At 35.3% G+C, this 253277-nt stretch overlaps 1 protein-coding gene across 3 annotated transcripts; it reads left to right on the top strand.

Moving 5' to 3' along the window:
* The first annotated feature begins 57432 nt into the window (after window positions 1-57432).
* Window positions 57433-244949, top strand: dsb (scavenger receptor class B member debris buster). 3 transcript variants are annotated; one of them, XM_073980877.1, is made up of 10 exons: window positions 57531-57669; window positions 57890-58427; window positions 154149-154434; window positions 214818-214909; window positions 215013-215170; window positions 229465-229603; window positions 236479-236682; window positions 236746-237001; window positions 242944-243197; window positions 243269-244949. In XM_073980877.1, exons 3-10 carry the CDS (start codon window positions 154158-154160, stop codon window positions 243818-243820), a joined length of 1932 nt encoding a protein of 643 aa, XP_073836978.1. In that variant the 5' UTR covers window positions 57531-57669; window positions 57890-58427; window positions 154149-154157; the 3' UTR covers window positions 243821-244949. The 3 variants fall into 3 exon arrangements, with proteins under 3 accessions (XP_073836977.1, XP_073836978.1, XP_073836979.1); XM_073980876.1 differs by having other exon boundaries at window positions 57433-58427; XM_073980878.1 differs by lacking the exons at window positions 57531-57669; window positions 57890-58427 and adding an exon at window positions 153917-154063.
* The last annotated feature ends 8328 nt before the right edge of the window (window positions 244950-253277 follow it).

Here is a 253277-nt window from a genome sequence, read left to right as displayed (position 1 = left end):
CCCTATACCACCACGATTTCAATATAATTTGGTGAAATATTTTCAAGACAAAATTCCGTCACATTTTCCAAATTTCCTCAACATATCTGGCCAATTCTTTAGTTTGATGCGTCAAATACATGAAATGGAGCGAATTTATATATAAGAGCTATATCGGAATCTGAACCGTTTTCAAAATTATATGACGAACTTTTTTCTAGTCCAAGTTCCGTCACACGTTCAAAATTTAATTGAAATTGGACATACATACATAACGTGTTTGGTGCATCAAACTTACGAAATCGGCCGAAAGTATATATAGGAGTTATATCCAAATTTGAACCGATTCTCACCAAAAGCAATAGCGTTCGTCCATTAGACAAAAAAAATAGCTATGGGTCCATCTCGTCTCCTTTATATTATATTCAACGAATCTTTTTTGTACAGAAATCTTTAAGTCTCAACATATAGCTGACATATTATACGCAATATTTAATATTTTATATTTTTTGTGATGAAATTTACGCGAGCTGGAGACAGAGCCTTATGAAAAATGGTGCCATCCCGATGCCCCGAGTATTTCAAATATTGCTATTTTTAACAAGTAATAAAGGCGTTAAGTTCGGCCAGGCTGAACTTGTTATACCTTCCACAACGAGTAGTATTGAAGTAAAACGGAGCAATTAATTTCCACTCGTTTATGAAGAAGACCCAGTACCAAACTTCAGAAAGTTCGTAAAACAGTGTGGCTAACCTTCAAAATACCGAAATTCGGGAGTTTCCGTTCCATGGGCGCTATATCAAAACGTCAATCTATACCTACAAATTTCTGATGGAAAGTGTTTAGGCTCAAAGAAGACTAATAATTCTGGAATATCTCATAACCCCAGGGAAATTTCAAATCTTTCAGCCTATGGGTGGGATATTGACGTCACAACCTTCAGAATTATGAAAATCAGAAGGTACCGTTCTATGGGGGCTATATCGAAACGTGGACCTATAGTGACGAATTTCAGTCAGAAAGGCTTTTACCTCCAACAAAGACTAAATGACAAATTTCAGCCATTTCGGTGGGTTGCTGTGGCCACAACCTTCAAAATACCGAAAATCGGGTGGTACCGTTCTATGACGCCTACATGAAGGCGTGGACCTATACTAACAAATTTCTGGGAGAAAATACCCCAAGGGAGACTAAGTACCAAATTTCAGTTATTTCGGTGTGATAATGAGGCTAAATCCTTCAAAATACCTAAAATCGGGAGGTACCGTTCTATGGGGGCTATATGAAGGCTTGGACATATACCGACAAATTGCTAGGGAAAAGTTTTATACCACCAATGTAGACTGAGTACCAAATTTCAGCCATTTCGGTGTGATAATGAGGCTAAATCCTTCAAAATACCGAAAATCGGGAGGTACCGTTCTATGGGGGCTACATGAAGGCAAATTTCTAGGGAAAAGTTTTATACCACCAATTTGGTAAATTGGGCAATCTCGTTCAATTGAACGATCCGGATCACTGTCCTCGTTCAAAGACGAATGAGTAACATCATAAAAACCAGCGTGTGAAATTAAGTATACGCAGTTTTGTCAAAGAAATTACCGATGCCCATTGAACGAGATAGTGATCCGGATCGTTCAATTGAACGAGATTGCCCAACTCTACAATTTACTAAGTACCAAATTTTAGCCATTTTAGTAATAAGGCTAAACCCTTCAAAATCCAGAAAATCAAGTGGTACCGTTCTATAGGGGCTATATGAAGGCGTGGACCTATACCGACAAATTTCTAGGGAAACGTTTTATACAACCAATTTAGAATAAGTACCAAATTTCAGCCATTTCGGTGTTATAATGAGGCTAGCCCCTTCAAAATACCGAAAATCAGGTGGTACCGTTCTATAGGGGCTATGTCAAAACGTGGACTGATATAGGCCATTTGCAATATCAAACATTTTAGGAGTTATAGAAACTTCTATACCAAATAATAAAGCTCTATCTTAAAAATTGCGAGTTGTGTTTATTTCGATGTGTTTACAAATGGAATTAGAAATTTAATTATACCCTCCATATTATGGAGGAGGTATAAAGGCCGTTACGTCGACTAATTCTTATAGCTATTGTGTGTATTAAATACTAGCGAAATCGATCGATTGTGTACCAAGTAAAATGTAGGTTAATAACATTATTAAAGCCATACAACTCAATTATTTTCTATTTGTGACATATAGAAAACAAGATCAAACGTCATAATTGAATAACATAGACAATTTATATACAGACCTATTTAATCACTTAATTAACGATTGCTTAGAAACACCACCTTGTTTCGAACGTCATATTTTGTCTGCTCTTCACGACAACGTGTTTGAAATTATATATGTACATACATACATTTACATATGTATATATGAAAGTACGTTGTATTAAATGATCAAATTCTAAAATTATACACTTTGTTGTTAAAACCTTAAAAGTTCTTAAATTAGGTGCTACTGGCGACGATTTGTATTGATTGGAGTAAATGACAGGCATAAAAAACGAAAGGAATAAAGAATTTAGATCTTATCTTTACCATGCCTTATGTAAATTGCATCTTTAGGATATATCAAAAACACGAAAATATACAGTGAGTGTCAAAAATATTCGGTTTTCAATTTCACCAATAATAACACCTCAGAATTTTAGAAGCCCATGCCCAATATTCAAAAAACCAAATACTTAAAAAAATGTTGGTCCTGTGGCAATTAAAAAATGTATGTAACATGGATCCATGGCAACCCTATAAGCGAGAATAACAAAGAAGAAGTTGTTTACCCTGTTTTCTATGCGTCAAAAATATTCGGTTTTTGTAACTTTTGTTAAATATTTTGGCAAAAAACCGGTCAATATTGAACTTTTTCTGCAATATTAGTATAATTTTCAATAATTGCGAACAGAATCTTTGTTCCTGTGTGCAAAAATATCATATTTCATAGCAAATTATCCAAATTTAGGGCTAAGAAAAAACGCTATCCTAGAAAAGAGAAAACTGTTTATATTTTATTATAAAAACGGCAGAAATAAAGGGAATTTTTGCTTATTTTTGAATAATTAGTGGAATATACATGGCACAATTACCCAGGTAGTGGCATCGTAAAATTTTGAACATGTTATGTCAAAACTTTCTTTATGTTGTTGGGGTAATTACAACAAAAATATTTTTTTATAAAGGGATTTGACTTTTCATATTCGATCAGCTGGTGTGATACCACTACCTGGTAGTTCTGCCATGGGAATATAGTTGAAATAATGTGCAAAAGATACGAAAATACAGAAATAATCGATTTCGTGAAACACATAAGCCAGCCAAACCAAGGACTGGGAGGGAAGGTAGAGGAATCTCCTGAAAAATTACGGCTAAACCGCCCTTAATTTTCTTGAAATTAGTCACCGAGTCCTAAATGACTTTCAGAAGATAAAAAATATGCACTTGCATTCCAAAAGAATCGTAAGGAAAAGGCCTTTCATGGCCTTGTAACACATCACACACCATCGGCTTATTTACATAACCAAAAATCTAGGTGAAATTTCGCCTTGATGTACCTTCAAAACTTGATGTACATCAGAAACTTGGTGAAATAGAGTTAGTTTGAATGCCTAAGCAGGAAAATTAGTATACCACCAAGTTTCCGGCCTTTCTGTGTACTCCAACACAAAAGGTACGAAGAAGCTTTTCGGAACATGTATTTATCAATGACTTATGATGTGTTACAAGGCCATATCCTTACGATTTTTTTGGAAAGTAAGTGCATATTTTCTATCTTCTGAAAGTCATTTAGAGCTCGGTGATCAATTTCAAGAGAATTAAGAGCGGTTCAGCCGTAATTTTCCAGAAGATTCCTCTACCTTCTCTCCCAGTCCTTGGTTTGGCTGGCTTATGTGTTTCACGAAATCGATTATTTCTGTATTTTCGTAACTTTTGCACATTATTTCAACTATATTCCACTAATTATTCAAAAATAAGCAAAAATTCCCTTTATTTCTGCCGTTTTTATACCCTCAGCCTTTAGGCTAAGGAGGGTATATACACTTTGATACGATGAAAATGTGCCTCATCGAAATAATGGTTTTAGACCCCAAGTATGTTTGGACGAAATGTGTTTCAGACAATTTGGAGTTGATCTAGCCATGTCCGTCCGTCTGTCTGTCTGTCTGTCTGTCCTGCTGGCTGGAGCGCACGATAACTCTCGAACGGATGAACCGATTCAGTTCAAATTTTGGCTTTCGTAATATTTTGCCTAAACTTAGTTTAAGTTCGAAGATGGGCTATATCGGTCCACTCCTTCCGGTACCTCCCCCACAAAAGTTCGAAAATGTTCGGAAAATTTGTGCGCACGATAACTCTTTAAGGGGGTAACCGATTTGGTTCATACTTAGCCCATCGTGAAATATGTACCAGACTTAGATGAGGTTCCAATATGGACTCAATAGGTCTAATCCTTCGGGTACCTCCCACACAAAATTTCGGATAAGTTCAGTTTAGGACCTGCTCTCGAATCGCTTTGATTTTTGTTTTAGCAACTTGTATTCACTGCCCCCCATACGACGGTACAAGTTTCATCAGGGGCAAGTCCAAACTTCCTGAGAAAATAGCCTGAAAGTTTCACAAAAGCCCTATGACACCGTGTGAGGTGGTTGGAGCTCAAGATAACTCTCCAACGGATCTGCTGATTGGGTCCAAAATTTGGTCTTAGTAATATTTTGTCCAAACATAGTTTAAGTTCGAAGATAAGCCATATCGGTCCACTCTTTCAGGTACATCCCCCACAAAATTTCAAAAATTTTCGGAAAAATTTTCTTACGGTAACTTTTGAAGGGAGTGGGCGAATTGGTCCATATTTTACACATCTTAATATATCTACCAGATATAGATCAGGTTCAAATATGGACTATATCCACTTCATCCAGTACCTCCCAAACAAAATTTAGGATAACTTCACTTTAAGACCTGCTATCGAATCACTTTTATTTTTGTTGAAGCAACTTGCATTCGCTGCCTCAATTACGGCAGTAAAAGTTTTTTCAGGGGCAAAACCACACTTCTTAAGCAGACAGCCCAAAGGGAGTAAAACCCCCCTATGGCACCATATATAGTGGCTGAAGATGGACTTCCATAATGGTCAATGCCGATCCATTCCTTAAGTAATTCCCCCACAAAACATCTGCTCTTTAATCTAATCAACATTTTTGTCGGTTCATACGTTCAAATTTTAAATCCCTCTAAATACATAAGTTTTTTGGGAAAGCATTGTTTCAATATACACAGGCTGAGGGTATATCTCTGTCGGCCAAGCCGACTGATACTTTTTTTACTTGTTATAATAAAATATAAACAGTTTTCTCTTTTCTAGGATAGCGTTTTTTCTTAGCCCTAAATTTGGATAATTTGCTATGAAATATGATATTTTTGCACACAGGAACAAAGATTCTGTTCGCAATTATTGAAAATTATACTAATATTGCAGAAAAAGTTCGATATTGACCTTTTTTTGCCAAAATATTTAACAAAAGTTACAAAAACCGAATATTTTTGACGCATAGAAAACAGGGTTAACAACTTCTTCTTTGTTATTCTCGCTTATAGGGTTGCCATGGATCCATGTTACATACATTTTTTAATTGCCACAGGTCCAACATTTTTTTAAGTATTTGGTTTTTTGAATATTGGGTATGGGCTTCTAAAATACTTAGGTGTTATTATTGGTGAAATTTAAAACCGAATATTTTTGACACTCACTGTATGTGAAATTAATATTATCAGCCTCAAACATTATTTTTGTTTTACTTTTTCTTCAAAAAATTGTTTATGTAACATGATTTTTCTTCATTTCACATCGTTAAAATTGTTGTCAAAATATAACATTGTCGAAACATTAGCAGACATGAAGCATTTGATTGCTGTTCTCCTTGAAGTATGCTTCACAATTCTTATGTTTAATTCATAACACCTATTGGAGAAGACATACAAATGTTGCAGCTACATTATATGGAGTTTTTATTTGTAACATGTTGGAAACATGTATGTTTGTTCATATTTATATACACAGTATGTTGGGAAACACAATGTTGCAATATTTGAATGTATACTAAATGAATACATATAGTAGATAAGAAAAGAAGACGGAGATTAAAAAGAAACAAGCTGACCATTTTAAGTAAGTGTATTTGTTAATTCCGCTTAATTTCAGTGTTTGTATACCCTACATACATATACATACAATTTGATACGTCCAAAAATGTGCCTCAACGAAATAAGGGTTTTAGACCCCATGTATGTGTTTGGACGAAATACGTTCCATACAATTTGGAGTCGATTTAGTCATGTCCGTCCGTCTGTCTGGCTGGTGCTCACTATAAGTCTCGAACGGAACATCCGATTTGCTTAAAATTTTAGGTATCGTAATATTTTGTCGAAACTTAGTTTAAGTTCGAAGATGGTTAAATTTTTTTCTGTTAAATTTTTTTCTGTAAAATCTCTCGATATCTCTCGTTGGGAACAATCGGTTTGATCCAAATTTTTCACCTTGTATTATTTATTGCTTCCCGATATATATCGGGTTCGAATATGACCTATATCGCTCCACTCCATCGGGTACATGTCCCCAGTCGTTTTGTGCTCAAAAAACACTGATATTCATTAATATTTCAAATGAAGTACGCCGAGTTATTCTAGAATAATGAACAAAGTTTATTTTAATTTCATAAATATAATTTAATTTTTTTTATATTATGACAAGCCTACCCGGTCCGCGTTGCTGGCCCTTGTTTTATGTTACCTTTTATTAAATCATCAATTATATTTTTATTCCATCGCTAATTAGAGACTATAAATAAAAAATCTTCAGAAATGTTGGTGTCGATATGCAATTTTAACATACCGCCAAAAACTGATGACTTGATGCATGGAGTTGTGCAAATTGAACTATATTGAACTACCTAGTTCACTATCTAGTTCAATGGACACCGGTCGTTTCTTAGAACAAAATGCGTATACTTATTACTTCACGTTAGTTTGTGTGATGTTCCTCATACGTTTTTGAACTAGGACAGTGAACTAGGTCGTTCAATTGCCCAACTCTATTGATGCATACATTTATTTCATCTGCTGCAATAGTATAACTGGAAGTGCTTGTCTGAAATCTAAACGTGATTTGCTTCTTTAATCCTTCAAGAATCAATCTAAAGCTTCTAGGGAATTTTTTGTGCCATCGTACATTCGTTTCAGATGATAACTTCTATTTAATATAGCATGTGTGCCCTTCATTCAAATGAATGTCCAGTGATATGTTGGGTTGTAATTTAAACATTTGCTTTCCAAAAAGACCAAAGCTTCGTCATGAATAACATCTGGTATTTCCAATGATTTGTAACGTATTTAAGAAAGTGGGAGTGGTGGGGTCTTATGGTTCGTAAGTTTTACATATATAGCGCATTTTACAAAATATGGCGCAGAGCATAACCCGCACCTCCGAAATTGAACAAAATATATATCCTTTTTCCACCAAGGCCCATCCCAGTACATCATCTGCAAATGATATGGAAATCGGTTTAGTAGTTTTGGAGCTATAACATATTTAAAAAAGTGGGTCTTAAGGCCACAAATAAGAGCCTCGGGTCGGAGACACAACCACTATTGTCTATCGAATTAATTAATTCCACAAAATATATAGCTTATTTTCAGGGGATATATATGCAGACTATTTTCACCAGGAATATCCAGGTACATTCTCTGAAATTTTAACCCTTTCGGCCCAACGTTGCTTATAAGCAACTTCGATTTTGACGTCGTTTTATTTAAAACTAACGGAATTTTTTCCTCAAAGAACACATTGCTTTGGCTAATTGTAGTCCTAAGAATGCAAAAATTATAAAAAAGTGCCAGTTGTATCCCGATCAACAGAACTACGATGCATTATTCAATGTGAAGTCTGGAAAATCACGGCATGTCAAAAATCGATGTGTACAGTCCAAATTATTTAAATCGTTTCTAAATCAAAATGTATGAGCTTTATGTTAAACTTTAGTTTTGATTCTTCAAAAGTAAGGTCAGAGGTATACTTCTATACGATTATAACATTTATATTTACATAATTGCACAAAATAATGAGCAAATAAATTTTAGATAAAATGTACTGTATCTTCCGAAATAGGTGGGGTAACGCCCACCAATTTATGTTATGTCTTATTTTTGACTTATACTTTAATTCTATGTTTTTAAAATAACTACTAATGCGAGGAAAAAAGTTCGGGGCCGAAAGGGTTAATGAAAGTCTGCTCAGTAGTTTCAAAGACATAACATATTAAAGAAGTGGTCGTGGTACGCCCCAAAATGAGTACCTAGGGTCGGAGACATAACCACTATTGCCTCGCAAATTAATTTTCTCATCGATACGTTCGTCAGTTTTACTAAAATATAGTTTTTAGAAAATAGCGCATTGGCAAGGTACCCCGCCCTCTCGGAAATCCAACACACACCACAGGTCTTTCCTGTACATTCTCTGAAATTTATTTAAAAAAGGGGCGTGATAGAATAGGGTTTTAAAAAATAGGGCATAGGGGAAAATACCCTGCCCCCTCCAAAATTCAACAAAATATATAGCCTATTTTCACCACGGGTGATCCCTGTACATTCCCTGAAATTTTCAGAATATCCGTTCATACCGACACACATTGTCTTTTATATATAAGAAGATATATGTAATTTATTAAACTCTCAAGTAGTTTTTAGTCTAAGAGTACAATCGAGAAACATCGATTTGTAAGGTGGAAGTTCGAAGCAGGTGAAGCGGAGGGTGGAAGTTCGTAGTAGGGTGGTTCAGAAAGGGGTGGTTTGGAATTAATTCAATCTTTCATTTCAGCTTTGCTTAAATAGCGTTTTTAAAAAATCGGGCATATGGGAGTTACCCCGCCCCACCGAAATTCAACAAAATATATAGCCAAGGGTCCTCCCTGTACATTCATAACATAACATATTTAAAAAGTGGGCGCGCTAAAATTGTCTTTTTAAAAAAAGTAGTGCATGGGGGAGGTACCCCGCCCTTTCCGAAATTCAAAAAATATATAGCCTTTTTTCTCCACGGGTGTTCCCTGTACATTTCCTGAAATTTTCAAGAAAATCGGTTCAGCCGTTTTTGAGTCTATACGGAACATACAAACATAACATACACACATTGTCTTTTATATATAAGAAGATTTAAAAAAGTGGACGTCGTCAGGACTTTGGGCCCCAAACCAGTACCTAGGTTCGGAGACACAACAATCATTATCTCGCAAATTAATTTTCTCACCGATACGTTCGTCAGTTTTGTTAAAATAGAGTTCTTAAAAAAGTAGGGCATTGGGGAGGTACCCCACCCCCTCCGAAATTCAGCAAAATATAAACCCTATTTTCACCACGGGTCCTCCAAGTAGATTATCTGAAATTTTCAGGAAAATCGGTAAGGCAGTTTTTGATATATAAGCTATTTAAAAAAGTGGGCGTGGTCGGGTCTTTGGGACCCAAACCAGTACCTAGGGTCGGAGACACAACAACCATTGTCTCGCAAATTAATTTTCTCACCGATACGTTCGTCAGTTTTGTTAAAATAGAATTCTTAAAAAAGTAGGGCATGGGGGAGGTACCCCGCCCCCTCCGAAATTCACCAAAAAAATATATACCCTATTTTCACCACGGGTCCTCCCAGTAGATTATTTGAAATTTTCAGGAAAATCGGTTAAGCAGTTTTTAATATATAAGCTATTTAAAAAAGTGGGCGTGGTCGGGTCTTCAGGCCCCAAATCAGTACCTAGGATCGGAGACACAACAACCATTGTCTCGCAAATTAATGTTCTCTCCGATACGTTCGTCAATTTTGTTAAAACAGCGTTTTCAAAAAATAGGGCGTAGGGGACGTTCCCCACCCCCTCCGAAATGCCCAAAATATATGGCCTATTTTCACCACCGGTGTTCCCTGTACATTCTCTGCAATTTTCAAGAAAATCGGTAAAGCAGTTTTTGAGTCTATACAGAACATACAAACATACACATTGCCTTTTATATATAAGACTAGCAAATGCCCGCTACTTCGTATGCGGAAAGGAAACGAAATATATATAAACAATATTTAATACGGGAATGGTGAATACTGGAGATTCTGTTGTACTAAGACCTATTTTTATTACCAATATTTTTTCGATTGTAGTCAGAATTTAAAAAAAAATCTGCCGTATCGCATCCCTACACAGCTACCATATTTTTTAATTCGAGTTTCCAAAACTGCGTATCTTATTGCAAATTTCAGATTTGACTCCTGGTTTTACCCCTTCACTAACACAGCATTCCCTTCCAGTACGAATTTCCAAACACTAAACTTTATCTCACCTCTTAACGACAACAATCACGCACATTCACAATTCAAGGTTCTAGCTTTAGCGGTTTCGCCCAGAACCCGAATAGGTCCGTTCAATTTTCGGCATTCAAAGTGACCATAAAAATCCTCCATATCTCAATTCCATATTCCAACACTAATCTTAATTCGAATTTCAGGATTCCAGCTCTTCAAATCCAAATCATACCAAACTCACTACCATTTACGACTTTTCGACCTTTGGTACATCTTTCTTACTCTTCATCAGTGACCCCCATTCCAAATTTCAGGATTCCGGCCCTATTCGTTAACCCATATCCAAATTGTACTATATTTAGTACCATTTAGTATTTTTCGTATACTTTTAATTCGAATTTCCAAAAACCTTTCTTTTTTACTCCAAATTGTACTAAATTTAGTACCATTTAGTACTTTTCGTGCACTTATGGTTCGAATTTCTAAAAACCTTTCTTTGCTAGTCTCCATCAGTGACCCTCATTACAAATTTCAGGATTCCAGCTCAATCCGTTCACCCAAATCCAAATTGTACTAAATTTAGTACCATTTAGAACTTTTCGTGCACTTCTAGTTCGAATTTCCAAAAACCTTTCTTTGTTACTCTCCACCAGTGACCCTAATTTCAAATTGCAGGATTCTATCTCCATCCGTTCAACCAAATCCAAATTTAACTAAATTTAGTGTCATTTAGTACTTTTCGTACCCTTATAGTTCGAGTTTACAAAAACCTTTCATTGTTACTCATCATCAGTGACCCTCATTCCAAATGCCTGTATTCCAGCTCTATTCGTTCACCCAAACCCAAATTGTACTAAATTTAGTACCATTTATTACTTTTCGTATACTTATAGTTCGAATTCCAAAAACCTTTCATTTTTACTCTTCATCAGTGATCCTCATTCTAAATTTCAGGATTCCAGCTCTATCCGTTCACCCAAATCCGAATTGTACTAAATTTAGTACCATTTAATACTTTGCGTGCACTTATGGTTCGAATTTCCAAAAACCTTTCTTTTTTACTCTCCATCAGTGACCTTCATTCCAAATTTCAGGATTCCAGCTCAATCCGTTCACCCAAATCAAAATTGTACTAAATTTAGTACGATTTAGTACTTTTCGTACCCTTACAGTTCGAATTTCCAAAAACCTTTCATTCTTACTCTTCATCAGTGACCCTCATTCCAAATGCCTGTATTCCAGCTCTATCCGTTCACCCAAATCCAAATTGTACTAAATTTAGTACCATTTAGTACTATTCGTGCACTTATAGTTCGAATTTCCAAAAACCTTTCTTTGTTACTCTCCACAAGTTACCCTAATTTCAAATTTAAGGATTCTAGCTCTATCCTTTCACACAAATCCAAATTGTACTAAATTTTGTACCATTTATTTAGTACTTTTCGTACCCTTGTAGTTCGAATTTCCAGAAACCATTTGGTACATCTTTCTAGCTCTCCATCAGTTACCCTCATTCCAAATTTCAGAATTCTAGCTCTTACCGTTTGCCTAATACAAAGGGTACCATATTTAGTACCTTTTAGTACTTTTCGTACACTTCTAGGTCGAATTTCCAAAAACCCAGCCTTATCTCACCCCTACACACCAACAGCAACCTACACCCAAAATTTCAACTTTCTAGCTTCAACGGTTTCGTCTGGGCGCTGATGAATCAGTCAGTCAATCAGTCAGTCAGTCAGTCACTCACCTCACTACTCTTTTATATATATAGATATGGGTGTGTGCACCAAATGCACCAAACACGCTATGTATCTCCAATTTCTATGAAATTTGGAATGTGTGACGGAAATACATGGGCCAAATTATATAGAAATCTGTTCTGAATTGGATATAGCTCCCATATACATTTTACGCCGATTTTATGTATTTCATGCACCAGGCATGCTTTGCCAAATTGTATCGAAATCGGTTCAGATTAAGATATAGCTGCCATATACATATATACATATATTCGACCGATTTTTTGATGTACCAAACACGCTACATATGTCCGATTTCAATGCAATTTTCAATATGTGATGGAATTTCGCCTAGAAACAGATGTGCAAAATTATATCGAAATCGGTTCAGATTTAGACATAGCTCCCATATATATTTTCGACCGATTTTTATGTATTTGATGCACCAAACACAATATGTATTTACCTGTATTTTACTTATGACATATCTAAATCATTATTGGAGTTAAAATTATCAACACAAGTCGGGATTATCCTAAGAGTAATTTAAGGTGTCACAATTGGTTGGAAGAAATTAGTGCCATGAATTAAATAAATTACAACTGTCATGAAACATATGGTACTCAAACTTAGTGTTGTTCCTTTAAAGGGGAGAGTAGACTAACACTAAAGCCACACGCTGAAACTTTCTTACGAAACTTTCCCATTATTTTGGCGTTCTTAGGTCGAGTTCCCCAATACAGTAATTTCATAAAATTACTGTAATATGGAACTTGATCTATGAACGCCAAAATAATGGGAAAGTTTCTTATGAAAGTTTCAGCGTGCGGCTTTAGAGTAAGGAGTGTAAGAATATATACATTTTTTAAATGAGACTTACGTAGGAGTTCTTATAGTCGAAAAGGATAAAGGAGCAGCTTTACCTCCTGCAATTTACCTTATAAACTCCTTCACAGCACAAAAGGGACTGAGAGCGCATTCGTATATCCTGTATTTTTGTATTTAAATAAATAATTAATGTTAACCTTTAGGTTAATATAATTATAGTCATTCCTTTATATTTAATTTTAGTCGGGGTAGCGATGCGCACCGGGTTCAGCTAGTAATATAAAATATAATATATAATATATATAATAAATAATATATGTATATATTTCACGAACAATTTCTAAAATTGTCGTTTCCATTTCAAAAAAAAAAAAAAAAAATATATAAAAAAATGTTGATACTACATCAATGATTTTTGCTACATAAAAAAATCTTCATTCCAAATCTGTTTTTGTAACTAACTTTGATCGTTGCGCGCAAAAGATACAGGCGTTTCAATTTCAATAATTAGAACAAATTCTAAAAAATTGTGGCTTAATATAATTATCTGTTGTATCCTATTACTGTTTACAAAATTGATACCCTTTGCGATGATGGAAAAATACTGAAAAGTCTCAACGGATTCGCGAAAAATCGAAATAATTACAACAGCATCCATACACTATGAGAAATAAAATGATGCGTAAGTCGTGCTGCTTGGAGCTATAATATTTATATTATTTGAAAAAATACGAAGAAAATGTGAAGAAAAAATAAATATCATATTATTCTAATTTTATTTTTTATGGTTTTATAGGAAAAAATATTTGAGTTCTTCGTCTTTTTCGTCAATATGTCACCCAATAGTGAAGATATTCCATTGCAACCAAATAGTGGCTTATAGTTTTCCTATTAGCGAACATTTTTAGATCACTATATTAAATTAGAAGGATTTCCAATAGGGATATAAAATTAAAATAAATATTACAACACTTGAAACGCAAGAAACCGCATTTCTACACAGCCAATCAATCCCTTTTATTTGATATAGATTTTGTGAAATTCCATCAGTTGCAACGAGAAAATTGATACAAATTATTTTTCTTTTACACGAGTTCGTTGTTTTATCAATTGGAGTTAAAAAGATTGAATCTTTCACAACTTCATTTTAAATATAGCAAAATATCCAGTGAAAATATGGTATCACATGGAACTACTTCCATAAAATTTTGTTGGGTATGCATTCACGTGGAAATTTTAAAATTCAAAGAGAATAAATGAATCTAATATTGATCTATTTAAAATTGTAATTGGTGTTTTTACGTAAAACCTTCCTTTACAAAAATAAAAACTCTTTCAGGTTCTTCTGATTTTAATTGTGTTATTTGGATGTCACTATAAAAACATTTAATCCGATTGAACATGACAAAGTTAATGGGTGCTTATTAAGTATATATGTATACCAGAAATAATAGTCAATTTGAAAACAATTATAAGCAATCAGCTTGTTTTACGACTTTGTTTACATGAAGCCGCAAATTACAATGCATAATTAATTTATTAGTTCGATACGTATCGATAAGCTAACAATTTTCCAAAAACATCCATTTAGTTAGTGATAACTGATTTTAATTTTAGTCTAATAATATGTGAATTATTCGTATACAGTCGAACTTCTGTATAACGGAGCAGTTGTAGACCGACAAATTACTACGTTATAGAGAAAATTCGTTATAGAGAGACCGGGGCAAAGTGGTTTAATTTGACTTATATACATGACAGAAAAACAAACATTGCACATTTAACGTATTTTGAAGCAAATTTTAATCTAAGAGCGTTGATAAATGAGATTTGCTTCCCTTTTTACTTTGAACTTCAATAACAAAAAACATAAATGAATGTGTTTTGTTTCCCATTTGTGTAAAGTCCAATGAAAAAAAGTTTGATAAAACTTCATCATAGAGTGATCATTTTGTGTGAGAATTACCATTTGTGCATTAAAAACATTTTGTTATAGAGAAGTATTCGTTTTAGGGAAGTTCGTTATAGAGAGGTAAAAATAGGTGAAAATGGATGGAAAAAAGTTGTGTTTTCAATTTTTATTCGTTATACAGAACAATTCGCTATAGGGAAGTTCGTTATAGAGAAGTTCGACTGTATGTATGACTTGCAGTTTGCCCGTTGTCACAACTTTATTAATATTGTAGGGTAAATTGTATTGTGAATTAATAATCCAAAGCGACTTGGGATATTTTATCACTAATCTACATACATACATATATCTATCTATCTATCTATCTATCTATCTATCTATCTATCTATCTATCTATCTATCTATCTATCTATCTATCTATCTATCTATCTATCTATCTATCTATCTATCTATCTATCTATCTATCTATCTATCTATCTATCTATCTATCTATCTATCTATCTATCTATCTATCTATCTATCTATCTATCTATCTATCTATCTATCTATCTATCTATCTATCTATCTATCTATCTATCTATCTATCTATCTATCTATCTATCTATCTATCTATCTATCTATCTATCTATCTATCTATCTATCTATCTATCTATCTATCTATATATCTATCTATCTATCTATCTATCTATCTATCTATCTATCTATCTATCTATCTATCTATCTATCTATCTATCTATCTATCTATCTATCTATCTATCTATCTATCTATCTATCTATCTATCTATCTATCTATCTATCTATCTATCTATCTATCTAAAAATCCAAAATCATGGATGTTAGGACTCGTATGTCGGATATATTCACTGGACAATAGCCGTAGACTATACCCGCATTTGCACGTACAATATCAGGAACCTATGACTTATCCTGATAACGTTATTTTACATTATAGTACTAAAATACGTAATTTTACAAAGTCCGATCTGGGTTATCAATATTTTCCCTATATATATTCACCATAGATATTCCAAAAATAGTTTGGATCGAGCACACATAACCTTCTGAACGAATTTATTATGAAAAACATCAATAAAATATATATTGTGACCGCATATAACGAAAATGTGAATAAAAACGGTAGAATATGGTCCTAAATTATATATAAAAAACGAAAGCTTCTGGAGATGTTCAATATTATAGCTACAAATTTCTTTTGTTCAGAGACTAATAATGAAATTTGATTTGGAACATTTCGTCTTTTGACATAATCCCCAAAAAGTGAAGTATTTTAGGAGATTTTGACTCAGTATGGAATAAATTTTAATTAAGAGTCTAAAAGTTTAACATATAATTTCTATTTATAATATCTAATTTTGTAACGTCATTTTCTTAACGAATTATTTTACTTAGATATCTAGTTTGTTCTGGGACTTACAGTGAAATTTTGTGTAGAATATTTCTTCTTTAAGCACATTTCGTCTAAAACTAAATTTCATGTTACTTTCATGCATCAACTCGAAAAAAGAACAAAACTAATTTATTCAAAAAATATTTGGGTGTTTTCTTGGCAAACTTGATGTATATATTTTCTTAATATATATTGCAAATGGAGCACATGTTTGTCTTTGAAGTCTTCTATCTAGAATGAAGTTTTGTGGGACAAAACTTAATAAACTCAGATAAAGTACAACATTAACCCTTAAACGTGATTTTACTTTTGGCAGATTCCTAGCGTTTAGGTCCGATTTAGAGTTTTGGTGTATTCGGTGACCTATAGTAAAATTTTATGACAAATAATGTAGGATATTTTGATCTGATAGGATCACATTTTAAAGGAGTTTTTAAACGTTTTTGAAAAAAGGGATCAAAAAGACCCCTTTAGTGACTCACATGAGGGTTAATTTTTTTCATAAAAAGATACCCCGCATTGTTGTCAGTAATATTACCAAAGACACTTTTTACCTAAAAGGCAAGGATTCCAAGGAATCTGATGTCGAATATTTCAAAACCTGTAGAAATGGGCGGAACTTGCCACGCCTATTTAGGTTACTTCCGGACGTAAACTTTCAAAACGCCGATACACGTGTCTTCTTTCATAATCTGGCCGAATTATCTTGTAATTATTTTTTGTGTTCTACAGTGTTATTATTAAAAATGTAAATGTAATATTAGATGTGTTCAATAGCACTGTGCAACAAGGTTTCTGTGCGGTGGAAAATTCCTTTTGGAGATGAAAGCTCTTAGTGAGTATATTAAGAACCCAAAAGGAATTTTCCCCATAGGTCAAGTTTCTGAGATATCGCGCTATGGATTTTTTGAATTTTCGCCTATGATGCTTGAGAAAATAGCTTTATACCTCTGTTTGCCGTTATTGTAGCTTCGTTTTGAGATTACATGTTTTCAGTCAAATTGAATGGCAAATCTTTTTGTAGAACATTTCATTCTTCTAACTCAATTCCTTTCATGTCCTTTTCGTCCTTTCTTTCTTGAACCGTACTAAAAGTACCACAAGATGAGATTTTACAGCATCCAAATATTCCACAAAAATGTTGCTCAGAGAATTTTAGGTACGGTTCTCATTGACAACTAATCGATATTGTCACGTTTTCAATGTCTTTTTTGACATTTACCCGGTTTTTGTTCAGAAAAAAACCTATGTTTTGTTTTTCTGTATATTCGTTATTTGTTATGTATTGGTAGGTAGACATACCCATTGGTTATCGCTTATATTGACATCTGGGTTGTATTTACCATATATAGCACCATAATTGCTGTCTTTAGAGATTTTTTTTTTTGAAAAAGCACCTTGGTCCCTTACAAATTACTATGGAAACAAAGAATGCTAGGTTAGCACGGGTTAACGTTAACTGAAAATAGGAAAAAATAGGCTGTAGGATTTCCATTTTTTGTTTGTCTTTTTTTTTTGGGTCACTCTAATGTGTATCATTAAGTCTAAAATTTTATTTACTTTATGAATTCCATTTTTTTTTGGTTTCTTTGTAATGCCTGTATACACTTATTTCCATTCCGATGAAATTAATTAAAATGTTGTAGAAATTTCTACATTATACCTAAAAAACATTATCTAAAAAGTTTAAAAAATATGAAATAAAAATTTCCTAATATTTAAATTGCTGTTAATTTTAACATTACCATTGTACATCTACTTGTATTCTGTAATTATTTTTATGTCCACTGTGTCCTTGCAAGACTTTGTTTAGCATTCGACTTGTGTGTGCTAAACTCATGAACCTTCTTATCAACATATGTATATTTATACCCTCCACCATATGGAGGGTATAATTAAATTTGTCATTCCGTTTGTAACACATCGAAATATTCGTCGGAGACCCTATAAAGTATATATATTATTGATCAGTGTAAAATTCTATGTCGATTTGACCATGTCCGTCTGTCCGTCCGTCCGTCCGTCCGTCAGTCCGTCCGTCTGTCTGTCTGTTGAAATCAAGATACAGCTCGCAATTTTAAAGATAGAGAGTCAAAATTTGGTATAGAAGTTGTTATTACTTGCAGGATGGTTGGTATTGAAAATGGGATATATCGGTTCACGTTTTGATATAGCCCCCATAGAACGGTACCTCCCGATTTTCGGTATTTTTAAGGTTTTAGCTTCATTATCACACCGAAATGGCTGAAATTTGGTACGTAGTCTTCTTTAGGGGTATAAAACTTTCCCCAAGAATTTTGTCGGTATCGGTCCACACCTTCATATAGCCCCCATAGAACGGTACCTTCCGATTTTCGGTATTTTGAAGGTTTTCGCTTCATTATCACACCGAAATGGCTGAAGTTTAGTACGTAGTCTTCTTTCGGGGTATAAAACTTTCCCCTAGAATTTTGTCGGTATCGGTCCACACCTTCATATAGCCCCCATAGAACGGTACCTCCCGATTTTCGGTATTTTGAAGGTTTTAGCTTCATTATCCTACCAAAATGGCTGAAATTTGGTACGTAGTCTTCTTTAGGGGTACAAAACTTTCTCCCAGAATTTTGTCGGTGTCGGTCCATGTCTTCATTTAGCCCCCATAGGACGGTACCTCCCGATTTTCGGTATTTTGAACGTTGTGGCCTCAATATTCCACCGAAATGGCTGAAATTTGGTATTTAGACTTCGTTGGGGGTACTCAAACTTCCCCTTTAAATTTGTCGGTATAGGTAAAACTTTCCCCTAGAATTTTGTCGGTATCGGTCCACACCTTCATATAGCCCCCATAGATCGGTACCTCCCGATTTTCGGTATTTTGAAGGTTTTAGCTTCATTATCCTACCAAAATGGCTGAAATTTGGTACGTAGTCTTCTTTAGGGGTACAAAACTTTCTCCCAGAATTTTGTCGGTGTCGGTCCATGTCTTCATTTAGCCCCCATAGGACGGTACCTCCCGATTTTCGGTATTTTGAACGTTGTGGCCTCAATATTCCACCGAAATGGCTGAAATTTGGTATTTAGACTTCGTTGGGGGTACTCAAACTTCCCCTTTAAACTTGTCGGTATAGGTTCACGCCTTTATATAGCTCCCATGGAAAGGTACCTCCCGATGTTTCGTGTTTTGAAGGTTGTGTCTTCAATATTCCACCAAAATGGCTGAAATTTGGTATTTAGTCTTCAATGTTATATAAAACTGTTCGCCAGAAATATGTCTGTACATGCCCACGCTTTCATATTGCCCCATTTCTGACTAAAATTCGTCGGTATAGGTCCACGTTTCGATATAGCCCCCATAGAACGGTACCTCCCGATTTTCGTAATACTGAAGATTGCGACGTCAATATCCAACCGAAATGGCTGAAATTCGTTATTTCGTCTTCCATGAGTAATAAAATATTCCAGAGGAGTATTATCAGTATAGGTCCACGTCTTCCTATACCCCATAGAAGCGTACTTCTTGATTTTCGGTATTTTTTAAGTTTTAGCCACATTATCTTACCGAAATATATGAAATTTGGTATTTAGTCTTCTTTGAGCCTAAAAACTTTCCGTAAGAAATTTGTCGGTACAGATCGACGTTTTGAAATAGCCCTCATAGAATGGTGCCTCACATTGTTTTACCGAAATTGCTGAAATTTAGTATTAAGTCTTCTTCATACACGAAAGGAATCAAATTATTCCATTTAACTTCAATACAACTTGTGGTGGAGGGTATAACAAGTTCGGCCCGGCCGAACATAACTCCGTTCTTACTTGTTAAATAATAAAAGCAAAAATAATTTAATAATTCACATAATGACTTATGAATTATGCTATGTTTATGTCATGTGTGAATGACGGGTAGGTTTTTTATGACTCTTTATTTAGATCAAATTGTTGTAATTGGACATTAAAGCAAACATTTAATTCAACAATGCCACTTTTTTTTCTTAAGACAAAACAGCTTCAACTCGCAAAGACTACTATGGGTTTGTGTGTTTGTATATTGCACCAATTGGAAGGTAATTAAATCAAAATGCAAATGGTTTTTGTACGTGGTTTTCTTATTCGGGATTAACGGCACTGCTGAGTTTCCCGACATAAATTAACAAAAATATATATATTTAAAATATTTTTTTATTTTTATGAGAATAAAAATATAATGAGGCTTAAAACTTATTCTGTATTCAAAACAATTACGAGTTCAGCATTGTGCGTATTAGAAGTGCATGAAATGACATGTCCACTGGACAAAATTTACGATATATCAAAGGTTTTCCGTGGAGTATATCTCAAAAACCAATTACGAAATTGTTTTACTGACGTAGTCAAATGTTTATATTACTATTTAATGTTTATATTACTAAATAAATAATGGAGAAAAATGTATTGTTATGCGCCATAAACTGCTATCATCTGCTATAAGTTTTTTTCTTATCATTGTTGTAGCTGAAAGCAACCGTAAACGAAATTAATGCTCAACATTGGTTATATAATATTCAAATCTTCTGTAATTTTTATTGGATATTGTACGCTCAGCCTTTAAGCAAACGATATAAATGTACCTCAAAGAAATAATGGTCATAGACGTCTCATCTGTTTTAACGAAATCCGCTTCAAACAATTTGGAGTCGATTTAGCCCAGTTCGTCCATCTGTCTGGCTCTAGCGCATGGTACTTCTCGAACGGATCAACCGATTTGGTCCAAATTTTGGATCTCGCAATTTTTTGTCGAAACTATAATTCATATCGGTTCACACCATCGGATACCTTCCGCACGACACTTCAAAATGTTTTGCTAAAATGGTGCGCACAAAAACTCTCGAAGGTCCAAATTCTGTGAACATCTTTAAATTACATCCAGACGTACATATAATAAGTACCAAGAGGGTCTATATGGGACAACATCTTTGGTTACTTCACTCATAAAAGTTCAATATAAGTGCAGTGTAAGCGATGTTAGAGGATCTATTGGATATTTTTACAAATGGTACACCTTTCGGTCTTCTTTACATTTTGAAGAAAAAAAAAACGAAAAGTCATAGCCCTAATATACATATACATTCATCGCAAATGATTCTTTCAATGTATTACAAACGGAAAAAACAAATTTAATATACCCTCCATACCAGGGTTTTGGAGTCGAGCTATTTTTCCTTCGACTCCGGGCGAAATTTCCTATACCACTGAAAATTAATAAAACTTGAACCATTTTTAACTTTTTTCTATACTTGGACCATATATGTATATACCCAGCAAAATGTTCGATGCCAAATATGCCATTCAATCATGGGTGAAAGTGATCTGGCATGTCATCTTTTTAGCATCTTCATCGATGAATTTTATATGAGCGTGGACCACAAAAGATGCTATTCATTTTGGGATCCAAAGCATGTCATTTACACCAATGCTTTCACGAAGATCGGATCTTTCACGACTTCCTATGCATTGGTTCAAATGCTAATGAAAAGATCGGATCTTTCACGATATGTTCCCAGCAAAATTTGAAGGAAGGGGTTCCATGCGATGACGTGATTTCATGGCATCTTTTGCATTGGTTCAAACGCAGTCGTGAAAGATCCGATCTTTTCATTAGCATTTAAACCAATAGCAAAGGAAGTCGTGAACAAGTCGATCTTTACATCAGCATTTGAACACATGCAAAGGAAGTCGTGAAAGATTCGATCTTTTCACCAACATTTGAACCCATTCCATCGATCCAAAAGAGATGAATTTTGTGTTTTTATTTAAGCACATTTTTCAAAATTTATAACATTCAATATTTGCAAAAGGCTTGATGTTTTCGGAGACTCGAAATCACAACCAACGTTGTTAAAACTCTCGTCGTAATGATGTCATTGCAAAGGGTTGGTGAAAATGACATGCCAAAGCATTGGTGAAAATGACATGTCAAAGCATTGGTGTAAATGACATGCTTTGGATCCAAAACTGAATAACATCTTTTGGGGTCCTCATTGAAAAAACAAAAAAGGTCCTCACTCATATAAACTTCATCGATGAAGATGCCAAAAAGATGACATGCCAGATCACTTGCACCCATGAATGAACGGCATCTTTGGCGTCGAACATTTTGCTGGGTTGTTTTCCCTAGGATATTTTGTAATGCATGTTCCATATTGATTCTGCTGCATACATATTTCATCAAAATTTGTTCTGAAGTAGGCAGGCTTTGTTCGGGAATATGAGATATGATAACAAAATCTTCTTTGGATTGTTTAATGCAAATGATAAAACATGTAAATTTATGTAAGTTTAATCCGGATCATAAGTACTACATGGGGTAAGCAATTCAAGATCGGGTCTTAAACTGGATCCAATCCAGAAGTTTGTAGTACATAACATAAACCATTTTGTACTTTTGTGGAATTCCACCCGAAAGAATGGAATGGAAAATGTTATCAAAATGTTCTAGATTTATCGTCAACACCAGCCAACATAGGCAGACCAGTAGATCTTTTCATAGAAATTGTTCTAATCTTTACATTGAAGTCTAGTATGTTTCCTCATAGAAGATCTAAGGACTTATGTAGATAACATGTTTGTCTTCATGGTGATGATCAGTAGGATTTTTCATAGGATACCACAAGGCCTTCCATAGTAGTCCAATGGTCCTTCTAAAAGAAGATAAGATGAGAAGACCTGTAGGACTTCTAGCAGAAGACTGGTAGGACTTCTATAAAACTACAAATAAGTCAAAACAACTGAGGGCAATAGTAGGAAGGGACCGATCATGACACTATCTTTCGACGAAATGTTTTAAATAAATTATTAAAAAAAAATTAAAAAATAAATTATTAAAATATATTAATTATTATGTTTATGCCATTAAGATTTTAGTTTTAGTATTTAAAGAGTTAAGTATTTTAAGGAAGTGAATTTTCTTAATTGAATTGTAAAATCGTGTCATATATTGGTACTCTGTAATCATTTTTGGTCTATATTGGCTTGGGATTATCAATAAAGTTTGCAAATAAAAAAAAAAAAATAAAAAATTATATTAAAATGTATGTATTTAAATGATTTTTATTTCTAAGTTAGATCGGAAAGAACTACTTTATTGCCCACATAAGGTCATTGTTATATAGGAAGATATATAAAGTCTAATAAAGGAAACAGTTAAAATGAGCAACTTAATACTTACTTACTTACTTAGCTGGCCCATTACAGAACATTTGTTCCATAGACCGAACTAAGAAAAGATGTCCAATCCTCTCTGTTTTTCGCTTCGCTTTTTGGAATATCGCGCCTTTTCATTTCTTCATCCACTTGTATGCTCCATCGAAGCTAAGGCCTGCCGATTCTGCGTGCACCGCCATGTGGCATGTATTCATACGCCTCTTTAGCGGGTTCATCATCGCTCATTCTTATGATATGGCCTAGCCAACGCAATCGTTGCATCTCGATACGTTTAACCATATTCATGTCTTTGTATAGCTGATATAGCTCGTGGTTCATACGAAGTTGATATTCACCTTCAACGCAAATCGGCCCGTAGATCTTTCTACGAATTTTCCTCTCAAACACACCAAGCACTGCCTTATCTGCTTGCGCAAGTACCCATGCTTCGGAGCCATACATTAGCACGGGTAGTATCAGCGTTTTGTATAGTGTTATTTTTGTTTGACGAGATGTGGCTTTGTTTTAAAATTGCTTACTTATATAATTTTTGTTCTTATTTCACAACTGATGTTGTTTGTTGTGTTTATGGCAGTGCCGATGTAGATAAAGTCTTTAACTACCTCAAAATTATAGGTACCAACATCCACTGTTGGTCCGAGCTCTATGGACGCTTTGCGCGTCGACACCATCAATTTGGTCTTTTCGCCGTTTACCGCCAGACCCACTTTCGCAGATTCTGCTTCGACCTTCCTAAAGGTATCAGTTACTTCCTTTACTGATCGTCCCATGATGTCTATGTCATCAGCATAGGCAAGTAACATGTGGCTATTGGTGTAAATTGTGCCATTTCTTTTGACATTTGCATCTCGTATTACCTTTTCCAGCAAAATGTTGAATAGGTCACACGAAAGGCTGTCTCCTTGTCTGAAACTTCTTTTGGTACTGAACTCTTCGGAGAGGTTCTTTCCAATTTTAACTGAGGACCTAGTATCAGTTAAAGTCATCTTACAAAGCCGGATGAGCTTTGCGGGGATACAAAATTCAGACATTGCATGGAATACCTTTGATCGGAGGGGACTGTCGAATGCTGCTTTATAATCGACAAAAAGGTGATATGTGTCGATCTGCATCTCTTGGGTCTTCTCCAGGATTTGCCGCAGGGTAAATATCTGGTCAATGGTGGACTTGCCAGGTCTAAAGCCACATTGGTATGGTCAAATTATTTCGTTGACCATTGGCTTTAGACGTTCGCACAATATCCCTGACACTATCTTATAGGCAATAGGGAGAAGACTTATGCCCCTATAGTTGGAGCATACAGTCTTATCTCCTTTCTTGTGGACCGGACACAGGACGCTTAGGTTCCAATCGTCGGGTACGCGTTCTTCCTGCCAGATGGTGCTAACTGGCGGATGCATACACCTTATCAGCGCGTCGCCTCCGGTTTTAAGCAGCTCGGTTGGTAAGCCATCGGCTCCTGCTGCTTTATTATTCTTCAGCCGGTTGATTGCTGTTTTTACCTCATCTTGGCCGGGTGGTATACATTCTATACCATCTTCTGGGATTGGATCTGCGGTATCACCGTCTTCGCTACTATTGGATACCAGGAGGATGTGCCAGTGCCAAAGCCCTCAGTTTGATGTTTCACTCTTTGGTAGAATTTTCGGGCTTAATTCTGTCTTCTATACATCTCGATTTGTTCACACTCCCGCTTTTCCATCTCTCTCTTTTTCCTGTGGAAAAAACTTTTCTTCTCTCCCCTTTTCCCCCGATACCTCTCTCGTGCGCTACGCGTTGCTACTGATTGTAAAGTAGCCCTATATGCCGCATTTTTCTCTTCGGTAGCAGCACGACGATCCTGGTCATACCATGGATTCCTTAGTGGAGGTCTCTGGTCTCCATGTACTGATTTTGCGGCTGTTTGCATGGAGTGGGCAATGTTTTGCCATTGTCCTGATATGTTATCGGGACGAGGAGTGCTTTGATTAAGCAGTTGGGCCAGTTGGGTGGAACATGCTGTGGCTATCTGTTGTAATTGCAGCTTAGCATGTCCAGCTTCCGTGCTGTGGCTGTTCGAACTTTGTTTGCTACGTTTAATCTGGTACTTACCTTTGCTGTAACAAGGTAGTGGTCCGAGTCTATGTTTGCACCTCGGAACGGTCTTCCATCTATAACAACGTGATCAATTTGATTTCTTGTTCTTTGATCTGGCGACAGCCAGGTGCCCTTATGAATATCGAGGTGGCTAAATCTCGTACTGCTAAGTACCATGTTTCTTGCAGCTGCAAAGTCTATCAGCCTCATACCATTGTCAAATGTTTCACTGTGGAGACTGAATTTCCCGACTGTTGGGCCAAAGATATTCTCCTTTCCAATTATGGCATTAAAATCGCCTAGTATAATTTTAATGTCATGGGCAGGGCAACGGTCATAAGTTTCTTCTAAGCGCTCGTAAAATATATCTTTGTTCTGTTCGTCCTTTTCTTCAGTCGGAGCATGAGCGCAAATAAAGCTGATGTTGAAGAATTTAGCAACAAGTCTTTCATTCACTGGGGTGAAGTTGGATACCAGATGTTTTAGCCTCCGACTAACTACGAATCCGCAACCAAACTCATGCTTTACGTCATGGCAGCTATAATACAGTGCGTCACCTTTAGGTGTTGTTGTGACGCCTTTCCCAATCCATCGTATTTCCTGTATGGCAGTAATATCGGCCTTGTACTTTTCAAGTACGTCTGCCAATGCGAAGACTGCACCTTCTCTATGAAGAGTGCGAACATTCCAGGTGCAGATTCGCAGATCATGGTCCTTAAAACGTTTGCGGGGTTCGTCAACTTTAGAGGGGTTCGTTTTTCTTTTCTTTCGTTTTTTCATAGTAGGCTGTTTTTTTTCTAGGGGAGGGTTACTAACCCAACGCCCAAACCCAAGTTTTTAACGTTCTTATGGGTGAACGCGCGGCACATGTTAGCTCACTACCTTTAACGGGTGTTAAAGGCAGTTCCCCAGATGACACCACGGGGAGGTCAGTGTCCACTTGAGATGAAAGAGGGACTAAGATAAATCCTGGGCTTTGCCATGTTAAAACCGGTCAGGACCGTTCCTTGGTATCTTCCATCCCCTACGTCACCCGAGCCACTTTAATAATACATACCTCAAATTTGGTATTATTAATCATTCGACAGGAATACTTTTGGTTAGAAAGTTTGGTATTATATATAATTAAACAATTTCATGACGATCGGTCTTAATGTTGCCCGGAGTTCGATTAAAATATTAATGGACGTACGGTCTGGCGCACATAGCTTGAACGTATCATTTTGTCGATATGTGAAGATTGGTATACCAAGAGGGGATCTAGGACGATTATTTCGCAGTGTTACATGAATTTTGGTCAAAACAAATTTGTAATACACTTTCCACATTATAGTGTAGGGAGTAAATAAGTGGGATCTAAAACCAGTGTTCCAAAGTGTAAATAAGTTTTGCCATAAATGCGATGGTATGTTAAAAAATCGATTCAGCTTGAACACTCACGCAAAAGGTGCAATTATAATTACAGTGGCTGTCACTGAAAATGATGCAACCTGAAATAAAAAATGTAAACGTTGATAACTTGAAACAAGTTGAGATTTTTTAACAATTCAAAAAAATTTTTGTAGGCTGGAAAGTTGTCTTTAAGATGGCATACGCAAATATTCCGTTTAAATTTAGCATTGAAAATGATGCACTACAATAATCGATTAATAATTTCCAAATTTTTCGCTATTTATGCCATTTTAGTAATCAGAATGGTGGAATAATTTGTTACCTATCGTTTTCAGTAGTTTTGTCATTGATGTCGGCAGAAAGAATGATTTTCCTTACGTAATTTTGGCATGATCGTTGTTAGTGTCCCTTTGTAGGCAATTTGGCTAGAAATTGTTAGTTTTTGAAGTTATTTTCCAAAAATGACTACGAAAAATTATTAAGGATTATGTCCTGAGTACGCACAAACAATCTAATGATATATAGAAAGTCTTGTATTAGCCAGGCTTACCCTATATTATACTAATTTCCAAATTTTTCGCTATTTATGCCATTTTAGTAATCAGAATGGTGGAATAATTTGTTACCTATCGTTTTCAGTAGTTTTGTCATTGATGTCGGCAGAAAGAATGATTTTCCTTACGTAATTTTGGCATGATCGTTGTTAGTGTCCCTTTGTAGGCAATTTGGCTAGAAATTGTTAGTTTTTGAAGTTATTTTCCAAAAATGACTATGAAAAATTATTAAGGATTATGTCCTGAGTACGCACAAACAATCTAATGATATATAGAAAGTCTTGTATTAGCCAGGCTTACCCTATATTATACTAGTCTTTAACGGCGTTGCCCTGATAGAGGTAAAAATCGGGGCATAGAACAACATTTTCTGCACTTTTCTTTAAAAATAGTTTTCAGAAATGTTGTTAGCAATGTTTTGACCATGTTTTTAAAAACTATTTTCAAAGAAAAGTGCAAATACTTTTGTTCTATGCCCTTCTTTTTTTGATCAAGGCAATGCCCTTAAAGACTAGTCTAATATGGGGCAAGCCTGGCTGATACAGGACTTTCATTATATCATTAAAATGTTTGTACGTACTCTAGGCATAACCCTTAATTATTCCACCATTTTGGTTACTAAAATGGCATAAAAATCGAACAATTTGGAAATTATTAATCAATTATTGTGATGCATCATTTTCAATGCTCAATTTAAAATGACCATTTTTTATTTCCCGGTAAAATTTTAATATAACGGTACTGTAAACGGAATATTTTTGTATGCCACCTAAAAGACAACTTTTCAGCCTACAAAATTGTTTTTGAACTGTTAAAAAAATCTCAACTCGTTTCCAAGTTATCAACGTTTACATTTTTTATATCAGATGGCATCATTTTCAGTGACAGTCACTGTACAATGGTTTAAATCATCCGATCTGTATTTCTCTAACCAGTTAATGCATACACCGTATTAAGATATAATCTTAAATCTTTAATAGTTCGGCAGGTAAGCCATCGTCTCATGACTCATCTGATTAAATTCAAACAATACCAGATCTGGAATTTGGTGGCACGCGAATAGCAAATATTCTAATAGGATTGTTTATTGCGGTAAAAATGTGTGATAATGAATTTTATTAGAAATGCATTAAAACATTATTGCTAATAAATAATAATATTTAGAATGATATAAAAAACTTTGGACTAAATAGATAAAAAAAAACCCCTATAGAACATCGACTTATCGACTAGCGAGTTGAGAGATTTCTTTTTGACAGTTTTTGCTTTGAAAACTTTCCCGCAAAAGTTTGCAAGTCTGATCAGCTGACTTTTAATCAGATGTTCAATGTAAACAACTTGAAATTTTAACATTTGTGACCAAGAAAATTTCACAATTGTACGTTTTTTTTTAGATTTTAAAGCGTTGTGGATAGGATTATTGCTTTAAATAAGTAAAATATATAGTTTTAAAATGTGTGTTTTTGTTCCATTTGGTTTAAAATATCAAAAGAAACAAAAACAATTTTCATACATTTCGGAAACAGTCAAACATTTTCGGTTGGTTGCAAGTTCTTACAAAACTTGCTGAGTAATTATTGCTGGGAAAGTTATCGTACACACCTAATATAACTTGAAATTTTCCTCCTTGATTGCGATTTTAAGTTACCAGCAACCTGCATTGTTTCTGTTAATTGATTTCTCAAAATTGAATATTTAGTGACTTGTTATATTTGTCATATTTGTTTTTAATTAAAATGAATTTAAAGTATTTTAATTAAAAACCTTGGAACATTTGCAATAAGTGTCATTGCACTGAAGCCTAATCTTTTGTATTATAATTAATATCCAGGTGACGTAGCTTGAATATTGCACGAGTTTAGTTATTTTTAAGATATGTCTGGTATTTGGGTCTTTGTACCAAAAATGACCGAAATGTGGCTTATAGTACGAATGTGTGTATAATTGATAAAAGCTAGAAGTTAGAGATACTTTTGGTTTGTCAAAAGGTTTTTTGAAAATTTTTACCATAACAAGGTGTAAAATTTTGTAGGTGAGGAAATATAACAATATGCCGGCCCAACTACGTCATAATAGATGAAAAGGCCTATGTCTTTCAGATTTGTAGCTCCAGCACAGATAAAACAAACAAATAAAGCACTTCTTCTTCAATGTAAACATTTGAAAAATAATGGTTATGAAATCGATTTTCCTTGCCAAAACCCCTATGTTTGTCACGGATTCACAGTGGATCCACTTGTATGGAGAAAGTGGCCCAAAATATTTCCAGTGTAAATATGATTATTAATGCGCTGGTTACAGCATTGTGCTGCTGCGAAGATTGTTTCAGGAAACCATGAGCGTAGAATTCTCTCCTCTTTCCGCTCTGAAGGGGGTATACGGTATGAAATGCTTTATGCTGTTAATATAAAAGGCCATGAACAAAAGTACAGATTATCTTATGATTAGACAGCAGAATTTTATGCAATCCCTATTTTTGGTCCGATTCATGTAAAATTTTGGGACTTGGCCTGTTTTTGGCTTCTGATTAAATTGCAATCGAAACATATGACATATGCAAAATGCATACATTTTTGCATATGCAAAATTTATGCATTTTACATATTTTGTTATGCAACAAATATTTCAATAAAAGGTATAAAAATGTTTGTATGTTTAAAATTCTTTTCAGACAAGTCAGTAAAATAGAGAAATCTATAACCTTCAAAACACCGAAAATCGGGAGGTACCGTTCTGTGGGGACTATATGAAGTAGAGTTGTATAGTTCATGAACGAACTAATTCAATTGAACGATTCATTGAAAAGGGCATATGAACTAGATCAGTCGATATAGTTCATTATAGTTCGATAGCTCACTGAGCGCCGACCGAAAGATCCACGAAGAACGATCAACGAACGAACGATTCACAATCTAGTTCAGCATGTCATTCACATATGTATGAATAAAGTGGCGCCGTCTTCTGTGCTAAATTATGCCTTCGTAATGTAATGAGTTTTGTTTATGTTTTGAATCAAGGTACATGGAATAGCTGCCCGAAAATGAAGATTTCTACAAAAACAGAGACATAACATATTACAATATGTCGAATCGATTACCTAATGAATCTGCCTTTTTGGATAGAAAAAAGGGAAGACATAAAAAGAAACACACACTCACAAAGCTTTTACGCAATGACAATTTCTACACCCACACACACACAACATACGATTTTTGAATGAAGGTTGTTTTTTCTAAAATTAATTAATCTTTCTTAAAGAATTCAATAAAATTATGTAAATGTAATATTTTTGTTATGGAGTAGTTAAATTATATTAGTCTTTTGTTTGTTTGTATTTGGTGTATGTATGCGTTTTCATCAAACGACCGATTTCTTAATCGGTGAACGATTTTTATCTGAATGATTGAACTGGACAGTGAACTATGAACTAGATTACTGACCTAGTTCAGTTTAAAGAGCTGAGCTATTGAACTAGATCTTTCAAATGAACTAGATTGTACAACTCTAATATGAAGGCCTGAACCTAAACCGACAAATTTCAGTTGGAAAGTTTTGTACCCCCAAGGAAGACTTAATACCAAATTTCACCTATTTCGGAGGGATATTAAGGCCACAACCTTCTAAGTACCAGAAATCCGGAGGTACCGTTCTATGGGGGCTATGTGAAGACGTGGACCTATACCGAGAAATTTCAGGTGGAAAGTTTTATACCCCCAAGGAAGACTTAATACCAAATTTCACCTATTTCGGAGGGATATTGAGGCCACAACCTTCTAAATACCAGAAATCCGGAGGTACCGTTCTATGGGGGCTATATGAAGACGTGGACCTATACTGACAAATTTCAGGTGGAAAGTTTTATACTCCCAACGAAGGCTTTATACAAAATGTCAAAACCTACAAAATATCGGAAATCGGGACGTACGGTTCTATGACGGCTCTATGAAGACGTGGACCCATTCGGACAAGTTTCAGGTGTAAATTTTCATACCCCTAACGAAGACAAATCCTTGTATATATTTTTGCATATGCTCATTTTATGCAAATATGTAAATATATGTCAAAATATGCACGATATGCAAAATATGCAAAATTGCTGGGCCTAATTCGTTTTATTTTGTGATAAAACGAGTTTTTGTCTAATCAGATTTACTCTACGACCATCCTATCCATATATGCATTTGCTATCTACATATGATGCAAAAATTGGCATGGGGAAACAAAACAACATAAAAACCAACCAATTTAGCGGGTTAAATAGACCAACATTTTTGAAAATTGGTAAAATTTTTAATATAGATATTTTAGCGCTCTTCCTGTAAAACAAGTGTATCCCACGTAAGTAATATTTAGAAGAAGAACACTTGACTTTTCCAATTATGTTAAAGTACGTGGTCAGATAACAGAGTTTTACATTACAATACCCATAGAAACCAATTTTTAGGGCAACTTTAGTGTGTGACCCACCATATAAAGTCTAACACTAGATGTCAGCTCATATTAATGCTGGACAATTATAAACCCATGACCTACATTGCACTGTAGTTCCGCCCGTGGACAAATATCGACAAATTTATGTCGACAAATTTGATTGCGATTGAAATAGACAGACTTAAGACATTACATTTTTATTATCCAGTCTAATTTTTGCCGATTTACAGCGGTAATATGCCAAGTTAAGTCGAAAAAGTTGAGATTTGTATGTGGTACCTTAAAAACGAAAAAAAGATCCTCAAAGCATTCGTAGCTTATGAGTGAAATTATAAAAAAATAAGAGGTAAATGTACAATTTCCAAAATGAAACTTAAAGTTGAAGGCATTGACAATATTCTTACGAAAAAACAAATTCAAAATTCGTTTTCTAAGTTCCTTAAAAATAAATTCTTTGTAAATGACTTTTTGTGCTATTTTTAATATCATTCCCAGCAAAATTTGACGGAAGATGTTCTTTGCGATGACGTGATTTCATGTCATCTTTTGCATTGGTTCAAAGGAAGTCGTGAAAGATCCGATCTTTTCATTAGGATTTGAACCACTGCAAAGGAAGTCGTGAAAGATCCGATCTTTTCATCAGCATTTGTACCCATTCCATCGATCCAATAGAGATGATGTTTGTGTTTTTATTTACACACCTGTTTATTTTCATTTTGGTATGTTCCAGTACTGCAAAAATCTACTAATTTTTACTATTTTTTCCGATAACATAAAGGAAAAATTGTTATCGTAGTAAAAATAAGTAGATTCTTGCAGTTTCTGGAACAGACCAAAGTTGTTAGAACTGTCGTCGTGATGTTGTCTTACATTTCCTGCATATCAAACAACTAAAACTTCTAAACAATTGGTATTATATGAAGTCCCAACCATCGAGCTAAAAATAGAATCGGACTGCACACATTGCTATTTTAAAAGTTCCCTTGTCTGTTCTAAATCTGACATAGAATGAAATCAATCAAATCTCGCTTCTTGGAATTTGAAAAAAAAATCCGAAACGAAAAGGAACAAGAATCTGAAAATAAAGAAGAAACTACTTTTGGAAAGAAACAATTAAAAATAAAATAATTAAGCATAAATGGTATTTTCCATAAAAAGTCTCTCCTCCCCGTTCGTTACATTTTGTTCTTAGAGATCCCTAAAGCAAGCCGGGTTGCAGATCCCTACATATTTCCGTCACTAAACAAAAGAGTATAAATTACCAAAATGTTGGTATAAAATAACAAAATTATAAAATAAAAGTAATTTACGAAATAAAAATACTTAAAGGAGTGCATTTGGAGTCCATGTTGAAATCTGAACTGGTGATGGGAAGATAATTGAAAAAACCTTTTGTAAGATGAAAGAATATCAGTTGCGGAGAACGGAGGAAGTAATCTTTTGCGATGCAGCGGTGGTGATTACATTGCAATTTTGGATGTAAACTTTTGAAAAACTAAACTGATAAATTAATTGTAGCTATTTCATGAATTCGTTTGAATTAATAAAGAGTTTTGGTTTTCATGAAAACCATATTTCAATACAGCATTTCCATTTTCCAAACAAGACATGAAAATTTCATGCCAAGGGGTTGGTGAAAATGACATGCCAAAGCATTGGTTAAAATGACATGTCAAAGCATTGGTGAAAATGACGTGTCAAAGCATTGGTGAAAATGACATGTCAAATCATTGGTGGAAATGACATGCCAAAGCATTGGTGGAAATGACATGTCAACGCATTGGTTAAAATGACATGCTTAGGATCCAGAAAAGAACGTCATCTTTTGGGGTCCACGCTCATATAAAATTCATCGATGAAGATGCTAAAAAGATGACATGCTAGATCACTTGCACCCATGATTGAATGTCATCTTTGGCATCGAACATTTTGCTGGGATTGCTATAAATTTATGTTGAGTTTTACTAATGTTGGCCCCGTAAGGGCAAGTCCATATTTATGTTAAAATACAGGGGAAAGTCTCTAGTTTACGATAAAAAGAAATCCAGCTGCCACCCTGTAAGTTATTCCCCTTATACTACGCCTGTAAAATCACCAAAATTCCGAAAATCGGCAGGTACGTTTATGTGGGAGCTATACCTAAACATACACGCAGAGAAAAAAATATGATCGATCCAACAATATTCGAAGAGCAAAATATGTATTGTAAAGATATTGTTAAATTCCAAATGTAGTATTGTGATTCCAACAATTGGGTTTTGTTAAATCCAAAAATAGTTTTTGTCAACTGGACAATAATTCTCTCATTTCTACAAAATTTTTTTCTCTTCTCTCGCTATTCGATGCCGTGTTGAAAAAACAATTATGGTGAGTTTTGTTTGTATGACATGATGCCTTTATCTTTGTTTTTGTGTGTATGTATACCAACAATCAGACCCTTGTTTTTATTTGTTTCATTCTTCTATCTCCATTGTGCTTTGAGGTTTGGTGTTATACCGGAGTTTGTTATGGTGTTTAATTATTCCTTATGTTGTGGTGGGTTCTTGTGGCTTTTTGTTTGTCTTTGTTGTCAGCCAATGCAGCAAACCATGTATTGTGTTCACCAATGATTTCAATATTATACGCGACATTTATATCCAAGTTATGAGAAAAGTGTATATGAGAAGTATATACACTCAAATCAAAAATTTCTGGGCTGGTTTTCTGGGTTGACAATACTTTTTGTAAACAAAATTAGATTATGATAGTTCCTACAATCGGTATTGTTAACGATTTTTAGAATACTGCGAAAATTCGAAAGTTGTTTTTGTTGTCTATGTTTGGAACAAAAGATGGTATTTTTGGATTTGGATTACAATGTTTGAACAAAACAAATACATTTTTGGAACCAAAACAGATATTTTTGTTCCAACAAAAGCGAAAAATATTTTTTCTCTGCGTGTAGACCTATATTGAACATTTGTTGCAAGGTCAGAACAAAAAATGCTAAATTACAGCCAAATCGACTGGAAAATTTGGCTAAAATCGTCAAAATATAAAAAATCGGGGGGTACCTTTATATGGGTGCTACACCCAAATCTGGACCTATATCCATTAAATTTGTTTTTCTCCCTTTTGGGCTCGTTATAAAACTATGTTTAAAATTTCGAGGCGTTCACTCGATTAGAACCATTTTTGGCACTCCTTTCTATACAAGTGGGACCACTGTGCATTGGAAGTGGCACTAGTAGGCATCATGACTAAAACTTTAGGTCAAATTTAAGTATATGATTGAATTGGCATTACAAAATACACTAAGGAAGCACATAGCTAACTGGTATTACACAACTCGTTAAAACAATATTTAATCGTCAGGTCTGTACGGCCGATGACCCATCAATTCCACGTTTTTATACCCTCAGCCTTTAGGCTAGAAAGGATATATACACTTTGATACGACCAAAAATGTGCCTCATCGAAATAACGGTTTGGACGAAACTCGTTTCAGACAATTTGGAGTCGATTTAGCCATGTCCGTCCGTCTGTCTGGCTGACTGGTGCGCACCATATCTCTCGCACGGATCGACTGATTCGAACTAAATTTTGGGTATAGTAAAAGTTCAAAACTTTGTCTGTAAATTGGTGTGAACGATAACTCTCGAAGGGAGCAAACTTCTGTTAAAGTGACGATTAAGAGCACCTCCCGGATCGTTTTGAAATTTGTTTCAGTAAGTTGTCCTTGCGGCTCCCTATTGCGACGGTACAATTTTTTTCTTGCGCAAGTCTATACTTCCTGAGATATTGGCTTAAAAGTTCCCAGAAACCCTGACGGCACCAATCAAAATGTGGAAATCCGCAAGTAATTCTCGCAGGGAGTTTCTGATTAGTGAAGACTTTGCACATCATATTATTTTATGTAGTCATGTATCAGGTTGGAATATGGGCTATATCGGTCCACCCTTCGGGTACATTCCACACAAAATTCGCAAAAAGTGAAGTTTAGGAGCTCCTCTCGCATCGTTTTGATTTTTTTTCAGGTTGTTCTAGCGGAATCATTTTCAACGGTCCAATCTTTTTCCGGAGTAAGTCAATAATTCCCGAGATAATGGTCTAAGCACCAAAACCCTTCCGGCACATACAATACTAAACTGGCTACTGTGCAAGATAACTCTAAAACTTTTTCAAAAATTTCTTTGAAACTTAGTTTCAGGGTTTCGGAGTCGAGATATTTTTGGCTCGACTCCGATTTCGACACCAGGCCGGTTTTTTTCACGACTCCGGCTCCGACTCCGAGTCGACTCCGAGTGTAAATTATACCACTAAATTTAATAAAATTTGTACAAATATTTAACTTTTTCATATTTGGCCCCTATAGGCTAATTTGTTGGCTTTTCCTTACATATTCTTCAGAAAGTACTCAACTACGGAACATAAGTATGAAGTAACATTCATATCTATATTATTTCTTCTGAATCTTACATTCAAAAGTGATAACAAAATACAATTTAGAAAGTTTTAGTCGGTATTGGTGTTTTATTTTCTTCGCACGAGTAAATTTTAGAAGGAACTCTTTCCCGTGAGAAAATCTTTAAGCTTTCAAGATATGTGCAACTGATGGGGCAATACAAATCATAAAAACTGAATGCGGTAAAAATTATAAGCAATTCATGAAAAGGTTTTAAAGTGGATATAAGCCAACATTTTAGAATGCTCAGAGAGACTTAAAAAGCCATTTTCATGAATTTTATCCAATAAATCTAAGAAACTTTGTTTACGTTTTATTCAACTGAGAGAACATAAAAAAATATGCTTTCTGAAAATTTAATTAAAAAAAAAATACCACGAAGTTTTGTGGCAAATGGCCGTATACGCGAAAACCCTCTTTTTATAAAGCGTTTTGCGGTGCCAACTCGAAAACTAAACCGATTGCCATATACTTTTTGTGGGCTTATCAAGAACATTAAAATCTAGTCCTTCATCGATCGATTTTGTAAAAAATATTAGATTTTACGGAAATGGTGGACAGAAAAAGTCCAAATATTAATGTTTGGCTTAAAAAACTGAAGTTTTTGTCATAGAACGGGCCAACAAAATATGGCAAATAAAATCGATCGATGAATTTCTAGATTCTGATGTCATTTCTAGATTTTTACAGAATCATTTAATAATTAAGATTTCATCTAATTTTATGTAAAAGCTCTTCAAAATAGACGTTTGTGACAGAAGACTTGTAGAATTTGTACAGATGACGTTAAATGCCCAATTATAATTCGAATACCATACAACTTTACTTTTGCTTGCAAAATATCAAAGCATCAATTGGACCATACAATATGCATTTTGTTATCAAATTAGAGATGAAAAGATTTGACTTCAAAAGATATCCTGTGAATCGCCCTCTAACTTAGTATAATATAGCGTTTGTTTAATTGTTTTCTTATATTTTTCTTTGAAAATAAATAATTTTTTTTTGAAAAAATTTGGTGACCCGAATTTAATGTTATAATTCTATAATGTAGAAAAACTCCCCGGAGACGGAGTCGTGTTATTTTTTTTCGACTCAGACTTCGACTTCGACTCCAGCAAAATTGCCCGACTCCAACGCGTAGACTCCAACTCCGAAACACTGCCTAGCTTCTTCTTCTTTATTTGCCATTCTGTATTCGGGTTTTAGCGATCATACAATTACATAATGATAATTTGGTATATTTAACAAATCAGTTTATTAATTTATATATAGGTTTCTGTTTTTGGCGGCCGTCAGAAGAGTTCTTTCATTATGGTGTCCATTCCAATCTTGAATGTTTTTTAGCCATGATGTTTCTCGTCGCCCTCTCGGTCTTCTCCCATCGATGTTTGTTTGGATAATTGTTTGCAGAAGCTTATATTTTTCATGCCTCATAATGTGACCAAGATATGCGGTTTTTTGTGTTTTTATATTTTTTATTAATTGGCGTTCGACATTCATGCGTTCTAACACAACGTCGTTTGTAATGCGCTCGGTCCATGGGATCTTTAAAATTCGACGATATATCCATATTTCAAACGAGTTCAGTCTTTTTTCATCTACAGCTTTAAAAGTCCATGTTTCCGCAGCGTACAACAAAACGGACCATATGTAAAATTTTATAAATCGTATTTTTGTAGTAAGACTTATGTCGTGGCTAAGTAAAACTTTGCTATGTTTGAAAAAGTTGTTTCTTGCCATTTCTATTCGGCATTTAATTTCTCTTGATATGTCCCATTTATCATTGATTTGAATTCCGAGGTATTTGTAGGTTGTCACTCGCTCTATTTCATTGTTATTTATCTTTAGTGGCGTATTATTGTCGGCATGATTCCTGCTTACTACCATATATTTTGTCTTGATTTTTAATCCGTATATTTCGCTATTTTGTGTTACTGCGTCTATTAATTTTTGTAGTCCAGCTATACTGCTTGCTACTAATACGGTGTCGTCGGCATAGCGTATATTATTAATTAAGATGTTGTTTAGTTGGATACCAATATTCTTTCCACGTGCAGATTCTTCGAATATTTTCTCGGAATATATGTTAAATAAAAGAGAGGACAATATACAGCCTTGTCTTACACCTCTTGAAATTGGAACATCGTCAGTTAATTCATTATCTACTTGAATGTTTATATCACTGTCTTCCAATCCGATTGAAAGTAGTATCTCTATCAATTTATCATGATTTACCGTATCGAACGCTTTTTCGTAGTCTACGAAACATAAAAATACATCTTTTTGTACCTCTCGATCATTTTGTATTAATACTTGTACAGCTAGTAATGCTTCTCGTGTCCCCATGCCTTCCTTGAATCCAAATTGTGTTTGTCCCATGTGTGTTTCTCAGATCGGATAGATTCTTCTATGTATTATTTTTAAAAATATTTTAAGAGCGTGGCTCATTAGACTTATTAGTCTATAGTCGCTGCAGGTTTTCGCATTGTTTTTCTTGGGTATTGTGATAAATGTTGATTTGAGCCAATCTTGGGGATATTGTCCTGTTTTATATATATTGTTGAATAGTTTTAAAAGAAGCTTGGTGTTACTTCCGTCTATTAACTTTAGTACCTTGGCAGGTATTTCGTCTGGACCCATTGATTTTTTTCTTGGTTTTAATTTTAATTTCTTGGTTTATCTTCCAATATCTTTCATAGTTTACATATTTGTGTTTACTTCTTTCTTTCCGAAGTGCTCGAATTTCTTTCGTTATCCATGGATCTTCTTGTTTGCACATGTTGGTTCCGATTATATTTTTGTGACATCTTTTATGGATTTTTTTCACTTGGTTCCATAGGTTTTCGACATTACATATTGTTGCATTTATTTCAGTGAGATCGGCATTAAATTGTTCCTTTATCGTTTGTTTCGTTAATGCGTCATTCAGTTCTTCAATATTGATTCTGGGTTCCGGCGTTTTCTTGCGAGTGGTAGAAAGTTTAATTCTTAAATTGCACATTAAAAGGTTATGGTCTGAGGGGACATCAGCACCAGGATAGGTAGAACATTTTGACACACATGTACAGTACCTCTTATTTATCAAAATGTAGTCTATTTGGTGGGATGTTTATATTAATTGGTTTTCCAGATATTTTTACCATCATGACCGTATCTGATATTGGAACCCAGTGACGCTGGCAGCTATTTTGTTCATGATCAGAATTGCGACACCTCTTCTATGAATTCCTTCAGGATTTCCAGAGTGATAAACTTTTATATCTTGAGATACAAATTCTCCATATTCGATCCACCAAGTTTCACTAATGCCCAGCACATCTATCTGTAATCTTTTCATCTCGATTATGGTATTGTCCAGTTTCCCAAGTTCATAAAGACTTCTGACATTCCACGTTCCTACGTTTAGTTTTACCTCCGGGGATTCTTAGCACCCTCGAATTGCCGGAGACTGAGGGTCGTTTGTTATTTCCTGTATTCATTGTAATCGTATGGTTTTCAAGGGATTGTACTTCAGTGGTTTCCCGTTGTCTTCTGAAGGGTTTATAGTTTTCCGTCTTTTTTGTACAGCCGTTCCTCTGGAATACAGACGCTGTTTGTAGCCGTCCAATATGGGTCAGACGCTACCGATGAAAATGGAATGTGCTTGGCTTGCTCCAAACCGATATTCACATTTCGCTGTGTGTGTGCCGCTTTCGCAGTTTCTGCTACGCCACCCACTGTCCAAAAGCGACCATATTAGTCGACTCGAAATCTGCCCGCCAGTGATACTAAGGGACCAGCTGCCGTTCCTTAGGCTAGATTTTGGTCACCCCGGATATTTTATTTCCCCGGTGTTCTGTATGTTGTTGAAACACACCGAACGTCCCCAATTCGCCAATGGGAGGGTCCCGATGGAGGATCTAGCAGGCCCATGTGGGGCTTAGCTTAACGTAATTTAATATTTCGAGTCGTTTATGAAAAAGTTTGGTTACTAAAAATGTTTGGTATATGTCAATGATTTGGTATAGCCCCACAATACGGTACATACAGATTTTAAAGCAAACTCGTGATACAAAACCAATATATTTTATATATGGCATAATTATTGTGTTTTGTTTTTATGTCAGTGGCTGAGGTTATATCTCCGCCGGCACAGCTGACTGACTTGCTTGACTACTTATTTTTTTTTTTTTTTTTGTCAAAAAGACGTGTTTGAATCGATGTGTGAGAGCTCGCATTGTCATGGAGCACAATGATTCGTCTTCTCTTGTTCGTTTTTTCGAATTTCTCAGAAGACTTCAGTCAAACAATTTGTAGAATTAACCGTCCTACGTTCCTCAAGCCGTATAGGAGCCACATGGTAAGCTTAGCCAAGGAAACAGGCGACTATTTGCTTCGAAGTACTTATTCCATGAACATCCATGAACGGTCGATTGCTGTTTTGTTTTTGGCTCATACGCATATATTCAAGATTCGCCGTCTGTGATGATCTTATAAACGTCGTTTGAAACACCGTAATCGCATTTATTCACAAGTTCATTGCACCAATCGACAGGAGCCTTTTTTGGGCGATTTTCAAATTGTGCTGGATCTAACAAGAAAATCCCATTTCAGAGTACGTTTAGGCTAAAAACTTTCCCAAAAATATATTTGAAATTTGATGGCGATCGGTTAACGTTAACCCGTTCCAACTGAGCGATTATATTAAAAAATTGGTGCACCAAACACGCAAATTCTGTCCAATTTCGATGATATTTGGAAAATGTCACCGAATTGGGACTAAAAGAAAGTTTGCCAAATTATATTGAAATCGGTTCAGATTTTGATATAGCTCCCATACCCAGCAAAAAAAGTCCTTCCAAAATCATGGGTTTTGTAAGGGATTTTTGGCAGCCGTAGCTACTCGCAAACCCCCTTTCTTCTCCACTATTTTTACAAGAGCATGTCGTACTCAGTTTGTAGTTATTTTGTGACCACTAGAATAACTAGTTATTCTGTGGCACTAGAAGTTGAGAAGTAAGGTAAAAAAAATTCTATTTTTAGAACAGTTGATGTAGAGATTTTTTTTATTTCATCACACAACTAACTTTTATTTTACTTTATTTTATTTCGCTCGATGTGCGAGTTGAACACACGAACCCTCTGATTTCTAGCCATACACACTACATACTGTGCCACGCACACGAACATTAAGGGTTGCTTAAGAACTTAAATGTGCAGTGCACATGTGCACCACGAACTGTTATTTTTTAATTAAAAAAACTCGCGTGCCGACAGTGAGCGTTGAACACACAACCCTAGGATTTATAGTCGGACACACACTCACTGTGCCACCGTCCTCATTACTTAGTGAGGAGCAAAGTAGGTTTGCCTTGTAATTTTTTAAGAAGTATCCCATTACTTTTCAGATTACTTGTAATGCGAAAAGAAGCTTGTTTACATTACTTTGTAATGGGTTACGTAATGACTAATGGATCCGAATTTTTGCTGGGTATATACATATTTTCGACCGATTTTAGGTATTTGGTGCTCCAATAACGAGTACCGGAATTTGCTCTTAAAACATTTTTGCCAAACTATATTGTAATCGGTTGAGATTTGAATATTACTCCCACACATATTTTCGCCCCATTTCATATGTTTGACCAAACACAAAATTGGACAGAAATTTCGATAAAATTTGGAAAATGTGACGCAATCTTGTCTAGAAAAAAATTCTCCAACACGCAGAAAAATATATGTTAGAAATATGTTTGTGTCCAAGCAAATATATGTTTACAACATTTTGTAACATATCTCAATGTTATATGTTTGGGCACCAACATATTTTTTATGTTAGAACATATTTCTTATGGGTGGAGAAGATTATTGTCAAAGAGAGTAACAACAGGGCTCTCGCAGCTGCGGAATGCTGGTTTATAATAAAGAGCTGTGTGCATGGTGTAATAGGAGAAGCAGACGTTTTGTGATGTGTATGCGTAAAAAACGTGTGTTTCGTGCTTTGTTGTTGTTAACCAACGTAGCAAGCGAAGAGGAAAAGAAAAAAAATGGTATTAATTATGTTAGTCTTTTTTCATCAGTGTTCTAGTAAAGACGGTAAAGTTAGTGAATAAATCAGTGTTTTGTCTTTTCTTAAAGAAATTGTGCTTTTTAGTAAATTAAATGTCCAATACATTTTATAATTGAATCAAAAAGGTGAATGGAAATATTTTATTGGACAAGGAAGAAATCGCATTTAATATTGGTAATTACATATATCATTACATTTTTCATATACGTACATTGGTCTGTTCCAGTAAGAATCTACTATTTTTAAATATTTTTTCCGATAACATAAAGGACAAAATGTTATCGTATTAAAAATAGTAGCTTCTTGCAGGTTCTGGAACAGCAATACATATGTATATTTGAAATATGAATGAACCTATTTATTACATTATATATTCATTTGATTCCAGATACCGATTCCCGCTGATGATTTCAAATTTGAAGAAAATGTGTTTTATTTCACAACTAAGGAGAAGCGATCAACGATGTTTCTAAATTATTTTTTTCTTTTTAAAAGTGCGACTTTTTATAAGTTATTTCATTCAGGTGTGTACCTACACCCAGAGAAAAAATTACAACATCCGTGTATGAAATGACCACATCCGTGTATGATAGTGTATCAACCACGTTTGGTGTTAAAATAAGCACGCCGTTGTCATTTTGATACCGAGATTTTGGCAACGGTTTCAACAACATACGTGCATGAAATGAGCACATACGTGGTCATTTCGAGCACGCCCCGTTACGAATGTTGGCGACCATTACAATTACAAAGAACAATGGATTTTAAATAAAAAAATCAAATAAATTCATAGATTTTTCGCAATATCGGCAAATATGTCTCTGCTTCTGGCAGCACTAAGTAGGTGTCCCACGTCTCGTATTCCAGTCCATTCTTGAATATTCGGAATCCAACTCAATTCCTTTCGGCCTTTAGGAGTTTTTCCTTCTATTCTTAATTAAATTGATATCCTGCAAGAGCTTGTATTTTGAATTCCTCATGATATGTCCAAGGTAGGCAGTTTTTCGTCTTTTGATGTTTATCATTATCTCTCTATTTCGATTCATTTTTCGAAGCACTTCATTGGTTGAAATTAAGGCAGTCCATGGTATTTTTAAAATTCGGCGTTAGATCCACATTTCGAAGGATTCTAATTTCTTCACGTCTAATGATTTTATGGTCCATGCCTCCATAGCGTATAGTAAGGTTGACCATATATATGCATTTATAAATCTACATTTAGTTTCAAGATGTATATCATGGCTGGCCAGAACTCTCTTGTATTTGAAAAACGAGTCTCTAGCAATTTCAATACGCCTTCTTATTTCCTTGGAGCAATCCCATTCGTCATTTAAAGTTATTCCGAGATGTTTAATGTTTCGGACTCTTTCGATTGAGAAATGAGTTCAACACTGTAATACAAATAATACGTACCTATCGTTTTTTCCGAGCAAAAAGCTTTTCTCTGATTTCAATACGCAGTCCTAATGGTGGCACTGCTTCCTTTAAATTTTCTTTTTTCAAGTACTGCAAACTTCGAAATGTTACATGTGATGCAAAAAGAACAAAAAAGAAAATTCTTTGTTAATTACACTGATTAACAGAAAACTTCATTTTTATTTACTTACCTTTTAAGTGTTCAGAAAGCGACTCCATATTTATTCCTTTTAAGAACTCCATTAACATATAATCGTCCTCATTGTATTCCGCATCTTGACTGCTGCAATGGCTTGTATCGCGAACCACAACAATATTGCCATCGATTTCTAGCAACTCACCAATGATATTTTGAGGCTCTTGCGAATTAATTTCTTGAATATTATTCATTTTCAATAAATTTTTTGCATAATGCGTCCTTTCTCTTTCAATAACACGAAAAAAATGGTAAATACGCAGCCGATGGCACACGAGTAAAAAAATTACAAGGGTGGTGCATGATTGATACACGGTCGTTGCTAAAATGACAACGACCGTTTATGATTCATGCACGTCGGTGTACAAAGTAACAACGGTGGTGCATGATTTATGCAGGTGGTGGTACATAATTCAGACACGTCCGGTGTCAAATTGACATCGAACGTGTATGCATCATGCACCACCGTTGTCATTTTTTACTCGTGTGTAATCGGCTGCAATTACCAATATTAAAAACGCAACGTTGTCATTTTGAGCACATCGGTGGACAAATTAAGCACGGCCGTTGTTGGTACCGAAAGTTGACCACGTCTCGGTGTCAATTTGAGCACGTTCGTGTACAATTCACCAACAGCCGTTGTTGAAAAAAATAACAACGGGGCTTTTCCCTCAGTGTATGTGTCTTTGTTGTTTTGCCTTTTTTCTATGCCCTTCAATAAAAAACACCACCATTTATAAATGTGTATATATGTTACAAATAGCCAGTGAGCAAAAAGCGCCCACTGGTTCATGTGTTTGTTTTTTGTTGCTTTTGAGTTTGTATTTGTTTGCACCCAAAAATATAATTTGTTTGCAGGACCCAAACATATGTTATATGTTTGCTGCAAAATATGTTTGGGACATATGTTAGAGAGGCCATTTTTTCTGTGTGAAATTATACTCAAATCGTGGTGGTGTAGGGCATCATATAGTCGGCTCTGTCCGACTTTGATCTTTTCCTTACTGGTTTTAAGTTGTTTTTTAGGAGTGTATATGAACTCCGAGATAGCATAATTAAAATTAGCTCCAACATTTATTTATTTTTTTTTTAATTTTTTCGCGCAAATAAAAACAAATTTTATACATTTTTTTTCATCTACCGATGGATGTCAAATGCTGTCACTGATATATCCATAAATTTTACACGCGTCGGCCAATTTTGTGAACGAACAGGTTTGAAACCAGAATTTTGTTTCTTAACCTCTACAGTACAAATCGTAAATGTGCTCGCAATTTTTTTTTAATCTTTTAAAATGGAATTGAGAAAAAAATTGGGTTTTTACCGTATTTACTTTTATTTACCTTAATATGTATAAAGCTATATATTAAGCTGTATTGGTGAAAATTACATGCTGGATCCGAAAATTAATGTCAGGGCAGATCACTTTCACTCATGATTGAATAGGAACTTTGAATTCGAATATTTTGGTGATTTTGGTGTGAAATTAATGAGATTTTTATCTCCAGATAATCAACGTAAATAAATAATTATTTGCATTATAATAACAAATCTAATTGCATTTTTATAAATATACATTTAATATTTTATAAGAACCAATTTGAAAATATTTATTGTTTCGTCCAAAATGTTACGTTATTCTATACTAATTTATATATTTAATATGTCTATAAATTGCAGAAGCATTTCGTGTTATAATAAAACATTAAATTCAAAGCTATAGCTGGTGTTCTAAAACTCAGTTTACTGAAAAGTTGACACACATTTATACCAGCCCAGCAAAAATTCGGATCCGTTAGTCATTATGTAACCCATTACAAAGTAATATATACCAAAATAACTACTTATATTACTCTTTATTAAGTAATGAGTACGGTGGCGTAGAGCTTGTTTATCCGACTACAAATCCAAGGGTTGTGTGTTCAACGTTCATCGTCGGCCGGGTACATTTTTTAAAAAAAAAAATTAAAGAACAGTTGCTGGTGCGCATGTAAGCATATGCACACGTTGAAACAACCCTTAACGTTCGTGTGGGTGGCCGAGTGTGTAGCGTGTTAGGCTACAAAGCAGAAGTTCGTGTGTTCAAATCCAGCAAATGGCGAAATAAAAATAAAATCAAAAATATGAAGTGTGTTGAAATTGAAAACAAATTCCACCTCAACTGTTCTAAAAATAGAAAACTACTGTTCTAAAATAGAAAAAAACCATTATTTTGGGAGGATTTTTTTGCTGGGAGAGTTTAATGTTACACACTGTTGCATTTCTCACGATGGAAACAGGTTACATATTTTGTTGAATTCCGGAGGGGGCGGGCTACCTTCTTATATCTTTATAAATAAAAATCAAATGTCGTTCGTTGGTAATTGCATCAGTTGAGAACGGCTGGACCGAATTGGATATATATTTTTTTTCAGTTGTTCGTCATAGCCCGAGATGGAAAGAAAATTTGACCACACCGATTTTTTAAAATATGTTATATCTTCAAAATTACTGAACGGATTTTTAAATTTTTAGGGTTGACCTCAGTGAAAAAAGGCTCCATATTTTCTTGAATATTAAAAAATCGCGACATTTGCAATAATAACGATTGTATTGGTTTTAAAATTTACGAATTAATCTAGAATCTAGACAATTGTAATCTATATTTTATGAATTTCGGCAGAGTTGAGTACCTTCTACACGCCTTTTTTTTTAAACGCTATACATATGTATATGCCAAACTTGTGGTTATATCGGTTTCAGCATAAATTTTGGGAGACAATGGGGTTGCGTCTCCGACCCTAGGTACATATTTGGAGCCAAAATACCAGACCAAGCCCACTTTTTTAAATATGTTATATCTTTAAAACTGATGACCACGCCCATTCTTTTCAATACATTATTTTTCCAAAACTACTGAACCTTGAAATTGTTAGAACCTTGAATTGTTATTTGTTGATAAATTTCGGCGGCCTATTGTTTTATAATCGCTTTATTGGCTAAACTTATGAATACATCGGCTTGCAAATTAATTTTCCAGACAATGGTGTTTGCGCCCCGATCAAATTTTATCCGAAGTGTCCAACGCGGCCACTTTTTTATGTATGATATATCTCGAAAAGTAACGAACCGATTTCAAGAAATTTTGTGGAATGTGCCGTGGCACATGTAGGCATGAATTTCGAAGGTGGCACGGTATCTCCCCTATTAAGAAAGACTGTATATTTACGAATGTCTTTAAATGGTGAGGATCAACGTTCCATCAGCCTTTAAAAATTGAAAACATATAAGTGTCAATAAGCGGCAGAATTCGACTTTATCATTTTTTAACATTTATAATTAGATCGCTTTAGGATAAAGATAGGGACATGGATGGTAACAAATCCTAAACAGCTTCAAAGGGTGAAAAAATCCGACAAAGTCTGTAAGAGAAGGAAAGGTTAAAGACAAAATCTGTTGATAAATTTAAAATCCTCAATGAATATCTTGGTTTGGCAATTAGTCCGAACAAATGAAGTAAAAAACACATTTATTTGTCAAGCTAAAGTGCATAAAAATTTGTCATTAAAACTCAATAAGACTGACCAGCAACTCGAACTCGGGTCTGCTAGTATGTAATAATTAGTTTTCTTTCTGTTACGAAAGTGCAATGTCCACAATTTTAGATGGAAAGGTTATTTAACCACTGAGAACCCCAACTATCTAATGTTAGCTAATACGGTCACTTTGGTGACCGTAGATTGCGCCACTTCTTTTGACGTTTGCATCTCGTATAACCTTTTCTAGCAGGATGTTGAACAGATCACACGAAAGCCTGTCTCCTTGCCTGAAACCTCTTTTGGTACAAAACTCTTCGGATAGGTTCTTTCCTATTTTAACTGAAGATCTTGTGTCAGTTAGAGTCATTTTACAAAGCAGAATGAGCTTTGCGGGGATACCAAATTCAGACATGGCATGGAATACCATTGAACGTAGCGGGCTGTCGAAGGCTGCTTTATAATCGACAAAAAGGTGGTAGGTGTCGATCTGCATCTCTTGGGTATTCTCCAGGATTTGCCGCAAGGTAAATATCTGGTCAATGGTGGACTTGCCAGGTCTAAAGCCGCTTTGGTATGGTCCAATTATTTCGTTGACCATGGGCTTTAGTCGTTCGCACAATATCCCTGACACTATTTGGTAGGCGATAGGGAGAAGACTTATGCCCCTATAGTTGGAGCATAAAGTCTTATCTCCTTTCTTATGGACGGGACACAGGATGCTCAGGTTCCAATCGTCGGGTACGCGTTCTTCCTGCCAGATGGAGCTAACTAGCTGATGCATACACCTTATCAGCGTGTCGCTCCGGTTTTAAACAGCTCGGCTGGTAGGCCATCAGCTCCTGCTGCCTTATTATTCTTCAGCCTGTTTATTGCTGTTTTTACCTCATCTTGGCCGGGTGGTATACATTCAATACTATCTTCTGGGATTGGATCTGTGGTATCTTCTTCGACTTCGCTACTATTGGATACCAACAGTTTGGAGAAATGCTCTTTCCATATCCTTAGCACAGTATCTGTATCAGTTACCACATTACCTTGCTGGTCTCTAAAGGAGGATGTGCCAGTTCCAAAGCCATCTGTTTGATGTTTCATGTGTTTTCGGACTTCATTCTGGCTCCTGTACATCTCGAGTTTTTCACACTCCCGCTTTTACATTTCTCTCTTTTTCTTGCGGAAAAGACGTTTCTCTTCTCTCCTTTTCTCCCGACATTTCTCTCGTGCGCTACGCGTTGTTACTGATTGTAAAGTAGCTCTATATGCCGCATTTTTCTCTTCGGTAGCAGCACGACACTCCTGGTCATACCATGAATTCCTTTGTGGAGGTCTCTGGAATCCAAGTATGGATTTTGCGGTTGTTTGCTTGGAGTGGGCAATATTTTGCCATTGTGTTGTTATGTTATCGGGACAAGGAGTGTTCGCGTTAAGCAATTGGGCTAGTTGAGTGGAATATGCTGTGGCTATCTGTTGTGTTTGCAGCCTATCGATGTCCAACTTCCGCGTTGTGTCTGTTCGTGCTTTATTTACAACGTTTAGACGGGTACGTAGCTTTGCTGGTCCGAATCAATGTTTGCGCCTCGGAACGATCGTACATCCAACATGCTGGATGAATGTATTCCATCTATCACAACATGATCAATTTGATTACTTGTTCTTTGATCTGGAGACAGCCAGGTGCCCTTATGAATATCGAGATGATTAAATCTGGTACTGCTAACTACCATGTTTTTTGCAGCTGCAAAGTCTGTCAGCCTCATACCATTGTCAGATGCTTCACTGTGGAGACTGAATTTCCCGACTGTTTTGGCATTAAAATCGCCTAGTATAATTTTAACATGGGCAGTGCAACGGTCATATATTTCTTCTAAGCGCTCATAAAATATATCTTTGGTCTGTTCGTCCTTTTCTTCAGTGGGAGCATGAGCGCAAATAAAGCTGATGTTGAAGAATTTAGCTTTTATTCGAATTGCAGCAAGCCTTTCATTCACTGGGGTGAAGCCGGATACCAGATGTTTTAGTCTCCGACTAACTACAAATCCGCAATCAAACTCATGCTTTACGTCATGGCAGCTATAATACAGTGCGTCACCTTTAGGTGTTGTTGTGACTCCTTTTCCAATCCATAGTATTTCCTGTATGGCAGTAATATCGGCCTTGTACTTTTCAAGTACGTCTGCCGATGCGAAGACTGCACCTTCTCTATAAAGAGTGCGAACATTCCAGGTGCAGATTCGCAGATCATGGTCCTTAAAACGTTTGCGGGGTTCGTCAACTTTAGAAGGGGTTCGTTTTTCTTTTCTTTCATTTTTTCATAGTAGGCAGTTTTTTCTAGGGGAGGGTTACTAACCCGACGCCCAATCCCAAGTTTTTAACGTTCTTATTGGTGTACGCGCGGGTTGTTATACCATTATTTCGATGAGGCACATTTTGACCGTATGAGGGTATAAATGTGGACTTTCTTCGGCCAGAAAGTATAGCTAAAACAACTAAAACCTGAAATATCAGATATATGGGGCTATTCCAAAGCGTGGACGTATGTCCATAAGTTTTGTGGAGAATGTTTTTTAATAACTGGGAACCCTTGACGTCAGTTTATAGCTAATTCGGTTTGAAATGTAGTTAAAAATTTCAAAATACCTGAAATTCAAACAAAACACAAATTTTGTTAAAACGACAGCGTCCTCTATCAGTTTGTGTGTGTGATTACCACAGACGGACAGACATGTATATATCAATTTGATTTCGGTTAAGATTTCCAAACGTTCCTCGAACAAGCCTTAACCCACATTTAAGCGAAAATTTTGAAGATTTTAGGGCGAAGATCATTTTAAATTCAATTTATTTAACTTGTAATTAAAAGCCAACCGGACCATCAGCGTAACTTACAAAATGCATAAGAATTGCTTAACCAAATAAAGGAAAAACTACTCTAAAATATAATTTAAGACTAAGAAACTAAAACTGATAAAAAATTAATACCATTAATATACAATTTTACTTTGAATTAATTAATTTTTATGAGGGAAATACCCGAAGATATTTTCCAATATTATACACTAGCAGACCCCGGTCCGCGTTGCTGGCCCATCATAATAAGTGTTATTGACATTTTTTATGAAATTTGACAATTCAAGAATAGATATTTTCTATTTCACTTTTTCGGTCCATTGTCAAACCGAAGAGGATTTTAAATTTATCAACAGATTTTGTCACTAAACTTTCTTCTGTTTTATGGACTTTGTCGAATTTAGAGTCGATTGATGTTGCTTGGGATTGATTATCGTCCCATGGCTTTACAATAAAGCAGTCTAATTATAAAAGTTTAAAAAGATTTAAGTCTAATTCTCCAGCTTACTGAGACTTATATGTTTTAGTTTTTCATGCCTGATGGACCGTTGAACCTCACCATTTAAGGAAATTTGTAAATATATCATTTTTCTTGATCAGGGGCGCAACCATCGCAATTTGCAAGCCGATGCACTCATAAGTTTAGCAAATATAGCGATTAGAAAGCAATAGCCCCCCGAAATTCGTCTACAAATATATAGCATTTTTGGATCAAGGGACATTCCTGGACATTTTCTTTTTTTAATTTCATGAAATTTGGTTCAGTAGTTTTGGAAAACTATGTATTAAAAAGATTGGGAGTGGTAATCAGTTTTCTAGATATAACATATTTATTTTGGCTCCAAATCATAAGTTTGGCTTATAGATATAGCGTTTTAAAGAAACGCGTGGGAAAGGTACGCAACCTCAACATTCGTAATTTTTGCAAATATGATATTTTGCAAATGTCGTGATTTTTATTTATATAGATATAGTATTTTTAAAGAAATAGGGTGTAGGGGAAGTAACCCTCCCCTTCCGGAATTCAACTAAGTTTGTAGCCTATTTTAACCAAGGAACAACCCTTCCAATTTCAGGAAAATAGGTTCAGCAGTTTTTGTAGAAATTATAAAAATTTAATATTGAAAAAAGTGGGCGTAAAAGAGGGCGTGGTCAAATTTTCTTTGCATAAAAACTCAAGCCGGGGTATGGCGAACATTTCACAGAAAGAAATCCACATCGGTCCAGCCGTTCTCAACTGATCCCGTTACCAACGAACGACTTTTGATTTTTATTTACATAGATATAGCATTTTTAAAGAAATAGGGTATAGGAGGAGTACCCCGACCCATCCGAAATTTAACAAAATTTGTAGCCTATTTTAACCGGGGGCCATACCTGTACACTCCCTGGCAATTTCAGGAAAATCGGTTCAATAGTTTTTGTAGAAATGATAAAAATTTAAAATTAAAAAAGTGGGCGTGGTAAAATTTTCTTTGCATAAAAACCCAAGTCGGGTTATGGCGCACATTCTGCAGAAATAATTATCGAAATCGGTCCAACCATTTTCAACTGATGCCATTACCAACGAACGACATTTGATTTTTATATATGGTAAACTAGCTTAACCCGGTGCGCTTCGCTACCCCGAATAAGGTACATAATAAAGCAATGCCAATAATTAAATTCCCTTTAATTCGTAATTTTTTTTTTAATATTTCAATGCATAAATATAGGATGACTGCGTTTTCTACCCGTTCAGTGCTATGTATGGAGCTTAACATGATATTTTTGTATGGTGCAGGAGGTAACGCTCCTCTTAAATCCTTTCGGACTATGGGTACTCTTACGTAGGTCACATTTACAAATTGTGTTCTTATGTGGTATGTGGTACTTAGTATGTGGTATTTAGTAAATGTAGTCTTGGTTAAATTCTTTCTGACTATAAGTACACGCGAACTATAATGATGACTTTTACTGACATCAAAATCGCTACTTAAATAACGAATCAGAAACTCAATATTTTATATTTGATATTTTTTTAATAAAAGAACAAACTGAAATCTGAAAACTGATTCCACAATAATTTTGCACATATTTTACAAATCTTGACAATAATTTAAATATAATTTGTCAAACTTAATTGGACATACATAGCGTGTTTGATAGATCAAATACATGAAATCGGCCGAAAATATGTTCGGGAGCTACAACTAAATCTGACTCAATTTCAATATATATTGGGAAATTTTTTGAACATGCTTAGAGTGTTTGGTGCATCCATCACACATTCAGAATTTCATTGAAATTGGACATACATAGCGTGTTTGAAGCATCAAATACATCAAATTGACCGAAAATATATATGAAATTGAAATCTGAAACCATTTCAATATAATTTGAAATGTCATTGAAATTGGATAAACACATATTAACTGTGGCCAAAAATAGAAGGAGTTAACGTAGGTGCATCAATTTTGGTACACATACCTATTATTGACTTACAATCTACAGGATAAAAAATTGGGATAGTCGGTCCACGTTTTGATATAGTCCCTATAGAACCGTACCTCTCGATTTTCGGGATTTTAAAAGTTTTAGGCATAATGACCAACCGAAATTACTTAAATTTGGTGGTTAGTCTTCGGCAGAGGTATAAAACATTTCAAAAGAGAAGTGTGGGTGTAGGTCCACGTTTTGATATCGTGCATAGGTCCACGCCTTCATATAGCCCCCATAGGAAAGTAACTCCCGATTTTCGGCATTTTCGACGCTTTTGCCTGATTAGCACACCGAAATGGCTGAAAGTTTGTATTAAGTCTTCGTTGGGGGCTTATAACTTTCCACCAGAAATCTGTTGGTATAGGTCCTCGTCTTCCTATAGCCCCCATAGAACCGTACCTCCCCATTTTCGGTATTTTGAATGTTGTGGCCTCAATATCCACGCGAAATGACTGAAACTTAGTGTTTGGTCTTCATATGTTTTGAAAACATATTGAATACATCAAACTCTTGTCTTTATATATGAGACATTTCCTTTAAAAAATGTTTTGACCGATTAATGGTAAAAAACGGTCCATTTTTTGTAAAAAATCGAATTTTGACTTTCGCTGTTCACCATTTTTTAAAAGTCTCTCGAATTAAAGCAATGTTGTTAAGTACTTAATTAGCCCACAAAAATATATGATGATCGATTCATTCATTTTCGCGATATAGCCAACATCGAAGAGCGATTTCTTAAAAATGAGATATTTATATTCTAATCAATAAATTTGTATTCCGAAGTACTTGATTTTTACCACTGTTGGCCACGGTCGGGACACTGTGCGATCTAACCCACATGCCCAAAAATAGAATTGTCTATAAAGATGAAACGGGAACCTTTTGAAATACATTCTAAAAAATTCCATATTGCATTATTTTAGGGGGAAGTAAAACCTAGTGTTATGGAATTTTTTAGTAGACATTTCAATAGGTTCTGTTTAGATCTTTTTAGCCTGTTTGATTTTTTTTTGGTCATGAGGGATAGGTCGTTTTGGCGCTGAGCGCCACATATATGGCAGCTATATCCAAATATGAACTGATTTCAATATAATTGACATACATATTTTTAAACCACATTCCAAATTTCAATGAAATTGGAAATACATAGCGTGTTTGTTTTATCAAATATATAAAATCGGTCAAACATATATATGGGAGCTATACCGAAATTTGAGCCGATTTCAATATAATTTGGTATACTTATATCTAAATTACTTTCCACCACAGACCCAATTTTTGGAGACTAAATCTATTACCGTTCAATAGATATCCGCATAGAACTTTTAAATTTTTTGGGGATACCTCCGATCCCGATGCTGTATCTCCAGTTCAACGTAGAATTTCAAAAATTTATATATCCAATGTTACTTTCAGGCGATACAGCAATATTCTCTGAAAATCTTTCTTCAAAATATATTTTTGCAAATTTCCGCGATATCTGAAAATTTATATACGCCAGATCCTTCAATGGATAAATACGAACAGGTTGAGACCATATTCTCTGGCAATCTTTCTTCGAAATATATTTTTGCAAATTTTCACGGATTTTTCGCGATAACTCAAAAATAAAATACATCAGATCCTTCCTTGGATAAGTAAGAACATTTTGAGACAATATTCTCTGACAATCTCTCTTGAAAATATATTTGTGCAAATTTTCACGGATTTTTCGCGATTTCTCAAAAATAAAATACGTCAGATCCTTCTTTGGATAAATAAGGTCATTTTGAGGCAATATTCTCTGACAATCTTTCTTCAAAATATATTTTTGCAGATTTTCACGGATTTTTCGCGATATCTCAAAAATAAAATACGTCAGATCCTTCCTTGGATAAATACGAACATTTTAAAACAAACGCGAAACAAATCGGTTGTAAATTGGTTGAGTTTTTGATTCACGTACGAACGTCATTTGAGTTTTATATAATAGAGAAGAAGAAGATAACAAAAATGTTTTGCAATCAATGAATCCGAGTTTCACCCTTTCAGAATTCGCGAACTGTTAACATATTCCATAAAGTATGACTACAATTCTTTAAAATGAAGTGTTTTAGGAGGGATCCCATAATGTCGATCATTAAAATTAATTTTCGTGGAAGCTGTGTTGGCATCAATGTAGAAAAATGGGTTGAAGCCAACAAGTTTTTTTATGTTCCCATGCGATTTCTGGCTTAACCTTACATTTTATAGACCTATTCCCAAAGAATGAATCACAGAATACTCCATGGGCAATAAGATAGCTGTGTATGATTTTTCGATATATCCACTGCATCCACCTAAAATTGATGCTGACATTTTGAAGCCGGAATTTCGGGGTTTTTTGAATTTTTTTAATAATCCGGACGCGCAAGAAGATAATGTTCCAAAATCATAACACGATTATAGAACTCGTGATTTTACGTCGTTTGATGCATATCTCATGAGTGTGCTCCCTACAGCATCCTAGTAATTGGAGTCGAAAGGCCAAAATTTGATGCGTGAATTTTCTTACAAAACCTATTTTTTGAGTGTAAAATTTACAACTGTCATTCCATTTCCTTTGAAACCCGCGTGAATTTAGTTTTTTTACGCGACGGTTCTAATGAAGCCTTCCGCGATCGAATCCATCTACTAAAACCGCGGATATAGATACCTTGAAAATCGGAAAATCAGCAAAAATATATTTTGACAAATCCGCGTACTAAACCGCGATTTTCTTTAAAAATGTTTACATAAATGGAATCCTTTACTGGCGATTATAATATTTGCGAAAACGCGTGTCATAAAAGAAAAGAGATACGCGAGTAATATGTGTCTTTCACAAAAAATTGAATGTGGAGGCACATCCGCGGTTCTTGAAGTATCTAATTAAAATTGGTATATTTTGACGTATTTTTGATAGGCGCTGATGAAACCGGATGCGCATCAAAATCGTATGAACATTGCGCGACTTTTACCAACTTTAAGGTTTTTTGCAGTGCATGATGCAACTGGCGACACACAATAGCCGCTGAGTGAAACATCGAAATATGCATAAATATTGAAAGAGATTGATTCGCTTTATCCAAAATCGGATGCGCATCAACCGACTTTAACTAATTCGCGAATTACAGGCTTTTTAATTTTCATATCTTTTAAATGATAGTAATTTCAATATTACTCTTAATTTCCTATCCTTATAAGCTATCACAGTAAGCAGTTAAGCTTTCACTATGGGAAACCATATATTTTGATAAAATTTTAGCAGAATACTTTAATTTATGTATTAGATTTTAGCGAAATAGTTGGAAAACTCTCAAAAATTTTTTCCTAATTTTTCGAAACAAACCAAAAAATATATTTGTAACAATATTTTCCAACAATGAGTTGTTTCTCTTTTGTTGTTGTTATAATATGCAATTTATAAAGCCAATGTTTATAATTTTGGTTTCACATTTTTTTACGCGTTGTCTAGTTTCTGTACGTATTTTTAATTTAGTTTTTAGAGGTTTATACGGACTCTGAGTTAGTATAATTTGAATTTATTGCCAGATTTTTTTAATTTTTTTGATTTTCCGCGAAAATAAAAACACATTTTGGAAATTTTGGTGCATCTACGGATGGATATCAAATGCTGTTACTGCTGTTATGCTTACATTTTCCCAATACAAAAAATAAGAAATTTTAAAATATTTTTTCTTTATAAGAGGATGAAAACCGCTATAACTTTTGCGCGCATCGGCCAATTTCGTGAACGCGAGCAGATTTGAAACCAGATTTTTTCCCTTTAACTCTATACCAAAAATCGTAGATGTGCTCGCGAATTTTTTTTTAATTTTTTTCAAATGGAATTGCAAAGGAATTTTGTTATTTGCCATATATAGATATATCAGTGTTTAAAAATTAAAAAAAAATCGAAATCAACTTCAATTTGTGCGTAATGAATATTCTTATTTATTGAAATCAGTTTAAATCATGCATATAACTTCTTCTCAAAAATATCATTTATTTATTGTTTTTACCACAAAAAAATCTTAATGGAATTTTTATTTTGTTATAAACATGCAATTTCTTGGTAAAGAACCTGAAGTAATGACGATCGTCGTCTAATGTTTACAATTGGAAAAATACTGCAATATAGCAATAAAACAAGTTGCAAACAGGAAGATTGTCGAGAACGTCATGTATTCTATGGCAGCAAATAACAACAATAGCTTTACAGTTTACGTTATGTTTTGTTTGTATGTACATGGTGTTCAGATAACACCGGAAAACGAGAAAGAAACTCACCACAGTTGAAACGAAACAACGAACTTACATTACAGGAAAGAGTAACATAAAATTTCCATTGAGTTTGTGTCTTAAATCTTTTGTTTTCAATCAACACAATATGTGCTTGAATATCTAATAAACAAATGTGATTTATTGAGAATGATTTAATATGATAAATGAATAGTTATTTTCCTAAAGAAAATAATGACAACAACAAGTATTCAAAACGTTTAAAATCAGTTACTGTTATATTCACTTGATGGTGAATAAGTAGTTAACATGGATCTGTTAAGTAACATAGACGGCTGATGGGGTAAAATTGCTAACAGAATGGCCACTTGTTGTTCAATGACTGACTGTTCGTTCGTTGTGTGTTTCTTTTAACGACGACTCTAGTTCGGCTCTTACACTTTAACACTTTAACTTAACTTAGCTCAAAAACTAAAGCGCACACTGGGATTTGTAACAAAAACGTCTAGCATCTGTGACGATGGGTTTAAGCGAGCTTTTCATTTCGTTGTGATTAGTCCGGGAAATAAGACATGCTCGCGAACGCGTTCATTGCAATTTTGTTTTGTTACTGGAAAGTTATAGTGGCAGCATAGTGATGCATTAATATTAAGAAATAATTAAATAAAAAAAATATTTAGTTTTTGTATTTTAAACAAAATTTTGAAGATTAAATAGAAATAAAAAATATTCTAAAAAATACAAATTATACTAAAATAAAAATCAAAAAATGCGTAAAAAAATTAAATAAAAATTCTATGTAATAAAATCATTAATATTTTTTATGTCAAAAGAAAGCAAAATCACAAACAGCAGGCAAAAGGAAAACATACCCCAATATTGCTTTGTGATATATAGAACAGGTTGCTTGTTGTGTGCCTGTTTTGCAATACCAGCAAAATCAAATGGATATATTAAGGTCCAACGCAAATTATTTTTCAAAGTATTCAAAAAATTCATTCAATGCAGTGTGTGAAGTCGGCTCGTTCTGATATGACCGTTTCGTAATGCGTGTCTTGTCACAAAAATTCGGCTACTCAATTTAAAAGTGCGTTTCATATTAACTCAAAGAATGTTAATCAAATACAAATATTTAAAACAAAAAGTTTACTAAAAAAACTAAATTTGTTAACCACTAAATAATAATAACAACAACACCAACTAAAATCCATTGCAAGTTGCAACTTGTTAATCATACACATGTACATAAAGTGCAATATTTGTTACTAAACACCAACCAACAATCTACCAATTTGGAAAGGAAGCTTATTACACACCTGACTACGATTTTGGATTACTATTTTGTGTGTGTGTGTGTGGAAAATATCGCATAAAGGTAAGTTGCAAGTGTCAACAAAATTTGCAGAAATAATTAATTAAAATGTAAAGAAAAAAACAAAAAATACAAAATACAAAAAATACATTGTTCAATGGGTCAATAAAAAATTAAATAAATAATGGCGAAAAATGTTTTAATATTAAAAAATAAATAAATAAAAAAAATAAAATAAATAAAGTAATAAAGTGTCGGGGGCAAACACTGATTCAACCAACACCCATACTTGTTCTTTTATGAAAACACTTCTCCGAAGCAAGTAACTATTAACCTATCATCGGATTAAAATCATACTTAACAAGTTTAAGATCTCTTTGTTAAATGTTAAATAATTTTAATTTAATTTTATTAATTTTTTTGTGAAAGTTAAAAAAAATTATAATATGTCCTAAAAAATCCGTTTTTCAATTTCAATCAATTAAATACTTTATTACGTAAATAAATGTCTTCATATGGAATGAAGTTAAAATTTTCGCTGAATGTTTTACATCAAGACATCATCACAGTTTTCAGTGTCCATTGACTAAATTTTCTGTTTACGACTACATTTTCTGCTGTCTCTCGGACTGGTCGATAAGAAGAAAGTCCATATCATTGACCTAAAAGTAGAATTTGGATACTACTTGGTGGGATTTTTATATCCTACACCACACTATGGTAAAGGGTATAATGTCTTTGTGCATTTGTATGCAACATGCATAAGGAAACAAGATAGAGCCACAGTCCGTTTTAAGGATGTACATAGAATCACTTTCTGAATCGATTTATGGATGTTCGTCCGTCCGTTTGTCCAAGTCTTTTTGTAATCAAAATACAGGTCGCACTTATTGTCCGATTCAAATAAAAATTGGGGAGGATAATTTTTTTGGCCAAAGGACAAACGCTATCAAAAAAAAAAAAAAAATAGAAATAAAAAAGTATATTTGGTGCACCATACACTCAAAATCCGTCTGATTTTGATGAAATTTGAAATGTGTGATGGAATTCGGCTACATAAACTTTTGGCAAATTATATTCAAATCGTTTCTGATTTGTATATAGCTTCCATATATATTTTCGCCCGATTTGAGGTATTTGCTGCACCAATCACACTACGTATGTCCAATTTTGATGAAATTTGAAACGTGTGTTTATTATCCTATGGTCTTTTTTGTCCGACGCACAGTGGTCCAGAATCGATTTTTCCTGGTCAAAATTCTGTAACTTTTGAACGGATAGAGATATTTTCATAATTCTTTTTTGTTAGACAGGTAACACAATCAGCTTTCAGACGAATTATAACCGGTCAAATTCGGTTCTGTAAATTCAAGGTCAAGGTTAAACTTTTGAGTTTTTTTTAAACTATTTTTAATCAAAATTTTAGTGTTTTTGTGGTTTTTATATCGTCCTATGTATTAAGGATGGCCAAACACCAACAAATAAACAATAGAATTACCAAAAAAACAAAAGAAAAATCCAAATATTTTTTCAAAAAATTGTAAAAAATCTACAAAAAAATTTGACAAAAATTTTTAATTTTTTCAAAAATTAAAAAATACTCCTTGGGTTTTCATAAAACTTATATAACTCGTATAAAAGCTCATATACTCAAAACATGTTGGTTTGTAGCTGTGTTCTCTTACTTACCTGAGGTTACCATTTTACCATTTGTTACCATTTTTAACCTGCAAAGCGTTCCTTAACCCCGAAAAGTGGCAAAACTGGAAGCAAGTTTTAAGAGAGTGAGAGAGGAGAGAGTGCGAAAATGGCTTTCTCCTCTACCACAGGCTACCAGCAAAATTTTTGCAAGTAAAAAATGCCAGAACTGATTTTTCGACTTTTGTTTGACGATTATTTCACAATGAAGAAGAAAATGGACGAAAAACAGAAGAAAAAGTCGAACGCTGACAAAACTAAATTAAAAACTGTGAAATAAAAGACGAGATTTGATTTTTATGTTTCTTTTTGAAATTGCTGCCAGGTCTACCATTTTTCTGTTCCTTTAGGTTAGGTTAGGTTTTAGGATGCGTAGCTGCTGTGATAGCAGCCACTCCACTCGGAGACCTTGGGGTCCATTGTGATCATCCTGAAGGTTGAAACGGATTGTGGTTGTGTTTGCGATATATAGGAGATATGGATGTGTGATAGTAGCTGTGGGTAGGCGGAGCTTGTGAGTGATGTGGTTGTAAAAGCGTAGAATCCAATAGTTCAGGTGTGGTGGTGATGGTATTGATGGTGATGACGGGTGAGATGTAGTGGTGTATAGGCGATGTCTGCAGATTGGGTGTGAATTTCGGATGCAACTATAGGAGTAGAAAGAGATTGTAGATGAGAGTGTAGATGTGGAGGTTAGATATAGAAGTAGTGAAATTGTGGTTTTGGAAATAGAAGTAAGTTGTAGCTCGGGCGTGGTTGACAATGCTACTAAGTAGGGATAGTGCTTGTCCTGTTCTCAGCACGTTGGAGCCATTTTAGGCCTTTTGCCATGTGTAAAAGATCCGACGGCTCTGCTTGGCAGAATGCTGTAAGAGCATGTATGGTGTGCACACCCATGGTGCGTTGTCTTCTAGAAAGGAGCATAGGACAGCGACATAAAAGGTGCTCGATCGTTTCTATTTCTTCCTCATCCTTGCATAGCCTGCAGTAGTCAGCCGTGTGATCTGCTTCCCATTTGCTCATCATGGATCCTATTCTGCAGTGACCCGTGATGATCCCCACTGCTAGTTTGAGGTCTGATTTCCTCATTGAGAGCAGTGAGGCGGTTCTTGACTTGGACGGGATTGGCCAGATTGCCCTTGATATGTTGCAGTTTGGCGTGTTTTGCCATTGTTGGCAGAATTTCTCCCGACATTTTTGCTCTATTGTTTTCCTGAAATGGCACAGTGCTGGCTTGATGGAGTAGTCGATTTCAATGGTTTGTGACTCCGATCCACAGCATGCCAGTTCGTCGGCTGCCTCGTTTCCTTCGATGTTGCAATGCCCTGGGACCCAACACAAGGTGACGATTGATTTTAGTGGCTCCAAAGCGTGTTTGCAGTCTAGAACAGCCGCGGACTTGATGTACTGGGATTTGAGTGATTTTAGGGCCGCTTGACTATCAACGTAGATAGTCACCGGTCCAACTATTTCCCCTCTCAAGTTGTTTATCAGTTCCGCGGCCTTTCTTATCGCAAAAACTTCGGCTTGGAAGACACTACAATATTCGTTCAGCTTGTATGATTGTCGTAGACCAAGGGATTTGCTGTAGACACCTGCTCCTGTGCCTGTTTCCATCTTAGAGCCATCAGTATAGATCTCTATACCGTCTAGAGGTTGGCTACTGTGTGTCCATTCATCCCTGTGGGGTATGTGCACCTTCGTTGCCTCAAAGCACATTTGTGGTGATATATAATCACTGATGTTCCCCGAGGCCGTTGATAGTCCGAATCGACGTAGAATTGCAGTTCTTCCGTGTTCGGAACTGCGCCATGAACCTAGCTCCTTAAGACGAAGTGCACTCATTGCTGCCAGTTCCTGTACTACTAGGTCTGGCGGATGTAGATCCAGTAGCACATTCAGGGCAGCTTGTGGAGTGCTTCCGTTCCTTTACTTTTCTGGTAAAAATGTTCATGAGAGAGAAATTTTGAGCAATTTTGACACTTTTCTCTTTTACCGCTCTTACCATTAAAAAAGTAAAGGAATAAAGCTTGTGTCAAAAAGCTGTTATTCATATGGAAACAGTATAGAACGGTGGTGCTCAAAATATTTTGTGCATTAGCCTCTCTGAGCGAGTCTTTCCTTTGCCAAACCACGACAGATGAGAATAAAGAGAACATATGTTGTTGTTGCAGTCACGTTAGCGTATATGGATGATCTTGGATGGTATAGAAGAACACACATTTTTACCCATGTAATTTCAATACATTGAAAAAAGTGTTAAACGGATGGAACGCGATGGGTACAAAAGTATACATAGGCTCTCTTTCTGTGAAAACTGAACTTTGTTCCATGTTGTTCCACCAAAGTTCTAGTTCACTTAATTTCGAATTTCATAAAATTTAGTACCTGAGGAAAAATAAAATAGCTCATGTTGTGTAAACGCTACCGTAATCTACTAACACGATATTTAAAGGCCACAATCCTATCTACCTTACCAAAAAACAATGAACACAATATCTGTTATAGTTTCCGAGAAATAGCTACGTCTTTCTCTAGAAATGTGCAACAATTACGTATTTCCCAAAAGTGGGGAACATATTCGTTATTAGGGGCACACCACGCCCACACCTCCCAATATTCTGACCTAATTAGTTAATTTCCTTAGTTTAAATATGTTTACTATAGAATCCCATATAGAAATTAAATATCTTTGACAAAACAACATTTTTAATTTTTGGCCAGGAAAATCGATTCCTGAACCATTGTGCGACGTACGAACGCTATTGTTATTAGTGAAAATCGGCTCAGATTTGCATATGGTTCCTTTATATACATTATTGATATAATTATTTGGATTTCATGTAGTCATATTTATGAAATTTTGAATGTGTCCCAGTATTTAGTGCCAAATTATATCGAAATTGTAGATACAGCCTCCATTTTTATATGTTTGGGGGATTTAAGGTACACCAAACACGCTATATCTGTCCAATTTCGATTAAGTTTGGAATGTGTAACGAAATTCGCTATAAAAATAAGTTTACTAAATTATATAGAAAGCAGTCTTGAGTTAAATATCGAACGTAAGATATTCACAGTGGTTTTCGGTATCATATAGTCGGTTTTGTTTTATAAATTGATTCTTTATAGAGAATCATTGAATATATAGAAGAAATGCGATAGGATTTTTTGAATATTCTATTCTAATATGTGGTACGATAAGTAGCATGTTAAAATTTGCTTGAATATCGCTGTTGGTCAGTAGGGGGACATACAGGTATCTGTATACTCCTCACCATAATATGGAGGGTATAATTAAATTTGTCATTCCGTTTGTAACACATCGAAATATTCGTCGGAGACCTTAAATATATTCTTGATCAGCATAAAATTCTAAGTTGCTATAATCATGCCCGTCCGTCTGTCGAAATCAAGAGACATCTCGGAATATTTGAGTTAGAGCTTTGTAGTTTGGTATAGAAGTTTCAATTACACCTAGCATGTTTGGTCCACACTTTGATATAGCCTACATAGAATGGTACCTCCCTATTTGCGGTATTTTGAAGGTTTAAGCCTCATTATCACTCCGAAATGGTTGAAATTTGGTATTAAGTCGTGGTTGGGGGTATACAACTTTCTACCTGAAATTGATTGGTATAGGTCGACGCCTCCCGATACCTCCCGATCTCCGGCATTTGGAAGGTTGTGGCCCCAATACTCCACAGCAATGGCTGAAATTTGCTATCTTCTTCGTTTGGTGTACAAAACTTTCCACATGATGTATACGTCCAGTACCTCATATCCGCCCCATAGAACTTTATCTCCCGATTTTCAGTATTTTTAAGGTCTTAGCAGCATTATCACAACGAAATGGCTGAAATTTGGTACTTAGTCTTCGTTAGGCGTACAAAACTTTCCACAAGGATTTTGTCAGTTTAGTACCTCCCGATTTTCGGTATTTTGAAGGTTGTGCCCTCAAAATTCTACTGCAATGGCTGAAATTTTTTTCATTTAGTCTTTGTTGTCTGTATAAAACATTCCACCTGAAATTTGTCAGTATAGGTCTATATACGTCTTTATATAGTCCCCATAGAACATAACCTCCCGATTTTCTGTATATTGAAAGTTGTGGCCTAAATATCTCGCCGAAAAGGCTGAAATTTGTTATACAATTATCATATATATATATCATATATAATATAGTCCCCAAAGAAGCGTGCCTCTCGTTTTTCTGTATTTTTAAGGTTTTAGCCACATTATCTTACCGAAATATCTGAAATTTGGTAGTTAGTCTTATTTGAGGCTAAATATTTTACGCCAGAAATTAGTCAGTATAGATCGATGTTTTGATATAGTCCCCATAGATGTTTTTATTCCCTAAATACCCTCTTTGGCCTAAAGGCTGAGGTATATACTTTGATACGACCAAAACTGTGCCTTATCGAAATAATGCATTTAGACCATAAGTACGTTTGGACCAAAACTGTTTTAGTCCAATTTGTAGTCGGTTTAGTCATGTCCATACGTCTATCTGGCTGGTAAGCACGATAACTCTTGAACAAAGCAACCAATCGGGTTCAAAATGTTTCATCCGTAATATTTGGTCCAAACTTTGTTTATGCTCGAAGATGGGCAATATCAGGCTACTTCTTCCGGAACCTCCCTCACAAAAGTTCAAACATTTTCGCTAAAATTGGGCGCACGATAACTCTCAAAAGGAGTTACCGAAATGGTCATAAATGTTATTATGGTAACAAACTTCGGAAAAAGTGAAGTTTTGAAATTTGTTTCAACAGATTGTCGCTGCGGCCCCATTTAGTGCGGTACAATTAGTTTCTGGGGCATGTTCATGTGTTCAAGAAACCTTAACGGCACCAACTAAAATGGCAAATAATTGGCGACATAAATTTTGATGCACCTTCACGTCGTACTCGAAACTACATACCACTTAAATTAACGTTAGCGAAATCTAATTATGAAATAAGTAATCCACTCCGATCTTTATGTGATGTATATAACAAGTTATATAATAGGATGTCTTCATCCGAACCTCTGCAAGTCATAAAAAACTTAATCTTACGTTCTTAGTATATTTGTAATAGTTGCCAGGCAATATGTTAGATTAGACCTATTTATTTTTTGATGTGTTTGTCTTTAAGCTGTAGCTGGTTTTCCCTAGTCTACTAATCCCCCATATTCCGGAATATTCGGTCGGCAGGGCGTTGGGAACGATCGAAAATCCGTAAGATCATTCTCGCAAGGAGTTTCTGATTGGTCCAAACTTTGCACATTGTATTATCTCATCTAGTCATGTACATATCAGGTTGGAATATGGACTAAATCGGTGCCGTCCTTCTGGTAACTCTCACACAAAATTTGGGAAAAAAATCACTTTAACACCTCGTCTCGGATTATTTTGAAACTTGTTTCCAAAAAGTTCTTATTACGGCTGATTACAACCATTATCGGGAGATAATGGCCCAAAAACTAAAAAAACAGCAATCCTACCGGCACCAACTTAAGTGGGTAGTACGTTGTACAACGTATTATTTCACGAATTATATCCGAATATTGACTACATCGGACAACTCATTCGGACTCGTCTGTGAGAGTTTTTAAATTTTTGGCAACATGTTGTGTATGCGGTCCTAGTAAAGAGGGTACACAGTAAAGAGGTTATAATGCTTTTTACACGGTGCGCCTGAACCAACTATAAATGTTAGGTGTTTTTACCTGGTAAATTTTTGCTGATTCTGAAACTACAATATTCTTAGAAAAATAAAAACGAAAGAATGGACGAAGGTCTTTTTAAATAAATTGCGGTCAAAATTCAAATTTTTAGGGTTTTTTTGGTTTTTACGATTTGGCTGGAAACCGCATGTCCTATCGAAATGGAGCTAAAGAAAATGTTGTAGGTGTAAAAATTCTCTAGAAAATTGGCCTTCATGATTTGTTCCTATGTTTTACCATTTTTGAGATATACATAGAAGTTCAAATTGGGACAATACACTGTCTGTACCGGCTCCTCATAAAATAATGTCATGACTGCAATTTCCCAACGTTAACTTATATATCACAAAAATTGTGCGACCTAGGAGAAAATTCCAAAAGCAAATCTTGCAGAGAATTTTCACAGCTATAAGATTTTATAGTCCCATTTCGCTAAGACTTGCCGTTTTAAAGGAAAATCGTGAAAATCTAACAAAAAAAAAAAAAAAAACTAAAAATGTGACCCGAACTTCTATATCTCAAAAATGGTAAAACCTAGGAACAAATCATAAAGGTCAATCCTCTAGAGAATTTTTACACCTACAACATTTTCTTTAGCTCCATTTCGATATGACTTGCGGTTTCCAAGCAAAATCACGAAACCCTAAAAAACACCTAAAAATGTGAATTTTGACCGCGATTTATTTAAAAATCCCTACAGCGATTTTTTCTTGATTTTGGATTTTTCTCATCTATGAACATTGCTGTTTCAAAATTCACAAAAACTAACCCTGTGTAAGCGGTTTTCATTGAAAGTTAGTTAAGGTGCACCCTTCAATACATAGGGGGCGATACAGTCAGTGCATTGTTCCAATTTGAACTTCAATATCTCAAAAATGGTAAAACCTACGAAAATACCATAAAGGCCAATCTTGTAGAGAATTGTGATAGCTAAAACATTTTCCTCAGTTTCATTTTGATAGGTCTTGCGGCTTTTAAGCAAATTAAAAAGCGCTCCGGCGATTTTTTTTGTTTTTTGATTTTTCTCATCTATGAACATTGTAGTTTCAGCACCTTCCATTTAAATTTGATTCAAGAGCGCCGTGTATGTCAAACATTCTGCATCGGGCGACATAGAGAAGTAAATACCGTTTAAACGATAATTAGTTTGTGATATTATTTGACTATGCTATTTACAATTCTGCGAGTCAAAAGTTTTTATCTTTGGCACAAAACCCGTAATGTAACATGAACTCGAAATTAAATACAGGGTGACCAAGTAATCGCATGAGAACATTTACGTGTTAGTGTGACCAGACTTCAAGCATCCGAAACACACAAGGAACGACAACTCATAGCTCTGCTAACAAGGAGAAATGTACCAAGTACTGGATTGTGCATTCTCAGTGAAAATACAATTACCGCAGTTGTCGGTGTTACCATCCATTGGCATCTAACTCCGAACTTACAAAGCAAGTAGAATTCCGGAGATCACTTCAAACATAGAAGTTAGAAAGAAAAGCAGACGAAGGTGGTTACTTGATAACGATCGGATCCCTCTGATCAAAGTAGGTTTATTGATTAAAACTCAAATTTAAATGAACCCCACCACAAAAAATTGAAAATTTTCAAGGTCACTACTTTTTGCTGCTTACATGATATTGTTTGTTTAACAAAGTGACGACACACACATACATACATAAAAAAACATATCGTGTAAAGTAGCCATTAGCGAAGCACTACAATTTTCTATCATTTTTATCCCAATAATAAATTATCAAATTATAATAAGTCATCGAATGACTTAAATTAGAGAAGGCATTGCAAATTATTATTGATGTAATTATGATTGAATTATAATCTTCTTTCGATTATAGCAAATTTTTGATTCAAGCAGGCATGTCACAGAAACCAATTCCGATCGAAAGTGGAATTGATTCCGTATTTAGCTTCTTCAGAAACCGAAAAACGACCACTTTTGTTTTCTCAAGTGGAATTGTAATTATTTGGAAACATGTCACTTTAAAACACTCCAAAAATACTTAAAAATAATAACAATATTGTTTTATTAACAAAACCACATTTTAATTCATATTTGTTATCATTTTATTTAAAAAATTCGCAAATTTTCATTATTAACCAAACCAATTGTTAAATTTGCCACACAATTTTTTAATGAAAACCACTAAACACTCTGGCATTACGAATGTAAAAAGATAAAAGAAAACAAAAGAAAGAATTTTCCGAAAGTTTGATTTCTATTCTATTGATTTGATTTGATTTAATTTCAGTATTAAAATCACCCCTTGAAAAATGTTAATGTCATGATTCCCACAGCTGTGCGACCATAATATGGATATGTGAAGATGGCGGACCGGTCATATCAGGCGAAGATTCGCAGATTGTCGGTTTCGTCAAAATTAAAATTAATATTTTTAAAGACATGCTTTACTATTCTGACGTATTTTTATTCACACCTTCAATTAATCAAACTAAACATTTTAATATGTGTAAATGTATATGTATGGGTGTGGTCGTCTGTCCTTACTAGTTATGAATTACTTAACACTTGGCAGTGGTCTCCATCTTATTAATCTTCAATCTTCTAAAATTAATAATTAATTTTCTAAAAAAAATAACAAACAATACAATTCTGTGTTTATCACCAAAGTGATGCAAACCGATATGACAAGCTACGTATTTGGAATTTGCATAAAAAAGCCAATAACCTTAACCACCCATTCGCAGTGATTTAGGGTCATTGTCGTGAAGAACGGTAAAACCGACATAACAAAAATTCCATAGTCATAATAAACAATTTATATGTCCTTACTGATAAGAAAAAAAGTAATAGTATAAACAAATTCTCAACGAAGCTGCATTTTATCAGCAAGCATAAATTTTCTCTACAGTAACATATTTTCTAAAAATTTAAAAATTGCAAATTTTGTTATACATTTAATTCATAGAAATATACACATGCATGTATGTGTTTCGGTGTTATCATTATTTTCTGTCCGAAAAGCATCACAACACTGATTCATTTTTGCACAAAATTAAATATGCAACGGTTTGTTTGCTTTGTCTGCCGATCACTCTAATTTTTATAAATAAACATTAATGTGAAGTTGTTGTTTTTTTTTTTTGCCAAAAAATCAATTGTGTTTGATTTTTGGTTTGACCCAAATTTGCATAATATTGGCAAAGACACATAATGTCCAGATGATAGCAACCGCATCCAAATATATACAAAGATCATACATACATACATCATCGTCATGATCAGTTTAAACTGCAAATTAAAACTATGGAGAGTCTTTGAAGTGTTGCAAGTCGATATCGCATGTGGTGGCTTTGCCTCTTTCCAAATAATTTGACCATAACGGAATGTAAGCGTTCATATCATTTCAATAACGTAACGTAACATTTGAACTTTAACGACAGGCTATGACGCCAAAATAACAAAACAACAACAGAAACAAATGATTGGTTGTTTGTTTCTTTTATTTTCATTTCACCTGCGGGAGCTTGAGGGAAACACGAAAAAAAATATTTTAAATACAAATATTTCTCATCATTTTTATACCCTCCACCATAGTATGGAGGGTATATTAAGTTTGTTTTTCCGTTTGTAACGCATTGAAATACTCATTTGCGACCCTATAAAGTATATATATTCTTGATCAGGGTAAAATTCTAAGTCGATCTGAGCACGTCCGTCCGTCCGTCCGTCCGTCCGTCTGTGGTAATCACTCTAGCATCCACAAAAATGGAGATAGGACGCTGAAATTTTGGGAAAATGCGTCTTTTGTTTGCAGGCAGGTCAAGTTCGATGATGGGCTATATCGGTCCACGTTTTGGTATAGCCCCCATATAACGGTACCCCCCGATTTACGGTATTTTGACGTTTTTAGCTACATTTTCAGACCGATTTGGCTATAATTTGACATTTAGGGTTCTTAAGTGTAAATAAACATATATAACAAAACTGGTGGACATAGGTCCACGTTTTGGTATAGCCCCCATATAACGGTACCCCCCGATTTGCGGTATTTTGACGTTTTTAGCTACATTTTTAGACTGATTTAGCTATAATTTGACATTTAAGGTTCCTAAGTATCAATAAACTTATATAACAAAAGTTGTGGACATAGGTCCACGTTTTGGTATAGCCCCCATATAACGGTACCCTCCGATATACGGTATTTTGACGTTTTTAGCTACATTATCAAACCGATGTAGCTATAATTTGACATTTAGGGTTTTAAGTGTTAATAAACTTATATATTAGAAGTTGTGGACATAGGTCCACGTTTTGGTATAGCCCCCATATAACGGTACCCCCGATTTACGGTGTTTTGACGGTTTTAGCTACATTTTCAGACCGATTTGGCTATTATTTGACATTTAGGGTTCTTAAGTGTCAATGAACATATATAACAAAACTAGTGGACATAGGTCCACGTTTTGGTATAGCCCCCATATAACGGTACCCCCCGATTTGCGGTATTTTGACGTTTTTTGCTACATTTTTAGACCGATTTAGCTATAATTTAACATTTAGGGTTCTTAGGTATCTATAAACATATATAACAAAAGTTGTGGACATAGGTCCAAGTTTTGATATAGCCCCATATAACGGTACCCCCCGATTTGCGGTATTTTGACGTTTTTAGCTACATTTTCAGACCGATATAGCTATAATTTGACATTTAGGGTTCTTAAGTGTAACTTAACTTATATAACAAAAGTTGTGGACCTAGGTCCACGTTTTGGTATAGCCCCCATATAACGGTACCCCCCCGATTTGCGGTATTTTGACGTTTGTAGCTACATTTCCAGACCGATTTAGCTATAATTTGACATTTAGGGTTCTTAAGTGTCAATAAACTTATATTACAAAATTTGTGGACATAGGTCCACGTTTTGGTATAGTCCCCATATAACGGTAACCCCCGATTTACGCTACTTTGACGTTTTTAGCTACATTTTCAGACCGATGTAGCTATAATTTGACATTTAGGGTTCTTAAATGTCAGTAAACTTATATAACAAAAGTTGTGGACACAGGTCCACGTTTTGGTATAGCCTCCATATAACGGTACCCCCGATTTACGGTATTTTGACGGTTTTAGCTACATTTTCAGACCGATTTAGCTATAATTTGACATTAAGGGTTCTTAAGTATAAATAAACTCATATAACAAAAGTTGTGGACATAGGTCCACGTTTTGGTATAGCCCCCATATAACGGTACCCCCCGATTTGCGGTATTTTGACGTTTGTAGCTACATTTTCAGACCGATTTAGCTATAATTTGACATTTAAGGTTCTTAAATGTCAATAAACTTATATAACTAGTGGACATAGGTCCATGTTTTGGAATAGCCCCCATATAACGTTACCGCCCGATTTCAGGTATTTTGAGAATTTTATCAACAAGTTTTAACCGAATTATCTGTAATTTGAACATTTGACATTTGAAATTCTTAGTGGTCACCACACCTCTCCACCAAAAATTGTCAAGAAAGCCCCCATATAACGGTACCTCCCGATTTTCAGTAATTTGATGATTTAAGCTACAATATTAAACCGAACTAGCAGTAATTTGACATTTGAAGTTCTTAGTGGTCGCAACACCTCTCCATCAAAAATTGTCAACATAGGTCCATGTTCGGATATAGCTCTCATATAACGGTACCTCCCAATTTTCAGTAATTTGGCCATTTTAGCTAAAATTTTTAACAGAACTAACTGTAATTTGACATTTGAAGGTTGTAGTGGTCACCACACATCTGCATCAACAATTTTCAACATAGCCCCAATACAACGATACTTCCCGATTTTCGGTACTTTGAGGATTTTACATAAAATGTTTAACCGAACGTAGGTCCATGTTTTTGTGTAGCCCCAAAACAAACCTCCCGATTTTCCGTACCTTAGCTTTATTTTTTGGACGAACTTTCTGTAATTTGAAATTTAAAAGTCAACAAAAAGTCTGCAACAAAAATTTTTCATTTATGTTCACATTTTCGTATAGCCCAGATACCTCCGAACTAGCTGTTAATGACATTTGAAGTTCCCACGTTATGTACCGATTTTCGATATTTTGAGGATTCTAGCTAAATTTTTTAACCGAATTAGGAGTTATTTGACATTTAAGGCTCCCATGTTTTATTATAATCCCTATATAACAGTACCTCCCAATTTCTAGCCCACCAAAAATTGTCAACAGTTAGATATAGGCACCATAAAAAAGGGCCTCCCGAATAAAGCATTTTATGTACATTATCTGACATTTTAACGTACTCACTTAAAGTTGGGGACAGGAATGAATATTTTATGGTGGAGGGTATGAAAAGTTCGGCCCGGCCGAACTTAACGCTTTTTTACTTGTTTTCTTTGTTTTATTCTTCCTTTCGTTGCCTGGCATATGTTTACTGTGGTCCATCACCGTATGGATTATGTATTACAAATTTGTTTTATAAAAGAAAATTGTTGGTAACTCATTTAATATGGTTAGGTGGCCCGAGGCAGATAGTTTGTTCTAAATTAGAATATGTTTTATTTCGAACCGATCTTTAACTGGACTTTATCTTAGTAAATTGGAACAAAACCAAACAGTGTGTATAATTTTCCAAAATTTTGTAATAAATAAAAAAAATAAGAAACTAAACTTGCGAACATTTCTGCGAATAAAATATAAAAACCCCTCTAGCAGATCAGTTCCGCTTGGAATAATTGGTGAGCGAAGGAAACAACTCCATTTGTGATTGAGTTTAATGGATACTCTTTGCAATTTGTATTAATATAATACAAATTGTTTTATATTCTTAATAATAAAGTATTTTTTATTCTGGGATACTCGTATTTTGCAATGGCTTGCATGTTTAAATTCAGTTCAATGCACTCAAGCTAAATACAAGCTGTGGAAGCAAAATCTTATTCTATCCTAAATGCCAAAGGTTTATTAAAAATTCCCTGCTAGACGATTGTCAGAAATGATATTCTAAGGATCTGGAATGGACTGCATCTTTTGAGCAGCCCAACCCTGTAAAAAGAATGAATGAGCGTGCAAAACTGATGTCATACCAGATCACTTGTACATGACATTAAACTTCATCATTTAAAGCAAATTTTTTGCTGGATTTTTGTGAAAAATAAGAAATCCTTTAAGGAATTCTATGTACAATTGACTTTTTTACAGCCTCATATCTGTGTATCAAAGCATGATGAGTTTCTACATAAGATTACATAAAATCTAATTATAAGGTGAAACGGTAAAAAAATCTCACGCACAAAATGATTTTAAAATTTGAATTTATCAAAATTATGTGCAATTTTTTGAAGACACTGTAAGCACTGTTGTAAAAAACTTTAGAGTCATATGAGATAACCAAACTGACATAACATTAGCTTCTCACTAATTGTCTTTAATTTCGAGATATAATATCAAAGATATAATTTTAAAAAAAAAAAAATCAAATTTATTTCAAAGTGATTTGTGCATGAACTTTTCAATATCTGAATGGAATAAACGTTATTTTAGTTATTAGTTGGCTTAGGTTTAGTCATTCGTGCAAAAGGAAATAATTTTTGAGAAACATTTTTATTTTCATTTAGGCTAATGAGGGTATATGGTAATATTCAAAAAAGTTTTTCAATCGTTGAAGTTGAGGTTCACCATTTAATAAATCGCGAACTGTTAATATATTTTATAAAATATGAATATATTTATATTAATTGAAGTGTTTTAGGCACGATCTCATAATATGGACCATAACAAATAATTTTCGTGGAAGCTGCGTTGTTGGTAATATAAAAAAATGGGAAAAAATGTGTTGAAATAAACATGTTCTTTTGTGTTCTTTTTTGATTTCTGGCCAAACCACCCAAAATTCGAACCTGTACTTAAAGAAAGAACGAAACAATACCCCTTGGGCAACATGGTTCTAACGTATGACTTTTGGATATATACACTGCATCCCCCTAAAATCGATGCTGACATTTTGAAGTTTTGATTTCAGTGTTTTTCGTATTTTTCTTATAATTAGAGGGTGCAACTATATAATAATCCAAACTAGTTTATAGGATTGTAGAACTCGCGATTCCACGTCGTTCGATGTATATCTCATGAGTGTGCTCCGTACAGCTTCCTAGTAATAGGAGTCCAAAGGCGAAAATTTGGTGCGTAAATTTTCTGAAAAAACCTATTTTTTGGCTTTAAAATTTACAACTGTCGTACAGGCACCCTGAACCCCACGTGATTTTAGTTTTTTTACGTGCCGGATCTAATGAGCTCTTCCGCGGTCGAATCCATCCAATAAAACGCCGGATATAGATACTTTGAAAGTAGGAAAATCTGCAAAAATATATTTTGATGATTCCGCGCATTGGACCGCGATTTTCTTTGGTTATTTTTACATAAATGGAACCTTTTATTCCCGATGATATTATTTTCCAAAACCGTGTGGCATAAATTATCGAGATTCTGGAGTAATATTCGTATTTCATATGAAATAGAATTTGGTAGCACATCCGCGGTTCTTGAAGAATTTGTTTAAAATTGTTATAATGACGTATTTTTTATAGGCGGTCACTGAAATCGGATGCGCCTTATAATCTTATGTAGATCGCGCAATTTTTACCCACATTAAGGTTTTTTGAACAGTAAGATGCAGCTGACAGCACACTTTGGCCGCTGAATGAAAAGTGTAAAATTCGCTACATATTGACAGAGATGCACTAGCTGTATCTGAAAAGCGCATGCGCCTTAACTGATTTTAACGAATTCGCGAATTATACTTTTTTTAACTTTTATGTTTTTTTCTTTGGATGTAATTTCAATATTACTTTCTATTTCATAATCCTATTGTTTATCAAAGTAAGCAAATACACTTTCGGGTTTATCATCGCATTTTCCCTGAAGAAGTTTCAGCAAGGTCCGTCAGTACTTGCATCGAAATTTAGCGAAGTAGTAGAATAACACCCAAAAATGTTTTTTCTATTTTTCGTATTGAACAAAAAAATATATTTTTGAAATAATATTCCAACAATCAGTTTTCGTCTTTTGTTGTTGCTGTAATATGGCAGTTATATTTTTCTACGCGTTGTCCAGAATATGTACTTATTTTTAATTTATGTTTTCGAGTTTTATTTGGACTCTAAAATAGAAATACATTTAGTAAATATTTAGGCATCTACGGATAGATATTAAATGCTGTTAACGCTTTATATATAAATTTTCTTATTACAACACAAAGGGAATTTTTAAAAAAAAATTTCTTTATAAGGGAATAAAATCCCCCCTAACTTTTGGGCGCAGCATCCGATTTTGTGAACGCGAACAGATTTGAAACCACGATTTTTTTCTTAACCCATGTACCAAAAATCGTGAATGTGCTTGTACAAATTTTTTTTAATTTTTTTCGATGGAATTGTAAAGGAAATTTGAAATTTACCATATACACTTTCATACGGGCAAAATGTGCCTCATCGAAATAATGGTTTTAGACCCCATGTATGTTTGGACGAAATGTGTTTCAGACAATTTGGAGTCGATTGAGCAATGTCCGTCCGTCTGTCTGTCTGGCTGGCTGGAGCTCACGATAACTCTCGAACGGATGTGCCGATTCGGTCCAAAATTTGGCTTTCGTAATATTTTGTCCAGACTTAGTTCAAGTTCAAAGATGGATTATATCGGTCCACTCCTTCCGGTACCTCCCCCACAAATGTTCGAAAATGTTTGGAAAATTTGTGTGTACGATAACTCTTGAAGGGAGTAACCGATTTGGTCCATACTTAGCACATTATGAAATTCCTATCAGACTTAGATGAGGTTCCAATATGGTAAACTCCTTCGAGTACCTCCCACACAAAATTTCGGAAAAGTTCAGTTTAGGACCTGCTCTCGAATCGCCTTGGTTTTTGTTGTAACAACTTGTATTCACTGTCCCCTATACGAAGGTACAAGTTTTCTCAGGGGCAAGTCCATACTTCCTGAAAAAATAGTCTGAAAGTTGAAAAACAAACCCTATGACACCATGTTTATGGGTGGAAGCGCAAGATAATTCTCGAACGGAAATGCCGATTCCGGCCAAAATTTGGCCTTCGTAATATTGTTTCCAAACTTACTTTAAGTCCGTAGATAAGCCATATCGGTCCACTCCTTCAGGTACCTACCCCACAAAAGTTCGAAAATATTCGGAAAAATTGGGCGCACGATAACTCTTGATGGGAGTGGCCGATTTGGTCCACATTCTCATAATATCTACTAGATATAGATCAGGTTCGAATATGGACTATATTTGTCCACTCCATCCCGTACCTCCCACACAAAATTTTGGATAAGTTCACTTTAAGACCTTCTATTGAATCACTTTGATTTTTGTTGAAGCAACTTACATTCGCTGCCTCAATTACGATGGTAAAAGTTGTTTCAGGGGCAAGTCCATACTTCTTGAGAAAACAGCCCGATGGGTGTAAAAACCCCCTATGGCACCCCCATGGTCTATGTCGGTCAATTCCTTTAAGTACCTTTTCCACAAAATTTTTGAACTTTAATCCTAATCAACATTTTTGTCGGTTCACACGACCAAAATTTTGAAACCCCCTAAATACATAATTTTTTTGTGAAAAAAGTGTTTTAATTTGCACAGGCTAAGGGTATATCTCTGTCGGCAAAGCCGACTGATACTTTTTTACAACTGCAACTCTATATAGCATTATAACGAAAAACGAAGCCCTGTTAGGACATTCTATGGACAATTTTAACGCACTTAAGGCCTTCTGTAGACAATTGAAGCAATAAAATCGTCTGGAAAAAAGGTCACGACAGAAGACATATTCTCATCCTAGACGCTTGCAAAATATATATTTGTTCTTCTCGTCTTTGCCGTCGCTTGAGATATGGGTGCAAATTCGAATAATGGTTCGTCAATGGGCAGGTATACATATATGCCTCTTTTAGGCGTTTTTTATATAAGGCCTTCAATTGCCTTAAGGTCTTGTATGACAACCACCAAGAATTTCTTTTTCAAAGGCCTTCTATTGACAAAAGATGCTCCTTTAAGACATTTTACAATACCCAGCTGTCTGAACTGGGCTGTAACGTTAGTGTTAAATTCCATACGACATTTTCCCGTAAAGACTTCTTCATATCAATAATATGTAACCTCTTCCAAACAACGTGCCGCACACTGTAACACCGCTTATAGAAGCGGTATAATATTTGTTAATATGTGTGGTATTTTGTTAAATTTGAAAAAATTAAAGCCCTAATAAACATGTGCTTTTTGATTTCAAAAACAAAAGTTTGAAACAGCTTCTAATTTTTCAATGAATTTTTAGCGCCCCAAACATTTTTGCAAGAATTCTACTTTCTGCGACAAATTATCCATTTAGTGAATGATGTGGATACTTTCAAATTTAAAATGTAACGAATTTACATTCATGGTTTTTAATCAATCGTGAAAAATATTAGTTTTATAAATTCCAGTAATTTATAGCCATTTCCTTGTTTTGTTTACATGCACAGTTGACACTAACATTACAAACAAAAACAAATTCCTATGTGGTTGTTGTTGAGTTGCATTTGTTGTAGTAGACTCAACCCCCTGAACACTTTAAGCCTTTTAAGGCCTTTTATTGAATCAACATAACTGAAACCCACTTTTAGAACTTCTTTGGGCAATTGGAGGCCCTCTATTAAAATAGGAAGTGCATTTAAGGTGTGCTTTTTATAAATAAGAGGAGCATTCCGTAGGCATCAGGAGTATACGTTTTTATAATACCTATGGACAGCTAAAGTCCCCTAAGGGATTCTATGGTCAGTTGAAGCCCCTTAACCCTTGACGACACAAGTCCGTTAAGGCCTCACAAGTATCATAGAAGTCTCTATAAGGCCTTCTGTGGTCAATTCAAGATCCTTTATGAAATTTTATGGGCAACAAAAAGCCTTGTTGAAGCCTTCTATTGGCATTTGAAACGTATTTCAAACCTTTTATGGACACCAGAAGTACTTCTTTGGTCAACTGAAACTTTCCCACACAAAGGCCTTGAATGGACCTTCTATGTATAACTGAATTATTTCTTCGGACAATTGGAATACCTTCTATTGACAAAACTAAGGTCCTTTAAGCCTTGCGTTGACGATAGAGGTAAATTTTTGTACCCTAAGTCTTTAGGCTAATGATGGTATACACCTTGATGCAAATATGCCTCATCAAAATAATGGTTTTAGATCCCAAGTATGCTTGGACGAAATCCGTTTCAGACAATTTGGAGTCGATTTAGCTATTTCCGTCTGGAACGCACTATAACTCTCGATTTGGTCTAAAAATTTGGCTTTGGTAATATTTTGTCCAAATTTGGTTTGTTCCATACTTTGCTTCGAACATGGAGCAATTCTCGGATCGTCATACATTTTTTGCAGCAGTTTGTGCTCGCGGCCTCTTTTACGACGGTACAACCTTTTTCGAGGGCCCATACTTCCTGAGATAATGTCCCAAAAGCTCCAAATAACCCAAACTGGCATACTTCCTGAGATAATGTCCCAAAAGCTCCAAATAACCCTGCCGGCACCAACACAAATAAGTTATGAGCACGAAAACGTATGAATTGTGCTTCCGATTTGACTGAAAGATTGGACATCGTAAAATTTCTTCCAAATGTACATCAAGTTCCAAGAAGGTCTATATTGATAAACATCATCGGGTACCTAACTTAAAACAAGTTCATAATTTCCGCTTAAGCGCTTAAGGAATTGTTCGAGAATTTATAAATTTTTACCAAAAGCACTTTTTTCGGTCGTGTTTATAAAGATATAATGTTTTTCGTTGGGAAGTCCATGTTTTCTGACATAGTGGTCGAAAAGCTCTAAAAAATTTACAGTAAGTAACTAACTAAAGTGTCTTGTGGGCACGTGATCCAACCATTTTGTATCTTTATATTTCATTTACACTTAAATCATTTTCGAATACGGGCTACAACGGTTCGAGGACCTCCCCCACACAAAACTTGAAAATTGATCACCAATTTGCAGCTTAGAGACATGCCTATGATCATTTTGAAATTTTTACAGCAGGTAGTCCTCGCGGCTAATATTCTAATTTTATCGGGCGTTAGTCCATACTGACGGCACTTTAAAGACCCTAGGGATACCAACTGAAATGGTTCTTAAATTAGAGTTGGCAAAAAATCAATGGCATCAAATTTAATATCGATAGATAGTTTTGTCTATCGATATTATCGGATAACCCTCTAACCTTAAATCTATTGAAATGAATAGAAAATTACGCTAGTTTTCGGTTTTGTGGATGTGGCAGAGGAAGTCCGTAGTCACACGTACAAATTTTTGCGGAAAAGTAAATTGTATTTTTGTGTCTTTTTATACCCTACACCAAACTGTGGTAAGGGGTATGTATTTGTGCATTTGTATGTATCAAGCATAACATACCTGATTCTATGTATGTTATGCTTGATACATACAAATCCACAAAGACATACCCCTTATCACAGTGTGGTGTAGGGTATAAAAAAACACGATAGTCGACACCGCGGTGGAAGACACCTTATCGTAGTTACTTTTTATTAAAATGTTTGGCTGCAAATCGCGATTTACTCAGGTTCATGTTATTCACATTTTTTAAACCACTCCACTAATATTACCACAATATAAACTATGTTTATCCAAAATCTACAACTGAGATGAACACGCAGACCTTATTTAAGTTAAAGGCCTGTGCATGGCTGATCATAGCTTAAAGATCAACGTTATCAATTTAAGAGGACTTGGCCAGGCCTAGCCACCTTCTATTGTTTGTTTCAATGGAGTAAAACAATATATTTATACGTCAAAAATTACATGGCGTTTTTGGCTAATCAGCCCTGGAGCTAAAATTTGTTTTCTTTTCATTCCACCATGTGTTTGGTTGAAAGAAATGTTAACAAATATTTTGGCGAATATTTTTCATTGTCAATTTCTCGTATTGTGCTTTTATCTAGAGGCCTATCAAAAATAGAAAAAAATATTTTATTTAAAATTGGGTCATAATTATTTGTCTTTGCCTTTGTTGCGCTGATGAATAGGAAACTATTTGGGAGATGTATATTTTAACAAGGGTTTGTTGCAGAATATCTCATTGATACTTGAGGTTAATTAAATACATGTAAATATATTGTTTAACAGCGTAGATTTGAAATGAAACAAGGCTTTTCGTTTTCCTAAATTGTGTTTTAATAAGATTTCCGCACTTTATTATTTTAATATTGTAAACTTCTATGTTTTTTTTTTCAAATATGCATTATCATGCATACCCATTATGATTCCACAAGTACTATTATATCCTACTGCCAGTGTGAGATTATCTATTCATACAAACAATGACTGATATAAATGATAACGTTACAATGATTACCGATAATTTGTTTTCATTACAATTGCCTTTAATCTATTTCAAAAGTAATAGTTTCCGTTATAATAATTATCATGACGCTCGACGTATTTCCATGCAAAAACACAACAATTAAAGGGTGTCTAATTAAGCACCCGGCCCACATTAGTTAAGCTGTAACAAATTATCATTTGAGGTAATATGAGATGTTTGTTAAAAATGCTAAATAATTGATAATTTTTAATGTCGATATACTGGTGATCATTTAACTACGATTTTTTTTAAATTATTCCTCGAAATACCTGAAGAAAAATAAATAATTAGCTAAAAAATATTTCTCCTGGCATCGTAGAGCTTTCTATAGAATAGAACGCTCTCACAAGGGACTCCTATAGAATTTAAGTCAATCGTAAGTGGCTTCTAGAGAACAGCAAGACTCCGCATCGTGTTTCTATAGTAGTATAAACGCCATTGTAAGGGCTTGAGGCCACCTTGGACCTTCTATGAAATAAAAGGCCACAGAAGGGGGCATCGGCGTAGCTGATAGTTTGTCTCATATTGGCTGTCACAAAGAAACCCCTAAATCACAGTGTAATTTTGGATATACTCTAAACATGTTTAACACTTCCGACTTTAGGTTTGCATCGATCTGCACAAAAAACTAGCAAAACTCAATTTAAAATTATTTTTTCTCACTTTCTTTTGCTTAACAATTTATCACGTGCAGTTCTATTTAATTTCATAAAAATATATAGTTTTTATTTTCTTTTTTGTTGTTAGTCTTCTTTCGTATCATTTTTTCGGCAAAGTGCATTTTTCTGCTGATTTGTTATATACCAGTTGTAGTAGTTGTTGTTGTTGGTGATGTATATTATTTTTTTTATCTCATTTTAGCTTGACATTGACTTACATTTTATATTTTATTTCCAGATTCACTTTCTTGAGCTGTCTGCTTGATTAGCAAGTTTTTTCGTCGTTTTTGTTTAGTCTGAGTTATACACATTTTGGTACATTCATATATTCGCGAAGAGAAACAAGAAACTAAAGTAACCACCAACAAAATTTTTACCCATTTAAAACGAAGATGAAAAACGAAAACAAAAAGAAAGACAAAAGACTTTCTTGTTAGCAAATGAAACGAAAAACATATAAACAAACAAAAATTTTTGCGAATTTTGTTATCGGCAAAAATTATGCAAATCAAAAAGTCATCAACATACCGGAGCTGTTAATATGAGGTAATATGTAAAATAACCCCATCATTCGTCCAATCATGATGAATGATTAGTGGATGAGATGAGATAAATTAGCAGATACCTAGGCGTTTTATTATTAATTTGAAATTGTTTATAACAAGAGAAGTGGAGAGTTATTAGATATTAGTAAAACTTATTGTATACTACCTTATTGCACTTTATTAATAGAAGAAAAGACCACCGTAAAGAGCTTCTCTAGAACAGAAGGTAACCGATGGGGAGAACTTGTATAGAAGATGAGGTCCCGTAGAGGGGTTTCCATATTAGAAGGTCATCGTAGGAGGCTCTTATAAGAGAAGACCACCGAATAGTAGTACACCCTAGGAGGCTTCTGTGGAATAGAAATAGAAGGCCACCCTAGGGAACTTCTAATGGAATTGAAGGACATCGTAGGGGACTTCTATAGAATAGAAGGCCACCGATGGGGTGGCTTCTATAAAAGAGAAGACCACCGTAGGTAGCTTCTATAAAAGCGAAGACCACCGGAGGGGTGGCTTCTATAGAATAGAAAGCCACCGTAGGGGGCTTCTATAGAATAGAAGGCCAACGTAGGGGGCTTCTATAGAATAGAAGGCCACCGTAGGGGGCTTCTATAGAATAGAAGGCCACCGTAGGGGGCTTCTATAGAATAGAAGGCCACCGTAGGGGGCTTCTATAGAATAGAAGGCCACAGTAGGGGCTTCTATAGAACAGAATAGATGGCCACCGTAGGGGGCTTCTATAGAATAGAAGGCCACCGTAGGGGGCTTCTATAGAATAGAAGGCCACCGTAGGGGACTTATATGGAATAGAGGGCCACCGTAGGAGGCTTCTATAGAATAGAAGGCCATGGTAGGGGGCTTCTATAGAACAGAAGGCCACCGTAGGGGGCTTCTATAGAATAGAAGGCCACCGTAGGGGGCCTCTATAGAATGGAAGGCCACCGTAGGGGGCTTCTATAGAATAGAAAGCCACCGTAGGGGGCTTCTATAGAATAGAAGGCCAACGTAGGGGGCTTCTATAGAATAGAAGGCCACCGTAGGGGGCTTCTATGGAATAGAAGAATAGAAGGCCTCTATAGAATAGAAGGCCACCGTAGGGGGCTTCTATAGAATAGAAGGCCACCGTAGGGGGGCCTCTATAGAATAGAAGGCCACCGTAGGGGGCTTCTATAGAATAGAAGGCCACCGTAGGGGGCTTCTATAGAATAGAAGGCCACCGTAGGGGGCTTCTATGGAATAGAAAGCCACCGTAGGGGGCTTCTATAGAGTAGAAAGCTACCGTAGGGGGCTTCTATGGAATAGAAAGCTACCGTAGGGGGCTTCTATAGAATAGAAGGCCACCGTAGGGGGCTTCTATAGAATAGAAGGCCACCGTAGGGGGCTTCTATAGAATAGAAGAATAGAAGGCCTCTATAGAATAGAAGGCCACCGTAGGGGGCTTCTATAGAATAAAAGGCCACCGTAGGGGGGCCTCTATAGAATAGAAGGCCACCGTAGGGGGCTTCTATAGAATAGAAGGCCACCGTAGGGGGCTTCTATGGAATAGAAGGCCACCGTAGGGGGATTCTATGGAATAGAAGGCCACCGTAGGGGGATTCTATGGAATAGAAGGCCACCGTAGGGGGATTCTATGGAATAGAAGGCCACCGTAGGGGGCTTCTATAGAGTAGAAAGCTACCGTAGGGGGCTTCTATGGAATAGAAGGCCACCGTAGGGGGCTTCTATAGAGTAGAAGGCCACAGTATGGGGCTTATATAGAATAGAAGGCCACAGTATGGGGCTTCTATACAATAGAAGGCCACCGAAAGTGGCTTCTATACAATAGAAGGCCACCGTAGGGGGCTTCTATAGAATAGAAGGCCACCGTAGGGGGCTTCTATAGAATAGAAGGCCACCGTAGGGGGCTTCTATAGAATAGAAGGCCACCGTAGGGGGCTTCTATAGAATAGAAGGCCACCGTAGGGGGCTTCTATAGAATAGAAGGCCACCGTAGGGGGCTTCTATAGAATAGAAGGCCACCGTAGGGGGCTTCTATAGAATAGAAGGCCACCGTAGGGGGCTTCTATAGAATAGAAGGCCACCGTAGGGGGCTTCTATAGAATAGAAGGCCACCGTAGAATAGAAGGCCACAGTATGGGGCTTCTATACAGTAGAAGGCCACCGTAGGTGGCTTCTATACAATATAAGGTCACCGAAAGTGGCTTCTATACAATAGAAGGCCACCGTAGGGGGCTTCTATAGAATAGAAGACCACCGTAAGTGGCTTCTATAGAATAGAAGACCACCGTAGGTGGTTTCTATAGAATAGAAGACCACCGTAGGTGGCTTCTATAGAATAGAAGACCACCTTAGGTGGTTTCTATAGAATAGAAGACCACCGTAGGTGGTTGCCACCGTAGGTGGTTTCTATAGAATAGAAGGCCACCGTAGGTGGTTTCTATAGAATAGAAGGCCACCGTAGGTGGTTTCTATAGAATAGAAGGCCACCGTTGGTGGTTTCTATAGAATAGAAGACTACCGTAGGTGGTTTCTATAGAACAGAATGCCACCGTAGAGGGCTTCTATAGAATAGAAGGCCAACGTAGGGGGCTTCTATAGAATAGAAGGCCACCGTAGGGGGTCTTCAATGTAAAAGAAGGTAACCTTAGGGGAGCTCTTATAGAATAGAATGCCACCGTAGGGGGCTCCTATAGAATATAAGTCAACTGTACGAGAAGTGGCCGTAAATTGGATTAAAGCATACAAGTGTTGAACTTGTGTTGAGGGGATACATGTGATGAGAGAAGTGGTACCTTTCGACAGTTACTGAACCCACTAACTAAGGAATTCCTTAGAGTTTTCTCTCCCTCTCTCTGAGGTAAGGAGTTGTTTGAGAAACAGGACCTCAAGGTCTACCTTCTTTAAATATTTCACAGAGATCCTCGGACAGCCCTTAAGCTTGAACATTTGATGGCGAGATACTCGAAGTAGTTTTTCGATATTTTACATCTTCAAAATTAATTTAATTTTGAGAGAAATTTAACCATGAGCCACCCACTCCTTTCAATGTTTATTGTATTCACCAGCTATATTAGTTGGTCAACATAGGATTTTTATAGATATCGTGTTATTACCGCAAGAAACATGGACTTGTCCACGAACAAATATCGTTCCAATCAGAACAACAAGGACTAACTTCAGTAATAATTCTGCACTTCTGCGAAAATTCTGGAGGATGTATTACGATTTTCAAGGACAGAGGGTTTTGGAGTACTTCGTAGGAAGTACTGACTTTCCGACGAAAATGCATATAATGGGGACCAAAAAATTTGCCAAATGATTTTCCTACAGTCCTTAGTCAAACGATTTTGAACTTTTGTGTGAAAGTTAAACGAAGGATTGTAGCAAATTTGACCAAAGTTTGGAAGAGATATTACGATGTGCAAATGTTGAACCAAATTTACCAAATCAGTCAGACATACTGACGGACTTAGATAGATTGACTCAATTTTGTCCAAAAAGCATTTGTACTTATCATATATGGGCTAAACATCATTATTTAATTTGGACACATTTCCAATCATGACAAAGTACATACATACATATGTATACCCCCTGTCATTATAAGGATTATAAGGCTGACCACCCCGTAAATATGAAATATGCATGTAATTAAAAAAAGAGGTGGCTGATATAGTCCGAAAACAAATATCATTAAAATATATATTTAAAAAAAATGTATGTTTCTTTCCACCAACATGTTTATGACATCTGGCAAAAAAAACTACGATCAGAGGGCACATAAAATAAAAGACTTAAGAAGCAAACGTTTTTCAATGAACTGCAAAACCACTAAAAAATACTATGTTAACACTAACTGCACACACACACACACTCTTCGTTTCATCATTTTCTTCATTCAATTCAATGATTTGGTTTTACTTTTCATGTGTCTGCTGGCCATTATTACTCATTTTAAATGTTTATGTCGTTTCAGTTTTTACGATTATTTAAAAGTTTAACAAGAAGTTAATAATATCTACCTACCACAATAACATTGTTTTTGTTTTGTTCTGTTTCGTTACTACTGCCACACTTTGTTGTGTATTTTGTTTGGCTATGGCCTAACTAAAAAAAAAATAAAATAAAAAAACTCCATCGTAGAAGTCATCAGTTTTCAGTGATGCGTTAATATTTTAAGCCATTTGATTTCATATGTATGCATGTTTTTGCTTGGTTTTACTTTTTGTTATTTTTTGTTGTTGTTCGTCTTTATATTATTAACATTTATTAAGCTTAATGTTTTATTAAGCCATATTTTGTTGTTGCTGATTTCATTTTGCTTAGCTATGTTTTTTTTATTGAAATAAAATGCTGTAACGATTACATTACATTACATTTTTATGTGGCCCAATTATGAACTGTTTGCGGGAGAGGTTAAATAGTTTAAGGTCTGTCTGTCAGTCGGTTATCTGTTGATTGTAATATAGCTTAAAATATTTAATTGTTATACTTTATAATATTTCCATGAAAATGTAGAGATGAAGGAAATAAACGTTGATTGACAGCTGGGGGAAGTAATGTAACATTTCAATGTTTTTTTTATGTGTGTATATAACTCTTGAGCGGCTGTGATATACATATGTATACATCTTTTCATAATAATAATAAAATTATTCCTTTATGATTTAAAATATTATTTAATCAACTTTATTTCATTAATTTAAATGAAAACAAATCATTCAGGCTTTTATAAAGATAAGTATTTATATTTTGTCTACTTTTATTTTCCCTGTGCTTAACTATTCTACGCTTATTTCATAAACACATTACTTAAATCCGCATTGTTGTGGGTAAATAAAAAAATAAATTGAAAGAGGATTTAAGTCAATTTTCCTTAAGAAAATAAAAGAGATGTGCAGTCTGTTTCTGAATGTCAAAAAAATGAATGTGTACAAAATACTACCAAACTCGTGTGTGTTTTCAAATTTGTTTTAGTTTTGAAGCATAAGCAACGGTAATAATATTTCGAAAACTAGAAAAAACAGCCTACTATGAAAAAACGAAGGAAAAGAAAAACGAACCCTCTAAAGTTGATGAACCCCGCCCCCGTTTTAAGGACCATGATCTGCGAATCTGCACCTGGAATGTTTGCACTCTTTATAGAGAAGGTGCAGTCTTCGCATTGGCAGACGTACATGAAAAGTACAAGACCGATATTACTGCCATACAGGAAATACGATGGATTGGAAAAGGTGTCACAACAACACCTGAAGGTGACGCACTGTATTATAGCTGCCATGACACAAAGCAGCTTGCGGTTTTGTTTGGTTGCGGTTTTGTAGTTAGTTGGAGATTAAAACATCTGGTATCCAGCTTCACCCCAGTGAATGAAAGACTTGCTGCAATTCGAATAAAAGCTAAATTCTTCAACATCAGCTTTATTTGCGCTCATGCTCCCACTGAAGAAAAGGACGAACAGACCAAAGATATATTTTACGGGCGCTTAGAAGAAACATATGATCGTTGCCCTGTCCATGACATTAAAATTACCACTACCTTGTTGCAGCAAAGGTACGTACCCGTCTAAACGTTGCAAGTAAAGCACGAACAGACACAACGCGGAAGTTGCACATCGATAGGCTGCAAACACAACAGATAACCACAGCATATTCCACTCAACTAGCCCAATTTCTTAATGAGAGCACTCCTTGTCCCGATAACATAGCAACATAATGGCGAAATATTGACCACTCCATGCAAACAGCCGCAAAATCCATACTTTGATACCAGAGACCTCCACAAAGGAATTCATGGTATGACCAGGAGTGTCGTGCTTCTACCGAAGAGAAAAATGCGGCATATAGAGCTACTTTACAATCAGCAGCAACGCGTAGCGCACGAGAGAGATATCGGGAGAAAAGGAGAGAAGAGAAACGTCGTTCCGCAAGAAATAGAGAGAAATGGAAAAGCGGGGGTGTGAAAAAAAATGTACAGGAGCCAGAATGAAGTCCGAAAATTCTACCAATGAGTGAAACATCAAATAGATGGCTTTGGTACAGACACATCCTCCTGTAGAGACCAGCAAGGTAATCTGGTAACAGATACAGATAGCGTGCTCAGGATATGGAAGGAACATTTCTCCAATCTTCTGGTATCCAATAGTAGCGAAGACGAAGATGGTATAGAATGTATACCGCTCGGCCAAGATGAGGTAAAAACAGCAATCAACCGGCTGAAGAATAATGAAGCAGCAGGAGCCGATGACTTACCAGCCGAGCTGTTTAAAACCGGAGGCGACGCGCTGTTAAAGTGTATACATCAGCTAGTTATCACCATCTGGCAGGAAGAACGCGTACCCGACGATTGGAACCTGAGCATCCTGTGTCCTATCCACAAGAAAGGAGATAAGACTGTATGATCTAACTATAGGGGCATAAGTCTTCTCCCTATTGCCTACAAGATAGTGTCAGGGATATTGTGCGAACGACTAAAGCCAATGGTCAACGAAATAATTGGACCATACCAATGTGGCTTTAGACCTGGCAAGTCCACCTTTGACCAGATATTTACCCTGCGGCAAATCCTGGAGAAGACCAAAGAGATGCAGATCGACACATTTAATCCTCTCCGATTAAAGGTATTCCATTAAATGTCTGAATTTGGTATCCCCGCAAAGCTCATTCGGCTTTGTAAAATTACTCTAACTGACACAAGATCTTCAGTTAAAATAGGAAAGAACCTCTCCGACGAGTTTTGTACCAAAAGAGGTTTCAGGCAAGGAGGCAGCCTTTCGTGTGATCTCTTTAACATCCTGCTGGAAATGGTTATACGGGAGGCAAACGTCAAAAGAAGTGGCACAATCTACACCAATAGCCACATGTTACTTTCTTATGCTGATGATATAGACATCATGTTACAATCAGTAAAAGAAGTAACCGATACCTTTATGAAGGTCGAAGGAGAATCTGCTAAAGTGTGTCTGGCGGTAAACGGCGAGGAGACCAAGTTGATGGTGTCGACGCGCAATGCGTCCATTGAGATCGGACCAACTGTTGAAGTTGGTTCCTATAATATTGAGGTAGTAAAAGACTTCGTATACCTCGGCACCACCGTAAACACGACAAACGACATCAGTTGTGAAATAAAAAGAAGAATTGTATTGGCCAACAGATGCTACTTTGGCTTAAGTAAACACTTCAAAAACAAAGCCACAACTCGTCAAACAAAAATAACGCTTTATAAAACACTGATACTACCCGTGCTGATGTATGGTTCCGAAGCCTGGGTACTTGCGCAAGCAGATAAGGCAGTGCTTGGCGTGTTTGAGAGAAAAATTCTTCGAAAGATCTACGGGCCAATCTGCGTTGACGGTGAATATCGACGTCGTATGAACCAAGAGCTGTATCTGCTATACAACGACATCAATATAGTTCAAGGTATCGAGATGCAACGATTGCGTTGGCTAGGCCATATCATAAGAATGAGCGATGATGAACCCGCTAAAAAGGCGCATGAAGACATGCCACATGGCGGTGCACGCAGAATCGGCAGGCCTAAGCGTCGATGGAGCATACAAGTGGATGAAGAAATGAAAAGGCGCGGTATTCCAGAAAGTGAAGTGAAAAACAGAGATAATTGGAGATCTTTTCTTAGTTCGGTCTATGGAACAAATGTTCTGTAATGGGCCAGCTAAGTAAGTAAGTAAAGTTTGGGTGTCTTTCATTCACACACATTTTAGTTTCGACATACATAAACAGGCTGTAAAAATGTTTTTCTCTAGAGTTATATGAAATGTGTTACATTAAAAACCAATAAGGAAAGGATCAATGTCGGGCAGGGTGACTTTATGAAAGTCTACACCACCACGATTACAATATAATTTCGCAAAACTTTTTCTAGAACAAATTCACGGTGCGCATGAACTAACTTTAAATTGAAGTCGATCTAGCCATGGCCGACCGTGCGTCTTTTTGGCTGGCTCCAATTATAATATATGCCGACGATAGTGATTGTGGCCCTGATTAGGATGATATAATTTTTTTGCGGGCCATCGATAATGAGGTAATGGGTCAAAAGTTCTAACCAACCCTGCCGGCACCAACTAGAGTTATTCCTGAACACAGTAACTTACCATTAAGTATCGGATTTGGCCGCAACTTTGAAAGTCATAATAAATGTATCTTCTAAAAGTATGTATATTTAGCCTCAAGAAGATCTATTTCGGACAACTCTTTCGGGTACATCCCTCAAAAAGGTTTCAAATTTTGCCGTAAATGCAGTTAAAGGTTCGAGGATAGTTTTGGCTTTTTTATCATAGACTGCCTTGAGAGCTGAATGCCTTGGTTAGATTCCCAAAAACTTCTCTACAAGCGATGTCATAAGACACGCCTATTGGACTCGGCAATAAAAAGTAGGTGCCATATCATTGAGCCAAAATGAATCGGCGTGTACTCATTGATATGAGGGAGGTCTCTCTTGGACCTTCTTACATAATGGCCGAAAGCTCAGAAAAATCTTGTGGAATCATGTTAAAAATGTAATAGTGTTTATTTCCGGGATTGTCTTGGAGATTCAATATCGGATACTCCTTGATATTATTTATATAATATTTTATTTTTTTTAGGGTATGTAATTGGTTCCCAATGCATTTGCTTTGGGCTACCACTTCATACACCTCCCGCACAAAAGGTAGTCTTAAGAAAGTCTTAAAGATAGTCTTAAGAGAAGTCTCCCTTATTTCTAGGACCATTGACATCTTTCCGTTTATTTGAATGTCATTCATTGAATGTTGACTTTTTACGCCATAGATTATGTATCTCGCTCACAGTGCTCCGTTCGTTCAGACAGCACAGAAACGTATTTTTTAAATTTAAATTTTTTTAATTTTTTTTAATGACTTGTTAACATAAAATTTTATTTTGAAAGGAAGATCATCATGACTCAAGATGCAATATTTTGTTATTGCTGATTTATAATCTGAGGTATTGAAATTTTTCTGCTGCTTTATTACAATATAGTGTGCTATTATGACACTACTATGCAAACTTTCAGGTTTTTTTGTTTTATGTCTAAGTTTGCCTTTAGATAGTTGATTCTGTGTCATACTACACCAAGACCTCGCTTTGCGTCGTAGATACGTTCCAAAAAAACACGACTCAAAGTGAAACGACGCAAAGTGAATTAAGATTTTCTATTGGAAACCATGTTAAGTTCGGAGATAGGTTCCAGGGTAGAACAACACTACTTTTTCTTATGATTACATCAAACGGACGGACATGGCTAAATCAACTTAGAATTTTACGCTGACCAAGAATATATGTATATACCTACTTTATAGGGTCACAAATGGTTATTTCAATGCGATACAATCGAAAAAACAAATGTTATATATCCTCCAAATTTTGGTGGAGGGTATAAAAAATAAGTAAAAAAGTATCAGTCGGCTTGGCCGACAGAGATATACCCTCAGCCTGTGTATATTGAAACAATTTTTTCCCAAAAAGACGCATGTATTTAGGGAATTTTGGGCGTTTGAACTGACAAAAATGTTGATTGGGATTAGAGATCAAAAGTTTTGCGGAGGAGATACTAAAAAGAATGGATCTCCAGCCACTACATATGGTACCATAGGGGTTTTTTACAACTTCAGGGATGTTTGCTCAAGAAGTATGGACTTGCCCCTGAAACAACTTTTACCATCGCAATTGAGGCAGCGAATGCAAGTTGCTTCAACAAAAATCAAAGTGATTCGAAAGCAGGTCTTAAAGTGAACATGTATCCGAAATTTTGTGTGGGAGTTACCGGATGGAGTGGACAAATATAGTCCATATTTGAACCTGATCTATATCTGGTAGATATATTAAGATGTGTAAAGTATGGTCCAATTCGGCCACTCTCTTCAAGAGTTATCGTACGCACAATTTTACCGAACATTTTTGAACTTTTGTGGGGGAGGTACCTGAAGGAGTGGACCGATATGGCTTATCTTCGAACTTAAACTATGTTTGGACAAAATATTACTAAGACCAAACTTTGGACCGAATCGGCAGACCTGTTCGAGAGTTATTTTGCCCTCCAACTTTCAGGCTATTTTCTCAGGAAGTATGGACTTGCCCCTGATAAAACTTATACCGTCGTATGGAGGGCAGTGAATACAAGTTGCTAAAGCAAAAATCAAAGCGATTCGAGAGATGGTCCTAAACTGAACTTTTCCAAATTTTTGTGTGGGAGGTACCCGACGGAGTGGACCAATTGAGTCCATATTAAAGCCTGATCTAAGTCTGGTACACGCTCCACGATGGGCAAAGTATGGACCATATCGGTTACTCCCTTCAAGAGTTATCGTGCGCACAAATTTTCCGAACATTTTCGAACTTTTGTGGGGGAGGTACCGGAAGGAGTGGACCGATATAGCTCATCTTCGAACTTAAACTAAGTTTGGGCAAAATATTACGAAAGCCAAAATTTGAACCGAATCGGTTCATCCGTTCGAGAGTTATCGTGCGCTCCAGCCAGCCAGACAGACAGACAGACGGACGGACATTGCTCAATCGACTCCAAATTGTCTGAAACACATTTCGTTCAAACATACTTGGGGTCTAAAACCATTATTTCGATGAGGCACATTTTGCCCGTATGAAAGTGTATATACCCTTCATAGCCTAAAGGCTGAGGGTATAATTAAACACTCAAATTTAAAACAACGCAACATCGAAAATCTAACGACGCAGAGTGAAAATTGGTATTGACTAAGCAACGACGCAACTTCGAAAACAACGCAAACTGAAACGACGCAATGCGAGGTCTTAGTGTATTGTTTGTACTCTGTTATTCCTTAAATGTGTCTGTCAATTATCAAAACTCCAATAATTTGCTATGACCTTCAGTTCTGATAAATTAGGCTAAAAAATAACCTAAAATTCAAATAAATCCAATTCTGCACAGAAAATAGTTTTGTATCTGAAAACAATAGCAAATTCAAATGAATTAGGCAAAAAACCACATGTTAAACATTTTTTTGCGAAAAAAAATTTCAAATGTTGTAATACTTATATGACGCAAAATTGATTAGGTGTCAAACAATGTACATATGTATTTACACATGTATTTTGTTTCTTTAAATTATTTCTGTGAAATGACACGACAATTGTATATGTAATTTTGTTCGTGCTAATTTACTTAACCACTTAACCACAAAAGACCATAAACAAAGTTGATTAAAACTCTTTTGAAAGTGATAAGGTTAATTATTGAGAAAAGACGCAAACACCACACACAGATCGTAGAAGACAGACACATCACTCTTAATTTTTATTTCTTTTTTACACTTTCGTTCGATTATTAAAATGTGTGAACAAATAAAAAACACAGAAACCAATTTGCCATCGGCGACAATCTGTCTACATTGTATATAAATCGATTATTATAGAGGTACCCTACAGTTAGTGAAAATTACAGTTGGGTATTAAAAAATTATTGCCCAAAGAAACGGCATCATATATTGCTGTGTTGTCTACGCATGGCGTGCTATTTATTTAGTGGAATATAAATTCTAAAACGAAACAAATAAAAAATTATCACTCAACTGTGCAGACAGAGATATACCCTCAGCCTCGGACCTAACGAAAAGAAGCAAACACAATACTTCTGACATGGATAGAAGTTATTTTGGGTTTTTGGGACAATTTCTTAGGGCCGTATACAAAGCATGTTGCCAAAAAACTTAAAACTTTGTGTGGAGTGGTCGATGCACAACGTTTCGACCAAATCCGTTCCTATCTTCGAGAGTTATCTTAGTACTACCCATTTTTTGAGATTGAGAAAGGAATGGACCGACGTAGTCCATTATAGAAAAGGATCGAAAGCTAAATTTTGGACCAAACCGGTTGATTAGTTCGAGAGTTATCGTGCTCTACAGCCGCTACATATGGTGCATAGGGGTTTTTACACCTTTCGGGCTGAAGTATGGAGTTGCCCCTGAAAAAACTTTTACCGTCGTAATTGAGGCAACGAATGCAAGTTGCTTCAACAGAAATTAAAGTGATTCGAGAGCAGCCCCTGGGTTCTTGTTCTATGAAAATTGAAATTAACATTCATTTCACATTTTCATAGAAACGGAATTGAGCCCCAGGTCTTAAATTCAACTTATCCGAAATTTTGTGTGGGAGGTACCCGAAGGAGTGGACAAATATAGTCCATATTCGAATCTGATCTATAACTAATAAATATATAAGGATGTGTAAAGTATGAACCAAATCGGTCGGTCCCTTCGGCCAAATTTTGGGCCGAATCAGCAGATCCGTTCGAGAGTTATCTTGCGCTCCACCCACTACACACGGTGTTATAGGGTTTTTTGTGCACATGTCAGGCTATCTTCTCAGGAAGTACGGATTTGCCCCTGATGAAACTTGTGCCGTCGTATGGGAGTAGTGCAAACAAGATGTTACAATAAAAATCAAAGCGATTCGACGGAAGGTCCTAAACCGAACTTTTCCCAAATTTGGTGTGGGAGGTTACCGAGATAGTGGCCAGATAAAGCCCATATTGGGACTTCATCTAAGACTGGTAGGAATTTCACGATATGCATAGTATGGACAAAATCCTTCAAGAGGTATCGTGCACACAAACTTTCCTAACTTTTGTGGAAGAGGTACCGAAAGGAGTTGGCATAAAACGATCCAAGAGGAGCTCTTGAACATCACTTTTTCTAAATTTTGTGTGAGAGGTACCCGAAGTAGTGGACCGATATAATCCATATTCGAATCCGATCTATGCCAGAAAGTAATGTTACCATAATCAAAGGAATAATCATTTCGGTTGCTCCCTTCGAGATTTTTCGTGCGCCCCATTTTAGCGAACATTTTTGAACTTTTGTGAGGGAGGTATCGGTATGGCCCATCTTCGAACTTAAACTAAGTTTAGACAAAATATTACAAATGCCAAATTTTGGACGTACTTTGGTCAATCGACTCCAAATTATCTGGAACAGATTTCGTCCTAACATACTTGGGGTCTAAACCCATTATAATTGATCGCGTATCAAAGTGTATATTAGGGTAATCGCTTTTTGAAAACCGCGTATCCCTGTATCCTATTTTGATGAATTTTTACCTAAGATTAAATAAAATCTTAATTATAAGGTTAATCAAATAAAAAAGCTCACGCACAAAACCATTTGAAAATTTTTCTATGTGAGCTTTTTTGACAAGCTTTTGAAGTCACTATAAGCAGATATTAAACTGAAAATAAGCTTTGGAGCTAAGCGACATAACAAAAATTTCATAGCCTTTTGTTTTGTATCATTTTATATCATATATATTTTTATTTCATATATCATATCGATTAAAAGTTGTTTGTGTTGGACCGTTTTCAATATGGAATAAAAGTTATTATAATCAACTAGCGGACCCGGCGAACTTCGTCTCGCTATTAAGGAATAAAATTTCATACAAAAACTCAATTTTCGATTTTTTCCAATTTTCCGACTTTTCCAGAGGGATTTTCCAAAATTTTCTTCCGCAAAGACCTTCTCCTCGAAAATGCGAATAACTGACAAAAAATTTTACAGAAATCGGCCTAGCCGTTCTCATTTTATGAATTACTATACATTTTTTAGACCATTTTTATATATGGCGAAAAACAAAAATTTTTTACAATCGATGAATCCGAGTTTCACCCTTTCAGAATTCGCGAACTGTTAACATATTCTATATAGTATGATATACATTCTTTAAACGGAAGTGTTTTAGGAGGAATCCCATAAGGTCGACCATTAAAATTAATTTACGTGGAAGCTGTGTTGGCATCAATGTAGAAAAATAGGTAAAAATGGGTTGAAGCCAACAAGTTTTTTTATGCTCCCTTCCGATTTAAGGCTTAACCTTACATTTTATAGACATATGCCCAAAGAAAGACTCAAAGAATACTTCATGGGCAATATGATACTAGTGTATCATTTTTCGATATATCCACTGCATCCACCTAAAATTGATGCTGACATTTTGAAGCCGGAATTTCGGGGTTTTTGAATTGTTTTAATAATTCGGACGCGCAACAAGATAATATTCAAAACTCACATTAGGATTATAAAACTCGTGATTCTATGTCGTTTAATGCATATCTCATGAGTGTGCTCCTTACAGCATCCTAGTAATTGGAGTCTAAAGGCCAATATTTGATGTGTGATTTGTGTGAAAAATATTTGCAACAATATTTTCCAACAATAAGTTTTTCTCTTTTGTTGTTGCTATAATATGCAATTTATGTACCCAATCTCTATAAATTTGGTATCATATTTGTCTACGCATTGTCTAGATTCCGCATATATTCTTTAATTTATTTTTTGAGGGTCTGTACGGATTCTGGGACAGGATAATTTGGATTTACTTCAAATTTTTTTTTATTTGTTGAGTTTCCGCGAAAATAATAATAAATTTAATAACTATTTAAACATCTACGAATAGATATGGACTGCTGTTAACGATTTATGCATACATTTTCTCATAACAACAAAAAAGATATTTTTAAATATTTTTTCTTTATATGAGAATAAAAACCGCTATAACTTTTGTGCGCATTGGCCAATTTCGTGAACGCGAGCAGATTTGAAACCGGATTTTTTTTCTTTACCTCTGTACCAAAAATCGTAGATGTGCTCGTAAAAAAAAATTTTAATTTTTTTCAAATGGAATTGTAAAGGAATTTTGTTATTCGCCATATATAGATAATAGGCAAAAGGTCATTCATTCGTGCAGCAGGATTTTTTTGTTTTTCATCTCATTGTATTTTTTTCTTTATTTTAGTCCTTTATTTTAGTCATTCATCCCGCTACAGGAAATCATTCTTCAGAAAAAAGGGTCAAAAAATCGTAACCCTAGTGTATGCACTTTCTTTAGACTAAATGCAGAAACCAGTAAGGAAAGTTGTTGTTGTAGTAGCCAGGGTTTCGGAGTCGGAGTCTACGAGTCGGAGTCGAGCAATTTTGCTGGAGTCGGAGTCGGAGTCTGAGTCGAAAAAAATAACTCGACTCCGACTCAGGGCAATTTTTTCTACAATATAAAAATATAATATTAAATTCGGGACACCAATTTTTTCAAAAATCATTATTTATTTTAAATGAGAGCTAAGAAAACATATGAGCAAATTCAGAGAACGATTCACAGGATTACTGTCATTTGATGTCTAGTTTTTATACCCTCAGCCTTTAGGCTAAGGAGGGTATATACACTTTGATACGATGAAAATGTGCCTCATCGAAATAATGGTTTTAGACCCCAAGTATGTTTGGACGAAATGTGTTTCAGACAATTTGGAGTCGATCTAGCCATGTCCGTCCGTCTGTCTGTCTGTCTGTCCTGCTGGCTGGAGCGCACGATAACTCTCGAACGGATGAACCGATTCGGTTCAAATTTTGGCTTTCGTAATATTTTGTCCAAACATAGTTTAAGTTCAAAGATGGGTTATATCGGCCCACTCCTTCCGGTACCTCCTCCACATAAGTTCGAAAATGTTCGGAAAAATTGTGCTAACGATAACTCTTAAAGTAAGTAACCGATCTGCTCCATACTTTACACATCGTGAACTTTCTACCAGGCATAGATGAGGTTTTAATATGGTCGCAATAGGTCCACTCCTTCGGGTACCTCCCACACAAAATTTCGGAAAAGTTCAGTTTAGGGCCATCTCTCGAATCGCTTTGATTTTTGTTTCAGCAACTTGTATTCACCGCCCTCCATACGACGGTAGAAGTTTCATCAGGGGCAAGTCCATACTTCCTGAGAAAATAGCATGAAAGTTGCAAAAAACCCCTATGACACCGTGTGAGGTGGTTGGAGCGCAAGATAACTCTCGAACGGATCTGCCGATTCGGTCTAAAATATGGTCTTAGTAATATTTTGTCAAAAAATAGTTTAAGTTTGAAGATAAGCCATATCGGTCCACTCCTTCAGGTACCTCCCCCACGAAAGTTCAAAAATTTTCGGAAAAATTGTTCGTACGGTAACTCTTGAAGGGAGTGGCCGAATTGGTCTATACTTTACACATCCTAATATATCTACCAGAAATAATTCAGGTTCAAATATGGACTATATTTGTCCACCCCTTCCGGTACCTCCCACACAAAATTGCGGATAAGTTCACTTTAAGACCTGATATCGAATCACTTTGATTTTTGTTGAAGCAACTTGCATTCGCTGCCTCAATTACGATGGTAAAAGTTTTTTTAGGGGCAAGTCCATACTTCTTGTGCAAACAGCCCGAAGAGTGTAAAAACTCCCTATGGCACCATATGTTGTGGCTGGAGATTCACTTCCATAACGGTCAATGTCGATCTCCTCCGCAAAACTTTTGATCTTTATTCCTAATCAACATTTTTGTCGGTTCAAATGCCCAAAATTTTTAAAACCCCCTAAATAAATACGTATTTTGGGAAAAAATTGTTTCAATATACACAGGCTGAGGGTATATCTCTGTCGGCAAAGCCGACTGATACTTTTTTACTTGTTTCATATACATTTTGATTACAAATTGCATGTCCAGAGTATTTTTGGTCCAGTTGATCGTTTATTTTTGTTGCAGGCAAAAGTTATGTTCTATGACAATCGAATTATAATTGGACATTTAACGTATTTTTATAAGTCTTCTGTCAGAAGATCTTTTGGTCTTCTCACAAAAGTCTACTGATCTTCTGATCTTGTCTTTTGTCATTTTGTCTCATGTCATCCTTGTCTTTTATTAAAGGATCTATTGGACTCCTATGAAGGACATTGCGGCCGATATGGGAAATCTTACTGATTACACTGTGACATAAAATGGAAGTCAATGTCTGGGGGTAGAAAATTCATGTTGGGAATGAAAGCCCCTATTGAATATATTAAGAATTCCATCCATAGAAGAAGTTTCTGAGTTATGACGTAAAGATTGTTTTATTGACCCCCAAAAATGCTTGAGTAAGTAGCTTTATATCTTTGTTTGGCGATATGGTTTCATAAGTTTGAGATGAAATGTTTTCAAATAAGTGGAATGAAGAATCCTTTAGTAGATTATTTTGTTCTTTTAGCTCAGCTCCTTCCAAGTCCTTTTCGTTTTTGAAAAATAAACACAAGATCAGATTTTCTACATGAAAAAAATCTACAGAAATGTTTCTCCGAAAATTTTGGTAAGGACATCAAAATCGATCGATTTTAAGGGGTTATGTCCACTTACAAATTTTACAAGATCAAATATTTTTTTATTTGTTTATTTTAAAGAACAGGCTATGTTGCAAACAATCGAGTCGATCGGACAATCGATATGGGCGCAAATATTCGAAAAAATTAAACATTTGTGCATATTTTATTAATGTTTAGCGGTATAGGAATTTTCACTCGGAGTCGACCCGGAGTCGGAGTCGGAGCCGGAGTCGTGAAAAAATTTGGTCTGGAGTCGGAGTCGACGCAAAAATACCTCGACTCCGAAACCCTGGTAGTAGCAGCATACAAACCTACGTAGAAGCAAAGGTTTGATGCTGGGTTGGCAGCCGCTGGCCGAAACAAGGGTTTCGGCTCAATCCGGTACGATAGAACCCGCTGCCGTGGGATTGAGTAAAGGAAAGTATCAAATTCTGGGTTGGCCGACTATACGATATCAATACAATTTGGCGATTTTTTTTTTGGGCGAAATTGCGTCACATTTACGAAATTTCATCCAAATGTCTGTCCAATTTTGTATTAGGTGTATCACATACATGAAATCGGTCGAAAATATACATGGAAGCTGTATCCAAATCTGAACCATTTTCAAAATAATTCGGCTAACTTGTATTCTCAGATGTTCCAAGTAGATTCTACTTACACAGAAAAAAAGCCACCCTGAAAATTTTGATTAAAAGCTTTATCACCATATTTTTGTCGAATGGCGATAAAATATTACGAATATATAGGGAAAATGTTTATCAAACATGAAAATGTTACTAGAAAGCGATCGATTTCAACGATTTCAAACAAAAAATTTATTGAAATTTGTTTATGGTTATTAATGAATTTCTGTTGTTAAAATGGTTTTCACCGTTTGTCGCATGTTCTCGCTCTCAAGAGCGAGAGAAAAAAACTTTACGGCATAGAGAGAGAGAGAGAGAGAGAGCGCTACTACAATGTGCTGTGTGTTTTCTTGAGATGTGAGTGTCGTTGCTATGTTTATGGGCATTTTTGGCATAGAGCGATGATGCGTTTGTTTGGCATTTGGGTTGTTTATCTACTTGTGCTCGGGTGAAGGCTTGTATGTATACAATAAGTTTCTTACTGTTTTTTATGAACCTAACAAACGAAGAGGGAAGGAAAAAATGGTATGAGTTCTCATGTTTTGTTCTGTTTGGTGGTTAAGTTAGGCAGATAATATTTTTTAACCGTCAGTTTGGTTAATTTTGGCAGTCTCTTTAAAGAAATCGTTGTGTGTGGATCGGTAGTGCAGAAATAAATCAGTGTTTCTGTGTTTTCTTAAAGTAAAGGTGTCTTTCAAGTAAATTAAATGTCCAATACATTTTATAATTGAATTCACGTATCTGAAAAAGGGGAATAAGAATATTTTATTGGACAAAGAAGCAACCGCATGTGATATCGGTAATAACGTCAATACATTTTATATATTTCGAATATGTATGTAATATATTTGTAATTACAGATATCCATGATTGATGATTTTCAATGTGGCAGAATAATGTGTTTTATTTCACAACTAACGAGAAGCGTTCAACGATGTTCCCTGTATTTTATATTTAAAAGTGATTTTTTTGTTTTTTTTTTTTTTATTAAAATTGAACTGTGGCACTAAATAATTATTTACTTCTGTTATTTATTATTCCATTCCGTTTTTCTTTCTGTTATTTCTTGTATCTGTTTTTTATGTATGTACCTATGTGTGTGCTGTTGCTTTTTGTTTGGCATTTTTGTACGTTTTAATTAAATAAATAACCACCACCACCATTTATAAATGTGTGTATGTATCTTTTTTTGTTGTTGTTGGGTTTGTATTTAACAAAAAACAATGAAAAATTCTAAATATGAAAATTTTTTATCGATTGAAAAAATGCATTCAAAAATTTTTTTAATCAAGAAAATATTTTGTTTTTGTAAAGCAAAATGTGGAATATTTTGATAAATATTTTTGTCAAAATGTGAAATATTTTATCAGATCTAGATAAAAAAATTCGATAAATATTTTAGTCAATATTACAATTTTGTTATCAAATAATTTTATCGAATTTTGTCAATATGACAATTTTTTATTGCCGGAAAATCGATAAATTTTTGGTTGAATCTTTGAATTTCTTAATCAAATGGCTACAATTTTTTTCTGTGTATATTAGTTGTTGTAGTAGCAACGGAAACATGTTAGTTCATGTATTATTTCAGTTATCAGGTTATGGTTCCTCCATATCCTCCGTATTCTGCAACCTAAACTGATTGCGTCCATAAAAATATCAGGATACAGGTGAGTGGGGTTAGCTGGGCAGGTAATCGAATGCATTGTATCGTGTCGTCCCAATCCACATGCCGGGCACGAATTGATGGCGATGTATCGTCCGGATTTTAACTGAGCTAAAACCGAGTTCGGCATTCACACTGTATCTCCGTTCTGCCTGTGCGACTGCTATTGAAGCCTGCCAGATAGGCTCGTTGGTCTAGACGAGGTCGCCTTTTTGTCTACTGCGACCACTGAGTTGTTTTGCATTTGCTTTTCTCTCTCATCCACAGTGTATGTGAGCAAAAACGAACCATAAACATAATACATAAACAACTGCTTTAGTTTGATGGAATTGTCTAGGGCGACGCTGGTCTAGAGGTTCTCCTTTGTACATTTCGACCTCTCTCTTTCTAGATCACTTCACGGCGGCCGGCTCTAGGCACTGAGTTGATTCGGAGGAGTCTTCGACCAGGGGTCGTCACATCAACAATTATGTATTTGTGCGTGACTACCTTATATTAGTATGTAGGGTATCATCACTACTCACAAATGTTTTCTGCTGCACCCTAGAAACCCATGAATGAATTCACCTTTAATCAAGCAATAACACTAAAGTGCCTCTAAGCATATGCATGTATGCCTCAACGTCTCAATTCCCAGCCAGCAATTGGGAGTGAGTTTCTCACTTCCTCTATCAGAAGTAATCGCATTCTGAACTTCTATTCTAGAAAATAGCGATCCTTTATCATTTTACAATAACAATTGCATTGCTGTCCCTTTTTGAACTTCTTGAATAACTACCTAGTGTCAGAAAAGGAGATCGAAATTCTATTATTGCTTTTTTACACTAACAACGCTACACTTACGACTATCGCATGGGCAGACACTTTCTCTGGTCAATGCAGACACTTCGATTGTTTACGTTCATTTGAGGCGTGTACAACCTTAAACTAATATAAGACTTTAGTCTATCTGGTGTTTATCAGGTACGGTGGTGCAGTGGTAAGCATGTTCGCTTTGCATTCTTAAGGTCATGGGTTTGATTCCCAGGCCAGGCAACATAACATTTTTAAAAGTACAAAAATTAATGGCAATTTCATCTAAGGATAGTTCTTTAAAAACGTATGTAATTTGGAACATTAATTAGAATAGTAAAAAATAAAAATTAAAAGAATAACAACAGATAAAATAATAAACGAAAAAAAATTGTTTTTTTTTTCGTCACAACCAATTTTATTGCTAAAAGTACTTCTAGGAAGTCTCGAAAGCGGCATTCACAAGTAGTGTCGTGGACGTGGTTCATTTCTTCCCGAACGGTGTGCCTACTTCAATTAGAATGCGAGATCGCGGATGTGTATTTCTATCGCCTGGGAGTGACTGCTTCGGGTAATGGGCGATAAAAAATGCTTGCTGGGTTAATTCAAGTGTGTCTATTCACATATGTATGTATGAATGCACATATACATATGTTTTAAGTTGCAACGTCATTGTCAGTTCCACCAATGTTATTGTTGTTGCCATGGTTGCTCGTGGTTGTCAATCATTTTGATTATTACATTAGTCATTAAACGAAATTTATGCGGTATTGTTGAGGGTTTTTTTGTTGTCCTATTGCTAAGGCAGATTTGTTTAAGCGGCATTTGTATTAGCTGTGTTGTTAGTAGTGTTTATTGGCGTTGTTATCGTACTGCTTGTATCAATTTGTTAAGCCAAATTTGTTGAGGCGCACTTCAAATGATTGATTTTTTATTTGAGCATTGTTAGCCTCTTAAATAAAAGAGTATTCCAATTGGCCATTTCAAATAAATTGGTAATTTAATTATTATGTTTTTATTATACATACATATGAATGGTGTTTATTATTTTCAAGTTTTATGCTGAATGATATAGGATTAAAATTGTGCAAATGTATAAACTTTAAAATAAAAAAAAATGTTTTTTTTTTTTTTCAATAGATATTGTTTAGAAAGGAGCATGATAATCTCTAAAATATTATACCACCATACCTGTAATAATATTATGAGACCGTAAAGTTTGAAGGGATTGTTGTTGAATTCAGAGCCTGCTCTAGGAAAGTATGACAATCGCATATTATAAGGTGGTAAATTTGCGTTACCTACTTCTATTAGGAGTAAATGGTAATGGAAGTAGACCGATTCTCCTATATATATAAAGGATAAAACTTAATAACTTCTAATTAATCTGCTGTCAATGGGCAACACATGCTATAGAATATTGACTATTTCCATGCACTTCTTGCTTAATCATAATAAGACAACATGTTGATTGGCATACAGATGTTGATTTGGACTAAGTAAAAATCCCAGCAACAAAGCTACTACTCGCCCAACACTTATTAAATATAATATAGACTCCATAAACGAGGTCTGATAAAAAATTCGTCATCAAATTTCGTGAATTACGTTTGTTCGATTTTCGATTTTTTTCTGTTATGTTGGTACAAATGTCTCTTATAAATGTTGGAAATATCAGATATTTTGGTTTGTCAGGTTGTTTTTGACAGATAACAAGTTAAGAGGTATCAGTCGGCTTTGCCGCAGAGATAGACCCTCAGCCTGTGTGAATGGATACGTTCATCTATTGACAATAAAAAATCGAATACGGGCTACGCAACCAAAATCCAAGCAAAATCCTTTTCCCCAGCAATTATGTATTTAGGAGGTTTTCCGATTTTGTGGTCCTTTATAGACGTATGGACTTGTCAACAAAAGAAAAATATATTTGGATTGAAGCTCAAAAGTGTTGCGGAGGAAGTGCCTGAAGGTATGGATCGAAATAGTCCAGTTTAAAATTGGATTTTGGTAGTCATAGATATATAGATATTGCGCCCACCAGTCATTTCAGTTGGTCACCGTATAATTTAGAGCTTTTGGGTCTTTATATCAGGAAGCCTGGACTTGCCCACGAAAAACATAATGCAAGGGTAATTTCGATAAACATTCCCAAAGCATTCTCGAAACAGTTTAAATTTTTTTGAGGGAGGTACCCCAAGGAGTGGACCCTTTATGAGATATCAAGCGTAACATGTTTACGATTATTTTTTAACTTAAGTGGAGGAGGTACCGGAAGGACTGGACCGATTAGTACCTTCTTCAAACTTTGTCTAAGATTTGCAGAAATATTACGATATGCAAAGTTTGGTAGAACCCAGTATCCAGTTTAAAAGTTGTACTGTGCACCAGCCACTAAAAAGCTTTAGGGCATTTTCTCTGGAGTTTGCACTTTCCCATAAAAAACTCTTAACTTCGTAATGGAGGTAGCAAACACAAGTTGCTGCAAAACAATCAAATCGATTCGAGAACTGGCCTTAAACTACATTTCTTTAAAATGTTGTGTGGGAGGTACCCGAAGGAACGGACGGAATCGGTTGATCCGTTCGAGAGTTATCGTGCGCTCCAGCCAGGCAGTCAAACAGACGGATGGATATGGCTAAATCGAATCCAAATAGTATGAAACGAATTTCGTCCAAACATACTTATGGTCTAAAACCGTTATTTCGATGAGGCACATTTTTGGTCGTATCAAAGTGTTATTAGGATTATGACATTTTTACAACCTCTTACCCCTGTATCATATTTGATGAGTTTTTACCTAAGATTAGATAAAACCGTAATTATAAGGTGATCGATAACAAAAGCTCCAACAAAAAGTCATTTAAAATTTTTCTATATGAGCTTTTTTGACAAACTTTTAAAGTCACTATAAGCAGATATACATATGTATAACTGAAAAGATTTGGATTTTGCTTCTCAAAAAAATTATCATCATATATAATTTTATTTATTTTTTGGTTTGTGTGGGACCTTTTTATACCCTCCACATTTGTCATTCCGTTTGTAACACATCGAAACATTCATCGGAAACCTATAAAATATATATATATTTTATTTTCAAGTTTTTGCCTTTTTAGGGGCGAAGGCCATTATTTGTGAGATTTAATTAATTTAATTAATCGAGCTTTTTATGACCTAAGGAGATTACAATGAAAAATTGATATCTAGCGAAGTCCTACACACACATCAGCCACTATGCGACGATCGTTTCGTTAGCTGGTTAGGCTAACATCATCAGGCATATTAGATGTTGTTGTTGTTGCTAGACAATTTTCGCCATTTGGAGCTCCTATTTATACATCCAAGATTGCAATTTTGCATTTGTGAAGTTCAAATTGAAGCTTTTTATTTCCAAAGACGACTCATTTGTCCCCCTTCTATTCCAGAAATCAATTTTATCAATGTTGCATTCATATTACAGTCGATGGCTTTTTTCCATCGTAGACTTTATATATGTCTTTCACATCGAAAGATGTTTTAAGTGGATTGTGGTTTAGAACGCTAAGACGTCAGCAACATTGTCTGTTAGCAACATTGTTATATATATTTTTGATCGGGGTAAAATTCTAAGTCGATATAACCATGTCCGTCTTTCCGTCCGTCTGTTGGAATCAATATACAGCTAGCAAATTTTTAAGATAGAGCTTTGTAATTTGGTATAGAAGTTTCTATTCCTCCTAGAATGTTTGGTATTGCAAATGGGCTATATCGGTCCATGTTTTGATATAGCCCCCATAGAACGGTACCACCCGATTTTCGTATTTTGAAGGTTTTAGCCTCATTATCACATCGAAATTTCTAAAATTTGGTACTTTATCTTCGTCGGGGGTATAAAACTTTCCCCCAGAAATTTGTCGCTATAGGTTCACACCTTCATATAGCCACCATAGAACGGTACCTCCCGATTTTCGGTATTTTAAAAGTTGTGGCCTAAGTATTTCTCCTCCATAAAATGGTACCTCCGGATTTTTGGTATTTTTAAGGTTGTGCTCTCAAAATCCCTCCGAAATGGTTGAAATTTAGTATTTCGTCTTCGTTGTTGTTATTAAATTTTCCCCCAGAAACTTGTCGGTAGGCCCACGCCTTTGTTCAGCCCCCATAGAACGGTTCCCTTTGATTTTCGGTATTTTGAAGGTTGAGGCCACAATAATTCGCCGAAATTGCTGAAATTTGTTATCTGGTCCTCATTTGGGGTGCTAAGCCTTCCATATGAAATATGTAAAGGTATAGGTCCACGCCTTCATATAGCCCCCCCACAGAACGTACCTCCCGATTCTCGGTGTTTTCAAGGTTGCGGCTTCACTATTCCTCAGAAATGACTGAAATTTGGTATTAAGTCTTCGTTGGGGGTATAAAACCTTCCCCCAGAAACTTGTCGGTAGGCCCACGCCTTTGTTCAGCCCCCATAGAACGGTACCTCCCTATTTATGGTATTTTGGAAGTTTTGGCCTCAATATTCCACCGAAATTGATGAAATATGGTATTTAGTCTTCATTTAGGGAATTAAAGGTCCCATATGTAATTTGTCGATATAGGTTCACGCCTTAGTATAGCCCCCATAGAACGGTACCTCCCGATTTTCGGTGTTTTCAAGGTTGTGGCTCCAATATTCCTCATAAATGGCTGAAATTTTGTATTAAGTCTTCGTTGGGGGTATAAAAAGTTCACCCAGAAACTTGTCGGTATAGGACCACTCCCTAGTATGGCCCACATAGAACGGCACCTTCCTATTTTCGGTATTTTGAAAGAAGTGACCTCTATATTACACCGAAATGGCTGAAATTTGGTACTTAGTCGTTGTTGGAGGTAAAAACCTTTCTGACGGAAATTCGTCGGTATAGGTCCATGCTTCGGTATAGCCCCCATAGAACGGTACCTCCCGGGTTTCGTAATTCTGAAGGTTGTGACGTCAATATCCCACCGAAAGACTGAAATTTGTTATTTCAGTATAGGTCCGCGGGTTCCTATATCCTCCATAGAAACGTACCTCTAGATTTTCGGCATTTTGAAGGTTTTACCGGAATATCGGAAATTTGGTATTTAGTCTTCGTTGAGTCTAAAAACTTTCCCGTCAGAAATTTGAAGGTTAGATCGACGTTTTGATACGTTCGGTATTTTGAAGGTTAGCCACATTGTTTTACCGAACTTGTTTAAATTTGGTATTTTGTCTTCTTCATAAGCGAAAGGAAATGAATTGTTAATTAATTGTTGGAGGGTATAACAAGTTCGGCCTGGCCGAATTTAACGCCATTCTTAAAACATTCTGAAGGTGACAAAATGAAAAATTGTGCGTCTTTTGTTAGATCCTTCGACAAAAAAAGGAATGAATTTTGACTGGTAAATACTTAGGGTAAAATAGCGTGTCCTGCCTAATGTTATTTCCCGAAAATACCTTCGAATTTTCTGTCCCTTGCCCAATAAAAACAATATTCCATAAAAATGTAGGAATTACGTTAAAGTTTAGTAATTGGATTGTCCCTATTTATGCCCCTTCAGTGTATATGAATTTACATTGAATTCCAGTGTCTAGTTATGAACTGCAAGAATTTTTAAAATATTCTCATAATTACTTCGAAATTTTAACGAATGTGTATTTTACAACATTATTTTGTTGTCCACACCTTGTGCATTGTAAATCAATTACTTTATTTCTTTAATATGTTTACTTATTTCTTAAAAATGAATTTCAGAATAATTAGGTTTTTTGTGAATCATGTATCATGTAGTATGGACGATCACAAGACAAGTGAATCAACGCAAAAAAATATCTTCAATGCTAAGATAAATGTAGACAACAATCAAAATGGTCATAAGCATTTTTAACAGGAAAGTGGAAGTCAACATTAACCACGCGGAGTAAGCTGTGAGAAGTGCATCCATAAAAACTTTACAACCACAACAATAAAAGGAGGCATTCGGTTTTTTTTTTTTGTCTTCTGTCTTTCTTCAGAGGTGTGTTAATTTATAACAAGAAAGAAAAAATATAAACAACGAACGTCAACAGCAACTGCATTAAAAGCAAAAGTTGCATCACAATCTCAGTAAACGAGATGTAATGACCTTCGCACTACTTTTGTTTTCTTAGCTCGTTTTTTTATTTCTTTTTTGCAAAAAGTAAAACAACAACATTGTGAGCAATACTGGTATTTGAGCCAAAACGGAGATGATTACCCACCACAAACGACAGGCCAGTGTGCTTCAGGTATTGACGTTACGCTTTGCTGATAACATTGCCGCTGCCGGAGTGGCAAATAGCCATATTATGATCCATCCCATCCATTGTAAAGAAAAATGCATCGTTGTAATGTGAATGTGTGGTGATGGCTTTTTGTTCGAGGTAATCAATGAATCTCAGTTGCTAGTTTTTTGGTATAGCGAATTGGAATTTCTTGTATATCCGATGTGTTTTTTATGTTGAGATTGTATTAAGAGCATATGTATGTATTTCTTTTCCTAGGAACAAACATTAATAGTCCCTATTTATATTAGGCAAGTTTCCTTGCGGCAATTGTCAGTTTGATGGTAAACCTTTGCCTCTCAACACCCTCTCTCACCTACAAACTGACAATTGCCCCAAGGAAAATTGCCTAATGTAAATATGGACATAATACTGCCTCCAAATAAATGATACCTACCCAAAATCAATCCATTATATATTTTTTTAAATTTTTTCGCTACTTTTAATTTCTTTACTGAACTTCTAATTGAAATATTGACAAATATGAATTACCATTAAATGGTGCCACTTCGATTTGCATCGCTGTATATTTACTCGTATTATAGCAGAAGACATTTAAATGCAAATATACAATCGTTTGTTTGTTTTGTTGTAACAATATTTGATGCATTGTTTTCTTGGTTGTAGCTGCCCCTGGTTGTCCCGTTGTTGCAATGCAATCTCTTACTTGTGCCTAAGTCGTCAACAAAGACCATAGATTAAAGTGTCTGGGTTATTGCTTGTGACAGCCACCATTCATTATTTATTTGAATAACATCTTAACAACACCAACAACAATAACTTAGGCTATTGAGTTAACAACAATGGTAAAGATGAAATTAAAATATAGATAGCTTTAAAAATTCACATTTTGTGAGTTACAAACATGTTAAACAAACAAAATGTTTGGGAAAAAGCATTTCACATAGAGATCCGCTATTATCCACCACAATGCTTGAAATATCACAGTTAATCACTTTTATTTGTCTCGAACTGTATGACATGTATTTGGAAGTTGGAAACAGTGGCATAAAATTCACAAATGTTCACACCACTTACACCTATTAATTTAAAATTCCCATTTATTGATAAAATGTTAAAACAAAATTGAAAAAAAATCGGTTGGCTCTACCGACAGCTAAATATTTTCTGTCTTTGACTGTACAACACAACAGTTACAGGAGTGGTGGATCTAAACGTACTATGAATAAATACCTAATTTTTTAATAATAAGCACTTTCGCAGGTTACAAAATGAGTTGTTAAAGTTTCCAGCGCACAATGGCTCATAAATATATTTTCCAGACCAAAATCCCAATTTTTAGTCGTCACCGATTGTTTATTTCACCATTTTTATATCCTTCACCATAATATGGAGGGTATAATTAAATTTGTCATTCCGTCTGTAAAACATCGAAATATTCGTTGGAGACCCTATAAAGTACATATTCTGTCCGTCTGTCTTTATATAGCCCCCATGGAACTTACTTACTTACTTAGCGGGCCCATTACAGAACATTTGTTCAATAGGCCGAACCAAGAAAAGATCTCCAATTCTCTCTGTTTAGTGCTTCGCTTTCTGGAATACCGTGCCTTGTCATCTCTTCATTCACTTATTTGCGCCATCTATTCTTTGGCCTGCCAATTCACCGCCATGTGGCCCGAATTTAGCCCCCATGGATTACGTACTTAGCTGGCACATTACAGAACATTTGTTCCATAGACAAAACTAAGAAAAGATCTCCAATTCTCTCTGTTTAGTGCCGCGCCTTGTCATCTCTTCATCCACTTGTTTGTGCCATCTACTCTTTGGCCTGCCAATTCTGCGTGCAACGCCCGTATTTATACGCCTTTTTAGCGGGTTCATCTTCCCTCATTCTTATTATATTGCCTAGCCAACGCAATCGCTGCATTTCGATACGTTTAACAATATTGATGTCGTTATATAGCAGATAGAGCTCGTGGTTCATACGACGTCGATATTCACCGTCAACGCAGATTGGTCCGTAGATCTTTCGAAGAATTTTTCTCTCAAACACGCCAAGCACTGTCTTATCTGCTTGCGCAAGTACCCAGGCTTCGGAAGCATATATCAGCACGTGTAGTATCAGTGTTTTGTAAAGCGTTATTTTTGTTTGACGAGTTGTGGCTTTGTTTTTGAAGTGCTTACTTAAGCTAAAGTAGCATCTGTTGGCCAATACAATTCTTCTTTTTTTCACAACTAATGTCGTTTGTTGTGTTTACAGTGGTGCCGAGGTATACGAAGTCTTTTACTACCTCAACATTATAGGAACCAACTTCAACAGTTGGTACGATCTCAATTGACGCATTGCGCGTCGACAACATCAACTTGGACTTCTCACCGTTTAGCGCCAGATCCACTTCCGGTTACTTCTTTTACTAATCGTCCCATAATATCTATATCATCAGCATAAGCAAGTAACATGTGGTTATTGGTGTAGATTGTGCCACTTCTTTTGACGTTTGCCTCTTGTATAACCTTTTCTAGCAGGATGTTAAAAATATCACACGAAAGGCTGTCTCCTTGCCTGAAACCTCTTTTGGTACAAAACTCTTCGGAGAGGTTCTTTCCTATTTTAACTGAAGATCTCGTGTCAGTTAGAGTCATTTTACAAAGCCGAATGAGCTTTGCGGGGATACCAAATTCAGACATGGCTTGGAATACCTTTGAACTTAGCGGGCTGTTGAAGGCTGCTTTATAAGCAACAAAAAAGTGGTAGGTGTCGATCTCCATCTCTTGGGTCTTCTCCAGGATTTGCCGCAGGGTAAATATCTGGTCAAAGGTGGACTTGCCAGATCTAAAGCCGCATTGGTATGGTCCAATAATTTCGTTGACCATGGGCTTTAGTCGTTGGCACAATACCACTTATAGGGAGAAGACTTATGCCCCTGTAGTTGGAGCATAAAGTCTTATCTCCTTTCTAATGGACGGGACACATGATGCTCAGGTTTGCAATCGTCGGGTACGCGTTTTTCCTGCCAGATGGAGCTAACTAGTGGATGCATACACCTTATCAGCGTGTCGCCTCCGATTTTAAACAGCTCGACTGGTAGGCCATCAGATCCTGCTGCCTTATTATTCTTCAGCCGGTTTGTTGCTGTCTTTACCTCATCTTGGCCGGGTGGTATACATTCAATACCATCTTCTCGGATTGGATCTGTGGTATCTTCGTCGACTTCGCTACTATTGGATACCAACAGTTTGGAGAAATGCTCTTTCCATATCCTTAGCACACTATCTATATCAGTTACCAGATTACCTTGCTAGTCTCTAAAGGAGGATGTGCCAGTTCCAAAGCCATCAGTTTGATGTTTCATTCTTTGGTAGAATTTTCGAACTTCATTCTGTCTCCTGTACATCTCGATTTGTTTACACTACCATTTTTCTATCTCTCTCTTTTTCCTGCGGAAAAGACGTTTCTCCTCTCTTCTTTTTTCCCGATACCTCTGTCGTGCGCTACGCGTTGCTACTGGTTGTAAAGTGGCCTTATATGCCGCATTTTTCTCTTCGGTAGCAGCACGACACTCCTGATCATACCATGGATTCCTTGGTGGAGGTCTCTGGTATCCAAGTACTGATTTTGCTGCTGGAATAGTACCTCCCAATTTTCGGTATTTTGAAGGATTTAGCATCAATATCCCACCGAAATGGCTGAAATTTGGTATTTTGTTTTCGTTAAGGGTATAAAATTTTCTACCTGAAATTTGTCGGTCTTCATACGTCTTCACGTCTTCATAAGTCTCCATAGAACGGTGCCTTCCGATTTTCGGTATTTTGAAGGTTGTGACATTAATATCACCCAGAATTGACTGAAATTTGGTATTTAGTCTTCGTTGAGGTATAAAATTTTTCACCTAAAATTTTTCGGTATATATCCACGTCTTCATGTAGCCCCATAGAACGGTATCTTCTGATTTTCGATATTTTTAAGGCTGTAGCTTCAATGTACCATTAAAATGTCTGGAATTTGGTATTCAGTCTTCGCTGGGATGTACAACTTTCTACCTGAAATTTGTCGCTAAAGGTCAAAGTCTTCATATAGCCCCCATGGAACGGTACTTTCCAATTTTCTGTCTTTTGAATGTTGTGGCAACAATATCCCACCCAAAAAGGATGAAATTTGGTATTTAGTCTACGTTGGGGGTATAAAACATTCCACCCGAAATTTGTCGGTATAGGTCAACGTCTTCATATAGTCCCCAAAGAACGGTACCTCCCAATTTTCGGTATTTTGAAGGTTGTGGCCTTAATATACCCCAGAAATGGCGATTAATGTTTTTGAGAGAGGTATCCCAAGGAGTTGGTCTATATATTCCATATTCGAATATGATCTATGTCTAGAAGAAATATTACAATGTAAAAAGTTTGGACAAAATGGGAGTTATAGGAAATTCCAGGCAGCCAAACATGCGGACAGACAATCAATTCAAACACACTTCGACAGGGATACACCATCCCAGCAATTCAATTGCAATAGTCTACGCAACAAAGTCAGAAAAATCGTAGACTTTATGAGTCGGATGAACATCATGGTCCGCCACTAAATCCACTACCACGCTGTTCACCACCTGGACTGCTGACATGAGACATTTTCATGATCTTAATAGAGAGGTCCAAAGATACAGGCGAAAATATCTAGATAAAGGGGTCTAACTGGCAGACTTGAATAAGATTCACACAGATGTGGATATAGTGTGGGACCACCTCAATCTATGGAAGCAAAAGAACGCCAGCTGACAAGATAAGCTTCCAGATCACTCACGATGCAGCCGCCTCAATTCATATTGGATGGCACAATACCCAACACATGATTTACAAGTGGATTGGACCGCGCGACACGCTGCATTTGTTTAGCTGCCCAGCTAACCCTACTCACCTGTCTTTTGATTACACTGTGCAACAACAACAACAAAATGACAAGGAAAACTGAGTAGATTATGAAAGTAGATCTAAAAATATGAGACACGTATATCAGCGTTTTTAAAGTTTACATCGGAAAGTAACCAAAGTAGGCGGGGCAACTAACTGGATTTGTTATGGTCATTCATGATACAGCTATTTATGTAAATTTCTAGGGTTACTTCCGTAAATGTCACCAAAGCAGGAGTTACTCCCATCATTGTATTATTTTGGACCACGACAAATCGTGTATGTGAGAGCCCACATGACACCTATATTTTCACTGGACCATAGCCGTAGGCCTCCCATGTATTTTACCATACAATGTAAGCAACCAATGGCTTATCCTAACTACCTTATTTAAAGTTAAAAGTACTAAAAATACGCAATTTTACAACTTCCGATCTGGATTTTTCAATATTTTTCAAACATATATTCACCACCAATATTTCAAAAGATGTTTAAATGGAGCGTACAACACCTTCCGTATGAATTCATAACGAAAAAGCACCAATAAGATATTTATAGTGTCCAATCACAACGACAAAACAAGGGCTGCTGAGAATGTTATATGTTGTGGGTACAGATTTCTTTTATTCAGATACTCATAGTGAAATTTGATTTGGAACATTTCTTCTTTTTACCATATTCCCAAAAAGTGAAGGATTTTGTTAGATTTTGATCCAGTATGGAATTATGTAAAATTAACAGTCCAAAGTTAAAACAAAGAACTTCTTCCTAAAATATATAAATTTGTAATCTAATTTTCTTAAGAAATGAGTAAACCTAGATATATTCAGAATAAACTCATAGTGAAATTTTGTGTAGAATTTTCCCTCTTTTGACACTTTTCTCTTAAAATCAAGTTTCATATTACTTTCAAGTATGAACTCGAAAAAAGAAGGAAAAAAATTTAATCAAAAAAAAAAAAAAGGGGAAATATTTTCATGTTTTTTCCAGCAAAATTTGTACCGATATTTTTATGATATATAATGCAAATAGATATTTCATTTCTTTGGTGACGCACAGTGAAATTTGACGAAGAATATTTTTGTCTTTGACGTGATATCTCTAAAATTATGGTTTGTGGGACAATTTTGAATAAACTCAGATGAAGTCCGACTTTAACCCTAAAAAGTGTTTATCATTTTCAGTGATTCCTGGCGATTAGATAAGATTTACAGATTTGGTGTATTCTGAGACCTATAGTAAAATTTTGTGGCGAATAATTTTGTAGGATATTTGGATTTTACATATATGATTACATTTTAATGGAGTGTTTGAAATATTTTCGAAAAAAGAACCAAAAAGGCCCCTTTGATGAACCGCATGAGCGTTAAAATTATTAACAAAAATCTTCCCCATATCCTTCTCTGTAAAGTTGCCAAAGACACTAAATACCTATAATTCAAGGATTTCAAGATATCTTAACTCGAATATTTCGAAAAAAACTAGAAATGGGCAGAACTTGCCCCGACTACTTTGGTTACTATCCGATGTAAACTTTAAAAATGACGACAAACTTGTCTCATATTTTTAGCTCTACTTTCAAAATCTACTCAGTTTTACCCATCATTTTGAAAAAAAAAATTGAATTTTGTTGCACAGTGTTATTTATGGACGTAACCAGTCCAGGTTGTAGAATGGTTACAGAGAAACAAGAACCAGATAACTGAATAAAATATACGAACGAACATATTTGAGTTGCTACAACAACGTACGGACAGAGCTAATTCAAATTATCTAATGAGACACATTTTTTTATCGTATGAAAATATTCCCTCGTTTGCCAGAAGACTGAGGGTATAACAACTTAGCAATAATCATGAAAAACATCGGACAGTAATGGCACTTCGATGAGGATTATATTCCACTAGTCTTGTATATGTACACATATGTAACAGGGTGCCACCTCAAGTCTTCAGTGGACCATCTACATGAGGAGGCAAAGATTCTTCCAGTAAAGCAACATAATGAGATGCTTTCGTTGCAGTACTTGTTTAGGTGTTACCGTGAGAGCCATCCCAATCACCATCTGCTGGCTAGGCCTGACACATTCAGGCATATCAGTAAGGATATTCATGCTCTAGAGAGGGAGGTCTAACAATATAGGAGAGAACCCCTAGATCAAGCAGGTTTAAATAGTATTCACACGGACGCAGTTGCTAAGGCCATAATCAAATAAAGTGTGAATAAAATTCTCGGAGTACATTCCCCATCTATCGCAGCTGAGAAGCGTCAGCTGCCACGACAAACCAGAGTAGTTTTGGCTCAACTCCGCTCAGGATATTGCAGTCACCTATATTCTTATTGGGCGAAAATCGATCGCGCCGTGCAAGACATCTGCCCAGTATGCGGCATGGGCCCGCACGACACAAGGCACCTTTTCAACTGCTCCGCCAAACCTACTCATCTAACTCCAGTGGATCTGTGCGTACATCCCATCGAAGCAGCCAATTTCCTGGAACTGGAGATAGACGCAGAGCCAGATTGAACAGAAGAACGAACATACAAACACATAATAAACACTGTTACAACAACCAGTCTTGTATAGTTAGTTTTAAACAATTGTTCTGAGGGATGTACCGGAGTTGTGTCCGTGGTGGGCCACTACTAATAGTACTCTATATTTACATAAAAAAACAACTCCTGAAATACTGTGCTCATGGGCATCCACTGTACCTTATTTCTGACATCTTGGCCGACCACATCTTGGTATGGAACTAAGACTGGTAATAGTGTCGACTACAAAGTCTGGCCTAAGACTTATTTAAAAAAACATCAACCACCTTACCCATAGGGAAATGATTCTCCGAATTGTTGCATGCGCAAGATATTGCAGACCTTTTAATAGGTCTGGCATCGTATATACCTAAGCCCTAATAAATCATAACGGAAGGAGTATTCCACGATTTAACCCAACCGAGTCTGGTCCATATTTTTCGGTTTCTAGACTGTGTCTAAACTCAATAGGCGATACCAGAATGACCTTAATTATGATACACTGCATCGTATGTTCGAGGGGCGATATCTTACTATTTTGGTTTATAGGCTTCAACACTTCTTTCATTAAAACTTAGGAGCGAATGAAAACTGTGAAATAATGGGAAAGCCGTCCCAGGAAAAAGAAGCAATACATGTTCTGATCCTAATCATATTACATTATATCTTAGATAACCTATGCCACAAAGGTCCTTTTAATAGGTCAAACAGAGAAACTACTGTGAGTAAATTCGTTTCCATATGACTAACTAAAATTGCAAGCATTTCGTTCTGCTTGGTCTTCATCGATAGACCTTGATTATGATAATTCATCGTTTTCATATTGATCAATATTTTAAGAATTTTACATTAAACTGAATCACAAATTACCAACCAACAGGCTGTAACAGCCACTGTAAACAGGTGCAGTACAGTAGCTGATTGTGAACAGCTCAACTCAATGCTTAGCTCAGCTGTCGAACGATTGATTACCGTGCTACATCAAAACAAATATAAAATCAAATCAAACAAAAACAAAAGACCAGTTTGTTTATTTTCGTATGTTTAACATTTGTTTTTGTTGCTGATATTTTCATTGGCGTGTCTGTCCTTCCAACAAAACCGAGCGACCGACCAACCAACCAACTAGCAGCTAGCCAATTTTAGCCCTCGCCTTTCATGTTGCAAGTTGTTTTCTTTGCTCAGCCAGCCGTCTGGCGTTGCTCTTGCCAACACATGGAAGTAGTGTTGGTAAGTGAATACAAGTGGTTTACCTACCAACCCACTTTTAAATTTTGTTGGTTTACATGACCATCTATCTGTCGTCCATCGGCTCCTCAGCCACTTAAACAACCATGCATCCATCCATGCATGCAACAGCCTCAGCAACAGGCACACTTACTGTTTGGCTTCTTTCAACGTCGTTGTCGATTAGGGGGAGAGGGGTAATTTTTTAGGCATCTTAGCTAGGCAGCACTCGGTTAGTTGGTCACAACGTGCCGAGCCGGTTGATTGGCGATTTGCTGGATCTTTTACTGGCTTGTTTTTGTTGTTCCTTTTTGGTTTTTGTATCACTGACACAATTAACTTTTTAAGTCAGGTTTTCCATTTGTTTTTCGTAATTTTTCCAAAAATGAGATAATGTGAAATTGAAAGTGTTACCAATTTGCCGGATCAGCTGTTTGTTTTGTAGATGATTTTTGTGTGTGTATATTTACATTAGATTGGAGCGATGAGAGAGAGATGCAGAAGTTGTCCAAAAAGAATATATACTACCAGCTGGGCCGGTTCCGCGTTGCTGATCTGTCGTTTTGGATTTCCGTGTAATCTATCTACAATTTATTTATCTAATATTGATACCTATAGATTTTCGAACCGATTTAACGATAAATCGCTGTTTTGGTAACCCTCATGCAATGGTATCTCCAGATGTAAAATAGAAAATTACTTTAATTATAGCCTCTCCATCATAAGATGAAGTGTATAGTTAACTTTATCATTCACATCGGAATATTCGTCGGAGAACCTATAAGGTTCATCCGTCTATCTGTTTAAATCAAGATACACCTCGCATTTAACATTGAGCTTTTCAATTTGGTACAGATATTTCTATTTATTACACGTAGCATTTTTTGTATTGAAAATTGGTTATATCAGTCCACATTTTGATATAGCCCCAATAGAACTGACTGCCCTATTTTCGGTATTTGTAAGGTGTATCCTATAGAAATGATAATTCGGCATTTAGTCTCCCTTGATGGCATAAAACATTTCTGCAAAGAATTATCCGCATAGGTCCACGTTTTGATAGAGCTACCCTAGAATGACTACAATTTGGTATTTAGTCTTCAGTGTGGCTATAAAACATAGAATATTCGGTACAGGTCCAGGTTTTCTAAATTCTCTTCTTATAACGGTACCTCTCGATCTTCGGTATTTTCAAGTTTATAGCCACATTATTCATACGAAATGGCTATAATTGCTACTTTGTCCCGCTTGGGTGTATAACACATTGCTGCAGAGAATTATCGGCATAGGTCTCCGTTCTAAAACAGCTACCTTAGGACGGTATCTCCCGAGTTTCGATATTTTGGACGCTTTAAATAATGAGTTTATACCCACCAAAACTGGGTATAAAACACTCCCGTATAGAATATTCGGTAGAAGCTTTTTATGTAGCCTCCATTGAACGATACCTTCTGATTTTCGGTATTTTCTAGGTTTTTGGCGGCATTGTTCAACAGAAATGGCCATATTTGGCTTTTTTCTCCCTTGGAGGTATCAAATATTTTATCATAGCCCCCATAAAACGAAAGCTACAGATTTTTTGGGGGGTTTTGAATTTTTTAGCTACATATATATAATTGTTCCACAAACATCCCAGGCCGGACAGGGGAGACATCTCTCATATCAATGAGTGCACCCCGATTCATATTAGCTCAATGATATGGGACCTACTGTTTATCGCCGAGTCCGAACGGCGTGCCTAAGACACCACTTGTAGAGAAGTTGTACAAGGCTGAACTACTCAGAACTACTACATTACTGAGGGTTATTTTGCGACCGTTGAAAAATGTTTGATGTTGACTGGCCCGGGAATCGAACCCACGACCTTTAGCGTGCAAGGCGGGTGTGCATACCATTGCACCACGGTGGCACCCTACATTATTCAACCGAAATGGCTGAAACCTGATTTCAAAATAATTTATGGTGGTGGATATAGAAGTTCGGGCCGGTCGAACTTAACACCGTGTCAGTCGGCTTTGCCGACAGATATATGTATACTCTCAGCCAATGTGAAGTGAAACTTTCACCTACGAACAGATCGAATGTATTTAAGGTCTCTTCAGAATTTTGTGGCCCTTTTTGGGCATTTGAACTTGCCGACAAAAATGTGGATTACGTTTTAACTGCACTAAGACACAAATGTTGAACTTTTGTGGGGGAGGTACCCTTAGGGAGGACCGATATGGGCCATTTTAGAAGTTGAACAAAATTTTGAGAAAATATTAGGAGATCCAAAGTTGGGACCAAATTGATTGCCCCTTCAAGTGGTATCGTCCTAGCATTTTAGTGACATTTTTTAAATATTGGGGAGAAGTATCGGCAGTTGTGGACCGGTATTGCACCATTAAACTAAGTTAGGATATAATATGACGAAAACCAAATGTTGTACCAAATCGGTTGAATAGTTCGAGAGTTATCGTTATCGCCACACCTTTCGAGTTGTTTACCCAAGAAATATGGACTTACCTAAAAAGACTTTTACCGTCATAATGGAGGTAGCGAACGGGAATCGCTTCAACAAAAATCAAAGTGATTCGAGAGCAGGTCTTTAAGGGAACTTATCCGAAGGTTTGTGTGATGGACAAATATAGTCAATATACGAACCTGATCTACATCTGATCTGAATTGCATCCGTCACTACCTCCAAGAGTTATCATGCGCACAATTATTCCGAACATTTTTAAACTTTTGTGGGGGAGGTATTTAAACTATGTTTGGACAAAATATTACGAAGGCCAAATTTTGGACCGAATCGGCAGATCCGTTTGAAAGTTATCTTGCGCTTCAACCACTAAAAACTGTGTCATAGGGGCTTTTTGCATCTTTCAAGCTATTTTCTCGGGAAGTATGAACTTGCCCCTGATCACGCTTGTACCGTCGTATGAGGGGCAGTAAATACAAGTTGTTGCAACAAAAACCAAAGCGATTCGAGAGCAGGTCCTAATCTGAACTTATTCGAAATTTTGTGTGGGAGGTACCCGAAGGAGTGGACCGATTGAGTCCATATTGGAACCTCATCTAAGTCTGGTAGAAATTTTACGATGTGTAAAGTATGGATCATATCGGTTACTTCCGTCAAGAGTTATCGTGCGCACAAATTTTCCGAACATTTTCGAACTTTTGTGGGGGAGGTACTGGAAAGAAGGAACCGATATAGCCCATCTTCCAACTTAAACTAAGTTTGGGCAAAACATTACGAAAGCCAAATCGAATCGGTTGATCCATTCGTGAGTTATAGTGCGCACTAGCCAGACAGACGGACGGACATTGCTAAATCGACTCCAAATTGTCTGAAACACATTTCGTCCAAACATAATTGGGGTACATTTTGCCCGTATGAAAGTGTATATACCCTCGTTAGAATAAATGCTGAGGGTATAAAAAATAGCTCAAAAACCTTTTCTCGCACCTTAAAAACTCTACATACAAAATTTCATCAAATTCGGTCCAGCCGTTTCGGAGGAGTTTAATGTCAAACACCGTGACAGGAGAATGTTATCTATATATATACCCAGCACAAAAAGGCCTCAAAAAATAATGGGTTTTTATAGTACTATTTGGTAGTCGTAGCTACTTACAAAACCCCCTACTAACCCATTATTTTAACAAGGGCATGTCGCACAGAATAACTAGTTATTCTATGACCAATATAACCACTATAGTACAACTAGTTATTTTATGGCCACAGGAAGTTGAAAAATAAGCTATAAGTTAAAAAATTATATTTTCTATTTTTAGAAGAGTTTAGGTGGAGTTTGTTTTCAATTTCAACACACTTCATGTTTTTAATTTTTTTTTTTTTATTTCGCCATCTGCTGGATTTTAGCACCCGAACTTCTGCTTTGTAGCCTAACACACTACACACTCGGCCACGCACACAAACATCAAGGGTTGTTTCAACGTGTAGATATGCTTACATGCGCACCAGCAACTGTTCTTTGATTTTTTAAAAAAAAAGTACCCGGCCGACGGTGAGCTTTGATCACACAACCCTTGGATTTGTAGTCGGACCCACAAGCTCTGCCACCGTACTCATTACTTAATAAGGAGTAATATAAGTAGTTATTTTTGTATACTTTAATTTGTAATGGGTTACATAATGACTAACGAATCCGAATTTTTGCTGGGTACAGATATAGATTTCCCAAAGACATCCCAGAAGTACCAACTGGAATCTCCTCCCATATGAAAGAGGGATCTCGAAGCCATCTCGATATTACTTCGGGGGTGTAATGTACAAAATTTGAACTTTTGCGATTACTTCGGGGGAAAGCCGATATCCCCTGGTCGATGTACGATATTTTTTTAGATGGAACATGGAACGTCACCACGAGTAAAGTCTACTCAGGACATGTACGGCAACATTAAGCTAAGTGATTAACACAAATCAACGTAATTTACACTGTCTCAAAAATCATAAATACCAGCATAATAAAATATGTTTCTAAACACCCTAATATTCACACTCCATGTACTTTGATCAGTGAAAATGTTTAATGGCATAACCACAAAGATATTTTTATTTCTAATTTTCATTAAACCTATCGTCGCCAAAAGTGGTTTTATACTTTAATGTTGCTTATTAGAGACAAATGTTGTTAATTTTTATTTTGTTTTTCCCTATTTTTCTTCTTCTTTATCCCCCGGCAGTGTGCGTAAGTGTCCAAATAGTTGCAGTTGGTCTCAGGTATCCAGACTCCAGCCGATTGCTTCATCAAATGTTACTCGTAATGTCCAGCATAGGCCGCTTTGGTGGTTGTCAAATCCCATATAGTGTGTCTATTTTTGCCAGGCTATAAAGAAATTGCAACACAAGAAATGACGCTGGTAAAAAAAGCCAACGAAATAGAAGACGTGAAATATATTGATTCTCTGGACTTTGTATTTGCAACAATTGCACACATCACCGCTGCTGCTTGTATGGGCTATTTATTTTGTGGCATAAAAGTGATAGCTCTACCCCCTCCCTCCCTTCTCTATTAATTTTTGGGGGATTTCAATTTGTATGGCTTTTTTCTTCTACTCGTATTTGTTTCATCAAGAAAGCTGTATATGGAGTGGTTAAACTACTCTGTGAAGTATTTTGCAATATCTGTTTTTTTTAGTTCGATGGTACCTGTTGTTTTTGTTGTTACTTTTGTTTTGGTTTTTCCAATTCATTTTGTTTATTTTAGATACTAGATATACATATGTAGTTAGTATGAATTGATGGGTGTGCGAATGTATGTCGGTGTCTTTGTGAAAAACGTGAAAAATGCAATGTTCATTACAAAGTATTTCGAAAAAAATTAACAGACAATTGCAGTGTTTACAATTGCCACAGGCCATTGCGGGGATGAGGAGATAATCTGATTGTGAATGAAAAGTGAAAAATGTATATAATTTGTATTTTCCCACCATAGGACTCGAGTAAATCATGCTTGTAGACAACACTTTCCAAAATTGAATAAGGATATTAGTTTGGTAATAGATGTTGTCAATATTCAAATATAATCCCAGTCTGTAAGAAATAATACGAGGAGGGTATTAAAACAAGACTCAATGTTTTAATACCCTCATTGTATTATTTCTTATAGACTGGGATTATATTTGAATATTGACTACATCGGACCACTCTTTCGGGTTTGGGAGTGTAGTTTAAGGACTAGTCTGTGATCGTTTTTAAATTTTTAGCAACATGTTGTGTATGCGGCTCTAGATAGAATGGGACAATTCTTCTACTTCTTCTATTCCGGTACTGATGATATTGACCTCCGTTCTGTCACCGAGCCTGAACGGCTTTGCAATATAATGTAAACAAGCCATCAATAGGCTAAAAAATAATAAAAGCTATATCTTTAAAATTTTACAAGGTAAAACTACTTATTTTTTATACCTCCAACGAGGAGTATATACCAACGACGACTATATACCAAATCTCAGCAATTTCGGTGAGATATTGAGGCTAAAACCATAAAAATTCCTTAATCGGGAGGTACCATTCGATGAAGCCTATATAAAGATCTGGACATATACCAAAAATTTTCAGGTTGACGGTTTTATACAGCCCACGAAGACAAAGAACCAAATTCCTGCCATTTCGGAAAGACAAACTCAAAATATCGAAAATCGGGAGGTAACGTTCTATGGGGACTATATGAAGACGTGTACTTATACCGACAAATTTCAGTTGGAAAGTTGTATACCCCCAAAGAAGACTAAATACCAACTTTCTGTCATTTCGGTGGGATATGGAGGCCACAACCTCAAAATATCGAAAATCGGGGGTACCGTTCTATGGGGGCTATATGAAGACGTAGACTTATACCGACAAATTTCAGGTGGAAAGATTTATTCCCCCAACGAAGACTAAATACTAAATTTCAGCCATTTCGGTTGGATTTTGGGGATAAGACCTTGAAAATACCGAAAATCGGGAGGTACCGTTCTATGGATGCTAAAGACGTGAACATATACCGACAAATTTCAATTTCAGCAATTTCGGTGGCATATTGAGGCCACAAAGCCGTACGGGTATACCATGATATAGAGACATCCATTGTCATTTCTTCAAGACGTCCTTGGTCATGGAACCCAATGACTTCATTTGATTCAATCACATCAAGAAAAAAAGGCGGGGTCATCGATTTTCGTCTCCAGAAGATTCTGTTGAAGTGTTCAAAACCATGTTTTGGAGGTGTCTGATTCGGAGTGGAAAAAGTGGTTCGACAATTGGTTTAAGCGCATGAAAAGTGTATACATCATGCTGAAAACTTCTTAAGAAAACAATAAAACTATTTTTGATGCTAAATATTCACGTTTTCTTTGAAAGGCCAGAAACTTTTCCAGTTCCCCTCGTATATACTTTATAGGGTCTCCGACCAATATTTCGAAGTGTTATGACGAATATAATTATATACTCCATAACAAAGGCTTGTGTAGAGGAGGACGTAAACCCCTCATACGACTGTTGCAAAACTTCAATTGCTCCCGAAGACCAACAACCCCTACTCAAGATCCAGAATGCCAGACTATTTTGAAAAAACTATTTTTTTTTATTTTTGACAAATAAGTTGCATCTACACAATAAATAAGTGTATGTTCGTAAGAAAAAGAAACAAAAAGGTGTTCGATGTTTGGTGATTTAGTAGACCTATGGAGCTTATCTCTCATGACAACGCGAGGAACGGGTTGTGGTATCTTTTCTCTTCGAGCAAGTGCTGCCGTCGAACTACAACGCCTGTCATTTAACTGGTCTTGAATCGGCAACAATCATCACAATAGATCCTCACGGGTTGAACACCACCACGACTTTCTGGAGTCCTTCTGCAAATTTTTGAGCTTTGGATTTGAGCGCAGCCAACTTAATTTCTATAGATTCATTTTTGAGGGCAATGTTGTGATATTCAAAGTTCCTGATCCACTTCTCCGGAAAAGGCGTATTTAAAAAGTACTCTTTTACCCAAGCTGCTTCTTTGTAGATTGTCTTATGGATTCCTGACCGACATGGGATTTGGATTTCATTGCCTTCAGCGTAAACCTGGTGACACACCGTTGCTGCTTTATGGGACGACAGTATTGAGCTTAAACAAAGCGTCTTGCAATGTCTGTGTGGTTATGCTTCCGTTTGATTGTTGATGCTGAAATGTCTTCCACATAAGGAATATCTGTACAGCTGACGCATGAGCCCGGAACAATCGGGTAACGCGGAGCTAGTAAGCGTAGACAAAGTCGCTTTCATACCCAGCAAAAAATCGTTACCAAATAATGGTATTTAAGAGTACTTTTTGGTACTCATAACTACTTACAACACCACCTACTAACCCATTACTTTAACAAGGGCATGTCGCATTTAATAACTAATTATTCCATAAACACTAGAATAACTATTTATTCTATGGCAATTAGAATTTGAAAAATAAGCTAAAGAACAAATGTTCTATTTCTAGAACAGTTCAGGTATAATTCGCTTTCAATTTTAACATACATTAATATTTTTACTTTATTTTGCTCTCTGCTGCATTTGATCATGCGAACTTCTGATTTGTAGCGGAACACACACTACACACTGTACTAAGCGTACTAACATTAAGCGTTGTGTGTGCACCACCACCTGTTTATTTTTATTTTTATCAAAAAACTCGCGTGCCGACGGCGAGCGTTCTACAGATAACCCTAGGATTTGTAACACTGTGTGTAATTTTTTGTGTCATGGAAAATTAACCACATTCTGACACCGCAGCGTAATGGAAGACGAAAAATAAGAAGACACGTGTCTCGGCGTTTTTCCCTGTTACTTCGAATTTCGCGGTTATGGGCCCCTAAAGACCTGAGGCCTTGATGTCAAAAAGGTCCATTTTGTCAGGCTCATATCTTCTAAACCGCTAAGAATTTTGGTTTACTCGTGGAGGCAAAGTTGTAGCTCTCATCTTAAAGAATAATAATTGTGAAGACATAAAATCCATTCAAGCTTTTCTTCAAGGTCAAAATCGTTAAGGTTAAGTTTCCGTTATAATTTTTTCTCAGATTTTGGCCTACAGATATCAAACCGATCAAAATTGAATCAAACAACCAACTACAAAAATGTACCTTAGATCTCAATAAACAACTTTCTAGAACAACAAACGCTGTAGAAATGGTTCTTAAAGGTCAAAATAGCAAAACAAATGCAATTTTTATTTTCTTTTTTCGGTTTCTGCTCCATAGAAATTAAACCATTCAAAATTCAAGAAAACATTCAATCACAAAAATGTAGCGAATATATCAGTATACAACTTTGTGGAACATCAGAGCCCACTACGAACTGTTCTTAAAGGTCAAAATAGCACAAAACTTTAGAAAATATTCGATTTTTATAATTTTTTCTCCGATTCTGGTCCATATATACCGAACCGTTCAAAATTCAAGAATAAAAAGAACTACAAAAATTTACCTAAGATCTCAGTTAACAACTTCCTAGAACATATGAACATTCTAGGAACGGTCCTTCATGTTCAAAATTCACTAACAATTATATTATGGTTAATGCTCAGGTGTGGAAATAACAAACTGTTCAACACTCTAGAAAATTTGAAAGGTTTGTTATTTACGAACCTGACCAGGAAAGAATGAGTAAAACTAATGGAATTTTGAACTTAAAGGGCCGCTCCTAGAATGTTCATATGTTCTAGAATGTTGTTAACTGAGATCTTAGGTACATTTTTGTAGTTGCCTGTATTCTTGAATTTTGCACGGTTCGGTATCTATGGACCAGAATCGGAAAAAAAGGAATAAAATCGAATATTTTCTAAAATTTTTTGCTATTTTGACCTTTAAGAACAGTTCGTAGTGGGCTCTGATGTTCCACTAAGTTGTATACTGATATATTCGCTACATTTTTGTGGTTGAATGTTTTCTTGAATTTTGAATGGTTAATTTCTATGGAGCAGAAACCGAAAAAAAAAATAAAAAATTGCATTTGTTTTGCTATTTTGACCTTTAAGAACAATTTCTACAGAGTTTGTATGTTCTAGAAAGTTGTTTATTGAGATCTAAGGTATATTTTTTGTAGTTGGTTGTTTGATTCAATTTTGATCGGTTTGATATCTGTAGGCCAAAATCTGAGAAAAAATTATAACGGAAACTTAACCTTAACGATTTTGACCTTGAAGATAAGGTTGAATGGATTTTATGTCTTCACAATTAATATTCTTTAAGATGAGAGCTACAACTTGGCCTCCAAAATTCTTAGCGGTTTAGAAGATATGAGCCTGACAAATGGTCCTTTTTGACATCAAGGCCTCAGGTCTTTGGGGGCCCATAACCGCGAAATTCGAAATAACAGGGAAAAACGCCGAGACACGTGTCTACGTGTCAGAATGTGGTTAATTTTTTTCGTGTCGCACAGTGTAATCGGACACACATGCCCTGTGTCACCGTACTCATTACTAAGTACGTAGTGCAATAAGTAGCTTTTGACCTAAAAGCTCAAAACCCAACGATGACCATCTAAAATGGCAGCTTACTACGGCAAACATCTACATTTTGCTATGGGTAGACAATACTTCTTGATATATGTGACCTACAATGACCCAATTTTTTGGAGCGAGTCGTTCATACATCTGTCACAAAAATGGTTTAGTTGTTTTTCTTACAATGTTATCTCCACCATAGTATGGAGGGTATATTAAATTTGTTTTTCCGTTTGTAACTCATTGAAATAATCTTTCGTGGATAAAATTCAGAATAAAATTCTGAGTTGGTTTAGTCATGTCCCTTTGTTGTAGTCACTCAGCATCCACAAAAATTGAGTTATAAAGCTATATTTTTACACCCGAGTATATTTTTTCCATAGGCTTAATCGGCACATGTTTTGGTATATCCCCCATATAATGGAACCTCCCGTTTTTCGATATTTTTAGGATTTATGATAGAATTTTTAGCCGAACAGGCTGTAATTAGACATTTGAGTGATTTGCACGAAAAGTGATTTTCGCGAAAACAAATATGTGGCTATACTCCGTTAATATTTGGTTGCGTTACAATATTTTTATTATTTTTAAGTGTTTTCCACTTGCAAAAGCAAGTGGTTTCATTCCGAAAAAATTTCGTTTTATTTTGTGATTATAAACAAATTCATTTTAGAACAATGAACTCTTATCGTGCATTATTAGTTCATGATCAGATTTATATTAGAGGTCGACGAAAAAGTGGATGATACAATGGAAAAATTTTATAAACATCATTAAGAAAAAATACTAACAAATTTAATAGAAAATGGTGAACAGAACAGAAACCGTTAAGCAATATTATATTTTTAATATTGCTTAACGGTTTCAATATTGGAAAATTTGCATCGCATATTGATTGGTACCTTATTGTAGTATGACATTTCCGTGGGGGCGAAACCGCAGAATTAATTCCTTGCCAAGCATGACCACACAAATATTTGCATTAATCAATGACCCCTTTATAATAGATAGGTCATTGCACCACAAAGATTAGTCCATCATTAAATAATAAATAAAATACAAAAACTTATATTAAACATGCAGCAACAAGAAGCTATATGAGATTCAAATATAAACTGTGAAAAAACCAGTTTATGAATAAATGCTGTGATTATGTGTTGCTTTATATTTAACCTATTTGACACTCTGGCCAGTTTGTTTATAGCCTCCATTTCGGAAGTGCAATATAAGAAACATATGAGTAATATATGTATGTATGTACATATGAGTAATTTTGGTGTAACATAAACCTTCGGGGAATTTCAACTGAAACTTTGTCATTTAATTAATACTAATAATAACATTAACTATTAACAAAATTCCAACTAAACATTATTAAATGTGACCTTCCCAAAACAATTAAGTGTTCTTTAAATGGAGTTGTTAATAAAAAGCCCCTGTAAATGACTTAAATAAAATGTGTATTACACACACGCGTTCAAAAATAATTTCATTAATATAATTGTGGATTTTCCTAATATTTTCTATGCCACAAAAACCCCCCAATAAATCAGAGTACACAATTCGAGGTTATTATTATTATTTTTTTTTGTGAAATAATGTATTAATTATTTTTACTAAAGAAATTATAACGAAAAGGTATGTCATTATGTTGGCTTTGTGATTTATTGCATTGTTAAACAACGTTTTTGAAGTGTCCTGTCCCGATATGTAGTGCAATGTAATATGACAAATTTAAATAGGAATACAGAATTTTGTCGGTAAGTTAGCCAACTATATAATGTTGATGCTGATACTTCTATATTTCAGTGATTTTAAAAGCGACATAATGTGTCTAAAAATCTTACGGTGACCAACTAAATTGGCTGGTGGTCACGACAATGCAAAGGAGTGATTAACATAGATCCAATCTTTGAACCTCATACTATTTCTCTCATATTTATATGAGGAAATTAAGGCAGTTCCACGATTGTTTTACAATTATCATCGAAGGTAGTCCTAAGATTCTGATTATACGAAATCATTCTTTTTCGGGGGCAAGTCCAGCATTCTGAAAAATTGACCCCAAAGCTCAAAAACCAACTATGACCACCTAAAATGGCTGCATAGTACGACAAACATCGAAATTTTGCTAGGAGTAGACAATACTTCTTGATATATGTGCCCTACAATGACCCAGTTATTTAGGGCGAATCGTTCATACATGTCTCGCAAAAATGGTTTAGTTGTTTTTATTACAATGTTATCTCTCCCATAGTATGGAGGGTATATAAATTTTGTTTTTCCGTTTGTAACGCATTGAAATAATCTTTCGTGGCCCTACAAAGTATATACATATATTCTTGATCAGGATAAAATTCTGAGGCGGTTTAGTCATGTCCCTCCGTTGTAGTCACTCAGCATCCTCAAAAAGAGAGCTATATTTTTTAGAGTTGGGCAATCTTGTTCAATTGAACGATCCGGATCACTATCTCGTTCAATGGACACCGGTAATTTCTTTGACAAAACTGCGTATACTTAAATCTCACTTTGGTTTTTATGATGTTACTCTTTCGCCTTTGAACGAGGACAGTGATCCGGATCGTTCAATTGAACGAGATTGCCCAACTCTAATATTTTTACATCCGATTATTTTTTTCCATAGGTTATATCGGCACATGTTAAATTTTCAGCACAGGTCCATGTTTTGGTATAGCACGAATATATCGATATCTCGCGATTTTATTAGTTTTGGACAATTTATCAACATTCGTTGACTGAACTGTCTGTAATATGACATTTGAGGTTCCCAATGTCAAAACTTCTCCATGCAAAAATTGTCAACATAGGCATTTGGTGGTCGTTAAACTTATCCACCTAAAAGAAAGAAAATTAATGGAATAATTAGTTCAAAATATTTTTGATGGAGGGTATAACAAGTAAAAAAGTATCAGCCGGCTTTGCTGACAGAAATATACCCTCAGCCTGTATAAATTGAAACAAGTTTTTCCCAAAAACCGTATGCATTTAGGGGTTTTTAAAAATTTTGGGCGTTTGAACCAACAGAAATGTTGATTAGGATTAAAGATCAAAAGTTTTGAGGAGGAGATATTAAAAGGAATGGATTTACATTGACCATTATGGAAGTGGATCACCAGCCACTACATATGGCGCCATAGGGGGTTTTTACACCCTTCGGGCTGTTTGCTCGAGAAGTATGGAGTTGCCCCTGAAAAAACTTTTACCATCACAATTGAGGCAGCGAATGCAAGTTGCTTCAACAAAAATCAAAGTGATTCGATAACAAGCCTTAAAATGAACTTATCCGAATTTTTGTGTGGGAGGTACCGGATGGAGTGGAAAAATATAGCCCATATTTGAACCTGATTTATATCTAGTAGATATATTAGGATGTCTAAAGTATGGACCAATTCGGCCACTCCCTTCAAGAGTTACCGTACGAACAAATTTTTCGAACATTTTTGAACTTTTGTGGTGGAGGTACCTGAAGGAGTGGACCGATATGACATATCTTCGAACTTAAACTTTGTTTGGAAAAAATATTATTATGGCCAAATTTTGGCCAAATTTTGGACCGAATCGGCAGATCCGTTCGAGAGTTATCTTGCGCTCCAACAACCTCACACGGTGTCAAAGGGGGTTTTTGCAACTTTCAGGCTATTTTCTCGGGAAGTATGGACTTGCCCCTTAGGAAACTTGTACCGTCGTATGGGGGCAGTGAATACAAGTTGCTAAAACAAAAATCAAAGCTCTTCGAGAGATGGCCCAAAATTGAACTTTTCCGAAATTTTGTGTTTGAGGTACCCGAAGGAAAGGACCGATTGAGTCCATATTGAAACCTTATCTTAGTCTGGTACACACTTCAAGAGTCATCGTGCGCACAAATTTTCCGAACATTTTCGAACTTTTGTGGGGGAGGTACCGGAAGGAGTGGACCGATATAGACCATCTTCGGGCTTAAACTAAGTTTGGGCCAAATATTACGAAAGCAAAAATTTGAACCGAATCGCTGCATCCGTTCGAGAGTTATCGTGCGCTCCAGCCAGCCAGACAGACAGACGGACGGACATTGCACAATCACTCCAAATTGTCTGACACACATTTCGTCCAAACATACATGGAGTCTAAAACCATTATTTCGATTAGGCACATTTTGCCCGTATCAAAGTGTATATACCCTCGTTAGCATACATGCTGAGGGTATAAAAAGCCCAGCCGAACTTAATTTTTTTCCTTGTTTTACGTGTTTTTTATACCCTACACCACTATGTGGAAAGGGTATTATAAGTTAGTTTTGGAAAAAATTCAGGTAACACCGCGAAATATTCGTCGGAAACCCCCAATGTGGTACACCAATCTTCATATCTCGTCGAGATAAAGCGATTTTGAGATGTTATGTGTCCGTCCGTCCCTCTGTCCATTATAAATTGTAATCAAACTCCAGGCCGCAATTATGGACCGATCGTCATGAAATTTTGCATGGAGATCGGGTTCAGACCAGAATAGACACCTATTCTTATTGGTGATGATCGTGAAATATTTAGCAGGTGAAATGGACCAAAAACATAATTTTTATTTTTATCTGATTTTGTAGCGGCTCTGTAGGTCGCAATAATAGTCCGATCAACGCGAAATTTTAAACAAGGTAAGGGTACATGACGAAGAAGAAGCTTGCATTTTGAGATGATGATCAAATAATATTTAGAGGGTTAAATGTACCACAACTTTTGTGTGAAAATTGTGAAAATTTTCAATATACCGATTATAACTTTATTCCTGCAAGACACATTCCGCCCACGTAAATAATATTTGGAAGTCCAACTCTTGTCCTTTCCATTGATGTCAATTATGTTGATTTACACGGTCAGATAGCAGAGTTACAGCCTAATATATCCAGTTTTTTGCTTGTAGTGTAATCGTAAGCACACTAGAGGTCGCAATTATAGCTCAATAGTCACGAAATTTTGCATGAGGTAAGGGTTTAGGTCGAAGAAGGTGCCTAACATTTTGAATGATGATCTGATGTTATTTAGCGGGTGAAATGGACCATTCCTTTTGTATGAAAAATAAAAACATTTCATATTTGAATTCCTGGAGGGCATAAACCGGCAAAGTCGCTTATGTGTGGAAAAATAACTACTGACTTTCCTCTGATGAAAATTGCAATAATATGCGTGCTTGATAACGGGCCAACTGCCTAATATATATTGAGTTTTGTGAAGAGAACCACATCTTCTTCGCATGCTACAAATTGTCTCTATCATGACAGAGAAATTCCCTGTTTTTGCTAATTGCGTGGAACCCTAGCGTATTACTTGTATGTACTTGTCCAAAATTTAAAGATGTAGCAGAATGGGCTAAGCAACGCCAATTTTCCAATTTAAGAATATTTATTAGAAATGTATAATATATACATAACTGTTCCACAAACATCCCAGTAGGGACAAGGGAGTCTTCTCTCATATCAATGAATGCAGCAAGATCAATTTTAGCTCATTGATATGTAGACACGGAATTTTATGCAACCTTAAAAATGCCGAAAATCGAGCGGTACCATTCTATGGGAGATATATCTAGGCGCGGACTTATACCGACAAATTTCAGGTGGAAAGTTTTATACCCTCAATAAAGACTTAAAACAAAATATCAGCCATTTCAGTGGAATATTGAGGTCACAACCTTCAAAATACCGGATATCGGGAGGTACTGTTATATGGGAGCTATTTGAAGACGATAAATTTCAGGTCGAAAGTTGTATACCCCAACGAAGACTTAATACATAATTTCAGTCAATTCGGTGGGATATTTAGGCCACAAATATTTGCATATGATTTTGCATGTGTTCATTTTATGCAAATATGTCTAAATATGCAAAAAATTAGGTCCAGACTAATTCGTTTTATTTTGTTATAAAAATAGTTTTTTGTCTAATCACATTACCTCTACGACATACCTAACCATATATGCATTTGCATAGGATTCCGCTGTCTAATTATATGGGACTTACTGTTTATCGCCGAGTCCGAACGGAGTGTCCTAAGACACTTTTTGTAGAGAAGTTTTTTATGACTGAGATACTCAGGAAATGTCGCCATCATTACTGAAAGGTATTTGGCCACCGTTGAAAATTTGATACCATTGCCTCACGCTGGCACCCTATTAGAAATGTCATAACAAGGAAATTTTACATTTTCTGATTTTTATACATTTAATATAATAAATACCAAAAAAATCATAAAGTATCTTCGTTTCTAATATTATGCCATAGAGTGGAGCTATATTCCAAATTCCTCAAATTTCCATGGTAAAATTATTTATTGGTGCCACCGTGGTACAATTGTATGCACACCCGCCTTGCACACTGAAGGTCGGGGGTTCGATTCCCGGCCAGCCAACATCAAATTTCCAACGATGGCAAAATACCCCTCAGTAAAGTTGGCGACATTTTCTGAGTATTTCAGCCATGTAAAACTTCTCTACAGGTAGTGTCTTAAGACACGCCTTTCGGGCTCGGCGATAAACTGTAGGCCCCATATCATTGATGTAATATGAATCGCGGTCAACTCCCTGTCCCTTCTGGGATGTTTGTGGAACAACTATTATATTGTTATTTAAACTTGATATGATAAGGTGGCAGACTCCACAAAATTATTTCTTATAATAACTTTATTTGTCCAAAAGGAATTTTGATTTGCTGAAAGCTTATTCGCAGGGAAGTGGTGTAGGGTATCGCATGGTCGGCCCTGTCCGACTATAGCCTTTGCTTACTTGTTTTTTTTTTTTTTTAATTTATGGAATATATTCCATTGGACCAGAGTCAGAGAAAAAAGTATAACAACTGTATACTTTCAAAAGATTTTTGCTATTTTTACCATTAAGAACCGTTGATAGACATTTCGCATGTTCCAGAAAGTTGTTTACTGATGTATTTGCTACATTATTGTAGTTGGTTGTTTTCTTGAATATTGAACGATTTAGTGTCTGTGGACCAGAACCAGAGAAAACAGGATACAAATCACATTTGTTTTGCTATTTTGACTTTGAAGAACCGTCTATAATCAGTTCGTATATTCTAGAAAGATGTTTATTGAGATCTGAGGTACCTTTTGGTAGTTGGTTGTTTGCTTCAAATTTGATCGGTTTGATAGCTGTATAACAAAACTTGAGAAAAACTTTTAAAATAAAACGTTTGCCTTCCAACGCTCAATAAAATATTCTTTGATTATCTGAAATTTACAAGTGGGGGTCACCCCTTAAGTAATTGTCTAACAATAAGAAGAAATCATTATGAACACTATACATAGCAACATTTATATTAATGTATTGTTTTTGCTTTGTACAAGCATACATATTTATGTGTAATGCCAGCAAGTGTTAAGTAAATTAGTAAATTGCCCCAAACGGAGCGTGTAAAATGTTAGCAAGAAAACAAAACCTGCAACTAAATGCGTAACCGCCAAAAACATTGTCAACCATTAACCAAAGATCAAAGATAAACATGTCTTTCAAAGGGGTAAATGAGTCTTACCTGAAAAACTAATATGCAGAGAAGAGAGAATATTTTTTTCAACTAAGAATAAAAGAACACGTACAATGTCAGCAATATGGCAATGAAATAAATTCATAAATATATATTTCAATGTTGTGAAAAAGAAGATCCCTTAATTTGTTTCTTTAAGAAATATCGCATAAGGTCATCAATTTTGTATAAATTGAAATTTTACGTGACGCATCTCATGGATGAAGATATTGTTTACATTAAAATAAATATTTGTTTCACCACAAATGACATCAAGACAGGTGCTGGAACAGAGCTAGTAATAAATGTTTGAGATGGCAATTTTTTCAAAATGTTACTGGATGTTGTCTGTTTGCACAATTTTTACCCGTTGTATAATTCAAAACTTTTTAGAGTTTACTGATGAAAGTAAGCAACATTTAGCAAGTGCCCTGATACACCTAATATATATTTCTATACATCGCTTAGTTCCAAAATATATTACCCAATTGTTCTTGGTGCAATTCTCAGTGTATTGGAGTATGAGTTAAGGGTAATGAGAAATCTTCACTTCTTAATAACCTATCTCACCTTCAAATAGAAAATTGGTTCGAGCAAAAGTGTCTATTGCAAATTGAGTAAATTCTACTACATATGTATTATCTAAAAAACGTAACAGTAAAAACGTTTGTTTCTTAAGTCTTTTGTTTTATCAAAAGTAAGATTCCCATCACAGCTGTCAGCTGATGTAAGTAACGCCTGTAAAATTATCATTTCTAGTTAACAAGACGTTTGATAAAGATAATGTTTACTTAGATGATTGTGCCAAGAAAATGTTCAAAGGTTTTAAAACATGGTGTAACTGTTAACAATTAAACTAAATATTTACATTGTTTTATTTCTATTTCTTATGGGAAAGTCCGAAAGTGTGATTTCTAGCAAACTTTAGTGAAAATTTAAATATTTGAAAAACGTTGATTGCTTGATTTGCATTTATTAAATATTACACCTGTTTGACGTGTTAATTAAATTCAGCTTTGTCTTATTTAAAGTTTTATTCATTGAATTAAATGCAAATATTTTCAATTAAGATTAAGTAATTTTTTGCAATTTCTTAAATGGAATGTTGAGTGGTCGCTAATTAACATACGCCATGATATTGAAACATAAAATTCTTTTATAAGAATTAGAAGAATTGTTTTAGTGGACATTAGTATATTGACAACTGATCTGAAATGGTAGAAAGGTTTAGATGACAACGGAAATGCATGTCTAAAGACTAAGAAATGGTTGTCATTCAAATAAGTTCGCATATTTTCTACATAAGGTGTAAATTCTTTTGCGTTTATGCATAGATTTGAGTGCAATTAGTAAGCGTCTGAATTAGTATATATCGACGCCTCCAAACAATAGTATGCTAAGTCGACTTAGCATGTTTTCAAGTTCTTTACATTTTTATATTTAACGTCCTTTAACTTACATTCTGTCAAATTTTGGTAATAATCGGACAATCCGAACAGAAGTTATAAACAAATATGTACTTAGCATAGTACTGAAGGTCAAAGAAATTTCCAAACTTTTAGAGCTTGTCCTGCAAAACTCACTGTTCAGAATTAGCAAACTATTATTTGGAGGTGTCGAACGTCCTTTAACTTAAATTCTGTCAAATTTTGGTAATGATCGGTCAATCCGAACAGAAGTTATAAACAAATATTGACTTAGCATAGTACTGAAGTTCAAAAAAATTTCCACACTTAGAGAGCTTCTCCTGCAAAACTCACTTTTTAGACTTAGCATACTATTATTTGGAGGTGTCGATATGTCGATATTCCCCGGCATAGACAGATTGTTCCATAAACCAAGATATATTAAATTTATCCTCAAGCACTCATACTTCTGCATAATCGAATGTATCAGTAGAAGTATTCATACACGTTTTGGTGTAGCTTCTATATTATAGAATTGATGTACACATGTGCAAAGAGGAAAAGAACAAACTGCAAATTGAGATCAAAGGGCAGCGACAAACCTTCTGGTGCTAATACCATCGACAGTGACAAGGCCTTCCCTTGATGTCCACGCTTACCTTTTCAGCGGTACCTGGTTGTGACGACAGCAGTAAAGATAATGCTTGGAAGGATGACATTGAAATACCAACCACATGTCAGCCAGGAATGCAGAAGAATATCAACAAGGAAGCTGCTTGTGTGAAGGAGTAATTAGTAAGCAATCTTTTTCTGGAGAACTGGAGAATGCATTTTGACGACAAACACCTTTAGAGCTTTGAAAATCAGATCGTGGCCCTTAGAACGAATCTACAGAAATAAATTTGGCTGCGCTCAAACTGAAAGCTTGGAAATCTCAAACAATCGCAGAAGAACTTCAGAATGTATGTTAGTTGTCTTCAAACTGTGGGGATCAACTGTGATGATAGTTGCCGATATAACAATCGTGAGTGAATACCTTTTGTAAAGTTTAATGGGTACTTTACACGATATGTTATTTTGCATATGTGCTGTCACTTTTCATATACATTTTGTATATAAAAAGTTACAACCCATATGTATATGCTTATGCCAAATTCGAGATCTTCTTGTGTTTGCTCTTATTGCTAATTTGCTAGTATGGTAAGCACTATAACTCTCGAAAGGAATAACCGATTTGCTACAAGCTTTGGACATCGTAATATTTCTTGCAGACAACTCGCTTCAAAAACTTTAAACGTCCTTACGCCACCAACTAAAATGATATTAGCACCATAACTTGCGAATAGAGTATATGAAACTTTGTGCTTCCCAAAAGGCTTATATTGGTATAAGCCTTCTTGTACATCCTTTTCAAATGTTCATAATGTTCGCTCACGTGTAGTTTAAGGACAGTTCGAGGATAGTTTTCAAATTTTTACCGAAGGTACTTACTGCGGTACGGTTGGCACCGTGGTGCAATGGTATGCACGTCCGCCTTGCACGCTGAAGGTCGTGGGTTTGATTTCCCAAAATACCCCTCAGTAAAATTGGCGACATTTCCTGAGTATTTCAGCCAATGAAAACTTCTCTACAAGTCGTCGGTGTCATGCTTAAGTGTTCCATACGCCTTGACTTTTTGAGATACAGGTGGTTTCTAGGGTTTTTTGGTATGCTCTTTCTGAATTTCTAGTCGGCTTTCTCCTATCTGCTCTATTTTCCGAGATAACCACGCCTCGACGGGAATGCATAAACTTTTTTTCAGTTACGAAATCAATATTTTAAAAACTTACAATTTTAAAAACGCATTTCAAAAATCAGAATTTTATTTTTCGATTTAGAAGTATTTAATTTATTGAGGCAAAGATGGAAAATTTTTTTGTAACTTTGTTCCATGTGATTTACAATATTTCACATTTGTGTCATAAGTGCGGATATGGAACAAATCGACAAAAATTCTTTTTTTAAAAAAATCTCTATAACTTTTATATTCCAATAAATATTCGTCTAAATTTTTGCAAATATGTTCTATATACTATTATTAATATTTCAAGTCAAAGATATAAATATTAGCTTTATCCAGCTCCACACAGTTGTGACGCAAAACATTAAAATGCGATTATCTCAAAACAGGCAAATGGCGTATGGAACACTTAAGCATGACACCGACGAAGTGGTGTCTTAAGACACGCCGTTCGGTCTCGGTGATAAACAGTAGGTCCCATATCATTGAGCTAATATGAATCGGGGTGCACTCATTGATATGAGAGAAGTCTCCCTTGCCCCGCTTGGGATGTTTGTGGAACAATTATTACTCACTGTGGTCCTGTTTACAGCGATATAATGTTCTTCATGGATCCATGCTTCCTGATAAAATAAAATTTTTAGTCGTCACCGATTGTTAATTTCTATACGAGATTCGATATCAATCATACTGACACTAACGAAACCAAAAAATAGGTCAAAATATTGGAAGGTGTGGGAGTGGCATGTTCCTAAATTTTCCCAATTTTTTAAGATTTTCGAAAATACGTGTTTTCCATACCGTTTCCCATATAAATTACAGCTTTTTTAAACAAATCGAAACTTTCTTAAATATATGAGTTTTTACACGAGTTTTATGAAAACAAAAGGTGTATTTTATTTATAAATTTTGAAAGCATTTTAAATTTTTTGAACACTGAAAATTGACCTATGGCAGAACTGTCCTTGCGGGTTCATCATATTATCTTCATCGACATTCATCGCCACAAATAAACGGGTTTTATACCCCCCACCATAATATGGAGGATATAATTAAATTTGTAACTCCGTTTGTAACACATCGAAATATTCATCGGAGACGCTACAAAGTATATACATTCTTGATCAGGGTAAAATTCTAAGTCGATATAACCATGTCAGTCTGTCTGTCCGTCCGTCCATCTGTTGAAATCAAGATAGAGCTCGCAATTTTTAAGATAGAGCTTTATAATTTGGTATAGAAGTTTCTATTACTCCTAGGATGATTGGTATTGCAAATGGGCTATATCGGTCCACGTTTTGATATAGCCATCACATAACGGCACCACCCGATTTTCGGTATTTTTAAGGTTTTAGCTTCATTTTCACACCAAAATCACTGAAATTTGGTACTTAATCTTCATTGGGGGTATACAACCTCCGCCCAGAGTTTTGTCGGTATAGGCCAACGCCTTCATATAGCCCCCATATAACGGCACCTCCCGATGTTCGGTATTTTGAAGGTAGTGGCCTCAATTTTCCTCCGAAATGGTTAAAATTTGGTATTTAGTCTTCGCTGGGGGTATAAGCCAGGTCCACGTCTTCAGATATCCCCCATAGAACGGTGCCTCCCGATTTTCAGTATTTTGAAGGTTGTGGCCTCAATATTCCTCCGAAATGGCTAAAGTTCGGTACTTAGTCTTCTCTGGTGGTATGAAACGTTCCCCCGGAACCATAGAACGCTACCTCCCGAATTTCTGTGTTTTGAATGTTATGGCCACAATAATCCATCGAAGTGGAATTTGGTATTTAGTGTTCGTTGGAGTTATTCATCTTTCCCTTCTGATTTTGTCGGTATGGGTCCACGCCTTCATATAGCCCCTTTTGAACGGTACCTCCTGATTTTCGGTATTTTGAAAGTTGTTGCCTCAATATTCCACCAAATTGGTTGAAATTTGGTGTTTAGTCTTCATTTGGGGTATAAAACTTTCCATATGAAATTTGTGGGTATAGATTTACGCCTTTATATAGCCCCCACAGAACGGTATCTCCCGATTTTCGTAATTCTAAAGGTTGTGACGTCAATATCCCACCGAAATGACTGGATTTTGTTATTTAGTCTTCCAGGGGTTTATAAAGTATTCCTGAAAAGAATTTTTAGCATATGTCCACGTCTTCCTTTATCCCCCATAGAAGCATACCTCTTAATTTTGGTATTTTTTAGGTTTTAGCCACATTAACTTACCGAAATATCGGAAATGTGTAATTAGTCTTCTTTGAGCCTAAAAACTTTCCGCATGAATTTGTCGGTATTTGCTGAATTTTCGGCTTTTCCAAAGAAACACCAAAATCAAAATATTCTGCAACATGTCAGCACGTATCAACTAAGAATTCGTCGAATTCTGTGAGTTGAAAAGAACATCACCACAGTTGCCTGTGAGGTTGTTGTTGGATTTTTATACCCTCCACCATAGTATGGAGGGTATATTAAGTTTGTTTTTCCGTTTGTAACGCATTGAAATACTCATTTGCGACCCTATAAAGTATATATATTCTTGATCAGGGTAAAATTCTAAGTCGATCTGAGCACGTCCGTCCGTCCGTCCGTCCGTCCGTCCGTCTGTGGTAATCACTCTAGCATCCACAAAAATGGAGATAGGACGCTGAAATTTTGGGAAAATGCGTCTTTTGTTTGCAGGCAGGTCAAGTTCGATGATGGGCTATATCGGTCCACGTTTTGGTATAGCCCCCATATAACGGTACCCCCCGATTTGCGGTATTTTGACGTTTTTAGCTACATTTTTAGACCGATTTAGCTATAATTTAACATTTAGGGTTCTTAACTATCAATAAACTTATATAACAAAAGTTGTGGACATAGGTCCACGTTTTGGTGTAGCCCCCATATAACGGTACCCCCGATATACGGTATTTTGACGTTTTTAGCTACATTATCAGACCGATGTAGCTATAATTTGACATTTAGGGTTCATAAGTGTTAATAAACTTATATATTAGAAGTTGTGGACATAGGTCCACGTTTTGGTATAGCCCCCATATAACGGTACCCCCCGATTTGCGGTTTTTTGACGTTTTTAGCTACATTTTCAGACCGATGTAGCTATAATTTGACATTTAGGGTTCTTAAATGTCAATAAACTTATATAACAAAAGCTGTAGACATAGGTCCACGTTTTGGTATAGCCCCCATATAACGGTACCCCCGATTTACGGTATTTTGAAGGTTTTAGCTACATTTTCAGACCGATTTGGCTATAATTTGACATTTAGGGTTCTGAAGTGTCAATAAACATATATAACAAAACTTGTTGACATAGATCCACGTTTTGGTATAGCCCCCATATAACGGTACCCCCCGATTTGCGGTATTTTGACGTTTTTAGCTACATGTTTAGACCAATTTAGCTATAATTTGACATTTAGGGTTCCTAAGTATCAATAAATATACATATTAGAAGTTGTGGACATAGGTCCACGTTTTGGTATAGCCCCCATATAACGGTACCCCCGATTTGCGGTATTTTGACGTTTTTAGCTACATTTTCAGACCGATGTAGCTATAATTTGACATTTAGGGTTCTTAAATGTCAATAAACTTATATAACAAAAGTTGTGGACATAGGTCCACGTTTTGGTATAGCCCCCATATAACGGTACCCCCCGATTTACGGTATTTTGACGGTTTTAGCTACATTTTCAGACCGACATAGCTATATTTTGACATTTAGGGTTCTTAAGTGTCATTAAACTTATTTAACAAAGCTTGTGGACATAGGTCCACGTTTTGGTATAGCCCCCATATAACGGTACCCCCCGATTTACGGTATTTTGACGTTTTTAGCTAAATTTTCAGACCGATGTAGCTATAATTTGACATTTAGGGTTCTTAAGTGCAACTAAACTTATATAACAAAAGTTGTGGACCTAGGTCCACGTTTTGGTATAGCCCCCATATAACGGTACCCCCGATTTACGGCATTTTGACGTTTTTAGCTACATTTTCAGACCGATTTAGCTATCAATTGACATTTAGGGTTCTTAAATGTCAATCAACTTATATAACTAGTGGACATAGGTCCATGTTTTGGAATAGCCCCTATATAACGTTACCGCCCGATTTCAGGTATTTTGAGAATTTTACCAACAAGTTTTAACCGAATTATCTGTAATTATAACATTTGACATTTGAAATTCTTAGTGGTCACCACACCTCTCCACCAAAAATTGTCAAGAAAGCCCCCATATAACGGTACCTCCCGATTTTCAGTAATTTGATGATTTGAGCTACAATATTAAAAAGAACTAGCAGTAATTTGACATTTGAAGTTCTTAGTGGTCACAACACATCTCCATCAAAAATTGTCAACATAGGTCCATGTTCGGATATAGCTCCCATGTAACGGTACCTCCCAATTTTCAGTAATTTGGCAATTTTAGCTACAATTTTTAACAGAACTAACTGTAATTTGACATTTGAATGATGTAGTGGTCACCACACATCTTCATCAACAATTTTCAACATAGCCCCAATATAACGATACTTCCCGATTTTTCGGTACTTTGAGGATTTTACTTAAAATGTTTAACCGCACGTAGGTCCATGTTTTTGTATAGCCCCAAAACAAACCGCCCGATTTTCCGTACCTTAGCTTTATTTTTTGGACGAACTTTCTGTAATTTGAAATTTAAAAGTCAACAAAAATTGTTCATTTAAGTTTATATTTTCGTATAGCCCAGATACCTCCGAACTAGCTGTTAATGACATTTGAAGTTCCGACGTTATGTACCGATTTTTGATATTTTGAGGATTCTAGCTAAATTTTTTAACCGAATTAGGAGTTATTTGACATTAAAGGCTCCCATCAAAAACTGTCAACATAGGCCCATGTTTTATTATAACCCCTATATAACAGTACCTCCCAATTTCTAGCCCACCAAAAATTGTCAACAGTTAGATATAGGCACCATAAAAAAGGTCCTCCCGAATGGAGCATTTTATGTACATTTTCTGACATTTTAACGTACTCACTTAAAGTTGGGGACAGGAATGAATATTTTATGGTGGAGGGTATGAAAAGTTCGACCCGGCCGAACTTAACGCTTTTTTACTTGTTGTTTTTAACGAAGTTCCCTTGCGCGTGCCTCCGCTGTTGACATGTTGCAGAATATTTTGATTTTGGTGTTTCTTTGGAAAAGCCGAAAAGTGAGTGTGATTCTCATTCATATGGGAATACTAGACACTTAAAGAGTTCGGTTTTTCGCTAAAAAGGCATCATTTCAAAAACTGAGAAGCCAATTGATAATTCCCTTCGCCGGGATGAAATCATGATATTGGTAGCGATCAGTAAAATTTTGCAACACTGTCAGTTCGTTTTGAAAAACATTACTCTCTGTAATAGAGGGTAATAAATAAAGTTGAGCCAATGTGGTAATACTCCAACTCAAGCAATCACATTATATATATATATATATATATATATATATATATATATATATATATATATATATATATTTGCTATTGGAAGTCAACACTTCCTGACATCTGTGCCCAGAAATATCCTAATTTTTTGGGTTAATTCTTCATACATCTAAGGATTTTAGATGTTTTTGTGGTATTTATTATAATAATTTTATTCTCAATACTTTTCTCCATAATGGCCTAAATGTTCCAAAAACCCGCTAAAATGATATTCTTGCAAATAAAACCAGTAAGGAATGGATGAAAGTCGGGCGGGCCGACTATATGTTACCCTACACTATTGTGAATATGTAAAATTTATATGGCAGATATTGTAAATGTGAACTGATTTCGATGAAATTGGGCGAAAATATATGTATATGGGAGCTATATCCAAATCTGAACCCACTTTGATATAATTTGGCATATTTATTTGAGACCAAATTCAGTCACACATTCCAAATTTCTTTGAAAGCAGACATACATAGCATGTTTGGTGCAGCAAATGCGTAAAATCGGCCCAAAATATATATGGGAGCTATATCCAAATCTGAACCGATTTTCACCAAAAGCAATAGAGTTTTTCCTATGGCTAAAAGAATGATATTCCCCAATTTTCAGCTGAATCGGACAATAAATGCGACCTGCACGTTGCGAACCGGCGGACGAACATGCACAAATCGACTCAGGAAGTGATTCTACGTATATGCCTAGGTGGAACTATGGGCCTATTTTGTTTCCTTTTGTATGTTACATAAAAATGCACAAAGAAATGATACCCCTTACCACACAAGGTGCTCTTGAAACAAATTTAAATGGAAGGTGCTTACACCTGGGAAGTTTTTGCGGATTCTGAAACTACAATGTTCATAGGTGAGAAAAATCAAAAAAAAATCGCCGGAGCGCTTTTTAAATAAATAAATTTTTAGGGGTTTTTTAGGTTTTTCACGATTCTGCTTGGAAACCGCAAGTACTATCCGAATAGAACTAAAGACAATGTTGTAGCTATGAAAATTCTATTGACCTTTATGGTATTTTTGACGGTTTTAATGTTTTTGAGATATAGAAGTTCAAATTGGGACAATGCACTGACTGTATCGTCTCCTTATAAAACAGTGTCATGACTACAATTTCCCAACTTAAACTTATATATCTCAAAAAATGGTACAACCTGGGAAAAAGATACGAAAGCCAATGTTTTTAGTCCCATGCCCATAGGACTAGCGGTTTTCAAACAAAATACTGAAGACCTGATAAAAAAATCTGAATGATTGATCTGAACTTCTATATCTCAAAAACGGTAAAACCTACGAAAATATTATGCAGGTCGGTCATGTACAAAATTTTCACTGCTACAACATTTTCTTTAGTCCCATTTCGATAGGACATGCGGTTTCCAAGCAAAATCGCGAAACCTTAAAACAAACCTAAAAATGTGAACTTTGACTGCTATTTATTTAAAAATCCCTCCAGCTATTTTTTCTTGTTTTTAGATTTTTCTCAACTATGAACATTGCTGTTTAAAATCGGCAAAAACTTCCCAGGTGTAAGCGGTTTTCATTTAAAGTTAGTTAAGGCGCACCATGTATGACACTGTTTTATAAGGTAGCGATACAGTCAATGCCTTGTCCCAATTTAAACTTCTATATCTTAATAACGGTAAAACCTACGAAATTATCATAAATGTCGGTCTTGTAGAGAATTTTCATAGCTACAACATTTTTTTAGTCCCATTTCGATAGGACTTGCGGATTCCAAGCAAAATCGTGAAAACCTAAAAACCCCTAAAAATGTCAACTTGAATCGCTATTTATTTTTCTCATCTATGAACATTGTAGTTTCAGAATATGCAAAAACTTCCCAGGTGTAAGCTCCTTCCATTTAAAGTTGCTTCAAGAGCACCGTGCACAAAAACATAATTCTTTTGTTAAGGGAATAATAATGCACACTGTTAATGATACAGCTACCCACAAGTTTACCCTGTAAACGACATATTTTACCTTATTTTTCAACTTCTAGTGGTCATAGAATAACTAGTTATTCCATTGGTTATATAATAACTAGTCAGTCAATGCCCTTGTTAAAATAATGGGTTAGTTGGGAGTTTTGTAAGTAGTTGCGACTACCAAAAAGTACCAATAAAACCCATTATTTGGTAATGATTTTTTTGCTGGGTATTGTAAAATAAATACATGACAGGCGACATTTTGTAGATAAACTACTTGTACATTGTAGTATTTGTCAACATTGATTATTTTCTCTGTAAACAATGATTTTGATAAGTTATGGAAATTTTCAAATGTAATGGAATTCCCCTAGAGTATCATCGGTCCACTTGTAACTAGGTGAAACTACACCCGGATTTATATTGACAAAAGAAAAACAAATTGAAAAACCGCGACCGCAGATATTTGCATGAAATATTAGTAAGAAACCATTTGTTTGCGGTTAGGTAATAAATTTTGAAATGTAAATTTTCTATTCTCACAATTTTTCTTTCTTAAAAAAACTCGCTTTTTGAAGAAATATACGCCAGCCATCGATACAAACCCAGTCATTTGTGTAATGCCTTGTTAACGCCAAATGATGCCACCGCCACCAACATTACAACGCTTCACATTCGCCTGTGAAATTCTCTAAATTAGCCATGAATCAATAATTATGAATAGTTAAATGTGTGAATTAAATGAAACGCGGAGACACTATCTTTAATCATAGCCTACGGCTCCGATTGATTTCATCTAAAGCTGTGAATTTAATAAAACGATTTATTGACTGCTCCTGCTTTGTATAATTAGGTGTTAATAAATATAATTAAAAATAAATTGATTAGTATAATCTGAATATCGATGTTATAATTAATAATTTAAAATTATTAACAGTTTTGAATTTTAAATAAGAAGTTAAACATCTGTAAGGGAAATATTTATTTTGGGCAATAATTTAAAATTAAATATTTTAATAAAAAAACGAGTTAAGGCATCAATGAAGTTTTTTTCATTGATATAATAAAAGTCCAGCATGAGATGTTCGTGGGAAATTGTACTTGACCCAGCGTGTCAAAACTATAACAAGCAACATACATACATACAAACTTAATATTGCGGATATAATTTTCAATTTGATAATAATAACGTTCATATGTATGCTTTTTTATTTGACATGTTAACAGACACATAAACCTGTTGAAAAAAAACAGCTTTGCTACATCGCATTTAGGTGTTAACCCGAGTATGTTTTAAATATCGCACACACGGATAATTAATTGACGTCTGTTATTTTTCATTCGTTTATGTCGTGATATAAAATGGCAATACTATTAGATAAAGTTAACAATTTGTTTAGAACCAACATTCATCCCACCATCCATACGTTTATTTATAGCCCTTTAAGTTTCATGATAAATGTACTAATTAAACAATTGAATTATTGTACTTTGAATTGGATACAAACAAATGTCAATATAAATATTAACAGAGCAATTAAAAACGCCTTTAGATGAACCTGTTATAGGAAAAAAATATTAAATCTGGGAAGTACCTCTGACGAGTGTACTCAAGTTCGGTCATTCCCCAAATTGTGGCCTCTACATAATTTTCAACTCTAATTGAGAATATATCCATTAGTGTTATGAATTTTTACGACCTCGTATCCCTGTATGATATTTTGATGAGTTTTTATTTAAGATTACATAAAATCTTAATTATAAAGTGATTCGAAAAAAGGCAAAAATCTTTTCAAGTTTTTATTTTTCTGAATTTTGACAATTTTTTGAGTTCACTGTAAGCATATATTTAACTGAAAACAAGACATAGGGACACAAGACATAACCAAAATGACATAATCGTTTGTTTCTCGCTAAATTTCTCATCGTATTATATATTATATATAATTTTATATTACATATAACATTTTTTCATATATCATAAAAATTAAAAGTAGTTTGTGCGGGACCTTTTTTAATATTTAAATGGAATAAAAGTTGTTTTAGTCGTTAATAGGCAAACTGGAAATAATTTTTTGAGAAAAATATTTTTTTTTCATATCATAGATTTTTTCAATTTTTTTTTTTCAATGTGGTTTGTGCCGTTCTTATAATAAAATGGAGTGAATGTTATTTTAGGCATTAATAGGCAAAAGTTCATTCATTCTCACTACAGGAAATAATTTTTGAGAAAAAATGACAACAAGTCATAATCCTTACAGAAGTTCAGAAGATGACTAGCAGATTTAAGGCAAATTTCATGTTCAATCGCTTCCTTAAACAAAAAGAAACCACAAATGGTATAAATACTAGATGGTACAATACAGGAATGAACCTATTAAAATTTAAACATGATCCGAGAAGTGGTCTTAAACTGCACTAAAGCGTAAAAGTGTTGAAGTCCTGTGGTGGAGGTACCTAAAACCAAGAAAGAACAGCGTTAAGTTCGGCCGGGCCGAACTTGTTATACCCTCCACCACGAGTTGTAATATAAAATTTCAGCAATTTCGGTAAAACAATGTGAAGCACCGTTCTATCGGGGGTATTTCAAAACGTCGATCTATACCGACAAATATCTGACGGAAAGTTTATAGACTCAAAGAAAATTCAATACCATATTTCAGCCATTTTGGTGGAATATTGAAGCCACAATCTTCAAAATACCGAAAATCAGAAGGTACCTTTCCATGGGGGCTATACGAAGGCGTGGACCAATACGACATATTTAAAGAGGAAAGTTTAATACCCCCAAACGATGTCTAGATACCAAATTTCAGCCATTTGGAGGAATGTTGAGCCCACAAATTTCAAAATACCGAAAATTGAGAGGAACCGTTCTATGGGGGCTACATGAATGCGTGGACATATACCGGCAAATTTATTGGGGGAAGTTGTATACCCCCAATAAAGGCTATATACCAAACTTCAGCCATTTCGGTGGAATATTGAGGCCACCACGTTCAAAATACCGAAAATCGGGAGGTACCGTTCTATGGGGGCTATATGAAGGTATGGATCAATACCGAAAAAATTTTGGAGGAACGTTTTATACCCCCAACGTAGACTAAGTACCAAACTTCAGCCATTTCGGTGGAATATTGAGGCCACCACGTTCAAAATACCGAAAATCGGAAGTTACCGTTCTATGGGGGCTATATGAAGGTATGGACCGATACCGACAAAATTCTGTATCCTTAAAGACGACTAATAAGTTCAAAATTTCAGCCATTTCGGTGTGATAATGAAACTAATACCTTCAAAATACCAAAATCGGGTGGTACCGTTCTATGGGGGATATATCAAAACGTGGACCAATACCAACCATCCTGCAAGTAATAAAAACTGCTGTACCAAATATTGGCTCTCTATCTTTAAAATTGCGTGCTCTATCTTGATTTCAACAGACAGACGGATGGACGGACAGACGGACATGGTTAAATCGACATAGAATTTTATGCTGATAATAATATATATACTTTATGGAGTCTCCGACGAATATTTCGATGTGTTACAAACGGAATGACAAATTTAATTATACTCTCCATATAGTGGAGGGTATAAAAAGAAAACGACTTAGTCCATCAGTAAATTGATCAAGTCATGAAGTTATTTCTTTCGATAGGGATCGTTCCAATCTACCATTTAGTTCGACGCAGTAGGATTTTTGCAGCAGGGTCATTATGTCAGGGAGCATGGACTCGTCCACGAAAAAAATTTATCGTTGTAATAGGAATCACAAGAACAACCTTCCCTGAAAATCTCAAAAAATTTCTCGAAAAACATTTAGGCCACTTAAGCGAACAGTTTTCAATGTTGTAAGGGAGGTACTGAAATAAGTTATACGATATAGTCAGTCTCGATCTTTATTCGCGTCTCATGATTTTTACAAGGGAGTGACCCCGGAAAGAGGCACTCTATTGCACCGCATTTTAACTGACCCTTTGGCATTGCATTTTAACTGAACCTTTGGCACTGCATTTTAACTGACCCTTTGGCATTGCATTTTAACTGCCCCTTTGGGGTAGAATAGGAGGCAGTCCAGAGCACGTATTTTGAATAACAAAATAAAATGCATTTATTATTTGTGTAAAACAAAAATATTAATAACTTTATTAAATTAACACAAATTATGAAAATTCTCTATTGAATTCAATCGCAAACACGTGTGTTTCCTCCTCTCTTCATTTAATCCAAGCTTAAGTGTTTTTGCTTCATCTGCTAAATGGGTTGTCTTCCCATCACCAGTTAAGATTTCGACATGTACTCCAACAGCACTCCATTGGGAAATTTTCTTTTCGTGAGTTACCGGAAAAATGTTCACAAATTAAATATTATTTAGTTTGTATTAACAAATGTTTGGAAATGTTAACACGATTATCTCTTTTTGGAAATGTATTCCGCTGCCTGTAAAGATGTACAAACTGATTTATGTACATGTAGGGATCTCTAACAACTGCTAATAAAATGTAGTGAACGGAGTGCCTTTTTCACGACTCCGTTTGCACTGCATCCGGATGCTGTTAAATTGTGAGGAATTGGAGTGCCTTTTTCACGACTCCGTTGAACTGCCTCCGGATGTTGTTAAAATGTGACAAATGGATGTGATTCTTTGGATTGCATCCAAATGCGGTTAAAATGTGAGGAATGGATTGCCTTTTTCACGACTCCGTTTGAACTGCATAAAAACATGCCGTGAAAGAACTAGTCTACATTGCACTACTTCCAATTTATTTTGCTGGGAACCTTCGTTTCCCCATGCAGTTTTCAGGGCGGCTCAATCTCCTGCTCAATGTCTTCGAACAATATGGTATGCTTGACAGTATCAACGGCTATTGATAAGTCAAGCGCCACCAACACTGTCTCATTGCAGCAACCAGAACAATCCGGTTGAGTCCACGGCAGCAGGTTCTTTCGTACCGGATTGACCCGAAACCATAGTGTTTCGGCCAGCGATGACCAACCCAACATCAAACCTATGCTTCTACGTAGGTTTCTATGCAGCGTAGTTGTGGTGCTGTGCTCCCAACGAAACCCTGTTAATGATCGGCAACTGGATAGCAATTTCTTACGCGAGGGAGGAGTAAAATCTCACGATTCACCTGACATCCTAAACTAGCTTCAGTAGCGTTTTCCAGAATTCATTCACTGAATGGGTGGCCCAGCGCATCCAGTTGTTTCAGCATTATCATGGAGATTAAGTCAGGATCCAACGTTTGGGATGATTTAGAGTTCTTAATGACATTTGAAACATCATCACTTCTGAATTGTGGTGGTTCCTCCTCCTCGGCAGCAAGAGATCTAATACGACGTAGTACTCTTCTCATCGCCCTTTCACTCTCGTGGTGCTCGACAAACTATCAATTAAAATAACGTGCGTAACTCTTCGGATCAGTCAGCGTAACGTTGGCAAACATTATTTAGGTTCTATCTTTCTTCTTCCCAGGTTTCGAGAGTGACATAACCGTTGCCCACAATGCACTTATTCCGGCTCCGATATTGAAACTCTTTAGGTGATCTAACCACTTGTTCCACTTGTGCTTACCAAACAACCTGTTAGCTTCCAATGTCACTTTTCTGACTTTGGGGTTATTGGGGTTAGCTCGACGAAGATCACTACGAGAATTCGACCTGCAAATAACAAAAATATATAGCGAGTGGCTGCAGAAGAGCTGATGTTCCGGAACATGGTTTCTGCTACCCAAACATTAGTAGGTTAGGCAGGTAGCGCTTCAATATTGATGGGTTTTCTGGATAATCAGGAGCAGGCATTTCGAGATTTGCTGCTCACAACACCGAAAAGCGATAGAAATGCAATCCGGCAGCCATTAAACGGAAGCGACTGTTGGTTGCTTCCGGGTAAATCCGGACTCGAAGAACCCACTGACGTGAGATTGATCTCATCAGTAATGTTAGTTGGTGCTAACAGGGTTAGAGGTTTTGTGACATTATCTCAGGATGTATGGACTTGGTACCGGAAAAAATGTATCGTCGTAGCAGTGGTCACGAGAACAACGGTTTGCAAAGAATCTCGAAACAAACCGAGATCTGGGCCCTATTCCACGAAACAACTTATCGCTTTTTACTTTGCAGTTATCAAAAAGTAGCTATTTTGTTCTTAGCAAATTTGACTATAACTGTTCTCTTACTCAAAGTGGTTGTGCTCTCTTGCTTATTTTTTCCGCCATCTTGTTAAGTCTCTCCGTCCTCTTGTAAAGTGTGGATGCTATTTGTTCCACAGAACATTTTATCATATTTGCATTATTTTCTACTTGGCAATGATAAAGAAGACATGTAAAAAAGAGACGCGAGAACAAAAATGAAAAGATAACACCAGTTTCTTAAAAGTGAGTAATGAAAAAAATAAAAAAAATAAAATAAAAAATGAAATGAAAGAAAAATAAAATAAACATAAAATAAAATAATAAATATAAATAAAAGAAAAATAAAATAAGAAAATATAAATTAAAGAAAAATAAAATAAACATAAACATAAAATAAAAATAAAATAAAATTAAATAAAAATAAAATATAAATAAAATAAAATAAAAATAAATAAAAAATAAAATAAAAATAAAAATAAAATAAAAATAAAATAAAATAAAATAAAATAAAATAAAATAAAATAAAATAAAATAAAATAAAATCAAATAAAATAAAATAAAATAAAATAAAATAAAATAAAATCAAATCAAATAAAATAAAATAAAATAAAATAAAATAAAATAAAATAAAATAAAAATAAAATAAAAATAAAATAAAAATAAAATAAAAATAAAATAAAAATAAAATAAAAATAAAATAAAATAAAAATAAAATAAAATATAATAAAAATAAATAAAAAATAAAATAAAATGAAATGAAAAAAAAATAAAATTAACATAAACATAAAAATAAAATCAAATAAAATTAAAATTAAATAAAAATAAAATAAAATAAAATAAAATAAAATAAAATAAAATAAAATAAAATAAAATAAAATCAAATAAAATAAAATAAAATAAAATAAAATAAAATAAAATAAAATAAAATAAAATAAAATAAAATAAAATAAAATAAAATAAAATAAAATAAAATAAAATAAAATAAAATAAAATAAAATAAAATAAAATAAAATAAAATAAAATAAAATAAAATAAAATAAAATAAAATAAAATAAAATAAAATAAAATAAAATAAAATAAAATAAAATAAAATAAAATAAAATAAAATAAAATAAAATAAAATAAAATAAAATAAAATAAAATAAAATAAAATAAAATAAAATAAAATAAAATAAAATAAAATAAAATAAAATAAAATAAAATAAAATAAAATAAAATAAAATAAAATAAAATAAAATAAAATAAAATAAAATAAAATAAAATAAAATAAAATAAAATAAAATAAAATAAAATAAAAATAAAAATAAAAGAAAAATAAAAATAAAAATAAAATGAAAATAAAATAAAAATAAATATAAAAAAAATAAAATAAAATAAAATAAAATAAAATAAAACTAAAACTAAAATAAAAATAAAATAAAATAAAATAAAATAAAATAAAATAAAATAAAATAAAATAAAATAAAATAAAATAAAATAAAATAAAATAAAATAAAATAAAATAAAATAAAATAAAATAAAATAAAATAAAATAAAATAAAATAAAATAAAATAAAATAAAATAAAATAAAATAAAATAAAATAAAATAAAATGAAATGAAATGAAATGAAATAAAATAAAAATAAAATAAAATAAAAAAAAAATAAAAATAAAAATAAAATAAAATAAAAATAAAATACAAATTAAATGAGGGTGGAAGTTATAATTTCTTGTCATTACCGTGTTTTCAATATTTCCGAACAAAATCTCCCTTCGTCACGTTTTAACAATTTACTTATTTTAACAATGAACATTGGCAAAGAGAACGTTTAAGTTTCCTGTAGAACGAAACAGCACAATTTTTTGCAAAATTTTAGCAAAGTACACTTTGCAGTTACAACTTTTCACTTAGCAGAAGAGGACGTTTGTGGAACAGAAATAAAAAAGAGAGCAAAATTTTTTGAAAACTTAGTAAACTCAACTTATCATTAGCAACTTATCACTTGTCAAAAATAACGTTTCTGTGGAACGGAAAAATTTGCGAATTGACAAAAATATTGCTAAGTGCAAAATTAAAAGTTGATAAGTTGTTTCGTGCAATAGGGCCCTGGCCTCAAACCGCACTTTTGCAGAAAGTGGACCAATATAATAAGAAGTTGACCAATGTAATCCGTCATCGAACTTAAACAAAATATTACAAAGAGCAATGTTTAGGCCAAATCGGCCCAGCGCGCACCAGCAAGAAAGACGGGCGGAATGAGCTAAATCGATTCTAATTATTTGAAACATACTTATTATTTCGTTAGTCTAAAAAATATACAAAATGTCGTAAGGAATTTGACACTTATATAACACATCATCACAGAACAATCAGCTGGATATTGTAGTTACTTACATACTTTGGTGACTCTGTTTGCGCAAAGAAAATTTATAACATAAACCGAAAAGGTAATAAATTTTGCGATATCTTCCTAGTTTGGGGCGATACCAAGGTCTTCCATATCATACTTCACCCATTCTTTCACACAAAAAACTATCTCCTTGTCTGAAACGTCGTTCGACAATGAACTGCTCAGAGGTGTCCTTCCTTATTTTAACTGATGACCGCGTGTCAGTTAATATCTTTTTGCAAAGTTGTATGAACTTTATGGGGATACTAAACACAGACGTGGCTTGAAATACCCTTGAACGTAAAGGTCTGTCGAAAGCAGCCATATAGTCAACAAAATATAGTAGATGCATCTGTGGAGAATTTGCTGTAAGGCGATAGTGGATTTGGCAAGTCTAATGCCGCTTTGATGTGGCTTTGTTATATCGTTCACCTTATGCTTTAGTCTTACATAATATGTTGGTTACGATTTTATAAGCGATAGTGAGCAGACTTATGTATCTATAATTGAAACATACAGAATTATCTCCTTTTTTATATACAGGGAATATGTTATTCAGGTTGCAATAGTCGAGCACGAGTTAATGCATACACCTTATCAGCTCGTTGCCTGCTGTCTTAAACAGCTCGACTGGTAGCCCATCAGCTTCTCCTGCCTTATTATTTTATGGACGACTGGCCGATATATTAAAATTAACTTGTATAGCTATACCACGTCACAAAACGCATAAAAAGTATACTGTGTCGTTCATCAATTTCAAACTAAATTTACCATGCAATTATTGTCATAAAATGTTTTTATTTTTTGCCATAATACAAAATAAGTTCTCAAACTTGTCTACCTATCAATCAAATAGCAAATATATTACACATTTAACAAGGATTCAGCAGCAATTAAACAACTTATTTCTCAATTAATAATAACAATAATTAAATATCAATGACCGCCAAACGAATGTTGGTAACATCATTAGTAACATATACACATGCATATATTACATGTATTTGATTTACATTTTGTTTATTTTAACTCTTTTTACAGATTTAAATAATGGGCTTAAAAAAATACTATCTTCGTTATGGACGCTCAGCAAGAGATCGGATATTTGGTTGTCTGGGCATACCGCCGCCCTTGGCAAATGGTCAAAATCGTGGTGTCATCACAGAATCCTTGTATCCAGCCGAAATAACATCCAGTATTAATACAAATCAACGCCGAACTGGTGAAAGAGAACACAGTCGGAGGCACAGTTCGACGCAGCCATTTGAAAGAAATCGCCCAACGCCGTGGTCGATGCTTATTTCAAGGGGAATTAAACTTAGTAATAGTAAGTAAATACCTACATACGTACATACATACATATATATACATATATTTAAATAGTGCAAGCTCACATTCATATGTCGAATACTCAACACATTTAGAAAATCTAACGTATACATTAAGGATGTAACCAAAAAAATACCACGCCAGTACCATGTGCGGCATATTATCCTGATAACGAAAACTCGTGTTTTTGTTCGATTCGGTGAAAAAAGTTTCTCTGAATTTTGGAACCTTGTTGACACTTCATCCAAGACATTGGCTCCGAGATTAATATTGAAGACCCTATTAATTTTTAGAAGCGGCCAGGAAGGATCTTCGCGATTTGTTAAATAATTGTTTGCCTCTGTTCTTGATTTTCATTGTTCCAACCTGTAATTTCTTTCACTATTTGCGATGCATCTTAGCATTTTATTTACTTTTTACGCATTTGTTACGATATAAAGGTAGCGGCGAATCATTTTTCACTGATTTTCTTAAAGATTAATGTCGGCAATGACCACAATTAATGTAACATATTGTCAAAGGAATTAATGTAGGAAAATTGGAGAAAATAACAGCTAAAACATTTCGCAAGACGGCGGAACAGGTGCAGAAGGTTGTAGAATGTGATAATCTCCAACGGTTACTATCAACATATTTAGCGTGTAACAAAAATGTAATTTTCTCAAAAAACGTGTAAAAGGCAAAATACTTTTTTGAGGTAAAATAGTTTGTGTTGTTATAGATTTTTGTCAATAACCAGAAGACCATTACACCTTTTGCAGCGGTTCTTGCAGATATTGGATCTTAAACTATCCACAAACATACTACATACAAATATTCCACTTATTGACCACTAATTTGATGGTTTTAAACAAATTTATTGAAATTTTTTCAATTTTCTAAAGAGGCAAAATACTTAATTGACTCACTGTATGTATACTATATATTTCCCAGCTGGCATTTGGATGATTATTTTTTTCAAAAATCACATTGCGGAGTCTTTTTAGAGTCCTTTTGGTGATCAAAAACTGATTAAGTCGCTTGTATGATCAGAAAGGGACTCGAAAGTGACTCCCTGTAATGATTAACAAGTAAAAACGGCGCTAAGTTCGGCCGGGCCGAACTTGTTATACCCTCCACCACAAGTTGTATTGAAGTAAAATGGAATAATTAGTTTCCTTTCGGGTATGAAGAAGACTTAATACTAAATTTCAGCAATTTCAGTAAAACAATGTGAGGCACCATTCTATGGGGGCTATTTCAAAACGTCGATCTATACCTACAAATTTCTGACGGAAAGTTTTTAGGCTCAAAGAAGACTAAATACTAAATTTCCTATATTTCGGTAAGAGAATGTGGCTAAAACTTAAAAAATACCGAAAATCACGAAGTACGCTTCTATGGGCATATAGAAAGACATATAACTATACTGATAATACTCTTCTGGAATATTTTATAACTCTTGGAAGACGAAATAACGAATTTCAGCCATTTCGGTTGGATATTGACGTCACAATATTCAGTATTACGAAAATCGGGAGGTACCATTCTATGGGGGCTATATCGAAACGTGGACCTATACCGATGAATTTTAGTCAGAAATGGGGCAATATGAAAGCGTTGACCTGTACAGACATATTTCTGGCAAACAGTTTTATATCACATTGAAGACTAAATACCAAATCTCAGCCATTTTGGTGGAATATTGAAGACACAACCTTCAAAATACGAAAAATCGGGAGGTACCTTTCCATGGGGGCTATATGAAGGCGTGGACCTATACCAACAAATTTAAAGGGGAAGTTTGAGTACCACCAACGAAGTCTAAATACCAAATTTCAGCCATTTCGGTGAAATATTGAAGACACAACCTTCAAAATACCGAAATTCGGGAGATACCGTTCTATGGGGGATATATGATGGCATGGACCGATACCGACAAAGTTCTGGGGGAAAGTTTTATACCACCAACGTAGACTAATTACCAAATTTCAGCCATTTTGGTAGGATAATGAAGCTAAAACCTTCAAAATACCGAAAATCGGGGGTACCGTTCTATGGGGGCTATATGAAGGTGTGGACCGATGCCGACAAAATTCTGGGGGAAAGTTTTATACACCTAAAGAAGACTACGTACCAAATTTCAGTCATTTTGGTATGATAATGAAGCTAAAACCTTAAAAATACCGAAAATCGGGAGGTACCGTTCTATGGGGGCTATATAAAGGTGTGGACCGATACCGACAAAATTCTGGGGGAAAGTTTTATACCCCTAAAGAAGACTATGTACCAAATTTCAGCCATTTTGGTAGGATAATGAAGCTAAAACCTTAAAAATACCGAAAATCGGGAGGTACCGTTCTATGGGGGCTATATCAAAACGTGGACCGATATATCCCATTTTCAATACCAACCATCCTGCAAGTAATAAAAACTTCTGTACCGAATTTTGACGCTCTATCTTTAAAATTGCGAGCTGTATCTTGATTTCAACAGAGAGACAGACCGACAGACAGACGGACGGACAGACGGACATGGTCAAATCGACATAGAATTTTATGCTGATCAATAATATATATACTTTATAGGGTCTCCGACGAATATTTCGATGTGTTACAAACGGAATACCCATATGTAGGGTACAATTAACGGTTTTGGAGATATGCACAGTGCAAAATATGAACACTTTAGCGGAACTTTACTAATAACTTTTAAAGGAAAAGGTGTAGATTCCTAAATTTTTTTACAAATGTTTCTTATTTTAGTGGACAGTGTGGGGCTCAAATTGGGCCACAAAGACCCTCGTTTTACGTTTTACATTCATTTTTTAATCGATTTTGATGCAAATTGGTATATTGAGTTTTTAGCGGATAGAAAACTTATATACAAAATATTTTCAATATAGGTTCGCGTTTTGGAATAGCCCCCACATGCCGGGTTCCCTCATATTTTAAGATGTTAGCGAATAAAAAACCTCCTCCCACAAAAGCTGTCAACATAGGTCCACTTCTGGGTGAAGCCCCACAACCCTACACATCTATTAAGGAGTAAAATGTCAATATTTGTTGTTTTCATTTGTGTCTATAATGTTTATTGGTCTATTCAGCGGGTCTATACCATTAATTTTGTTAATAATGTCTTTCAGGTCAAGTTCAGGTCTGCACTGCATTACAATTTTTAACGTATTTTGGTATTTGCACCACAGCATCTAAAAATGTTGCACTATATGTAAATCACCAACATTTAGAGGTCAAAACTATGAAAAATTGCGAGAGGTTTCTTAATTTTACAGAAATTATCATTGTTAGAATTAGTGAATCCATTTCTTCAAAACACAGTCAACAATGGCGTTCATTGTCGCGTTTACCTTCCACTTTTGGAAAATGCAACTGAATGAAATTGAAATGAAATTCCCGAAGTCGTTTTAGAAAATCTTAAATATCTCCAAAGACCGCGCGATACCGCAGCAGTTTTATAGCTTTGAGAACAGAGGAGAATCCAATCTTTCAGATTATATATATCTTAACACGTGAATGTACGGAATTCACTTTTGAAATGTCCACGGAAAATAAAAAATTATAATTTTGAAAACTTAAAAAATCACTCCTCTCCGACTAAAATTGCAGCAAAACAATTAGGGTTTTTTGCATTTTTTTTTAAAGTGTAAAATATCATAACTGTTTTGTAAAATATTAAGAAAAATAAATCATGGCATACTGACTTACCACTTGTCCGCGCCACTCCATTTTTTTAATGAAATAAAAAATATATTTATTACAAAAAAAAGTATTAAACAAAAATGCAACTTTAAGTGCATTTTTAAGTCGTTTGGTGGAGTAAATCGGCAAACTGAGTATGGACCATTTGCAGTGGAGTACTTAGCTAACGAACTCAATAAAAGTTTAATTAATTTCATGAACTTTGAAAATCCCTTAAAGTTCCACCAAACTTCCCAAATTTCGCACTGTGATATGGTGCGAAATGTATACAAATTATGAAATTTGTCTATATTTTATAAAATAGATGAAATAAATGTAGTTTTTCAAGTTCATTATTTCTCTAAATATTTCATTCCTTCCCTTATCTACAATTTTGCTTCAGAGGTCAGATGAAGATTCACATAGGTTTCAGAGATACAGCCCAGAATTGCTTTAAAAAGTTTATGTGTAACCATGTTTAGATGGGGCCATAAAATCCAAGCTGGATCTGACACAAGAAAACCCAACTAGGGTTTTTCTCGTTTGGGTCTGTACTTTAAAAAATCCTCAGATCAAATTGTTTGCACAAGATTACCTTAAAAATGTTGCACAGTGTACTTATCCATGTCTCGGCTACTTAAATTCGAAAGACGTTTGTAACGGCCGAAAACAAATGACAACAGCTACTCAATGAGCAAAACACTTCTTTTAGTAGTTGTATTAAAGAAAAACTTAATCACATGCATTTTATATGATTTTAGTTATCGTGTTGCTATTTTTTGTTTTCGGGTTTAGCCAAAAACCAAATACTAGTTTAACTGCATTTTCATGAAAATTCAGTATATTCGTAAACAAAAATAACAAAAATCTCAAAAATATAATACAGCCATTTGTTTTGCCTAAAACACGTTTTTCTTACAGACTTCTTGATGATTAGCTATAAAATATCTTGAAATGGAAACGTGTTTGGTTTTCTTTATAGATGTTTATTTAAAATTTTTTGGCTAACATTCTTTTCAACAAAAACAAACTGCCTGCCATTTACACTGCCAGACATGGATAAAAGTCAAAATCAAATCAATTACAAGAAACCACATGCATGAATGTGGAAAACCGCGACTATATTTGTTGACGGATATAGTCCGTGGCTCGGAACTAAGTTAGAGTCAAATGGCTTGAGGGTGAGGGCACGAAAAGGTGGCGGTAATAATAGCAATTGAATTTTGTGTCCCTCCCCCTTAGATGTATGCTTCAGAGATATTTTGGTTGGTTGAACTTAAACTTGTTGTTGTGTGGTGTGGTGTTTTTGTTGGGCAATGGATATTTCTTGTTTAGTTTTTTTTTCAGCCATTGGCTAATATATTCAATTGGTGGTTAAAGAACAAAGTTTTGAATTGCACTGGTTTTTCATTTAGATGTTACGAAATTGTTGGTTTTTCTTACGGTCTTTTGGCTTTTGCAAAACAATTGAGTAAGTTGATATTGACTTTAGAATGGTGTTGTAGGTATCATGTGCGGTAGTAGCTTCTGTGGCAATAACCATTTTTTGACGGTATGTGGCAACGTCTATAACAGGAAAACGCCAATGCTGAAAAAGTGTGGTAAATGCCATTTATTTAAGTAGTTTTGTGGTGAGTATTATTGGTTGCATATGTGCCGAGATATTTTGATAATTATACCCTCAGCCTTTAGGCTAAAAGGGTATATACACATTGATACGGCCAAAAATGTGCCTCATCGAAATAACGGTTTTAGACCCTAAGTATGTTTGGGCGAAATTCGTTTCAGACAATTTGGAGCCGATTTAGCCATGTCCATCCGTCTGTCTGGTTGGTGCGCACGATAACTCTCGAACGGATCAACCGATTCGAACCAAATTTTGGGTGTCGTAATATTTTGTCCAAACTTAGTTTAAGTTTGAAGATGGGCCTTATCGGTCCCCTCCTTCGGGTACCTCCCCCACAAAAGTTCAAAATTTGTCTGTAAAATGGTGTGAACAATAACTCTCGAAGGGAACAATCGATTTGATCCAAACTTTGCACATCGTATTATTTCTTTCGAATATAGATTGGGTTCAAATATGGACTAAATTGGTCCACTCCTTTTGGTACCTCCCACACAAAATTCGGATAAAGTGAAGTTTAGCAGCTCCTCTCGGATCGTCTTAAAATTTTTTTCAGCAGCTTGTCCATGCTGCTCAATTTACGAAGTTACAATTTTTTTTTCTTGAGCAAGTCCATACTCCCTGAGATATTTGGAAAAATGTTCCCTGACGGCACCACCCAAAATGGCAAATTCGCAAGATAATTCTCGCAGGGAGTTTCTGATTGGTGCAGACTTTGCACATCATGTTATTTTACCCAGGCATGCATCAGGTTGGAATATGGGCTAGGGTCCACTCCTTCGGGTACCTCCCACACAAAATTCGAAAAAAGTGAAGTTTAAGAGCTCCTCTCGCATCGTTTAGATTCTTTTTTCAGTAGGTTGTTCTAGCGGCCTCATTTAAAACTGTACAATCTTTTTCCGGAATGATACAAAATCAATATATTTTTTTGTTTTTGTTTTTTTTGTCTGTCAGCACATCTGACTGATACTTTCTTACTTGTTTTTTTTTAACTTGTTTTTTTGTGTTTTTTTATTCCTTATCCCATTTAATGATAGATGACATATGATATTTGTTATTGGCTTGGTCCAAACAGTTTTGATGTTCACAAAAATATAGAAGAATCGATCTGCTTCTCAAGAGTGTTCCCCAAAAGCGGACGTAAGTTTAAAAGCCGCATAGGGATAATGACTTTTTTTACAACTTTATATACCTGTATTATATTTTAATAAGTTTCTATTTAAGTTTAGAAAAAATCTTACATCTTATCGAATCACCTCATAATTCGATAAAAAAAACCTCACACATAATAATTTTAAAATTTTTATTTATATTTTTGAAGTCTCTGTACGCATATTTATAATTGAAGACAATCGGTCTATGCTAATTGCAGATTCAGTTCGTTCCAGCGCGCACTGGAAATGTTTTGGATCTATCTAAATTTTGCAAAGAGGATTTCACTCCTCTCAGAAAAGAGACGGAGGGGAAACTTTATGTTGACTCTACAGCGTCTCCTTTACTTAATCTCAGTTTCCCAGCAAAATGTTCGATGCCAAAGATGCCATTCAATCATGGGTGCAAGTGATCTGGCATGTCATCTTTTTAGCATCTTTATCGATGAATTTTATATGAGCGTGGACCCGAAAAAATGCTATTCATTTTTGGATCCAAAGCATATCATTTACACCAATGCTTTGACATGTCATTTTCACCAATGCTTTAGCATGTCATTTCCACCAATGCATTGTCATGTCATTTTCACCAACCCTTTGCAATGGCATTATCATTACGATGAGAGTTTTAACAACATTGGTTGTGATTTCGACTCTCCGACAACATCAAGCCTATTATAAATAATCTTATATATTTAGAAAAATGTGTATAAATAAAAACACAAAATTCATCTCTATTGGATCGATGGAATGAGTTCAAATGCTGATGAAAAGATCGGATCTTTCACGACTTCCTTTGCATTGGTTCAAATGCTAATGAAAAGATCGGATCTTTCACGACTTCGTTTGAACCAATGCAAAAGATGCCATGAAATCACGTCATCGCATGGAACCCCTTCCTTCAAATTTTGCTGGGTTGTTTTACCATTACTGAAGGTTGCTTTCAATTTAATCAAACAAACATTTTCTACAACAACAGGAGTTTGGTAGTAGTTCGAACGAACGAACAAATGAATTACTGAAACAAGCCATTAAAAAATGTGTCTCGCTTAAAGACATGGTTTTATGTAGTTAATAAGCTCACCAAAATATATGAAGATCGGTCCATTCGTTTTCGAGCTATCGTTGGAACCGACTTCGGAGATGCTATTTCGAGACAAACGAGTTTTAAGTTACGTCAAAACACAACATGTTCTTTAATTTGAAAGGTTATATCAATTATACCAATTTTGCTCCGATCGACTTGAAATTTTTTACTACTACAAAGTATTTTTTTTCGATTTTTTGAAAGTGAAAAGTAGAGGTAATCCCTTTATCATAATTGCTCATCTAATCCTGAACAAAGAAGTACTCGATTTTTGGTGCTTTAGTCGATGATGAACTTTGGTGTGTTGTGATCTTTTACTTCGAAAAATTGGTAATGTCAAACAGGTCGTTCAATGAATTGACGTTTTGTCTTTTTCTGATCCGTTCGTACTTGTCCAGAAGTTTTGCCTGTTCTTTACAAATTGGTTGATAAGATATATGCGACAAGTTCAATGTTTGGCTCTATAGTTACACTGTGCAACACGAAAATTATTAACCATATTCTGACACCGCAGTGTGATAGAACACCAAAAATGAGAAGACACGTGTCTCGCCGTTTTTCCCTATCTCATCAACTTTCGCGGTTATAGGTCTCCAAAGGTTTGAGGCTTTGATGTAGAAAGGGTCATTTAGTCAGGACTATTTCTTCCAAACCGTTAGGAAATTTGAATTTATCTCGGAGGCAAAGTTGTAGCTCTTGTCTTAAGGAACAAAAATGGTGAACACATATAATCCATCAAGCTTCATCTGCAAGTCAAAATCGCCAAGGTCAAATTTCTTTTAAAAATTTTCTCAAGTTTTGTTATACAGCTTTCAAACCGATCAAAGCAAACAACAAACTACAAAAATGTACCTCAGATCTCAATAAACATCTTTCTAGAATATACGAACTCTGTAGAAACGGATCTTAATGGTCAAAATATCAAAACAAGTGCGATTTTTATCCTCTTTTCTAGGATTCTGCTCCATAGATATTAAACCGTTCAAAATTCAAGAAAACAATCAACCACAATAGCGTAGCAAAGGCATCAATAAACAACATTCTGGAATATGCGAAATGTCTGTAAACGGTTCTTAATGATAAAAATAGCAAAAATCTTTTGAAAATATCCAATTTTTATACTTTTTTCTCCGACTCTGGTCCAAAGATACGCAAACGCCCAAAAATTAAAGATACCGTCAACCACAAAAATGTACCTAAGATTTCAATAAACAACTTTTTAGAACATATAAAGATTCTAGGAATGATTCTTAGGGCTGAAATTCACGAACAATTAAATGTTTTTAACATTCCCCCTGCTCAGGTTTGGAAAAAAACAAACTGTTAAAACCTCCAGGAAATTTGAAAGGTTTGTTATTTACGGACCTGAACAGGAAAGAATGTTCTAAAATAATCGAATTTTAAGCTTGAAGAATCGTTCGTAGAATGTTCATTTGTTCTAGAAACTTTTTTGTTGAAATCTAAGGTACATTTTTGTAGTTGACTGTATCCTTAATTCTTGGGCGGTTGCGTATCTTTGGACCAGAGTCGGAGAAAAAAGTATAAAAATTGGATATTTTCAAAAGATTTTTGCTATTTTTACCATTAAGAACCCTTCATAGAAATTTCGCATATTCCAGACAGTTGTTTATTGATGCCTTTGCTACGCTATTGTGGTTGATTGTTTTCTTGAATTTTGAACGGTATAATATCTATGGAGCAGAATCCCAGAAAAAAAGGTTAAAAATCGCAATTGTTTTGCTATTTTGACCATTAAAATCCGTTTCTACAGACTTCGTATATTCTAGAAAGACGTTTATTGAGATCTGAGGTACATTTTTGTAGTTGGTTGTTTGCTTCAAATTTGATCGGTTCGAAAGCTGTATAACAAAACTTGAGCAAAAATTTTAAAAGAAATTTGACCATGGCGATTTTGACCTTGCAGATGAAGTTTGATGGATTATACGTGTTCTTTAAGACAAGAACTACAACTTTGCCTCTGAGATAAACTCAAATTTCCTAACGGTTTGGAAGATATAGTCCAGACTAAATTACCCTTTTTACATCAAAGCCTCAAACCTTCGGAGGCCTATAACCGCGAAAGTTGATGAGATAGGGAAAAACAGCGAGACACGTGTCTTCTCATTTTTGGTGTTCTATGACACTGTGGAGTCATAATATGGTTAATAAAACATGACTCAAAAAATTACACACAGTGTTATTTAATGATCGCTCATGTGGTTGTTGTTGTAACAGCATATGAAATGTTCATAATTTCGTTTTATGCTAAAACTGGCTCTGGGTCTATCTCGAGTTCTAGGAATATGACTGCTTCGATGGGTTGTAACCACAAAGCTACTGGAGTTAGTTGAATAGGTTTGGCAGGGTAGTTGAAAAGGTGAAGTGCGTCGTGCGGACCTGTGCCACATGCTGGGCAGATGTTTTGCACGGTGTCATCAAGCCTTGCCCTATGGGAACGATATCGAGAGTAGTTGAGCAAAAACTATTCTGGAAGGGGGGGATGTACAGCACGAACCGCATTCCCACAATAGTTGTTTATGGCATTTGTGACTGAATCTGTTTGAATGTTATGCAAACCCGCTTTATAGGCTTCCTGATCATAGGGTTCCTTTTTCTAACGTTCAGAGATGGTCAGAAAGTTGTAAACGTCGAAAACGTCATATACCTGTAGAAAACTTGTAAATAGTAGTAAACGTCATAAACCTCCAAAAAGCTATGTTACTATCATGTTTATACTTAATACTAACTCTACAGGAATGTCTTGGTTATTGAAGATCATCCGAACATTTTTAAAATAAATAAAATAATTGACAATAAATTGGATTACGCACTCAGCAGTGCTGAGTCAGCACACCATCTACAATATATTCAGAACACTGCAACTACTTTATACCCCGCTGGGTTTCAAATGTCAATACCATAGCTCAAATGTCAAATAAAACGTCATACAAACGCCGTTTTCAAAGAATTTGCGGGTGATTTTTAGGTTAGAAAATTCGATTGTATCTGTCAAAAACCTTGTTTGTTTTGGCTAGGTTTACGACGTTTCTGACGTATGTAGTATACGTCTGAAATGTATGTCAGACCATCTATGAAGATCCCTGGAGGACTTGAGGACCTTCTTCCTATATCTCAGCATGTTGAAAATAGCTATGAAATGATGAATGTAATCTCTAGAATCTTGAGGTAGTTATAATTAGCTCAGTGCTTACCTACACAGTACATGAACAGATTCAGCGTTTTGTGGCGTCTTATCCACCATACGCTGATTAGGATTTGTCTCACGTTAATACCCGAGAAAGCTCTGTAACGAGAGCAGGGCATTATGTTGCTGTACTTTAAGAATCGTTGTATCCTAATGTAGACAAATTTATGTTGCAGATCTCAGGGTGGCATTCTGATAGGTTTTAATATTTTTTCATCGCGTTGCTCTTATATTCGCGGACCACACTGACACCGCATAGCTTACCACAGATCGACCCATCGGGTTATATGTGCACAACAAGATTTCTTGTCTGCATCCCAAGTGCTGCCGGTTAGGGGCTAAGGACCTCCTATATCTTAGCATGTCGCAGATAGCTGTGGCATGGATGGACGACGTGAACATGCTGCCGAATGTAAACCTAAAAATCTTGGGGTAGTTACAACAAGCTCAGTACTCACCTCCGAGGTCAATGTCGTGAAAAGAGTGGCAATAGATTTAGTCGCGGAATGTAACCCTTACAATATTGGGGTAGTTAGAACAAGCTCAGTACTCACCTCCGAAATCAATGTGGTGAACAAAGTGGCCGTAAATTTAGTGGTGGATATTCCTTTCGTGGAAAAAGGCAATAAGATCAGTCAAATAGGAATTTAGCCTTTCACAGATGACATCAGGGTACCTGATTCCATGATCTGGTATACATTTTTATACACAGGTTGTACAAATGATATCAGGGAAGGTACCTGACACCAAGATCGTGCAATCATCCGCATACGGATACGAAATATCTTCGATAAAATTTTCAAAACAATCTTTAAACTTTACTTGACCTAAAATGTTTTACTTTTGTGGGTGAGGTGTCGGAAGGAGTTGCCCAAATAGTCCACCTTCGAACTTGATTTAAATTTGAGAGAAATATTCCATTGTGCAAAGGTTGAATCAATGTCGGTCATTTCTTTCGATGGTTATCGTGCCCAGCAAAAATGTTGGTTTGTCACCTTGGGATTTTTTATGTCAGAAAGCCATAAAAGCCAACGATAAACATTATTTCGCTGTAAACAGGACCACAAGTACATAGTGCCATCGGTGGCAGTTTCAAAACAATCCTCAAGCAGCTCCTAAACAGTACCTTATTGGAAATTCTGAATTTTGTGAAGGAGGTACCCGTAAGTACTGACCGATATACACCTTCTATTCTGAATGAAAACTCTCTGTGTGGTTTATTTCTCTGCCATTTCATCTTAAAAAAGAGAGTGAGAAAACTTACGCGGAATTTCAAATATGTTGTGTGTATTGTACCTGAAGAACTAGGCCGATACAATCGCAGTCCCTAAAAATTATTGGGAGGTACGAGGGGCACTCGAAAACTTTCTGGCGTAGGCAACACGTAGTATCCCCAGGTGTCATTTGACCTTTTTTGGAAAGTTTGACAGTTTTTAGCCTAAGCGTGCTCAGGACACTTGGACGTACAACCATATCGACACCTCCAAATAATAGTATGCTAAGTCTGAAAAGTGAGTTTTGCAGGAGAAGCTCTCAAAGTTTACAGTTTTCTTTGCTCTTCACTACTATTCTGAGTAAACATTTGTTTATAACTTCTGTTCGGATTGACCAATCATTACAAAAATTTGACAGAATTTAAGTTAAAGGACGTAAAATGTAAAAATGTAAAGAACTTGAAAACATGCTAAGTCGACTTAGCATACTATTGTTTGGAGGCGTCGATATGTTGGGTTGTTTACAGTTCAGTGTCCAATTTTACGAAAAACCAGACAAAAACACTAAAAATTAGTGGATTTTAACCAAACCTTAGGTTCTTATGTTTTCGGGTCACTGGTTTCATTTTTTCATATTCTTAACCCTCAGGCGGTCATTAAATGGGTCTTTTCGGTCCTTTCTCCTATCAAATGTGATCTTATCAGTTCAAATTTCTACAAATTTGTTCGCCATCAATTTTTACTATAGGTCCTAGTATACACTATATAACTCCAGAAATAAGCTAAATTAAAAACACATTTTAGGTTTAAGATCGTACTTCATGTGAGTTTTGGCAAAGCTGTCACACAAAACATCATTTAAGAAAATGGGCGTCAAAGACAAAAATGTTCTCCGCTAAATTTCACTATAAGCCACCACAGAAATGAAATCTCTATTTGCATTACATACCAAGGAAATATCGGTATCAATTTTGTAAAAAAAAACCAAGGAACTAAAATAGGGTTGCAAATTTCTATCATTTCTACAGTTTTGGACATATTTAAGCTAAGATTACTGGGAATCCTTGCACTTTAAGTATGTGGTGTCTTTGGTAACTTTACTAACAAGAATGCAAAGAATATTTTTCTTAAACAAATTAACCCTCATAAAAGGGGTCTTTTTGGTCCCTTTTCCACAAATCTTTAAAATCTCCTAAAAAAGTTGATCGTATCTGATCAAAATTATCTAGAAATTTGTTCGCCATAAAATTTTACTATGGGTCTTAGAATACATCAAAACTCTAAATTTTACGTTAACGACCAGAAGTTGCCCTATACCATATTCTCACATTCTGAATCAACGAATTAGCAAGACAAAATATCGCATAAAAACGAAAAGTGCAAATATGTGCAATTTCCATGTTTCGATGAAAATTGGTAAAAAAAATACCTCTTCCATTATGAAATCATAAGGTACACAGCCCAACTCGATATTACTCACAACTATTTTCAACACATATTGTGAAAATTGACCTTGAAAAAAATTAACAGATACGGACAAAAGTTATTAAAGAACGCACACTTCGTTGACGACATTGAACATCTAAATACTCATAGCTTTCGTTACAATTGCAAAAAAAAAATATTTAAAAACTGTTTTTTATTTTGGATATCATCATAGTTTCATAAACGACTTAAATATTGGGACAAATAATTAATTCCAAATAGGGTCACTTTGGCCTGCTTTTATACCCACTTATTAAACAAGAAACGTATATATTTTTATACCCTCAGCATTTATGCTAACGAGGGTATATCAGGAATATTGTCAATTATTTCATATTCCATTTCAGAAAAAAAGGATAAATTTTTTTCGCGCTACATCAACGATTTTTGATATGTAGGTTAAGAAAAAAATTCCCAGTAAGAATCTGGTCGAGAGCCAATTTTTGGTTGTTGCGGACAAAAGTTATTGCGCTTTTATTTCGCTTTTTAAGAACGAAAATATTATAAAAACGCTAATTATTTTAATGAGCACAATTGTTACAAAAAAGTTCCCTCGAAGTGACTTCAGCGAGTAGATTGCATAATACCTGCAAAATGTTACACAGAATTCGCGGAATGTACATAAAATTGATAAATTATTGAATATAAGTCAACTTTTTTCACAATTAAGGCCCATTTAGTGGTCATAAAATTACATAAACATTTTTTCAAAACTTCACGGCGAATCAAATGAGACTACAATCATACAGATTGGTGTTATAATTTCGATGTTACAGCCAAAATAAGCACATATTTTGGTCAAAAAAATTATTTTTTGTTTAAAAAAATATTTGTTCACATGCATTATGTAGTAGAAAATATTGTAAAAATCTGTAGAAATACTTCCTTCATTTTGCTTAAATCTCCCAATAAAATAGACGGATTTTGCTTTATTTACATTCATATTAAAGCTTTCCCATTAGGGAAGGTAATTGGGTTGTATATCTCAAAGCTTCTGAAATGGAAATAGAGGTCACATAACCAATTTTAATTTATATGTATTTTAAAATACGTGTAAATCGCGTAATTATCAAAATCATTTTGTCCGCATGTGATTTTCATGTACAGCAAGGCCATATCTATTAAGTTGTATATATTTTTCGAAATATAATTTGGGCTCTAAAATGTAGCATCGGCTGCATCTTAGCATTAAAAAACCTATAAAATATCGCTAATTTGCGCAAAGTGCATACAATTTTTGTCCGCATCCGATTTCAGTGTTCACCATGAAAATCTACATTGATATATATCTATTTCAATGCGATCAATCAAGAACCGTGGATGTAGCATCACACATTATTTTTTGGGATAAAATTAATGTAGCTTCCTTATCAGTGAAGTTTTCAAATCTCTGTTTCCGCTAAAACGAAGATGCTGCACTAGTTTTTTCATTGCAGTGGAAACGATCCGCAGAAAACGCGATAAAATACGCGATATTTTCAAAAACAATTTTAGGTGATTTTTCTAGTTTGGAATTTCTCGTAACTCGCGTTTTAGTAGATGGATTTTCACGAGTATTGATTTATTTATTTCAAAAAACACTGTAAATCTGGCTTCAAAATGTCAGCATCATTTGATGGTAGAAGCAGTTCAAATTTTGAAAAAGTAATACATAAGTGAGATGATCCTTATTTAGTTTGCTTCTACTTTTACTTTGACAGGAAAATCGACAGAAGTATGGTTTACTCACAAATCGAGAGAAAACAAAAGAAGACATGGTGGCTTCAACCCATTTTTACCCATTTTTTAACATAAATATAGCCACAGCTTCCACGCATATTATATTTTAAGGCCAATATTTTTTGCCACGTCCAAAAACATTTCATTTTATCCAAAAATATTTAATTTGTATAATATACAATCAGAAGTCGCGTGTTCTAAAAGGGTAAACCTTGGCTTCAGCTATGTTTAATTTTCAAAAATATTGGTGATATACACTTTCATACGGGCAAAATGTGCCTCATCGAAATAATGGTTTAAGACCCCAAGTATGTTGGACGAAATGTGTTTCAGACAAATTGGAGTTAATTAAGCCATGTCCGTCCGTCTGTATGGCTGGCTGGAGCGCACGATAACTCTCGAAAGGATCAACCGATTCCGTCCAAAATTTGGCTTTCGTAATATTTTGTCCGAACTTAGTTAGTTAGGTTATATCGGTCCACTCCTTCCGGTACCTCCCCCACAAAAGTTCGAAAATGTTCAGAAAATGTGTGCGCACGATAACTCTTGAAGGAAGTAACGGATTTGGTCCATACTTTGCACATCGTGAATTTTCTACCAGACTTAGATGAGGTTCCAATATGGACTCAATCGATCCACTCCTTCGGGTACCACCCACAGAAAATTTCGGAAAAGTTCACTTTAGGACCTGCTCTCGAATCGCTTTGATTTTTGTTGTGGCAACTTGTATTCACTGCCTCTCATACGACGGTACAAGTTTCATCAGAGGCAAGTCCATACTTCCTGAGAAAATAGCCTGAAAGGTACAAAAAAAAACCCTATGACACTGTGTGTAGTGGTTGGAGCGCAAGATAAATCTCGAACGGATCTGCCGATCCGGTCCAAAATGTGACCCCCGTAATATTTTGTGCAAACTTTATTTAAGTTCGATGATAAGCCATAAGCGTCCCCCACAAAAGTTCAAAAATGTTCGGACAAATTTTGCGCACGATAACTCTTGATGGGAGTGGCCGATTTGGTCCATACTTTGCACATCCTGATATATCTACCAGATATAGATCAGGTTCGAATATGGACTATATTTGTCCACTCCTTTGGGTACCTCCCACACAAAATTTTGGATAAATTCACTTTAAGACCTGCTTTCGAATCACTTTGATTTTTGTTGAAGCTACTTGCATTCGCTGCCTCAATTACGACAGTAAAACTTTTTTCAGGGCCAAGTCCATACTTCTTGAGAAAATAGCCCGAAAGTTGTGGCTGGAGGGCTCGAACCGAATACTGCGTTCGTCCACACTTTGGATATTGTAATATTTCTTCGAATATTAGATGAAATTCGAAGGTGGTGCTTATAGGTCAACTCCTTCCGGTACCTCCCCCACAAAAGTTCGAAAATATTCGCTAAAATGGTACGCGCGATTTCTCATAGACGTAGCAACCGATTTGGTCCAAACTTTGGATCTTGAAACCCCCCTAAATACATAAGTTTTTATACCCTCCACCATAGGACGGGGGTATATTAAGTTTGTAACTACTCGAAATAATCATTGTAGACCCCACAAACTATATATATTCTTGATCAGCGTGCAATTCTACATCGATATAGCCATGTCCGTCCGTCTGTCCGTCTGCGGATATCACTCTAGAGTCCGAACGGATTGACGTAGGTGGATGAGTTTTTGGGAAAATCTATTATTTGTACGTAGGACTTTTGGTATTGAAAGTGGGCTATGTAGGTCCACGCTTTCGTATTGCCCCCATACAAAATGACGCGTGACGCGTCGTCGGTTTAAGGAATTTTTAAGATATTTGTCCCATTTTATCACCGAATTGGTTGTAATTTGGTATATTGTGTCTCCAGAGGCCAAAAAACATTCCTACTAAAGTTGGTTTATATAGGTTCACGTTTTGGTATAGCCTTCATATAACGCCCCATATAAAGTACGCGTCATTTTGATATATTTTGAATGTATTAGTCCCATTTGACAACAGAATCGGTTGCAACTTTGTATTTTGTGTATTTAGTATTTAGTCTTCGTTGGGGGTATAAAACTCCCCCCCCCCCAGAAATTTTTAGGTATAGGTCCGCGCCATCATATAGCCCCCATAGAACGGTAACTTCCGATTTTCGGTGTTTTGAAGGTTGTGGCCACATTAATACACCGAAATGGTGGAAATTTGTGGTGGAGGGTATAAAAAGTTCGGCCCGACTGAACTTAACGCTTTTCCCACTTGTTTTTTTTTGGATAAAATGGGCTGAGGGTATATCTCTGTAGGCAAAGCCGACTGATACTTTTTTACATGTTTCATAAGTACACGCAGTGGCATCTTTAAACTATATTTGATTTTATTTAGTGTAAATTAATACAATCTTTTTCGATTTTGTCCAGGTTTTTCGGAAAATTGGACACTGTGCAGTGCCTTGATTGAGACACCCCCAAAACATGGTTTTCATATTCTGGGGACGCAAATTGTTGACCACGCCTTTTTTTCTTGATGTGCTGGATTAAAATGAAGTCATTGGATCCCCATTCACGGCTGTATAGCACATGACCCATCAATTGCGCTGGTTTGAATCGATATGTGCCAAATCGGAGTATACCCTTATATCAGAAAGTGCTCCGACATGACCCATTTTTTTGTACCAATGAATCTATATGTAATCCATGATAGAGGGCTATCAATTTTCAAAGCATTATTTTTAATCTTGCGACGTAAATCGCATAATATTGGGGACCCTTAGCCTTTGGTTAAGGTTATATATAAAAGTTTGGCCTGAGAACCCAAAACAATTTTGGGATTTTGATCTACACCTTTTTCAGATGCAATTCGAATTATTTTAATTGTAATTCGAGAATTCTATTTGTAATTCGTAACATTTCATTTGTAATTCGAGAATTCCATTTGTAATTCGAATTATTCCATTTGTAATACGAATTATTCCATTTGTAATTCGAATTATTCTATTTGTAATTCGAATAATTCCATTTGTAATTCGAATTATTCCATTTGAAATTCGAATTATTCCATTTGAAATTCGAATTATTCCATTTGTAATTCGAATTATTCCACTTGTAATTCGAATAATTTCATGTGTAATTTCAAATAAAATAATTCGAATTACAAATGGAATAGTTCGAATTACAAATGAAATAATTCGAATTACAAATGGAATAATTCGAATTTCAAATAAAATAATTCGAATTACAAATGGAATAATTCGAATTTCAAATGGAATAATTCGAATTACAAATGGAATTATTCGAATTACAAATAGAATAATTCGAATTACAAATGGAATAATTCGAATTACAAATGGAATTATTCGAATTACAAATGAAATGTTACGAATTACAAGTATAATTCTCGAATTACAAATGAAATGTTACGAATTACAACTAAAATGTTTCGAATTACATCTGAAAAAGGTGTATTAACCGAATACTATCACCATATCCTATCACCTTCAGTTGGAATTTTCCACACCCCAGACTCTGACACGAAAATTGTCGCACATTGTAATTAGCAGATGAACACTTGTTTATGGACGACAAGATGATGAGAATGGTTTTGAGAAAAACAGTCTGTCGGCAAAGCCTTTCCTTTTTCAATTGCGTTATTTAAATCTGAAAATTTTTGAATTTCAATTCAAATTCAAAATAAATTCATAACAGTTACAAATAATATAAACAAAAATTACTCACACAGTTGTTGCATTTCTCACGTGTTTTATTGTACATTTGTTTCTATTTAAATTTTCACAGGTATGCTGCAATTATTCCCTTTCGTCAGTTTGTCTGTCAGTCAGTTCACACCTTTTTTATCTGATGTGATGGTGATGACAAACCAAAACGTTACTTGAAAAGCAGCCACATTTAGTCGAGTTAAGTGGGAATTGTTAAATTGGCGTAGTAAATAGTGGTCGGTCACTATACACTACAGATCTCCATTTTAGCCGTTGTCACTGCCAGTATAATTGTTATTGCTACATTTGTATGAATGTATGTATGTATTGCAACTACTCGCTATGAAAAATGTGACAGACAGTCAAACGAAGAAGAACGTGCACAATGGAAAACAATGCAAATTAAAAATGCATAAACCACGTGCAACACGGCATTGTTTGGGGGTAATTTTGATTTTCCATTCCATTTGCAATCGCATCATTGGAATGGCAAATTTTGCAAAAAAAGTACATGAACTATACTGTGGAAGATGACTTGTTTAGTGGTGTGTAACATTTAGTTTTTTTTCATGGAGAAGTGTTGGATGAAATCTTTTTTTCAAACTTGTTGGATACTACAAAAGTTGAGAGAGCGTTTTTTTATATAAAAATTATTGTTTAATCAAATTTTATATTAAAAAATTTTATATAAAAATTTTATATAAAAAATTGTATATAAATTTTATCTAAAGAAACCTGAATTTCACTTCCGAATATACTCGCACAAATATATACATACATATTTTCCACTATAAATTATTTCCATACACCATTAAAAGATGCAATGTTTACTTCTCCAGATTCTAGAAAAAGTCACAAATAACTACTTATTATCAATTTATCTCAAACCATTAATTTATTATTTGTGTCGAACTGAACGACGCTTACAAGTTGCAACCCAACTCGTTATTTATTTTTTCTTATCAACTCCATACATCGTTGTGAACTGCACAATAACCTTTTGGAATTTCCCCAAAAACAAGTGCTCTTGATTAGTAAACTCACTTAAATTTTCTGAATTGCTTTATGCCCAAGCGCCAAAAAATGCAGAATCTTAACAAAGAATCCGTTTTAATGTCCATTAAGAAAAACACGTCAATAAAACACCAAAACAACAACCTAAAGGAATTGTCATGCTTAACAACTGTGAACAAGTGAAAGGCTGTGGCATGACCTTAAGGTATCTGTTACTACTACTACTGGCTACTAGCTTGTTCTCTTTGTTGTGTCAATATTTTTTTGGTAAAAACCGGAGATCCTGTTAAAATTAAAAAAAGTATGGAAAAAATTTAATATCACAATAAGAAGTTTAACTACCCAACAACAAGGATTATTTTTTGTTTAATTAACTAATTGAGAGGCATTATGCCCAAAATAAGTTACACATCATTGTGCGGAGTTTATTTATTTTTATTGTTATTTATTTTATTCTTAATTGCTTGAGGAATTTTGGGTAAAAAAATAAAACCGGTAAACACATCACACTTCTTTCTTGTCCGTTCTCAGATCAATAATTATAAATTCATGCGAAGAATTACTGTACTTTTTGTATTTTTTTCACATTTTTTAAAATCCTTACAAAATTAACAAAGTTGGGCACGACCAATAGATAGCTACATTTAAATTATCGATTTAAACGTAGCGAAATGACACAACCCATTAAGCTCGATTCCAAAGAGAAATTAATTAAAAAAAATTAATACTAAAAATGATCTTCGCCTAAAAAAGACAAAATTTTCAAATAAATAAAATTAGCTGAGCCAAGAAAAAAAGTGTTGTCACGGCGTGTTAGTGTTCAGAGCCAAGCTCATAACTTTCAAAGACTACGTTAAGCGTTGGTCACGAAAGCCATACAATGATTGAACAAATATTCAGCGTTGTAAAAAACAAATTGCATTTGAAAGAAGAAAAGTTAGATGATAGCGAAGCCGTTCCACATCCGATATGTCTGAGGAGCCTTTACCAAAGGCGAAACATGTCATGTCACAAAGTGGTGGGTGTGTGGGTTCGAATCGTCGGCTTCCCTTTTTCACTTGCATTATTTATTGAGCATTAAGCTAGATTCCACCGAGAAATTAATTAAAAAAATTAATACTAAAAATAATTTTCACCTAAAAAAGGCAAGAATTTCAATTAAATCATTTTTGTTTTCTATAAAGCAGACATTTTCTACAACAATAGGAATTTGGAAGTAATTCGAACGAATTTGAATTAGAATCGTCTTAGAGAAACAGGTCATAAAAATCAAAATTTTCAGGAGAGCGAAAACAATATATATCTGTTTTGTAATATTTGCTATATGTCAATGATTTTTTCTTGCTATTTTCTTACATACGAGGACTGCACGATAACTTTCTGGCCTAGTAATGAAAACGCGAATATTTACCATCAAAAATAGTTTTATGGTTTTCTTAAGTAGTTTCCAGCATAGGAATGAAAAATACCAAATTTGGTCAATATCGGCTCAGATTTAGATATAGACCCCATATATATCTTTCCCCGATTTTGCTATTACTCTGTCAATTTTAAGAGAATAGCCTTCAAATTAAATATCTGATATTTTCGTAGGCCCCTAATCAGCTTTATCGATTTTGCAATAAATCGGTTAATTTTTGAAAAATAGCCTTCAAATTTAACATAGGATGTTTTCTTAGGTCGTTAATCAGTTTTATAGATTTTGACAAACATCGGTTCAGATCTTGATATAGCCCCCATATATATCATTCTCCGATTTTTATATAGCTCAGTCAATTTTAATTTAATAGCCTTCAAATTTAATGTGCGATATTTTCTAAGGTCCCTGTTCAATTTTACCGATTTAAACAAAAATTTGTTCAGATGTGGTTGTAGTCCCTGTGTAACAACCTGCCTGGAGTTGCCAGATAGTTGGTTTGTATTTGAAATAAATTTAATTGAAACTATAGTCATGTTTGTACAAACGGTTTTCTATCTCGTTTTTTTGACGTGAAATGTCCGAAAACACATGGCAACTAAATGAAGATAGAACCACAATGTAAACTTTTTAAGGCCAATGGCCACTCTTTAATTCCCAATTCAAAAGTTGTAATATACTCTATGTCTAAAATTAAAAAGTTTGTAGATTGAGTTTATCATACATATAACAACAATATCGCACTCTTATCAAAACAGGCATTAACTATCGGCAAAATTATTTCAGATTCAAGTCTTTTTAAATCTTTTCGACAACGTATTAACAAAAATAACAGGAGGCAGTCAAATAAAGTGAATTGGTAAACTGAAACTTGCATTTTTCGTATACACTGTTTATGAAAATGTGGTTGTGTCTCAAAGAATCGGATTTTGTTGGATGTAATTTTTGCATAATTTTATTCGAAAGGGCTGTCTGTTTTATGTACCAAATGACTGCAATTTGCTGCAATTTTTAGATACTCTCCATGGAAAAGCAAAATTCGTGAGTAATGTATAACATGCTTTTGCTTCAACCAACATAACGGTACTTTATGTATAAAAATTTTATATAAACTTTTTTGTTCATAAAAAAGAAGTCTATTGACCACTCTTTAATTCCTAATTCAAAAGTTTTAATATCTTTAATAAATTGTTTAAAAACAGTTCCTTGAGCATGTGGTCCTTTTTATGTAAATTTCAATATAATATTCGTAGGTATAATTTTCTATTTTTGAGGAGCTATAACTTTATAGTAACGATATATATCGACAAAATTCTTTCACGATTGTCCTATATATAGTGTTCTCAATAAAATAAAACCATAAAATTACAAAAAATCGACAACACATGTTTCAATTTTTGTCCACTGAGGCAACATTGTGCGGCGCTGATTTGAATCGATGTGTGAGAGCTCGCAGTGTCATGGTGCTCAATGATTCGGTTGCTTTGTTCATTTTTCGATTTTTTCAGTAGACTTCAAGCCAACAAATTATAGTATACCACTCAAAATTAACCGTCAAGCCGTATAGTAGCCACATGGTCAGTTTAACCGAAGAAACAGGCGACCATTTGGTTCGAAGTGCTTCTTCCATGAACAACTTTCGTTGGATTTGACTTGCCTTCGAAGACCCACACGGTCGAATGCTTTTTTGTTTCGGGATAATACGCATAAATTGATTCGTCACCTGTGACGATCTTATTAACGTCTTTTGAAGCATCGTGGTCGCACTGATTCACAATTTCTTTGCACCAATCGATCAGAGCCTTTTTTGAGCATTGTCAAATTGTGCAGGATCTAACGAGAAACAAACACTTTTCGGCCTGGTGTTCATGCAATATCAAATGTTTGTTGGTGGATGAAATGCCCAAGGATACATCTTTTTGCATTTTCTGACACAACGGCCGTTTTTGGACCACCCACCCATCGTTTTTTAGCGAGTGTCGGCCCCTGAAAATCACAACACGTGATCGTTTGTGAAGCAGTACTGAGAACTTTTATACCCTAGGTAGACGGCAGCGTTAATTTGCATTTACTGCCTTAATTCAAATTAATTCATGCATTATCCACAAAATCAAAGGGAATTTAAACTGAATTTAGGTATTTCAATATGACAATGCTGTAAAAGAGAGTCCATATTCATGTAGAAGAGAGAGCATATTCATGCTCTGAGACACAATTTGCATTGCAAACAACAAAACAGTTGTTTACCAGCAAACAGCTGTTTCGTAAATGCAGAAACTGTGCAAATTAACGTTGCCGTCTGTCTGGGTATTATGCTATAAAATTTCAAACTTTTCAATGGAAATGTAAAATGACATCTAGCAACACTGCGTGTTGCCTAGAACCGTTTCTAGTTCCCCTCGCTCAGTGTGGCCAAATCCAATATTTTGTGACAAAAATGCTCAAATATTTTTTCAAACATTCCTAAAAATTTTATATGAAGTGGTAGAAAACTTGCTAGTTAAGATAGAAGTATTAAAATTTCGTTGGTTGCAGCGTTATATTTGAAGTAGAGGTACCGATAACATGACATTTTAAAAAAAAATACTCAAAAACGGCAAGGAAATTCTTCGATATTGTGTGGACCATGTTATCATGAGTTATTGGAATTTTTAATGGTTTCTTTTTTTGCTATCCGATAGCACGAAATCTGAACTGTTAAAATGCGCTTAGAAGCATGGGGTTCCACTTCCTAAAAGTTTAATTGTGACCAACGGAGACGCCTGGGAATAGACACCCTGCCGCCCGATTTTACGTATTTTCAGGATTTTACCTACACTAATCAACCGATTTAGAAAAAATTAAATATAACCTTCTCTACGAATAAAGTATCTCTCAAAGGTATTGCTGAAGTTAAGCCAATGGGAAATACTCCAGACTTAAGCAATCATATGATTGAATCTTCAACTAAAACAAAACAAACAAAAAACAGCGAAGGCACGCGCAAAAGGGAATTTTTAAATTCCAACAACATACTCACAGGTAACTGCGCTGACGTTATTTCAACTTAACAGAAATCGATGATTTCTTAGTTGAATCGTGCTGTCAGCTTGCAAATATTTTATTCTGGTGTTTTTTTGGGAAAGCCGTAAAGTGAGCATCATTCTCATTAACAATGAAAAAATCATCATTTCAAAAACTGAAAAGCCAATTGATAATTCCCTTCGCCGGGATGAAATCATGATATTGGTAGCGATCAGTAAATTTTGCAGGCTGTCAATGCGTTTTGTAAACATTACTCTCAAAGGTAATGATGAAGTTAAGCCAATGCACAGTGGATCCACCCATTGGCCAAAAATAAAAAAATGAATGTCAAAATTTTGGTACAACATCTGGCAACTCTGACAGCTATGACATGGACCTTTTTAAAAATATATTAGTTTTTGTTTCATTCGAACGCGATCTTCTTAAGAATAGCTTCAAAAGTCGGAACATTTGATTAATATTTTTTGTTGTGAGTACAACCCATATTTTATGTGCAAGTAAATATATTCAAAATATCGCGAAACTAATACGTATAGCAAAATATTATAGTGGATTTTGAAGGAGGAGGTAATAGTATAATTTTCATTAGAAAATAGTGTTTTAGCGTGTTGTGAAATTCTAGTTAGCTGCATATTTTCTTAGTGTATTTTGTAATGCCGATTCGATGATATGCTTAAATTTGACCTAAGGTTTTAGTCATGATGCCCACGAGTGCCCATCTGGGGAATAATTTTACAAAATAGGTCATTGGTTTAAGATTATTCAGTATTACAATCAGCTGCCATCTAGTGCCAGACTATAAATGGTGGGTCGCTGACTAAAGCAGCCCTAGAATAGGGTTTCTATGGATATATTCGCGTATAACTCTGTTATGTGACAACGTACATTAACATAATTGGCATCAGTGGCAAGAAGAAGCAATCTTCTTCCTAACTTGTATTACGTTGTCGGCACGTGCCTACCAGGAAGAACGCTATAAGATCTATATTAAAAATTTTACCAATTTTCAGACAAAAATATTGATTTTTTTAATCCGCAAAATTGGTTGGATTTTATGGTGTTTTGGAGATTTTTTTGTTTCCCCAAGCCTATTTTTGCATCATAAGATAATCGCGACCTTAGTTCATGTCCTTTTGTATTAACAGCATAAAACAATTATCACCGTATACCCCCTCCAGAGGGGAAAGGGGGGAGAATGTTACGCTCGTGGTTTCTTAAAACACTCTTTGCAGCAGCACAAAACTGTAACCGGCGCATTGGCTTGATTTTTACACTCTAAATATTTTTGGCCACTTTCTCCATACAAGTGGATCCACTGTGCAATGGGGGAATACTCCAGACTTAAATTTGGCTTTTGTAATATTTTGTTCAAGTTCGCAGATGGGTTATATCGGTCCACTCCTTGCGGTACCACCCCCACAAACGTTCGGAAATGTTCGAAAAATTTGTGCGTACGATAACTCTTGAAGGAAGTAACCGATTAGGTCCATACTTTGCACATTGTGAAATTTCTACCAGACTTATATGAGTTTCTAGTATGGACTCAATCGGTCCACTCCTTCGGGTACCTCCCACACAAAATTTGGGAAAAGTTCAGTTTAGGACATGTTCTCCAATCTTGTTGATTTTTATTGTAGCAACTTGTATTCTCTGCCCCATTAAGGGCAAGTCCATACTTCCTGAGAAGATAGCCTGAAATATGCAAAAACCCCTATGACACCGTGTGTAGTGGTTGGAGCGCAAGACAACTCTCGAACGGATCAACCGATTTGGTCAAAAATTTGGCATTCGTAATATTTTGTCCAAACATAGCTTAAGTTCCATCATAAGCCATATCGGTCCACTTCTTCAGGTACATCCCCCACAAAAGTTAAAAATGTTCGGAAAAATTGTTCGCACGAAGGGGGTGACCGATTTAGTCCATGAATGGGGTGACCGATTTAGTCCATACTTTACACATCCTAATATGTCTACCAGATATAGATCAGGTTCGAATATGGATTATGTTTGTCCGCTCCTTCGGGTACCTATCACACAGAATTACGGATAAGTTCACTTTGAGACCTGCTCTCGAATCACTTTGATTTTATTTTTGAAGCAAATTGCATTCGCTGTCTCAATTACTACGGTAAAAGTTTTTTCAGGGGCAAGTCCATACTTCTTGAGAAAACAGCCCGAAAGGTGTTTAAAAACCCTATGGCACCATATGTAGTGGCTGGAGAGCACGATAAATCTCGAACTAACCGATTTGGTCCAAAATTTGGCCTTCGTGATATTTTGTCATACTTTCAGTTCGAAGGTAGGCAATACCGGTCCACAACTTCCGGTAATTCCCCCAAATATTTAAAAAATGTCACTTAAATGGTATGCACGATATCTCTTGAACAAATTTGGCCCAAATTTGGATCTCCTAATATATTGTCCAAATTTAGTTCCTTAGGGAACCTCCTCCACAAAAGTTCAACATTTGTGTTAAAGTGCAGTTTAAGGTCTGTTAGAAGATCTTTTGGAAATGTATGCCGATGCTGTTTTGTTGTTGCCCTGCTTACAACGTGGACAGGTCAATGCTTCATGGCAACTGGTCCATAAGTTATACGATAGTCCACTGAAATGACTTGTGGGCGATATATCCCAAAATAAGATCCACTTCCATAATGGGCTATGTCGGTCCATTCCTTTAAGTACCTCCTCTGCAACACTTTTGAACTTTAATCCTAATCCAAATGTCCAAGAAAGGATACAAAATAATGAAAATACCATAAATACATTCGATCTGACCGTAGATTCACATAGGCTGAGGGTATATCTCTGTCGGCAAAGCCGACTGATACTTTTTTACTTGTTTTTATGTAAAATTGACTTAAATCTTATTTAAATTTATTTATTTTTTTTATTTTTACTTGTTTTTGCTACAATTAATCTCAGTTGCAAAGAGATAGTGATCCGAGTCGATGTTTGCTCCTCGGATTAATTATACATCCAGCACACTCCATGAATATCTTCCATCTATCACAACATGGAGAATTTTGGTTCCTCATTATCACACCGCAATGGCCAAAATTTGGTGTTTAGTCTTTCTTGGGACCACACAACTTTCCCGGAAATTTGTCAGTACAGGTCCTCGTTTTGATATAACCAAGGTCATAGAAGGGTACCGCCCGATATTCGATATTTTGAAAATTTTAGCCACATTATCTAACCGAAATGGCTGAAATATTATTTCATACCAATAACCTTCCGTTCTTCCTCCCTCCCAATAATAACAATACATAAAAACCTCCAAAATATGTTTCAATAATTATTGCTCTGTTCCAGAACCTGCTATTTTTTACTACGATAACATTTTTTCCTTTATGTTATCGGAAAAAATAATGAAAACTAGCAGACCCCGGTCCGCGTTGCTGGCCCGTCGTAATGAGTTTTAATGACAACTTTTTATCGACTTTATGCTTGACAATTCAAAAATAGGTATTTTCTACCTCACTTCTTCGCCTTATTGTCAAACCGAGAAGGATTTTTTGTCTGTAGTCTTTCTTTTCTCTTACGGACTTTGTCGGATTTTTTCGCCAATTTATGCTTTTTAGGATTTATTATCGTCCATGTCCCTGTCTTTATCCTAAAGCGATCTAATTATAAAAGTTAAAAAATGGTTAAATCGAATTCTCCCGCTTATTGAGACTTATATGTTTTAGCTTTTCATGGCTGATGGACCGTTGATCCTCACCATTCAAGTAAATTGGTAAATATATAGTTTTTCTTGATCGGGGGCGCAACCACCGTTGTCTCGAAAACTAATTTGCAACCCGATGCACTCATTAGTTTAGCAAATATAGTGATTTTAAAATAATAGGCCCCGAAATTCGTCTACAAATATATAGCATTTTGGACCACAGGTTCAGTAGTTTTGGAAAAATAATGTTTTGAAAAGAGTGGGCGTGATCATCAGTTTTCAAGATATGACATATTAAAAAAAGTAGGCCTGGTCCGGTATTTTGGCTCCAAATATGTACCTAGGGTGCACACAACTTCATTGCCTACCAAAATGTATGCTGAAACCGATATAATCATACGTTTGGCTTATATGTATGTATAGCGTTTAACAGAAAGGCATGAGGAAGGTACCCCACCTCTTCCGAAATTCATAAAATATACATAACAACGGCAAACATTGAGCTTTTGTCGCAAATTTTGTGGAAATCCCTTCAGTTATGACATATTAAAAAAAACAGGCGTGGTCGGGCCTATAGGCCCTAAAGAAGTACCTAGATTGTAGATTAATCCATAAATTTTTAATCCGATACATGCATAATTTTTGCAAATATAACGTTTTTTAAAAATATCGCATAGGGGAGGAACCCCGCTCCCTCTGGAATTCAATAAAATATGTAACCTGTTTTCGGTAGGCGTGGTAAACTTTTCTTTCCAAAAAACCTAAGTTGGGTTATGACAGCATTTGATTTTTATTCATAAAGGTAAGGCGTTTTTTTTTAAATAATCCCCTTCAAAATTCAAGAAAATATGCCCGTACATTCCCTGACATTTTCAGGAAAATCGGTTCAGTAGTTTTGTAGATGTAACATATTTTAAAAAGTGGGTGTGGTCAAGTCATTAGATTCTAAAAAAGTGGGTAAGGTCTTCCGAAATAGATACATTCGTAATTATTGTAAATATAACATTTTCAAAACAGTAGGGTATAGGGGAAGTACCCCGCCCCTTCCGAAATTCAACTGAATTTGTAGCCTATTTTAAGCGGGGGCCATCCTTGTACATTTCCTGTCAATTTCAGGAAAATCGGTTCAGTAGTTCTTGTAGAAATGATAAAAATTGAAAATTGAAAAAAGTGGTCGTAAATTTTCTTTGCATAAAAACCCAAATCGGGGTATGGCGCAAATTTTACAGAAAAAATTATCCGTATTTGTTGAAAATATTGCATTTTTACAAAAATATGGCATAGGGGAGGTACCCGCCCGATCCGAAAGTCCAAAAATGTGTAGCCTATTTTTATCGGGGACCAACCCTGTACATTCGCTGAAAGTTTCAGGAAAATCGATTCAGTAGTTTCGTAGATATAACATATTTAAAAAAGTGGGCGTTGTCCAGTCTTAATGTCTCAAATAAGCACGTAAGGTCGGAGACACAATCGCCATTGACTCGGAAATTAATTTTCAAAGCGATACATTTGTAATTGTTGCAAATATTGCATTTTTAAAAAAATAGGGCATAGGGGAGGTACCCCGCCCGATCCGAAATTCAACCAAATATGTAGCCTATTTCAACCGGGGGCCATCACTCTACGTTCCCTGAAAATTTCAGGAAAATCTGTTGAGTAGTTTCGTAGATATAACATATTTATAAAAGTGGGCGGAAAAGTGGGCGTGGCCAATTTTTCTTTGCATAAAAACCTAAACTGGACTATGACTAACATTTCCACAAAAAATTATCCAAATCGCTCTAGCCGTTTTCAACTGATTCAATTACCAACAAACGACAATTGAGTTTTATATATAAAGATTAGTAGATTCTTGCAGTACTGGAACAGACCATATAAAAATATAAATTTAGTATTTATTTTTTCAATTCCAATAATCTACACGAAAAACATATTTCCTAAATATTAAAACTGCAAATTTGTTGACCTTGACTTTGCAGGCTCCCCGCCTACAGCCGCATACCGAACACCAAGGTAGAAACAAGTACAACAATTGAAATGATTGTTTCTTTCGATTTTTTAAAACTCAATTTGGAGAAAGTTGTTTCTTTAAAAACAGAAGACAAAACCCAAAAAACCTTCCATTAATGCCAATATACAGCAACAATAAACATGCCCCACTAACCAAGGTCAAGGGAATTCGGTCGTACGTACGCATGTAAAGCTTAACATAAAATAGCTTAACACATTTGAGTCACGCCACAACTAGGGCAACATACTACATATTTACTTTTCCAAAAAATATGTTGCCACAATACTTTGTCTATGCTTTGGAAAACACAAAGAGTTGCACTGTCTTTAATACAATGCTTAACGAAACAAAACGCTTGAATGACTCGATCGACGTCATGATACTAAATGGCATTATAAGACGATAGTGGCGCTGCCAATGTAATATTCACTAAGTCACTAAAGCTCCAATGCATTACAGCAAACAATTGTTGAAAGTCACACAAACGCATGTCAAACGAGGACGGTGTATGGTTGGGGGCATAATGGTTTTGGATATATTAATTGCTGCTGTTGCAAGCTACAGCTTAACATGTTGCAATATTATATACAAATATCATACATACATATGTGTGAGTAATAGATATATATTTCTACATATTTATTTACCCAGTGAAAATTTGGGAACCACAATTGACGAAAAACCCCATTACAAAGACTTTTATATTTAGGGGTTATGGACACTTTAAAAAATCGATTTTTTATCGGCTCAGTTTAAATTACATGTGAAGTAGAATATGTTGCAAAATATTTCAAGTCCATTGGACAACAATTGGCTGAGATATGAGCGTTACTTAATTACTTAGCTGGCCCATTACAGAACATTTGTTCCATAGACCGAACTAAGAAAAGATCTCCAATTCTCTCTGTTTAGTGCTTCGCTTTTTGGAATACCGCGCCTTGTCATCTCTTCATCCACTTGTTTGTGCCATCTATTCTTTGGCCTGCCAATTCTGCGTGCACCGCCATGCGGCTCGAATTTATACGCCTTTTTAGCGGGTTCATCATCGCTCATTCTTATTATATGGCCTAGCCAACGCAATCGCTGCATCTCGATACGTTTAACTATATTGATGTCGTTGTATAGCAGATACAGCTCGTGGTTTATACGACGTCGATATTCAGCGTCAACGCAGGTCGGTCCGTAGATCTTTCGAAGAATTTTCTCTCAAACACGCCAAGCACTTCCTTATCTGCTTGCGCAAGTACCCAGGCTTCGGAACCAAACCTCAATACGGGTAGTATCAGTGTTTTCTAAAGCGTTATTTTTGTTTGACGGGTTGTGGCTTTGTTTTTAAAGTGCTTACTTAAGCCAAAGTAGCATCTGTTGGCCAATACAATTCTTCTTTTTATTTCACAACTGATGTCGTATGTTGTGTTTACGGTGGTGCCGAGGTATACGAAGTCTTTTACTACCTCGAAATTATAGGAACCAACTTCAACAGTTGGTCCGATCTCAATGGACGCATTGCGCGTCGACACCATCAGCTTGGTCTTCTCGCCATTTACCGCCAGACCCACTTTAGCAGATTCTCCTTCGACCTTCATAAAAGTAACGGTTACTTCTTCTACTGATCGTCCCATGATGTCTATATCATCAGCATAAGCAAGTAAAATGTGGCTATTGGTGTAGATTGTGCCACTTCTTTTGACATTTGCCTCTCGTATAACCTATTCTAGCAGGATGTTGAAGATCACGCGAAAAGCTGTCTCCTTGCCTGAAACCTCTTTTGGCACAAAGCTCTTCAGAGAGGTTCTTTCCTATTTTAACTGAAGATCTTGTGTCAGTTAGAGTCATTTTACAAAGCCGAATGAGCTTTGCGGGGATACCAAATTCAGACATTGCTTGGAGTACCTTTGAACGTAGCGGGCTGTGGAAGGCTGCTCTTGGGCCTTCTCCAGGATTTGCCACAGGGCAAATATCTGGTCAATGGTGGACTTGCTAGGTCTAAAGCCGCTTGGTATGGTCCAATTATTTCGTTGACCATGGGCTTTAGTCGTTCGCACAATATCCCTGACACTATCTTGTAGGCGATAGGGAGAAGACTTATGCCCCTATAGTTGGAGCATAAAGTCTTATCTCCTTTCTTATGGAGGGGACTCAGGATGCTCAGGTTCCAATCGTCGGGTACGCGTTATTCCTGCCAGATGGAGTTAACTGGCTGATGCATACAGCTCGGCTGGTAGGCCATCAGCTCCTGCTGCCTTATTATTCTTCAGCCGGTTTATTGCTGTCTTTACCTCATCTTGGCTGGGCGGCATACATTCAATACTATCTTCTGGGAGTAGATCTGTGGTATCTTCGTCGACTTCGTTACTATTGGATACCAACAGTTTGGAAAAATGCTCTTTCCACTACCCTTAGCACACTATCTGTATCAGATTACCTTGCTGGTATATACAGGAGGATTGCCTGTACCAAAGCCATCCGTTTGATGTTTCACTCTTTGGTAGAATTTTTGGACTTCATTCTGTCTACTGTGCATCTGGATTTGTTCACACTCCCGCTTTTCCATCTTTCTCTTTTTCCTGCGGAAAAAACGTTTCTCCTCTCTCCTTTTCTCCCGATACCTCTCTCGTGCGCTACGCGTTGCTACTGATCGTAAAGAAGCGCTATATGCCCCATTTTTATTTTCGGTAGCAGCGCGACACTCCTGGCCATACCATGGATTCCTTAGTGGAGGTCTCTGGTATCCAAGTGCTGACTTTGCGGCTGTTTGCATGGAGTGGGCAATGTTTTGCCATTGTGCTGATATGTTATCGGGACGAAGAGTGCTTTCATTAAGCAATTGGGCTAATTGAGTGGAATATGCTGTGGATATATGTTGTGTTTGCAGCTTACCGATGTCCAACTTCCGCGTTGTATCTGTTCGTGCTTTGTTTGCTACGTTTAATCTGGTACGTACCTTAGCTGCAACAAGGTAGTGGTCCGAGTCTATGTTTGCACCTCGGAACGATCGTACATACAACACGCTTGATGCATGTCTTCCATCTATCACAACGTGATCAATTTGATTTTTTGTTCTTTGATCTGGCGACCGCCAGGTGGCCTTATGAATATCGAGATGCTTAAATCTGGTACTGCTAACTACCATATTTCTTGCAGCTGCAAGGTCTATCAGCCTCATACCATTGTCAGATGTTTCACTGTGGAGTCAGATGTTTCCCGACTGTTGGGTCAAAGATATTCTCCTTTAAAATTTTGGCATTAAAATCGCCTAGTATAATTTTAATGTCATGTTCAAGGCAACGGTCATAAGTTTCTTCTAAGCGCTCGTAAAATATATCTTTGGTCTGTTCGTCCTTTTCTTCAGTCGGAGCATGAGTGCAAATAATGCTGATGTTGAAGAATTTAGATTTTAATCGAATTGCAGCGAGTCTTTCATTCACTGGGATGAACTACAAATCCGCAACCAAACTCATGCTTTGTGTCATGGCAGCTATAATATAGTGCGTCACCTTTAGGTGTTGTTGTGACGCCTTTCCCGTTCCATCGTATTTCCTGTATGGCAGTAATGTCGGCCTTGTACTTTTCAAGTACATCTGCCAATGCGTAAACTGCACCTTTCTATAAAGATTGCGAAGATTTCAGGTGCAGATTCGCGGATCATGGTCCTTAAAACGTTTGCGGGGTTCGTCAACTTTAGAGGGGTTCGTTTTTTTTCTTTTTTTTTGTTTTTTCATAGTAAGCTGTTTTGACGGGGTGAGTTACTAGCCCAACGCACAACCCAAATTTTTATCGTTCTTATGGGTGAACGCGCGGCACATGTTAGCTCACTATCTTTAACGGGCGTTAAAGGCAGCTCCCCAGGTGACACCACGGGGAGGTCAGTGTCCACTAAAGATGAATGAGGGACCAAGATAAATCCTGGGCTTTGCCATGTTAAAGTCAGTCGGGACCGTTCCTTGGTATCTTCCATCCCCTAAGTCACCCGAGATATGAGCGTTAGAAATGTAAAATGCATTGCGATTTAATGACATTTTCGAAAGCGGTGCCCACTGTAGCTCGAAAACGGATGATTCGATCCTTATATGATGATGGGCTATATGGGTCCACGTTTTGGTATAGCCTCCATATAACATTTTCAAACAAAAGAAGCATCTTTTAAAAGCAAAATTTTCCGTGAAAAGACCCATAAACAAAAGAATCTTAGCATTTCGTGTTAGCATAAAAGTTTAAAACGAAGTATTAACAAAACCATTTATTTAAATTACTGCCAATAGAACATTGACTGGTTGTTGCTGTTGTTTTGATTGTTCTCTCTCTGATATTAGTAACAAACCCACAACATATGTTTATCAAATTCTAAACGGTGGCAGTGACGATTTTATTTGTTATAGCCAATAAACATCAGACATTCAATGACAGCACCCGCCTCTTTTGTTGTTATTGCTTTATGCAAATCACCTAAAAATATTTACAATGGAAAGATTAACTAAAAAATTATTTATCGCAACCGTATGTAAATTTGCAAAGCTTCTGTCGTTGATCTACAATCGAAATGGATGATAGCACAGCACATTGTTGTATGCAAAAATCGGTCAATTTAAATAGCAATGAAGTAATAAAGATTAGTCGACATTTTATACCCTACACCACGCCCATTTTGTATACAGTTGTTGGTTTTGTTTGGTTGCAGAATATATGTATGTACATGGATCATGTTTATTTTAGCTAAAGTCCATATTTTGTTGCTTCAAATATTCGAAGAATAACATAATGTTGAACAGTGGATAATAAATTGATTAAATTAGCCGATAGCCTTAGATGCTAGTGCTATTTTTTATTTAATTTTATTGTAATTTTTATTATAATAAATATTTGAAATAAATAAATAAATAAATAAAATTGATTACTACGGGTGGAGGCAGAGAAGGCTATATTATCGAATGAACCCACTGATTAGTTCCCTTGTATAACACGAAACGACCACCGACTCTGTGTATATCATAACTTGCAGACAGTTGCGTATATATACGAGTATTATTGTCGAAACTTCAAATTTTTTTTCGAAAATTGAAGTTACTTTCAAAATCGTATAAACTGATTACTGACAAGTAAATTTTACCGGCAGTGAGGCCGATAGTTGGTGTAGCAGTGAATAGGTGTGAGTATATTGGTATTTTTCGAACTGTCACTGCAATTTTTCAAACTATATTAAGACTATACATTGGTATAGCTACCATATAAAGGATCACAGCGACAAATGATCAGAACATCGAATACAAAGTTAAGTAAACAAGATACCTTTTATACTACCGCACAGAGGAAAACAAGATCTCTCTAATATAATAATTGTTCCACAAACATCCTATACGGGACAAGGGAGACTTCTCTCATACCAATGAGTGCCCCCCGATTCATATTAGCTCAATGATAAGGGACCTACTGTTTATTGCCGAGTCCGAACGGCGTGTTCTAAGACACCACTTGTAGAGAAGTTTTACATGGCTGAAACACCCAGGAAATGTCGCCAACATTACTGAGGGGTATTTTGCCACCGTAGAAGTTTTTGATGTTTCCTGGCCGGGGAATTGAACCCACGATCTTTAGTGTGGATGGCGGGTGTGCATGCCATTGCACCACGGTGGCCTCTCTAATATATGTCCCAATATTTTTTTTTGCAGCGAACACTAATGTGTTTGCAACAGTCCCTATAATTTATTTATGGGTCCTGCAAACAAATTTATCTTGCGTGCAAACAAATATTTGTTTAGATGAAATATGTATAAATACAAACCCAAAATGCACAAAATCATACACACATTTATAAGTGGTGGTGGTTTTTCTTTTATTGAGATGCATAGAAATACCAAACACAAATGCAACAGCGCACAGTGGATCCACCCATTGGCCAAAAATAATAAATGAATGTCAAAATTTTGGCAACTCTGACAGCTATGACATGGACCTTTTTAAAAATATTAGTTTTTGTTTCATTCGAACGCGATCTTCTTAAGAATACCTTCAAAAGTCGGAACATGTGACTACTATTTTTTATTGTGAAATATATTCAAAATATCGCGAAACTAATACGTATAGAAAAATATTATAGTGGATTTTGAAGGAGGAGGTAACAGCTTAATTTTCATTAAAAAATAGTGTTTTAGAGTGTTGTGGAATTCTATTTTTCTATAAATTTGAACAAAGTTTTTAGTCATGGTGCCCACCAGTCCCACCTCGGGAATAATTTTCCAAAGTAGGTCATTGGTTTAAGATTATTCAGTATTAAAATCAGCTGTCATCTAGTGCCATACTATAAATGGTGGCTCGCTGACTAAAGCTGCCCTATAATAGGGCATTAACATTATTGGCATCAGTGGCAAGATGAAGAAATCTTCTTCCAAATAAGTCTTACGTTGGCGGTACGTGCCTTCCAGGAAGAACGCTATAAGGTCTATATTAAAAATTTTGCCAATTTTCAGACAAAAATGTTGATTTTTTTAATCCGCTAAATTTTTTGTATTTTATGTTGTTTTGGAGATTGTTTTGTTTCCCTAAGCCTATTTTTGTATCATAAGATAATCGGGACCTTTGTTTGTGTCATTTTGTATTAACCACCTAAAACAAATTTTACCGTATACCCCCTCCAGAGGGGAAATGGGGAGAATGTCACGCTCGTGGTTTCTTAAAACACTCTTCACAGCAGCACAAAGCTGTAACCGGCACATTGGCTTAATTTTTACACTCTAAATATTTTTGGTCACTTTCTCCATACAAGTGGATCCACTGTGCAGCGGACGCGTAGGTACCTACAAAATTCTAAATAAAAGAAATAGTGTCACACTTTTAGAAAGAAAAACAAATAAAATCTATTAGTTATAAATATATTGAAACATCGTTGAACGCTTCTCGTTAATTGAAAAATAAAACACATTGTCCCCAAAATTTAAATCACCAGCGGGAAATCGGCATCTGGAATCAAATGATTATATAATGTAATAAATAGGTACATCCATATTTCAAATAATAAATTAATATTATTACTAATATTTAATTCGATTTCTTCTTTATCCAATAAAATATATCCATTCACCTTTTTGATTTAATTATAAAATGTATTGGACACTTAATTTACAATGTTGTTTTCATTAAATCAAGCTCGAGGTCATATGATTGATTTAATGAAAACAACATTGTATATCAAAAAGGTCGAAGAAAATTCAATATTTAACAACACTTAATTTACTAAAAACAACATAATTACTTTAAGAAAACTCAAAACACCGATTTATTCACTCACTTCACCGTCTCTACACAACAACTCCCTTGGGAAAACTGAAGAAAAAGAACAAACATAATTCATACCATTTTTTATTTTCCTCTTCGCTTGCTAGGCTGGTTTTCTGTGAGTTACAGAAAAAAAATTACTGCTTGTGGATGAATAAATCGTAACAACAAAGAACGAAACACACGTGTTTGGCCGCAAAATGCATACACACCACGAAAGCAAAAACAAACTTTTTCACACTCCCGTCGTCGCTTCTACTTCACTGCCGACCAAGAAAAGAGCACACAAAATTCTAAATATTGGCATCTTTTGACGGTGTGTTAGTAAGGTTGTATGCACGCATGCTGCAAAGCAAAAACAAATCAAAACATTTGCTCTCTTTTGTGTGCTCTTTCGTTGCCATCGGGTCGTGTATGTGTGAATTGCCGAAAAACTTCGTAACTTCAACAATACCGAAGAACGGCATTGTTCTACTTCTACATACACGCAGCTCTTTCTTATTAAATAAGCGAGAGCCATTTTGGTTACGCTCTTTGACGAAAATCTTCACTCCATCCATAAAAAATAAATCGTAACAACAAAGAACGAAACACACGTGTTTGGCCGCATACTGCATACACACCACGAAAGCAAAAACAAACTTTTTCACACTCCCGTCGTCGCTTCTACTTCACTGCCGACCAAGAGAGCACACAAAATTCTAAATATTGGCATCTTTTGACAGTGTGTTAGTAAGGATGTATGCACGCATGCTGCAAAACAAATCAAAACATTTGCTCTCTTTTGTGTGCTCTTTCGTTGTCATCGGGTCGTGTATGTGTGAATTGCCGAAAAACTTCGTAACTTCAACAATACCAAAGAACGGCATTGTTCTACTTCTACATACACGCAGCTCTTTCTTATTAAATAAGCGAGAGCCATTTTGGTTACGGTCTTTGACGAAAATCCTCTCTCCATCCATAAAAAATATGTTCTAACAAAAATATACGTTGGTACCCAAACAAATACCCTCCAAATATTTGTATACTCTCCACCATAAATTATATTAAAACTAGATTTCAGCCATTTCGGTTGTATAAAGTGGCTAAAACCTTTAAAAATACCGAAAACCGGGAGATACCGTTCAACAGGGGTGAACATCGCAATACAAACGCGAATTTTTTAATTCCCCAAGGAAGACTTTTTATAAAATTTCAGCTATTTCGGTTGGATAAGACCTTAAAAATCACCCAATCGGGAAGTACCGCTTTATGGAGGCTATATCAAAACATGGACCTAAAGCAAAAATTCTCTGTTATCATCTATTTCGGTTGGAAAATGCTGCAAAAATCCTTGAAATCCGAAAGTACACGCAGAAAAATATATGCTAGAAATATGTTTGGATCCAATCAAATATATGTTTAGATCTAGTTGCAAGCAAATATATGTAACATTTTGTAACATATCTCAATTTTATTTGCTTGGGTATTTTTTTTTTAGAACTTATTTGTCCCCATTTAAATTACTATGGAAACAACGAACGCTCAGGTTACGTTAACCGATCGCCAAAAAGGTTTATATATAAGGTTTTTGGATCAAATGGAAAAAAGACACCCCGAAAATTTTAATTAAAAGTTTCATCACCATACTTTTGTCGCATGTCGATAAAATATTACAAACATATTAGGAAATATATATCAAACGTGAAAATGTCACTAGAAAGCGACCGATAAACGATTTCAATCAAATAATTTATTGCAATTTGTTGTTTTTTTAACAATATTTGTTGTTGTAATGGTTTTCAACGTTTGTCACATGTTTTCGCTCTCAAGAGCGGGAGAAAATGATTTTTTATGGCATAAAGAGATTTTCCGCTACAACACGTTCGGTGTTTGTGTGTGGCGTTGCTATGTTTATTTCAAAGCATGGGTATGGCATTTTTGCGGCATGGAGGGAATGTGTGTGTGGTGTTTTTGTGCTTGTATGTATGCTAAAAGTTTTTATGAACCTAACAAATGAAGAGGGAAAGAAAAAATGTTTTGTTCTGTTTCGATAATGTAAGAAATATTTATTTTTTAACCAAGAGTTTGGTGGCAGTGTTTTTAAGACGTTTGTTCTGCGCGGATCGAAAATGTAAAAAAAATAAATCAGTGTATACACTGTTCCAATTTATGATTGGAACCAAATTTTTAAATTTAATCTAAAAATCGGAAAAAGGAGAATGGAAATTTTTATTGGACGAAGAAGCAATCGCATAGTAATACTACATATTTTATATATTTGAAATACGATGTACCTATTTATTACATTTTATTCCAGATGCCCACTTTTCACTGATAATTTTTAATTTTACAGGAGAATTTGTTTTATTTCACAACTAACGAGAAGCGTTCAACGATGTTCCTATATATTTTATATTTAAATTTATTTTATATTTAAAAGTGTTTCATTTGTTTTCTTCTATTTAAAATCAAGTGTGACGCTAAATTATTACTTTCGTTATAAATTGTTCCATTCCGTTTTTCTTTCATTTGTTATTTCTTGTACGATTTATAATTGTGTGTATACCTACTTATGCGTTGGTTGTTGCTTTTGTTTTTAGCATTTATTAACAAAAGAAACAGCGTGTGTACGTATCTATTTATTGTGGCTTTTGGGTTTGTATTTAACAAAAAATCAACAAAATAATTGTAAATATGAAGATATTTTTTTAAAATTTACTTTGATATTTAACAAACCCTTTAATATTTGACAATTTTTTTATCAAATAAAAATTAAAAGTTTGTTAATATGAAAAACATTTTATTGATTGAAAAAAAAAATAAAATTCAACAAAATTCTTAGTTAATATGAGAATTGCTTGTCAATGTGAACATTACTTTTATCGGCAATAAATCAATTAAAAATTAATCAGATTTTTGAATTTTTTTATCAAATGCGTAAAATGTGGGTAGGCCACTCAAAAAAATTTTTTTGGCATTTATAATTGAAGAATTTCTAACAGAAGACAAGTCTTCTCAACAAAATGTGAGGTAGTTTTTGTTATAGAATACAGGAACTGTAAAATATTCTAGAAAACGTTTTCATTGGAATAAATGTCCTCTTAGAAGATCTGACGATAATTGCCTCCATGTAAAATACCAAAACATAAAGAGTATGTTTAAATGTACCAAATTAGACATCTCATAATAAATTACTAGACTAGTAGCTCTTCTCACAGAATTTAGCAGGTCATCCCAAGAAGTCCAGTAGGTTTTCTCATAGAAAATCTATATAACCTCTATAAAATACCATTAGAACCATTATAGAAGACTAGTTCATCAACTTTCAGTTTTTTATTATTATTTATTTATAAATTCAGTTCTTAAGTCTAAAAATAATATAAACTTAGAACAAGAATATTCATTTAATCATATAAATTAAAACCTCAGCATCATAGAGACATTATATAGGCAAATGTTGGCAAATAATAACAATCTAGTTTTATAACATTAAAATTTTTTTAATTAAAGAAACGATTTGACATCACTTCAGAACTTCATTTAATCTTTCAAGAAGAAACATTTTTATTTTATTTTTAGATTCAGAAATTCGTATAATATTTCTCAATTCAGGTGGTAATTTATTAAACTCAGAAGCACCTATGTATAAAACTTGTTGCTTAGTAAGTTCAAGTCTACACCTCGCTACCCGTAAGTTGCTATTGTTTCTGGTATTAACGTGATTTTGATTAATGACAAATTGAATAGTATAGTGTCCAATATTACGAACACATTTAAATACATACATTAGAATCTGCATTTTAACAAGTAAAAAAGTGTCAGTCGGCTTTGCCGACAGATATATACCCTCAGCTAATGTGAAGCGAAACTTTCACCTCCGGACAGATCGACTGTATTTAAGGTCTCTTCAGAACTTTGTGGCCCTTTTTGGACATTTGAACTTGCCGAAAAAAATGTGGATTAGGAATTAAATGCATTAAAACACAAATGTTGAAATTTTAGAAGTTAAACTAAATTTTGATAAAATGTTAGGAGATCCAAAGTTTGGACCAAATTGGTTGCCCCGTCTAAGAGATATCGTGCATACCATTTTAGTTGCAGTTTTTAAATATTGGGGGAAGTACCGTAAGTTATGGACTAGAACAAAAATATGACGGAGGACAAATTTTGGACACAATCGGCTGATCCGTTCGAGAGTTATCGTGCTCTCCGACCGCCACATATGGTGACATAGGGGTTTTTACGCCTTTCGGGCTGTTTTCCCAAGAAACATGGACTTGCCCCAGAAAAAAACTTTTACCGTCGTAATGGAGTTAGCGAATGCAAATCGCTTCAACAAAAATCAAAGTGATTCGAGAGCAGGTCTTAAAGTGAACTCATCCGAAATTTTGTGTGAGAGGTACCGGAAGGAGTAGACAAATATAGTCCATATTCGAACCTGATCTATATCCGGCAGATATATTAGGATTGCAAAGTATAGATTACATCGGTCACTCCCTTCAAGAGTTATCGTGCCCAAAATTTTTCCGAACATTTTTGAAGTTTTGTGGGGGACGTACCTGAAGGAGTGGACCGATATAGCCCATCTTCGAATTTAAACTATGTTTTGATAAAATATTACGAAGGCCAAATTTTGGACCGCATCGACAGATCCGTTCGAGAGTTATCTTGCGCTCCAACCACTACACAAGGTGTCATAGGGGCTTTTTGCACCTTTCCGGTCATTTTCTCAGGAAGTATGGACATGCCACTGATGAAACTTGTACCGTTGTATGGAGGGAAGTGAATACAAGTAGTAGCAACAAAAATCAAAGCGATTCGAGAGCAGGTCTCAAACTGAACGTATCCGAAATTTTGTGTGGGAGGTACACGAAGGAGTGGGCCGATTGAGTCCATATTGGAACCTCATCTAAGTCTGGTAGAAATTTCACGATGTGCAAAGTATGGACCAAATCGGTTACTCCCTTCAAGGTTATCATGCCCACACATTTTCCGAACATTTGTGGGAGAGGTACCGGAAGGAGTGGACCAATTTAGCTCATCTTCGAACATAAACTAAGTTTGGACAAAATATTACGAAAGCCAAAATTTGAACCGAATCGGTTCATCCGTTCGAGAGTTATCGTGCGCACCAGCCAGACAGACAGACGGGCGGACATTGCTAAATCAACTCCAAATTGTCTGAAACACATTTCGCCCAAACATACTTGGGTTCTAAAACCATTATTTCGATGAGGCACATTTAGCCTAAAGGCTGAGGGTATAAACATGGTGTGATCTACAAGGTCAAACGCCTTGGAAAGGTCATAAAATATAGCACCTACACCCTTTGAAACCTCATCTAGACCATTGCAAATAGCTGTAATGACATTGACAGCAGCTTCCTCAGTGCCACATCCCTTCCTAAATCCATATTGATATTCACTGAGAATATTATTATCATTCAGATAGCCAGAGATCTGTTTGGAAATGATTGTTTCGAAAATGTTATTAAATACTGGCAATATAGCAATCGGTCTGTAATTTCCACAGTTGTAACATTTGGTGCTTTAGGTACAGGAACAACCTTATGTACTTGAGGATACGTGTACTTGAGGATACGTGCCTGTTTGTAACATGTTGTTGAACATTGTCACAAGATATGGAGCCAGTGAATTACGACATTGCAATACTGTTTCTGGAGAAATATTGTCATATCCTGAACTTTTCCGAGCAGACAATTGTGATATGATTTCTTGAACCTCTACGACAGTTGTCGGATTAAGGACTAGTCTCGAATTAAACATAGTCATAAATCTCATTGAGTTCCAATGATCAATATCATGTGATTCTATTGAAGATTTCAAATCCACCACAGAATTCTCGAAATACTGATTGAAGACATTTGCTTATCAAATTACCGTTATGATTTCTCACTTTTATTGACTTATCCCCTTTAGACCTACCTAAAGTTTCATTTAAAAATTTCCAACTTTTGCTTGGCTCAGATTGGAGATTTTTCAGAATAGTCATGTGGTAGTTATTCCGAGATTCAAGCAAGCTTTATTATTCTACTTATGCATTTCAGTTGTTTTTCTATTAAGTAGTTGCCTCTATTTTTCCTTCTTGACTTTAGTAGTTTTTCTTTATAATTAATCAATTTTCTTAAGTTACAGTTTATCCAAGGAGTAATATCATATTTCCTTCTACCAGTGTAAGTCTTAGTAACTGTGGAATTATCCGTACATTGTTGAATTAGACTGACCAAAGAATACATGTCAACTGAAGGATCACCAGTCATATTCAACAGTGGTAACTCTCTTTCAATCTGGCGAACTAACTCTTGCTGATCTATAAATGAAGAATGTTCAATACTAACTATTCTGTCCTCCATCGCAGTTCGAACAGATAAATGCACGATTTTGTGATCAGATAAACAACACTCAGTAGAAACAATCGCAGAAATTCCATGAAAGTTTATGTAGGCATGATCAATAGATGTACCACTTATTGGTCGCGTTACTAGGGTATGACAATTTTTATAGTTATAAGTGGCTAACATATTTAGCAACACATTTGAAACATGTGGATCTAATAAATCTACATTGGCGTCCCCAACGAATATGCATGGATCTCTTCCACAAACATGTCTTCAATAAAAGACACGAATGAAGCAATCGAACACTTTTGTAATCTATAAAATGAAGTTAATTTTATTGGTTTTCCACAAAATTTTACGCCAGATAGACAATTCAATCGAGTATTTTTAATATTTTGTAAATAATTTTTAAATGATGAAAAATCAGAATAGTATGACTTTAACATAAGAAAGGAAAGTAATAGATATTTCAAAAAATATGTATATAAATATTATAATTATGACGACACATATTCATCATCAATTTCCTCAGCATCATTGACATCATTTTGGTATCTTGTTCGACGAGCCTTTTGTGTTGTTGCTTCGAGTAACAATTTGTTTCGATAGTTCAGTTCTCTTTGCAAAGACTTTTCCTCCAACAGCAACTTATTGCATATCAGTAGGATTTCTCAGGTATGGCCACAAGTTCCTCATTAGTGTCAATACACATATCATAGAGGGCTTTTATTGTCTATATAGCCTAAAATTTTTGCAATTTAGACAGTGTTCGCAAAATATACAAACAGACAGGTGCAGACGCAAACATTTTTTCCATACAACACAGAGTTTACAATATATGCAGTCCGGTGAAAAATATTAGCAGTAAAATACTTTATAGGAAAAAATTGCAATAATATTGCTATACATATGTATGTATATGTATGCCGTCACATGAAATGCCTTTAAAGGAATGTAATTTCCCATTTCAATTTCAGTAACATTTGAAATAATGGTTCTATTGGGAAACATTCTTTTACAAAATACCTATATTAAAGTACCCCCATTTCTATTATTTTATCCACTACTGTATGTTTATCAGTATTACATACATAAGGTATATTTCTCCACTATTGACCACCTTACAACCTCAGCAATACAATACGGAAATGCCAAGAGTTAAATGAAAAGTGTGGCAAAATTAAATATAACAACTATCGGATAACATGTCGGTCGTCGGCGATGGTGGTTGCGTGTAGTGTCAAACAATTTTTTGTGATAATTATTCAAGAAACCAGAAACGTTTCGGCGGGAGAAAAAGAAACGCAAAATTATTGTTTTAATTTTAAGATATGAAAAGAACAAAACGTTTAAAATGATGTACACAAAAAGTGAATTAAAAATTCGAATGAAATGCGATCGTTTATTAAATATTTTGTATATATGCCGGATTGGCGAAAATATTATACAAATGATGATGCCAATAGTTTACCATTTAAAGATATTATTTGTTCGGATATATTCAAGTGTCAGCTGTGTGAAAAGTCCTATGTTCTGTTTACAAAGATTTCGGCGAAAAGGAAGTCAATACGTGTTTGCAATTATGGTATGCATGAATGAAAGAAATGTCTCATATATCTATGTTTTAGAACTACAATTATCAATTACTAACAAACATTTTACAATAATAAAAATAATCATTATTTAGAGATTGTTATAGCTCTTAATTTTGAATATCAATACACCACACTGTGTTAAGGGGTATTATGTATTTGGGCATTAGTTTGTAACATTCAAAAGGAAACGAAATACACCCATATTTGCTTTACGAATATCCGTCTGTGTGTCCGTCCGTGTGTCCATGTACTTTTGTAAACAAAGTAAAAGTTGTATTTATAGTCTGATTCGCATACAAATTGGGGAAGATAAATTGTTTTTTGGCCAAAAGACGAACGGTAATTTATTTGGGTAAGCATCGGCTCAGATTTGGATATAGTAATTGTACACCAAACACGCAATGTCTATGCAATTTTGTTGAAAGTTGTAATGTGTATAGGAATTTGATCTATAAAAACGCTTACTAAATTATATTGAAATGTAGTGAAATCGGATTTGGATACAGCTCCCATATATATATTTTCGCCCGATTTTAGCTATTTGGTACAAATTGGAAATGTGTGACGAAATTCGAAGTGGAAGTACGTTTGCCAAATTATATAAAAATCGGTTCAGATTTGGATATTTTGGGTCGATTTAATTTACCAAACACACAAATTCTATCAAATTTGATGATATATGGAAAATGTCATGAAAATCGTTCTAGAAAATTCAATATTTAACAACACTTAATTTACTAAAAACAACATAATTACTTTAAGAAAACTCAAAACACCGATTTATTCACTCACTTCACCGTCTCTACACAACAACTCCCTTGGGAAAACTGAAGAAAAAGAACAAACATAATTCATACCATTTTTTATTTTCCTCTTCGCTTGCTAGGCTGGTTTTCTGTGAGTTACAGAAAAAAAATTACTGCTTGTGGATGAATAAATCGTAACAACAAAGAACGAAACACACGTGTTTGGCCGCAAAATGCATACACACCACGAAAGCAAAAACAAACTTTTTCACACTCCCGTCGTCGCTTCTACTTCACTGCCGACCAAGAAAAGAGCACACAAAATTCTAAATATTGGCATCTTTTGACGGTGTGTTAGTAAGGTTGTATGCACGCATGCTGCAAAGCAAAAACAAATCAAAACATTTGCTCTCTTTTGTGTGCTCTTTCGTTGCCATCGGGTCGTGTATGTGTGAATTGCCGAAAAACTTCGTAACTTCAACAATACCGAAGAACGGCATTGTTCTACTTCTACATACACGCAGCTCTTTCTTATTAAATAAGCGAGAGCCATTTTGGTTACGCTCTTTGACGAAAATCTTCACTCCATCCATAAAAAATAAATCGTAACAACAAAGAACGAAACACACGTGTTTGGCCGCATACTGCATACACACCACGAAAGCAAAAACAAACTTTTTCACACTCCCGTCGTCGCTTCTACTTCACTGCCGACCAAGAGAGCACACAAAATTCTAAATATTGGCATCTTTTGACAGTGTGTTAGTAAGGATGTATGCACGCATGCTGCAAAACAAATCAAAACATTTGCTCTCTTTTGTGTGCTCTTTCGTTGTCATCGGGTCGTGTATGTGTGAATTGCCGAAAAACTTCGTAACTTCAACAATACCAAAGAACGGCATTGTTCTACTTCTACATACACGCAGCTCTTTCTTATTAAATAAGCGAGAGCCATTTTGGTTACGGTCTTTGACGAAAATCCTCTCTCCATCCATAAAAAATATGTTCTAACAAAAATATACGTTGGTACCCAAACAAATACCCTCCAAATATTTGTATACTCTCCACCATAAATTATATTAAAACTAGATTTCAGCCATTTCGGTTGTATAAAGTGGCTAAAACCTTTAAAAATACCGAAAACCGGGAGATACCGTTCAACAGGGGTGAACATCGCAATACAAACGCGAATTTTTTAATTCCCCAAGGAAGACTTTTTATAAAATTTCAGCTATTTCGGTTGGATAAGACCTTAAAAATCACCCAATCGGGAAGTACCGCTTTATGGAGGCTATATCAAAACATGGACCTAAAGCAAAAATTCTCTGTTATCATCTATTTCGGTTGGAAAATGCTGCAAAAATCCTTGAAATCCGAAAGTACACGCAGAAAAATATATGCTAGAAATATGTTTGGATCCAATCAAATATATGTTTAGATCTAGTTGCAAGCAAATATATGTAACATTTTGTAACATATCTCAATTTTATTTGCTTGGGTATTTTTTTTTTAGAACTTATTTGTCCCCATTTAAATTACTATGGAAACAACGAACGCTCAGGTTACGTTAACCGATCGCCAAAAAGGTTTATATATAAGGTTTTTGGATCAAATGGAAAAAAGACACCCCGAAAATTTTAATTAAAAGTTTCATCACCATACTTTTGTCGCATGTCGATAAAATATTACAAACATATTAGGAAATATATATCAAACGTGAAAATGTCACTAGAAAGCGACCGATAAACGATTTCAATCAAATAATTTATTGCAATTTGTTGTTTTTTTAACAATATTTGTTGTTGTAATGGTTTTCAACGTTTGTCACATGTTTTCGCTCTCAAGAGCGGGAGAAAATGATTTTTTATGGCATAAAGAGATTTTCCGCTACAACACGTTCGGTGTTTGTGTGTGGCGTTGCTATGTTTATTTCAAAGCATGGGTATGGCATTTTTGCGGCATGGAGGGAATGTGTGTGTGGTGTTTTTGTGCTTGTATGTATGCTAAAAGTTTTTATGAACCTAACAAATGAAGAGGGAAAGAAAAAATGTTTTGTTCTGTTTCGATAATGTAAGAAATATTTATTTTTTAACCAAGAGTTTGGTGGCAGTGTTTTTAAGACGTTTGTTCTGCGCGGATCGAAAATGTAAAAAAAATAAATCAGTGTATACACTGTTCCAATTTATGATTGGAACCAAATTTTTAAATTTAATCTAAAAATCGGAAAAAGGAGAATGGAAATTTTTATTGGACGAAGAAGCAATCGCATAGTAATACTACATATTTTATATATTTGAAATACGATGTACCTATTTATTACATTTTATTCCAGATGCCCACTTTTCACTGATAATTTTTAATTTTACAGGAGAATTTGTTTTATTTCACAACTAACGAGAAGCGTTCAACGATGTTCCTATATATTTTATATTTAAATTTATTTTATATTTAAAAGTGTTTCATTTGTTTTCTTCTATTTAAAATCAAGTGTGACGCTAAATTATTACTTTCGTTATAAATTGTTCCATTCCGTTTTTCTTTCATTTGTTATTTCTTGTACGATTTATAATTGTGTGTATACCTACTTATGCGTTGGTTGTTGCTTTTGTTTTTAGCATTTATTAACAAAAGAAACAGCGTGTGTACGTATCTATTTATTGTGGCTTTTGGGTTTGTATTTAACAAAAAATCAACAAAATAATTGTAAATATGAAGATATTTTTTTAAAATTTACTTTGATATTTAACAAACCCTTTAATATTTGACAATTTTTTTATCAAATAAAAATTAAAAGTTTGTTAATATGAAAAACATTTTATTGATTGAAAAAAAAAATAAAATTCAACAAAATTCTTAGTTAATATGAGAATTGCTTGTCAATGTGAACATTACTTTTATCGGCAATAAATCAATTAAAAATTAATCAGATTTTTGAATTTTTTTATCAAATGCGTAAAATGTGGGTAGGCCACTCAAAAAAATTTTTTTGGCATTTATAATTGAAGAATTTCTAACAGAAGACAAGTCTTCTCAACAAAATGTGAGGTAGTTTTTGTTATAGAATACAGGAACTGTAAAATATTCTAGAAAACGTTTTCATTGGAATAAATGTCCTCTTAGAAGATCTGACGATAATTGCCTCCATGTAAAATACCAAAACATAAAGAGTATGTTTAAATGTACCAAATTAGACATCTCATAATAAATTACTAGACTAGTAGCTCTTCTCACAGAATTTAGCAGGTCATCCCAAGAAGTCCAGTAGGTTTTCTCATAGAAAATCTATATAACCTCTATAAAATACCATTAGAACCATTATAGAAGACTAGTTCATCAACTTTCAGTTTTTTATTATTATTTATTTATAAATTCAGTTCTTAAGTCTAAAAATAATATAAACTTAGAACAAGAATATTCATTTAATCATATAAATTAAAACCTCAGCATCATAGAGACATTATATAGGCAAATGTTGGCAAATAATAACAATCTAGTTTTATAACATTAAAATTTTTTTAATTAAAGAAACGATTTGACATCACTTCAGAACTTCATTTAATCTTTCAAGAAGAAACATTTTTATTTTATTTTTAGATTCAGAAATTCGTATAATATTTCTCAATTCAGGTGGTAATTTATTAAACTCAGAAGCACCTATGTATAAAACTTGTTGCTTAGTAAGTTCAAGTCTACACCTCGCTACCCGTAAGTTGCTATTGTTTCTGGTATTAACGTGATTTTGATTAATGACAAATTGAATAGTATAGTGTCCAATATTACGAACACATTTAAATACATACATTAGAATCTGCATTTTAACAAGTAAAAAAGTGTCAGTCGGCTTTGCCGACAGATATATACCCTCAGCTAATGTGAAGCGAAACTTTCACCTCCGGACAGATCGACTGTATTTAAGGTCTCTTCAGAACTTTGTGGCCCTTTTTGGACATTTGAACTTGCCGAAAAAAATGTGGATTAGGAATTAAATGCATTAAAACACAAATGTTGAAATTTTAGAAGTTAAACTAAATTTTGATAAAATGTTAGGAGATCCAAAGTTTGGACCAAATTGGTTGCCCCGTCTAAGAGATATCGTGCATACCATTTTAGTTGCAGTTTTTAAATATTGGGGGAAGTACCGTAAGTTATGGACTAGAACAAAAATATGACGGAGGACAAATTTTGGACACAATCGGCTGATCCGTTCGAGAGTTATCGTGCTCTCCGACCGCCACATATGGTGACATAGGGGTTTTTACGCCTTTCGGGCTGTTTTCCCAAGAAACATGGACTTGCCCCAGAAAAAAACTTTTACCGTCGTAATGGAGTTAGCGAATGCAAATCGCTTCAACAAAAATCAAAGTGATTCGAGAGCAGGTCTTAAAGTGAACTCATCCGAAATTTTGTGTGAGAGGTACCGGAAGGAGTAGACAAATATAGTCCATATTCGAACCTGATCTATATCCGGCAGATATATTAGGATTGCAAAGTATAGATTACATCGGTCACTCCCTTCAAGAGTTATCGTGCCCAAAATTTTTCCGAACATTTTTGAAGTTTTGTGGGGGACGTACCTGAAGGAGTGGACCGATATAGCCCATCTTCGAATTTAAACTATGTTTTGATAAAATATTACGAAGGCCAAATTTTGGACCGCATCGACAGATCCGTTCGAGAGTTATCTTGCGCTCCAACCACTACACAAGGTGTCATAGGGGCTTTTTGCACCTTTCCGGTCATTTTCTCAGGAAGTATGGACATGCCACTGATGAAACTTGTACCGTTGTATGGAGGGAAGTGAATACAAGTAGTAGCAACAAAAATCAAAGCGATTCGAGAGCAGGTCTCAAACTGAACGTATCCGAAATTTTGTGTGGGAGGTACACGAAGGAGTGGGCCGATTGAGTCCATATTGGAACCTCATCTAAGTCTGGTAGAAATTTCACGATGTGCAAAGTATGGACCAAATCGGTTACTCCCTTCAAGGTTATCATGCCCACACATTTTCCGAACATTTGTGGGAGAGGTACCGGAAGGAGTGGACCAATTTAGCTCATCTTCGAACATAAACTAAGTTTGGACAAAATATTACGAAAGCCAAAATTTGAACCGAATCGGTTCATCCGTTCGAGAGTTATCGTGCGCACCAGCCAGACAGACAGACGGGCGGACATTGCTAAATCAACTCCAAATTGTCTGAAACACATTTCGCCCAAACATACTTGGGTTCTAAAACCATTATTTCGATGAGGCACATTTAGCCTAAAGGCTGAGGGTATAAACATGGTGTGATCTACAAGGTCAAACGCCTTGGAAAGGTCATAAAATATAGCACCTACACCCTTTGAAACCTCATCTAGACCATTGCAAATAGCTGTAATGACATTGACAGCAGCTTCCTCAGTGCCACATCCCTTCCTAAATCCATATTGATATTCACTGAGAATATTATTATCATTCAGATAGCCAGAGATCTGTTTGGAAATGATTGTTTCGAAAATGTTATTAAATACTGGCAATATAGCAATCGGTCTGTAATTTCCACAGTTGTAACATTTGGTGCTTTAGGTACAGGAACAACCTTATGTACTTGAGGATACGTGTACTTGAGGATACGTGCCTGTTTGTAACATGTTGTTGAACATTGTCACAAGATATGGAGCCAGTGAATTACGACATTGCAATACTGTTTCTGGAGAAATATTGTCATATCCTGAACTTTTCCGAGCAGACAATTGTGATATGATTTCTTGAACCTCTACGACAGTTGTCGGATTAAGGACTAGTCTCGAATTAAACATAGTCATAAATCTCATTGAGTTCCAATGATCAATATCATGTGATTCTATTGAAGATTTCAAATCCACCACAGAATTCTCGAAATACTGATTGAAGACATTTGCTTATCAAATTACCGTTATGATTTCTCACTTTTATTGACTTATCCCCTTTAGACCTACCTAAAGTTTCATTTAAAAATTTCCAACTTTTGCTTGGCTCAGATTGGAGATTTTTCAGAATAGTCATGTGGTAGTTATTCCGAGATTCAAGCAAGCTTTATTATTCTACTTATGCATTTCAGTTGTTTTTCTATTAAGTAGTTGCCTCTATTTTTCCTTCTTGACTTTAGTAGTTTTTCTTTATAATTAATCAATTTTCTTAAGTTACAGTTTATCCAAGGAGTAATATCATATTTCCTTCTACCAGTGTAAGTCTTAGTAACTGTGGAATTATCCGTACATTGTTGAATTAGACTGACCAAAGAATACATGTCAACTGAAGGATCACCAGTCATATTCAACAGTGGTAACTCTCTTTCAATCTGGCGAACTAACTCTTGCTGATCTATAAATGAAGAATGTTCAATACTAACTATTCTGTCCTCCATCGCAGTTCGAACAGATAAATGCACGATTTTGTGATCAGATAAACAACACTCAGTAGAAACAATCGCAGAAATTCCATGAAAGTTTATGTAGGCATGATCAATAGATGTACCACTTATTGGTCGCGTTACTAGGGTATGACAATTTTTATAGTTATAAGTGGCTAACATATTTAGCAACACATTTGAAACATGTGGATCTAATAAATCTACATTGGCGTCCCCAACGAATATGCATGGATCTCTTCCACAAACATGTCTTCAATAAAAGACACGAATGAAGCAATCGAACACTTTTGTAATCTATAAAATGAAGTTAATTTTATTGGTTTTCCACAAAATTTTACGCCAGATAGACAATTCAATCGAGTATTTTTAATATTTTGTAAATAATTTTTAAATGATGAAAAATCAGAATAGTATGACTTTAACATAAGAAAGGAAAGTAATAGATATTTCAAAAAATATGTATATAAATATTATAATTATGACGACACATATTCATCATCAATTTCCTCAGCATCATTGACATCATTTTGGTATCTTGTTCGACGAGCCTTTTGTGTTGTTGCTTCGAGTAACAATTTGTTTCGATAGTTCAGTTCTCTTTGCAAAGACTTTTCCTCCAACAGCAACTTATTGCATATCAGTAGGATTTCTCAGGTATGGCCACAAGTTCCTCATTAGTGTCAATACACATATCATAGAGGGCTTTTATTGTCTATATAGCCTAAAATTTTTGCAATTTAGACAGTGTTCGCAAAATATACAAACAGACAGGTGCAGACGCAAACATTTTTTCCATACAACACAGAGTTTACAATATATGCAGTCCGGTGAAAAATATTAGCAGTAAAATACTTTATAGGAAAAAATTGCAATAATATTGCTATACATATGTATGTATATGTATGCCGTCACATGAAATGCCTTTAAAGGAATGTAATTTCCCATTTCAATTTCAGTAACATTTGAAATAATGGTTCTATTGGGAAACATTCTTTTACAAAATACCTATATTAAAGTACCCCCATTTCTATTATTTTATCCACTACTGTATGTTTATCAGTATTACATACATAAGGTATATTTCTCCACTATTGACCACCTTACAACCTCAGCAATACAATACGGAAATGCCAAGAGTTAAATGAAAAGTGTGGCAAAATTAAATATAACAACTATCGGATAACATGTCGGTCGTCGGCGATGGTGGTTGCGTGTAGTGTCAAACAATTTTTTGTGATAATTATTCAAGAAACCAGAAACGTTTCGGCGGGAGAAAAAGAAACGCAAAATTATTGTTTTAATTTTAAGATATGAAAAGAACAAAACGTTTAAAATGATGTACACAAAAAGTGAATTAAAAATTCGAATGAAATGCGATCGTTTATTAAATATTTTGTATATATGCCGGATTGGCGAAAATATTATACAAATGATGATGCCAATAGTTTACCATTTAAAGATATTATTTGTTCGGATATATTCAAGTGTCAGCTGTGTGAAAAGTCCTATGTTCTGTTTACAAAGATTTCGGCGAAAAGGAAGTCAATACGTGTTTGCAATTATGGTATGCATGAATGAAAGAAATGTCTCATATATCTATGTTTTAGAACTACAATTATCAATTACTAACAAACATTTTACAATAATAAAAATAATCATTATTTAGAGATTGTTATAGCTCTTAATTTTGAATATCAATACACCACACTGTGTTAAGGGGTATTATGTATTTGGGCATTAGTTTGTAACATTCAAAAGGAAACGAAATACACCCATATTTGCTTTACGAATATCCGTCTGTGTGTCCGTCCGTGTGTCCATGTACTTTTGTAAACAAAGTAAAAGTTGTATTTATAGTCTGATTCGCATACAAATTGGGGAAGATAAATTGTTTTTTGGCCAAAAGACGAACGGTAATTTATTTGGGTAAGCATCGGCTCAGATTTGGATATAGTAATTGTACACCAAACACGCAATGTCTATGCAATTTTGTTGAAAGTTGTAATGTGTATAGGAATTTGATCTATAAAAACGCTTACTAAATTATATTGAAATGTAGTGAAATCGGATTTGGATACAGCTCCCATATATATATTTTCGCCCGATTTTAGCTATTTGGTACAAATTGGAAATGTGTGACGAAATTCGAAGTGGAAGTACGTTTGCCAAATTATATAAAAATCGGTTCAGATTTGGATATTTTGGGTCGATTTAATTTACCAAACACACAAATTCTATCAAATTTGATGATATATGGAAAATGTCATGAAAATCGTTCTAGAAATAAGTTTGCCAAATTATATTATAATGGGTTCCGATTTACATATTGCTTCCACATATATTTTCATCAGATTTGATTATCGTGTCATTATTTCGCGCACTAAAGTTTTTAGTTGCCTTTGTGGTTTTCTTTACAACGGTATTTTTTACTCTTTAAACTTCTCTTGATAATAGCCCCAAAACCCAACCTAAGTGCTAGTCTTTCAATATTAGAAAGATTGTTATTATTAGTTTTAAGGTACACGGCGTAAGAGGATTAATTAGACCCACAAACGTCCACAAATTTACGTTGACAACTTCCGAAATTTGTTTATCTCCTTTACAAGTTCTTATCCCATAGAAGATCCTTACAAAGTCTTCTTTTCATAGAAGACCTTTATAAGGCCTTCTTCGTTGACAAGGTGTTCTTCCTATAGCAAAATTTTTACAAGACGTTCTTCCTATGGAAGTCCTTACAATACGTTCTTCCTCTAGAACACCATTACAAAGCTTTTTTCCCAAGGTGTTTTTATACCCTCAGCATTTGTAGTAACCCGAGTAAAATGTGCCTCATCGAATGGATGGTTTTAGACCTCAAGTATGTTTGGACGAAGTCCGTTTCAGACAATTTGGAGTCGATATAGCAATATCCGTCCGTCTGTCTGGCTGGTGCGCAAGATAACCCTCGAACGGAAAGACCGATTCGAACCAAATTTTGAAGTTCGTAATATTTTGGCCATATCGGTCCACTCCTTCGGGTAACTCCCCCACAGGAGTTCAAAAATGTTCTGTAAAATGGAGTAAAGGATAACTCTCGAAGGCAATAACCGATTTAGTCAATACTTTGCACATTGTAATATTTCTACCAGACATAGATCAAGTTCGAATATGGACTATATATGTCAGCTCCTTCGGGAACCTCCTACACAAAATTTCGGAAATGTTCAGCTTAGGACCTGCTCTCAAATCGCTTTGATTTTTGCTATACCAACATGTATTTGCTACCCCCATTACGACGATATAAGTTTTTTAGGGGCAAGTCCATACTTCCTGAGAAAATAGCCCGAAAATTATAAAAAACCCCTATAGCACCATGTGTAGTGGCTGGAGCGCATGATAACTCTCGAACGAATCAGTCGATTCGGTCCAAACTTTTACGTTCATAATAGTTTGTACAAACTTAGCTAAAGTTCGAAGATATACTAAGAAAAAATCTGAAAGTTTGATCTGAACCTCTACATCTCAAAAATTGTAAAGCCTAGGAAAATATCAGTCAACCAATCTTGTAGAGAATTTTCATAGCCACAACATTTTCTTCATTCCCATTTCGATAGGACTTGCGGTTACCAAGCAAAATCGTGAAAACCTAAAAAAACCCTCTAAATGTCAATTTGAAACGCGATTTACTTAAAAGCACCTTCCATTTAAATTTGCTTCAAGAGCACCGTGATACCTCATCGGTACACTCCCTCAAGTATCTTCCCTACAAAAGTTCAAAATTTATCGCTAAAATTGTGCTCAGGATACTTTTCATACTTTTCATATCGTAATATCTCTACGGGACATAGATCAGGTTCGACTATGGACTACATAGGATCACTCCTTCGAATACCTTTCACACCAAATTTGGGAAAAGTTCAGTTTAGGGCCTGCTCTCGAATCGTTTTGATTCTTTTTGTAAAAACTTGTATTTGCTGCCCCCATTACGACAGCACACTTTTTTGTAGGGGCAAGTTTATGCTTCCTGAGAAAATGGTACGAAAGCTGTAAAAACCCCTATGGCACCATGTGTATTGGCTGGAGCACACGATAACTCCCGAACGGATCAGCCGAATTGGTCCAAAATTTGTACTTCGAATCCCTTTGGTTTTTGTTGTAATAACTCGCATTCGCTTTCCCCATTACAACGTTACATTTTTTTTCAAGGGCAAGTCCTGAGACAATCACCCAAAAGCTCCTAAAATGCCTGTCGGCACCAACTAGACTGGGTAGTACGTACGATGACCCTCGAAGGTAAAAAACTGATTTGGTCCAAACGTTGTACATTGTGTGTTACGTCTTTTCTTAGGTCCGAGGCAGAGGGTATACAGTCTGTCGCAAAAGTTAGTATACACCGTTGAAACCAAAATGTATTAGGTATAAAAAGCACAATAACTTATGGAAAACAACAAACAATTAGTTTTATTTGAGAGACACGAAGGTCATCTTTGGTAATAACAATTAAAAGTGCGCAATATTTGCTTACATTAGCAAATGTACGGTTCGAATCCAAAAAAGACCAAAATTTATATCGCAAAAGTTAGTATACAACGGAGAATCCCCGTGGAACTGTTTAAAAAATTCTTGATATTTTTGAACAAAATGAAACTAAATCTGTACTTAAGATCATAAAGAGTATATTAATTGGTTTTAATGGCAGTTATAGTACTTATATTGACAAGTCCAACGTACATTGGATCGTAAAATCCACAAAAATTGGTCATCTACAAATACAACAACTGTAGCGACAAAATTCCGTGTATTATGTCCTGTTTATGAATTCTAAAGCCATTAAATGCTCAGAAAAGCTCTAAAGTTTCAATATGGGGTGATCTTGATCGAGTTTCGACTTGTCCTGTTTGAAAAAACGGGAATTTTTTGAAGGAAACCCATACTTTTGAGGCCTTTGTCCCTTTGAAACATGTAATAATCCTTAATCCTTACACATAAGGACTTTCCTTTTCAGTTAATTTTCTCACAAATTTTGTCCCTTTTTACATTCCCACCAATAATAAACAGTAGGAGAACCTCAAGAATTTTTTAAACAGTTCCACGGGGATTCTCCTTTGTATACTAACTTTTGCGACATAAATTTTGGTCTTTTTAGGATTCGAACCGTACATTTGCTAATGTATGCAAATATTGCGCACTTTTAATTGTTATTACGGAAGACAACCTTCTTGTCTATCAAATAAAACTAATTGTTTGTTGTTTTCAATAAGTTATAGTAATATTTATCCCTAATACAATTTGGTTTCAACGGTGTATACTAACTTTTGCGACAGACTGTATCTCTGACGGTCAAGCCGACTGATACTTTTTTAATTGTTCGAATAGAGCATTAAAAAACGACTTCTTCCCCTAATAGATTTTTATAAAGCCTTTTGCAATGCATTCCTTTCATTGAAGATTTTTCAACATCTTCCTCCCACAAAGCGTCTCCAAACAAAAAATGCTTACTTACTTAGGTGGTCCTCTACACAACATTGGGCCTATAAGCCGAACTCTCGATTTGCTGCATTACATTTCCATATTTACACGTCTTTTCAATGGGTCCATCATCGCTCATTTTTTGACATGGCCAACGCAACCGTTGTATCGTCGTCCATATAGTCGTCCACACAATATACCAGACATTATCTTATATGATATACGGAACAGAATATTGTTAGAACACAAGGTTTTATCGTCGGGTACACATTCTTCATGGTAAGCCATCTGCTCCCGCGGCCTTATTATTCTTCTGCGTGGTGTACACTCAATACCATCTTCTGAGTTCAGATCTGTAGCACCTTCGTCGTCTTTTGGATATTAACAGTTTGGAAAAATGTTCTTTCCATATCATAATCACACTATCTTCGTCGGTTACCAGATTATGTTGATCGTTTCTAGAGGAGGATTAGCCTGTACAAAAGTCATCAGTTCGATTTTTCCCTTTTTGGTAGAATTTTCGGACTTCATTCTGTCTTATGTACATCTCGATTTTTTCACACTCCTGCTTTTCTACTTCTCTCTTTGTATCCTCAGCCTTTAGGCTAAAGAGGGTATATACACTCTGAGAGGACCAAAAATGTGCGTCATCGATATAATAGGTTTTGCCTTGTCTGTCTGCTGGCTGGTGGGCACGATAACTCTCGAATGTAGCAATCGATCTGTTTAAAATTTGGCATTCGTAATATTTTGTCCAAGCATAGTTTAAGATCGAAGACGGGCCATATCGGTCCACTCCTTCCGGTTCCTCCCCCAGAAAAATTCACAACTTTTCGCTAAAATGGGACGCACGATAACTCTCGAAGGGAGTAGCCGAATGGGTCATAACTTTGCATATGATACCATTAGTTCCAGGGTCGAATATGGACTGTAGCGGTCCGCACTCGCACTCAAAATTCGGAAAAAATGAAGTTCAAGAGCTTCTCTCGGATCGCTTTCAAACTTGTTTTCATTAGGTTGTCCTTGCGGTCCCTTACACGAGCGCACAATTTTGGTCTAAAAGCTCCATGAAACCTTGACGGCACCAATTAAAATGGCTTGGTGCAAACTTTCGCATCATATTATTTCATAATGTATCACGTTGGAATATGGACTACGCTCCTTCGGGTACCTCCAACAAAAAATTGGGAAAAGTAAAAGTTTTCAGCTCGTCTCAGATCGTTTTTAAATTTTTTCCAAAAAGTTCTTCTTGCTATAAAAAGCCTGCCCAAGGTACCAACTTAACTGGGTAGTACGTAAGAGAAGGGAGAAACCGATTGAGTCCAAACGTTGTACTTCGAATTATGTCCGAATATTGACCATACCCATACAAAGTTTGAAAAGAGTGCAGTTTAAGTACTCGTCTGGGATCTTTTTTTTACATTTTTGACAACATGTTGTGTATGCGGTTCTAGTTAAGACAGTACATTTTTCGGGACTAATCCATACATCTATGGAAATTGGCCCAAAAACTCAAAAAAATTTAAAATCCGACCAACTAAATTCATGAGTTAGGTGTTGTTGTGACACTTTTCCTATCCATAGTATTTCCTGTATGCCAGGTTGGTATATTTCATCCCCTTCGTCACCCACTTGTATCTACATATCGACACCTCCAAATAATAGTATGCTAAGTCTAAAAAGTGAGTTTTGCAGGAGAAGCTCTCAAAGTTTGGAAATTTTTTTGAACTTCAGTACTATGCTAAGTCAATATTTGTTTATAACTTCTGTTCGGATTGACCGATCATTACCAAAATTAGACAGAATTTAAGTTAAAGGACGTTCGACACCTCCAAATAATAGTTTGCTAATTCTGAAAAGCGAGTTTTGCAGGACAAGCTCTAAAAGTTTGGAAATTTCTTTGACCTTCAGTACTATGCAAAATAAATATTTGTTTATAACTTCTGTTCGGATTGTCCGATCATTACCAAAATTTGACAGAATTTAAGTTAAAGGACGTTAAATATAAAAATGTAAAGAACTTGAAAACATGCTAAGTCGACTTAGCATACTATTGTTTGGAGGCGTCGATATGATTACTAATTTTGGGTTTCTCCGTATGACATTGTTTTACATGCACTGTTGGCTACTCAATTTAACTGCTCAGCGTGATGTTGGTTTACATTTCCTGAATATTCCCAGTATTACCACGATTCGTTTTGACTCGGCTCAGATATCAATGAACTAAATATAAAATCCAGCTACACTACTTTATATGATAGAAGTCACACCATCTTCCTTCTGTGAATGCACGTGGAAAATGCGCTATTAGGGCTTTATACCTGACCGAGTTTTTTACGTACTCCCCAGTATAGATCCTTGAGTTTGTCCATGTAAAAGTCAATTAGATGGTTTAACTATTCTCGCAATGATCTCCTGTCATCGGGAGACTAATGTTCCTTAAAATTAATTTAGCGATCTAAAGAACAAAAATTCTTTTTTAGAAAATTTTATTATTATTATGTAAAGCAGTTTTAACATCAAAACATACAAATTTACAAAATTTTAATGATTTGATTTATTTCACACAACTAATGAAAATTATTCTTCAATTCTTTTCATTTCAGATAGACTAGCTGTGATAATTATTGGTATAATAACATTAATTTTAGGCATTCTATTAACAACAATACCATGGTTAGATTACTTCATATTAAAGGTAAATGACCAATAAAAATAATTTCCATTTATTTTCATTTCTTCTTCCTCTTCTCCTCGTACTTCACATAATTATTTCATTTTACGTTTTACTGTCATTGCAGAATTTAAGGCTGTGGAATGATACGCTCAGTTATCACTATTGGCAGAGACCAGGCGTTATACGGCTGACTAAAGTCTATATTTATAATGTCACAAATCCGGAGGGTTTTTTAAGTGGCGAGAAACCAAAGCTGCAAGAGGTTGGACCTTTTGTTTATAGGTGAGTGAGTTCTTGATGTAGACAAAGTCCAAAAGTGGAAAACTCTAGTTTTTGTAGCAAAGTAGGTAGTAGGTAGATTGCTAAATTGGTTTCCAGAATGTTTCTGTATTAATTGCTTTCCCAACCATTTCCCACACTACATCTTTTTTAATGATGTCAAAAAAATTCTATCTGACATCACAATGAGTTTCAATTTAGAATTAAATATTTAAATGCTTCAATTTTATTTTTAAATACACATTTTAATTATTGTTTACGAATAATTAAAAAAGAAGAAAACAAAAACAAAGTAATTGCTTTCTTTATTTTGTCATTAATAAGCATTTCCATTGAATTGTTTTCCACTCCGTTAGCAAAATTACTAGCTAAATAAACTACGGGTTATGACCCTCCATAATGCGAATGTCCAATTTATCAAACACAAGTTCCCAACTAAGCAATTTTACGATTGTAGCACTTACTTAATCTCAATTAGCCAATACAATATTTAGATCAGTAATGTGATGAAATAGCAAGTAAAATGTAAAACAATTTCAATGTATAAATTGGATGGTAGAATAACAAATAAATTTAAAAATATATGGTGCGGTTGTAATTCTTGAAATAAGAAAACATTTTCTGTCTGTATGTTATTCAAAGTATAGATCGATATGTAGATCAGTCCCATCTGATCTCTGTTTCTTGAACTTCACCTTTATTTACTTCTGTTGATAGAGGAGCATCCTACTCTGGGTAGTTCATCTGATTTTTCGTTACCAATAAACCCCTTATGGCCCAGGATCCATGTAAGAACTACTATTTCCGATTGTGCTCAAACTTTGGCAATCTTAAAATCTAACAAAACTAAACACTTTAGGGGGTGCCGCATAAAAAAATTCGACATCGATTTTTCCCTTTGAGTTAAAACCATCTAGTGTACACGGACGACTTCCCAGGCGGAGATACTGTACACACGGTGCGCCTGAACATAATTTAAATGGAAGATGCTTACACCTGGAAAGTTTTTGCGGATTCTGAAACTACAATGAGAAAAATCAAAAAACAAAAAATTCCCGGAGCGATTTTCAAATAAATCGCGATCAAAGTTCACATTTTTAGGGTTTTTTTAGTTTTTAACGATTTTGCTTGGAACCCGCAAGTCCTATCGAAATGGGATTAGAAAAAATGTCGTAGCTGTGAAAATTCTCTAGAAGAGGTCAATCTTCTAGAGAATTTTCACAGCTTCTCCAAGGTTTTACCATTTTTGAGACATAGAAGTTGAAATTGGGACTAGGCATTGAGTGTATCGCCTCCTTATAAAGTCCTTGGTCACACTATCGAATTTCTTGAAACGAATGACCTTCGACAAAACAATGTCAGGCACGGTTCGCCTTAACTAACTTTAAATGGAAGGTGCGGATTCTGAAACTACAATGTTCATAGATGCGATTTTGAAAATACAATGTCCATAGATGAGAAAAATCAAAAAATAAAAATTTCCGGAGCGATTTTTAACTCATAACTTTCAATGACTACGCTAAGCGTTTGTCATGAAAGCCATACAATGACTGAAAAAAAAACATTCAGCATTGTAAGAGTAAAAGTTAGATGATAGCGAAGCCGTCCCACTTCCGATATGTCTGAGGAGCCTTCTTTACCAAAGGCGAAACATGCCATGTCACATAGTGGTGGGTATGTGGGTTCGAGTCGTCGGCTTTCCTTTTTCAGATGCATTATTGATCATTAAGCTCGATTTCCAACGAGAAATAATTTAAAAATTAATACTAAAAATGATCTTCGCCTAAAAAGGCAAAATTTTCAAAAAAAAAAGTTATTTTCGTCATTAATAGGCAAAAGGCCATTCATTCGTGCAATAGGAAGTTGTTTTTTGAGATTTTTTTCATTTCATAGAATTTTTTCAAAATAAAATTTTTTCAAAGTGTTTTGTGCGGAACCTTTTTTTATAATAAAATGGAATGAATGTCATTTTAGGCATTAATAGGCAAAAGTTCATTCATTCTCACTACAGGATATCATTTTTGTGAAAAAATTTCAAAAAGTCATATCCTTAGTCCTGTGCGCACTATTTTTGGGTAATATACCATCGGCCCCGGAGATTTTTAGGAAGAGAAGCTGACTTTACGCAGACTTAATGTCTTCCATGTTAATTTTATTTTTTCAATGGTTCTTTCTGTACAACAGGGGATGTGCATCCTAAAAAAAATTTCAAGAGATTCAATAGAATTTTTCAACCAGGTTCCGTCGTTTGTCATTATATAAGTGGAATTTAAGTGGCCTTTTGATCGGTGCAATCCACACAAGTTTATCCTTTTTTGGAAGCTTTGATCCGCATTGGTAGCTGCATTATCAAACCGAAATAGATGAAATTTGTTTATAGACTTCGATGAGGTGGTTTACCCCAAAAAAAAAATTATCAGTATAAGCCAACGCACAGTGGTCGCACTTGTATGGGAAGGTGCGACAAAAATATTTATAATCGTCGGATCAATCTGATTTTTTCAGTATATGCTAAAAACAAGAAAAAATATTTTAGCCAAAAAATCTTCAATATGGGTCCACTTTTTCCTATAGCCCCCATGTAGCGGTACCACCCGATTTCAGGTATTTTGAAGCTTTTATCTACAATTTCGTCGCTAATTGGCAGTACTTTGGTATTTGGGGTTCCCAATGGTCAAAAAACTTCTGCGCCAAAAATTGTGGTCTGAGGTCCAGGTTTCAGTATAGCCCTCATATTACGTACCTCCCGCTTTCAGGTATTTTGAAGATTTTATCGACATTTTCGGCCCGAATTGGTTGCAATTTGCCATTTGGAGTTCTCAGTGATCAAAAACCTTCTGCGCCAAAAATTGTGGTCTCAACTCCAGGTTTCGGTGTAGCCCACATATTACGGTACCTCCCTATTTCAGTTATTTTGATGTTTTTATCTACATTTTCGGTTCGAATTTGCTATTTGGATCTCTTCGTGGTCAAAAGACGTCTCCGACTGACATCGTGGACAGGAAAGGAAACAAATTATTCCATTTGAGGTCAGAATATTTCATGGTAGGGGATATATTAAAATATGATATGTTTAGAGACAATTTGCTGAATTGTCGCAGAGAATTGCTGATATCGATTTTTCGATTTTTGTCGCAGGTTGGGACCAGTATGCAACGTTTTTATGTAGCCCATTATTGAAGGTTACCTCCCGATTTTCGATATTTTAAAATTTGTGCCCTCAATATCCAACCGAAATAGCTGAAATTTGAGTTTTAGCCTCCGTTGGGAGTATAAATGTTTCCATCTAAAATTTGTGTAACGGTACCTTCCGATTTTCGGTCTTTGGAAGGCTTAAATTTGGTATTTAGTCTTCGTTGGGGTTATAACACTTTCCTCCCGAAATATGTTGGCATAGATTAACGCCCCATAGAACGGGCCATCCCGATTTTTGACATTTTGAAGGTTGCCGAAAATAGATGAAATTTGTTACTTTATATTCGATGGGGGTATAAGACATTCAGGTCCACGTTTTCATATAGTTCCCATATAGGCGTACCTTCCGATTTTCGTTATTTTGAAGTTTCTTATGACATTTTTCTACCGCATTCGTAAAATTTTCGAATTTTCGAATTGAGTGTTGTGGTCATTGCATCAGTTGAGAATGGCTGGACCGATTTCGATAATTGTTTGTTCGTCATAGTCCAACTAAGGTATTTACGGAAAGAAAAATTGACCACGTCTACTTTTTTTTAATATGTTACATCTACAAAACTACTGAATCGATATAAATGTTCAGGGAATGTACAGGGATGGCCCCCGGTGCAAATAGGCTACATAACACTAATATTTTGTTTTAAAATCGCTATATTTACTAAAGTTATGGACGCATCGGCTCGTAAATTTTTTTTCAAGACCCATGCTCATGTTATAACGTTCTTAATTGGAGCCCGTAGTCCCGAACACTGCCACTTTTTAAATGTTCTATCTCGAAAACTAACGAACCGCTTGTAATGAAATTTTCTATGTCGCAGTACATGTAGGAATGAATTAAGGAGGTGCTGAATCTAAAAAATACAAAAACTCGGGCAGTACAGTTTTATGGTGGCTATATGAAAACGTGGACCTGTATCGAACATTTTCTATCGGAATATTTTATACTCCCAACGAAGTCTAAATGCCAAATTTCAGCTTTTCACTTGGTTAATGTGGCTAAAATCTTCAAAAGTACCAAAATCGGGCGGAACCATCCAATGGGGGCTATATCAAAAAGTGAACCTATTCCGATAATTCTCTCTCAGACTATATTATACCCCCAAAGAAGATTATATGCCAAATATCAGCTATTTCAGTTGGATAATGTATCTAAAATACTCAAAATTTCCAAAATCGGGAGGTGCAGTTCAAAGCGGGCTATATGTATCAACAAATATTAAAAAGTAAAAATTTACCAAATATCTCAATAAATGAAGTAAAATGTTCAATCTAAGGCTATTATTATCATAGTTATGAACAAACATGCAATAATCGATTTTTTAGCGCACTAGATCGGTATTCTGTCCCACAGTGCTCGGGCCTGTGATATAATGTGATTTTCATCAGTTAAGATATTTGACTTTTCCAATACAGTTCACTGTGGGGGGCATACAAAGTTTTTCCCGGCCGAACTTAACACCGTTGTTATTTGTTATTGTATTTTTAGAAAGGTTCGAATATTTTATTTGAAGCAATATTATCTGAGAAAAATAATCTCAAATTCAATATTAAAATTTTCCGTTCTAATATTTATTTTTAGTAGCAATTTATTAATTCTATAGCGAATTTATAACTTATTAGAATTTTCCACACAATTGTTATTTAATTTGATTACACTTTTAATATAAACAATAAATTATATTATCGACTTTCAACTAGTTTTGAATAATTAAAAATTGTATTGCTGTATTTCCCTTTAATATCTGCATAAATACATAAATTATTTATAAATAATATCCATTAATAACACCGTGCTACAAAAGTGGACAACATTTTTTTGCAGGGGTTCTGATGCATAAATTCGGTACCTTGTGCGTAATTGTTAACTAGACAAATTCAAAATACAATCATACGATTGTATTAGTTTTCCCCATTTTGTAAAGCTAACTAAATTTTCCTTTTGATAAAAGCAAATACTTACACATTTTGATGTCTTCTACGCAGCCTAGAGCACCAGGAAAAACATTTTCCTGTTTTTTAATGCGTTTTTGTCACACTTAAATCACTATAACTTAACCATTTGTTACCCGATTTTTAAAAATTATTGCTTCTTCGAAAGCCATGATTTGTACCTTTTAAATAAAAAATAAGCTGTAAATTCCCATTGTAGAAAAAAGAAGTTATGTCCGTTTAATGTTGAAAATCCAATAAACCCCGTTTTTCACTACATTTACCGTTATAAAATCAAAAAACGAAGTGACCCAAAGAAACCAAAGGGTATTTTCGTCTTCCATGGACTCCCACAAAACCGAATTTATGCATCAGAACCCCTGCAAATTTTCACTGTAGCACAGTGTAATTTTTGATTGGCTTTATAGGATTTGTAAAATTAAATTTATGAACGATTAAATGTTAATTATAGTAACATTGTCCATAAATCTTATATTTTAATGTGTCAACGAATTACGTTGAACTATGTTTAAAAGCCGATTAACAATTTAAAATTACAATCTCATTAAGAACTACCTGATATTCAAACTCAAAAAGGGCTAAAGGTTAAGCGGATTTAACAAACAGCAACAACAGCAACAGCATTTCATTAAAACAAATTAAAAAAAAAAATTTACAATAAAACAGCCTAAGTGATCATTAGTATTTGTGGATTACATTCAAGGTGGGCAAAGTATTCTCTGAATCAATCTTTACCACATGGCCCATTGGATGGGTACACAAAGAAAAATATATGTTAGAAATATGTTTGGATTCAAACAAGTATTTGCGAATCAGGGACTGATTGCAAACAAATATATGTTTGGATCCAAACATAATTTGTTTGTTTCCAAACAAATATATGTTTGTAACATGTCTCAATTTTATTTTCTGGGTACCAACATATTTTTTGTGTTAGAAAATATTTTTATTGGTGGAGAGAGGATTTTTGTCAAAAAGAGTAACAACAGGGCTCTCGCGGCTGCGGAATGCTGTTTTATATTAAAGAACTGGTGGTGTGATAGGAGAAGCAATAACCAACGTAGCAAGCGAAGAGAAAAAGATAAAAATGGTATTAATTATGTTGTTCTTTTTGCTTCAGTCCTCTAAATACAATCGTTGAGTAAAGACGGTAAAGTGAGTGAATAAATCAGTGTTTTGTCTTTTCTTAAAGAAATTGTGATTTTTAGTAAATTAAATGTCCAATACATTTTATAACATTGTGCAACAAAATGGAGGTAAAAGTCTGGGGCACGTACAATTCATCTTGGGGAAGAAATGCCTTGGTGCATATATTAAGAACCCCGAAGGACAGATTCGCCGTAAGTCGAACTTCCGCGTGATGAAGTTTTTGCTAGAGACGCTGTAAGCCGTCAGGAATTAGCGTTATATCTTTGTTCACTGTTGTTTTAGCTCATATTTGAGATGACATTTCTTCAGTCAAATCGAATGAGGATTATTTTCGTAGAGCACTTCGACCTTCTAACTTGCTTCCTTCAATGTCCTTTTCGTCCTTTATTTTAAGAGCCGCTATAAAATTGCCACAAGATGACGTTTTTCAGCTTCGAAATGTTCTGCAAAAATGTCGCTCAGAAAATTTTCATTGACAACTATTCAATTTTGTCGCGTTTTCATAGTCATTTTTGACATTTACCCCTGTTGAGTCTGTTGTTGCTTTTGATTTTTTTCAATAAACCACCACAATTTATAAATTTGTGTATATGCTTGAGATAGCCAGTAAGCGGTTACTGAGAGCAGGTGAGCATACATTTCAATGTGATTTACATTGAAATTTACGCTCCCTTGCTCTCAGAAAGCACCCACTGGTGCATGTGTTGGTTTTTTTGTGGCTTTTGGGTTTGTATTTGTTTGCACCCAAACAAATGTATAATTTGTTTGCACCCAAACATATATTTGTTTGCAGAATCCAAACATATGTTATGTTTGGGACTGATTGCAAACAAATATATTTTTGCTGCAAAAAATGTTTGGGACATATGTTAGAGAGGCGTTTTTTTCCTCCTTGTATAAGCGTTTTAAAACGTAAAGCCACATAATATTACGATTTGGTTAAGAAAAGCCGATGATCATATAGCCCGGTCCACACGACCGATTTCATTGAAGAAATTTCATGAAATTAGGTGTTCTAAGATCGAGTTCCATACTAAAGTAATCGTATGAAATTGCTGGAGTGGAGAACTCGATCTAAGAAACATAATTTCATGAAATTATTTCAATAAAATCGCTCTAGTATGGACCGGGACTAACAAAAAATTAAAAATAAAATAAATATGATAATGGTGTACATTTCTTAAATTGTCTTACTAATAACCAAATTAGAATATACGTCAAATAAATTTCTTCTAACCAAACATCATTGGGAATAATTCCCACCAATTTGACGTCATTCATTTTAGCAAGTTTTTGTATAATTAATTATCAGAAAAATTCTTAAAAAATTCCTAAAACAAAAAGCAGGACAGACAATCAGTCATCATAGCCAATAATAATATTAATGTGACATTTTGACCATTAAATATTTAAACAATATTTATTTGAAAACAAAAGGTGTTAAAAATACGCGAGCACTCTCAAATTACCCAAAACAAAAAACTATTGTTAGTAAGTTTACACATAAAATTTTTCAAGTTTTTTTTTTTTTGTTTTTCTTTCTCTTGTTGGCGAGCATAAATTAGCCACAAAAAACCAGAGTACAAACATTTTAAACAATAGCGCCAACAAGCAAAGACAGACAAACATTTAACCCACAATGAAGGTGTGTTTAAATAGTTAAACTGAGTTATGAACCACAAACGGTTTAAACGCCGCCACAATGATTTGAACAAAAACCAAAAAAAAAAACGTTTAAAGATAGTTAATCATAAAAACGTTAACAAACACACTGGGAAACGCCGTGTGTCATCAGGGCTTACGCTTGGGCTCATCACAATGTACTTGAGTGATTTAATACAATTTTTATTAAGCCATTTAAATAAATGGTGATGAGCGCATGCGCATCTGCCACACACATACATACTGGTTGATAGTGACGCTTACAATCTTAGTAACGTTTGCCATAATGACTATGGGAATTTAGATGTATGTATGTAAATGAGAAGTATGACAAGCAACTGAGTCATTTTGTGGAAATACCCTGGATACCCCTTTTGGTATACCGATCTCTATATATATGTGTCCATCCATTATAAATTGCCAAATATTTTGTGATTTCTGGCGGCAATCGAAAAATGCGACAAGCTAATGTCATCTTTCTATAAAAATCCTAGGAGATGGTGAGAATTAGTGTTGAGAAAAATGAAATTTGACGGTTAATTAGGGTAACAATATCTTGTGCCATCCTATCAGCTTCTTTGTCTACTACATCCGAAAATGAATTCTCTACGATTTAAGACTTCATTTCTGTACTTCCATGATGTGCAGTTGTTGGAATCTATACTTTCACTTTTGAATTAGCCGAATTACAATAGTTTTATGATGATCCGTAAAACTGTTTAAGACCGAAAGATAAAAAGTAAGAACGGCGTTAAATTCGGCAAAATTGGGCAATATCGTCTAGACTTAAACAGGGATAGGGAAACATTTCAAAAAAAAACTATCAAATGGGGTCCACCCTTATATGAGGACTATATCAAATCGTGGACCTATACTGTCTGATTTTTTGCAAGGGATGTTTAATATCTGGAATACTGTTCTTTACCTTTACCAAAGACTAAATATCAAATTGCAATTACTCCGGTAGAATAATGTGGCCAAAACTTTCAAAATAACGAAAATCAGGAATACCGTTCCATGGAGGCTGTAAAACGTTGACTTGTACCGAGAAATTTCTGGAGGTAAGGTTTGTAACTCCATCGAAGACCAAATACCAAATTTCAATGATTTCGGTTGAACAATTGTAACGTGACAATATGATCACGTACATAATACAACAACTACTACCAAGAAACCCCTTACAGTCATGGGCAAACACTCCACCACACATTGTCTCTACCTGACACTAGTGGTATAACAGTCTACACACTGGTAAATTTAACTCCAGTGTATTTTTGCAACAATCATAGTCAGTGCTTAGGGCGAATAATTCGAATTCACTTCATGCCTCGAGTCACTCATATATTTCAGAGTTGGTTGCTGGTGGCGAGCTGGCTACTGCGGGGAGTTAGCTACACGGGTTGGAACTAAAGGCTGTTCTAAATCCGCCAACCTACACCTTGGTGTTACCGAGTTGGGAATACTTTTTGGAAGCTACCCATTAAATTGTGGTGGCTAATAAATTGCAGTGGGCCTTCGGGTCATCTGTTCCATTCGGCACTGGACCTTCGTGTTTTCAGTTCTACAGGGCCTTCGGGTCATATGTTCCATTCGGCACTGGACCTTCGGGTTTTTCAGTTCTACAGGGCCTTCGGGTCATCTGTTCCATTCGGCACTGGACCTTCGGGTTTTTCAGTTCTACAGGGCCTTCGAGTCATCTGTTCCACTGTTTGAGTAATAGTAGTACACTGTAGAAACTAGACCGTAGTCCTAGACTAACACCCGAACGCCGTGTTCCCGAACATCAACAGCCGAACCCAACGTGTTCCCGAACATCAACAGCCGAACTCATCGTCTTCCCGATCATCTGCAGCGAACACCAAACACATCGTCTTCCCAATCATCTACAGCCGAACACCAAATACATCGTTTCCCCGTTTCGGTGGGATAATGAGGCTAAAACCTTTAAATCACCGAAAATCGGGAGATATCCTTGTATGGAGGCTATATGAAGACGTGGACCTATATCGAACATTTTCAGATAGAAAGTTTTACACAACTAACGATAACTAAATACGAAACTTGAACCGTTTCGGTTGGATTTTGAGCCACAGCCTTCAAAATACCGAAAATTGAGAGGTACCGTTCTATGGGGACTATATGAAGTCGTGGACCTATACTAACAAATTACTGGTGAAATGTGTTGTACCACCAATGAACACTAAATACCAAATTTCAACCATTTCGGTGGGATAATGAGGCAAATACCGATATTCGTGTGGCACCGTTCTATGGGGGCTGTATCAAAACGAGGACCGGTATGGTCCAAATTATAAAGCTCTATCTTAAAAATTGCAAGCTGTATTTTGATTTCAACGGACGGACGAACGGACAAATGGACATGGCTATTCGACTTAAATTTTATGCTGATGTGTTACAAACGGAATGACAAATTTAATTATGTGCGTTCAATCAGGAGATACCTTTTTATAGGAGTTATATCAAATTGTGGATCTATCGTTATATGGGGCCTATACCAAAAGATGGACCTATATTGACAACTATTGGTGGAGAAGTGTTGTAACCAATAGGAACTTCAACTTCGGTCAAGAAATACAGCTACAATTTTCAAAATAGCGAAAATCGGGAGGTATCGTTCTATGGGGGCTATACCAAAACATTTTTAGTGGAGAAGTTTCGTGACCACTGGGAACCTCAAATGTCAAATTATAGCAAGTTCGGTTAAAACTTTTAAGTAAAATTCTCTAAATAGCGAATATCATGAATTAGTAAAGAAGTTTCGTGACCATTGAGAACACCAAACGTCAAATTACAGCTAGTTCGGTTAAAAATTGTACCGATTTATGGTAGCTATATAAAAACATAGATCTATGTCCATAATTATTGAAATATAAGTTTTTTGGTCACTAGGAACCTTAAATGTCAAATTATAGTTGATTCGCTGAGAATCCTAAACATCCAATTTGGCCGAAAGGTAGATAAGAACTTAAGAATAAAAACAAAAACAGCAAAATTGAAATATTGATATTTTGTAAAGCTTTATCGACCTTTCGGATCTTTTAATGTTTATTTTATTTTTAGGATAAAATAATGAAATAAGTAATTTTTATTTATTTTTCATTGACAAAAAGGACCTTATAGCCCAATAAGACACAAGTCTTGAAATATTTATGATTTCGGTAACTAACGAAATTTTTCGGCAAGTAGTCGCTAAGGCCAACCGATAACATAAGTACAGTCAACAGTTTTTTAAGGTTTTCATTCATAATTTTGGTCCGTAATCGCAAAATGAGTTAAAGAATCACACAACTGATATCGAGTGGTACTGTTATTTGGCAGAGGAGGTACCGATATGGCTTATCTTCGAACATAAACTATGTTTGGACAAAATATTATGAAGGTCAAATTTTAGACCGAATCCGCAGATCCGTTCGTGAGTTATCTTGCGCTCCTACCACTACACACGGTGCCATAGGGGTTTTTTTTTTGAACATTTCGGGCTATTTTCTCAGGAGTATGGTTTTGCCGCTGATGAAACTTGAACCGTCGTATAGAAGCCAGTAAATACAAGTAGTTACAACAAAAATCGAAGCTATTCGAGAGCAGGTCCTAAACTGAACTTTTCCGAAATTTTGTGTGGGAAGCACCCGAAGGCGTGGACCGATTGAGTCCATATTGAAACCTCATTTATGTCTGCTAGAAATTTCACGATGTACAATGTATGGACAAAATCGGTTACTCCCTTCAAGAGTCATCGTGCGCACAAATTTTCCGAACATTTTCGAACTTTTGTGGAGGAGGTACCGGACGGAGTGGACTGATATAACCCATCTTCGAACTTAAACTAAGTTTGGACAAAATATTACGAAAGCCAAATTTTGGACCAAATCGGTTCATCCTTTCGAGAGTTTTCGTGCGCACCAGCCAGCCAGACAGACGGACGAACATTGCTAAATCGACTCCAAATTATCTGAAACGGATTTTGTCCAAACATTCTTGGGGTCTTAAACCATTATCTCGATGGGGCACATTTTGCCCATATGAAAGTGGATATACCTTCGTTAGCATAAATGCTGGGGGTGTAAATATTGGGTGCCACCGTGGTGCAATGGTATGCACGCCCGCCTTGCACGCAGAAGGTCGGGGGTTCGATTCCCCGGCCAGGCAACATCAAACATTTTTCAACGGTGGCAAAATACCCCTCAGTAATGTTGGCGACATTTTCTGAGTATTTCAGCCTTGAAAAACTTCTCCACAAGTGGTGTCTTAAGACACGCCGTTCGGACTCGGCGATAAACAGTAGGTCCCATATCATTGAGCTAAATATGAATCGGGGTGCACTCATTGATATGAGAGAAGTCTCCCTTGTCCCGTATTGGATGTTGTGGAACAATGTTTTGTTGTTATGTTGTGTAAATATTGTAGCCAAGTAATTAAGAACTCTCTAACACATCACAAAAGCATTGAAATGCTCCTTCAGGCCGTTTTTGCCTTGAGAAGGTGCAAACTTTTCGGAAAATGTCGATAAATGGCACTGTGCTACAAAAGTTGACCAGAAAAATATTCAAGCGTTCTGATGCAAAATGCCATCGTGTTGGGATCCATGGACAACGAAAATGCCTTTAGTTCGTTTGGGTCACTTTGTTTTATTTTTTTATAACGGTAAAACGGGTTTCTATTGATCCTTCTTCCTTTTAAAGGGGTGAATAATATCTTTTGAACAAGTTATTATTTTATTAAATCCATTGTGAAAAAAGAAGAGATGCCCGTTTAAATTCCAAAAGATTTTCACTACTTTTACCGTTATGAAAAATTAAACGAAGTGACCCAAACGAACCAAAGGCATTTTCGTTGTCCATGGATCCCAACACGATAGAATTTTGCATCAGAACGCTTGAATATTTTTCTGGTCAACTTTTGTAACATAGTGCCATTTATCGACATTTTCCGAAAGTTTTGTACCTTAATTACTGTCTTAATTACTTAATTACTGTCTTGGCTACAGTTTTTGTCATTGTGTTGGATCGAAAATCTCAATGGTTTTGCTTTTATATGCCAAAATGTCAAAAAAACGTGGATAAAAAACATAAAGTCAAAATCGGGAGGCTCGATTTTCATCGTAGACCTATTGTCTAGTGGACTTTTTTGTTCAGTTCAATCCCAGGAACGCGAAGAGCCCATCAAGCTTTTTTCCTTCCACACAAATCGCCCCGTCCTAATGTGCGTCAATAGCATCTCAGATTTTTTTTACTTTATAGAATCGCAAATGGTGGAGGCTATATAAGTATATTTTTTAGTTAATCACAATTACTACTTGTATACCTTGATTCCAGCACATTTATAAATAATAAAAAAACATGACCCCAACATCAAATGTAAATGTATTCCAACCATTCCAACAAAAAAGTACTTGAATTTTCGGTATCACACATCGAAACAAAAAGACTTGTTTCAAATGAAAACGAAAGTAAAAACAACTCCTCCTCGGCCTTTTTGCCACATAACTAAAGTTGAGGTAATTTAAAAATTAACATCTGGATAGGTAATGGCCTTTAAATAATTTTTTTTTTTGTTTTAAATGAACTTGACATTCGTACGCGCTGACATTGCCATATAACCTTCACCATTCAAGGGAGGTAATAGTAAACATGGCATTCAGTTTGCTACTTCATCATACATCAAAAGTAAATATCAGATATGAAATGGTCCTTATGTTTAGTTCCAGATATTTTTTTAAGATTTTGGAAAAGTGGTTAACAGTTAAAAAATGGAAATCTAGAATTTGGATTTTCATTATTAATTCAAATATTTGTAAAATATTTCTGGTAGTTGCTCCATATGGTGGGGGATATCTAAAGCACAGATTTCAGTTATTATGTATAAATTTAACCAAATTTTGAATTTTTTAAACGTAAATTATTCACCGATTTTTATATTCAATTGTGTTAACTATATTTTCCATATACATATGTATATGACCATAGGCCTGGAACGGTTATAAGTGCCACTTTTAAATTTTTTTTACATTTAATTTTGAAACTAATGAATTGTATTATGTTCTTCCAATTATAGGGTATATACAATTCGGTTTGATTAAATTTTTTTTTTATTTTTTAAATGGTTGAAATTGTTTTTAATTTAACCACGGCAAGTGTTTTTATGTATAACTTAAAACAGCATCTCAAAGGGCTTCACATACCAACATGTCACAAAGTGGCATTTATTTAAAAAAAGTAATTTAATTATTTTGTTGTTGTTTTTTTTTGTTTTTGTGTTCAATTTCATTGAAGATTTAATTAATGTTAATAATAATTTGGTTTTATTTTTTTCTCTCTTTTTAGGGAAGACATGCAAAAGGTGAACGTCAAGTTTCACGACAATTTCACAGTGTCATATCAGCACAAAAAAATCTTAGAATTTGTTCCTGAATTAAGTATTGACAAGAATACACCAATTGTCACACCTAACATACCTCTATTGGTAAGTAACAGCCGATTAGTTATTATCAGACAGACGACGACCGACCCACCTACTCATCCAGCTAATTTATTTGTCTCTCTCTCTCGAGTTGACGTCTGGGGGTCATCGATTAGTAAAGTAGGCGTAGTTTTCTCGTATTTATCATCATCTACATCTCCATCATCGTCATCTTCAACGTTTGACTTTGTTGACATCGTTTTGACAGCAACAAGGTTGAAATTTGATGTATTTATTTAGTTGCCATTTGAGATTTTTATTAATGGGACATATTGTTAATAATTAACAGCACACTTTCAAATAAATAGAAACCTCAGATGACCTTATAATAATGTATGTAGTTTATGGATTTATTGCTAGTAATTAATTTTAAATCATAATTTAAATAATCTATGCTTTCTACGAGTATTATATCAAATGATAAAATTGGGAAACTGTTAGGTTAGTTTTGAGGATGTGTATATCGTATACTAATTATTACTTATTTGTTAATGTTGTTGTAGCAACGTTTGATCAGATTCAAGAATTTTTATACCCTCAGCATTTATGCTAACGAGGGTATATACACTTTCATACGGGCAAAATGTGCCTCATCGAAATAATGGTTTTAGACCCCAAGTATGTTTGGACGAAATGTGTTTCAGACAATTTGGAGTCGATTTAGCAATGTCCGTCCGTCTGTCTGTCTGGCTGGTGCGCACGATAACTCTCGAACGGCTAAACCGATTCGAACCAAATTTTGAACTGCTTAATATTTTGCCCATACTTAATTTATGTTCGAAGTTCGGTCCACTCCTTCCGGTAATTTCCCACAAAAGTTCGAAAATGTTCGGAAAATTTGTGCGCACAATAACTCTTGAAGGGAGTAACCGATTTGGTCCATACTTTGCACATCCTGAAATTTCTACCAGACTTAGATGAGGTTCTAGTATGGTTGCAATCGGTCTACTCCTTCGAGTACCTCCCACACAAAATTTCAGAATAGTTTAGTTTAGGTGCTGCTCTCGAAATGCTTTGATTTTTATTGCACCAACTTGTATTCACTGCCACCCATACAACGATACAATTTTAATCAGGGGCAAGTCCATACTTCCTGAGAAATTAGCCTACAAGGTGGAAAAACCCCTATGACACTGTGTGTAGTGGTTTGAGAGCTAGATAACTTTCGAACGGATCTGCCGATTCGGTCCAAGATTTGGCCTTCGTAATATTTTGTCCAAACGTAGTTTAAGTTCGAATATAGGCCATATCGGTCCACTCCTTCAGGTACCTCCCCCACGAAAGTTCAAAAAATCTGCGCACGATAAATCTTGATGGGAGTGACCGATTTGGTCCATATTTTACACATCCTAATATATCTACCAGATATACATCAGGTTCGAATATGGACTATATTTGCCCACTACTTGGGGTACCTTCCACACAAAATTTCAGATAAATTCACTTTAAGACCTGCTCTCGAATCACTGTAGTTTTTGTTGAAGGAACTTGCATTCGCTGCCTCAATTACGGCAGTAAACGTTTTTTCAGGGACAAGTCCATACTTCTTAAGAAGACAACCCGAAAGGTGTAAAAAAACCTCTATGGCACCATATGTAGTGGCTGGAGAGCTCGAACCGAATACTGCGTTCGTACACACTTTGGATATTGTAATATTTCTTCGAATATTGGATGAAATTCGTAGGTGGTGCTTATAGGTCTACTCCTTCCGGTAACTCCCCCACAAAAGTTCGAAAATATTGGCTAAAATGGTACGCGCGATTTCTCATGGACGTAGCAACCGATTTGGTCCAAACTTTGGATCTGTAAATATTGTCGAAACATAGTTTATGTTCAAATTTGGACCCTATCTATCCAATCCTTGTGGTACCACGTACACAAATATTCAACATTTTTGTGTGGTTGAGGGTCTGTTCGAGCATCCTTTGGACATTTTTACCGAAGGTTTTCCTAGTGACCCTGTTTACAGCGATATTATGTTTTTATCTATCTGTCGATATCCCAGCGAATTTTTGAGATTTAATCTTATCCATACTTTTGCCGGTTCATACGCCCACAATTTTGAAAACCCCCTAAATACATAAGTTTTTTTGGGAAAAAGTATTTCAATCTACACACGCTGAGTGTATATCTCTGTCGGCAAAGCCGACTGATACTTTTTTACTTGTTTAACATAAATAATCAGTAGACATTTGAGTGGGGTTAGCTGGGCAGCTAAAGAAATGCAGTATGTAGTATGGTCCCAATCCACATGCAGAGAATGTGTTGGGTGTCTTGGCATCAATCCGGGCCCATCGGCTGCATCGTCCGTAGCTTAATTGGGCTAAACCACAGCTGGCGCTCTTCTGCTACGATGAATGGGGATGGTCAACGAGTACGGTAGTCAAAGTGTACCTCTGTATTGCCGGCGCACCTGCATCAGTATGTCAAGACTGCCTGAAATTTGGATCTCTATCTACACCCTTTTCATTTGTAATTTGATAATTCATTTACAATTTGATTTTTTTTTTCATTTGTAATTAAAATTATTTCATTTGTAATTGGATTTTTTCATTTGAAAAATGAAAAGTGAAATGGTAAAGATCATGAAGATCACGCCTGAGGTGCCTGGGTGGGGAAAGCCTTTCCACTAGATTGTAGCAGGGATGCTCATTACGATAAAACCCAACGAAGTACTGCATCGACATCTTGTTCTGCTGATGCACCGGTAAAATCTTGTTCTCCTCATCATGGTGGTTCAGTGGTGTAATGAGGAGGGACCCTGTTGCAGTCCTCAGGTCGGCTTTCTGGCAGGATTGAATATTCTTCCGCTGCATAGCGCCAACATTTGCATATCACACTGGCGCCGCTTAACTTACTGCAAGCCGGACTATTGTTTTTTGAGAGGTCAACAAGGTTTCCTTGTCAGCACCCCAAGTGCTGTCGGTAAGCGTCTTAATGACCCTGTTCCTACTTCTAAATTTGTCGCAAAAAGTTGTGGCTTACGCGGACAATTTAATCATGCAATCGAAAGTTACACTAAATATTATACTAGCATTGAGAATCACTACACCATCGACAAATATGCTCTGCGGGAGCTTTATTTCAGCCGTCCGGATAGTGAACAATGTGGTAGGGGATTTAACGCCGAATGTTTTCATATTCCTTAGATAGCAGAACTGAACTAAGTCAGCTATGTAGATATTTAACTGATCACAGATATCTACGACGATAGGACCTGATGCCATGATCGAAAATCATCCGCATACATTGCCGCCTAGAGGGTGCGGATTTTCAGAAAGTAAGAGGTTAAATAGTTCCGGAGATATCACCCGTCTTGGGGAACACCCTGTTTCACTCTACAGGTCGTATTTCTAATTTCCAAAAAGGACTGGCGTCCACATATATCGTTGATTATCGATAGTTTCAAACACGGCCAGAGTTAAGTCTTCTTTATGTCCTCGAACTGCTTAGCGTAATTAATGGTATCAAAGGCCTTCGATAGGCCAAGGGCCACCTTGATTGTTCGGCGACACGAACTGTTATGGTTCAGTTCTGCACTGATATGTCGTATAATGCTGTTATGGTACTGTGCATTTTCCGCAATCCAAGGCTAATGTTGGGTAACTGGGAAACTGCTTCTCATCATGGGGAGGAAAAGTGCATCTACGCTACTGGTGACACGAAGGAAATCGGCCAGGGGCTCAATTCTGTTTCTACGAAAATGTGAAATGAAAACTTTTATAAAGGAAAAAACTGTCAAATGAAAAAAATTATAAAGGAAATATTTTTCATTTCAAATTTTCATAGAACAAGAATCCAGCCCCAGGCTTCTGGTTAGTAGTTGTCAAATACTTAACTGCGGATTCATCCAGTACGGTCCAACGCTTTGGATGAATTCGTGTTTCGGATGACATCTGCAACATAGCTCATCGTAAATTGTGGTGGTAGCTCCTCCGCTGAGAGGGTTCTTATACCAAGTAGTACACTCTTCTTTGCCCTATCACCATCGAGGTGCTTCATAAATTGCAGGGTCAAATAACACAAGCACCACTTCGTATCTGTCTTTCTCACTGTCACGCCGAAAATAACAACCGTTCTCTCATCCTTCTTTCCTTGAATCGAGAGTGATTTAACGGTTGACCACAATTTACTTAATCTTGCAATAATGTAGCATTGCTTCAGGAGGTCTGGTCACCTTTTCCGCTTGTGCTCGCTTACCAGATTGTTGATGTCAATTAATTGTAAGATCTCTAACTCTTGGATCTTCTGTGTTCGTATGAGGAAATTCATCCCGCTCATTTGCTAGTCTCATCGCTGGGAAATTTCGGCTATTTTTAGGTATTCTATCAGTCCGAAAAATTGTCTCAGCTACCCGAGGATCTGAGGGAATGTGCAGATCTCAGAAACGGTGATTGGTAAATTCTCGGAACCCTTGCTGGTCAGTTTTTCATGGTTCAGTAAATAATGGCGGCAGAAGTTTTTTAAGTCGATTGGTCTGCTAACAGATGCGATGACAAGGTGGTGGTTTAAGCTACTGTATTGTTGTTTTTTTTTTCTTTTTCGCTCAAGGCAGCAGCTTGACTTCATTTAGCCTGAGTGGTGAACATTCCAAAACAAATGTCGGATGTCCGACACATCTGAACAATTTCGGAAGCAAAACCTTTCAGATTTCGATCCGATTTCTATACGATTTTTCGTAGGGGAATTCGCTCAGATTTCATTCCGATTTCGGAGAGAATGTCGGAAGTAAATTTCCCTTCGAATATCCCATTGTTTTTCTTCCGATTTCGGTACGAATTGTGATAGATATGTCGAAAACAAATTTCCCTTCGCACAACAACCACCTTTAAGTTTGTTTTGGAAACACATAGTGGTTGGTTATAAAATTCGCATATACAATTTTTCAATGTTTTAAATATAAATGCACCATATAATAATTCAAGCTAGTGCTGATAGACTCAACATATTCGTACACAAAGTTTACGTTGTTCTAATAATTGAATGCTAACAACAGTGAAAATCATTAGCAACGTTTGAAATTACAATCTTCCGAAATCGTTCAGAAATCTGTCAATTATGTCAAGCACTTCATACAACTTTCGTTAAGATATCGTTACGATTTCGGATCCAACATCGGACGTAGCGTTTGTTCCGATTTCGTTACGATGTCGTACGATTGGTTTGCTGGGTTGTTGCTGTTGACTGTTGGTACCTCTATATGCAGGATTATTCCCTTCGGTAGCAGCACGACCCTCCTAGTCGTACCATAAGTCTCCTAGTGGAGGCCTCGGATACCAAAGCATGGATTTTTCGGTTGTTTAACATTGTGCTGTTATGTTTTGTGTAAGTTGTGTTGACTATGTTGCGGTTGTCTGCTGAGATTACAGCTTACCGGTGTCCAGTTTTCGTGATGCGTTGTCCCTGTACACAGTCGGCGCATTGACGCAGAACTTTGCGTTTCACCCAATTTTTTTATTGTCTTTCATTTGGAGATGAGATCTTTTAGCCTCTGCCGAGATCGTACCGAGTTCGGATGTATTTTCTGCACAAGTTTCCATTTCTGATGCCGTAATCGCATGCAAAACAGGTCCGAATTTGTGTGAAGCGGTTCGCAGAATTCGGAACGTTTTGTCGAGGGAAATTCGGAAAGAACATTCTAGTTTCTACACGAATTCGTTTAGAATTCGAAAGATTTTCTGATAACACTCAGAAGAAATATTCGAAAATCTGAAGAAAAAAAAATTCTTTTCGGAGATTTGTTTCGAGATTCTGAAAATTTTCGGAACAAATTCTAAAAATATTCTAGATATTTTATCCGTAAATCGGAAACTGTTCTGATGTTTTATTAGATATTCTGAATATTTTCTCCCAAAATTCTCAATGTTTATTAGGATACGATTCGAATTTCTCATTGATTAAATTGGAACTTTATTTAAAATATTTGTTGAACTTTTTATTATTACAATGTTGATGAAATAGTATTCGTCGCTGCTGCCCACTGAATTGCACATTTATAAAATCATTTATTGCGAACAAATTTTCCACTTGATTTATCTAAAATAGAAATAACAATATTATAAACGTTTTAGAAAATGTTTATACAATCTTACACTTTCATTTATTATAAAACATGTGCCTATTTCATCACAAAATAACTTGTTCCGTTACGTCTTATTCACTTAACAGCTGCAAAATAACTAAAAAACAAGCAATATCGTGAAGACACAAAAAATCTCTCCCTTGCGTTTAAAACAACTCTCGACGAATGTTCGTCAATTTTGTTCCTGAGAGAGAGAAACGAATCAAAATTTCCCATTAGAGTATGTGCAGATTACTCGCAACATTTTCGCAAACAAGCGCACGAAAGTGTGCAGAAATTCTTAAACGAAATCTTGCTGAAGATCACTTCAATTTCTGAGGGAAATTTTGAGAATTCCGTACATTTTCTGAACAAACTTTGGAAAACCTCTTAAAAGAATCTAATATCAGAGCCCTCGGTAAAAATTGTTTATTGGTAACTACAAATCACATCCACATTCACGTCTGCTCCCACGGCTGCTTTATTACAATACGTCTCCTGTAGGTATTGATGTTAGAAAAGTGATTTTCAAGGTCAACAACTAGTTTGATATCTTCATACTGCAAATAAATTTTAATTCATACATAAAATAAAGTGTATAATAAAACTGCAGTCAATACCAATCTCATGTAACATATGTAGGTGTCGATTACAGCTTAATGCACTCAAAGTAACTGTAAAAGAATACAAATATCGATTTGTACCCTTTTATACGTTTACTTCATGCCATGCTTCCACAACCCATTAAAATGCAATTCCGATTGTATAACTTGGTTAATTAGCACACAAAAAATAAATTACAAATTTTATTTTACAGACATTAACCAGCTTAAGTCCTAAATTGGGTTATGTATTGTCGAAGACGATATCTGTCATATTGACGGCTGCCAAATTTAAACCATTCATTAATGTAACTGCAGAACAACTGGTATTCGGTTATGATGATCCATTGGTAACACTGGCACATCGGTTTTATCCGAAACATTTAAGACCGGGAGAACGTATGGGATTACTAATTGCCGTATGTATAAACTTTTTATATTTTAATCAAATATTTCTAACTAAATTTGTTTTTAATTTACAGCGTAATGGTACCCTTTCGGAAGTGTCCTCCATTAAAACTGGCTACAATGGTATGCATGATTTTGGCTATATTGATCGTTTAAATGGCATCGATCATTTTCCCCAATGGGATGAAGAGCCATGCACGCGAATTACCGGTTCTGAGGGTTCATTTTTTCCTCCACGAGATATAACAAAATCGGATACGGTTTATGTTTACGATAAGGATTTGTGCAGAGTTATACCGTTGAAATATGAAAAGTCGGTTGTAAAAGATGGTAAGTTTCGTTCGTATTATTAGAAACAGCATATATATTTTAAAAGTGTATTTTTTATAACATGTAACATGGCACCGCAGCCTGATGGATGACTAAAAAAGAAGACATGTGTCTCTACTTTTTTATCCATTACTTGCACTTTCGCCGTTATAGGCCCCCAAATGTTTGGGGTGTTGGTATCAAAATGAGGCTTTTTGACAAGCTCATATCTTCCCAACTGCAAATAATTTTTGTTTACTATTCGAGAACAAATTGTAGATCTTGTTATAAAGAACAAAAATTGCGAATACCTGAAATCCATAAAATCAAAAATTTTAAATGTTTCTTAGGATTCTCGAAGGATTGATGTTTAGATGAATCGCCCAGTAAAAATTCGAGTCCGTTAGTCATTATGCAACACATTACAAAGTAATGTAACAAGGCAACACTACATATTTCACTACTTACTAAGGAATGAGTACGGAGGCACGGAACGTATGTGTTCAACGCTCACCCTCGGCACACAAGTTCTTTGTTAACAAAATAAAAAAAATTCGTGGTGCACCCGTAAGCGTCTAAACAACCCTAACCCCATGTTTATGTTTTTCGAAACAAAAATGTGTGCCCATGAAACACACCCAAACTTTAGTTTTGGAAATATTATTTCCTTTGCTTTTGCTTCAAAACAAAAAACTAATTTGAAAAATACACTCAAATTTAGTAGTTTTTCTAACGCATTCATTTTCTTATCGACATACATACATAAACAGGCCCTTATGGTTCGTACGCAAATCCAGCAGAGAGCGAAATAAAATAAAATTAAAATATGAAGTGTGTTGAAATTGAAAATAAAATCCACCTTAACTGTTCTAAAAATAGAAGATATTTGTTTAGCTTATTTTTCAACTTCTAGCGGCCATATTTATTTGTTATAGAATAACTAGTTATTCATCGTACGTGCCCTTGTTAAAATAACACTGTGAACCGAAATTTTGGGGGGTGAAAAATTCCTATTGGAGATGAAAGCCCTTGGTGAGTATATACAGAACCCCGAAGGACAGATTCGCCGTGAGTCGAACTTTCGCGATATGGCGTGATGAATATTTGGCTGGAGACCCTAAAAGCCATCTGGAATCAGCGTTATATCTTTGTTCGCTGTTGTTTAAGCTTATATTTAAGATGACATGTCTTCAGTCAAATCAAATGAGGATTTTTTTCGTAGAACATTTCGACCTTCTTTCATGCTTCCTTCAATGTCCTTTTCGTCCTTTATTTCAAGAACCGCAATGAAAGTGGCACAAGATTACATTTTTCAGCTTTGGAATATTCCGCAAAAATGTCGCTCGGAAGATTTTAGGTACGGTTCCCAAAGACATAAAATCGATAAAATCATGTTTAAGCGGTCGTTTTTCACTTTTACCCGAATCTTGCTCAGACAGCCCTATATCTATTTATTTCAATACATTATTGTTAACCTATTGATGATCTAGAATTCTCGGAGTCTTTAAAACAGTTGTATCTTGTATTGCTAAGCACGTTAATTTCATTATTTTTTGGAATAAATATCCGGATATCCGAATTATGGGACCGGTTATTCTGATATTAAAACCGAATTTTTATCCGGTTTTTATGAACCGAATAACCGTATATGTATATCATTAGAAAGCTATTAAAATTGTCAAACAGGTATGACTAATATGCATTAGATATAGATATAGGGCTGTCTGTGCAAGATTCGGGTAAAAGTGAAAAACGACCGCTTAAAAATGATTTTATCGATTTTATGTCTTTGGGAACCGTACCTAAAATCTTCCGAGCGACATTTTTGTAGAATATTCCGAAGCTGAAAAATGTCATCTTGTGCCACTTTTATTGCGGTTCTTGAAATAAAGGACGAAAAGGACATTGAAGGAAGCATGAAAGAAGGTCGAAATGTTCTACGAAAAAAATCCTCATTTGATTTGACTGAAGACATGTCATCTTAAATATAAGCTTAAACAACAGCGAACAAAGATATAACGCTGATTCCAGATGGCTTTTAGGGTCTCCAGCCAAATATTCATCACGCCATATCGCGAAAGTTCGACTCACGGCGAATCTGTCCTTCGGGGTTCTGTATATACTCACCAAGGGCTTTCATCTCCAATAGGAATTTTCCACCCCCCAGACTTTGAGCTCCATTTTGTTGCACAGTGTAATTAACCATTATTTGGTAATAATTTTTGCTAGGTGGGGTTGGATCATTGTTGTTGTTAATATAGGAAAGTTAGATGCTAAATAGTTCCAGCGAAATACACCTAACTTGGGGGCCCGCTGTTTAACATTAATGAGATCTGACTTCCTGAATTCCCACGTTAGATTATCCCACGTTCAAATATACCGTAGGATGGTTCGTTCAATGTCCTCAATAGTATGGTGCGCTTGGTTTCAAACGCTTTTAATAGGTCAAGCGCATCCAATACTGATGCATATGTGTTGAGATGCCATGTAGTGCTGTTTTTCAAACTCATGGATAGATACATGATTGTTGCAGCTACTGGCGACAAATCTGAAATTGGGTTGTATGGCTTATCTTTGCTGACATCATTGCTTGTCTTCAGTAGGCAGACTTACCCTGCCCTTTTTGCTGTCTTCGAAGACAATAGGGTTTGTTATCCACACTTTGTAAGATACTCGACTTTTTCAATCTCTTTCATGGACATTGCAACGTGCTTTTTGTCGTCGGCTGGGGTAAGTTCAGTCGCGTCCAAGTTCTCCATAAGAACGCGTCAATTTTTCCATGGTTTTAAAGTTTCTTAAATGTAGCTCACAGTTTACTTGTTCCCTGAGCCTGGTTTGAAGAAGCTCAACACACTCATTTACCGTTCAGTCGCGTCCAAGGTCTCCATAAGAACGTCTCACGGTTTTAGATTGTCTTAAATGTAGCTCACAGTTTACTTGTTCCCTGAGTTTGGTTTTACGGAGCTCAACACACTCATTTACCGTCTTTGCTGGGGAATTTTGAGTTACTTGGGGCATTCGACCACTAGCAGGTATGAAGCGAGCAGTAGAGGCACTGATTATGTCCCAGAAAAAGGGATAAGCTGTTCTCTGCAACGATGATTGTGAAATTCTATAAAATTTCGAATTTTTCAAAATTGGCATTCTGTAGTTCGGTGATGACATCTGGCGGTGGGTTTTCTATCACTAGATAGACATTGGGAGATCTTCTAGCTATAGAAGTCCTTTGTGAAATTCCCTAACTATACAACACTGTAGGAGTTCTTCTAACTCTAGAACCCTTGGGAGGTCTTCTAGCAAAAGAACCCTATTAGAACGTCTTTTAGCTAAAGAAGGCCCCTAGGACGTCTTCTAGGTAAAGAGGACTATTGAAAACCTTTGAGAGACATTCCAGTTATATAAGATCTTAGTGCACTATTCTAAGTACAGACGACCTTTGAGAGAAGACTTCTAGCTGTAGAAGGCCATTGAGAGCTATAGAAGACCTTGGTGGTTCTAGCTCCAGTCTTCTGTCAAGAGAAGACTATAGATGAAACTTGGGATGTATATAAACTATAGCAGACCGTTGGTAGATCTTTCTGTTAACTAAGATCTTTGTGAAATATTCTACCTATAGAATACCTTTAAAAGATCTTCTAGCTGTAGAAGATCTTTAAGAAAATCTTCAAGCTCTTGAGAGGGTTTCTAGCCGTAGAAAACAGTTACGACTTCTAGCTATAGAGGGTCGTTAATACGTCTTCGAGCTATAGATGACAGTTGGAAGTTCTTTCCTTTGGTGGTGGGAGCCAGCCTAGCTAAAAAATCCCATTACCAATGTGGGTTTGAATAGTACTTTTAAGTAGCAGAACCTACCCAGCAAAATGTTCGATGCCAAAGATGCCATTCAATCATGGGTTCAAGTGATCTGGCATGTCATCTTTTTAGCATCTTCATCGATGAATTTTATATGAGCATGTCATTTACACCAATGCTTTGACATGTCATTTTCACCAATGCTTTGGCATGTCATTTTCACCCACCCTTTACAATGACATTATCATTACGACGAGAGTTTCAACAACGTTGATTGTGATTTCGAGTCTCCAACAACATCAAACCTATTGTAAATATGTAATCTTATATATTTAGAAAAATGTGTATAAATAAAAACACAAAATTCATCTCTATTGGATCGATGGAATGGGTTCAAATGCTGATGAAAAGATCGGATATTTTACGACTTCCTATGCAAGGGTTCAAATGCTGATGAAAAGATAGGATCTTTCACAACTTCCATTGCATTGGTTCAAATGCTAATGAAAATAGCGGATCTTTCACGACTTCGTTTGAACCAATGCAAAAGATGCCATGAAATCACGTCATTGCATGGAACCCCTTCCTTCAAAGTTTGCTGGGTACTTACAAATCAACCTTCAATACCCTTTATTTTAACAATCGCGTGTCACCCAAAATAAGTAGTTATTTTATGGTCACTAAAGGTCTAAAGGGTGCCACCGTGGTGCAATGGTATGCACACCCGCCTTGCACGCTGAAAGTCGTGGGTTCGATTCCCCGGCCAGGCAACATAAAAAATTTCAACGGTGTTAAGTTCGAAGATGGGTTAAATCGGTCCACTCCTTCCGGTACCTCCCCCACAAAAGTTCGAAAATGTTCGGAAAATTTGTGCGCAGGATAACTCTTGAAGGGAGTAACCGATTAAGTCCATACTTTGCACATCATGAAATTTCTACCAGACTTAGACGAGGTTCCAACATGGACTCAATCGGTCCACTCTATCACAAAATTTTGGAAAAGTTATGTTTAGGACCTGCTCTCGATTCGCATTGATTTTTGTTGTAACAACTTGTATTCACAGCCTCCCATGCGACGGTACAAGTTTCATCAGGGACAATTCCATACTTCCTGAGAAAATTGCCTGCAAATTGCCAAAAAAAAAAACCTATGACACCGTGTGTAGTGGTTGGAATCAGGTTCGGGTAGCTCCCACACAACAATTCGGATAAGTTCACTTTAAGACCTGCTCTCGAATCATTTGATTTTTGTTGACGCAACTTGCATTCGCTGCCTCAATTGTGACGGTAAACGTTTTTTCAGGGGCAAGACCATACTTTTTGAAAAAACAAAAAAAAAACAGTCCGATGGCACCATATGTAGTGGATGAAGAGCAAGATAACTCTCGAACTGATCAACCGATTTGGTCCAAAATTTGGCCTTCGTCATATTTTGTTCAAACTTAGTTTCAGTTCGATTACCGGTCCAAATCTTCTAGAACTTCCCCCCATTATTTAAAAAATGTCACTAAAATGGTATGCACGATATCTCTTGAACGGGGCAACAAATTTGGTCCAATCTTTGGATCTCCTAATATTTTGTCCAAATTTAGTGTAACTTCTAAAATGGCCCATATCGGTCCTCTCCTTAGAGTACCTCCTTCACAAAAGTTCAACATTTATGGCTAAGTGCAGTTTAGGGTCTGTTCGAAGATCCTCTGGAAATGTATACCGATGCTACTCGTTGTGGTCCTGTTTAGAGCGATATTATATTTTACGTGGACATGTCCATGCTTCCTGGCATACCGGTACAAAACTTACACGATGACCCACTGAAATGACTTGTAGGCGCGATATCTATTGAAGAGATATGACTCCCAAAATAAGATCCACTTCCATAATGGACTATGTCGGTCCATTCCTTTAAGTACCTCCTCCGCAACACTTTTGAATTTTAATTATAATCCAAATATTTGTCGGCAGGTTCAAATGTCCAAAAAGGACAAAAAAATCCTGAAAAGACCCTAAATACATTCGATCTGTCCGTAGATAAAAGTTTCATTTCACATAGGCTGAGGGTATATCTCTGTCGGCAAAGCCGACTGATACTTTTTTACTTGTTTATTTAATATTTAGATAGTATCAGAAATACTTTCATAAAAATTATATATATATTTTTTTTTCCAAATTTAGGTCTAGATGCTGATCTTTTTAAATTGACCGAAACCAGCTACGGCGATGCTGAGCATAATCCCGAGAATAAATGTTATGATACCAAAGACTATAGTGCATTGAAAGGTTTACAAAATATCAGTCCATGCCAGTATGGTGCCCCGGTATATCTATCCAATCCACATTTTTATCAAGCTGATCCACAACTATTGGAGACAGTGGAAGGATTAACACCAAATGCAACACAGCATGAGACCTATTTTAAAATACAACCGGTAAGAAAATCTAAAAACTACAACAACAAAAATAAAATCCTTATACAATTTGTTATTTCTTTTCAAAACAGAAACTAGGTGTACCACTGGAGGGCAAAGTTCGCATTCAATTAAACTTAAAAGTTACCCAAGCCAAGCACATCTTTCCCGTTAAGGATTTTCGCAGTTTCATGTTTCCTGTCATGTGGCTGGAGGAGGGCATCTCTGATCTAACACCACCAATACGTCGTTGGTTATATTTGGCCACAGTATTTGCACCGACAGTTATACCAATTGGCTCGTATCTGATGATTGCTGGTGGAGCATTTGCCATAATTTACGTCTTCTTGCGTGCCTATCAAAATTACGTTTTCGCCCATGATCCATCTTTGGAAATATTAGAAATGGGAAGACGTTCATTGCGTCGTAGCAGTACATTTATAGCTCACCATCAACATCGGTTTATGCATCGTGAATCGTATACACTGCTCAAGGCGACAACGACGACAAGTACGACCAACAACAACACAAATACCACCAGCAGCACAGAAGGGCGTAATCGAGGGAGTAATTTAGATATGACTGCAACCGATAACGAAGTGCTTATTTTAACAACCAACAGCGGTGGCGATTCTAGTTCATAGTGTAAATAGATAGATAGAGTGGCTAGTGTAGCGTGTAGGTAAAACATCGAATTAAGTTTTAGTTTTATAAAATAAGACAATATACGAGTATGTATGTATATGATTTTAAATATAACTTAGTTAAGAACAATTTTTTGTGCGAGAAACAGCAGACAACAGCAATTAATTGTGATGTAATTTTAAACAACAAAACCTTTATAACAAAGTTAGGATTTTAAAATAATTTGTCTTAGGGTCTTAGCAGTCCTGTATCCATGTCTGATTGCAGAATGCATGAGTGTGTGGGAAATTTCGCGTGCAAGAGATTTTTTGTGCCTAAGTGCAAAATATAGAATGCATGAATGAATCTCATTAATAATCAAACATATCACATTCCAAATATTCATAACTGTGCCAAGTTCAGTTTTTTTATAACAGTATGAGTATTTTTCATAAATCAACAATTCATAATTTATGAAAAATATTATGTATAGATTTTGAAAGCTTTTGTGGACTTGGTACATTTGAAATATGCCTTAGCTAGGAATACTTGTTAAATATTTATCTTTTTTTTTTGTAATTTAGTTGTACATTTTGTTAAATTAATTTCTTTATCCTGTCTAGTAATTTCTATTAAGCTTTTTATACGTTTTGTACTCAGACTTAGAAGTATTTAAATTAGTTTAGTTAGTTAGTTGTGTTTGTATTGTAGTCTTGAAATTATTCCATTTTCATGCCAAAAAAGAAACAAGAAAAGAAAATATAGAGAGAATCGCATACATAGATAAAGCAACACCGACATAGCCAGATATACATTTTGTTGCCAAAGATGAATATTTGGGAGTAAAATATACAAAAATATCTTAAAAATTATAATTTTGGGAGAAGGTGGCTCGGCCCTGGCTACGTCGGTGTAAAGGAACATACATTGATTGACATTAATTAACAACAAGAAAAAAAAAACTCAACCAAAAATCCCATTTTCACCTTTTTAAGTCATTCAAATCATTCAATTTTTCATCCATCCAGTCTTAGAAGAAGTTCACAAAACTATATAACTGTGGTTACAAAACAAAACGGGTTTATTTTTTTATTAGAGTAAAGAAATTGAATTTTACACAAATAAATATCGTTGTTATTATTTTTATTACATTTGGATTTTTAATAAATTAGATTGGTAATTGTCCTTAAAGGTGAGTATAGGTATGAGGCTGGATTTCGAAATATGTTATATACCAATGCCTATATAAGGTCGGACAGTAAGCCGAAGCAAATACATATGGTCTGCTCCTTTACTTTTGAAAATAGTAACAGTAAAAGTTGTAAACTGCTCCCATATGAATTGTACGGTGTCTAAAGTAAAAGAACGCTTTTCGAATAAAAAGTGGTAAAACTTCAAGTTTCTTGCACGTAAAGGAACAGAGCTATAAATACAACAATATAAGACATAATAATGCAATCATTCATCAGTGAATGGCTTTTGATTTTAACATAATGTAATATTACAACATGGCAAACTAACATTATGTTCTTTTATAGGTTTTGTACCAACTTTTGTAAAAAAAGTTGGCAACACTCGTCGTGAGAAGTCAAGTTTTTAGTTTGCTCCGCAATTTGTAAACTTTTTCGAGAATTTTTAACATTTAAACGTTTTTATATTTACATCATATCTTGAAATATTTGTATCTGTAAGTTCAAAGATACAGAATTTTATCAAGGATGGCAACAAGACGCAGTGTAAAAAATGATATAGTCATTTGTTTTAAATGTAAATTGGAAATAAAAGAAACTGATGATAACATAGAGTGCGACAAGTGCAACAACATCTACCATTTGAAGTGCACCTCATTGAACAAACGTCAGTTTGACGAACTATGCAAACATCCTAATGAAAAATATTTTTGTAACGAGTGCGAATGCAGTGGAACAGACAAAACAATGATAAACAACAATGCTATTGAAAATGAACTTGCAATGATCAAACAACAACTAAAGAAACTAGATCAACTTGCTAGCTTACACGAATCTGTATGTTTTATGTCTGCTAAATTCGACGATGTTTTGAGATGCGTGGGTGAAAACAACAAAAAGTTGGATGTTTTGGAAAGAGAAAATAAAGAATTAAAGAAAGAACTCTCCCAAGTGAAGGAATCTGTAAAATTTCTTAACGATCAGAGAGTAAAGAATGATTGTGTTGTTATTGGCGTAACAGCAGAAGATAACCAAACAGCTGTGGATGTTTTAGTTAATATGTCAAAGGAATTTGGAGTTGAGATAACTGAGGAAAATATAAATGATGCTTACTTTCTCAAACCAAAAAGCGCTAATTCGAATAGAAAAACATTAGTCGTTAAATTTAACTCTGCAAAATCCAAATTTAAGTTAATGTCAATTAAAGGAAAGTTGAGAGAGAAAGAATGTACTAAAGGAATATACATTAATGATTATCTAAGCAGAGAAAGTATGGAATTATTTAATTATGCGAAAACACTTAAGACCGTTGGATATAGGTCTGTGTATGCCGTAAATGGTAAAGTCTTTTCTAAAATGAGTGAGTTATCTAAACCTAGACTGATCAAATCTTTTGATGATGTGGATGAACTTTTGGTCAAGGCATCATCGCAGACAAGGAAGAAACCAAAGCAGGTTATACAAGTTGGAGACTGTGATTCTGATAATGCCTATCTTTCGTCTTAATGATTGTTTCAAAATACTTTTTTTTTTAATATTACCCAATAAAATTTATCATGATTAATCAATATTATACATCTTTTGATTCATTCAAACAAAATTCTAACAATATTTATAGAAATAATTTGCAAGTTGTGTCTGTAAATGTCAGAAGCATATCTTCAATGTTTAAATTCAATAAGTTTAAAGAGATTGTTGCTAAGTTTCCCAAATTACCTGGCTTGGTAGCTGTACAGGAGACTTGGTTTAGGCAAGATTTAGTTCAAATTTTTAATATACCAGGGTATAAATCAGTGCATTGTTGTAGAGTTGACGGTTATGGAGGCACTTCTATATATATTTCGGAAAATTTTGAATTTTCTGTACAAGAAATCGCAAGCCGACATTTCATTGATGTGATTGTCTTAAAGATTAATAACATAATTATTGAGGGAAAACCGCTAATTTTTGTTTCATTCTATAAAGCACCCAAATGTAAAGATAGTGATTATGCAGAATTTTTAGAAAACATTTTTTGTCGCTATGGTAGATATCCATGTATTTTGGTTGGTGATGCCAATGTAGATATTTTATCATCAAACTTTTCGTCAGAGTTGCTTAATTTGTTGATGAACTTTGATTTTAAAAATTGTCATGATCTTATCACTCGCCCTTCCAGCAATACTTCTATAGATCACATTTATAGTAACATTTATAAGCCCATGTATATTGATTCTATAGAATCTGATCTTTCAGATCACAATGTCTTACATTTTAGAATGGAATTGAATATACGCAGTAAAGAAGTTGATTTGAAATGTACTCTTGTGTGTGATTATGAGAAGTTGGAAAATCGTATTAGAAACTCAATTGATAATTTGTCACATACTGGCGACCCGTCAATAGATACGGAGAATTTGATAAAGTACTTAGGCGACATTGTTGATTCTTGTTCAGTACAAAAGCGACGGAAGATAAATGCAAAACAGAATATTACTCCGTGGATAAATGGTAATTTGCAAAATTTAATGTTATATAAAGAAAAACTTTTAAGTATGAGAAGAAAAAGAAATAATGCCAGTATTGAGATGAAACTTAAAAGAATCAGCAAAGTTATAAAAATAGCCCTTAATGAATCAAGGAATAGTTTTTATACTAACACTTTGAACGACATGAAAAATGATCCAAAGAAGTCATGGGGATTTCTGAACGAAACACTTGGTAGAACTTTCTCAAAACAAATAAATATTCAAAGTTCAAATGGAGATTTGATTCAAACCGATAGCATTAAAGCTGATTTGCTTAATACACATTTTATAGAGTCAGCGAATTGTCTAAAACTGCAAATACAAAATAATTCAAGTGATAATATTAACGATTTAAGAACCATGGTTAGAAGCAATCATACATTTCGGCTTACTTATACTACATGTGAGGAAGTTGAAAGTATAATAAGTACTCTGTCGCCAAGAAAAAGCTGTGGTCACGACAAACTTTATCCTAAAGTGTTTTTAACAGCTAAAAGCTTCATTGCACCAATTCTCACCAATATTTTTAATGATATGATTGATACTACTACTTATCCTGATATCTTGAAATTGCATAGAATCATACCAATCCCAAAGGAAACGAAATCAGTCAATGTGGACCAATTCCGTCCCATCTCAATACTTCCGATTATTGACAACATTTTTGAAAGAGTTTTACATACCCAATTTTTTAAGTATTTTTCAGAAAAAGACTTATTAAATAAATTCCAATATGGATTCCGTAAAGGTTGTGGCACGGAGGAAGCCTCTGTTAATGTTATAAATTACATTTGTAAAGGAATAGATGATGGGTATAAAGCTGTAGCCGGTATATTTTATGATTTGTCTAAAGCGTTTGATCTGGTTGATCATGAAATTCTTTTGGAAAAGCTCATGTTTTATGGTGTAACAGGAAATGCGATATTGCTTTTGAAAAGTTATTTAAGCGATCGCAGACAATATGTAGAGGTTGGTGAGATGAAAAGCTGTGTGCGTAATGTTATATATGGTGTTCCGCAGGGGAGCGTTTTAGGACCTCTTTTATTTTCGATTTATCTCAATGATTTAAAGAACCTTAACCTACATGGAAAAATGTTCATTTATGCAGATGATATTTGCGTTTTATATCCTTATTCCCATGAAACGGTGTTAAAACCATATTTAGAAAGAGATTCGTCATTAATATTAGAATACATAAGACTGAATCGGTTATATCTTAACACCAAAAAAACACAACTCTTAAGGTTTAAACCTCATTTCGGGTTCAGCAATGAGTTCAAAATATATGTTGGTCAAAATGAAATTAATGAAGTTACGCATGTTAAATATTTGGGACTGCATTTAGATGGGAAATTATCATGGGACCGCCATATTAAAGTACTAAAATCAAAAATTGCTCCAGCTATTGGCATATTATATAAATTCAAAAACAAATTTGATAGTACAACAAAATTGCTTATTTATCAAGCATTAATTCAGAGTCAATTGAATTATTTAATCATAATTTTTGGTTATAAAAAATCAACCGAATTTAAATCTCTTCAGCGTATGCAAAATCGAGCCTTGAAGGTTGTAGCAAACTTGCACATTTCTCATTCTACTGTAGATTTGTTTAGGACATGGTTCCCTACCATATTACCACTACATGGAATTTATAAATATCAAATATTGATATACATGTTTAAATGTATACACAATATTGGGCATCACACAATCATATTTTCCAGCGGACATCATGCTTTTAATACCCGCTATAGAAACAATTTGCAGATTGCCCTTTGTCAATCAGAAACGTCAAAGCAACGAATTCAATACACTGGTCCAAAAGAATATAATATCTTGCCTCAACATATTAAGGACATTGATGTATTTTCTGTATTTAAGAGAACTCTAAAGCAGTACTTATTGCAACATGTTGATGAGCTTCTGATATAACATAATAAATGTATAAATTTTTTTCATTATTTATTTATTTTAATTTGGAATTGAATTGTAATTAATTTCATTTATTGTAAGGAGCATATTAATTGTAAACATTGCCAACTAGCCTCAATAATGCCAAATGGCGCTGAGGCACTATGAATTGTACAATCCTTATATATAAATAAAATAAAAAAAAAAAAAAAAAAAAAAAAAAAAAATTTAACCGAATTTAACGATCCAATTGACAAGGAATTCTTCTTGAATAGATCCTGAAATAGATCCCGAAATTTTCCTTGTTGATTGCGATTTTAAGTTACGAGCAACCTGCATTATTGCTGTGAAGGGTAATGTTTCTATACATCTATTATATATTTGAGCTTGGTGATAAGTGACTGACTGACTGACTAACTCATCATCAACGCCCAGCCAAAACGGCTAAAGCTATGAGCTTGAAATTTTACCAGTAGGTCACTGTTGGTGCAAATGTGCGAGATAAGGCCGGGTTTTAGAAAATTCGTCCTGGAACCACAAAAAATTGTGGTCTTCTATTAGAAAAAGGGGACATTCTGTACCGAGGAGAGAGATTTTCAACCTTATGTGAGAAGAAGGGGGCCTTCCGGCATTCTCTAAGGGGAAGATAACCTTCAACCAAGACGCTTTTGTTCATCTCCCAGCAGATTCACTAATAGTACTTAGTACGAGGAATTTTTATCGAATCCAATGGAACCACAAAAATATCCTTATATTTTGGTATTATATACCGTAAAATATTATAAATATTAATCAAATAGAAAATTTTTACTGAATGTTGTCTTTTTACTTTTTTTTTAATTTTTTCCTTTGAATGAGTATAAAATGCTTTACTCTCCAAAAATAAGTTACTGAGTAATATTTACTGAGAAAGTACAAGGTCAAACCTAATACAATATAAAATGTACCAAGACAAGACATTCTAGACGTAAATCTTATTTACAAAAGCTTTATGGATTCATCTGAGGAAAAAAGCTGGAAAAAGACCCTTCACTAATATGCGAAACTTAATAAAGATCAATGGCAAAAATACCAATAAAATGTGACATTTCGAAATGTATTTTTTCATATCGTGTAAAGTACCCTTACCTATGCATATAACTTAAATTAGTGTTCAGTGAAAAACAAATTTGTGTTTTGAATGATGGTTAATGAATGACTGACTATAATATTATTGATTTCTAAGACGATCCGAAATCAAATTCGTTCCAATTACTACCAAACGCCTTTCGGTGTAGAAAATGGTTGTTCGACTGAAAACAAAAAACAAACAAAAACAACTCATATCGACACCTCCAAATAAGTAAGTCTAAAAGTGAGTTTTGCAGGAGAAGCTCTCAAAGTGTGGAAATTTTTTTGAACTTCAGTACTATGCTAAGTCAATATTTGTTTATAACTTCTGTTCGGATCGACCGATCATTACCAAAATTTGACAGAATTTAAGTTAAAGGACGTTCGACACCTCCAAATAATAGTTTGCTTATTATGAACAGTGAGTTTTGCAGGACAAGCTCTAAAAGTTTGGAAATTTCTTTGACCTTCAGTACTATGCTAAGTAAATATTTGTTTATAACTTCTGTTCGGATTGTCCGATTATTACCAAAATTTGACAGAATTTAAGTTAAAGGACGTTAAATATAAAAATGTAAAGAACTTGAAAACATGCTAAGTCGACTTAGCATACTATTGTTTGGAGGCGTCGATATATAAACAAAACGGAACTCAGGTAGCAGTTTGAACACATTTCACGGTGCTCTTGAAACAATTTTAAATGGAAGGTGCTTACACCTCGGAAGTTTTTGGGGATTCTGATACTACAATGTTTATAGATGAGAAAAATCAAAAAACTAAAAAATCGCCGGAGCGCTTTTTAAATAAATCGCGATTTAAGTTGACATTTTTATGGGTTGTTTAGGTTTTCACGATTTTGGTTAAAAACCGCAAGTCCTATCGAAATGAGACTAAAGAAAATGTTGTAGCTATGAAAATTCTCTACAAGATCGACCTTTATGATATTTTCGTAGTTTTTACCATTTTTGAGATATAGAAGTTCAAATTGGGACAATGCACTGACTGTATCGCCCCCTTATAAAACAATGTCATAAAGGGTGCGCCTTAACTAACTTTTGATGAAAACCGCTTACACAGGGGAAGTTTTTGTGAATTCTTAAACAGCAATGTTCATAGATGAGAAAAATCCAAAAACAAGAAAAAATCGCTGTAGGGATTTTTAAATAAATCGCGGTCAAAATTCAAATTTTTAGGTGTTTTTTTTTAGGTTTTCACGATTTTGCTTGGAAACCGCAAGTCCAATCGAAATGGAGCTAAAGAAAATGTTGTAGCTGTGAAAATTCTCTAGAAGATTGACGTGTATTATTTGTTCCCAGCCTGTACCATTTTTGAGATAAATAAGCTCAGTTTACATTTTTAGGTTTTTTTGTTAGGTTTTCGCGATTTTGCTTGAATACCGTAAGTCTTATCGATATGGCACCTGAGAAAATCTTAAAGCTGTGAAAATTCTCTACAAGACTGGCTTAAATAATTTATCCTAAGTTGTACCATGTTTTAGATATATAAGTTTAAGTTGTGAATTTGCAGTCATGACATTGTTTTATAAGGGGGCGATACAGAATTGAATTGAATTTGAGTTGTCCCAATTTGAACTTCTATATCTCAAAAAGGGTAAAACCGACGAGAATACCATAAAGCTCAATCTTGTAGAGAATTTTCATAGCTACAACATTTTTTTTAGCGCTATTTTGATAAGACTTGCGGTTTCTAAGAAAAATCGTGAAAACCTGAACAACCCCTAAAAATTTCAACTTAAATCGCGATTTATTTAAAAAGCGCTCCGGCGATTTTTTTTTGTTTTTTGATTTTTCTCATCTATGAACATTGTAGTTTCAGAATCCGTAAAAACTTCCAAGGTGTAAGCACCTTCCATTTAAAATTGTTTCAAGAGCACCGTGATTTGTATTCGTATCGTCTTAACGAAACTGTTCATAAATCTCAGGTGGCAATAGCAATATTAAGCGTCACAAGTAGTGCAATTGCAAAACGATCTTAAACCCGAGTTGTTTCCGTGCTGTAAGAAGGGTTTGATTTTTATTTGTTTTACAAGATGACCCACGGTATTATATAGAGCTGGGGAAGTTGGTGTTTTAATAAAAAAATGTGATTTTTTCTTTTGTGTTGTGGTGAATCTATGTTAACGTTATGTAATGGTGAAATTTCCAAAATTTTGCAATTATTGTAGTATACATTAGGGCGTATCAATTATTTTAAAAGATGTCGCACAAAATGGTTTTTTCGTTCATAAGTAGGATTCTGTAACTCATTTTTGCTGTTATCGATAATTGTCGGTAAAATTAAAATGCTTATAATTTCGATAATTAACGAATTTTTTCGGTAAGTTAACGAAGAATAAAATGTAGTCGCTAGCCTCTAGCGACACAAACAGTGATGTCAACTTTTCTTTATGTTTTTAGTCATAATTTTGCTATTTAATTTTACCGATTTTTGCCGGTAACAGCAAAAATGAGTTACAGAATCCCACTACAGGTTTGTGTACCCTCAAATTACTCGACTTCGAAAACAATTAATACAGTTTTCTAAAAAACGAATTTATATTTTGTATATGATTATATTCTTAATAATACTAAACAAATATAAACAAAAATACATCATAAGACCTCTGCCCCCTATTAACTATTTGCAAAAACGTAGAGAAGTAAAGACTAGAAGAAATGCATTTTCCAAAAACATATGCTAATAGTTCCACATTTTGGTTACAGATGGCTACACAACTCACTGGAATTGATAACAGC

The sequence above is a fragment of the Musca autumnalis genome, unplaced genomic scaffold, assembly GCF_047663935.1.
Source record: "Musca autumnalis isolate F117 unplaced genomic scaffold, ASM4766393v1 scaffold_4, whole genome shotgun sequence".
NCBI classification, from domain to species: domain Eukaryota; kingdom Metazoa; phylum Arthropoda; class Insecta; order Diptera; family Muscidae; genus Musca; species Musca autumnalis.
The sequence above is the reverse complement of the archived record's forward strand: the minus strand, read 5'-3'. Positions and strand labels throughout refer to the sequence as shown.

Excerpts from the sequence above, each read along its gene's own strand:
- dsb (XM_073980876.1), top strand. The coding sequence starts at position 154,158 with ATGGGCTTAAAAAAATACTATCTTCGTTATGGACGCTCAGCAAGAGAT. Across the intron at positions 237,002-242,943 it reads AAAGTCGGTTGTAAAAGATG|GTCTAGATGCTGATCTTTTT; the intron begins GTAAGTTTCGTT and ends TTCCAAATTTAG. Across the intron at positions 243,198-243,268 it reads CCTATTTTAAAATACAACCG|AAACTAGGTGTACCACTGGA; the intron begins GTAAGAAAATCT and ends TTTTCAAAACAG.